The sequence below is a fragment of the Primulina eburnea genome, chromosome 12, assembly GCF_022965805.1.
Source record: "Primulina eburnea isolate SZY01 chromosome 12, ASM2296580v1, whole genome shotgun sequence".
Classification (NCBI taxonomy): Eukaryota; Viridiplantae; Streptophyta; class Magnoliopsida; order Lamiales; family Gesneriaceae; genus Primulina; species Primulina eburnea.
Window position 1 is genome coordinate 2,979,319 of NC_133112.1, and position 264,642 is coordinate 3,243,960.

The window sequence follows — 264,642 nt, forward strand, 5'->3', positions numbered from 1 at the left end:
ATTTAGGATATTAATTTTTTCCTAATAAAAATGACTTTTTACAATATTTAAGATTATAATTCCAAGATCTGACATAATAATCACATCAGGGACAGAGTATCATATCCATGCGATTGATTGGTTACTTTCTAAGTCAAAGATAGAACCTAAAAAATAAACTCTACATTGTCCTAATGCTAACAAGAACTCAACCACGGGTTATAAACTCTAGGGCGACGGATAAGTCCTCCCTTCGTTAGAAATGCAAACAATTGGAGATTTTATGGTGTATTGATTGATTGTACACTCGAAAAGGTATACCGATAGTAATATATAACCAGTTCCAAACATACGATGCTGCGGTAGTACTTTACAGTAGTTCTTGTAAAGTAACTACAATTAGAGGGTTGTGAGCATATATCGATACTAATATATCCATATCTTGGATCCTTGAAGCATGCATGCCTGCTCTCTCTTTCAGAGTCTCAGAGATGAACCAGTGTGTTACTGCTATAGCGCCGATTGGCACAGTGAATCGACTTAAATTTCCTTCACAGGATTTTGCATGAGATTGAAGTATATCAAAGGCCTTTTGGAATAGTTTCTTGGATTCATGGTATTGATTATCCATCCATGACTATAAGTCTTGCTACCAGAGCTTCTTTCTTAATCTGAAGAATGATGACCTCCATGTATTTTCCAAACAGGCAAAATTTGGTTACCATTTCGTGGAAGCAACGTGAACTCCCACGGGAAGTGCGATACTGTTCGGTAAAAAGCCTTCTTGTAGATGGCATGATTAAAACAATCATTTGAGACCAACGCAGTTATCATGGTGTTGTATAAAAGGATATTGGCTTCGTGGGTTTGGCTAAAGACTGCGGTAGCGTAGCTGGGAAGGTTGCAAAGACGTATGTGAATGTGCTTGACGTGGATGAATATATGAAGTGAAGCCATGAAAAAGAGTTGCTCTGATCTCCTGCAATGCCATTACGAAGAGACCGGATCATCTGCGTTTGCCTGGAATTTGACTAAACTCAAAACAACCCAGATACCCAAGCGCTATTGCTAAAGAATGCGTCAAAATATGGGGCGAATGCCACTGATAGCAACTTCATGAGATTCACTGCAGGTCTGCAACCTACAGCATGCGAGTGTCGTTAGCTTCTGCATAGGTTTATGCCTTCAACGGGCACCGTGCAAGGCAAGGTTAATGTGTTAAGCTTGAAAATTTACCAATAGTTTCCTATAAAATAATATTAAGAATAAAATAATTGTGTAAAACTAAGAATGATTGGTCGGACCAAACTCGACCCATCATACATTCTAGTTAGTTAAGATCTCCAGGAAAAAGGGATTTAAAATAAACTCTTAGGACTGTGCTTCTCTAAATGTTACAAGTAGAATTCTTACCCAAACAAATTTGTGAACCAATATAATCATCGTCACATTAAGAGTTTCTTGGAACAGTTCTGAAAGTCTGGAGCTGTGTGTTTTACCAAAAATTTGAACTTGGTACCTCTTGTACATGAACACATGGGGTTTGCAGTTTGGCACAGCATGATAAATAAAAGCAAATATGAAAAAATCACCTTTATACAATATTTTACAACTCCACGAAAAATATAAGAAAATAGAAATTCAAAAGAAGCGGATGCTTATGATCTTCGAGAAGATTGCAAATCCTACATATTCAAAAATCGATTAACGGTTAGAAAAAAATTATAGAAATTTGGATGTACCATCACCTAATGCCTATGAAAATATAGGCAAATCCACCTTTCAATCTTTTGATGAGCATTTGCAGTTCTTCTGATGATCTGTCAGTTCCTGCCATATTTAGACACTTGTCTGAATGCAAAGTAGAATCAAAATCAAGTAATAACTTAAATACTCCATGAAATACTAAACCTTGAAACAAAAAAATAAAAAATACGACTCAAGAAACTCATATCAATTTCATACAGCAATTGCACGAGTACTTGTTTGCTGAAAATGGAATGGCCAAGAGAAGTGCATGAACCAAATGAACAAACAAAGGCAAAATAAAATAGCATTCACGAACGCGGACCACATCATCTTCCAGGTAAATTTATATGCAGAATCGTGGTAGAAGCCATGGTTATTTTTAAGGCCAATATCATTCAACCTTAAACTGTTCAGTCAAACCAGAAGATAACATTTGAATAATAATATTGATGAAATAATAACCTGGATCTGTTTCTGAAGGTATTTCACATAAGCTACTGCTTCTTCTAACATATCTGCCGTGTTTGTTTGCTGCATGTAACAAAAGTAAAAGTTTGCCTTCTCAAAAATTCTTTAACACGAGATAGTAAATAATATATGTTGATATAGAGAAAATACATGTATGGTGGACAACAATATGAAGCAAAAAAGATTAGCCCTACACTTTTCCTCACACAAATGAGATGGAAAATTAATTGTAATGGAAAATTTGAAGGAATAAGATTTTGAAAATCAAGCCTGGAAATTTTTTTTACTGCCTTCCTTAATTTTATCACAAAAGGGAGACTCCAATCTAACTACACCTTAGACTTATGTTCATCAATTATCATATTTTAAAGTTTTCTCATATTTCTAAAGCAGCAGAAATTCCATTCATTTTAAGTTTTAAAATTTGAGGTTTCAATCATGCGCATCATTATGTTTATGGTTAAATGCTTCAGACAATTTAATATTAATATGTACCGATCCAAAAAATGTCTCACACAAGCTGCAATTGACATCAATAAATACTTTGTGATCAGACTTCTCGACCCATATCACAAAATTTCCCAGTATAAAACCACTGAACATCTTAACCTATCAGCATAGCATTGCAAATAATGTCCACGTAAGAGTGTTACAACTTTAACAAATTAATCACAAAACACAATCATCAGATGATGTAGCTTGTCAAGACTCGAGCGTAACTATCACATTCATATAAGATTAAAATAAGCAAATATAAATGTAACAGAAAGTAGGTGACAGTTTACCATAGCTTCATTTACTAGGATTTTCCGTAAGATTAACTGCAGAGAAAGTTAACACAAAAAGAGAAATGTTTGTCTCTACAGTCTACAATACCTTATCCATATCAGGGACAAGTTCCTGCAGCTTCCTTATCCGATTGCTAATCCGTGTTCTTCGCATCTGATTATAAGAGGCGCAAATGTTAGGATAGGCGAGAAGTTCATAGCTGCCAGAATGTCGCAGCTAACCAGTAAATTGTAGCATGAATTACTGAAAATCGAACAAATACTAGAACTGGAAAGAACAAAAAGGAAAACTTAAATACCCTCTCAGCAATGCTGCGAGGATGGGTAGCACAGCCACGCTTTGCTCGAACCCTACACATGATAGAGTCCTCCAAAAGATTATCAGTTTCAGCATCCAACAACATTATTGATCCTTGTCCACCGTTCTCCTCCTTCTTCACCAATAAAAAGAAATAAAGTATGTACTATGTCCTGAAACATGAGCATTACAGGCTAGAGCACTCGTAATATATTCAGTAGCCAGTACACACAACTCTGCCTATGATTAACAAGAGAGGACCGAATCCATCATCAAGAAGCAACGAAGTCAATAACATTCATTTAACCATAAAATCATTTTCACACTGTATTCTCAATTACTCGTGTATCTATATTGGAAATTACATTAAACCTCCAATTGAAAACTAATAATAATAATTTTTAGATTTAATTTTTTCTCCCTCCCTCCTTCCCATATCTTGGTTCCTCCCCTCCAATATCTGGTCTATCATAACTGAATACAAAAACACCATCTTTTCTCCCAATTTCATCACGCACCAGTCAATATCCAAATCCAATAAACAAATTTGTAAGCCCAAATTGAAGTGATGTTCCATTCCTAATAATGATGACGGTTCTATTTTTATACGTAAAATATCGCCAATCAGCCTATTGATTAGATCTTTGTCTAAAAACTTACTACAGGCATTAAAGATGAAGAGGTTAATTTAGGCAACGGCTTGTCCAAAGTGTCCCCTTGGCGAGCACGCTTAACCGAAATCGACGAAGGATGACCATAGCTCGCCGGAATTCCAAAGCTCGAAAAATAACCATCGGACTTATTAAGCATAGATAAAAACTCGGCCGGAGAACTGTTCTGCCTGAGGAAATTGCTCAGCCCACCGCTTCCGGTAGATTCCAGCAGCTCCAGATCAGTGGCCGCGTCGGACGGTGGTTTAGGAAGTTCCGAAACGACATCGGAATATTCTTCGTCAGATTCGAGCAAGGCCTCTAACCAAGTCGCGGGAGCAGAGCGAAACCTAGCGAGTCCGCCACTTCTACTCAGCTCCCCACTTTCACCGCCACTTCCCTGTTGCATCGGCTGAACTAATCTCTATCCTCCCTTAGTTTCCTGATGCTTTTTCCTAGATTTTGTTTGCTTTTCAGCTTTTCAAATCTGCTTCTGGGTTCAGGTGATTCTTGTTGTGGATTTTCTACTTTCAGACTGGTATGGAACACAACACAAGTATAAAAGATATGATGACGAAGAAGAAAAATAATTGGATCACCTCAAGTTCGCTTCCCTTCAGTTCTTTGCAGTTCAACTTTTTAGCTAAAATCGTCTTTTGTGAGAAATTCCATGATTTTCTTACAGGACCCCCGAAAATGATGGGACTTGGACCGCCAATCACCTTTAAACAAAAGGTATCGTAATTTTTCCACAGGATAAAATGAATGGACACAAATAAGTCTTACGTCGAATTTAGGTAAAAAAAAAAACTAAATAAAAATTAAAGATTTTAGTAATACACACATTTGATTTATTTAATTTAATTATATCATCAATAAATAAATTACGAATAAAATTATATATTATCGTATTTATGTGGGTCTCCGCTCCTTGGATGCACATCTTTATAAGACGTAGAATAGATTTTTTATTAGACGATTTCACGAATCTTTATACATTACTTATATTCACAATAAAACATAATACTTTTAACAAAAAGTAATATTTATCATATATGATCCAAATAAAATATATATTTCAAAAAATACAAATATAAATTACAAGAAAAAAATTGAAAGCGAAATAAATACAAAAATAACAACTCAATCAATGCACTATCTGTATGAAAAATTAATTCATGTCATGACAGCATATGACTAAAAGTGGACCGTCATATCAAATTAATCTATTTCGTATACTATGTCATAGAATAACTATTTGAATTCTATCTATATGACATTTCTAACACCCTACCTTCGTATCGAGATCCAAAGTTTAATTTGAAACTATGAAACAGGTTACAAAAATATCTTGGGACCAAGCTCAGTTTTAGCACAGTCGCACACCCAGAAACTGATGTGAATCTGTCAATCCGGACGACTATTCAAATTTAGAAGACATGTTGAGAGCATGTGTAATGGATTTGGAAAAAAGTTGTGGAAGAATTATTTATCTCTTGTGAAATTTACCCACCATAACAGTTATCAAGCCATAATTCATATGACCGCAATACGTCATACAATAAGTCATTTTTATAAGATACGAATCATCAAACAATTACCCAAACATCCCAAAGTCGGTAAAAAAAGTTACTTAGACTAAAGACGAGAAGATTTGGAATTCGAAATTGGTGATCATGTACATCTAAAGGTAACGCCAAGAAAAGGGATTAAACGGACATGAATACGAGGAAAATTACAGTCATAGTTTATTGGACATTTTAAGATCATCGGCTGAATAGGGCATGTGACACACGAATTGTTACTACTAGAAAGTATTTCAAGAATACATGATTTTTTCATGTATTCTTTAACTGGTGGGCTTTTCTCCTTGGCCCATTAAAATAATCTACACGTGACAAGGCAAAAAAGAGGCCCACAATTGAAGCAAAATACCACCATATTCATGTGAAAGAGAAAGGAAGGAGACCAAGATTTTCTCTCTAGGATTCTAGTAATTGTTATTTTTATCTATTTTCATGGAGATTGTAAACCGATCCATGTTATGCTAAGTTTTATTTCTCATTCAAAGGATATTTTTACTTTTCAATTTTATCACTATGAGAGTTTTATGTTTTAATTTAATATTTTTGTTTTGTTTAATTATTTGTTGTTTTATGATTTATTTTTATGAAAGTTGTATGTTGATTAATCTGACAATTTAATTCGATATATAATTTTCAAATGTTATCCGTGAATTCAGTTAAATGTAATTATCATGAACGATCAGTACATGTACAATATATTACGTGTGTCGTGTTGTCATAACATATTTAGTCTAAATAAATCGACGAAACTAAATTCATCAATCGCAATTATCTTTGTTTTTAACTTTTAGGATCAACTGTTTTCACAAAACAAAAATATTATTTCTAATCAATATGAAACGATATCGTGTCCAATTGATTATTGATATGTTTTGACTGACTAGATCTCACGAGTCATATTTTGCTGTATCTTTTATGTGGATCATCCATGAAAAAATATTGTTTTTTATGCTAAGAGTATTATTTTTTTATTGTGAATATCGATAAAATTGACTCGTCTTACAGATAAAAATTCGTGAAACCATCTCACAAAACGTACTCCAATATATTTATATGTGTGTGTAAATTAAAATTCCTAAATTAAAAGTCGAGTATCATAATTCATATCAACAAACAACACATACATAGATCAGAAGTACATGTAATAAAATTAAATCTGAAAAAGAAAATTAGGATTGAAAACGATTAAGTTGCCCCAGAAAATTAAATACTTTTGCAGAGGAAGAAAACATAAAAGCTAGCTAGCTAGCAATATATGGTGGCTGAGCTCGAAGGAAGCTGGTTAAATTATAGCTGGAAGAAGATTTACTTCAGGTGGTAGGCTCTGCAGATATAATTTTAGATGTGGAAAAAGAAACGAGGAAGAAGCAAGAGGATTTCAAAGGACGGTGGATGGGCAGGGATACTTAATCCGCCTATAATGAGAGGTGAATTCCATGGACCAAATCAGTTGATTTCAAAATCTCAAATTCATCCACTCCCAAGTCAACCCAAATCCACTCATCCAAGCACGTCTTAGATTCCCGTGTTGAACAAAATATGCAACTTTCACATTGTTCCAAAGCCAAAGGATCAACTCTGAATCTGTCATGCAAGTCTCTGAGATCAAGTTTTCTTTATTGCTTAGCAGCCCTCGAACAATCGAAGTATTTCTCCTCGACCCCATCTTCACCGAGCACATTCCCAATCCCATACCCTGATCCTACCACAAGCAACATCTGATCCTCCAAGTATCGCTGCAACAACCCTACTTCATCTCCATCCTCCACACAGAGGTCAGTCCCAACTCCAACTTTCTCCGCCACAGCCTTCTGTCTCCTCCGGCAAATCAAGAAACATATATCCGCCATGAAAAGGAGAGGGCATAGGGCACAGAACAGAGGGAAAAGAAAAGGGCTGCACAGAATCAGCAGCAAGTACCTTCTCCTCCGGCGGTTGAGCCAGGAGCTGAAAAACACGGCCACGGAGGAGAAAGAAAAAATCTGGTTGGAACACCCATCGGCGGCGTTTTGGTCGTTGAGTGTTTTGGGGACAAAATAGCACCACCAATGGCAGCCCGACATGAGGATGCGTTGATTCTGAAGAAGGGGAAATCAAAGTGAAAACAAAGGGCTGATGACTTTCCCTTTCTTTTTCTTAATATATATTTTAAACAAAGACACCTGTTTTTAGATAACCCGTCAGCTACTACTCACGTGTGAAGTAAACGGACACGCAGGCGTGATACTTGTACAGATCATATTTTTGTACGATTTTTAAGAAAATTTTAAAACCTTTGAAAATGCACGGCACGTGTCTCTAAAATCATGTCGGCTTTCAATAAATAAATCACCACTATTTATAAATAAACAAAATTTATATAAATTTTATTAAACTTTTAAAAATTAATAAGATTAATTTGTCTTTCCATTTAGAAAGTGACATCGAGAAATGAGTTCGATTATGATTAGGGGCATAAGCTAAAAAATTTAAGATTAATTTGTTTCTTCATTTAGATATTGAGATTGAGAAATGAGTTCGATTTTGATTATGGACATTAGCGAACATAATCGAATCCGATATAAAGAAAATTCAAAAGTTTGTGTTTGATCAAATTAGATATATCTAAATTTGAGCTCAATTTAAAACTCAAAAATTTAATATTTTTTTGTTCGAATTCGATTTGATCAAAGCTCGATCTCGAGTTCGAGTTCGTCTTGAATATGTGCTAGCTACTTGGAAATAAAAGAGCAAAAAGATCAAATTATGTTTATTTAATATAAAATTATATTATATCAATAAAATATTAATGTTGCAAGTGGTCCGTGAAATATTGAACAAAATAATCAAGACATGTGTTCAAGTTCAGGTAAAATTTTATAGACAAAAACTTGTATATGACGGTCTCATGAGTCGTATTTTGTGATACAGTTCTCTTATTTGGGTCATCCATGAAAAAATATTAATTTTTTATGCTAAAAATATTATTTTTTATTGTGAACATCGTGATAACTGACACATCTCACAGATAAAAATTTATGATACCGTCACACAAAAAAACCTGGTCAATTTTATAATTTTGAATGCAAATAAAAACAATTTCCAATGGACTCATACGCTAACACTAATTTATGGTTTGACCCACCAAATCCAAAAAGATGCCACTTTTCAAACATCAGTAAGAGTGAACAAAATATCGGGCAAACCAAAATAACCGTATCGAATTTAAAAATTCGGAAACAAAGAAATCCAAATATATCCATATCTTCGGCCAAAACAAAAGAAAAACAATAAAACTGATATAATAATTAACTTTCAAAAGCCAAAACTAAAAAGGAAAATAAATAAATAAATAAACATATCATGATAAACGCGCGAAAGCTGGTGAGTGTGCAGTCAATATCATCACCTCCACTCCTCGTTCAAGCCGCAATTGACTACCACGGCCGCCCTGCCACCCGCTCCAAGTCCGGCGGATGCGTCATTTATCAAAAGTAGAGTAGCCACTTTTATTTGTTCCACTACGACTGAGGTTTTACTTGTCTGTGTATGCATGTGATTTGTGAAAGCCGGTTATTTTGCTACGCTTATTTTACAAAGAAAGGAGTCACCATGGACAGATCAACAAGCCTTGGCTTTGAGATACCATCTGCCTCGCTTCACTCCTTTGTCGGCCTTTCCATCGTCATTTTCATGCCCCTTTACGATCGTGTTCTGCTACCACTAGCTAGAACAGTGACTATGAAGCCAACAGGTATAACGATGCTACGAAAGATATATAGGATATGGCATACTTTTTCCCATCATCTGCTTGGCCGTTGTTGCTGTAATAGACGCAAAAAAAACGAGTGTAGCGTGGCTGATACCTCAATATCTGTTGTTCGGAATTGGCAAAAAAAACTATTAAAATAGACAAGGAAATTAGAATAAATTCAATAACGCAAATTGGTCTTTTTAACAAAATAATTGTTTTAATCCACATTCAAATGTAAAATACTTCAGTTTTTTTTTTTTTTTTTTGAATAAATTAGTTTAAAAAACATTGTTAGTATTAGATTCAAAGAATATGTCTTTTGTGAGACGGTCTCACGAATCTTTATATGTGAGACGGATCAACCTTACCGATATTTACAATAAAAAGTAATATTTTTTCATAGATGACCCAAATAAGATATATGTCTCACAAAATACGAATTATGAGACATTCTTACACAAGTTTTTGTGTTAGATTTATATTAATAACAATAATTTTGACATAAAAAATAATAATAATGTTTTTTCATATCTATTTTATAAAATTAATTTAAGTGATGATTTTAAAAGATTTTTGTTACTAATTTTATTGTTTTTTTTAGTAAAATAAAATAATTTGGTGATTGAAATATCGCCTTCAATGAATAGGCGCGTGGGATTAACACACAGCTTCTACCGAGACAGAGGATCAATGGACGCCGGGAATGACATTCCGGGTTCCCAAACTCCACTGTTAAACGACATCGTAATTGGCTGCGTCGACTTCAAACGCCGCCCCTCCGTCCGATCAAAATCCGGTTGCTGGAAATCTGCTTCTTTCATCATAGGTATCCTATCTCAACTATCGTTCAGCAATTTCCGTTCGTTGAGTTGCTTTTGAATCACATATTACTTCTTTCTTGTTTGATTATACAAAAGGTGTTGAAATGGCTGAGAGATTTGCTTATTATGGAATAAGTTCGAATTTAGTGACCTATTTAACTGGCCCCTTTGGACAGTCCACTGCAACGGCAGTGGCGAACGTGAACGCGTGGTCCGGAACGGCGTCGCTTTCACCTCTTATCGGTGCTTTCATTGCTGATTCATTTTTAGGCCGATACAGGACAATCATTATTGCCTCGGTGCTTTACATTTTGGTGAGTGAATAATCAGTCCAATTGTAGTAAAGCTCTTCTATTTCCCTTTTAGTATTGTTGGAAGTAACTTCAAATTTGATTATTCAGATATTCGGAAGTTAATTAATTTCATGGGTTAAGTATAAACACTACATTGACATTGTCCAAGAGGCCAAGAAAATAGGTCACTGATTGTGAACTTATTCCGTGATTTGCAAATCTCTCATCAAACATTAGAGAACAATCTAGATTTTTGTTGTGCAGAGCTAAAAGTAACTGCTCGTGGGTTGTGTCTGCTCACAGGGACTTGGCTTCTTGTGTTTATCAGCTGCACTTAATTCAGTCAACTCTTCAGAAAGCAAGAACGATGTAGATACTCTATCATATTCTCCTCTGCCACCCTATCTTCAGATCTTTTTCTTCTTCTCTTTGTATTTAGTAGCATTAGCGCAAGGTGGGCATAAGCCTAGCTTACAAGCTCTTGGAGCTGACCAGTTTGATGAGGAACATCAAGAAGAAAGTAAGGCAAAAGCCTCATTCTTCAATTGGTGGAATTTTGCCTTGTGTTTAAGTGTTCTGTCATCTCTCTTGGTTCTGAACTACATTCAAGAGAATATGAGCTGGGAACTTGGCTTCGGGATTCCATCAATTATCATGTGTTTTGCGTTATTCTTTTTCTTGTTGGGAACTGTGAACTATCGATACCATATAAGCCATATAAGCAGTGATGAAAGTAACCCATTTGCAAGAATTACACGCGTCTTTGTCAAAGCTGCTATAAACTGGCTAGCCACCCTTTCGGGCACGTCAACTGATTATGAAGCTCAACTAATTCTGCATCATGAAGATTCTCAATTCAGGCACGTTCATCAAGTCGTGGTTAAAAACTTTGCCTACCCAACCAAAAAAAATGAATGAAAAAACAAACTGGTAACATTTTAGTTACTTGCTTCACGTGTTTAGTCTGGAGTATGATTTTGTTCGATATATTACTTTCTGGTTGCAAGGTTTCTTGACGAAGCATTGATCATACCCGAGGGTTCAAAAAACAACACAAAAGCTTGTAGCATCGCTGACATTGAAGAGGCAAAGGCAATTCTCAGGCTTGTTCCATTATGGTTTTCCTGTTTGGGATATGCAATAGTATACACACAGCCTTCAACACTGTTCACAAAGCAAGGCGCCACAATGGATCGTTACATCACTTCCAGCTTTCAGATACCAGCTGCTTCACTTCAATCTCTTATTGCCTTTTCCATTTTTGCCTTTATCCCAATCTATGACCTCATTTTGGTTCCCATTACCAGAGCTATAACCAAGAAGCCAGCAGGTATATCAATGCTTCAACGAATTGGTATTGGGATACTTTTATCATTAATTGCCATTGTAATAGCTGCATTTGTTGAGAGGAAGCGTCTTGCAACTGCTATGGAACATGGGCTTGCTGACTTGCCAAAGGCGACAGTACCAATGAGTATATGGTGGCTGGCTCCTCAATATGTGGTTTTTGGAATAGCTGATGCCTTCACCTATGTTGGCCTTCAAGAATTCTTCTATGATCAGGTTTCTACTGATCTGAAAAGTGTTGGTATTGCTCTGTGCCTTGGTTTGATTGGCATTGGGAACTTCCTAAGTGGTTTTCTCGTATCTGCAATCGAGAAGATCACGAGTGAACATGGTGAGGATGGTTGGTTTTCAGATAACTTGAATCGAGCTCATCTTGATTATTTCTACTTGGTGCTGGCGGGGATCAGTGCATTTGCATTTTCTACATATGTTTACTTCGCCAGGTCTTATGTTTATCATAGAAGAATCACCGCCTGAGAACTCACGGAGTGTAGCAGTGCTTCACGTTCATGTATTCTACTTCTTGTGCAATTAATCTGGTCTACTGTTCGTGTAATATCATGATATAGTAGTGGTGTTGGTAGTTTTACACTCCCTAATAATATGATCAGTTTGTTTAACTTAACTTTATTTTAAACATATTATATGTTTTTTGTGCTTATGTTCAACGAACTTAACGAGGATAACAAAACCTGTTAAAATACGTACACGTTCTGATTCCAACCTCCAGTTCCAAAGCCCATTTCAAGATGAAAAATTAAAGCTGGCCGCCTCAAAATACGTAGTCTAAGTTAGGTCGGGGATAATAAATTGGAACAGGTGTTGTTCCATAGATTTGCATGCATGCTTCCTTTCTCCACGTGTGCATGCAAACGTGAGACAAATCAAAACGCACATGACATAATGCAAGTCCTCCATTTTCAGTTTCACGTTTATTATTCGCCACCAGGCGCAGTGGGCTGTAAAACTAGCTACCACTTCTTTGACTGAATCTTCCAAGAATGTCGATCTCTTCGAATGCTATCGTTTCCAATAGTTTCCAAAATGTGTGTGTCGAACGGATGGTGGATTTTGAAGGACAGCCAGCAATAAGATATCAAACGGGCTACTGGCGATCTGCGCGTTACATCATAGGTAAGAATATTTTACTGCCTTTAATTTAAGATCGAATTAATTTACGTCAGTTGTTTGAATTGTACTTACGTGTGACTGTAATTTGAATGGCAGGGGTTGCGGTGACTGAGAGATTTGCGTTCTATGGAGTGAGTACGAATTTGATAAGCTATCTTACGGGGCCGCTGGGGCAGTCTACTGCGACCGCTGCAGCCAGCGTAAATATATGGACAGGCACTGGATTAATGCTGCCGCTTTTGGGTGCTTTTGTGGCCGATTCATTCTTGGGCCGATACTGTACCATTATGCTGTCCTCTCTGCTTTATATCTTGGTCCGTTACTAGTTTCACATTCGACATTGTTAGGAACAAGCTTATTTAACTTATACAAACTTGAGTGTGAAAACCAATGTTTACATATATACCGCCAAGGAAGGTGGTGAAATTTGTTAAGCAAAATAAAGCAAGAAACAAAACAAAACACAAAGGAGGGACTAGACAAAGAACACGAGAACGAATGTAACGTGATCTTTAATCAATCAAGTCTAATAAGCACGAATATGCTTATCAGAAATGCTAGGTGTTGAATCTGTGGTGTTAAAGAACTCAATGCCCGTTATAGTTACTGAACTGGGTTTAGTGCTTAGTTCTAGCGTTTTGGATGTTGAGATAACTCAATATCTGATCAACAAGGTGATAATTCCAAAAATATCTGACCGTCTATGCACGTTGATTTGAGTATTAATTACTGTTTTTGGCTATCTGCTGCATTTTTCTCATAACTCTTGGAGAAGTTAAGTATTAAAATTGTTATTAAGCAACCATAGCTTGAGGGGTCCACGGGTTTTTACCAGACCTGTTGATCTATGAAACTGAATTAGACATTGCACTTTCTTCATAATCTACTTCAGCACTAGATGTAGGAGACACAGCAGTCTCATGCAAATTATACTTTTTCTAAGCCTTTGAATCTCAATAAAATAAAATGCTTGTTTGTTTTGTATTGATTACTATACATATAGGCACTTTGCATGTTGACTGTTTCGGCTTTGCTTGATTGGCAAGGCATTTCCATGGATAAGTCACAGTCCCCAGATAAGCTTCAAGTTTTGTTCTTCTTCATATCCCTTTATTTAATGGCCCTCGGACAAGCTGCCCACAAACCTTGCATTCTAGCATTTGGAGCAGATCAGTTTGATGAGCAAGATCCCACAGAATTAAAAGAGAGAGGCTCATTTTTCAATTGGTTGTATTTTGGCGCGTGCGCAGGGCCTTTAATGGCCTTAGTAGTATTGAATTACTTACAAGATAACGTGAGTTGGGGTCTTGGATTTGGGATCCCTTGCATTTCTATGGTAATTTCTCTGGTAATATTTGTGTCTGGAAAGAAGTCTTACCGGTATAACATCAAAAGTGAGGAGAAATGTTCCCTTTTGAGGGTTTCTCAAGTCTTCAATAAATCAACAATGAATAGAAGTGTTTCACATTCCACAAGTGGTTTCAACGAAGAAGGGGAAAACATGGAGCCTCAGCTAGGTTCTCAGCAAATCAGGTAGGGTTTCAGAGTGGTTCTGTGCACATTACGCCAGTGGTCGAATGGGGCACCTATTTTCTAGTTTTGCTTCTGTACAATATTTCTAGATTCACGATTGCATGGTACAAATTCAAGTTTCATATGAATTTTGGCAGGCAAAACAGATCTCTTAACGAAGCTTTGCTTGCCTCGGATGACTCTGTCGAAGACAAGGATATTGGCAGCATCAAGGAAGTTGAAGAGGTGAAATCCTTTACTAATTTAATCCCATTATGGGCTACATCTTTGCCACTCGCCACAGTCTTAGCTCAACCCTCCACACTTTTCACCAAACAAGGCATTACGATGGAAAGATCAATTAATTCAAAATTTGACATACCCGCTGCTTCACTTCAATATGTAATCGGTCTCTCAATCATCCTCTTAATCCCATTGTACGACCGTATCTTTGTTCCCATATCCAGAACAATAACCGGAATTCCCTCCGGGATAACAAAGCTTCAAAGAATAGGGACGGGGATGTTCTTATGCACCATCTGCATGATCACAGCAGCACTGGTCGAGAGAAAGAGACTTAATGCTGTGTTAGAACAAGGACTAGCCGATTTAGCAAAAGCTAAGGTTCCCATGAGTTTCTTGTGGCTAATCCCACAGTATATTTTATTCGGGATCACCGAAATATTCACGTTGATTGGATTGCAAGAGCTCTACTACGATCAGATGCCTTGCGGTTTGAAAATTTTAGGCCTCTCTTTATATCTTAGTATTTGTGGGATGGGAAACTTTATAAGCAGTTTCCTTATATGCATCATCGAGAGAGTTACTAGTGATTCTGGTGGTGAAGGAGGTTGGTTTTCGGACAACACAAACAGTGCACATTTAGATTACTTTTATTGGTTACTTGCTGCAGTTAATGTGCTAGGTTTCATAGGTTTCGTTCTGTTCGCTAAATCTTATAACTGTACCAGCAATCGTGGGAATATTCTCGTTTAGGAAGCATGATGGCAGGTAGTACCATGTCTTAGTTTCATTTAGTGACATGAATATCACTGTATATGTATCCAGTCTTTTCTTTCCTTTTCTTTCGTTATTTTGAGGTTTTTGTGACTGAAACTTGGGTGGGAATCATGGTGAACAGATGACAATTCGATGAAGTTATTTGATGTCTTTTACCTTGTGCCATGGCTCTGTACTTGATATTATTAGTATTTAAGTCCGAGTTTGTTTCGATTTTTGATCATGATGTTACTAACGTTGATAATTGAAAGAGCCACTGATATTTCCACAACTATTTACAGTTGTAATTGTCAGCAAGTAAAATTTAGGAAACATCCCATCTCATGTCAGACAGTGAATTGAATGATTGAGAAACCAAAACACGAGGAATCGGTGTGATATATCATTTGGAAAAGTTCAGGATTCAAACCGGAAGAGGTCAGATTGGGAGAGTTCAGGCCCCTAGTCCTATACACTCTCCCCATTGTAGAAGTGGTCAGATCATGACTCAAACCAGAGTGCAAGAAAACACTCCAGAATGTCCTAATAATTTTTTTTTTAAAAAAAAAAAGCAAGAGGAATCGGGACATTCCTCTTTTCTAGCTTCCTTCATTGGTCGGCCGGGGTGGAAGTAATGTTACAAGAAAAACTACAACATATAAAACAAAGGATGCAACTACCGATGGAGAGCAGAGAATCGAGAATACATATTTTTCATCTTGTTCTTGGACTAAGTTTGCCGCTGGCTGGTTCATCAAATAATTTAATATAAGATATGGTTGGTACTAGTCATTATCTAACACATTGGCGATGGAATAGGGGTGTGTTGATAAGTTGTTTTTGCCAAATAAAGAAAGTAATCGGGTGGGGAACGTGACACCTATGTCTCTCTTCGACTCTTCCTTTGAGATGAGAAAAATATAATTAATAATAATAATTATTATAGACGTGGGTTTTGCTAGGTTTGGGGACATTAATAATCCTGCCTTAACCGGAAACGTGGACCACTAGACCGAGTTGGTCATCCTTATCAAATTGGTGAAGAAAAAACTATTGGACACATATTTATATGTAAAATACTTGTAAGAACCATAAATTCCATTGTTTATTCACACAATTCATCGGATTATAAATTTTTTAATGTCAAATCAGATTTGTTGGGCTTATATTTGTCGGGGGAGATTGGATAAGTGTGAATATGTTGTTTTCATATATAGTAATCGTAATTGTGATGTATTTGAAATAAACGAATCTCATACTCATCGAAGATTTAGGGTCCAATTCTAGCGAGTGTCACTAGTCCAAACGCAAGTTTCAAAATTGTCTCAAGCATGAAATCACGAATAAGACCATTAGAAGGGGCAAGGAGGGTGTCCTGATGTAGTCTCTCTGACGCTCGAGTTAGATTGAGGATATAAGTAGAGAGCAGCTAAGGATATTGCTGAAAAACAATATAATGAATGAATTTACTGAACACTCAAACCTGGTATTTGTAAGATAATATATAGGTCTTTGATGAGTTTGTCTTCCATTTGGGTTAGGCCATCCATTAGGTATCAGAATCGTTTAGAGTATATTTCGTATTTATTTTTCGAACCTGTTTTAATTCAAACTTAACTTTTATTTGCATCATAAGAATACAGATTAAATCCACGACTTGTGAAACTAGTCTATATAATAGCGTAATAGATATAGTAACTTGAAATTTTTTGATTATAGTATCCATCAATGCATTCATTAGTTTGTTGTTGATTGTTTATTTATATGTCATTTCCTTTTACCAAACAGCCACGCAACAAATTTGTCTCGAGTATTTTACTCAAAAATATATTTTCCTGGTCTCTAACATGGAAAATGTTACCTAAATATAACCAACTGTCAAAATTTCATGACGATCCAACGGTTGAAATGTGAGCAATCGCAATTCTCGTCTAGTTGCTTTTGAAAATTCCGAAAATCCGGAAAATCCTTTCTTTTTTTTGCCTCTTCTCTCTTCTTTTTCTTTTCAAATCAGAGAAACGTAATTCGATCTCCAATAACTATAGACTGTATTAACAGTCTCTCAAAACATCAAAAAATTTATAGAGCGGCTATACAATAATAACATAGAGAAAAAGAAAATAAGGTTTCTTATTATACTGTAAAAACAATATAAAGAGCTTATAAATTTTAAATAGAGAAAAAAGAAAATAAGGTTTCTTATTATACTGTAAAAACAATATAAAGAGCTTATATAATTAAAATTTATAATGAAAAGTAAATAGACTAAAATATAATATAAATAATATATCATTATTTTTTAGACACCTAATATTTCTTTTTTTTCCTATGGATAAGGATCCTATACATAATTAATAATCAGTCGCCCATTCTGTAACGTTCTTAATAAGCTACATGTCAATAAAATAATTTTCTCCCCCAAAGTCCAATTTAAGCCTTACCTAACCTGATCAATATATACATATGACCCATATATTTTTTGATAAATAATCTTATAAATAACATGACACGGTTCTTATGAGATCGTCTTTCGGGTTTAAATTAATGCGATATATATATATATATATATATATATATATATATATATATATATATATATATATATATATATATATATGTTACACTCAAATTAATTATGATAATTTCTTTCGGTTCAGTTCCTCGTCCCTATCAGTTGTCAATTTACGAAATTAAGTGTGGATATAACGTGGATTTCATAATTTAAAATGCAAATAGATAAATAAGATATCCGATATCAATATTATTGATGTTTGAATTATTAAACATATATTTTTGGGACAATTGGGCAGGCGCAGTTGCTTTTATACCGCAAATTCTGCCACCTGCATTGTCCCCTGATTTTGGTTGATATTCCGAGCGACAATGTTCATGCATTACCCCACCATTAATATTCTCTACTGATTTATATAATTTAAATTTTCAACCTTATGTTATAATTTTAATTTAAATTTTCAACCTTGTATTATAATTTTTGCTTTCGATTATATTTCTAACATTAGAATATTGATATTATTTCTATATGAATCGTGCAATTTCAATGCTAATCAAATATGGCCATTTAGTAGTCGATAAATTAGCTAAAAAAAAACACACTACAAAATTTTACATTTATGATTTCTATAAATAAAAATTTATAATAAAGCCATTTTACTTAATTCTCATAACAAAAGGTAGATTATGACAAAATTTAAAACAAAACAGTTTTTTTTTTTTTTTTTGTAATTGCATTTTTCTATTTCATACACGAAAATGGAGTCTTTTTTTATATAAAATAATAATAATAATAATATGAAGTTAAAGATATGATGAATAATGGAGTAAATGAAAGTTGTGAGACTTTCTAATTTATTAGCACAATATTATTATGTAGGTTACAACATTATATACATAATCGAAAATAATTTTAATTTATTTTTATTTGAGTTTAATTTTTTATGTCAGCACTCGTATTTATGCTATTAAATAAGTTATCAATATGTTTTTTACGAGTAGATCTCGTGTGAGATGGTCTCACGAATCTTTATCTGTGAGACGGTCAACCTTACCGATATTCACAATAAAAAGTAATACTCTTAACAGAAAAAGTAATATTTTTTTATGGATGACCCAAATAAAATATCAGTCTCACAAAATACGACCCGTGAAATCGTCTCACACAAATTTTTGTCGTTTTTGACCAAAAATCGTATCGCTCATCACAAATACATTTTAATCTTCTATACAGATATGAATAATTAATATTATCTGGTCTTGATATTGACAACCGGTTTAGAAAAAAATTACTAAAATTTCCGCTCCATGAATTTTTTAGATAAAAAATTATATGAAATAAAAATTAATCAAAAATTTCTTTACACAAAAGTAATTCCAAATAAATCTTTTTAAATTGTAATAAAAAAATTTACATGAACATGAATTGTGAGATTTAAATTCATCAAATAACCTCTACCTTTCCATTAATTATTATTAACATTGGGATTTATTGTTTTCCTCCAATTACTTCATGTTGTCCCATATATTTATGGTCTCCTTTATTTAATAACTACAAAGCTTTTATTTTTTAAAAAATATTACTTTGGCGGGAAGGAAAGACAGGGGATTGACTCGATTTCATGAGACGTACATATAATTTGATTCAACTCATAAAAAAATATTATTTTTCATGATATTTATAAAATAGATCGATTGATTTAATGAATATAGATTTGTAAAATTATTTTACGACAATAATAATCTGAATTACTTTGACTTAGAAATGACAGGGGATGGTGGGTCTACCCACACAATGAAACCCGTTGCCTATACATACATCCTATGCAAATATATCTTTTGTGTTAAAAATTATATATATACATATATTTATTTATTTTATATAAGAAAATACTACAATAAATTATTGAAAATTACTTTTGTCAATGTTTGAATTAGGATTCAGTATAGAACCACAATTTTTTAAGAAATAGTATCTGAGAATGATATAATTGTAGTTTTAATTATCTATAAACCCAAATTTACATTTTTGTCTTTTTATTATTTAAATAAATATATTATTTTATCCACAAAATTTTTAGACAAAATCTTGTGTGAGACGGTCTCACAGGTCGTATTTGTGAGACGGATCTCTTATTTGGGTCACCCATGAAAAGTATTACTTTTTATGCTAAGAATATCATTTTTTATTGTGAATATGGTTAGAGTTGACCCGTCTCACAGATTATGATCCGTGAGACGGTCTCACATGAGATCCACTCAAATTTATATATGTTTTCTCCATTTAAAATATAATTTTAAAAAAAAATATTGTTTCTCAATTATCATGTAATAAGAGTAAATACTTATTTTGACATACAAAATACTTATTATGGAGTTTCAAATACTTGATTTCGTTATTTCAATACTCGAAATATGTAAAAAAAAAATACCATATTTTCAAGTAATCATCACAAATTAAGTCATAATTATTCTTTTCATGAAAAAAACATTAAGATCACTTATTTATATTTATGAAACTACAATTGTGCTATTGTCAGGTATTAACTCTTAAAAAATTATTGATATATATATATATATTGAATCCTAATTCAATAATTGAATTACGAATTTTTCACAAATTTATCCAAAACACAATTTAATTTATGTTGTCGAATTATTTTTATTTTGTTTAAAAAGAAAATGTACGAGCCGGCGTTACAACTTACAAGGACGATGATGACAAAGAAACATGGTGTGCAATAATAACTATTATTATTATTATTATTATTATTATTATTATTATTAATCAAGATGTTTATCATTTGACAGTGTGTCATAAAAACCTAATTAATTACAAATTAATGAATTATTAATTATTTACATTACACCAAAAAGAATGTCTCCATTTACTTGTCTTTATATTTTTATTTTTACATGAAAAATTAATTTCATGTAAAAAAAATCTATATATATATATATATATTACTTGTCTTTATATTTTTATTTTTACATGAAAAATTAATTTCATGTAAAAAAAATCTAACAGAGTTTCTAAGTGAGAATAATATTTAGGATATAATATAATCAGTTTGATTACATACAGACATATTTCAAATTTATTGTTACTTGTGTTTAATTTTCTCACTGGATCAAGTATATAATAATAATAATAATAATAACAATTCATTATTATTATAATTAAAAATGGCAAAAAATGAAGAATATCAAGCAAATCACGAATCGATTGCCATTAGATTTGCTTGTTTCCTCTTAGTAACCTTATTCAGATACATCTTGTCTTGTCTTGCCACAAAAGTCTTGATAAAATATTTTTCATTAAATATTTTAATTATATAATTAACTGGAAATTACTACAAAGTAAAACCTTACCCATTAGTGTTCCAACTATGATTGTAACAAGAAAAACATTATTATTATATAAAAAAATTAATTTAGCCATTTGAATTTTATTGTTTTATTATGAAGGTAAAAACTTGTGTGAGATGGTCTTACGAGTCGTAATTATGAGACAAATCTTTTATTTGGGTTATCCATGAAAAAATATTAATTTTTATACTAAGAATATTACATTTTATTGTGAATATGAATATGATTAATCCATCTCACATATTAGTAATAAGACTTCCTATATTATGAAATATTTGGTCTGGCAGTTGATTTTGGTCCAAGAAAGAGGAGTCGTGGTGTGTTGGAGATGGACCCCATTGCAAGAGTGGTAACGAGCTGGCATATTTCAAGTCTTTGACAGACTGTTCCTCTTCGCACATAAAATTTTATCCCATTTTGCTCGCTCTCTCCCCATCAAATATTCAACCAGTTTGTTTTTATTTATTCAACAGGGCTTTGAATTTCTGTGTTTCAGGGAAAGTTTAATTTGTTCTTTTCTTGAATTTTTGGATTGGATATGGCTGAGGAAATCAAGAAAACAACTGCCGAGTCCCCGTCAGTTACTGAAGAGGTGGTCGTGTCTGATGTTCCGGTGGCTGAGAAGTCTGCGGCCACCGTTGTAGAGAAGGAGCCGCCGGTGACGGAGTCTGAATTGGAGAAGGTGGAGAAGCCGGCGCCTGAAGAGGTGGTGGAAGGGGAGAAGGAGAAAGGTGAAGCGTGTGGGGAGGACAAGGTTGCTGAATCTGTCTCATTTAAAGAGGAGAGCAACAAGGTGGATGATCTCGTGGATCCAGAAAAGAAAGCCTTGGAGGAATTCAAACTGTTGATTCAGGAGGCACTCGCCAAGCGTGAATTCACCGCTCCACCTCCCCCTCCGGCCAAAGAGAAGGAGCAGCCGAAAGCTGAAGAGAAGAAAGAAGAAGAGGCAAGACCTGAAGAAAAGAAACAAGAGTCCAAGACCGAGGAGAAAGCAGTGGAAGAGCCACCAAAAACTGAAGAGAAAACGGATGTTGCCGATGCACCGCGTGCTGATGTCCCACCGCCGCAACCAGCGACGGAGCCCATGAAAGAAGAGGTCTTGGATAAGAAGCATGAAGAAAAAGTCACCCCACCACCGGCTGCTGCAGAGCCATCAGCCGTTGAAAAGGTTGAACATAAAGCGGAAGCTGTTGAAGAAGAGATTAAAGAGACCATAGTTCATGAGGTTACCAACCCCGCTCCGCCACCATGTGAGGAACCTGCGGCCACCCCGGCTGATGATCAGAAACCTAAGGAAGAGGAGGAGAAAGCCCCTCTATCTCCGGAGGAGGTTTCCCTATGGGGTATCTCCCTTCTTGCCGATGAGAGGAGCGATGTGGTTCTCCTCAAGTTCTTAAGGGCGAGGGATTTCAAAGTGAAGGAAGCCTTTTCCATGCTAAAAAATGTGGTTGCATGGAGGAAAGAGTTTAAAATCGACGACCTGTTAGAAGAAGAAGGAATCGGCGAGGGGCTTGAAAAAGTTGTGTATATTCATGGAGTGGATAGAGAGGGGCACCCTGTTTGTTACAATGCTTTTGGCGAGTTTCAGGACAAGGAACTGTACAACAACACCTTCGCTGATTCTGAGAAGAGAACAAAGTTCCTCAGGTGGTATATTCAATTCCTGGAGAAAAATGTCAAGAATCTTGATTTTAGTCCTGATGGCACCTGCACTTTTGTTCAAATTACCGATCTCAAGAATTCCCCCGGACTCATCCTTTTCAAGAAAGAACTTCGTCAAGCTACCAACCAGGCACTCCAGTTGCTCCAGGATAATTATCCTGAATTTGTTGCCAAACAGGTATAATTCTCAAAAAGATCCCTTTTTTAAACCTTCTCCTAGTGTTATTAAAATTTCCATTTATATGAGTTTGTTCAGCAAGGCCTAAAAATATGAGTTTTCTCCGTTCTGGGTTTTCTGCATTTAATCTTTCTTGCTTGGTGGTATAATTTATAGGGCGTGTATGTGAATTAAAGTGTTTGTGTGTTATTGATGTTGCAAAGGTGTTTGTCAATGTTCCATGGTGGTATGTGGCGTACAATAGGATGATTAGCCCATTCTTAACCCAAAGAACGAAGAGCAAGTTTGTATTCGCAGGCCCTACCAAGACTGCTGAGACTCTTTTCAAGTCAGTCAATTTGATTAAATTATGCTCCCTTCAATTTTAATGTTTCTACTATAGTGGCATTATACACAATTTAATTATCATGATGATGATTTTTTTTTGGTGACAGATACATAGCGCCCGAGCAAGTACCCATTCAATATGGTGGCCTCAGCAAGGAAGGTGATCAAGAATTCACCATCGCTGATCCGGTAACGGAGGAGATTATTAAGCCAACTTTCAAACACACCATTGAACTTCCCATCACTGAGGTGGGCAAGTTTTTTCCAGTCATTCTCTGATTATAAAATTCTACTCAAGAAACTGAAATATGGCATTTAACTCAAATTCTGGGATTTAGCAGGCTTGCACGTTGGTCTGGGAGGTGAGAGTAGCAGGCTGGGATGTATCCTATGGAGCTGAATTTGTCCCAAGTGCGGAAGGCGGATACACTTGGATTGTATCGAAGCCGAGGAAGATTGCAGCCACCGATGAACAGGCGATTTTCTGCAGCTTCAAAATCGGTGAACCTGGCAAAGTTGTGCTCACATTCGACAACCAAACTTCTAAGAAGAAGAAGCTTCTCTATAGGTCCAAGACCAAGCCAGGTCAATGAAATTCTTGAACACAATGCCAGCAAGAATAAAGGGGGGATTCCTTATTTACATTTACATATTCTTTTATCTTATATTTGTATTAAACTTAGTTTTTAAGTTAAGGGACTTCTTATTTACATATATGTTTGCTGTTTCTTGTACTTGAATTAAATTTTGTTGTTCGATTGTTTAAATATGTTTGGTGAACCATTTTAGGGGAAGATGATGGATACACATTGGAATGGGAATAGTGTGGCATGTGGCATAATTCTTTTTTCTTGAAATACTAGTGTGAATTGTGGAAAGAAACTTTCGTTACTTATACTTAGTTTATGCTTCATTTTCCAGCTGTTCTTGGTTTCTTTTCTTGTATGTTCATACTTCACAACCCCCATTGTCCTTATTCCCAAATTTGGCCCGTTCTTGTGCTTTTTCTGGCATGACATGATGCAAAATGTCAAGTCTTTCATGTGAAGATTGATGGATTTCTTTTGTAGGAAAATATTTTATGTAAATTACTCTAAAATTCACTTTAGTTTTGGATTATATCCTAAAAAGTTTGAAATTTGAAACCATATAATTACCTCAAATCAATCCATTCCCATAATACTCGAATGTACCCAAAAAAATTCGTGGATTGAATATGATATCACCTGTATGTGGACATATTGGATATTTGCAAAATCAGTGAGGTGGCAACTTTGGGGTTAACGTGGTGTAATAAATCAAGTAGAAGGCAGGCAAGTGGTATTATCATTGGTCCATGTCACATGCATCGTGTGCCTATAAGGAGAGCACATTGGTCGTTTTAATTGGAAAAAAATTAATATATTTATCGACTAAATTTAAAATCTGTCCCTCTCATATCAACCTTAAGCTAAATTTCGTTTTTTTTGGTTTCTTCCATTCCCTGAATTTGTGTTTTAATATTGTGTTGATGATGTAATAATATGATGAATCAAAATTTTTAATGAATCTTTTCGGTTTTAATGTGTCAGATTATATCGTGAAAGACGAGAAATTCTTAATTATATTAATGAAGCAATATGTGGATGTTTTTCGAGAAGAATAAGTCTTTTGTGAGATGATCTTACGAATTTTTATCTGTGAGACGGGTTAATCCTATCGATATTCATAATAAAGTAGTACTCTTAGTATAAAAAAATAATATTTTTTCATTGTGATCCAAAAAAAGATTTTTCTCACAAAATACGACCCGTGAGATCGATCTCACACAAATTTTTGTATTTCGAGGGAGGAGACAGTAGTTGGTTAGGGACTGTATGTTAAGGTGGAGGCATTTTCAGAATTGAAACAGAGAAAAAATCAATGAATTCGTCAAAAGAAAAGAATCGACCTTTTTCGAAGGAAGATAAAGCGCCGATTTTTATTTAATAAGCTGGCTGTGAATGTCTTTTGTAATTTGTCAGTCCCTTTAATATTCTTTTTGAAATTCCTACTTTTTATTTGTATATATATATAATTTTGTCCTAAAAGTTTAGTCCCTAAAAATTACACAAACCAACTTTGTTAGCAAAAGTCTTAGTTTATCACTCTCTGTTCATCGGTAAACAGAGACCCACCGATAACATTGACGGAACGATGAAGCACATCCGATGTAGTATAGAATTTATCGTTAAACAAAAGAACGTTGTGGCTAAATTCTCAAACTACCTTTTGATTTCGACTAACTTTTTGTTTTTGCCAGTGTTTTTTGTTGACTTTAAAGTTTGCTATGGTGTAAAGTAATAATATGATATTTTTTAAGAAGATATGAAAAAAGAATTAGAGTAAATGGGAAAAAGAAACCGAGTGGAGTAACATCAAATCAAACTCGGAAAATCATTAATAAATATTTTTTATTTTTTTTAATTTTTTTTTTGAAGGGGGCAATTTTTTTGTATCATTGTTTGTTCAGTTGGGAGATCAGAAAATGACCATACGGAGAACTTGTCTGTTTCGAGAGAGTACAATAATTCCCTCGAAATTCAGACAATAAAAACGATGCATGCTTCTTCTTTCTTTAAATTTAGTGTTTGTACACACAAATTTGTTTTAAAAAAAATGATAGAAAATGTAAATAAAGACTTTAATCACATGCCCAAACTCTGTAGAATCGCTTACACGACCATTATTACTCATTTTGTTTCTCGAAAGTTATTTTCATGGAAAATTCCCTCTTTTTTTGGAGATATTAATACAATGGTACTAGATTGAAATATTTGAATTATATTACTACTTTGTATTTCTTCCTCGTATTTATCAAAGACTATATAGTGATCGGGGATGCTTGTCCAAAAAGGTTCGAGCTTTTTTTGGCATTTTTCTTTCTTTTTCATCATATTACTTTGAAATATAACATTTATTCTTTTTAGATTTGTATCTTGAAAAAACCGTGGACAACATTAATTTGATGTATTTTATGTTATATATTTTAAAATATTGACATTAATTTCGCGTGGAAGAAAAATAATTATGAAAATGGGATAACCAATCTCATAAAAATAGTCTTGGAAAATAACGACCATATAATTAAACGGTCAAGTTTTCTTGATTATGATCCGAATTCAATGTACCCTCCAATGTCAATTATTGCCTCTCGGATTCCTTTTTGGTTAGCTAGATTATTTGGTACTGATAAAAAGACGAAGCAGGGCTGGCAATAACAACTAAGCCAAAGTCAAGCACGAACTAATTATTAACACGATAAATGATTGTGTTTTGGAAAAAGGTTGGGTGTGTGGGTAATGATTCTTCGTGTTCTTCCCCATTCATATCAATAAAATTTATTTTATTTTGAAACGTAAAGACAAGTACTGCAGATTTCATCGTCACAGAAAAAATATTTGGATATTGTCTCATCCTTTTCTTTTTCTGACAATTTGATAATATAGAGCGATGTATTTTATGTTTGATGAATTTCAAATCCGACGATACTAAAGTAGAGTACCACGTTTGTGGTCGTGATAAATCCAATATGTCAGTCATTTTGTATTAAAATCATAGCATGCCTATGTTCTAACAATACATATGCAATGTGAGGCTGAGTTCGATTTTCATGTGTTGTAGTTCTTCACATGTATGTGCTGTCTTGTTTCACTAAAGCCCCTCCACATCTTCTGGTCTCGAGTTCGACATTCAATGGCACCACCGAGTTTCGGCAGATTGCATCGAGCATAAGAATTCAATGTTGGTGGTCCTGTCCTGTTTCTGTCCATCTAGCGATCTATGTTCCTAGGCAGGTCTTTGGTTCATTAAGACAGCGTATTGCATTAAAAATTTTCAGCTGCAAAAATTGCTGTGTTCTTAAAAATATAGCGGCAGCATGACACCAATATCGGAAACAAGACACAATGGCAGCATGGGAGCGGATTAGCTCATTAGTTGTCACGTGCCTTGTCGAAACAGAGCATATTGCTGCCTATACATAGAGCACCATGCACCATTATTGACAAGTGAACTTCACCAGACAGATGGAATTTGGGAAAGAAGACTTGGCGAGTGAAACCCATAAATCAATCATCCATCGTGTTCTTAAATGGTTTTTTAGCGTATTTGCAGCAACATAAATGATAAAATGATGTCCACCATCATGTCATGGGCCGACGCGTGTGCACGAAACCGACCTCGCGCAACGGAATCGGAATGCACTTGCAACCACTTGACATTTGTCATCACTTTGCACATAGTGAAGAGGTTACGACAGAAATTTACTATTATTGATGAACAAAGACATTGAAATGAAAGCTAATCACTTTTGGACACAAATGTAAAAGAGAAAGAAACGTATTTTCTGTCATAATAGGTCACAGTCAAGATTAGATGACAGACTACCAAACTAAACCTAATGTCGTGATAACCACTGAACTTGATTATTGCTTAAAAAATGAAGAAGATAGAGCAGATGAATGAGCGGTCGATAGGTTAAGGGATTCAAAGAATATGCCATCAAGGAATATCAGGAGCATAAGTGCACAATCCAGAATTTTTATTAATGAGTTGAAATTCGATGCATATCATTGAAATGGATTTCCAATGATAACCAAACAGAAAATAACAAGAAATGTATACCCATCACGTAAATACAGACATAATGCTGTCATAGAGCTCCAAAAAAAAAAGACAACACAAGGCAAAAAATACAGCAAAAATAACCAAACTAAGGGGAAAAATGAAAATGTTCTATAATGAAACATCCACATCTTGCAACATATTTACCAGCAGCCACAAACGTCTTTTTCGGACGGCCCTTCAACAGCAGGGTTTTGTATCTAGGAGGGCTTATAACACAACAGCAGTTGTATTTCTGCCTCCAATTAGAACATGATTACTGACTTGGGAGAAATAAATGACCGCAAAAAAAATACAAACGATCAATCTGAAAACACTATTTATCACGAGAGAAAGGACTCCATACGTTCAAAAAATGGGAGATGAGTAAGTAGTTTACTTGAAAACTAGAGCTCTCCTTCCCTGTTACATCAGTCAACGTAGGGCGTAACTTTGAATCTGTAAAGAAGCTTCTTCTTCTTAGCAGTGGGATTGTCAATGGTGAGTAATATCGTACCCAGCTCTGAAACACTGAAATTGTCAGACACAACTGGTTCATCAGTTGGAGCCATCGTCCTGGTATTCTGTATGATCACCGTGTATCTACGTTTTGTGTTTGGTACATACTCAGCACAATAGCTCACTTCCCAGCCCACTACACGAAGCTCCCAAACAAGAGTGCATTTCTGCAGGTAAATTAGAAACCCAATCACACAAAGGAAACTGTTAATCTTTCACTCTAAATTATCAATAGTGATAGCTACTATCTTTATGACAGCAGACCTCATTTATTATGATTTCCACAGTTTTCTTAGTCCTAGGATTTATAGTGATCTCTGTGGCAGGATCCTCGATAGTGAACTCAGGGTTGCATTCACAGAAATCCACATGAAGGCCACCATATCGAATTGGCACTTGCTCCGGCGATATATACCTGTTACACAAATCAATTACCAGGTTATTCCAACCACGCATACCTCTCTAAAAATCACAATGAGAGCTATTCATTTATAAAACTTCTCGCACTTGCAAAGAGTTTCGGCAGTCTTTGACGATCCAGAAAACACAAATTTACTTTTGGTTCGCTTAGTCAGGAATGGGCTGATCGTTTTGTAGAACGCCAAGTACCACCAAGGGACATTGATGAACACCTAAAAGCAAGAAATAATTATTCCATAATCCACAGGGGTATAAAGATTACATTAAATACCCCTACATGGAAACAGATATCATCCAACCAAAGTCTATGCACAGGAAGATAAAGAAATTACCCGCTCCATAAATTTATCCAGTACCAACCCTCATACAAACTGATAAAGAATCATTGTTATATTCTCTTATCCAATATCTACACTGATGCATTACGAACAAAAGAATCGCTATATGTCTGCTCCTTTAGATATAGCAAAGAACCATTTAATTATATTGCCTAAATACCGAGGATGTTAGTATAATAGGACACATTTTTCGCAACACAGACAGTTCAATAGAGACCAAAATTATGACATAATCCAAATAACAGTATCACGATTGCATCACTTCAGAGTCTCGTAATTTCCCAGAATCACCTCGAAGCCAAAACCCGTCATAAATGCATATCAACCAAATCAATACCTGTTTTGCCACAAATTCAGGATAATTATCCTGAAGAATCTGCAAAGCCTGCTTTGTCGCAGTGTGAAGCTCCCTTTTCCCGAGTCCGGGAGAATTCTTGAGATCACTAACTTGAAAAATTGTATTGATCCCACCGGGATTAAAGTCCAGTTTCCTGATACTTCTTTCAAGAAACTGTACTCTCCACCTCAGAAACTTCATTCTTTTTTCCCCATCAGCAAAAGTATTGAAATACAACTCTTTATTCAGAAACTCCCCATAAACGTTGTAACATACCGGGTGTCCGTTTTTATCGTGTCCCTGCATAAAGACAACCTTTTCAAGATCATCACCCAAATCATCCTTCACCAATTCATCAACATTAAACTCCTTTCGCCATTTTATCGTGTTCTTCAACATATCGAAGGATTCTTGTACTTTAAAGTCGCGGGCTCGTAGAAACTTGAGCAAAATCACGTCACTTCGATCGTCTTTCAACAAGGGCACACCCCAAATGGACACTTCTTCAGGCGCAGTCGGAGTGTCCGAGGAAAACAGGCCATGTTTAAGAACTTCTTGTATATTATATTTGAACTCTTCGAGTGTTCTGCGATGAAAATGAGAGAGATCTGAAGGATTATTGCTTTCTTCCTTGAAAGAGCCCAAAGCCACAGGGACCGTCTTCTTTCCCGTCGGTTTCTCATCTTCGGATTGTGCAGCTTCTTGAGATTGCACTTCTAAAGCAGAAACTAGCGTCCTAGAGTCCGAGGCAGTGGAATCAGTTTCCGTCAGGTTGAGAGAAAGATGCTCCCCCGCAAACGGCGGTTCCAGAGACGACGGCTCCAGTGGGGTGCTTTTCTCTGTCACAATAACGAGGTCCTTCAGCTTTTCTTCAACAGGGAAAGGAGTGAGCGAGTCTTTGTCCACCGACTCCAGCGGTTTCTCGGCAGCAGATCCCAGCTCTTGCTGTAGTGGCAATTCTGCCTCCTCCGCAGCCAGCGGTGTCTGGTGGACAACTACTCGAGGGTCAGTTTGAGTGGATTCCCCGGACATTACTAATATCGATTATGATGTACTCGAGTGGAGAAGAATTGGGCACAGTTGAGAGCAAGTTCCCAGTTCGATGTGTGTGTGAAAAGGAACGGCCAGTACTCGAAGAAGACAAAGCCAAACACAGCAGCTCTATGTTTTTGTCGGTTAGTCGATTATGGGTGTTGTGGGGCAGTGCCCACACCCATAATAGAGTGGTTGAGATTCCCACCTCATGGAAAAAAAAAATTAAAAAAAAAATAAAATTGGGCCAGAAAAAAATATGACCCTTGGATTGTAACCCCTGCAGGCAGTGACCTGCAAAGGTAGGATGAAATAATCCTGTATCGAACGAAAACCAGTCACACCGTATACATCAAGGATATATTTGAATAATAGTTTGAACGTTGATGTTAAATAAAAATTTAATATAATAATTATATATTATTGTTTTTTTTAAATATTATAATATTTTTAAATAATTTGATAATAATTAAATATTTATAATTATAATTGATATTGATTAAAAATAATTAAATCAATAAAAAAATAAATTAAAATTTAAATAAATATTATTTTCATAAAAAATTAATTAACAAGATTAAAAATTTTAAAATTTAATTTAAGATAGATTTGTATTACAATTTATTTTTTTAAAATGATTGAAAATAATAAAATATAATAAATTAATTATAAAAAATATATTGAAAAAGACAATTCAAAAGTATTATGGTCGATATATAATAATATTACAAAATACGTATTATGAAATATTTTATGATGTTTCGGATCAATTGTTAAAGTCGAGGTTTGAAATTTGTTGATATCGTACTAATTGCGGATAGTTTTTTTTCCACATTTTCATGATCTTAATCATAGTTCGTAATGCTTCAAAATTTAAAAGTTCATCTGAACCGCATGATAGTTATTTTATTATATAATTAATATATTAAATTAAAGATTTAAGTTTTAATAAATTTTCATTTAATTTATGTGAAGTCTCCGTAAAAATCAGAAAAATAAAAATCAAACATTTACCGTGTTCGTGTATCTTCCTCTGGAATCTTAACTGCGAGACCAAGTGGGTAATCACTTTTATTATATTATTAGCACTTTTAAAATCGGATTAATTAGAGAGAAAAGCACATTAAGCAACCATCATTAACGTGAAATTCGAGAAAATAAAGACCGAGGAGCGACCACTAAGGTTCTTGAGAGGCCGAGTTTTTTTTAGCAGATTTTGAGAATTTTGATCGTGTTAGTGGTTATCTTCTCTTTGTCGGATCATCTTCAAACCATATACGATAAATGCAAGGTCTTACGGATCTTATTTTGTGAGACATATCTTTTATTTCGGTCATCCAAGAAAAATTATTATCTTTTATGCTAAAAATATTATTTTTTATTATGAATGTCGGTAGGGTTGACCCATCTCACATATAAAGATTCGTGAAGACCTACTATATGATAAATATTCAAGACAAGTAAAATTATGTTTCTTAACGTTGTTAGTTGTTCTTATAATAGCAATTTATTATCATTATAATTAGTTTGATAGTTCTGCAAAAAAGTTTTAGAATAAAGAAATTACGATATAGGAATTGTGTGTGAGTGTGTCGTTGTGTGTGTTCGAAGAATGTGTGAATTAAACCCCAACTTTTATACAAAATGGATATTTAATTCTCAGTGCATAACGTGTATGTAAACCAAAAGAAATTTTTTAAAGATATTTTAATAATATGTGGCAAGGTTAATTAACTTTTTTTTTATGGACATGTGGATGTCGATCTTCCAATCGGTATGCCTCGCCAAAATTGGTTATTCATTCTATGGGGCTAAACAAAAAAATAGATATATTATCGAGAGTTAAACCACAAATTTTAAAATCTATAATGGGAAGTTAAGTCATAAATCATATCTATTACGAGGAGTTTAGTCTGAAATCAGATTTATAATGGAGAGTTATGTCAAAAGATTTATAACCTCGACAAAAAATTTATGAGCTATGTTTTGTAAAATAATTTGAGAATTTTGGGAAAAGGCTAACTCCTTGTGTGTTACGTTATTTTAAATGAGTTGGTATTTTAATATGTTGAAGTTGGAGGTATATGTTTCATGCATGCCGTTTTTATTATGTATTGTCTGTTACCTCCAGGACTATATGCTGAGCTTATAGTTTTATTAGATTTCATCGATGCAGGTGAGGAAGACTGAGGTAATGTTGACTAGAGATGGATGACGAGCTGGGATTGAAAAAGAGCACTTATCTGAGTCTTGACGATTTCTGCATGAACTTTTAGTTTTATATTTATTTAATCTAGTCGATGAAATTTTAAAGTTTATTCATTACCTTAAATATTGTCACTGTCGTCATGTTAATGTTTTATTTTCGTTTTACGATGTGCACGATAGTTGTGTGACATGGTTAATGATTGATATATTTTCTTTTATAGCACAATGTGTTTGATCACGTATATGTTATAAAAAGTACAAGACGGCATATCCACAGTTTGTGCTCAGTGCAAAGCTGAAATTTTTTAAAGAAGCGTGCTCATGTCTGAACATATTTAAGGTGAGGTCGGGAATAAGTTTGGAATTGGAATATATTGTCAAATTGGTCGTTTTCTATGGCAAACGAGATCGTGAATTTCACAATTATTATTCGAAGAAAAAAGAGTGGTTTAAACCGAAAGCTAACAACTCCCTCTTTCTTGCTCATTTTGGGGATATGAGGGCCACCGACATGCTATTCTCCACTTAAAGTTAACGCACGACACAACTCTATATTTAATATATATGACTAATTAATTATATAGTGTCAAATCAATTCTTGAAATAATGTTCTAAAGATAGTATAGAGATAATATCGCGTCATGACTATCTCATATTTAATATTACTTGCTATTAATGTATTCAGATTTTTTATTTATACTATTTTTTACCTTATTCAAAATCATGAAGAGGATAATTGAGATCAAAACAAACCAAGGAAAATAAAATTTAAAAAAAGAAATAAAGAAAAAGGTAGAAAAAAATTGAAATTTGTCATTTAAAATATGAAAGTTATGGAGAAAGTTGTCTATTGACGCCTAGAGTGTTTTCAAGCAGGACCAAGAAAAACCACGGTTGGGCTACTTATTGGTTTAAGCCCAAATGTTATACTGTTTGTTTGTTTGGGCCTCTTTGGGCTAATTTACGAACTTCCCATAGGGCTTTCAGTAGGGCCTAATTAGGTTTTACAAGACTGGTCGCATATATTTCTACTAGGGTTCTTCTTGCTGCTGTTCTCTTCCCAATTGGAACACGCAACGCACCTCTGGAGCTTGAAATGGCGCCCAACCAGAAGATCGCAAGAGCTTCCCGTAACCCGGAACTCATTCGCGGGATACGAAAATACTCTAGATCAGCAACGTACCACAAACGTGGACTCTGGGCTATCAAACAGAAAAACGGAGGCAAATTCCCCCACCACGAGAAGGCGGCGGCGGCGGCGGCTTCCGTGGCGGAGAAGCCACAGAAGTTTTACCCGGCTGATGACGTCAAGAAGCCGTTCTCAAACAAGCGCAAGGCCAAGCCCACTAAGCTCAGGTTATATTACAGATTTTATCTCTCAGTCTTGCTTTTTAACTAAGAATATGTTGTTTTCTGATACTTTTTATTTCGGTGTTTTTTGGATTTAGAGCTAGTATTACTCCTGGGACAGTGTTGATTGTATTGGCCGGAAGGTTTAAGGGTAAAAGGGTTGTCTTCTTGAAGCAACTTTCTTCTGGCTTGCTCCTTGTCACTGGTGAGTAAATATTTTGATCTGGGGATTTATCTTTTCTATTTTTTCTCATTTCCCGCAGCCTTACAATTTCTATATGCATTTTATGGCGGTAATCAATTTTGTTTGGGTTTCATGATATGCAAACGATGAATGGTAAAAAAAATTTGTTCTTTGCAATGTAGATATGCACGATGCAACTGTCTGCAATATTTTGAATTTGTGAATCGGTTTTTCAGACATTCTGTTTGTTTTCATTTTTCCTGGGTTTCAATTTTTTACTTATTGATGATTAACGAGAATTATATTATTGAAATTGGTATTATCTGAAACGTGATTTTGATCTTGGGAGGTACTTTAGATATTCATTTCATTAGCTTGGCCACTAAATTTGTTGAGGTCACCCATTTTTTATTGAATGATAATACTTCCATAGGTCCATTCAAAATCAACGGTGTTCCTCTCAGACGTGTCAACCAGTCATATGTTATTGGAACATCCACAAAGGTTGATGTTTCTGGGGTGAGCTTGGAGAAGTTTGATGACAAGTACTTTGCCAAACAAGTTGAGAAGAAGAAGACTAAGGGGGAGAATGAATTCTTCGAGGCAGAGAAACAGGTAAAATTTTTAATGAATCGACACACTGTTGTTCTTGATTATCCCTGTCCAATGGCTTAAATGCTCCATATCTATAGGACAAAACCACACTCCCCACAGAGAAGAAGGATGACCAAAAAGCTGCTGATGCACCTTTGCTAAAAGCTATCGAGTCTGTCCCTGAATTGAAGGCCTATTTGGGTGCAAGGTTCTCCCTCAAGGCTGGCATGAAACCTCATGAGTTGGTTTTCTAGAGGAAGTGCCTACTTTAATCAGTAATGCCCATTTTTGTTATCCTTTTTTTACCGTGTCTCCTGGAACTTACATTGGAAGCCTCGGAAGAGCGAATTTAAATTGTTACGGGGATCATCTTGGTTTTACTTATTTGGTTTTATGTTGCTTCTGTTTTTCATACTCAAGCGATTAGTGAAATTTCTTCTCCACTTTATTGGTTTTACGTCGCATTTTGTTTTATCTTCTCTTTTGGACCTACCTCGTAACATTTCACATATGGATGCTTAATTTTAAACTCTCCAGTCACGCGTACCAATTTTTTAGTTTCATTTTCTTGATTTGAACTCCTTTCAGCCCGACTTTGTTTTCTTGGGTCTCTACTTCACTACATGATATCGGAGCTCGTTTAAAGTTCAATTTCGAGCTAATAATTGCTCGAATGAGCTCAAATATAAAATATTTCCCTATCCAAATTTAGCTGGAGGATATACCCAAACTAGGGATAAAACTTTTAGAGGTATTTGATCCTTTTCGATTTTTTATATATCCTTAAATTTGATCTTTATGACCGCTCACAATTAAAAAATCTAAACTTGATTCAACCAAAGAATGAACCTGAGGGGACATTTTTTTCCACCCGGAGAAGATAGAACAGAACTTAAGCTATATACGCACTTTTACAGATGTATTTCTACACGAAACCATATCTGTTATTTACAAGCAAGCCATTATTAAGCCAATTTCTCATGACCACAAAAGCTTCCTCTGCATCTGCATCTTCTTCAGGAGTCTGAGGCCTGTGGCCGAAACCGTGTCCCCTTCCTCCAAAAATGACCATCTTTAATTCCTTGTCGCTCTTCAGAATTCCTTCCAAAATGTCTACGGGACAAAGTGTGTCATTGTCACCTGCGATTAACAGCAGAGGCGCTTTTATTTTGCTAGCAACAGGAGTCTATCCTCGTGCCATAAAATGAGGCCCTTGTGCCAGAACATCGATAACCTGGCCGCCTCCAAAGCAAAAACCAATTATTCCAAGATTGTTTGAAATCCCAACAGTCGCAAATTCATTAACCATCCATTCGGCAGATGTAAGTACATCTTTTACTATACGCTGTGGCTCCTGCCTTGAGATCCATTCTTCTAACAAAGCCATTGGCCTATCTTTTTGTCCATGGATCCGCATTAAACAAATTTGGAACAAGAACACTGCAAAGTTTTAATGTTCAACAAGAATCAGAAAATGCACTAACGTTAGCATCCATTTTCCATACATTTGTCAACTTAAGAAGAAGTCAAGTGCTCCTCTAAAAAATTGGTTATATGATAAACATAGCAAGCTTTAGTTGAACCAAATCAACAACAGAATGATAACGAGGAAAGGAATTGGTTTTACTTGTGACCATTGCAGGCGACACCGTTGGCAAAATCTCTGATGGCGGAGTCTTCAAAACCTAAAACATCGGACAATAACAAAATCCCAGTTGCATTATTGTTCTTCACCGCCTTGAAAGATAAGCTTGAATACAGTCTGCTTCATTTCTGATTGTAAGTTCTGTTCCATTCACTAATTCACAGGCTTCATCCACTAGGCTCTCCTCTACTTTCATTTGGCTGCAACGTACTTTAAACTGATTTCTTTTTTTACACACTGGAAAAGGCTGCATCATCTTACGCCATGGATGCAAATTGCTTCGCTGCACAACTGAAGCTTTATAGTTAGAAATCTTCAACTTTCTGAGACACCCAGAACTTATTCAACATTCTTGGCATCCGGGAAAATTGGATCCTGTTTACTTCTGCTCCCTCCACATTACTCACATGTCAATATCTCCCACATAGCTATGCGCCAATCAAAGGCGATCAAATCACCATAAAATGCGACTAACTGAACTAACGGTCCAGGCAAGAACTCTTTTTGGGTTAATAAACTACGTTTGGCCTTATTTCTCCACTGATTTTAAATATTTAACTAAAATTCGCCGTTCTCCAGCAGAATGCCCAAGTGTGTGTTTTCTGGGTTTCTTTATAATTTGACTGCCATACTCACCACCAGTGACGCAAGGAGACTTCTTTATCCGTTTAAGCTTCACAAGGCCCACACACACACACACACACACACACACACACACACATATATATATATATATATATAATATTATTCTGTTTTCAGACGAGTTGGAAGATACTCAAGAGAGGGCAGAGATTGTAGCTAAGACTGTTGCCGTCCCTCCAGCACTTCCGTATGACTTTTCTTACCTTGTTTTTTCGACAGAGTGATTTGTCATATTTAGAGAATGGCTGTATAAACATCAACTTGCCTATTTTATATGAGAAGATAAACTGGTGGGCAAGCCTACACCATTTTTACATATCTCATTGAGGTGTAAAAACTATATAAAAATTTCATTTTTTAAAAAAATTTAAAAATACAGTGTATGTATAATACTTAACAAAAATTCATGTTAAACGATCTCACGGGTCGTATTTTGTGATACAGATCTTTTTATTTGGATCATTCATGAAAAAATAATATTTTTATGAAGAATTACTTGTTATGGTAAATATAGCATAGATAAAAAAAAAAAAAAGCCCAGGATAAGAGCAAACCTAAAGCCCAAAAGTACAAACCTGTTACAAGCCCGGGACAACCCAAACCCAAGCCTCGCCCACTTTCGTCGTCCTCGTCATCACCAATAGGCAAGTGTTCTTCACCGTTGCCCAAACCTTTCCGGTGCGATTTCAAGTCGCGTCGGTCAATCCGGTATACAATATCTGTGTAATCGTTGCTAATTTTGGTTTTAATTTCTCACGAATTCACTTTTCTGATTTTTCTTGTAGAAATTTATGATGGCCTCCCTCTTCAAGGTAATTCGCGTTTTTTCCCATCTAACGTACTCTCGTGAACTATTAAAGATCACGTGAAGGTTCCGGAACAATATTTATGTTCATATTATGCAACACTTGCAGTATCGAACTCCAATTTGCAGCTAGGGATTTTGAGCTCTTTGCTTGTTTTTCATAAAATGTTGTGCTTTATGCTTCACAGATTTTTGCTTTGTTGTCACTAATATTCACCATTGTTGCGCGGTTTCTTTTGATACATTTTTTGATTATTTTTTTAATTTTTTTTGGCATTTTGATATTGCACGGTATAAGGCGCTTCTAGGTTTGTTCATTATCACTTGCTAATTTCTGTTGGGGGTTTGTGGGGTTGTTGATGATTCAGCACTCAGCTGTAAATGTGGCACCACATTCTTCAGAAATTGTGCATTGTTTACTTCTAACCTCTTGTTCTTGGGGCGTTGTTAATTTACTATAATTATTGCTTTAACTTTGCCTCAGGATCCGAACAAGATATCAGTTTACCGGGATAGGAGGTTTTCTGGGACACAGGAAGAATTTGAAGAGGCGCTTTTGAGCTCGACCACAGTTTATGTTGGAAACATGTCGTTTTACACTACAGAGGAGCAAGTGTATGAGCTATTCTCTCGAGCTGGAGAGATTAAGAAGATGATCATGGGTTTGGATAAGAACTCTAAAACACCATGTGGATTCTGCTTTGTTGTGTAAGCCTTTGCATTAACTGATATACTCTAGTTCCTTGGGTATTAGCTGCAGACGGGCTTAAAGTTTTTAGCCGTTTCTTTGTTTTGTTCATCTCAGAAGGCTGAAAGTTTATTAAATTAATTTAAGTTATTTCTGTGCTGCTTTTTTTTTTTTCGAGAAATGTTGCTAACCCCGAGGAATTGACCAGTGCATTGAAAATTGTGCTGTTTGTGGGTTTCGTTGGACGTCGATAATCATTTGGTGAATAGCCATTAATGAATAATACTTATGGGTTATACCTATTTTTGAGCATGCATAGATACTAGCCGGTGTAGTCTTTATATAGTTAACAGTTCATACACACACATCTTGCCTATCATATGATTAACTTGAATTATGCGCCAAATGTTGGGTCGCTTTTCTTCAAAATTAATTTATTGATCGTCATATGCTTCAAAATATTTTCTCTGGTAAATGTTGAAGAAAATGCCACACTTTTGTAGTTACACCAAGAGTAACAATTTGTCCAATTCTGACATCCTTTTCTGCTCCTTTATGACTTTCGTCTTTGTAGCTCGATGCTAATTTATGTCTTTGAGGTGATTTGAGTTGTAACAGATTAATTTTTTCCATTGCTGTTATGTAGCTTTTAAGTTTCTCTAATACTCGATTGCTTTATGTTAATTAATCCTTATGCTCTTTGAGATCAAACGAAATGGGAAGCTGTATTGGAACCTTGCACTTGTCAGGTACTACTCCAGGGATGATACCGAAGATTGTGTCAAATATATTAGTGGTACAATTCTCGATGATCGTCCTATTCGTGTTGATTTTGATTGGGGGTTTCAAGAGGGCAGGCAGTGGGGTCGTGGCCGAAGTGGTGGGCAGGTGATGCAAATAAATTTTCTTCATCCTCCTATTCTACTGTTAGAAATCTACTGTTGGAACTAATTGATTCCTTTTCTTTTTACTAGGTGAGGGATGAATATCGGACTGACTATGATCCAGATATCCTTTTAACCTATTACTTAGAGCAACTGTTATTTCAACTTCTTAAATTATTGGATTCATGCTTGATTTTACTCAGTTTTATTATTCTTTGTGCAAAGATTTTGTATGCTTAGAATTCTTAGAGAACTACTGTTTTTTTTTTAGTTGAGCATTACTATATTGGAGTTGACAGAACCGCGAGCTGGAATCAGAACCGTCTCTAAATAATCGAAAGAAAATTGTTTATTGATATTTGTTCCTATAAACAAAATTAGAATAAAATCCAGATCGAAAACTATGTGAATCGTGACCGAAATCGTAATTTGTCACAAGTTCTAGAGGCATGTCATATTGGATTTCTTAGCTGTTGTACCTTCCCTTTCATGATCCGTTTCACCAAGTCATGTTCTGTGTACTCTACACTTCATGTGGCAACCCCCCCCACCCCCACCCCCCCCCCCCCCGGTGCATTGTGCATGACATCTTGTTTTCGCATGTATGTTGGTTGAAATTTGTGAGTTATAGTTTTATAGGAATAAGATAAGAAGAGCCGTTGGTATACTGTAATTAATCTGTCTGATTAAAATGACGTGAACTTTTGCCGGTTTCCTTGATTTATCATACGTAGAGGTGGTTATGGTAAATTAGTACAAAAAGAGTTGGAAGCACAGAGGCAGCTAGTGGACTATGGTGCCGGATCATTTCCACCTGTTATGACTTCTGACTGTAAGTGGCATTTGGTTAACCATGATTTGCATGTCTTCAATCACAAAACTTAAGTTCCTTGTCACGGAACACACATAAAACTTCTGTATAAATAGCCACATTTAAAAAATATTTTTATTCGGTGGTCCTTGTCTCCTTGAGTGTGATTTTCATTTGCTTATAGATACATAGTTAATCATCTTGCTTGTAAAACTGAATTGCTGAACTAAACGTTCATACATGTTTGGAGTTTTGACTTTTCTGTAGGATATGTTTATGACTAAGGTGAAATCTATGAACTCTGTCACATGGATACATGGTATATGGGGTTATTAAGTAGTTGTAATGAATATCTTTGAGGATTTATCTGTATATTGGTGTATAATCTTTGTATATATGAACCTAATGAATTTATTTCCGACCTTCAACTTCTGTAGTTGGTGGACTTGGTGGAAACTATCATCAAGGGCGACCTCACCGCCATGGCAGAGGTATTATTCTTGTTGCATCATATATTGTCTTTGTTGTCTTGACTAAAACTCAGTAGTTGCTTCTATACTTTGAAAAAACAGATTACCCTCGCAAACGATACCGGGAAGATGACCGTGCGGGTCCAGATTTCTCAAAGAGAAGGTCAGATTATGTATACCGGAGAATTCCAGAGCATGAATCCAGACCTGTAAGTTGTTGTCGTTAATGCTAGGGCAATACATTGTTTAACCTTTATGTATTACTTTTTAAAATCTCGTTCCAAAATGATTTGCTGCTGCTTCTGTTTGTTTCAACCATTCAACGTGCATATGCTCTATGTACATTTATAAGCTTTGGAAAAAAATTTATTTGATCACAGAAGATTAGAGAAGACTTAGGATAAGATCTCATTCACGTTATCTGATTGAGATTAATGTGATTACTGAAGCCTGTGTGTATTTTTCGACCCCACTCAAGAAACAACAGAATTGAAATTGCCGTCTCTGGTCATCATATTCCTCTGTCATTTTGATTTTCAGGAGAAAAACCCACGGTTTCGAGAAAGTGGTGATTCCGATGACGATGATGAGGAGGATCCTAAGAAACTTTCTTAGGAAATTTCGGCTGCCTATGTGTGAATTTAATTGCCAAGTAACATATATCTCCTTGCTTCGATTCAAAAGTTGCGGTCACATCCCATTTCTCACTCACTCTCCTGTAGCACTTCTCTTTCACAACATCTGTATCGCAATGTAAAATTTGATTTTTCCCTTTAGTATGCGAAGGTTGAAACAATTTGCTCTAGATTACAATGCTGGATTATTACAAGTCTCCTCGTCTTTCTTCGGAGGGTATAATTTGATTAGTTGTATTTTATATATAAATATTTCTAATCACTAAAAATCTGGACTTTGGTCATTTTTCGTCATTAAATGATCTTTTCCAAGCTAAGAGAGTTCGTTCGTTCCAATTTTTTTTTAAAACCTTGGCACCTGCTGCCGATGTTTTTGATATGTTCTGAGTAAATTCAAAAGGATAACGTAGTAATTTGTAAATCACGTTGATCAGGTAAATTTTATTGTACAAGGCAATGATAGAGACGAGACAACAAATGATTGAACTCTTGATTTTTTGAAAAAGTTAATCATACATTATCATCCAAAATACGGAATGGGAGATGTTGATACCAAATATTAGTTTCATACAAAAAGTTAAGATACATGTGCCTTTTTCCATATAAAAAAGAAGTTTGAAATAAGTATAGGTCGACTCTCTAAAGCTGACGCTTGAGTTCATTGCATCTTTAACTTTCCTGACTAGGTTTCTGGTCAATGAACTAATTCTTGGGTAATTAAATAAATTATGGCATCCTTTTTTACTCCAAATTTTTTAGCAAGGAATCAACTACTTTTAGCTTAAAACCATACCTTGTCAACTCAGCAGTAAAGATTCCGAATTCGTAATATTAAATAATAAAGATTAATTGATCTTAACATAAGATGTGGTTTCTTTGGAAACAAATAGGATAATGGTTGTTAAAAAAATCAGGAGAATAGTTTAGCATTCAAAATTTTAAATTATATTATTTTTTAAAACATTCGAATTTTATCCAAAACTATATCTTTTGCTAACATAACGGGACACATCAAATAATAATTGTCCATTTTTTTTCAAAAAAAGAGATTATAAATTAAATTTTCCTTCAAATGACATCATGAAATGGAAATTTCGATGAGTCGTTATCATTAGACCTTTTATGAATGGCGATGTCATCCAATGGCAGAAAAGACAATAACAGAAAAAGGGAATATAATAATAAAGAAACAAGAGAGCAAGAAACACAAAGATAAAATAAATTATAAAACACTTCTCTGCAAAAAGGAAAAAATACCAAGTAATATTGTTCATTTGTCTTCACTTCTCACCTCAATGGGAGTCAGTGCAAACAGACAATGAAGGTTCAAAAAGATCGCTTGCATTAAATTGCTTGCTTAAATTTGCAGTTGAGCTGGTTTTGGGGTCGTTCCCACACGACTTTTATTTTGGTTTTTTAATCATCGCAATTACATTATTAGTCAGTATTCTAAAAATAAAACCACCCTTCTCCCCAACCACCTACTTGTTTCTCTTACCCTCAAAAGCAATTGCTGCCTCTTTGGTTTTTCGCTGACTAATCAAGAAAAATAAAATCTGGGTTTTGTTAAAAATTCAATCTTTACTCTTCCAGAATGGGGAATAAGCTCATGTGTATGCCTAAGAAGGATATCAAGAATGGTGGGATTGTATCAAGAAGTAAAAGGGGTTCGTTGTCGAAGAGGAAGGGTTCAACAGAGGAAGAATTGCTGCACAGGCAAGCGCTTGCTCTGGCTATTCAGCAGCATCAGCTTTCTCAGAGATTTGAGAATGGGTCCATGTCTAGGCGAATTGGATCCACCAGCTCTCGCCGCCACACCACCAATTTTTCTGACCCTTTTTCTAGTGCCCCTGCTAATAATAAACAGGTAAAGCTTTACATGTTCGCGGTGCCTTATGCTTGTTTTTTTGCTTCTTTTTGTAGTCTGCACTAATTTCCTTGTTAATATTTACTGGTACTTTTGCGGCTGAAATTTGTTTTGAATTTGGGGAGCCACGATTAGGATCTAAACGGAAAAAGGTTGAGTTATATATGTTATCTCTTAATTTGTGTTTGTTTTTTATTTGCGTACATAGAAAGTGTGGCTAAGATTAATGACCCTGTTCAAAGAGTGGAAAAAGTCGGGATTTATGGGTTTTTCTTTGAGAAAGTGAAAAGGTGATTCTTTTTTTAAAATTGAGGAATCTTATTTGTGATATTTAATAAATCTTGGTGCAAATGGTGGTTTGATTTTTATATACGGTGTCTTGTAAGATTAAAGATGTGCTGCAACTCCATTCTGAGTTACTTATCATATCACTTGTCAGTTGGCTGGTTAGGATATTTTTGCAAGCATTTTCTTTAGACGAGCACAAGCCCCTAGATACCTTCTATTAAGGGATCATCCTTTTCCTTTATTTTATAAGTTATCTAATGATCAAACATTTGTTTCACTCTTTCATACGTGTATCATTTACAGTTACCAGAGTTTTTGGAGAATCTCAAAACAAAGAAATTTGTTTTGGTACACGGTGAAGGATTCGGAGCTTGGTGTTGGTATAAAAGTATCGCATTACTCGAGGAATCAGGGTTACTTCCTACCGCCTTGGATCTAACAGGATCTGGTATTGATCTAACTGATACAAACAAGGTTTCCACACTGGCAGAGTATTCAAAACCCTTGATTGATTTTCTGCAAAAATTGTCAGAGGATGACAAGGTAGGAAGTACTTGGAAGTTATAGTTGATCCATTTCAGAGCCCACTTTTAGTTTCTGTTGACTGGCATTGACTGCAGACCGAGTAACAGGTGTGTCTTTGCAGGTAATATTGGTTGGCCACAGTAGTGGAGGTGCTTGCATTTCCTATGCATTAGAGCAGCTCCCAGAGAAGATCTCAAAAGCCATCTACATATGTGCTACAATGGTATCTGATGGACAGAGGCCTTTTGATGTGTTTGCTGAAGAGGTGTGTTTAAAGTTTTGCTCTCAAAGTTTCTTTTCTTTGCGAAGTAACTTGATGCTATGTCCTAAATCAGTGGAACATTGAAACTCATAATTAATCTGGAATTTCTCGAAATTGCATTTTGGAATTTTACTTACCAAAAGAGAAAATGATTAAACTTTGTTTGTTTCCTTCATAGAAAATTAATATGTTGGTCTCCATTAAGCAAGCTTTTATCATCTGTCTTGAAATTTTAGCGAATTTTTACCCTTTCCATTTAGCCTGCTTTGTTTAGCAGGCACAAAGGATGACATGTTCTTGTGGACTACGCCCTGCTTTTGCGGTATTCATTTTCTGTGATATCATGCTTTGACATAATTCTCTTGCAGCTTGGTTCTGCAGAACTTTTTTCACCTGAGTCGAAGTCTCTAATTTATGGTAATGGTAAAGACAATCCTCCAACGGCATTCATGTTTGAAAAACAGCAAATGCATGGGTTATATTTTAATCAATCTCCTGCTAAGGCAAGTTTACTTTACTGATTTTGGAGTTCAAATCATCTCTTGAACTTGTGAATAGAGTTACATAGCAGTAGTACATAAAGTTTCTTCATTACTCATTCATTCTCGATTAGCGATTTAGTATGATGATCTGTTGTTTCTTGTATGAGTACAACCACGAACAAGCAGTGATAACCACTGGGTAGTATATGAAGTAACTTAATGGCTCTATATAATATGGTATCTGATAGCAACATAGGAATAGGATCGGTGAATAGTTGAACACAGAAGAATGTAGCTTAGAAAAGTGCTTTATTAAAGTTCTTATAGTTCCTTTAATCCTTTTTAAGAAAAAATTAGAAGCAGTCCAGTAAAAGAAAGCCTTTTTTTTGTCAAAGAGAAGTTGTAGCATAAGTTTTCGGTTTTCTTGAGCGTTTTTTGGAAATAGCTTCTGTCCAAATACAAGATTTTTTAAAATAAATAATGCTCTTCTTGTCTTGGCTTCACGGTCCAAACCAATTCACAATTTTAAAAAGCAACTGCTTTTGAAAGGCTACCTCTTTTAACATGCCCGGTGTACCTGTTTATTAATCCTTTGTGTTCCTTTAAATATGTAATTTAACTTTGAACAAGTGAAATGTAGACGACCTTCAAGTTTGACATCCTCTATCTTGTAATCTGAAATACAAGAATTCATCGTCTGGTGCATTTGTTTAACACAAGCTAAGAATAGAAAGCATATGATTTTTTCCTTGTCACTTGGACTAACTGCATGATTTTTTTATCATCTTGTTCCAGGATGTTGCTTTAGCTATGGTTTCCATGAGACCCATTCCTCTTACTCCCATGATGGAGAAAATGTCTTTATCAGCAGAAAAGTATGGAACTGGACATCGATTCTACATTCAAACGCTGGATGATCATGCCCTTTCGCCAGATGTACAAGAAAAGCTTGTCAGAGAAAATCCACCCGAAGGTGTCTTTAAGATCAAAGGCAGCGACCACTGTCCGTTTTTCTCAAAGCCTCAGTCTTTGCATAAAATTTTGCTTGAAATTGCCCAAATTCCGTAGGATCAAACATATTCTTGGTATGGATATTTCGGGAGATTCTTGCTGAAGCTAGGAGGTGTACTATATGTTAGGCAACGTGTTAAATATAATATATATGTGCATACATATATATACAAAATGATTCAACGCAGTTTAAATTAATTGCTCTTTTTCCCGTTTTCTTGATTTTTTTTTTTTAATTGGATTACAGAGTTGCTCATTCAGAGCGCGTGCTTAATTCTGCTCACATGGGCTACTACTACCACCACATGACATGAAATTAACAAAAAAAATGATGGAATGAAATGGTGATTTATGTGTTGAAAAAAGAAAGAGAACCTTTTTCTTATTCATATTGATCGCAGTGACCATTGTTACACAATCCGAGTTTTACAATCTCGATTTAAAGTGTAATTTGTAGTTCCAAGAAGAAAACAAAGAAAATGAAAATAAAATACTATAATTTATTCCATAATTTTTTGTATGAATATCACAAGTGTCGCATTTAATTTGAAAAACCAATTATTTTTTCCCTCGGTGTCTCTCCCACCCCTTTAACCTCTTCTAGCATCCTCTCTAGAAATCCTAGTATGGTCTTCAAACCTTTCTCATCTGTACAGCAAGACAACAATGCCATTGGCTATATTTGTGTACGTGTGTGTAGAGAGGGAGTTTGATAGAAAAAACTTGCAAAATTCTTCACCAAATCTTGGAAAAGTGTGGCCTTCGGGATGATGAATCACCACAGGATCGACAAGCTAATTGACCAGAACAGTAAAAAGCAAGAAATCTGTCTCCTCTATGTAATATAATAACACGCGTCAATTGTAAATAAGTATGCTTCCTTACTTGAAGTAAAAGTTCTACTTTAACAACTCTCCAACACTTTCCACAAGGGGAGTAATGCAGTAAATTATTTCAATGGAATCATCCGGCTGGCTGTCAAAAGATTAAAAAATGGCCACTGCGCAATTAATATTATATATTATTAATTTCTGACCAAATTAAAAAAATTCACGATAAATAAATTTCCGTATTTTATTTTCAGTCGTAGAAGTAAATACATTTTTGTCAGGATGATACATCATGATAACCTTTAATGCATATGTTTGCGTGAACATATATTTATATATATAAAAAAATTCTTATATTTTTTAAATTACATATAATTAATTTAATTTGAATGAAAGAGAAAAAATATAAAATAGAAATTAATAATTTAATTTGTATGATATATCATAATAGCCTTCCACGCACATGTATTGCAAGGGGTCTAAGTAAATCAAAGAGATGCATTCATAGAAACATATATAGATATCCAGACAAGTAGTCCTGATCATCAAGAAAATGCAAGAAAAACACATTAAAATGTATTAGTTCCATGCCTCCAAAACGATGCAGCTCGTTAAACACTACAATGGAAACACTTGTATGTTATTCGGAAAAATCAACACGGCCGAAAAATCGGCTACCTGCATAGACAAGAAGAGGAAAAATGAATGTAAGCATAAATATGACGTAGACTTAATTTCATGTAAAGAATTAATACTACCCGAGATGAAGAGTCGGCTTGTCCAGAACAGGATAGATCGATGTGGTCTCCATCATATTCAGTTGTAGCACATTGCTTGTGAAATAAGACTGGATGTTGTACTCTTGTCCAGCAGGAATCATGCTAAATTGCTGGAGCCTCTCATTTTCTGCTATCTGAAATTTTGCACTTTTATATATTTCAGAATATATTTATGAAACTTCTAGTTGTTTAATCATTTCGATTATTTGCATATTCCATAACAAAATCATCATAGTTAATGTTTGCATGTTAAACGTCACCTTTGCCCTGAGACAGGCATTTTCCTGCTCCAGCTGATTTTCCTGTTGGAAGAACAGGTTCCACAAAATAGATGGTCATCACAAATTTGTCATGAGATATTCAAAAGGAAAAAAAAAATCTATATATTTCTCCATCGTAATTATAATATTGAGCAACAACAATCCGGGGCTACGAATATATAGCTAAATTAATTGTGTATTTAAAGATTCATGCATTCTATGTTTTGTTTTATAACAAAAACACCACCTGGTCAGTCAGGGTTAGAGGGTTTGGGAGATTCCTACCAGTCCATCAATCAAAATGGAGGTGGACTAAGCCAAAAACTTCCAACAGATTGTAACTACTTTTTACAACACAAATAAAGTGAATCAGTCTATAAACCGAGAGCCGAAGAAATTACCCTCTTGTGCAAAATCTCAGTTTCTGCCAGTATCATTTCATGCTGTTGGAGCAAAACAATAACATAAAAGAAATATTATTATAAGAAAAAGTGTGATTATTGATTGATTTCTTGTAATTATTTATCATATATACCTTCTTGGCCCTGATTCTTGTGATGCTTCGCTCAAGCCTAGTTTCCAGCTGCTTCAACTCCTTCACATTCAACGACCCCAAACCCTCGCCCAAAAGATGCCTACGAAAGAGTATATATGTAAAAAGTTGGCATGCTATGTCTATCTTTTCCAAAAAACCCATTTTCTTAAATAAAAAAGACACCAAAAGAAATTAAAATAAAAGCAAATTAAACACACATTTAGTATTCCACTTTTCTTGGTTTATATATTATTTGCTGCGTGTAATTACCATGGACGTGATCGATACCTGTTGGAGTTCTGGAGCATCTGTATTTGGAGGTGCATCTTCTTCGATTCTTGTTGGTAAAACTATATTCGGATTCAAATAATAAGAAACAACCACCGAAAAATCGGTCAGAATATTTCATATATGTGGCTAGTTAATTTACGCAAACAAATTAAATCTATACTCTTTTAATATATATTAAAACGCACACATACAATACATTATAGCATGACACACATATTAATTTGGGGGCGCGAGTAGCCTTGCTCGAATTCACGTTGTATTCGCACCCGGTGGTCATACATAAGTTCAGGATTTTTCGATATTTTTGTGATAATTCGATCTTGTTTATATAACAAATGTTTGATCGATCGGCTCACACCACACTAATATTGAAGAATGTGCATGCATTTCAAACTGATCACTTACTTGAGCATTGATCTCTTGAGTGGTGTATGCATTTGAGGAATCTGCTGTTGACTTTTTGTACCTTTCTATAGTTGACCTAATGCTGCATACATGTAATATTAATATTGCACATATAATAAATAATATAAACATACATCAAAATTTCAAACATAACACGTACATGATTCCTGCATGGAGAAATAATAAAAGAAAATTTTGAAGGTTTACTTTCATGGTTAAACAATTAGTCATAAATAATTGGTTGTAATATAAGATTTTAACCATTTCTACTGATGGAATGGAACCTTTAATGATACATTTTTGTTCACTGTAAATTTCATAAATACATACATTTCCTTTAACATATCTAAATTTCAAATATGAATTTATTATAATTTTTATCCTCGGGTTTCAGTCATGTATTTCAATTTTGACAGTCTTAAATATTTTTAATCGTAGCTACTAACGTGTCACCACACACGTGAACACCACTTCGACATGAGGTCATCGTCATGTCAGCAACACATCAACGTTACGACGTAAAATGACCAAAATTTCAAATGAAACAAAGATAGTGAACTAATATTGAATTTGATAGTATAAAATATCAAAATCGTGAAGAGACTAATATAAATATATATACATAACAAAAATTACAAATTTCACTACTTTTAATTACCCTTCTTACTGTATCATAGACAGATATTTGGTCGAAAAGAGATAAACTTTTTTTTAAAAAAAAAATTCAAATTTTGTGTGCGACAAAATATGGCCATGAAGGGGATTATATCTTAACCAATGAATGTTATTTCAGATTAGACACCATATATGCACATGTTTATCCATCTGGTTTGCGTAATTCTACATATTTGGAATAATAGACTGTGTTTCCTGTGTTATGTATTTATTTTACATTTTTAATATTTATCTCCTATTTTAAATATTTAGATGAATAATATGCGTACATATTTATTAAAATATTTTTACCCCGATCGATCATTCATTATCTGTATAGATAGATGAATGGAATAACTAAACAAAAGATAAAAGCAGAAAAATTATAGAAATGTGGTATTTATTAATTATAATTGTACGTAATGGAATACTGCCTATTTGGTGATAAACCATTGATATAAAAAAATAATCGATAAATCCTGACTTCTGAGTGTGACTTTTTGGGGAACAACATTTCTATAGTTTTCTTTATGTTCATGATTAATTTCTTATCATATATGAAATATGTCAGATAATACTCATATCTGATACACACAATTCTTATAATTATTTTAAACAAAATACCTTCAGCGACAATATAAATTTCAAAAAGTTTTTAATAAAAAACTGTGTGCTGCACTTATAGTTGTTAAAGGTAGGAACAAAAACAAAATCTTATACATTTTGTGTTCTGTGTAATGTTTTAAACGTCAAAGGGAGGGAAGATATATATATATATATATATATATATATATATATATATATATATATATATATATACATGAAACTGGAAAGACAAAGAACCTAAACCTAATGAACGTTGTAGGGCTTTATCTTTGTAAGATAACAGTACTCGTGGTTGTGCTGGAGAAATGAGAACATATATATTTTTTGGAAACCTGAAGGAAATATTTGAAGATTTATAGTGCTGGATTGGGTAAGCATTGGGACTATAATCACAAAAATGAACTGTTAGTTTTGAACAACAAAAATGTGAAAGAGAATCAGAACTCTGCCTGTTTCTACTGCTGTTCTAGATAATTGTGTCTGTACTGTACTGAGCCCTTGCTCATGCATTACTAATTTCCAAATAGTTATTCATGAATTCGATTAATTTATGTCATTAATTATATATATTGCTTATGTTAGTAACACAGTCAAATAGATTAAAAGTGGAAAATTTTTCCAAGAAAATTATTTTTAATAAATTCAAATCAAGTTACACAAAAATTATTTAGACTATGGCTCCAAATTTATACTTTAAAAAAATTGTATGTTTTTTTCGTGATTTAATTAAGATTGAAACTTTAGGGTAGATGACACACGCCGAATAAAAACCGTGCTTTCGTTTGATGTATATATAGTATAGATGTTAAAGCTGTGTGCTTCTTGAAGTTTTAATTAAGACAAAAGAGGCTGAATGATTTAATTTGTACAGATATATTTGAGATCATATCATGGAAATAATTATAAAGATTACGCAATATTATTGAAGCCGAAAGAAGGAAGAGGAAGAAGGAGAGTTGTGAGACTTACTTATTGTTGGCATACTCGTAGACTCGTCCACGGCTAGAGAAAACTATTAGTGCAACTTCGACATCACACAGAACTGAAAGTTCATAAGCTTTCTTCAGTAGACCATTTCTTCGCTTACAGAACGTAACTTGTCGATTGGTGTTGTTTTCAATCCTCTTGATCTCGATCTTTCCTCGTCCCATTTCGCACCCCTAAGTATTATTAATGTAAGTTTTACTTTCTTGGCAAAGTTTTGTTAATTAGTGATACAACTTCAATAAATTCGCTGGGAAGAATATCAAAATGATAATAGTTAGAAAAAGACTTAATTTATATGTGTACTCACGCACTCATACAAAAGGCATTTCTTGAATTTGCAAATAAACATTGTAAAAATGCTGTCTTTTGCCTCCTCCCTCTGGTAAAGAAGCTCATAGATCTCATAATTACAAAAATAAAAAATAAAAATTAAATAAAAACATGACAGGAAAATGGAGGATTTATTAAAGAAAATAAAGCCCTTGACTTCGATAACATGATAAAAAAATACAAAGGAAATAAAACTAGACGAAATAGTATATCAAATCAAAAGCTTAATTTAACAACAAACTGACGAGGGATAGTATAGAATCAAACAAAGGAAAAGAAATGATAATCTTTTTGTAGGAAAACATTGTAGCTTTAAGAAAGAAGTGATAAAAATGGGGGAAACCCCATCAAGATTTTCTTCTTGTACGAACACAAAGAATTAGAAACACACAGATATTCATGATTTTAAGCAGTTCTTGGAAACCAAAAACCATGAAATGAAAACGAAATCTTCCATGCAAGAAAGCTTGGTTTTTCTTCATTTTTTGCTCTTTAGCTCAGATCTATGCTCGACCACAGAATTCCACTAAATTTGCAAAAATAGCTAAGAAAACATCTGAAACTGTGCCCTAATGCATGAAGAGGAAAGAAATTAAATGAAACCCCAAGTTAAAAAAAGAAACACAAGTTTTCTTTATCCATGTTCCCCGCTTAAGATAATCGTCATTGGATGACATACAGAACAGACCTGGCCTCTTGGGCAAATATTGCTATTTCCCTGCGAGTAGAATTATTTCCCCGAAAGCTTAAGCTAACACGAATTTCAAAGAATCCCTCCGACTAAATAAATTCAGGCTCTTGATTAATGGCTCGTCACAGGCCCAAAGCCATATTTATCCATATTCTTTCTTTGTATACGGTAGCTAATTTAGCGTATTGGTTGAACATGTATGTGGGTGTGTGAGAGAGATTGAGCTGGCCAAGAAAATGACTTGTTTTCCAGATATGCACCATGCGTGGTGTTGTGGGCTAGCCATTATCAGAATCTTTGCAGTGGAGAAACTCACCAAAAACTGCAATCGTTTTGGCCTTTATAAATTCCCATGTGGACCATTGTGCCCTTGCAAAATACTTCTCTCTTTTACTTCTTCATCAGGTGCAAGCTGTATTCAAACACCAAAAAGACAATCAATATATATATATATATATATATATATATATATATATATATATATATATATATATATATATAATAGGGACGGAGCCACCTTTGGGTTAGGGTGGGCTCTGGCCCCACCCAAATTTTACAATTTTTTTTTTCTATATTTTTTTGTTTTATTTTTGTTTTTTGTTAGTTTTATTTTATTGATGCAAATTTGAAGAGTTTTTGTTAACTATGAGTAATTTTTAAAATGACCTTCTGTAAATACCTATAATCAAATTTGACTTTCGTTCGCGTTTTGCTCAAAAGGTTGAAGAACTTAACGTAAGCTGATTTTTAAAATTAGCTTTAAGTTCCAAATATACTTTTAGACTATATTTACAATAACACACAAATATATTAAATTTAAATAATATGATAATACAATTATTCAGATACTACATATTTTATTATATCTTTATTTAATATCTATTAATACTAAATTTTTTATAGAATTTTAATTTTTTTAGTATGAACTAGTGTATGTATATAAGTAATGATTTTGAGAAAAATAAAATAATGATTTTGAGAAATTGCGCAAATTTTTCATGTGAATCATAGTAATGACTTGAATGATGTATATATCAAGCTTTTTGTTTTCCTATTAATGTCTATATTATTCTTAATTTGATGTTTGTAAATATCATTATTTTTTTTACCGTTGGTTTTAAAAAATGATGTGAACTGACTTTTGACCGCAATGATTCTTAATGGCAAAAAATTTGAAAAATCCTTTTTGGAATTAAGATAAGGTCATATATCAATTCAATCTATGAGTGAACAAAATATCGATTTCAACCCAAATAAGTTATCGAGCTGAATTAATTTAAAAAATCAATTTGTTTAATTGGAATATTGGTTTTAGTTTTTAAAATCTGGTATAGGCCGTTTTTGTCAAAAAAAATGATTCAATCACAGTTGAGCACTAGTGCACTACAATCGATTTAATGTATCTACAACTACAATAAATTTTTTCAAGTTGAAGAGCTTAATAATAGATTCAAGGATGAGACAGTTGAACTTCTTAAACTTATATGTTCTTTGGAATCTAAAGAAAACTTTAAGCTTGTTAATGTTGATCATATCTATCGACTTGTTGAAAATTTCTATTACCTTGATTTCGATTCACAAGATTTGCATCACTTGAGAATGCAATTGGATCACTATAAATTTGATGTTCATGGCCATGAAAGACTTCAGAATTTATCAACTATTTCTGAATTATGTCGAAGATTAATTGTCATGAACCTATGATTTGATTGACATGTAATTTATACATTTTTTTACGTCGTTTACTTATTTATCGAATATGATATATTTGTTTAATTGACAACTTGATTCGTCTTGTTTTAACTCGTCTCGTTTCTACACCAACAACGGAATGAGTATTTTCATCAATGAAACTTGTTAAAACAACTCTTCGTAACAAGATGAAAGCATAGTTTTTCGAAGATTCTATGGTAATCTACATCGAACGAGATTTGGTTGAAAAAATTGATAACATTTTAATAATTAATGAGTTATCTTCTAAGAAGAATCGAAAAGCACAACTTTAGTAGTGTTTTAGCTCCTTGTTTTTGAAAATAAATATATTGTTTTGTCATTAATGAAATATCGATATGATCCAGCATTCTCTACATAATATTATGCTCTCCTTGAGTGGTTCGAATTTGACTCGAAAATTCATAAATCAACCTAGCTAGTTATGAGCCTTCTAGTTCCAAAGCTCCCCTCTCTACCCTAGTGAACTAAAAACACTAAGCTACTCTTGAAAAATGGAAGAAATCTTCGCAACGTGACATTCCTAATCTGATGAGTCGTTAACTTTCTATAATCAATACATATGGTAAATTTGTATTAGTGATACACACAGAAGATTTCTTTATCATGAAAACAAATGATTTATGTGGCTAATTAATGGTGGTATGAAGGCCTGATTAATACGTATATGTTAAATCACTGTTTCGGCAGATTAGGGTTTGGTGCAGTCCACCTAGAGTTCACTATATCTAATTGGGAAGTGTTCTTTCCACAAACTCGATTTTCCTCCGAGGTGACAAAATATATAAGATTAATTATATATTCTCCATAATTAATAGCAACGTTGCTCTCTTATAATATCTCTTGTTCCTTATTATATATTTAATTAGTAACCGATCGATAACCGATAACTTGGGTATGCTTTTTTTTTTTTTTGAAAAAAAATAAACACTTTTGTTCTTAATTTATATGTAACAAAAATATTTCAAAGTAGACTATTCTGCATGAGACGCAGCAAAAAGATTAATTACTATAAAAAATTTATTATTTTTTTATTATCTTATATATGTAATTAGAAGATTAAGAATGTTTCGATTCAACGGTTAAGCTTTGAAAATTAAGATTATAGAAAAGGAAAGTGCTCGAGGACTTTGCAATTGACTTCCTTTGAAAATTTGATTTGAATCATGTACGTATTAAAACCTTTTTAATAATTTTTATACACTTGGAAATTAAATTTAATTTCCAGTTATTTATTTATGAGAATTCTCTAGTTTCATCATGATTTTTATTCAAAATAAATCGGTCTAACCCGAAGCCGACAAGATCTAATCGGTTTTCGATCGACGGGGGACTGAGAGCAGTGAGCACTCCCCCGAATATGATAATGAAGTCATGTTAAATTTTTGGAAATAGGATGGAAAAAAATGGGAAAAGAAGAAGAAGAAGAAGGAAATAAAGTTTGTAATAAAGACTATGGGACGTGGAAATGATTTTTCAATATTTTTTTCATAATTAGAACATTTTAATTGAGTTGCGTGACCGTGTCACGTTGCATTCTTTGTAATGAATTCGATTCAAAGTCAATTTCTTTTTCTAAAATTAGTTCCAAGAAAATTAGCGAGTCGAGCTTTCTTTTATCTATCAATCTCTCTTCCATAAAAAGTAAAAATACATAATTTTGACGGAGTCTCTCCAAGTTTCGTGAAAAATCATTAATTTGATATAGTCTCACAGCTCAATTTTGTAACTTCGAATTTAAAGATAGTTACTAAAGTATCGCGTAACCTTTCAAAAAAAATTATTGCGTAATGTTATTGAAATACGTGTAATAATCGATACTTCAAAAAAAAAATTATTTTTTGGGAGAGAATTGATTTTGAAAATTAAAATTATAGAAAAGGAAAGTGCTCAAGATGTTGAAATGTGGTCCAAATGTGAAGACCACCCCTATTTATTGTATTCAGCCTTAATTCAATTCTCCTCATGTGACTTTTAAATTTATCTCAAACGGAATCTTTCGCTATTTGCTTAGCTTTTTAATTTTTTTTTTTATTTTTGTTAAGAATTACTATTCCACCACCCCCCCCCCCCCCCCCCCCCCACCACCCCCCCGGCCCAGCTTCCCTGTTCTTGAAATTATAAACATTTTTCGATTTAGAAGATTCGAATTCGAGATTATAGTCAAAAAAATTCGAATTGTTAATAACTAACCAAAGTTAAACAAAGAACTAAATTCAATGAAATCACATAAATTTTTGGGACAGTATTGTGTCTGGAAAAAATAAAAATCACACAAAATTTTGAGACATGGAGAAATTGCGAATGTAACAAACAACAAAAAGCCTAATAAAAATTATACGAACTAGGACCAAATACCAAATCTTTCAAAGACAAGAAAAAAAAAGAGAAAAAAAGCCTAATAAAGAATTACCAAATTGTTGAAACATTTTTCAACTTTTCGTGACAAGTTCAAATACATATAATGTATTTACGAACAAGATCCAATCAACAAATCACTAAATAAATGGCGAACTGAAAACCTACTACTTAGCTTCTTCTGACGATGTTTAACATATTAACCTTAAAAAGAGGCCACAATGTAAAAACCTCCCTTTTCCGGTTTCAACAATATACATGAAACTTAGTCAACACCCAATCTCAATCCCGGATACCAAGTTCGACCTCAAGATCGTCGTCTTGTTCAAAAAGCTTGAGAAGGCGGGCATGTTGTTCTTCTCTCTTCTTCTTCTGCCACAGCTTGTACAAGAAAACAGAAAATGCAACAGCAGCAATGAGTCCGAGGCATAAGATCAGGATTATTAATTTGGCAGAACTTCTGGACGACTTGTCATTTTCGATTCCCTTTTCATTTGTAGAACTTGATGATGATGATGAGATGTCTGCTAATCCTGCATATAAACATCACAACGATAAAGTGTTTTAACAAGAGTTTCAAAAACATAGAGGTCCCAAACCTTTAACAAGTAAGAAAGGGAGTAATGAATACTCCAATTCGCTTTAACTATTGGTGCATACTTTCAAGAATTCCCTTAAAATTCTATACTCACATTCAGAATTAAATGAATCACTCTGGAAAAAGTGTCAGCTTGCTACTCAAGATGAATTGTCAGGAAATAAGTTTACAGCAAAGATTTTGATGCCGAATATCCCACATTCGGTTATGAAAATGCTGTAACTTTAGTGTGTTCTTGTGTGTGTGTGTGTGTGTTTTTTAGTATACGTCTCAAGTCTCATCCATAGTATCGACGTTCGACACAATAAAGTATTGAAGACTTGGGACATTGCAAATCTGTGAAACGGATATTCATATCATTGTGTGTAGTTTTTGCGGAAGAAGAACATGCAACAGATGAGGGTCTGATCCAATGAAGCCAATTTGAACTCAGTACCATTTAAAATGTAATCAACATTAACAACATCTTCAGCCTAGTAATAAGCCCAAAGTAAGCTTATAACCCTTTAATCGGTATAAATGACCCCAGCTTCAATAATCTTGAACAGAACAGCTAGCAGTTTGACTCGCTTAGAAGTTAGAACTTGGGAAATCTAAAATTCTGCGGAATTCAACTCAAGTTCGTCAAGAACGAAAACTGGGATGAGCTTGGTTAGGAAATCTTGCTTCCTTACGACGTCAATTGGACTCATAGGAAATCGAACAATCAGTTGAATTGGCTGGCTATTCAACAACCCAACAAAAGCTTAAAGTTTACAACTACTTTTCAGCTTCCAATTACTTTATGAAAAAAATAACAAGGATGATAGAAGGTTAATACCGATCTTATTCCAGTATTTACACACACGCAGGTCATGACCTCCCAAAAAAACATCAAACAGCATAAATATCTCGTTAAACAAGATCAAGAAAGATCGAACATTTAGCCTTTCAACGGGTTCTAAAATACTCCCTGTAGTGATCTGCTCCAACACAACAAATTCACGGTGGTTACAGATAGATTCATAAAACGCAGAACCCACATCAGGAAGTTCAGATCTAGTCTTGAAATCACTGTTATCGAGTTCTTTCCAGATAATTTTTAGCAACTAATTAAGAACAGAACACAAAATCTTGGTCCCGGTTAAAAAAGTTCCGATCTTTCTCATTAAAACAACTAGTATAAAAGACTACACAATCGAAATTTCGAGTTTGTGATGATAAAAAAATAATAGTAAAGACCTGGAATCAATAGAAGCGAGAACGAAACGAAATGGAACGACAGTTGCGGAGAGATCGGAGTTCTGAATCTACTAAACTTTTCTTTCATTATTCCTTTAGTCTGCTTCTTGTTTCTTCTGCTACGTTTGTTACCGAAATATAATAACAATCAAGCTTTGTACGTGGGTTAATTCGCTGTCGGCTGCGGTTTAAAAGGGGATTCGTGAATGATGATGTCCTGCAAGTCACCACTATGTCAAAACTTTTCTTTTCCAAATTTTATTTCCATCCAGAAAATATTATCTTTAACAAATTTATTTGATGCTATAAAACCGTGGTATCCAAATTATTATAAAACAGTTGCACATATTTTTATTTTTTTTACGTGGTTAGTATTTTACATCACATAAAAAATAATATATTTAATTTGTAATCATCGGTTTTCTAAAAAATGATAGGTGGAGTCGGTCAATTATCGCCTAGGTGCTTAGGGAATTAAACACGCAAATTCGAGCTAATGGTGTGGATGTGTGTCCATTTTCCCCTCCACACCGACTAAGGACAGATGAAATTCCTAAAATTGTTAATGATTTCAGGATTGCTGCAAGAAATGCTATAGAAGCTGGTGCGATTCTTTTGTTTGACATATAATTTATATAATGCTATTGGATTTGCTTCAAAATTGATCAGATTTTCTCTACCTTTTAGGAAAATATTTGTTCGCTCTTTGACAAACGTATTACCTTTAACATCAGGTTTTGATGGGGTTGAGATCCATGGTGCACATGGTTATCTGATAGAACAATTTTTCAAAGATCAAGCGAATGACCGAACTGATCAATATGGTGGTTCTGTGGAAAACCGTTGTCGGTTCGGTCTTGAAATAGTTGAAGCTGTGAGTGATGAAATAGGAGCTGACTGAGTTGGAATTAGGCTTTCTCCCTTTGCGACTTATATTGAATGTGGAGACTCAAACCCTGAAGCCCTTGGCCTTTATTTGGCTGATGCCTTAAACAAATATGGGATTCTGTCCTGCCACATGATTGAACCAAGGATGATATCTGCTGGGGTAAAAGCTGAATGTCCAGAGAGTCTTATCCCAATGAGAAAATCATTTAAAGGCACTTTCATTGTTGCTGGTGGGTATGATGGGGAAGACGGCAACATAGCTGTGGCTGAAAATCGTACTGATCTTGTTGCATATGGTCGCCATTTCTTGGCTAATCCAGATTTACCAAAGAGATTTGAGCTTGATGCTCCTCTGAACAAATATGAAAGGGAGACGTTTTATGCACCCGAACCTGTTTTAGGCTATAACGACTACCCATTTCTTGAAGAAACTGATGGGTTTCGGGGAAAGTAAAATAATAGATCAACTTCAAGTGGAAAATTGTCTTTACCCGATTGCTATATGATGATTTATTACAGGCGATTAGTATGTTACTTTTATTTCAAATTACCTGCGGTTCACTGCATGGCTTTGATGCAGCATATGCCCGAAAAAGTAGAAGTAGGATGACATTTATCATATTCGTAATTATTTGCTGTCAACAATTAAGGAAATTTACCATATTGCGAGCCTTGACGTATAGCAGCTAACATCTGCTTTTCTTAGAACTAAAGTCTTTGGTTATCTTTTATTCAAGTTAATTTAAGTTGGATCAAATACGTTATCAAATATCTTTATACGATGAATTGGACAGCTTATAGACCACTTTGTTTCCAGTTTTTTCCTCAAATTTCAGAAGCTTTTGATGCATGAATTGCTCCTAGAAGTTATGCTTGGTCTGATGTAATATCTCTCCAACTATAACCGTCTATTTTGGAATTAAAATTCTTGTCGTATTTCTGGGAAATGCATGGTGAGGGTTGTGCCTGGACACGGGTGGGAGCCTTCGTAAGCGAGATGGCGTATCAAATTTACATCGCCCTATTGCCTATTGGCATCGCAATCTCATTTCCATTGCCCTAATATTGCGAATGCGAACTGGAACAAGGTATGTATCACATTTTAGCGTTTGCCTAGTTCATATCTGTGCAAGAATTTATATCATGTTTTTGTCGAAAATATGATAGGGATGCAGAGAATATCAAATATGATGCATTTAATCAAGTACTGACAGACAAGTAAACAGCAAATACAACTAAAAAAAACCTCCCTCTTGAATTCCCCAGGTGACAACATGCATAAATGAATGAGTGGCTGAAATATCTTTGCAGCATAGAATTTAGCGGGTTGAACGAGTTTTTTATGGACAAAAAGATCTGCCTAAACGTGTCCTGTGGCTTGGTAATGTGAAATGCCTTAACCTCCCTTCTTGTTCTCTCAAATATCCTTCACATAAGAATGTCAATGAGAATTTATCCTCGACCTCCCTGTTCACATCATGCACAAACACATCAGTCTCACCATTTTCCCTATTTCTTGCCATCAATCCAGCAGTGTAAATTGCAGTCATCCTCCCTGGTGCTCCATCGTAGTATCCGGTTGGCGCGTCCACCATGATCAGATCCCAGTCAATATCATACACTTCATTTGGTAAGCCTTTTAAAGCAAGTTGACATTTTGAGAATCTTGGATCACTCACTTCTTTACACTCTTCTTTCATGCCAATTTCCATGAGCTCTTCGGCTTGTGTCACCTTTGTGTCATACACGACATGGTATGATTCTAAGGATGGGATTTTCCTTTGGATTTGCTCAATCCATGATTTGTCTTCTTCAAGAAAAACTGTGCGGCCTCCATGGTTCAGTGATGTCCACATTAGGCTGTCATGGCCTAGACCAAATACTAAGAAGTTGCATGGTGACTTTTTTTCGAGTACTTTTAGGGATACGGATATTTCACTGAAGGTTTGTTGTGGAGTGATGTTTAAGGTTGCATAGTGAACTAGTGAGTGTGCTAAAGAAGATGTGATTTTATTGCAAGTTGGCAGCAAAGGAAGAGTTGGACAATCTGTTGGCAATTGTTCTTCATGAACATCAGACGAATTCGTCTGTAGGATTGAGGAATCAAGTGTTGTAATCTGCTTAGAGTGGGAGAAACCCGTTCTTATGATCAAGAAGAGAAAGAAAAGGAATAAAAAGCAAATCAAAACGATCTTCAGATTAATGGGGTGTTGTGGTTTACCTCTCATGTTTTCTTTCCTTGTGTTTTTCTTGTTTTCGAGTCCCTTCTCGATAATTTTCAATGAAATACTGATCAACCAATTCCAAGAAGTCTTGGTCGATCCCCACAACGTCTACAATGAGAGAAAGGGGAGGGAAGATTTGAAGATGAAGTTTCTTGATCAGTTGCTAGAAAAATAATGCATGAATATGATGAGTTTGTTTGGAAATTTTGATCTCCCTTGAAAATGAAGAAAAGGGCTGTTGTTTGATGGGGACAAAAGAACTAATGATTGTCTCTAGCGTGCAAGACAGATAAGTTGTTGCATCTTTGCTTCGGTCATAATTTTTTTTTTAAGCGAAGTTTTAGTAGTTGGGATAATATTAGGTGAATTGTGCTTGTTAGATCCAATCAAACAAATTGGGTGGATCCAACTGTAGCAAGAGGATGATTATATTTAAGGTAAAAACTTGTGTGAGACGGTCTCACATGTCATATTTTGTGAGACGAGTGTTTTATTTGGGTCATTTACGGAAAAGTATTACTCTTTATGCTAAGATTATTATTTTTTATTGTGAATATCGGTATGGTTGACCTGTCTCACAGATAAATATTCGTGAGACCGTCTCACAAGAGACCTACTCTATCTTTAGCCAACAAAAGAAAATTAAAGTTTAATACATAATTCTCCATAATTGAGTTTATTCCTCCTAATTTCATTGAGTAGTTCAGTTTCTTGTCGTCTACCTTCCCTCCCTACTCATTGATGAAAACAATTAAATAATTGAAATTTTTTTAAAATCCTTAAATCAAAATTATATTACTCAATGGAAATTATACAAACAATGTAAATAGCCAAATGATATAATATACGAAAACCAACTTATCTGTCAAGATCTCAGAGATTATATTTAATTTTTTTCTCATTATGTGGGAAGTTCTTACCTTAATCTCGGTTTACACCAAATCGTGATGTTGATTCTTTTTCTCCCCCTCGAATTTTAATAATTATTGCACTTGCAATGATTCATTTCCGGTGAAAAAAATTAAAAGCTTGAGAAAGATGTTTTTGTCATATATTGTACCAAGGAACACAAGAATATGATTCTCGTGTACAGGTGTAAAATTAATTAGGCAAAAACTTGTGTGAGACGGTGTCACGGAGATCTTTTATTTGGGTCATCCATAAAAAATTATAACATTTTATGCTAAGAGTATTACTTTTTATGGTGAATATCGATAGGGTTGATCTGTCTCGCAAGTAAAATTTCGTGAGACCGTCTCACAAAAAATCTACCTAACTAACTATATATATTTTAGATATTTCCAATTAATAAATGCAGGGAACCACATTATTGGTATTAGATATTGCTTGTTCATGAGACAAGTGAATGTATACAAAGTGATAAGAAAAAGAAAATTGAGGATAATTGAGATATTTATTGTGACAAAATATTTAATGTTTCGTATGATTTTAAAATGATAGATTAATTTTGTGAATTGCATTGCAATTACCACAATACCCCCATCATGTATAACAATTACTAAGCCTTACAAAGACCAAATCAATAACATGTTTTTCATTAATTGGATAAATAATTAAATATTTACAAATATACTTATAAAATAATACTATTATTATTTATAAAAAACATTACAAATACAAGGTGAATTTGTTAACGTGATTGACGAATTAGAACCAAACACATGTTAGCAATCCTTGAACCAAACTGGGGTATATACAAAAATTCAACTCAATCAACATTTCCAAGAAGTCCGACGATTAACTCGGTTAGATTCATTAATAATACCTAATTTTAAATGAGACAAATTATTTAATTGGCTTTCAGCAATCGAATAGATTAATGCATCGAATTAGAAAAATAGAATTCTTTTTTATATATCTTTTCAACTCGATAAGATTGATTATTTTTATCTTTTGAAAATTTTGATTTCACTAACTCATTAATTATTTATTTATTCTTTTGCAAAGTACATTTCTTCAGTTAAAATCAGTTCATAACTCGAATGCTCTTGCTCTTTCACACCAAACTTTCGCCATAGACAAAATTCGCGAACAGGCGATTAACGACACCAGTCTGGAGACCCTCGGAAGGCCAACTAGAAGTAACCTGTAACACAGCCGCAAGACTAGTAAAATGTATTTATAGAAAAATAATATCCTCAATCAAGGACAAATGCATATGTCGTCTCCAAAAACTGACAAACAAAAGATCAAGTTTTTCCAAACAAATATATAGCGACTGCAATACATAAATGTGACAACATTAATCGCGGTTACATTATCTACAAAGACGTGTATACCAATTCTATATACCTACTATAACAAGATTTGAGGTCGATGAGAGCTCACAAGATGCTTTAAATAAACCCGCCGCCCAACGAGACTTGCAAGAATCGATTGTCAAAAATTATCCATACAAATTTAGTACTTATAACCAGAGCCGGATGCGGGAGGAGCAGGTGGCAACCTGTTAGGCGTGCGGCGGCTACCAGAGTTGGTCCCAGGGTTCACATCACCATTTTCGGCAGGGTCACTGTAGCGGCGGCTGTGACCGTTTGATCTAGAATCCCCGTATGATTCGGTTGAACCATTGGCAGCAGCATCAAATGCAGTTCTCCAGTCATTGCCTGGTGACGAGCCAGAAGCAGTCGGACTACTATCTGCACAGTATGGTAAAGAAATACACGTCCACATGAGAAGATATAATGGGAGAAGAAGAATATGGAATTGTGATGTAAAAAATACAGAAGTTAAGCTCCCATTACAATCCCAACTGCCTCAAAAAGAGACAGGAACGACTTGAAACACGACATCCTGTCAAAGTTTTCATGACTAGTATTTTGAGACAGAAACTAGATGAAGATCGCTCATCAAACTGTTTAACTTGAGATGCCTCGGTGAGTTGATATCCTGGTTTTCTTTCTCGAGGAAACTACACTGGTTCCAGCTAAATTTTGACCCGAGGATGAAAAGTTTGAAAGTTAAAATCACCTGATCCACCTTCACTGGAAAATCCAGAAGCTGCCGCAGCTCGATTGTCGTGAATACTTAGTTGCCTGGTAAGCTTGGATAGAAGCGAGGATTGTTTCTGGTACCGTTCCCTTCTTCGCTTGACATTCTGATCCTCCTGAAGCAGTTCTTCCACTCTCACCGTGCTTAGAGCACTATCATTCCAGTTAAATGATTTCAAACCACTTACACAAGCAAAAAATGAGATAAAAGGAAAAAATTGCTAAGCATAAAATTGGTTTAGAAACTGATAAATGTTTCAATATAGATTTGAACAAGCTTCAGAAATTGGAACATCTGTATTCTCTTCTCTTTTTCAAGTAAAAACACCACAGTCAAGAAAATAAAAGATGAAGCATTGTCCAATAAACGAATTAGACAACGGAAATGAAATTAACCTGACAGAAATATATAATTTGTTAAGCATGTCTTCTTTTGCCTTCTCTACTTGGCAAAGAACAACGGCCTGAAACAGAAAGATAGTTTAACTTAAATGTTGCTTAAGATAAACAAACCGCAATGAAAGCTTTTGTTAACACTAACCTTTGGAACATTGGCAGCCAGGCTGTTGAGAACGGCTTCAACATAACCTCGCACTTCCTGAGCCATCCATCGAAGTTCCTCTTCCGGATCTGCAGGTCTTCTCGCCATAGTGTCCTATATGCGGCAAACAAAAATTGAACCCTATGTGTGTCTTTATTTAACACAGACAACTGTTTGCAGGTCAACGATCTGAAAATTCGTAAACATGTGCAATGGAACAAATTGGCACATACAACAGCAACATACATGCCTTGTTTTGGTTTTCGGAATAGTTCATTTTTAGTTTCTTTTTCTCAAACCACATATTTGTTATTTTAACTAAATTTTCCATCAAATAAATATTACATTATTATATTACATTCCCAAAATATTCTGTTTTAAAATTTTAAAATAATCTTATCCAACAATTTCTTAAGCGATTCTGGTATCTACAGTTTTCCTAAAACAAAACCGAACATTCAGGTTATTTCCACAAAACTCCTAAAACAATTCAAACAAGCGCACATGGAGTAAAAAATTGAAATTTGATAAGCCCCCAAAAGATGAAAATGCAGCTGATTGATAGTTTCAAGGAACACACACTCAGCATGAATTGAAACAGAGTGAAAGTTTACTCACCAGAGAACCATCAGAAAGACTTTGCCGTATTTGAGGACCAGGTTCGCCCTTCACTCGACCTCCTTTAGAACTAATAACATTTCTTAACTTGTTCAACCACTCCACCTTATCTGGCAAACTCTCAGCCTTCAAAACAACAGCACTATGGGCTGCAAACATGGATGAGCTTCAAGTTAATATATCTGTTACTCCAATGAAAATAAGTTCAGCAAGAGGTTCAAGAAAATATTCACAGTACCTTTAAGAACGGTCTTATACTGAACCCTGCTTGTTATCTTGAATACAAGACTGGGTGCTTTTTCAGCAACAGGACCATTTGCTTTCTTATCTTTAGAACTCTTCGGAGGAGCTTCTTCATCCTCTGACACTTCTTCCAAATTACATTCCTGGTAATCAACCAAATATCACAAGATTGATTAGTATTAAACATCAATTATTTCAGGAACATCAAATTACTTGCCTCCTATTTTCCCACAAGATTTACTTGCCACTTGGGAAGTATTATATTTCACTAATGGGCCCCTCGTAGGATAAAAATATATTTTGGTCCAAACCAAGAAACCATTGGAGTTTATTATATCTCCTGAAATTTTAAATATGTTTAATTCCTTGGACCCCAATGTGGCAAAAGGAAGGACTTCCTCCAAAGTTCTAGCAACAAAGTCTTCCAAAGCATCCATGTTCCGGAATTCATCCAATGTTCAGGGGATAAAACTTGAGCTTCTCGCTGATTGTTTGGTTGAACTACGCATGACAGTGGGTTAACTCAAGTAACCGTGGCACTGACATACAAGAAAAAAATTGGCAGAATTTAATCAGGAATTATTTCTACTCTTTGTGTCAGGTGAGACCAGCACTTGCAATTTCTAGCATCTTCCACATGTGCAATTTATTTTGCAAGTCACCCATGGTGATGAAATACAAAAGGCACACTAAGACGCATAGGTGTTCAGGAGCCTAAGACACAAGGCGAGACGTGCGTCTTATTGAAGTAAGGCATACCAAAGAACCAAGGACATGACTTTGTAAAGGAAGAGAGAGCTGTTAGATTCTGTAAAAAAACTAGGACTTTGTTGTTGCAAAGAATACAGAGAAGAAAGAGTTCACGCTGGATTATAATTTAATCCCTGTTAAAAAAAACAGAAGAATTAAATTGCCGTAACAGAAAGAAGGGTGGCTGCACGTCGTGGGGTTATGTATTAAACATTTAAATGATTAACAAATCGACAGCTTTATGATTGGCTAATTCAGGTTTGGGCTCGGCCTGGGTTCCTTTTTAAACCAAAATCCAGAACAGATCAGCATGGATTCCATGAAGCACCCAATATCTACAAAAGGCACGACTTGGACCTATCAAAGGCATGCACGCCTAAGGGGTTTTGCCAACCGCATCGCCTAGGCGCATGGCCCACACATGACTGCGCCAGACGCACACTTTTGATAGCTGGAATAATCTAAAGGATTTAAACAAACTCCGACAACATAAAGAAAAAAAAATAAAAGGTGTAAAAGTGAAGGCACATTCATATCTATAAGGTCAATAATTACCTCCAAAGTGATGACACCACGAAAATGTCGTTCTTCCTGTTTCTTGGTATATCCAAGCTGCAGGAACATATAAAGAATTTATTTAGAGACTGAGTGAGTCAACTAATAAGAAACCACGAGATTATCTAAATACAGCCCCAAAAAAACCAATGAAAAGATTTATTTTCTTATCAAATATGAGAGACTTGAACAAATGTTCTCTCAAGTCTCAACAAAACCACAACAGGACTTGTTCAATGAATCATTGACATATTATAACTGAAAAATAATTGAATATACAGAACTGAAGTAGCAGAAATATTAATCCACAAAACAATTAAAAAAGATCAAAGAAACAGAATGGAAAAATACCAAACTTACACAAGAAGGCAACCAGAAGTCTGAGCTGACTCACCTTTCCTGTCTTTTCATTTAAGACAAACCATCTCTTACTCCAACCATTAGTTTTGGCGCTCTTCTTTAGTAAAAAACCTGCAAAAACAAAAGGTTATTACAAACAGATGCTAAATCAGAAAACTAAAATACAGACAGAATTTAGTAACTTTTATATCATACATCATCCACAGCAATCGACAGTGTCAAACTATTTAGCATAGATTAAAAACTTAAATTAAAAATCATGTGTCACAAACAAGAAATGTTTCAATATATACTTTAGAACAGAAATTGTACACGTGGTGATGGCAGTAAAACAGACCTACTTTGGAACAATGATTGCTAGCTTTTCTCTAATGAGACTCCAAATTTTTTATTTCCTGCACCTTAATCCCGAAACCTCCTCCAAGTTGTATGTAAACAAGCTCATTTATTGATAGTCAAAAATTCAAAGTAAATTTCCCATACGATCCAAAGAGTTCAAGTATCAGTCAATTATATTCCTGAGTTCCAGAAAAAGTGAAGGACCATCTACAACATAACTTTAGCAACCAAGTATGCAAAATCAAAATGAAAAATAGCAACAGTACAAAATAACCAAATATAATCTCCATAAACTTTCGTGGATTATACGACACCAAATTTGTTCACATGTCATTACAAAATATATCCCATTTCAAGGGACTGACAGGTCTTAATGCATAACAAAACTAGGCCTATATAAATATATTAAGTATATAATTATTATTTTTTTGGAGTGATATATTAAGTATATAATTAGGTCGATCAAAAAGTACAACATTGAGGAAACTGTATGCTTGCACCTGCTGTTATTTCTCCTTCTGGTCCAGCTGTCTTCAAGCCAGATCCTTCTTGCACATCTTTATCTTTATCTTTATCTTTATCTTGCTGATTAGATTTACCATCCTTCATGGATTTCATATTCCCCCCACTCTGTTGGCTCCCTCCAGTTTGTGGACTAGATGCCTGAATGGGGCACATGATAAGCATTGAAAAGCATGTTACATAAAACAACACTAAACCACTTCTATGAAAGAGACACTAATTGCGGTTTCTATAAAAACCACAAGAACAAAAAACTCAAAAATATTGTGCACCCCATTCAATATGGACTGCCAGACTCAAGTGGTTTCTGATAATGTCGATACACATTATTTTTCCATGACTAGGATTTGATCTTAACTCAGAAAAATATGTGAATAGGTGAATTCACCAACAAAAGAAAAAACACAGTTCCAGACATTGTGTACCCTATTTAATATAGACTGCTCAGCCTCAAGAGCCTTTTTCGAGGATCGACCTTTCAGCTCCTCTTCCCGCCGTTGTCTATCCATCCTAGCAAACCACCATCCAACTTTAGACTATATACTACTGATGGAAGATAGATGGGAAAATTATGTTAAATATCACTCCAAAATGAATATACAAAAAAAAAAGCATTGTGCACTAATAGAAAATTTTGAAACTTGTACATAAGTTTTTCATCCAAAAGTTTCAAGAATCTAAACTAAATTAGGGGAGAAATTTTCTAAAGACTCAGCTACTTATCTTACATACCTCCGCTGCACTAAACGGATAAAATGTTGTGGGGGAACAAATGCACGTTCCATGTCAACAAGTGCAATTACCATGTTTTTTGCTTCATTTTTGAACCCTTCCAAGGCAGTTGTGGCAATTGCTACAACCTACACATAACAAGGATATAAAGACCTGATGAAATAAAAATTAACAAACTTGTCACTGAGAGATTGGGACTGAATTTCTGATAAGTATTACCTCTCGCTTAAAAGTAGGATATCTTCCAAGACCTGGAGTGGCATTCGCAGCAGCTGAGACAATGTCAATAAGCACCCGGTGCACCTATTCAGAGATTTCAAGTCTAATGAATAACCAGAAATAACATAGCAAGACCAAGCTGAATTTCATATTGTATGAAAGGAACGGAAAGTGGGTACAAAAACAAATGAAGCCTAAGAAGACAAAATGTGCAGGAACACATGTTTTCATTAACTGGCTATGGTAAATAAGAAATCCAGTTGTTACATGCATCATTTTGAAGATTAAATAAAAAAAAAAACGACGCAGTCAAATTTAGTAAAGTGGTCAAAAAATGAGGTCAATTTTAACTGAAAAAGACAGTAAAAGAGACAGACAAACAAGAAGAGAGACACGCCAAATAAGATGGAAAGACAACACTTGTTTACCTCATCAACACATAAGCGAGAAGGTTCTTTTGCCAGCTCCAAAACACCCTTGATTAAAGACCTCAACCCTTTCTCAGGAGAGATAAGATAAGGCTGATAACCATCTGCCTCGAGCACAATCTGTCAACAATTTAAAATCAGAATTTCAAAAAATGCAATGAGCAGACATCAAGAGTTCAGCGAAAATTGACGCTATGACGGCAAAGACCATACCCTCTTAACATTATTTATGTCAAAATGTCTGTCTAAAGGGAGTTGTTTGATCCTATTAGGGAAATTTCCTTCAAAACTAGCAACAACTTTCCACCCAACACCCTGGAAAAATGGAGTAAACAAAAATCATAGGATAATAGTAATATATTTGCATATCATCAAAACAAAAGGTAAATTACATCATAACATCAAAAATACATAAGAATGACCAAAAACAAACAACAGTAATTTACTAGAATCATAAATCCATATGGTGGCAATGTAGAAATAAATCACGACAAAGATTTACAAACAAGAGTTTCTTTAAGATGAAAAGCAAATAAAGCCTTCAAGAGAACATTTTATTCAAGAGAAAAGTGAGCATCACAAACAATACAAATGCACAATAGGGAGAGTAAGAACCTGGCGGTCTAACAGAAATATGAATCCTGTAGATATAGCTTTTTTAAAGAGAAATCCAGTTAGTATTAACTATTAACCATCAGGAACCCAAAATTTTGCAAAAACTTATGGTTGATTATACTTCCCTTAACGATTATTTTGATTTTTGAGAAGACGGAAAAGATGCCAATAAATCTGAATTTCAAGTAGTAATAGATACCAGCATACCTAAATTTTCAATAGTTTCATAAATAAGCATTTATGCATCCTTTATCATATATTTCTCGAAACAAACCCTCACACAATGGCATAATTTCCTCTGTGAGTTAAAAGCACTAAACTTCTTGTTATTGACTACAATTATAGTCAAGTAAAATCGCAGAAAGTTGTAAACCCAACAAGATCATTTGTTAGACGAGATGGTTTATGACAGCTTGACATAAAATCATGAAAAAAAAATGTAAAAATTGACCCCCCCCCCCCCCCCCCTCATCTAAATCTTTTGCATATATTTACTGGCGAAATAGTAGCTTAATATGAAATTTCATAATATCTAGATGTGCATTCTACATGTATAACTGCAAAAGATGTTAAATTATGTTAACTACTTAAAAAATCTTTTAGATCCATACATGATCAATACAGCTTACTTCTTGTCTCACCTCTCCTGTTGTAATATGCTGGAGGAACTTGTCCTCAAATTCCCGGCAAAGCTCCAATGCTAGAGCTTTTGTACCCTCAGAACTTTGAACCATCTGTTCACCAAGTCTAAAAAGTTCATCCTGTACTATTTGGGACTTCCCCTGAAGCCTGCAGAAGTTTCAGATTTAAAAAAAATTAACAGTAAAAAAAGCTACCAAATAACGAATCATACATGTGAATAAAGCAATGGTATCAGGAATCAAACAAAAAAACTAGCACGGGAAATCTTATACGCGTCAGATAGAAATACAGCAGTACAAGGAACTCTTGAAAAAAGATAATAGTATACTTCTTATATGTTTTGGATCTAGTGAATTTAAAGGAGTCGTTTGTCCCAAAGGGTGCCATTATTGCTTTCTTTTAGAAGTCTCAATAAAAAAGCTAGAGTAAAAAAACCTTTAAGCGTGAAGAAAAAAGGAAGCATAAGAGAAGAGAAGAAAAGGAAGAAATAAAAAATATCTACCATGTCTACCAAGGTGTGATTAACTTTCTGAAACCTTGAAATAAAAATATGTTCCAGAGGCCAAAGATTACCATAGTCATAAAATTTTTTGTAAATACCCAAATTGGACATTACTGGAAAATCAAAATCTCTTGAAGGGAGCATACCCTGAGAGGAGATTTGGGAGGCGAATTTTCATGCGATTTCGGATCTGTTGAGCAAGGGTCTCCACCAAGGCTAATCTCCCAAGCTTGCTTTGAGGAGCACCAGTAAGTATTGATTTTAAACTTTCACTCTCTGCTCGCCAAGCAGTTTCTAGAGAATTATCAGTTCCAGTGCTCCCTGGTTGAGCAGATGCTATAGAGACAGATTGACCAATCAAAGCAACCCATGGGATATCAGATGTACTTCGAGGTCCTTGATTTAATAAAAGAGCCTGCACAGCAGCAAGTACTTTCGGTTCTGAAGATGCTTGGTCTACCTTGCTAATAACACCAACAGTTCTTGTACCTAAGAAGCAGAAACCAAAAATAGTTACTTGTGTGAAGAAATAACAAACATACAAACACCACAAACTCTCAAAAAAAGACTGAATTAATTCAGCAAACCCACATTCTCCATCAAGTTCCTTAGCAATTCTGATGGCTTTTGCAGAAGCTACTTCTGGGGCTTGAGAAGCGGGTATTACAACAAGCAATATTGCATCGTTATGTTCTGCAAATTGACTCTGATATGAAGAAATAGGGCATCAGGCCACTAAAAACAAATGGAAATCCAAGAGTCTATGTTAACCACCCTTAGTTTGGTACACTCAAGGTCTAATCGCACAAGTTCAAATAATTGGTATTTCCTCTCTAATAGATTTGAAACAGAACCTGCAGCTAGTTTTACAACTTCTTTAGAATTCGCCACAATTTTTCAGACTAACTTCAAATTATTCAAGACTTCTCCATTCCTACCAACGAAAGTCACAGTATTTGAAGTGTACCACATAATTTTTTAACATATCATTGAGCAACAATATTACATTGGTTTAGATAGAAAATAGGAGAGAAAACTAAAAAAACTCGATTTAGAAGCAACTCACCAAAGAGTCATCGAGATTCCCTCTATCAACCCCTGGTAAATCAATCATTTTCAATGGTGGAGCTGCAAAACAAGATCACATATATGATATCAACTATACTATACAGAATGCAAATACTCAAGATCGAAGAATGAAAACTGAACAAACTAAAATTTTAAAATAGCGTGAGAAATAATAAAAATGAGGTGATAACAGAAAAATGAATATTTTTTGAAGCCTCGTATATTCATCAAATTGCCATGTCAAACCAGCTCATTCCACCATCAGCTCTTCTTAGAGTAACATAAAAAAAACACTTTTATAGAAAATAACGTTCACTCATTGACACTTAGCGTAGCAATCATTGATGAACATAAAAATACTAAACAAAGTTCGTATATTTTATTCTCTAATGCACAAGAAAAAAGTACATTTTACTTAAAATTTTCAAGTAGCCTGATCTAAAGGTAGTCAAAAACATAAACACGAGGAAATCTTAGAGCAGGCACACCTGTACTTGTTCGGAGCTTCAAATATATCTCATCACGACTCTTTCCCGAAATTTTGCTCAATTTGTCCTGCAATGTATGCCGAAGAGCACCTGTGATAGAATAGGTACACAAGTTACTCGTGCATGAACATAGCATTGTGAAGGTTTTCCTTTAGGCTTAAAGTTCAGCTTATCAGTTAGAAGCCTCACTTGCAGAAACTTGTTGAGATTTACTATCTATCTGCAAAATAATGGATTTACTACTCAGCGAGCCATCCCTTGTTAAATCAACACATATTGGAGCACGTGTGGCACCACCTTCACCAGTTGGCTGCAAGATTAAATAGTTAGAATTTGAAAATTAACAGACAACTAGAAAATATTTCATGACATGCAGTAAAACATGTATACACCAAATACTTACCAGCGCAGGATGTCCAATTAGACTATTCAATACAGCAGACTTACCTGCACCCTGGTAAAATTGATTGCATTAACATCGTATTTTTCACTAACAGCATGAGAACAGGTAAGAAGCAAAGCATATATTTCAAGGATTGAAATTCAATGTGAAAAAGAGATCGCTTAAAAAATCCTTCAAACATGAACTTCTGATGAAACATTGCAATAGACCCAGTGTCCTGTTTCATTGTGTCGAATCATATAGATCTAAATGTTATCAAAGCATCCTTGCTACATCCAGAAAAAGAAATGCAGCTGACTCCAATATTCAGGTTGAGGCAGTTTGTTTACTATTTAAGAAGATAATTATAACATTTTCCAGGAAATTTAGCTCTTCATTACATATTTCATCTTCTTAAGAGGACAGAATAGCTATAACTATGAAAAACAAGAACACGATCCAACCACAGGTCCCTAACTAACTCTATGTGACTTGAAGCAACATCAAACATATATGGGCTTTTTGGCTAATCAAACTACCAACTATTGTTTCCATGTTGTCGTTCTTTATCTTGAGACAATTGTCAAAGAACACTATGTTTCACTCATTTGAACAGCCTTTTTGGTCCAATTCCATTTTTCAATTTTTTTTCCTGATTGTAACTCTAAGATATGATTTCCTTTGCAAATAAGATATTTTAACATCGCAGCATAACCAGCAATTACCATAAACTGTGAAAAAATTGACATTTTCTAACAAATGTAATGCATCACGATCCCATATCATTGTTAACAAAGAATGCATACAGGACCACAGGAATGATATGAAAACTAAGGATCGCTAAGATTAATCTCAGATCATCATCTTCAAAATTCCACAACTTCAGAGATATCGTCCATCAATTTTCAGATATCAAATGGCTATGTTCAAAATCCAGAACCTGCAGTCCAATTTAATGTCTGAGCTTCCTGTGAGCACTTCAGATTATTTGCACCAAATCACAACCAAGTCATTAAAAAAATGGATATTCATAATTGATATGAGCACCTATTGCCGCTTCAACCATAGCAAAAACCGAAAATCTTATTGGAAAAACCAAGTTGGTAAATCATAAAGAGTCTACCAAAATATTTGCGCTCCTATTTCTATATATAACACATAATATTGAAACTAAAGGAATTAATCTTTCAGGACAAAAATCACCTCACACTGTTTCAACAAAACCTTCAAACAAAAAATCAAATCACATCATTCCGACCAATCAAAAACAAAAGTTCATGATCTGCATCAGTGTCCCAAACTCAATGAAACGATAATGGATACAGCACAAGACTATCAAGCACAATGGGAAAAAAACAATTATTAAATCAAGTAATTCCAATCCAGATTCCAAATCACAAGCCTTAAATTTCGGATCAAAGAAAGCAAGCTCCGGAGATCTGATAGAACCACTCCAAATCCCCAACTCCAAAAAAAAAATAGACAAAATTTTACAATGCTCCGATTAATGTTATACTCACAGTGTTGCCTATAGCAACAACATTAAGGAAAGTAGAGGGTCGTCTGGAGGAAGCAGACGACGACGTCTCGTCCACATCTTCGTCGGCAAGCAGTGCGGACGCCTGCCGCATGGAATCGGAGAGCTTAAACAATTCATCGATCGCCTCCATCGACTCCAACGAATATCCTCCCCAAAATGGATCGCTCGGATAAATATATGGATGAATCAATTAAACCAGTGGATCGAAAAGGCAATAACAGCAGATCCAATCGAATGAGAGGAGATCGAGTCAAGAAAACGCGAGAATGCAACTTAATCTGCGAGTGTATGGATCGATTTAAATGGAAGTTAGGGTTTCAAGAAGATTTGAAATTTCTGATGTCGAGTTTTGAAATTATGAAGAAAAGAATTGAAAAATATTGGGAAGAAGGTGGTGTGGTGATACTGCGATTATATGATCGGATTTGTGAGTCTGTGACCGTAATTTTGGAAAATTATTTTGTTTTTTAATTTTACTTTTTTAAGAAAAAACTTTATTTAGTTAAAATGAAAAACTGATGTTACAAAATGCAAATGACAGATGTTTTAGTTAAATATATTTAAAATCACCCGAAAAAATTAAAAATATAATAAGAGTTGTGAGATGGTTTTTATTTCCGAGATAGATAATTATGTCTATATTTATAATAAAAAATATTATCTTTTCATAGGTAATTCAAATAGAATATTTGTCTTATAAAATTGATATATGAAATCATTTCATATGAGTTTTTATGGTATAATTAATAATAATACTAATTAAAATTCGAACTTCGAGTAATCATATATATAATCATTTTTGGTACGTAATATGAAGTTTTTTTTCCTTTTCATATCACATTTTCATTCATATTTTATAATAACTAAAGTCATAAAATAATCATATCATGATTGTATTTTATTCAAAAGTAGGTCTCTTGTGAGAACGAATCTTTATTCATGAGATGAGTCAAATCTACGTATATTTACAATTAAAAGTAATGCTCTTAGCATAAAAAGTAATATTATTCATCTTTATCAGTGAAGTAAATCATCGAAAATGCATTAGACACTTAAACTCTTATATATTCGTTGTTATGATCTAACTGGATATGAAATCAAGCGAGATTTCAATTTGGAATGTGTTTTCCATTATAATAAGGTTTATATTATTTTCTTCATACTAAAAACAAAAAAATGATATGTTGTTCTGTTTCAATTTTCTTTATTTTGTAGGATTCATATACAATGGAACAATCAAATGTTTGGTCAATAACCATATTCTCAAGAGTGTGTCTCATGTGAGATCGTCTCACGGATATTAATCTGTGAAACGGGTCAACCCTATCCATATTCACAATAAAAAGTAATACTATTAGCATAAAAAGTAATACTTTTTCATGGATGACCAAATAAGAGATCCGTCTCACAAATAAGACCCGCGAGACCGTCTGACACAAGTTTTTGTCTATTCTCAAACAAGATCATATATTTTCCATAAAAAAATGTTATTGTTACAAAACATCGTGTAATATTTAATTTATAATATAATTATCTGATACAATATAAGATCATAATATAATATATTATCTGATACAACATAAAAAATTTCCATCTTTTTGATAAATATTGTCATTGGAGTGTTTTTTTATATATCTAGGCTATCCATTAATTGATTTCATTAAAATATAATATAGATATTTTTTAACACGTTTTAAAAATAATTATTTTTAAAAAATAACTTATTCATATGATAACTAGCGAGAATTTTGATTTTAAAAAAATATTTATTTGTTATTTAAATTTATATGGACAAAATAATATTTGAATTTTTACATTTTATTTTTTAAAAAAAGTAACAGTTTAATTCAATTAAAATATTAAATACAATAATAAATAAGTCAACTAGATAGGAAGAAAACTGTTATCCTCATGAAGTGTTATCCTCATGGGGTTCACCCTTTTTTTTTTCTAATATTATAAATATTTTTTATATATAATAATATTTAAACATTAAATATGTTCATTACTTCATTGCATGATATCAATTATTTTTATTTTTTATGCAATTGGAAAAACTCATCGAAGTCCTATCATGATTGTCGTAACCAAACAAATAAAATTACAATGTCATCCATCAGTACGGTTATATTTTAATTTTTTTTATATATTATTTCACTTCTACTAATTTTAATATGTTTTATGTTCATAAAAATTTTAAGTGTTTTTTAAATATTTATTAATTTAATCATTATAAATATATATATGTTTAAAACTTCCATTTTATATATAGATTATAGGGATATATATCCAACGTACAAATGTGATTTTTGTGATGTGATGCTTTGGTATGAAAAGATTTGTCGAAGTTATAAATTTCGAAACCTTACTTGTTCGACAATTTCTACTTTGAAAAGACTCATCTAGTTTTGCATTATTTATTATACATATGTGGTGAGTGATAAAAAGTAAATACTTTTGTCAAAATATCCGATCATATAATAACACGTTTCGTTTGCGTCGTTGAGATGTAAGAAAGACTCGAGTTTAAATTAAAGTGATTTTCCTCCGGTGAGTTATATTGACACCAACTTTGTTCAATCCCTAATAAATACATGATTTATAAGTACTATTACGAAAGAAGATTGTATTTAAGTTCTGATATGACATGTCATTAAGATAGAAATTTTTGATTTATTGCATGATGTATATACCCCTGAATTCTTATGAAAAAAGATATTCTTAAGTGCCGAATCACAAGTTAAATTTGAATGTTCGTACTCTAATTACGTCGCTACGAGACATAGATCATTATTTTGGATTATTTGATGACACTAGATTGACTATGACAATACTGGAAAACCATTACTTCTGATGAATAATTCTTACCGAAAATAATACAATTAAAAAGTTAATTATTTCAAGACTGTCGTTGACAATTCTAATCTAAGCCTTCTTTTCAAATTCCAACGAAGACAGTTTCTCCATAGATAATTAAAATAGAATCACAAATAGAAATGTTTTATATAAACTATATTGATTAAAAAAATATTAAGTACATTATATGATCGATAATAAATAGAAAAAAACGACGCATCAACAATGAAAGACTTGTGCAATTTTTGGATCTATTTTCCTGAAAACATATTCCAATTTAAGGGGGGAAAATCCCTTACCTTCTCAAAGCCTTTCTAGAAATTACCTTTACACATCTTTTTCCACGTTCCATAATATTGTCATTATTTTAAAATAAAATGTTGTAATCACATGACAAAAAACAATTATAACAGTGCATTATATTACATTTGCAATTTATAAAAACATGTGCACCAAGCACAAGTATAAAAATATAAATATTTGGTAGTTAAAATTTATTTTGTAAATTGAATTTATTTATAATATTTTATTCTATGTTGGGATAATAACACGGTGATTAAATCAATCTCATAATCGAACATAACCGGACCGGTAATCAAATCGGATCTTGAAAGACGGTTCAACCGGTCCGGTTGGACAGAAAAATTGTTATATTATATAAAATAATAATATAATATATTTAAATCATAAAGATTTTAAACGTGTATATAAATTATAAAAAAAGATACAATTCAAGTCTAAAATCTAAACACAGATAAGACATATATAAATACATTTACCAAAATTTAAAACCTATATAACCATATACATATATTCAAAATACCAATTATAGTTATATTTTATTAAATAAACAAAAAATAAATAAATAAATCATATTATTACTAAAATAATATTTTTAATGAAGTCCAAACAATCATGTATATATATAACGAAATATTAAATTTAAGATTTTAAAAATTAATTTTTTTAAAATGAAAATAAAAAAATTCGAAAAACTAGGTTCAACCGGATTCCTGTTATATATCTGGTTCGACTGGTTTTGACCTATTTGACGGGTTTTTGAATGTATAATTACTTTTTTGCATCTTAATTATTAAATATATAAGAAGAATTAATGTTATCAAATATAGTAAAGACTAAAGATATTCAAAAATTATTGTTTTGAAAAACAGTGGCCCATTGCTTTCAAATCTCATTAAAAATGCTGACCACATCCATCTATTAGCCTCAGCACACTAGGATATACAGCATACAGACCTTCCAACTAGGTGCTCACGGTAGAATACGTCTGGACCAAGTAGGCTATAATCTTCTTGTATTCACCACTTTCCATCCCCGTGTTAGGATCAACAAGGTAAGGCACCTGCACAGAATTACACTGGACGAAATATATCATAGTGAAAATTTAATAATTTCACATGCACGGAATTATACTAGACGGAATACATTATGGTGAAAATTTATTAATTTCATGGATAAATCAAGGGGAAAGCACCTCCTGTGCCATTAATTCTATTTATGGTCATTTAGTTCTTTTTAGAACGATCCCGGAGGAAGAGACTGAGGCAACGTCTCCTTCCGCTCCACGTTTTCAAGATAAAGTTCATAAATCTGTAGTTTCCCATTTTCAGATCGAGAATGCATAGTCAAAAAAGCAATCACGCCCTCTCGTGTATAGCCTACGACATACAAAAAAATATAAAATTTCTTCTCAATAACCTTGTGTTGATCAATACGTAAGGTTTATGTAACTTGCAGCATTTTCTGAGCATGCACCAAAACAATTTTGAAAGGCGCATATAAAGAACTGGGGAGTAATCATAGTCCCATGCACACCCTTGTATAAAGTTACCATAAACTGTCTATATCACAGACCGGCAAGACCCATTGACTAAGTTTTTGGGCTATAACAAATTAATAATTTAGTTATATTCTTAGAAGAACGGTAGGTTCGATCCTGGGTGTAGGGGCAGTGCACACACCCCATACGAGTGGTTGAGATTCCACTTCATGGGGAAAAAAAAATTTAAAAAAAAAAAAAATTTGGCCATAAAAAATTCTGGCTCTTGGATGCTGGCACTGCCTGCAGGGGTAGGATCGAATTATCCTAGAAGAACCTAATGGCACATGCAGTGTAAATAATATATAAGCTGACCTTATACGATCCAGACAGCTCCAAGAGTAACTGAGCTCGCCTTGACCCTTGACCTACATTCTGCAGTATATATGGAAGCTCCAATTCACAGAGCACCTCACGAACAATCCGTGCATACTGCAATTAAAATACATCAAATTGGTTACATCGAGGCATCAATAACCCAATCTCAGATATACAGCATGCACCATGCACTGTATTTAATTAATGTATTTACTTCCACTGGTGGTACTTGACGAATGATTAGTTGGTGGTACTTGACGAATGATATAACTAATCAGATTTATTTGAAGAGCAATAGATATCGATCATTTGACGTGAGCTAGCAGAGTTTATAGCTACATGGATAGACAGTTAGTAACAATAAACTATAAAAATTGGGAACGTACTGATTGAATTTATGATGTAAAGGTTTACCGGATTGTTTTCAAAGGAAAAGAGTTCCAATTTTTCAGGTGGTGGTTCTTTGGCAGAATTTTTCCACAGTGTCATTCCCCTGCCTGCTCGGAGCAGGGTGGGCATCCATCCTGTCAACAATGTGCTGCATTTCCATAGAAATCAGCTGCCATGAGGATATATAATAGCTCAATGGGTCATAAAATAGAAGAGTTTTGTACTAACGTTTTCCTTGGTATAAAAAGCAGATAATTCTGAAGATAATGGAACATGCATGTGTGCAAGTGTATACTTCGATTGTAACAAAAGGTCCCAATAGCCCTCATAATCCCAATAACTTTTTAAGAATAACTTAATCGTGAGAAATGTAGGAACGAGATTAATATTTATATATATGTACATATATATAAGATAAAACTAACAAAAATCCATAATTCCCACCAAGATCTGAGCCATATCCAATAAAGTAGTAAACAAAATACCTCTCCAAAAGGCCAAATGATGGACTTCTTTCTCCACCATACTGACAAAATAAGTATTTTACGATGTCACCTGGAAAATAAATCATCATTCCCAGCCAAGGAATGTAAGATCAGCGAGATTTTAAGGCATCAGCCTAACGAAATTTAATTAAGCGAAGTAGCTGCAATTTTTTTGTTTGTATGAAACTCAAATCCTTCAATATCAGTATACAATTTTTTCCTTTCTGAAGAAAACTTGATTCATTTTAGAAACTAGAAAACATAGTCAATTACTAGTATATACAACCATAGAACACAAAAAAATACACCAGCCATAGACATCGAGAGTACATGGCTAGAATATCTATAATTCTTTTGGCTAGAAACTTCTGGCTTTACTTTAGTCAATTCATTGATAGCTTCCTTTTTAGGGAATTTCATTACTTATGTAAAGAGTATTCGACGGGAAAAGCGGTTCTTTACTTACTGCTTTCATACATTGAAATTCCAGTATTGGGATCTACAAGGAAAGGAAACCTGCAAAATAATATGAAATTCAAGTTAAGCTGTGAAAATATTCATAACTTCACTTCAGGGAAGAAAATAATATGAACTAAATTGTATATAACTGGACGACATTGGATCTTGAATGCCTAGAAACAGGTGATAAGATCATAAGGAGACATGATAAATATTATATTAGCTAAACATACTGTTCCCTGCCGCCAAGTTTTCTAACCATTTCCCTGTGTCGCATCGATCCTTTAGGACACGGGAAGATCTGCATAAATGATCAGCCATGTTGAAGAGTGGATCATTTGTGGTCTAAGACTTCAAATTCTTTAAGTGACAAATATATATCTTCTCAAGTTAAATAATGTACAATGAAATAATCACAAGATAAAGCATACATGCCAAAGTTGCAGTACCTCTACAGATAGGTCGAGTTCCGTTATGGCTTCTCGAACCCTCCTGCAGAAGGGACATGCCTCTGTCGACAAGTCATAAATATTAAGTAATCCGAATTGAAAAGCAACAAGAAATCAGATGCGGCGATTGATTTATCAATTGTTCCAGATGATTAGCGAGCAACTCAAATATAACTGAATAATACTGACAACAGTTCCCTATATGAAGATTAAGATAGCGCTTAGAAGATTAATACCACATGAAACATCAATAAATTATGTGGTTTGGCTCTTTACACAAGAATAACAGGAATTTACCGAATTCAAAGAGTTGCAGATACAGTGGCAGGTTTACTTTCTGTTGATCATTTAAGGCATCAGATAGTGATCTTGAACCCCATGGAAATCTTGTTAAAGTAGATAAGGAAGATGTGGCCTCCTATTACCGAGAAACAGCATTGAGGCACACTGACAGAACTAAAATATCCAAAGAAACCTAAACCTCACAAATATAGACTTAACTGATGAAAAATCAACAAAGTATTATGTGATGTATGTCTCATCGTTTCCTGATTTATCAGTTTACAAAAATTTTCATAAATTTGAGTCACTTAGATCTCATGAGATTCGTAGAGAGTGTCCAACCAGGATTATCATGATCAAAATGAATCATGGATTTACTCAAGTTAATATCTTTTAATAAATAAATTACTTTTGTCAATAACCAACTCATCTTGATACAACACGAAATGAATCCAACAAATCAATAGAAATTCAAATTTATATAATGAATTTCTGCTACAACAAATATTAATTGATAGAAGAGAGAGAGGATGACTATGCCAGAACATATGTTAGTATCAATATTACATGTGAGTTATAAGCTAATAAATGATGAGCATCAAATGGAAGGGATGATATTGGTTTCTTCATTGTGAACAAAGCACCAAAGTTATCCTTTAAAAAATGAAAAACAGTCTTCAGTGCAATACCTCCACTAGAAAGTTTCTTTCTTTGGAGGGATCTCCAGCCTGCAAGAAGACCAAACTACAAGTATCATCTTCTGAAGTTCAACACAAAGTAACAAATTTTAAACCTTGAATATATTATATGTCTATATAAGTACAGAAAGTAGCCATGAATCCCCAAGGAATAAATAAACAAGTAATTGAAAATCTCCTTTATAACTTCACGAGTTGAACCAACGTACAGAGAATAATTTCAGTAAGGGGCAAAGGAGCGACAGAAAACTGGTTGAAGGGCCGCCGCCATTGCTAGCACCTTCTTTTTCTCCAGAAATCTGGGTTTCTTCTTCTTGATTTGAAAATTTTATTGCTTGAAATCTGTTTCTTTTGCAAGAAACCAGATTATTACGGTGATTCCTAGGTGGGATTGCATCTACTCGTATAAAAGGTGGAAAGCCGATGAAACTGGGAACCGGCGTCGAATGGGTAACTGAAATTTTGCAGAAACTCGAAGATGGGAACTGCATCTATATATATGGTCGTTGCTTGTTCGCAGGAGGCAAATAGCTAACACAGTGTGCGATATAGTTGGATTTTGCATATCTTCACCCGACCTCTAATCTTTCGAACGTGGAGATTATTGGCTTATGCGGCTAATTAAATTTGAAACTAATTAATTAATCTGACTTAATAGCTCATTGATATTTGTTTTATCAATTAAAAAATCACATGAATTAGTTTCAATTAAATTTTTTGACTAATTCTGTGTTACATTATGTGTTTTATTAATTGAAGCAAAACAGACTACGTGGATATGCATACAAAATTACATGATTAATAATAAATTATGATCACTAAAAATGAATGTTGCATTTAAATAATGTATTTATTAAAAATTATATAAATTAATGTGCCAAAAATAAATTATAATTGATTACTTATAAAGACCGTCAACCAACTCATTTAATTTGTGGATAAAACGAGATGATTAAAGATATATAATATTGAGATGATAAATTAATATAATGTGGATAAATAAATACTTGATTGTGTTCAGTTCGGGTAATTCGGGTAATTCGAGTTTGTAGATGTGAGTTTAAATATTATCATTTTTTCACTAAACCAAACTTTCAACCTTTTTGAGTCGAATTTTCAACATATTTAAACTTAAAAATCAATGACAGAACGTTGAATAATTTTTTCATGAATTTCTTAGTTCGATTAATTTATTTTTGCCACAAATTGTCATTCTTGCAAGATTATAAAATCATAAAACTCTAAAGTTATGAAAAAAGTCTATTAATTTTAATTCAGAGATGAAATAATGTGTTTTGCTGTTAATGGTTATCTGAGAAATATATTTAATCAAATTTGATGAAAACAAAAAATAGTTAAATTCAAAGGTGGATATATATTTTTGAAGGCTCAATCAAGAATCCAAAATATCAACTTTATGTATGAAATTAGAAATCATATTATATTAATGTCTAAATTTATGAATATAAAGTTTTCTATTTAGATTTAGTACACACATTTAAATTTCTTGTAACCCAAAATAAAGACTAATATTTGTTAATTCTTAATCATGTACCCAATCTGGTAGCATATTATTATCTGAAACCCGAACCGATTAAGAATATTTACCTGATTCCGATTATATACCCAACTATCCGAAAATTGGCACCAAATCGGGTATGGCCCAACTACCCGGCCCGATTGCTAAGTTGCATCAAATTTTGAAGTATTTGGTCCCCATAGGGATGTAAACGATCCAAATCAAGCCGAACAGTATCAGGCTTGAACTTGGCTCGTTTAAGATTAATTCAAGCTCGAACTCGAGCTCCAGCTTGATTCGAGCTTTTATCATCTGGCTGGAGTTTGGCTCGTTTAAGATTGATAGAGCTCGAGCTCAAACTCGAGCTTTATTCGAGCTTTATCATCAAGCTAGAATTCGACTTGTCTTGAAATTACTAAACTGGTGAAAAGCTCGAGTTTGACTCGTTAAAAGCTCGTTTATCATGTTAATCAAGCCGAGCTCGAGCTTGGTTTATTAATAGCTCGTTTATCATATTTAACAAGCATCACTTGAGCTCGGCTCGTTTTCGAGCTCGTAAAACATACAATTGAGCTCGAATTTGAGCTTGATTCAAGCTTATTAAAATTAAATATATATATGAACTAATTTTATATTAGACATACAAGTTTAATTGTTATTAGTATTAATATTTTTACTTGTCAATTCAACAAATTAGTCAAGCTCGAGCTCACGAGCCACCTAAACGAGCCGAATTCGAGCTCGCGAGCCTATTAACGAACATGTTTGCGAGCTCACGAGCCGAATACGCTTAGGCTTGAGCTTGGTTTGATTAAGTTGTCGAGCTCAAAATCGAGCTTGAGCTTGGTTTGATATGATTAACAAACGAACTCAAATAAATTTTTTATCGAGCCGAGCTCTGAATAGTTCACATACAGTTTGGTTTGTTTACCTCCATATAGGTCCCCACGACGAGACACAATAATCTGAACCTTGTACCACTCCGCTAGCTAACTTTTAGATAGCCTCACCCGTAATCTCCACTGGACTGTGTACGCTACGCTGTGCGAGCGAGTCAAACCCCTTCACTCTCTTTGATATTTGTATTATTCGGCTAAATTGTTCAGCATATTCTTCTCATCCTTAGCACAGAACTCGGGAAGGGGGGCCAAGTTCTTTCTTTCTTTCTTTCTTTTTTTTATCTATTGATTTGACGATCATGGATCTATGGTGTGTGCAAGCTAGAAGCAATGTCTTTCTCCTGAAAAATTCTTTTACGGAGAAACCCATTATTTGGAATCCCATAAACACTTCGATGGGCTTGGATTTTAGGGTTTCGAGGAAGGAATCTTTATCGGGTTCTTGTAAGAACAGATCGGTCATAGTCAGAGCCACGGGGAAGAAGAACCCAGGAAATTTCAATTCTCCGTCGTCTAATTCTGGTAAAAGTTTCGATTTTTAATTTATTTTGGCTTTTTTTTTCACCTCAATGTTTATCTTTTCGGTTTTGTTTGAGTTGACTTGGGAAATATACTGAAGGTCCCATCTTTGATGGTTTGATATGTTGATTTGTGCAGTAGATTTACTGCTGATTAAGTTTCAGAAAGATACTGAAATGAACTTGTGAATGCTGGGAACTGACTCTAAAGCAATTAACTTGTGGCCATTGCAAATTCGATAGTCTAGGTAGATTTGGTTTGAGATTCATATTTGCAAAAGAGGATAGCATGCATGGCACATGTCGGAAATGGAGAAAGTAATTTCAAATTGTGTTTGGTTATAAACTCGAGAGAATATCATCTCAAATGGCATGTCTAAGGGGTGGTACACGCTCGTGAGTTTATAAGCTACTCTTTATTAGTTTTATGTTTGATAAGTGATATTTGTTAGACAAACTCTTAGAGAAGAGTTGGAGTAAGATCCTGATGCATTCTGTGCTTGTTATACTGTGAATACTTTGAAATGTACTTCAATTTTTCTCAAGTCTTGCGTGAGGTAGAAACGCATTATGCTTCAAGCTTTTAACTGTGGTGGACTCGTCATATGGATTATTACTAAACGTTAGGTTGATTAATTCTGAACTAGCTAAAGATTTTTATAATATTGCTTCTATTTTGTAAGTCTACAACCAATGTATATAGTCTGTATTAAGCTGTTTGGTGGTACTTTATTATCTATCGCATGGAGGCACTAACACTAGCTCATGGAAGCTTGGTTTTTAAGTTGCTATGATAACTAAATGAAATCAGATTTTCATTTATAGAGACATCTTTCTTCCGTTGGTACTCTTATCTCTCTCTCTGAAATTTGAAGTTTTTTCATGACTTCTTAATTCTGAAGCCATGATTCTCTCATTCTTCTTTGATATCTAGTGTTACTGTGAGAAATACTATTACAAGTGCTATTCAATTTGAAGTTTTTGCATCTGTAGGAAATAGTGATCAGTCGAAACCTGGAGGAGATGGTCCAGATGGGAAAAATCCTTCTGCTGGAAAAAACAAATCTAGTGATAATGACTCCCAGAAATCTCATGCTAAACCCTTGGATTGGAGAGAATTCAGGGCATTGCTCTACCTCCAAGAGCAGGTAGTATTGTTCTTTCTCAAAGGTTTGGTTTACCAAGACTTGTTGAAGTTTTATTCTTTAGGCCTTGGCTGTGGAATTGCTTCATTTGTCAGGCTTTAAATCCAACTGGGTTTAAATTATGTAGTTTTACCATTTGAAATCATCATCTTATGGTAGGATTCATCATGTGATATTATAGCAGGCAGAAAATGCAGATTCCGCTCGTAACGAAGAGAAGGCGACTTCTGGTTCGGTATCTCTTCCCCTCAAATGGGCACACCCAATTTCGGCACCTGAGAATGGCTGTCTCCTAGTTGCCACAGAAAAGCTCGACGGAGTTCGCACATTTCAGAGGACTGTAGTTCTTCTTCTCAGATCCGGAACAAGGAATCCACAAGAGGGTCCATTTGGGGTTGTTATAAATCGTCCACTTCACAAAAAAATGAAACACATGAATCCCACTAATATTGAGTTAGCAACTACATTTTCAGACTGTTCTTTGCATTTCGGTGGACCCCTTGATGCAAGTATGTTTTTGATAAGAGCTGGGGAAACTACAGGACATCCCTGTTTTGAGGAGGTCATTAATGGAGTGTATTTTGGTTCTCGAAATACACTTGATGAAGCGTCAGGATTGGCGAAGAAAGGCACTCTTAAGTCTCAAGATTTCAGGTTCTTTGTGGGATATGCAGGGTGGCAGCTGGATCAATTAAGAGAGGAGATTGAATCGGATTACTGGTATGTTGCTGCTTGCAGTTCAAATATGATATTTGGTGGTTCACAGAGTTCCTCGTCTGACGGATTGTGGGAAGAGATTCTACAACTAATGGGTGGTCGTTATTCTGAATTAAGCCGCAAGCCTAAGCAAGATCTGTAGTTCGTTGAGTCAAATGATGTATTAAATCAAGAATCTTCCATGGTAATGGAAACGTCTCATAAAATGTACAGGACTATCTTAAAAGATTAAATAAATAGAGGTTTTTTCTTTCCCCGTTTCTTAAAAATTATGTTGATGTTAATGCGTACTACCACTTATAGCACAAATTACATAACCTCTAGAGGTGACAGTTGATGCGAGTTGCATCTTGCTATCATATTTATTCGGACTTTGGTGTTGAGGGAAATTTATTATTAGATATTTACATTGGCAGGTAAACATTGAAAAGATGTCAATTGTACATTGCAGTATACAACAAAAACACCTCAGCTCGAGTCGACATTCAAGGTGTACACTTTACTGCATCAGCAACACGTTCAGAAGTCTGAAACATTATTATTTTATATCTCTTCCATCTCTCTGACTTGAATTCTTTCTTGGGCATTAATGCATCAAATCTAATGCCACTCCATTTAGTTGTGTGTATACCTTACTAGTAATCGTAGCATTTCTTTTTGCTCTTAGCTTTGCGCACAGCTTCTTGAATTTGTTTTTCATGTTCTTTTAACATGTCTTCCATGTTCCCTCCTGGAGGCATTAATGGCCCAGAAAAATGCATCCTGTTTCTCTTTGGTACATAACGCTGAAAATCATGGAAAGCCATTATGGATTAGTGTTTATTATCGATATATACACACATATATAAAGTTGCTAGTTTTGAGAACATACTATCGAGCCATCATCAGACGTGGAGTCAGTGCACTTTGAACGATGATTTGACAAGTCAACTGTTGACTGCAATTGAGAGCCTTGTCTTGTGAGTTGTACACCACGTCGGCTAGAGCTTAATGAGCGGACAGGCACAGAATGCTCTGTATCATCATCACGCATTGTTTTAGTCCATGAGTGTTCTGCTGCAGCACTGGGATGAATCACTGAATTTGACTGAGAATATCCATTCTTTAAATCATTTCCTCTGAGTGGCGGTTCGATTGGGAAACCCGTTCCACTTTCCTCCTGCGGGTTATACTTGTAACTGGTGCTCTTATTGGATTTCCCCTGTTTGTTTCCCCAAATGACGATCAGAAAATTAAATGGAATAACAACTTCATTGAAATGCGCAACAGTCGAAAACGGACCTGTTCTTCAGGAATAGGCTTCGATTTTCTTGAATTATTGCGAGCATATTCATTCCCCCCACCTTTAACACTATCAGCTCTTTGTCTGTATTTGATGACCAAAATCATATCGTTAAAAACAATCCTGGAATAGGCTGTTTATGATGATAGAGCCTGATCTCTGGACTCTGTGTATACTTGTTCTTGAGAAAATGTAGAATAACACTTTTAGGTACTTACTTTCTTGCTTCCTCTTCTCGAATTTTCGCGTCAAGTTCCTTACTTGGAGGATACTTGGGTAAGCTAGATGGATCGCTGGGAAGAGGTTTTGATGTGAAGAACTGAACCAAGAAACAAATCCCAGAATTTTTGGAACAAGTCAGCCGTAAAAACCAATGAAATTCTTGCAGAGCACAACCAAACAGAAAACTGAAGATTGTATTAGCAGCGCAGGAAGCTTAGTGATGTAAACTGATACTAGAAACATTGGTTTTACCTCACTTTTGAGGGCGGAAGAAGCAGTACCCCTGTTACGTGGATCAATTGAAAGGAGTACATCTACGAGGGCCAAAGCTGATGAAGGAAAGTCCCTGAAACTGTCAGCGAGACGGCACTTGTACAGTTTCTGTGACTTAAAGCTACTAGCATGCGGTAATTTTGTTTTCTTCCAATATTCCTCTGTTGGCGAACCACATAGCTTGAATATCTTGTGCATTTGCTCCACCTAACATATGGATTTCATATTTTGACTTGGTGACATTTAGGTGATAAGTTCATTAAAATTTGAAATACACACATTAAAAAAAACTTCTTTGCTATATACCTCTGTTCTTCCAGGCATGATAGGCTTCCCCGCGAACAACTCAGCAAGAATACAACCAGCGCTCCACAAATCAATTCCGGCTCCATAGTCTGTTGCACCTAGCAATAGTTCAGGAGCTCTGTACCAGAGAGTTACCACACGACTAGTTAACGGTTGTTTCTGGCCAGGCTCGAGAAATGTAGCCAAACCAAAGTCTCCAATTTTGAGGGTTCCATTATTGTCAACCAGAAGGTTTGAACCCTTAATATCTCGATGAAGAACACCACGACTGTGGCAGTGTTGTAGTCCCCTGAACATCTGCTGCATATAACATTTAATCTGCGGTTCTGTAAATTTGACCCCGGGAGAAGCTAGAAGTCCAGCAAGATCGTGCTCCATGTACTCGAATACGAGGTACAAGCTTCCTGAAATCCTTGATGTCACCAACGCTTCAAGCTTCATAACATTTGGATGGTCCAATCTACGTAAAATACTGATCTCCCTTGCCATGAAACGAACACTCTCTGGGTCCATATTAACAAATCTGACCTTTTTCATTGCTACAATTTTATCAGTTGTTAGGTCGCGAGCCCTGTACACACTACTGTATGTTCCTTGTCCAATCTACATAAATAAAGCATTTTTTGGAGCATATTAGATAACCTGAATCAAGCTTCATTACCCAGATCCCACTCCATCAAAAAGAAATAAATAAATAAACATATAAACCAGGTAAGTCAGTCGAGAAAACGTGGATATTCCAAGAAATTTTCTGTGCTTCATCAGTACATTTAACATATAGAACATCATAATGCTAATCTTACAAGTTATGACCGTAATTTAAGGTCAAGGATGTAGTGAATTACAACTAGCACTAAATATAAACAAACATTTAATATTTTCATCAGATGCCATCATACCACATTCAGTGAAAGGGATGATTTTTCAGATAACAAATGCTGAAAATTCCGCTGTAAGTTTAGAAGTGAAATGAAGAACTTATATGACTAACTTTGTTGATTTTCTCGTAGGATTCTGCACTTCGAGGAACCCAGCCATGAATGGCCTCTCCTGCAACAGAAGCAAGCCACGATGGCCATCCTGCAGCAGCATGCTCGCCTCTGGCACCATGCGGCGTATTTTCTATTCTAGACATTTTCTGTTGCATTCCATTGACTCCTCCAAACTCTAAGGTAGAACGCCTTTGGTGCCCGTTTTTTGGCCTTTCAATGATCCTCGTTTTCCCATCATCCTCAACGTTTAAAGCTGGTGGGATACAACTCGGGTTCGATTCTAATGTTGTTTTTGATCTTGAATGAAGAGAGCCTTCATTCTTAAGGTTACCTACTCCTACTATAATCTCCTCTCCTTGCAAGGGAGCTATCATCTGTACCGAATACTTTTTGACCTCTTGTTCCTTGGCCTTTTCGTTCTCAGCAACATAATCATTCACATTTGATCCTCTTGAACAAAGGCAACCCATCTTCTCTGTAAAAAAAATTTCTTATATAATATGTACAATCACCTTCCCCAACATGAAGTTTTACAACATATCATGGTGTCCCCAATCAGAAATCAGGAAAAAAGAACAACAATCTTGATAATTCAGCTCCTTGATTCTATCCTCTTCAAATCCAAAGCCAATAATTAGATTGCTTATAATCCCGGAAAATGAAACGTGCAGAAGGGTTCGAAATTACATACAATATTTTATTCATCAAGATGGGTTAAAAACGCTTGTACAAAGAAGATTGCAGCAGAAAGAAGAAGCTTGAAATGATGAAACAATCTCAAAAGCACACATGCAGAAGCCTTTAAAGGTCAAAAGCTGATCAGACCAGAATCCAGCATTACAAGAAAAGGTTTTAAGAATTTCTAATCAAAGCATATATAGGTACATACACAAGTATAATGTATATATATTGAACCTACCCCTAATGGATTTACAGGAGTTCAAGTTAAGGTTTGAGGTGGCCTGATGAAAGATTTTGGGTTTCCAAATTCTATTTTGGTAGTTTTGCTGGCTAATGTCGTCCAATTAAATTAATTAATAAATATATTTCTTTTTCTGTCTCAGGTTATTAATCATCCAACCGGGCAAGAGCCTAAAAATGAGAGGCACCATTGGTTTCCAAGGTTTTGACAAAATATTCTAAAAATTTGAAATTGTCAGAATTGAGCAGTAAACTAACGTTGTTGTACACATTTTCTTAAATGGATTTACTTCATCAAATAAGACTATATTGTTCTAACAACGAAGACAAATACTTTTAGATTTTCTCAACAGATATATTTCTTTCCTCGCCAATTTGCCGACGTGCCTCGCATTAAGACATGGGACCTACGTTGCCAGCTAAACGTATGACTTGGTATCTCAGTTAATTAATGAGTTAATTAATTCGATTATGATGCACTCAATTATTAAAAGTTCCCATTATTAAATCAATTATTATCTATATCTATATCTATATCTATCTATATCTATATCTAACATACATATAAATATACCACTTTCATTTGTGAATTTCTTTATATGTCCTTGTTCATTTATTTAATTGAAGTTAGCAAACAAATTAATAGGTTATCTTAAAGAGTTTTTTTGTAAATCATTGTCCATATTAAATGAATTTGGACATTAATACGCATTCCTCTTTCTTTCCTAACTTTTATGCCAAAAAAATTATTTATTTAAATATAAATATACCACTTTCATTTGTGAATTTCCTTATATGTCTTTGTTCATTTATTTAATTTAAGTTAGTAAACAAATTAATAGGTTATCTTAAAGGTTTTTTTTAATTCATTGTCCATCTTAAATGAATTTGGACATTAATACACATTCCTCTTTCTTTCCTAACTTTTAAGCCAAAAAAATTATTTATTTAAATTTTCTTGTTAATTTAAGTTAGTAAATTAATTTAATAGGTTTATTTAGGAGTTTTTTTGTAATTCATTGTCCATCTTAAATGGATTTGGACATTAATACACATTCCTATTTTTTTTAAAAATTTTATACCAGACAAATTATTTATTTACATTTCTTAGTAAAATCTAACATCTAACATACATATAAATATATGACTTTTAATTGTGAATGTTTTAATATACCCTTATTCATTTAATTTAGCAAAATAAATCAATAATTTTTTAATAGATTCTTTTATAATTTATTGTCTATCTTAATGCCTTTGAATATTAATGCATATTGAATTTATCAATTTACCCATGATTTTTCTTTGTTGCTGCTAAAATTTGTTACTTTCTTCATGATTGCTAATGAATATTTAATATTTATATCTCATATTTTCTTTTATTTTACATATAAATAAGTTGGAGTGCAATAATTATCTTTGTTGGATACATCGATCGAATCATTACGATTGAGCTACTATACAATTTAAAATATTTGAGTTAATGTGTAATATCTATTTTAGAAAAGGAAAAAGTTAAACAAAATTCGCAAGGAGTTAAAAGTTAGCAAAAACACAATTGATATTTAACTTAATAACAAGTTTAAGGGTTTTATTTTAATATTATTATGATAATTTAGTTAATTAAGAGAATTTTATTTGACAGTCACTATATACACTCCATTTAAATACATTGTGATTTTGGTTTTAGAAAAATCTATTATTCTCTTAATTTTATTTTTATTGTTTTCTATTGTTAATGATATTTAGATGAAAAATATCTTTGTTAGTTTGATAGAGCTGTCATTATGTTATAATCATGTAAATTGAAAAATGTTATATAAATAAGTGAGAGTGAGTCTCATGTGAGACGGGTCAACCCTACGGATATTCACAATAAAAAGTAATACTCTTAGCATAAAAAGTAATACTTTTTCATGGATGACCCAAATAAGAGATCCGTCTCACAAATATGACCCATGAGACCGTCTCACACAAGTTTTTGCCAATAAGTGAATATATTTGATTTATCGTTATGTGTATTTTTATTTATTGTGTTTTGATATATTTAGATTTATAAATATTCATAAACAAGATGTTATTCAAACGATTTTAAAAATTATCTAAATCTCGTTAGTATATATTTCATTATTAATCACCCACGTGCATCGCACGTGATCATTCCTAGTCTATATAAATATATGAATGTGAATTGTGAATTTACATAAATGTCCTTACCTTCATTTACACACTTCATATTTAATTTTTTTTATTGTTTTCCATGTTTTTCATCTATTAATTAATGAAATTTAAAATAAATTGAAGAGAAATGAATTTTAGTATTTTCCAATCTTTACACATTCCATATTTAATTTTTTGTTGTTTTCCATGTTTTTCATCTATTAATTAATGAAATTTAAAATAAATTGAAGAAAAATGAAATTTAACCTTCATTTTTTTGATGAAATTTGCACTCCATTATTATTATTTTTGGTTTTATATGTTTTTCATCTATTAATTAATGTAATTTAAAATAAATTAAAGAGAAATGAATTTAGTCTTCATGTTTTGTGATGAAATTTGTACTCCATTTTAAAAAAAAAACTTATCTTTAATGAAATTCGAAACGATAAAATTAATAAATATTTTTTGTTTATTTTCTATCAGCTATTAATGACTTCTAAAATAAATTAAAGAAAAATGAAATTAAAATAAATTGAAGAGAAATTAATTTTAGTCTTTTCCAATCTATCAATTAATGGAATCTAAACTAAATTGAAGAAAAATAAAAAAAAATAAAATTTAGCATCAGCCTTCATTCTTCAGTAATACATGTTTATTTTTTGTTTTTTTTCATATATTAATTAATTAATAAAATTTAAAATAAATTGAGAAAAATGAAATTTAACCTTCATTTTTTTGATGAAATTTACACTCCATTATTATTATTATTTTTGGTTTTATATGTTTTTCATTTATTAATTAATGTAATTTAAAATAAATTGAAGATAAATAAATTTAGTTTTCATTTTTTGTGATGAAATTTGTACTCCATTTAAAAAAAAAAACTTATCTTTAATGAAATTCGAAACGATAATATTGATAAATATTTTTTTGTTTATTTTCTATCAGCTATTAATGCCTTCTAAAATAAATTGAAGAAAAATAAAATTTAATCACCATTTTTTGGATTTATCTTTCATTTTTTGAAATGAAATTTACACTCTATTTTTTAAAAAAATATATATCTTTAATGAAATTTAAATTAAATAAAAGAATAATGAGATTTTTGTTTGATTTCTATTTTTTATTAATTAAGGAATTTTAAATAAATCGAATAAAAATGAATTTTACATTATTATTCAAAATTTTATAGTTTTCCAATTTTTAGTAGGTTTTATGTGAAACAGTTTCATTGTTATATAGTCCTGAGAGAGGCTGACCCAGTTATTTCAGGAGTGAAAAATACTTTTTTTCACGATTCAAGTCAGATATGAGACATGTTTCACAAAATTCACTCGTGAAACAACCTCATAGAGTTTCTGTGTCAATTTTATTTTTAACTTAAATAAATTAACATCTTGAATAACGTAAATAATAATAATTAATATACTTCTCGCTTGTTTGTTTTTTTTCATCTATTATTTAATATATTCTAAAATAAATTGAAGAAAAAATAAATTTTAACCACCCGGTTTTAGAATGAAATTTAAATTAAGCCTTAATTTTTTGGAATGAAATTTACAAATCATTTTTTTTAAAATAATATCTTTAATAAAATTTAAAATAATAATAATAAATACATATTCTATTGTTTTTTTTCCCAACTATCAATTAATTTTAAATAAAATTGAACAAAATTAAATTTAGCCACCATTTTTTGAAATGAAATTTACACTTTATTTGTTTTAAAAATATATCTTTAATATAATTTAAAATGAATAGAAGAATAATAAAATTTACAATATATTTTTACAGAATGAATTATATCCTTATTTTAAAAATAATTCTTTTTGTTTGACTTCTTTTTTTTTTTTTTATGAATTTTTATAGTTCTCCAATTTTTGAATTGGTTTTATGTGAGCCGGTCTCAAGGATATATCCTTCAGATGGGTCACCGGTCAATTTACAGAGTGAAAAACAATGATTTTTCATGATTAGGGTAGGATATGAGACATGTTCCTATGAAACAGCCTCGTAGGAGTTTTTATGCAATTTTTATTTTAAACTTGAGTAAATTAACATCCATTAATAACTTAAATAAACACGACTAATAAATTTGAAAACTATAATAAAATTGTGTGAGTTTACATTTATGTCGTTATTTTCGTTAAATAATATTAATAAATACATGTCTTTTTTTTGTTCGTTTTCAGGTATTAATGAATTTTATAATAATTGAAGAAAAATGAAATTTTATTTTTGGAATGAAATTTACAATTTTTTTTTTAAAAAATTTATATTTTTAATGAAATTTAAAATAAGCGACACAATGTCAGCAGCTTAACTCACGAAAACTTCACAGGAGTTCACTCATCCCAATACTACTCTCACTGTTGCACGCTTAACCTAACAAAACTTAATGATAGTGAAAGATTTATCTTTTAGTTCGAATGTTGCTTAATATTTATGTCAAAAGTTATATTTGTTACTCACGGTACAATATTTTTTTATTATAATTGTGATTTATCGTGCAAAGCCTATACTAAGCAAATGGTGAACATAATGAGGATTGCATTGACGTGCCTGTCAATTTGCCAAATTGTAAAACCCTATGCAAGACAAACACAAATAATTGTTTGGTACAATAAGAAAACACTTCAAAAGAATCAAAATGAGTTTAAATTAATTTTATGTGTAATAATTACTCTTATATACATCAAATAAATAGAAAAAAAGAAATAAAAATGAATTCAAATCGTTTTTATGTAAAACAAATTACCAATACACAACCCAAGTTTTATATCACAATAAAAAAATGTGATCATTACTTTACTTCTTTGTGTTACATGTATAGAATAACAATCATAATTGAAGATGAGAATGAGATCGCAATAATAACATTATTTGGAAAAGTTGCAGCGTCTTTTGTTGGATGTTCTATAAGATTTCATTCAAATTCATGACCACATATAAGATAAAACAAACAAATAATTTTATATCTACATAAATATTGCATCTAACAATAAAAATTTTCTATGCAAAATTTACCAAATAACCCATATAAAGATTCTCTAAATCAACCAAGCTAAAAGCTCCACACATTCTTGTTCAAGTTGGATAATTCAGTGGAAAAACGTGATGAAGTGTTAAAAATTGTGGCAGAAGCTATTGAGATACATGACAATTATCCAACAACAAATGTCAAAATCAAGAAACGGAGATCTCAGAAGATTATCAAGCCAACTAAACAAGGCAGTGTAGCACCAAATGTAGAAAAATCAAATGAAATAAACATCAACAAAAACATGAAGACTCATGAAGACGAAGATGAAATAGATATTCGAGATGAAAAACCAATTGCCGAGTACAAAAAAAGAGATAAGAAGATAAAACCGACGGACACAAAAATATTTCAAGAAGTCTTCAAATCAAAGACAAGAAATGTGATGATTTCGATTGTAACAAAATAATTAATTATTTATCTATTAAAAATTATTCTTATTTCAAAAATAATTTAAACATATTTATATAAAATTATCATATACAAAGTATTCTGTTTCTCAACGTGCAACGCACGTACATTTTTCTAGTTCTCTTAAAATAAATCAATTATTTAAGCAACGTACATTTATAGATATTGTTTCTTTAAACTTTAATATTATTATTGTGACACTCCGAGCGAGATGAGCGGAAAGTGGTCGTCGGTTTAATGAGACAACAAGAATAAAGAGTAAAGAACGACTCTTGCCAAATTTTTCGGTTTTTCAGGTGCATAAGAGTGTAAGGGATTTCAAAGACTGTCCGGAGCTGAATTTTTTTAGCATATAATTTAAAACTCCAAAATTAAACTGCTTACGTGTTGATACACAGTCGGTGGAATCGAGCTTTGCCATTAATTAATATATAATTTCATCTACATATTTAATCATTGGATAGATAATTATGGTGACTTTGAGAATGACTCTGTGTTTGGAAATTGGGACTGAGATTTTAGATTAATTTTAAATGAATCGAGGAAAGTGAATAAAGATAATTCATGCAGAAGTTCTAAAAGCCTCGTCCACTGAGTATTCAAAACGTTTGATATTCAGAGCAACACGTGTACACAACTCCCTTCTGCATGCAAGCATGCTGTTCCACGAAAACACTGGCATACACATTCCATTTTCCACATCTCCTTTTCGAAAGTAGTTCAATTTCTTCTTCTTGGAGAATTTCTTGAGATTTCATTTTGACATGGAACTGATCAACGCTGTGCTGAATTTTTTTGTGCCACCAGCAAGCATGTTGATGCTTGCTTTTGCATGGCCGACTCTCACTTTCATCTACACCTGCGAATGGATTTACAACACCTATTTCAACTCTGAAGACATGGAGAACAAGGTAGTGGTTATCACCGGAGCATCTTCTGGGATTGGAGAGGTAAAAAAAATTTAAGTCACTCCACGCGCATGGATCTCAAGAAGCTGTAATTAAATGTCGGAATTTGAAGCTTGTATTCAAGAAATGATTATGGTACAGCTTTGCATGCATCTATTTGTTGTGATAGATTAATTTGGGTGACTAAACATTTATTTCATAGTTAAGTACCCCAGGAAGGGAAACAGAGGTCGACTAGTTTCTTTCCCAAAAAACTTTTAAGGTTCTTCCCATTATATATTAGACCATCCACTCTCCTTCCTCATCATCCTGGATTCTTGGCACAGCACACACCAACAGAATGAAGCTTGATGATCTTTGCAATTGCAGCAAATCGCTTATCAATATGCAAAGAGGGGCGCGAACCTGGTATTGGTGGCACGAAGAGAGAACCGGTTGTGGGGAATAAGTGAGAACGCGACAAGGCTGGGGGCACGTAATGTGTTGATAACGGCTGCTGATGTCGTGAAAGAAGATGATTGTCGGAGATTTATCAGTGAAACCATTAACTATTATGGCCGTAGTAAGAATCGACCAATTGTTATTCCATTCCTGCTATCATTTTTCTTGCATGTTAATTTGGTACACCCTTTCTGTCATCTTGCAGTTGATCATCTAGTGAATACAGCAAGTTTAGGACACACTTTCTACTTTGAGGAAGCTACGGACTCGGGCGTGTTTCCAATTTTAATGGTATATACGAGAACTAGTTTGATCTTTTGTCGGATAGATCATAGATCACAACAATGTTTGATATCTAAACTTTGGTCCATTTTCAGGACATTAACTTTTGGGGTAATGTGTATCCAACTTATGTAGCGCTTCCGTACTTACGGGAAAGCAATGGTCGCATTGTGGTGAATGCCTCGGTCGAGAATTGGTTGCCTTTGCCGAGGATGAGCTTGTATTCTGTGAGTTAATAATTTACCATTAAATCTATATTACATGGTGAAATACATTCGGTGCAGTAATGGTTATACAATATATCGTATATGTGTACATTTTTCTCATGGGAAGCCCACGTCTTTTATGGGCAATCCGAATAACATAGAACCTGAAGCGGATTCTTTCCAACTTAATTTTATGCTTTCTTTGGCTAGCAGCACTTACTAATATTCTGTATGTTTGCATTGATAGGCTGCTAAGTCGGCGCTCATAAACTTTTATGAGACACTGAGGTTTGAAGTCAGGGAAGAGGTCGGTATTACAGTTGCGACACATGGTTGGATCGGAACTGAAATGACCAGAGGTAAATTCATGGTGGAGGAAGGGGCAGAGATGCAGTGGAAGGAAGAAAGAGAAGTAAGTTTCTTTGTTGAGCCATCCATCTCCATGTACATACTCGGCCTAAAAATGAGCAATCATGAATAGCTAGTCTAATTTTCGTTTATAAGGTACATGTATCTGGCGGACCCGTCGAGGAGTTCGCGAAGCTTATTGTTTCTGGGGCGTGCAGAGGGGATCCATATGTGAAGTATCCCAGCTGGTACGACATATTCTTTTTGTACAGAGTCTTTGCACCAAAAGTGCTGTTCTGGACTTTCAGCTTTCTTTTAACGACTGCGGGTGCACGAAAAACTTCCTTCATCGGAACTGGAAGGCCGTTGCTAGAGGGATCCCCTTCAAGAAGATTTACCGGAAGCCCTCCAATGACCTTATCCCAAGCCTTTCAGATCCAGCAGAAAATGGAGTGAATGAATATTATCACAATCTTTACATATGGTTTTCTGTTCTATGTCAACCGTGCTTTACTTGTAGCAGAACTCTGGAGTGAGAAATGGAATAATGCCTGGACATTGTTTGTTTTTGAGTTGAATAAACAAACATCAGGTGTGTGGGTGGTGATTTGCGAAATGCGTGGAATCAAAGGGAGATGACCACCTCTTGGAAACCAACAATTTATAGAATCTGATATTTAATATTTTGAAAATTTTGAGTTTCATTCATTTAGTATCAAATTTGGTTGCTTTTACTTAGCTTGGCCCCCCCTTCTGAATCACGAGTGGACTAAGATTGAAAATTTCATGTTTAGATGTATACATATGTTCTTCAATTTTTTTTTATTCAAATCTGATCCCATAATAATCTTCGATTATTTTTTTGAATGCTCGGTGAGGAGAGTATAAATCAATAAGAACTAAACGAAGATGAATCTCGTGGCATAGATTGGAAATAATTCTCAAGAACACCAACTAAAATGAAAGTGATTGTAATACAGGTACAAATAATGCCCTGGTACCAGGCTGCATACCCGCTTCCTTTTCTTCTACTCACTCTGACTCGTATATCCAAAAATGGCTTCAAGTAAATGCAACTTCAAAACCTACTATATGCTGCAATCTATCATGCTTCATTCCAACAGAAAATTGTTACACATCTACAAAAATGTGGACATACCGCGCTTCAACTCAATTCAATAAATGAACAAATCATGGCAGCATCCGAATTCCTAAAATCCTTGGAACGAGAATGAAAGAATTCTAAAAAGCCCGTCTGGATTGTCAGCATGTACCTGAAACAAAGCAGTTTTTTAACTGTTATATCATCGCATAACCATCGAGAAGGGATATAGGGGCAGATGCTTTGGCTGATGGAGCATTTTTTCTGTCTTCTTTTGCGGGAGGTTTGGTGTGATTCCTCTTCTCGTTTATTTTTGTGCATTTTTCTTATCATACACCGGCCGGTTGGGGTCTTCGTCAAACCTCCCGTCTAGACACGCAGGTGCAAAGTTTGAACGTAGAGCTTTGACTATGAAGAGAATTTCAATTTTTGGATCATAAGGTTGAAAAGACGCGAAAGTACATACCCAGTGGCCAGCGTCTTCGAGAACATGCATTTCAACTCCACCTCCCTCTTCAGCTGCTTGTTCCTCAGCGACATGAATCCTACGAAGGTCTTCCAGGGCCCATCTGTGCAAGCTCCTTTCTGCTTTCAGAAAATTAATATGTACACCCCGAGGCACTTCTTCCACTATTTTCCTACGTTTATGATGATGACAATAGTAGCTTTAGCAGCTGTAAGATTCACTAATACGTGAGATTGAAAAGAAAGTAACATGCAGACACTGGTACTATTTATTCTTTCTGAAGTTTGGAGGAAAACTGACCACATATTTGTCTCTTCATATGATTGATACATCTCTGAAATACCTTTGAGATCAAATACCCACGAGAAGCTTGATAATGATGATCCATTAACTGGAGTCTGCCGAAGATTTGTTACCACCCACTGCGATGGAATAACACGGGCATCAAAAAAAATAACTGGTTATGGAACAGTGAGATGCAATTCAAATATTTAATATTCATATATCTAGTACACAGCATACAACAAACCTGTGCCACGTCATTTGAGAAGCCGGTCTGAACAAGAGCATCCATGACACCTCGTTTGGAAGAGACCTTCCTTGAATAATAATGTGAGTGAACATAGATTTGTACCAAAAGTTCCATAAAAAAATGAGTGCCTCATAAATTCCAGAGAGATGGCAAAGGAAAAGTACATCACTAAAACTGCGATGGATGACACTACCCACATTAAATCATTGCATACAAGGAATGAAGGAATCAAAAGTTGAAATGTTGTTCTGTAAAGAAACACAATCATATGCAAATGGATGTGATCTAGTAAAGCAGATCGTAGCTTATACGCTGAGGCTAACTCAAAAACACATACGGACAGGTTAAGTGGTTAACTACAAATTAGATATAGTTTTCTTTCCCGTCCTCGTATATATTTAAAGCTGCTATATATTTATGTATTCCACCGAGGTTCTATAATTGAATCTATGTCTCGTTCAAAGCCATATCATTACTGTTACAGAGTAGGCTCGGCCTTTGAGAAGCAGAGGAATAAATTAGGCGCATAGCCACATTGCTGAAAACACAAAACATACAGATGGAATAGTTATCACTACAAAATGTTCCATGTGTTCTAATTGAGATGTCTTCCGTGGAAATAGGATTACTTTAAATGTTTCTCATTTAAATTATCTCCCAAGAAAAATTCTGAGTGAAATTCAAAATATAAAACGCATGATCCGAGAGAATTAAAATTGATCTACTCATGCAACCATCTCTTTTCTACTCTCTTCTCTCAGTTCAGTGTGAAACATGATGCTTTTAGTATAATATGAAATATAATGACTTACGTACCAAAAGACATTCTCAATCTTTTTTCACATGAATTTGAAATTACAATCATAGCTAAACTCATTGAGCATGAAGAAAAAATATGGTAAATAAACCAAATCTTTGGTTTTACAAATCAAATGGAGAAACAAAAATAGGAAAGGAGAAGTAAATAGGTTCAGCCAATAAACAATGTACCTCCTTTGGCAATGTACTCAGAAAAGAGATGAGTTCGGCGGGATGGTCATCTCCATCTGCACCAGCTCGTACATTTCCAGGAGTAGCATCTAAAACCCAGACCTGAAATGAAATCAGCAACAACATCCAGAAAATATTGACGAAGGAAAGTATGAACTTCACAGCGATCCATCATCCTGAAGAAACTACTATGCTCAATCTATGTCTCTGCAACTGATTTCAACTAAAAAAATAGACAAGAAAAATCCAAAAAATTTAGAATCCAAAACTTACTCTAACAGGTCGAGCTAGAGGTTTTGCAACCTGATCCACCATACTCAAGGCAACTGCAGGGGAAAAAATAGGAAAATGATCAATGAGATATCATGCATCACTCTGTTCTAATGTAGTAAAAAGATCACTGAAGAAGACGCATCCTGATAATCATCTATGGATTAGCTATTAAAAATGAAGACTAAACTACCTTTTCCACCAAAGCTATGACCAACTACCACTCGAGGAGTAAGCCTCATCTGACCAAGCTAGTCGACAGAACAAATGAGGATAATTAGAAGAAAGAACAATAAGGAAACCAACTTCATTCCCTGTCATGAGTCATCTAGATGGACAAAATAGAGGGTCAAATAGTTTATTAAATAATGATTCTACATGGAAAGCAGGCAACTTGAGCAGGTAAATTATTCTGCTATTGATTCTAAGGTGGAATCAGATTCAAAGTAACAATAGAAATGGTTGCAATCTTAATGTCTCGGAAGTTGCATTTAGGCAAAAAATTTCATGCTTCTAGCCTGCTACTTAACGTGGAAGGAAAGACGAAAAACTTCCTGACATATGAAATTGTTTGAGTTTAAATAAGCCACAGTGTTGCTTACCATTTGGCTACCAATGAACATAGAAAAATACAAGAGAAATAGATAAGACAAAATATATCTCTGTGCCTACCATAGACGCCAGATTACGTAATTAAAAAGTAAAAGAAGCATCGCACATAAAATAAAACTAATTTTGTGAAATGCATACTAGCTTTAGAACATCAAGAGCAGCTGAAGCAACAGAATGGGGCCCCCTTTTCTTCAGGAATGCTGAATCACCATGACAGCGCAGGTCTACCAGGAGAAACTGCGAATAAATAAATAAATATATATATATATATATATAGTAAGCTTTGGGTTAACATAATGATTAAAATGCTTAGACGTATGCAGCACCTTCACATTTACCTTCAAAATAATCGAAAACAATTCAAACGGTCGCATCGTATACTTGAAGCATTGATATATTTTAAGCTATTTTGTCAAAATAAAAAGGTACATGCATGCACTCAATCAAAAAACGTGAAATGCATCATTGACGTACTTGCCACTTAGGGAACTCTTTGGCCAATCTTCGCGCAAAAGTACCTGTCAATATTATCATAAGTTATGTTTAGGATAAGTTATAACAAAGTTACATGAATTTTAAAATATCAACTGATCTTATATGAAAAGGATGATGTAAAGATTGACATCACTCAGGTGTGCGCGTATTCAGATATGAGTTATGCCTTCATAGGAAAATGCAAATTCATCCTCAAGCGACTTCCAGATAAACATACTTTTTCTTATTAACTGGCTGTCCATCTCTATAATCTCCCCGACTCCACCACTCAAATATAAAATTAATGGTACATCATTTATAAAGGAAAATTTCATTTGCCCATTGAATTTTTTATGCCCCAGCTTTCAAGTACTAAGACAGTAGATAACACGCACTGAGAGTCTAAAAAGCACCATAAGGATATCGATTTTCCTAACTTTCCTCAAAGAATTATTGCTTTCATAAATACACGTAAATACACAAAAATTGAAAAACATAATAAATCAGAACATTTCAAGTATTTGTTAAATTATTAAGCCATACACCTAGAATTTGGACTATCTGGTATCCCTTTCAACAGATTCCTAGCCTGCAACTTTCATATAAATAAAACAGCAAAATAAAATGAGACTACCTGATGGTCGAGATCAAACAACCTAACATTTCACAATCTAAAAATCTGAGTGAAATATGGCTTCCAAATAATTTCTACTCTAAGTAAAAGATTAGTACCCACCCCAATTTTTCCTGCAACCTAAAATGCCATGTAAAAGAACAGCAGTTGGAGGATCAGGAGCTGATTTGTCCGAGATGTAACTCCACCTCACCTGTGTATCAAAAGGTCAAGGGCCCAATCACACCAAATAGTGCCAATAAATTTTACAAATAGCTTCAAACACTGTAGCTTCCCACAATTAATCCAGAAAGCATAGACACTGCACTTACAACCTTCATCATGCATATTCACCATCACTAACATATTCTACTGCTACCCGGATGAGCTTTTTAAATGAGAAGAAACCAAACAATATAAAGAGTTAAAAATACTGGTATATGGTAATGAAATATCAAATAGAGGAAGACCTTTCAAAACAGCAAAAATTTTATTCTCATTTGTGTCAGTCACATAAAGAATGAACTCTCCGAACAGGGGGTTAGACAGGAGCATATTAATGCTATGACGTAAAAAAATTTCAAGAGAAGATGAAAAACCACAGGGGACTCACATCGGCGCCTTGGACAAGCTCATAAGCCTGCAGAAAGAAATGGCCCCATAAGCTCAAATAATTTTAATCATAATTATTAGCAGAATAAAAAAATTTCATGGAACTCTATTTTAACACATCTCTTCCAGGCGGAATTCCAGATATGATATGCTGATTCTTACCAAAATGTCAGCAGGCTTTAAGACAATGCTTCTATCCGCCAGCTTCTCATCTAAATACGACATTTGAATGCTACAATAGGTTGGCTCTCTTCTACAGTGGTTCAGCCTGACTTGCGACTGTGAGATACAAATTAAGTAAAAAATCCGAGCAAATGTTAGCACATAAATTACCATTTTCATCCAGCTTGCCTACGACAGACCATTTAATTCAAAGTAGACAATCGAAAGGTTCTTTTAATTTAAGTGTACTGAGAAGTCTACTAAGATTGTTGAAACGAAATTTTCCTTCCATCCACCCCTGAGCTTCAACCTCCAACCTCTTCATATACATTTCTTTCTATCGTTCAATATTTTAAAAATTACACATGCAGAAGAGCAATAATGCACCGCGTTCTAAAGCATAGCTACCCACGTTACACCTTACAAGTATAACAGCAGAAACAATAAATCTAAAATCTTAAGGCAGCACACACAAAATGAAATAAGAGAGATCACCAGCCACTTAGGAAAAGACTGAAGTTTCTACATTACTATTAACCTTGAGCCTAAAGCTGATCAAGAAGAGCTGCATCGGGCACATAGTCGTGATATTCGTAAACAGAAAATGTGAAATAACCTGGCCAAAAGACCTGGACGTCGTGATTTTCACCAGTCTCGGATCCACCGGTGATGCGAAACGTTGCCGATTATCTCGAATTCGACTATGGCGACAAGAAACATTCGATAGGGCGGGGGCAGACATTTAATTCAATGATGAAGAAAATCCCGACCACCAAAAAGATGAGAAATTTGACGGAATATTGAGAAAATAGGTGGCGGGATCAGATTCAGGGGGAAAATGGGTAACGAGAAAAAGAGGAGAAGCGGAGATATCGAAGAAAGCTTTCTGAGTTGGACTCTCTCTCCCCCTGTCCGCCAGAGAATAAGTACAACGTGCGGAAAAAGACACTTAATTTGTATGCCGCGTATGTGGCCGACGGTTGACTTGAAATTTTTTAAGGCGTCCCTAAATTTGAGGGGTTTTTCTTAGGAATCCTATATTCGAAGTTTTAATAATACAATACATACAAATCATAAAACGAACAAATAAACGTATATTCTGAGGAAGACGAGAATGATAAACTAAAAAAGAATATATTGATATCTGTTCTCTAATTCAAGATTTACAAGCAACTCTTTCGTTTAACGACTAATCCACCCACACATAGTGTACACCGTTTGACAATGTTCTCAAATTCAAGATTCATAAGCAACTCTTTCGTTTAACGACTCATCCACCCACACATTGTGGTGTTTGACAAACGAACAGTGGTTTATAAGGTTGTCTTGGTTGATTATACAAGGATATTTCAAAAACAGATGGCTGAATACGAATGGAAACTGTAAAACTCGGTTGCAACTATGGAATAAAAACCAATGGACAAAGATGAAGAAAAGAAATCCACTACAGCATGACAACTAATGCAGTTTACTCGAAAAACTTGCAGTCTGGGCAACGCAACTAGCCATGAAGAATATAGGGGAAGGTAGAAATAAGTCGATGACGCATGATAGATGAAATCATATCATCCACACCGAAGTACAACGATTTTTTCTAAAGCACAATTGAAAACAAAATTCTCTCTTTAGACCAACATAAGCATTGCTCTCAACGATTGGCCTTGGCAACCCTTTCAATCTCATCTTTCTTCTTGATAGCGTAGCTGCACATTACATGAAAATGAAAGAACAATAAGCGGAAGTAACATACATAGGAGATATGTATAATTAAGACATTTGAGATTACAAATATCAATTAATTTATAATCATTTGAATAATGAAATGCTAGAAGTATCAAAAGGGGGGCAGCAGTTACCTGTTGGAGGACCCTTTTGCAGCATTAATGAGTTCATCGGCAAGGCATTCAGCTATGGTTTTAATGTTCCTGAAAGCACTCTCCCTGGCGCCAGTTGTAAGAAGATATATTGCTTGGTTAACTCTTCGCAGAGGTGAAATGTCAACAGCTTGACGTCTCACAACACCAGCAGAACCAATCCTGGTCGCATCTTCCCTAGGTCCACTGATCCAAAACAAAAAATATAAAAGTAAATATAAAATGCCACAAACAAAATATTTTGAAATAGAAAGGGCTGGAGTAATTGTGCAACTCCGGCTGACAGCATGCCAAGCAAACATGATTAATTTACAGTCAAACCTCCTAATGTTTATCACATGAAATTCAGAATAAAACAGATACTAAGAATTGAAGATTGCTAACCAAGAACTGTGGTGTATACTACATGCCATTCTTAGGTGGAGTCAACAATTACTATATGGCCATAAAGTTTTATGTAAAAACTTCAAACTAAGTTTTTGTCAGCCAAATAACTTCATACCTGTTGATCACAGCATCCACTATAACTTGGATTGGGTTCTGATCTGTCAGCAAGTGAATGATCTCCATGGTATGCTTGATGATGCGCACAGCCATCAGCTTCTTCCCATTGTTGCGTCCGTGCATCATGAGTGAGTTGGTCAACCTTTCCACAATTGGGCACTGGGCCTTCCTGAACCTCTTTGCTTGGTACCTCCCAGCAGTGTGGGGCATGTACACAGGGTGCTTTGAAGCAGTTGCAGTAATGTAATCCTCAACAGATATATCATTGACCTATACAGAAGAGGAAATTCAAGAAATCAAAGACCAGAAGTGCTTGCAACTGAGTTTACTAGAACCTGTGTGCAGAAGAGATGCCATATCCCGGACATAAATTTTTTTTTACACATCAACAAATATTAAATCATTCATTAAAATTTGATTTTGTCACATGATAAGACGTTGACATATGGACATTGCAATCATTCCATATAGTGTCAGGTTATCAAAGTCACTCCGATTCTTTTTGCCAAGTAACAACTTCTGTGCGCAACTGGCTTTTTCTTTTTATCCAATCCACTTCCTCCAGAGGTCGATGCTGTACACCAGAGACAGCGGTTCACACACTAATAAACAATAATGGACAAATGGATTCTCGAAAATACAGGACCCATGGTAGTCACCTCTGGACCAAAACAAAGGAATGTTGAGTCTTTATTCATAGTGCCTATAATGGAGTTAAGATTGCAGATAAGAATGTATAACCATGAGAAAGAGGTTACTCATAATAATGTAAGAAAGGCATCACTAATCAAAAGACCTTAACTGGTTCAATAATGAAATTTAATGAATCTCAAGGACGGCTTTTTCAACATTTATGAAAGCTTCATATGGCGTGTATCCTTGTTCCCATTTTCTTTACAAGGGGTATACTCAAAAAATTTCTCAATTTATACACATAAATGAGATGCAACGACATCCCCTGAAATTTGAATCAATCCGGGACCAAAAAGGTAAACTGATATTGACGATCAAAATTCATGAGAGCAGAAAAATAACATCAGACGTGCTAAAACCTTTAAAAAATTCATAGGATTAAACAGCATAAATAATTCAAAAATTAATATTGATGGATCGAAATTTCATCACGAGGCATGGTAAACAATTCTAAAAAATCGTGGAAGTGAAAACAAACCTGAACTTCGTCGTAGGACCAGCGATTGAAGAGCATCACAGTGCTATGAACCTTATCATCAAGAAGATTACTTGCCTCTACTGCTGTCGCCATATTGCCTCTCCGATTAGCGGTGTTTGTCTGTGCTGTGCGAAGGAAGCTGCGGCGGAGAGGAAGCAGGAGATTATAAATAATAGAAAGAGACACCGAAACCCTAGGACTGAATGAAATGAGGTTTTTCGTGCCGTATGGTCAAAAATACCCTTGTCGTTGGTAAATTTACTTGAATGCCTTGCTTAAGATTAATTTAATTATTAAGATTAGTATGATATTTTATGTAATTATGTTCTCAAAATTTAATTGTTTGAATGATTTTATAATTAATAAAACATTAAAATTTTCACGTTGATCTTAAAATCTCTAACTTAACCTTTACAAGTTTCTTATAATTAAATAAATAATATTATATTTATATTTATAATAATGAATTTCAAATTCGTCTATTTCAAATGTAGTGTGAACTTCAAATATAACTTGTATATATTTATATAGTTTTTTTTGTTAATTATGATGTATTTCAAATTCACTAAATAATTATGTCATTTGAAATCGATTTTACTTTATGAAATTAATGTATAAACAAGTAAGATTTGTATTTAATATTTGATCTATTGTTTTCTTATTAACAATAAAATTTTATAATCATAATCCATATATTTCAAATCCCAAATACAACCTTTAAAATTCCAATTTGTAAGTATGTTATATCATTTTGTTTATTTTTATTTTATAATATGTATTTCAAAAATAGTTTATCTAATAATAATACTGTAATACCAAGATTTTGGTTTCGGGTCCCAATCTGGGCTGGTTTAGCTCTGACAGGCCCAACGACCAGGGTTAAATGTTCCAAAATCCCCTTGATCTGCATCGGGCTACCATGTGGGTCAATCATTCCCAGCTTTCATGGTAAAACACATTTGGCCCTGTACTATAGGTCAAGATTAAAAACATTATGAAACAAAAATTAAATATTTACACTTTCTCTTAAAAATATGAAAAAATAAATAAAATGAAAATTCTAATATAATTTTTAAATGTTGCTTAGAATCTGAGTATTCATTTTACATATTTTCTGATTTATTTTAAATGTTGCTTATAATATGTGACATATATTTTATTTTGGTCACCCAGAATATTAATCATTAATGTTACTTTTTATGCAAAAATATGATTTTTTATTGTAAGTATGGAAAAAGTTAGCATGTTTCACAGATAAAGATTTTTTAGACCGTTTACAAGATGCATACTCATTAAATATATATTTACCATATATACTTTAATTAATTAAGTTTTTTTTTTGAGTAGGTTGACTATGTACGTTTTGGGTCGTCATTAGATATGATTAGCACTCGGTAGGTTAACTATGTACGTTTTTTTATGCGATCGAATCGTGATGCTTGAGCTGCTATACAGTTTAAAATATTTGGGTTGTATCATTGTCATCAACTACAATTTTTGATAAAATGATAAGCACTCGGTGTTACAGTTTTTCTGTCAGTGTTTACTTGTTTGATTGATGCATTATAATATAATATATAAAATAATAAAGTTAAAAGCTTTGAATGCTGCGGCGTTTTCTGACCGGCTCTCTCATAGCCAAGCCTAACAATTTGGAATAGAATTATTTAAAAGATATACTACAATTTTTTTAATATGTAATTGAGGTTTATGATTTCTTAACTAAATTTATATACGTTATTCAAACAAGTGGCGTTTGGATCCAATATCAAATGAATTTTAGAGCATTCCTCCCTGCCTCTGTTTTTCTAGTTTGAGATTATATCACGGAGATTTTGTTCGATGTGATTTTTTTGTCAACGTAGTTTGCAGGTTAATGTATTGACCTTAAATTTATCCAGAGCATATTAAAAGATAGTAGCAGCAAGTTTCTAATTAGGGATGTAATCGAGCCGAGCCGAACTTTTGAATGTTTGAGCTTGGTTTGTTTATAATCGAGCCGAGCTCGAGCTTTATTTAACGAATATATGCATTGCTCACGAGTTTATTCAATCATTTATCGAGCCTAAACAAGCTTAATAAATATGAATTATACATTTAAATTTTCGTTAAATTAATTAAATATTAAATTATATATAATATATTATTCTTATTAAAATTTGTAAATTTATTATAAAAAATAAATTTAATAAAATTTTCAATATATTTCATAAATAATATGCGAAATTAATAAATCATATATCAAAAATATTATTTTTCATCTAAAAAGATTACTCATGAACTTACCAACGAACATGTTCACGAGCCGAATACTATAAAGCTTGAGTTTGATTTGTTTATCTTAACGAGCCCCGCTCATTAAACGAGCTCAAACAAACTTTTATCGAATCGAGCTTCGAATAACTCACAAACGATTTGGTTCGTTTACATCCCTATTTCTAATGTTTTAAAAAAATGAATCTTGAAGACTCACCATTACCTTTGATACTCACGGGAAATTTAGGGTCCGATCCACGCAAGCGTCACTAATCCAGACACGGGCTTCAAATTACCTGGGCCTGAAACCACAAATAAGACCGTTAGGAGGGGGCCAGGAGGGTGTCCTGGCGTAGCCCCTCCGACGCTCAAGTCAGAGACTGAGGATATATGGGGGGGAGCAGCTAAGGGCGCTGCTGAAAATAATATATTGAAATCAATCAACTGAATACTCAAACCTGGTATTTATAGGAGAATACCTAGGCTGCTCATGGGCCCTTAACCTGTGGGCCCTAGAGATGGGCCGGGAGTTTGGGCCTGATCTTGATGGGTTACCTGATCTTGATGGGTTCATCCCTGGGGTATCACCTGTCTCCCCCTCCCGAGTCGAACTGAATCGTAGGTTCAAAGTTCGATTAATTGTGTTGTCCTTGGTTTATCGGCGACGAAGACGTGCCGTATTGGAAAAATTTATTTCGCTCGTCGCCAGAGAACGATGTTATCGGTGCGAAAATTACGGGGATCGACCTCACCTATGTCAGCACCTCGCCTAAGCACAGCCATCTTGCCTCGCCGCTCGCCCAGCCCCTCACCGGCTCGCCCAAGCCCTCGCGCGCCACCGCCCTCGCCCCCTCGCCTGCCCGCGTCTCCCAGCGCTCGCCTCGCCCGCACAAGCGCTCGCCCAGCGCGCCTCGCCCCACCTGCCATCTCGCCCCTTCGCCCACGTCCCCGTCTCGCCCCCTCGCCCATCACGCCATCCTCGCCGCTCGCTCTACGCCAGCTCTCCCCAGCGCTGCTCCACGCTCGCCCAACACCAGCTCGCCCCACGCCGCTCCATGCTTGCCCAGCGCCCCTGCCACGCTCGCCCGAGGCTCGCCCAGCTCTGTTCCATGCTCGGCCAACGTCATCTCGTCCCAGCGCTGCTCCACGCTCGCCCAGAGCCCACCTCGCCTAGCCTCGCCCCAGCGCTGCTCCATGCTCGCCCAACGCCGGCTCGCCCAGCACCCACCTCGCCTAGCCTCGCCCCAGCGCTGCTCCATTCTCGCCCAACGCCGGCTCGCCCAGCACCCACCTCGCCTAGCCTCGCCCCAGTGCTTCTCCACGCTCGCCCAACATCAGCTCGCCCACTCACCTCCAGCTCGCCCCTCGCCAGCCCAAGCTCGCCCACTCGCCAGCCGCCCTGCCTCGCCTAAAATAGTCCTTAGCATGAAAAATAAAACTTCAACCTCCTCACCCTCTAACTCCACTGCTAGGAGATGCCTTAGCAGGAAAATAAAACTCTCACCCCCATCATCTCGTAACTCCTCTACTAAGACGAACCTTAGCAGGAAAAATCAAACTCTCACCTCATCATCTCATAACTCCTCTGCTAATCCGGGCCTTAGCAGGAAAATAAAAATTCTCCACTCTCACCCTCTGACTCCTCTGCTAGGCGACGCCTTAGCAGGAAAATAAAAATTCTTCACTTTCACCCTCTCACTCCTCTGCTAGGCGACGCCTTAGCAGGAAAATAAACTTTCACATCATCACCCTCTGACTCCTCTGCCAGACGACGCCTTAGCAGGAAAATAAACTTTCACATCATCACCTTCTGACTCCTCTGCTAGGCGACGCCTTAGCAGGAAAATAAAATTTTTTCACTTTCAGCCTCTAACTCCTCTGCTAGGCGACGCCTTAGCAGAAAAATAAACTTTCACATCATTACCCTCTGACTCCTCTGCTAGACGACGCCTTAGCAGGAAAATAAAATTCAACACTTTCACCCTCTAACTCCTCTGCTAGGTGACGCCATAGCAGGAAGATAAAATTCAACACCTCCACCCTCTACCTCCTCTTCTAGGCGATGCCTTAGCAGGAAAATAAAATTCAACGCGCCCACCCTCTAACTCCTCTGCTAAGCGATGTCTTAGCAGGAAAATAAAACTCAACGCCCCCATCCTCTAACTCCTCTGCTAGGCGATGCCTTAGCATGAAAATAAAATTTAACTCCTCCATCTAACTCCTCTGCTAGGTGATACCTTGGCAGGAAAATAAAAGTTAGACACTTCCACCCTCTAACTCCTCTGCTAGGTGATACCTTAGCAGGAAAATAAAATCAACACCTCCACCCTCTAACTCCTCTGCTAAGCCGGGCCTTAGCAGGAAAATAAAATTCAACGCCCCCACCCTCTAACTCATCTGCTAGGCGATGCCTTAGCATGAAAATAAAAATTCAACACCTCCACCCTCTAAGTCCTCTGCTAGGTGTTACCTTAGCAGGAAAAATCAAACTCTCACCTCATCATCTCATAACTCCTCTGCTAAGCCGGGCCTTAGCAGGAAAATAAAATCAACACCTCTACCCTCTAACTCCTCTGCTAAGCCGGGCCTTAGCAAGAAAAATCAAACTCTCACCTCATCATCTCATAACTCCTCCGCTAAGCCGGGCCTTAGCAGGAAAATAAAATCAACACCTCCACCCTCTAACTCCTCTGCTAAGCCGGGCCTTAGCAGGAAAAATCAAATTCTCACCTCATCATCTCATAACTCCTCCGCTAAGCCGGGCCTTAGCAGGAAAATAAAATCAACGCCTCCACCCTCTAACTCATCTGCTAAGCTGGGCCTTAGCAGGAAAAATCAAACTCTCACCTCATCATCTCATAACTCCTCCGCTAAGCCGGGCCTTAGCAGGAAAATAAAATCAACACTTCCACCTCTAACTCCTCTGCTAAGCCGGGCCTTAGCAGGAAAAATCAAACTCTCACCTCATCATCTCATAACTCCTCCGCTAAGCCGGGCCTTAGCAGGAAAATAAAATCAACATATCCACCCTCTAACTCCTCTGCTAAGCCGGGCCTCAGCAGGAAAATAAAATCAACATCTCCACCCTCTAACTCATCTGCTAGGTGATACCTCAGCAGGCAAATAGAAATTCAACCCCCTCACCATCTAACTCCTCTGCTAGGTGATACTTTAGCAGGCATATTTAATTTCTCACGCTGCTCCTCTACTAGGCGATGTCTTAGTAGGAAAATAAAATTTCTCCGCGCCCCAAATCTGCTCCTCTACTAGGCGATGCCTTAGTAGGAAAAATAAAATTTCTCCCCGCCCCAACTCTACTCCTCTACTAGGCGATGCCTTAGTAGGAAAAAATAAAATTTTTTTCTCTCCTTCCAATACAACAACATTCATGCATTAAAAAGAAGAACCTGATTTTATTGAATTCCAATTGATTACATGAGAAAATGTAAAGATGAAATACATCAACGATAAAATCCAGAATGATATACCCTAAAGTGATAAACATTCCAGGGACTCCTTAAAGCCTTGCTTTGAGTATTCTTCAAGTAATAAGCTCCAGAATTAAATTTCTCAATCACTATGAAAAGATCATTCCACTCTGAGTCCATCTTTCCCCTCTGCTCTTCTTGTACCTAGGACCAAGCCACACATTTCCTCCTTTCCTAATCATGTTAACCTCCAACGCGCTCTCTTCCCCTCTTTTTTCACTATCCCCTCATAACACCGACGCGCGACCCTCTGATCCCCGCATAAAACTCCAACCTCCTTCCCTACAGGAAACTTCAACTTCTGATGATACATGGACGCTACAGCTCTGAAATCCTTTAGGGCTGGTCGCCCCAGAATTCCATTGTAAGCGGATGGGGTGTCTACCACAGTAAATGTTGTCATTTTTGTTACCTGTCGAGGCTCATGTCCCAAATATAGAGGAATGACAATCTGACCGAGCAGTGGGATGGCATGTCCTGCAAATCCATATAAAGGAGTAGAGATTGGCTCGAACTCAAATCTCTCCACCTTCATCTTATCCAAAGTGCTCTTGAACATGATATTAACAGAGCTTCCATTATCAATAAATATTCGTGCCACATCGTAATTGGCAACGGTGGCCGCTACCACCAAGGCATCGTTATGAGGAGCCACAATGCCTCAGAGGTCATCCGGTCCAAAACTGATGACATGATCCTGGGGTAGGCTCAAATAGTTTTTTTGGTGTTTTTTGCTGCTAGCGAAACTGTGCAAAAAAGCAGCTGAAAAATCCTCGAAAGATCGTATAGAGTTGGGCTGCAAGCTGTTAAACCATTACTGGGCTGACCTCACCAACGTGCCCAGAAACACCCTACACCTGACCCCATCTGAATATGGATGTAATAGGGCTGCATTCTCAAATCTCCCCAAGTGTTCTTCGGGGTCAGTATGTCCATCGTACTCTCCCACATTCGACTGTCGAAAATTTGGAGGAAGCCCTTCTTCTAAAATGGTTAGTGAAAAGGGATTTCCTCTCTTGGGTGCTGGCGCTCTGCTTCCCAACTGCTGTCTCAACATCTGTATTTCCTTCCACATTTCTCTCATCTCACCAATCTCCCCACTTTGGTGGGGCTGTGTCTCTTCAACCCTGCTCTGGTGGCCCTCAGCATTTTCCTATTGCTCTTGGCGAGTGGTGTTACGCCTTAAACGCATACAAATCTCGAGGATGAGATTAATGTTTTTAATGGTGTAACATATCCCAAAGTTTTTGTTTTGATGATACCAAAACTTGGATTAAAAATGTACTAATGTTTTATATTGAGGCATGCAGGAAATTAAGAACAAGGTTACGTTCGGAAGATCCGAAATTTGGTTCGGACGTTCCGAAATTGTGCCAATCAGAAGCAAAATAGAAGCTGTTCGGAAGCTGCGAGGAGCAAGTTCGGACGTTCCAAAGACTGGATCGGACGTTCCGAACACAAGCAATCAAATCACTTCAATCCGGAGACAAATTGATCTGACTGTTGATTGAGTAGATTTCGGACGCTACGATGGACATGATCGGAAGCTACGAAGTGTTGAAGATTTCAAATCTCCGGAAACGCGGGAATGTTCGGACGGTACGAACTGTAGTTCGGACCTTCCGAAGTTGTTCATACACTGTCTAAAAGAACTGTTCAGAAGAAACGAAGTTTGATCGGTCCCTCCGAAGCATATGTTCGGACCCTACGAAGTCAAGATCGGAAGATCCGAAGTCATTCCAGAATTACGCAAATTGATTTCAATCACATCGGACGTTCCGAAGTATAAACAGAAGATCCGAACCTTGGCGTCCAAGACTAGTATAAATAGGCCTTTGAGGATGCATTCTCAATCATCCCACTCCACTCTCTCTTGTCTCTTACAAAGCTTTCTACTATCTCTTGTGTGCGTTGATTAAAAGAGTTGTAATATCAAAAGAGTTGTAGAAAAAGAGTGAAAGTAATACTCTCGAGTGGGTTGTAAAGTTCGTGGCTATCCTTGGAGCCCTCAAGGCCAAGTAGACGCATCGAGGCGTGGTTGTAAAAGCTAGCTTGGAGCTCCTAAAGCCAAGTCGTCATAGTGATACCTCGATCCTCATCGAGAAGGGGAGACGTAGACGATTCTTCGTCGAACTTCCATAAACATCTCTATCCCTCTTTACTTTACGCATTTACTTTACTACGCATTTATTTTACGCACTTACTTTACGCATTCATTTTTATTTGTGATTGTCCCTAAAGTCTTCCGCTTGCAATTTTTGCAAACTCGTTTTAAAAACGCTAAAGGGCCTTAAAGAACCTATTCACCCCCCCCCCCCCCCCCTTTAGGTTCTTCAAGTGGCTTGCTCTTCAGCAAACATAGATTCTTGGTTCCTCTTCATAGCCTCATCCACTGTCCGAGTGATAAAGTGGCCCAACTGCTCAGGGTCAAGTTCCCCACATTTTCATTAGGACCGGGTTGCTCAACCCTGTTCTCTTGACGAGGCTGTTCTGTTCTCGCCTCCTGATGGGGTTGTTCCTGCCTCGCCTCAGCATGAGACTGTTCGGGTCCTCTCTGAGGATGCGATGATGCTGAGGTAGCTCTTCTACTCCCTCTCTTCCCTACCATCTCTACGTTTTAACTCAAATGTTCCCACAGACGGCGCCAAGTGATACTCACGGGGAATTTAGGGTCCGATCCACGCAAGCGTCACTAATCCAGACACGAGCTTCAAAATTACCCTGTGCATGAAATCACAAATAAGACCGTTATGAGGGGGCCAGGAGGGTGTCCTGGCGTAGCCCCTCCGACGCTCAAGTCAGAGACTGAGGATATATGGGGGGAGCAGCTAAGGGTGCTGCTGAAAACAATATATTGAAATCAATCAACTGAACACTCAAACCTGGTATTTATAGGAGAATACCTGGGCTGCTCATGGGCTCTTAACCTGTGGGCCCTAGAGATGGGCCGGGAGTTTGGGCCTGATCTTGATGGGTTACCTGATCTTGATGGGTTCATCCTGGGGTATCAACCTTTAAACCAAGAAATCATTAAAAATTAAAGGATATTATATACTACATATTTTATCGATACTCAAAACATTATCATCGTCAAAATTCTAAGTTATTATTTTGCCCTCTCCTCTAAACTTTGACATGCGTAACTCGTGCCCAGCATTTTATTAGAAATTTCGGTCGATGTTTTCAATTATTGTCGTCTGTCGACTTAATTTTCAATAATTAAATTACATATATACATTCTATACGAATGGTTTTATTGTTGCTATTAAATTATTTTAATATGGTTTTCAATTAAACAAATGTAATAAAAATTAGCGATATTTTTATAAAACTAATTTTTACAAAAATTTCATGAGCATGAAATTTACCAAACAACAGATAAAAACTTGCATCGTACGCATGTATTATTTTTAAAATGAGAGATAATTAACTATGGATAATACCACATAAAAATATACCATAATAGTAAAATAGCTTAAAATAGAATTAAAATGTAATTTTTTTAAAACAACTAAAAACTATTTTTAACATGACGTTTTCTATATTCATTTCAATTGAATTCGTAGAACATTTTCATACGTTTTTTCAAGTGATATGAAGTCAAGAAAATAATCCTATATCAAGATAGTCCATAAAAAAATAAATTCCAAACTATTGAATTCAAGATAATCTTCGAGTAGATGAATCATGTAAGCGCTCGATTAATAATTATGAGTTCATTTTCTTCTACCAACATTAGGGGTGTTCATTATTCGGATATAACCGAAAAAACCGACCGAATTTTTTAATTCGGTTTTTTTGAATCGGCTTTTCGGTTTTTCGGTTCGGTTTTGGATTTAGTTTTTGAAATATTCGGTTTTCCGGTTCGGTTTCGGTTTTTGTGTACTGAAATCCGAAATAACCGAACCGACCGCATTTTATGTTATATTATTATATAGTCCCTACTGTTTCCAGCTTTTATAGGTTTTAGTCCAAACCTTTTAGTATTTATATTATAATTTATTTACATATCTAACATTTATAAAAATGAATACTTAGCCGGCCCTAGCAGTAACTAATCTTTTGCACAGAAAATCAGCGCTTTCTTCCTCTTCTCTTGAGTTTTGACGGTGTTGTTCGGTGTTCGTTGATTTGCAGTTTTCAAGTAATTTTATGATTTTTCGAATTTTTATGTTTCTTTTTTTTGGGATGTTGAAGTGGATGATCTTCCTTGTGTGTGTTGGTTGTACGTTTGTCAAAGATTTGTAGTTTAGGTGTTTTTTTTTGGCATGTGCATGTAGTTTTACTGAATCAAAGACAAATTTCGAACTTGGGATGAAGTTTTTTAGCCCATTTTTATTAATATCTCAGGAACGAGAGAGTGAGGGGTAAACAAATTCCATTGTCACTTCGAGAGTTTAGGAAAGTTCGATGATTATCTATATATTTTGGAGCCAAGACATCACATTTGCACGGAATCGAGCTTTCCTCAACATGGCAGAAGCGACAAATATATATATATATATATATAATGGGGTCAAGTAGTTGAATGACAAGTAATAATAACAAGATGTAGAATAATATCCATTGTTTTTAATTATATTCTTGCCAGAATGGCTAAATCATTAAGATCATATAATTTGATTTATGGTTTTTGTCTGGGTATGTCTTACATTGAGTCGGTGGGATTGATCATATAATTTGATTTATGGTTTTTGAATTTTGAATATATATGTTTATGAATTTAAATTAAATGTTTGAAAAGATTTATGTTTTTTTTTCACTTTATGATATATTATTAATTAAACCGAACAAACCGAACCGTATAAACCGGTCCATTATATTACCAAACCGAAACCGAACCGAATTACAATTGTTCGGTTTCGGATTACATTATTCAAAAACCGAAAACCGAAAAACCGAACCGAAATTAGATAAATTAAAACCGAACCGACCGATGAACACCCCTAACCAACATCTTCTCGTCCAATGAGATTTATCTGACTAGCATGATTTGCAAACTGTTATCTTAACTCGAGAATTTACGCAATACAGATTGAAAAATAAAACGCCATTAAAAAAAATCTGAAGTATCTCTAATAGCTAATTTGTTTTGACAAAGACTCTCGACTCGAACGCACTCATGGTTTTACTATTCCACCAACCGAATAATTATTTATATATGCTTGATTGACTTCAGTTTCCTCTTTCTTTATCAGCGAATGAATCTGCCACAAGCCCACAACTGATCACGTCTGGTAATCTGCAACGCAATCCCGCAGATCCATATCCATTAATCAATTCCTCAGGTTCGTGTTGATTTGCTCATTCGTTAATGGAGCTTACTTTTGTTGCAATATATACGTACAAGTTGTATATTTAGCCCAAGCTGCTGCTCTAAGAAGACAAAAGGACTGCAAATATCAGAATAAATTAGTTGCAATCGTTGAGAACGAGGGGGTGCATTAATTCAAATAATTTATGGTTGAATATGGATGATTGATCGTTAATTGTGCGTGTGCTCTTTGAGAATCTGCCGAACATCGATCTTTTTATGGGTGGTGATTGAAAGCAACTTTTGTGGGTGGTTAGATTCCCAGCAGGATGGAGAATGGTGCTGCTGCAGAGAAGGGATTTCATCCAGATTCTTCAACGAAAAAGGTAACGAATCTATGAACTCTTACTTTCATTCGTATCGAAGCCGGAGCTAGTGCTGGACATCGACCGTCGACTGCAAATTAATTAATTAATTTTTGGTTAATTCCACAAGTAAAAATCTTCTGCAACCCACCCTCCCCTTTTTTTTAATTCTTGGATCGGGTTGTCCATATATAAATGGTTATTTGGGAATTTAATTTAGTTTTTTTTAAAAATTATTCTCTATCAAATTAATTATAAATTATGAGGAATTTCCAGATATATTCTGAATATGATATTATTTGTAATCCATGTTTTGTTAGTCCAAGTCAAATGCTGCTGGATTATATATTGGTTATAATATTGATTAATAATTTAAAATAAAATGAAAGTAGTGATTCGATTTTTTTTTTAAAAAAATTTCCACGTAATTATAAGGTAATCGTATTTTAATAATTTAGCTAAATAACTAATGAACAGTTATGGTGAAAGCATGCAATTACAAAGAATCTTAGATAACTATTCTAACCATTTTGATGAAACATATTAAAATTTTGCACTCATTAGATTAAGGATGTAAGTGAACGTAATCAAATCGAATATTAGCAAAAATTTAATGCTTAAATTCGGCTTAAAATAAGTATATTTGAGTTCGAGTTCTGTCGAATAGCAATTTTGTTTTTGCTCGAGTTTGGTTTGAAAAGAAGTTCGAGTTTGGTTCGAAATCTTCTAATTATATTATATCAATAAAATATTAAGGCTAGAGGAATATCGAACAAAATAATTTCGACTTGAGTTCGACTCGGAAAAAGTTCAAAAATATTCGGGTTCGACTAGAGTTCAATAAATTGAATGGAACTACAACCAACTCTTTTGGTTTATAATTAAGGGTTTTTGTATTAATTATTTATTTCAACAGTATATATAAAAATAATAATATCAAAATATTTTAGAAACTATATAACGTCATACCCACACGTGCCCATAATATATTTTATCAATCCATGCACGTAAATTAATCTAAAATTAAAAATAATTTACCGTCTACTTTAAAAATCCAAAACAGTACAAAATATATAGAGAAATACTCTGAAAAAATTAAGATAATTTTGATTCAATAATTTAAGGTTGTTCCACTTCCACCATATATATTATATATGTTTATCTTCGTATTTGAATTTTAGGTTGTTCCGCTCCCACCATTGAGCTGGAAGCGCAAACTTAGTTGCAATGCCACTCTCGCTCCCGAGTTCTCTTTCAAACTTGGAGAAATTTTGCATCTGGTAACGAATATTCTTAGCTTGCAGAGTTTCTGAAGTTACTGAGATAGTGAGATTGCTTAATTTTTCCTCGTTCAGCCGTATCTTGTGTTCTGATTTATAATTGTTTTCGTTGCTGTGATGAAATCAAGCTTCCCTTGGGCATGCGGTTGCTTCGGCATATAAAGGAAGAAGCCGACAAGGGAGCTGTAATGTCTTTTATCCCATTTTCTGATCTTGTTGCTATTCTGTACCGATGGATTGATCCATCACTTCAACCGTGTTCTTCCCTCGCAGCCAACGATTTCGGATCCAAATCATAAGCGACTCAACACTAGTTACCATGGCGTTCCCTTGGGTGGTATTGGGTAATGAGAGTTCTTTCATAATTTGTCAGTTTACACGAACTATCGTGTATTCCAAATGAATTCAGGCTCTATCATGGTTGCGTTTTATTATTCGTTCATTTTCAGTTGTGGAAGCATTGGAAGAAGTTTCAGAGGGGAGTTCCAGCGCTTTCAAGTCTTCCCTAGAACATGCGAAGATACCCCTGTTCTCGCGAGCCAGTTCTCAGTAAGTATTTTAATGGGATGTCTGAAATATTCAGTCCTGCCGTCGTACAGACTTCTACTCTAGCATCCAAACAGCAACATGCAATGGAACTTGGAAATAACAAAAGTTTAAACATTGCCCTTTCAAGACTTTGGAGGATTATGTATCATCTCGTCTGTTTCAGAGGGATTCCAAAGATGTTTGACTTACAACTTTCATGTTCGCAGGTTTTTGTTTCACGTCCCAATGGACGCACATCCTCCACAGTGTTGTGCCCCAGAAGTTCAAAAACCATCGAGTAAGCCACAAATTTTGCAACCAGGGAATGTTCAACATCAACTAGAAATTTGGACTAATAACAACCGAACATGCAGAAACAAAACAGGAACAGGCATTGGTTCTTGGGATTGGAACCTCGATGGTGAGAAATGCACATACCACGGTTTATATCCAAGAGCTTGGACGGAATATGCCGGTATATTGTTTTCATAATCACATTTGTTTTGTTGTTCTCGAAGATCAATAGTTTTGATGTAAGTTTCCCTTTCATTGGACCAACGGCTTTCTACAGGTTTACCTGATTCAGAAATCAGCATTGTATGTCGTCAAATTTCTCCATTTATTCCACATAATTACAAAGAGAGCAGCTTCCCTGTAGCTGTTTTCACATTTGCGGTAGGTGTCCTAGTAGCACATTCTTTTCACTGTAGAAGGAATTCTTTGGCACAATTCTTGACCCTCATGTGTCCTCAACGTTTCACAGCTCACCAACTCAGGGAGGACTGCTGCTGATGCGACGGTGCTTTTCACGTGGGAGGTATGTTTTAATCTACACTTTATATAATCTCAGATATTGTGGATCTTTGGTAAGCATTAGTATTTACAAAGTTTACGAGATAGTTGCCACGCTGGAAAATTACCATCTTCAACATAAATTGCCTGTGAAACTTCACTTAGCACTTACTACCCGCTGTACAGAACTCTTCTGGTGGAACTTCAGGATCTACTGGCAATCATCATAACAAAAAGACATTGTATGGATCCATGAATTTCTTTTCTCATTTTCTACAGCACTTGTTGATTTCATTAAATTATCAACAGTTTCCGATAAAGCACATAGTTATTGATCCAATCTGAACTCAACTTTCACAATTTCTTGTAGGACGAAAGGTGGTGTACACAGTGTGCTTCTGCATCACAGGTAAGCCTTGCGAAAATCTATCATCATCGTTGATCTTTCTGTTGCAATGCTTCATATATAATCCATTGATAACTATACTCCACTCTTATATGCAAATGTGTAGTGCTACAAATGGCCACCCTTCTATGACTTATGCCATAGCTGCTCAAGAGACGGATGAGGTTCATGTATCAGAATGTCCTTGCTTTTTGATATCTGGAAATTCCAAAATAATAAATGCAAAAGATATGTGGAATGAAATTAAAGAGGTGAGTTGGTTATCATTTTATCCCACGATCAATTTAGTTGATTATCTTGTATCAGGTATCAAAAATGCTCCTGCATCCTTAAATTATCACTTATACTTCCAGTATATATTCATGAAAAAAGTTTCTCATTGCCACAATAATTATAATGATCATTTATCTTTTTCATAAAAAGCTTATTCTTCACTTGCAGCATAGGTCATTCGATGCCCTTAAATATGATGAGAAGCCTCTACCTTCAGAGCCAGGGTCATCTATAGGAGCTGCTATAGCCGCTTCTGTTACCATTCCTTCTGGATCCACTCGCACTGTGACTTTTTCACTAGCATGGGACAGTCCCGAACTAAGATTTTACAGTGGGAAAACATACCACAGGTTTGTAAAGAACTTTAGACTGTATATTCTCAGGTCTTCTAACAAACACATAGATAATGACTATGTATAACATGCACATCACCTGGCAGGCGCTATACAAAATTTTATGGTACCCAAGGGAATGCTGCAGCAAGTATTGCACGTGATGCCATATTAGGTAGCATTTATAAAATAGTTGTAGTAAAGCTTTTGACTTTTTGGAAGAGAAAATCTGTTCTCAAATACTTGTTTTAAACATCTCTTTAACTGCTTGTGTGGGGTTGTTATGAAACCAGAACATACAAAATGGGAGCTCAAGATTGAAGAATGGCAAAGGCCAATCCTTGAAGACAAAAGACTTCCAGAATGGTAACAGTGAAACAAATTCATTGTCTGGTGCAAATATGCTTGGTTGTTCTCGTTTATTCTGAACTGAATCGAATTTTTTTAGGTACCCTTCACTACTTTTCAATGAGCTCTATTACCTTAATGCTGGAGGAACGATCTGGACAGGTTAACTAGAAACCAGGATCTCTTTCACTGATGTTTGTTTTCATCAAATCCATAATCACCTTTTATTGCTCACAGATGGATCCCTGCCAACACAAAATATTGCAACTATTGGAGAGCAGAGATTTTCCCTTCATGGGAACAAATCAGTCTCTGATAGAACTCTTGATCATGCCCATCAGAACGACGCCTCTGCAGAAGTACTCGAAAGGATGTTAACTGTTTCAGAGAGAATGCACTCTCCAATGAATTCAAATTCAGCTTTCGGACCATTTTTACTTCAGAATGGTGATGAGAATGTTGGCCAGCTTTTATATCTAGAAGGAATGGAATATCACATGTGGAATACCTATGATGTCCACTTTTATTCATCTTTTGCGCTAGTAATGCTATTTCCAGAGCTGGAGTTGAATATTCAAAGAGATTTTGCAATGGCAGTGATGATGCATGATTCACGTAAAATGCAAGTAATGAGCGACGGTACATTTGTTCCACGAAAAGCTCTTGGTGCTGTTCCTCACGATATTGGGATCAATGACCCATGGTTTGAAGTAAACTCTTACAACTTTTACAACACGGACAGGTGGAAAGATTTGAACTCAAAATTTGTTCTTCAAGTATACAGAGATATGGTTGCCACCGGCGATATAAGGTTTGCGCGGGCTGTTTGGCCTGCAGTGTTCATGGCAATAGCTTACATGGATCAATTCGATAAAGATGGCGATGGTATGATAGAGAATGAAGGATTTCCAGATCAGACATATGATGTATGGACTGTTACAGGTGTTAGCGCGTATTGTGGTGGATTATGGGTGGCAGCCCTTCAAGCTGCCTCGGCAATGGCACGTGAACTTGGTGATAATTCATCTGCTGATTACTTATGGTTTAAATTTGAAAAGGCAAAGTCTGCATATGATAAAACCCTGTGGAACGGCTCTTACTTCAACTATGACAGCAGTTCTGCTAAAACCAGCACCTCAATTCAAGCAGATCAATTGGCGGGTCAATGGTACGTATCCTGAATTTACCATATTAAGTAATAACTTGTAAGCATGTTTCTCTCTGTGAAGCGAAAATAAGCTTAACGACAGGTATGCTCGAGCTTGTGGTCTTTCACCAATTGCCGATGAAAAGAAAATAGAAAGTGCGCTTGAAAAAATATATAATTTCAACATACTGAAATTTGAGGGAGGGACGAGGGGTGCAATGAATGGGATGCAAGCGAATGGAAAAGTGGACATGTCGGCCATGCAGTCGAGAGAAGTGTGGGCCGGAGTTACCTATTCTCTTGCTGCCACCATGATACAGGAGGATAAGATAGATATGGCATTCAAGACAGCATTTGGTATACATGAAGCTGCCTGGTCTGAACAGGGCCTCGGGTAAGTTGTTTTGTTTTTAGTTATTCCTTTGATACATCTCTGGAATATGAATTAATGCATATTTGTCAAATGGATTCCGATGTCAAAACACAGATCATCTTTCCAAACCCCGGAAGCATGGACTTCAGATGGCGAGTTTAGATCGCTCTCCTACATGCGACCACTTGCTGTATGGTCGATTCAATGGGCCTTATCGAACATAAAGCCATGGAAACAAGGAGTGAGATCAGCAAACTCTTTGGTTCAACAGCATGCAGGATTTGAGAAGGTGGCACGTCTCTTGAAGTTGCCAAAACAAGAGCTTCCTAAGAGTTATATACAGTTATTCCATGAATTTCTGGTTAGGAAGTCAATAATATGATGATTTTTGTTCTTCCTTGACTTCCATTCGAATACGAGCCTAACCCCAACACCTCACGAACCCACTCAGAAGAATCCGAAAACCATCCATTCAAAATACCTGTGTCCATAAATTATGTATACTTGTTCGACAACACGTTGTAATATTGTGCGAATGTAATCGATTCAACACACGTAATTTCAGAAAACTCCGAGGCATTAATATCTCATTAATATATATATATATATATATATATATATATATATATATATATATATATATATATATATATATATAATCTATAAATATATGAGTTTGAATTGTGAATTTACTTAGTTATCCTTCACTCACAATTACTTCATTAATGTTTTACTTATTTACCCTTTCACTCAACATTACTTCATTAATGTTTTATTCATTTATTTATTTATGTGACTTTTCAATTTTTTGATCTAAAGATTGATATTTAAAATAAAAATAACTTTATTCTATTATTTTAGTTGAATGGACGATAAATATTACAAACACATTAATATGATATTTTATTTTATTGAATTGTGATACTTAATTAATGTTTGAGACCATGTAGATTCTATATGCTCTTTTGCAATTTTTTCTTATATTTTATTCGCATAATTTGATTAGTTTGATTTATTTCAACTAGACAGAGAAATTAATGATAAATTAAAAAGAACGAAAACTACTTTCTACTTTTGTATTAAATTTATTAGATAATCCTTATAATTTTTTACCGAATATAATTCTTTTAAAAAATATGAATTATAGTGATAATTTATTTTCATTCATTAGAAATTAATTTTTTAAATATGATATTTTTTAAATTTGTATTACTTATTATTTTATTTATATATGTGTTTTACTACACATATTTATTTGATTGATATTATTTAAAAAATATATTTACTATGAAATATTAATCATCAATATTAATTTACAAATGATCCATTCTGATATAAAATTAACTGTCTATAATATGTATTCTAAAAAAACAGAGAAAGTCAAACAAAATCTGCAAATGGTTAAAAGTTAGCAGATCTATATATACCTCTATAAATATATGAGTTTGATTTGTGAATTTTTTTAGTTACACTTTTACACACTATTACTTAATTAATGTTTCATTTATTTATTTTGGTGAATTTTTAATTTTCTGATTTAAGAGTTGAGATGGAAAATGAGAATACTTTATTTCATTATTTTAGTTGGATCGACGAAAAATATTACAAATATATTAGTATGATACTTTTTTATATTTTTAATTTAATAATTGTGATATTAATTAATGTCTCAATATATATCTCAAGCTTACATTTTTCTACAAGTGTTATAAAAACTATGTGAGAAAATGTTATTTTTCTTATGATTTTTTTCCAATTAAAATGGATATTGAGAGCATGCAAATTCTATATGCTCTTTTGTAATTTTTTTTGAATATTTTATATGCAATATAATTTGATAATTTTGAGTTATTTCAACGTTATTCATAGAAAAGAAATTAATGAGAAATTAAAAAGAATGAAAATTACTTTATACTTTTATATTAAATTTATGAGATAATCTTTATAATTTTTTAATTAAGACAATCCTTGTAATAAATATGAATTATAACGCTAATTTATTATCATTTATTAGGAATTAAATTTTTTAGATATGATATTTTTAAACTGAATATTACGTATATGTGTTTTCTACACATATTTATTTGATTGATATTATTTTAAAATTTTATTTAACATGAAATTATTAATCATCAATATTATTTTTCAAATGATCTATTATGATATAAGTTAACTATGTATATTATATATTTTTAAAAAGGAGAAAGTTAAACAAAATTCGCAAGGAGTTAAAAGTTGGCAAAAACAAAATTGATATTTAACTTAATAACAAGTTTATGGGTTTTATTTTAACATCATTATGATAATTTAGTTAATTAAGATAATTTTATTTGACAATCGCTATATGCACTTCATTTAAAAATATTGTGACTTTGGTTTTAGTAATTCATTATTCTATTAATTTTATTTTTATTATTTTCCATTGTGAATAATATTTGGATGGAAAATATTTTTGTTAATTTGATAGAGCTATCATTATGTTATAATTACACGAATTGAAAAATATTATATAAATAAATGAATATTTTGATTATCATCATCATGTATTTATATTTATTGTGTTTTGTTATATTTAGATTAATAAATACTTATAAACAAGATGTTATTCAAACGATTTTAAAAATTATCTAAATCTTTATTTTTCATTATTAGTCACCTACGTGCATCGCACGTGATCATTCCTAGTATATATATATATATATATATATATTTCATCGCTCCTTTTTCCCAATCTTTGGTTTTTGGGCATCATTTAAATTATTTTCTGATATGCAGTTTTTTTCTTTTATTAGAAAGCATGTAAATTTGTGTAGAACCACTCAATTTTTATTTTTTTTGAAACATGGTGGTGACTTTTTTTCGTTCTTGGCTAAATTGTATCATATTTTATTTTTCACATTATATTAAATCGTTACTTTAAAATTTCTAAAATGTGGGAGTGTTAAATTTTCGTCTAAGGCATTTTGAAATTTTCACAAATTATTCGTTTATGACTTAAAATTTCTCGGCACATTTTAAAAGCCATAAACTATGAATAAATAAAATCTAAAATAGTTGAGAATTTCTTTTGTTACTACAAAATACAAATTCTCTACGTTATTGGATTTTTCTTTTTCGATTGTGAGGTTTTATGATTTGGTAAACGTCATTGAGAAATGTTTGATTGGTCAATAGTTCCACTCCGTGGCTTGGTCCGAAAAGTTTTAGTATTTGGTATATATCATTTTTGTGACAATATTATTATATTCAAGATTGTTTCTTAATTATAATGTATAATAAAATTAAATTATAATGTTCCATTCGAAATGCCGCCACAATATAATGAAACCATATAATATAAAAAAATTATTATTATTGATATTCGTTTATTATATTATACACGTAATTGTGATGTTCTAGTATTTAATTATGTATAATAGAATTAATATTTGCTAATTTATAATATAAAATATTGCATTTACATATATATATATATAACGATAATAATATTTATATATAATATATACGAAAAATTATTTCTCAATTAAAATTTTTTCTTACAAAAATTAATTAATTTAATAAGCGTACATATCATAAAACTTAACACGGAAAGAATATTTATATCAGTCAGCATTAAATGGTTAGCTTCCTCACTTTTGTGGCCTCTGTTTCCACTTTCCACTCTCGTCATAATCCGTTTTCCATCTACTGGAGTAATCAGCTACTATGGATATTATGGAGATGGAGGCTTCGAATGAGTTTAACGATTGGGAGGTGCTGCAACCCAGCTTGGATTCCGAGGCGATTCTGATTATTCCGACTGATTCCGCTAACTCGTTGGATGAAATAGATTCTGGAAGGTTGATTCGGGCGAACTATTTCTCGTTAGATTCTTTGGATCGATGTGGTGAGGACTTGGAAGATAACAAGTCAGCTGAGTCGGATAATCCGAGTTGGATTGATCCCGGGTTGGATGAGAATCACACTAGGTACCTCGACAGGGAAACGGCTGAGTTTTGGTCCGATTCCGGCAGCGAACGGTCTGAAGAACGCAAGATTAAGGATTCGTATGGTAGGAATGTTATGGGTTTTCTCGAAGACGAGGATAAACATGTGGGTTTTGATAGGGTTGAGGAAATGGTCGAGCAAAAAGTGGAAAAGGTGGAGAATTTGGGGTACTTCTGTTCAGATTCGAGTGGAGTCGAAGCCGCTTCTGAGAAAGTTAACGATTTTGTTGAGAATTCTGATTTGGGTCTGAAAGCTAATGTGATTTTGCACGATGACACTGAGGAAGAAAAACATGAGAATGAGGTGATTGGAAAAAGGCGTGAATTTGCAGATGGTAACGAAATCAAGAGTAGTGGTGAGGTTGAAAAGAGTTGTGTTATTTGGTGGAAGATGCCCATGGAGCTTCTGAAATACTGTGTGTTCAAGATGAGTCCTGTGTGGACCATCTCCGCGGCGGCGGCTGTGTTGGGTTTTCTGATTCTGCGTCGCAGGTTGTATCAAATGCAGAAGAAGACGAGGGGAATGGAGATTAAGGTTGCTGTTGACGCTAAGGTCAGTGATCTTTTCTGGATTTATGATTTATCTTAATATATTTTTGTTTCTTTTTGTTGGAATCGGGAATGGAATATCGCCTAATTTTACGCTAGACGTGCGTTTATGTTTTGATATGTAGTTTATACTATTATGAATTCATTTAAAAATTGTATCTTTTGTGGGAACCTGAGAAGAGAAACGCTTATAAAGTAGCATTTCATCGTATTCTTGAGTTTCTGTGGTACTGTCTTTAATTACCCTATATGTTTAGTATTTTAATTTCTATCCCTGTATTTCTGTTTCTGCGGCAAATGACCTTGCGATTCAAGTCTGATTGGTTGATCAGAGATGGTTTTCATGTCTGCCTCTCCCTCTTATCCACGGATATATTTTCATTTATCTTGTGATTTTGTCGATACGTGGAGCTTGAAATATTGTTCTTGTGCTACAAAAGACTAGTAAGTGATTAAATAATTTATCCATTGTTTATTTTAGGGTACAGGGGACTTTGGGATTCCTGTTATCATGATAGAATGGACCATGTGCATTAGAGTTTAGACTGTTCTTTGTTGACACATGCGCTTCAATTAATGGTTTGATGAAATTCTGACCAGTCTTGAAATTGAATCCAGTTAGATGAGATTTATTCTTGAAGACAGGTTATTGCGAATGTATTGATGATTCAGGAGCCTTCAAAAGCTATCAGTAAATTGGATAAATTTGTGTTGGATCACACTGAGATTGGTTCCTATGATATAGAGGTTTTCTAAGTCACTGAAACCAAGGTCGAGCCTTTTTATTCGAAACTTTGTTAGGCTGCGAATCTCTTTTGCCCTGCAACTCGAGAAAAGATACACATGAGCATACTGCATGTTAATAGCAAATCAATCATTCTAAATTTGACCTTATGGCACCACTCTCCACAAGCTTAAAGAGGTACAGGGGTAACACGAGGGACTAGGGCTTATAATAGGGAAGATAATTTACTGCTTCTCACCATTTCAATTATTCTCATTAAAAAATTTGGATGCTACCTTCTTCTGATGTTGATATTTGATGTCTTTGCAATCATTGCTTTTTCCTTCTCGGCATAGTTTAGTCTCACTGCATGTTACTCACTATGCATATTCACACAATCACACTCACCTTTTCTGTCATTTTCAACTATGCATTCTACTCATTGCTGAGCCGCTGTTCGATATTTCATGCAAAGATTGCATAAACAAAATCTTTTGTGTTTTGGCCAAGAGGTTGGTGTAAGGCAAGGGTTGGTACGGATTTGGTGTTATACAAGCAAGTTGTCATGGAAAAACTCTCTTGTGCTTGAATGTCATGTGGATTAACCTGAATGAAGGACAAGCAATTAGGACGTGTCTTGTTACAAAATCGGTGTTTGTTTCCGACGCCTGATGCCATAGGATGGTGAAGTGGCAAAACTTTTCTCACCCAAAAATGACATTTATCATGTTTAGTGCTTGGTTGATATCACTTTCTTGTCTGGAATCACTGGAGAGTTGCTCACGATGTATTATTCCATATAGATCAGGTAGTTGCTACATTAATGACATTTAAATGATGCATGCCATGTGTATGTTTGAGAAATACAAAGAAAACCAAATCCATCTATATGACGAATGCTTAGGTACGTCGCTAAGTATGAAGAACGTGTTGCCTTTTTTTAATAGAATTTTTTATTTTTTCAATTTTTGCAGAAGGCGTCTCAGGTGATGAGCCGTGCTAACCGTTTGAACGAAGCATTCTGGGTAGTGAAGCGTGTCCCAGTGATTCGGCCTTCTTTGCATGCCTATGGGGTGACAACCTGGCCTGTAATGGCTAATATCAGATAAGCCAGCATTTTACCTGGTTCTATGTTATTGGTTACATTACTACCATAAAAAGAGAAGGAAACATGTAGTTCTTGTGTATAATCTGTGGGTGTATCAATCTGTTAGATTAGGGGTTTGCTTTATTAAATGAACATCAGAAGGTGAGTATATGTATCTATACCGAACTCCTGACCAATCTGGAGTATGTTTAATGTCAAGATTACTTGTACTAATTTATTTGAAAACTCTCATTTCAACATATAGCTATTGTGCTATCTATTACAGGATGACAATATTACATCCATTGGGGAAACCACGTTAGTTTCATCACCGGTTGAGTTTTCGCGTGCATGAACGATACATACATTAAATAAAGATATCATAAAACTTGCTAATTAAGACCTTGATCGCCTCTGCATCTATTTTATTGTAACAACAGAAGATAATTTCTTGAAATTATCATGAATGAAGCTGATTAATTTTTCATGCGTCTTGATGAATGAGTGTGTCTTGCATTATGTTTTTTTGGCATGGCGACTATGAAGGTGATGCCCAGGAGCGATCTTATAAGCTCCATCCACACGATCAACAGAATGAGGCCCATTGAACAAATGACTCAAGGCAGTCATGGCATGGGATTGCCTTGAAATGATCCCAGCCGTTGAAGGGCTCTGCGATAAAACAATTTGGTACCCATCATCGTATGAATCCATGCCTCGTGCCATTATCTGCCACACCAAGCTTCCGCTCATTGTACCTCCAGTTAACCTTGCAAATCTGTATGTATCTCTGTATACATTGCCCATGTACAAGTCTCTTTTATTCGAACTGAATCCTGGATCTTTGCTGGACTTTCCAAATTCAGCCATTATTAGTGGCTTCTTCAAGATTCTCCTTGAATCATCAAAATGAGTCCACATCCATTTTTCCATAAATCCCATTTGTTCGTTCTCACTTTTACCAGATAACCTGTACGCAGTAGTAATTCTTTAAAAATTAAGTACTTGTCAAATTCCAAAATTACTTCAAATCGGTAACAGAACTGACCAAATGTCGGGGTATGCATGTATTGTAGCGAAATCGACCTGCGGAACAAGATTGTTGCTAATAAAATCTGTGCCCACTTGGTAACCAGGGTTAGTTTGCTTCCTCTCCGGCATCGTGTCTCCATAGAACCCTTCCATGCCTATCTCAACCAAGTGCTTTCTGTCCAGAGATTTCACAAAACTAGCCATTTCTTGAACCCAACACTGCATTGAATTTTTTAAAAAAAGTAATGCAAGCCCATATTTTAATAATCAATTAATTTATTAATTAAATACACTCACATTAACTGTCTTTCCAGAGTAGTCAGCTTGGCAACGAGGTTCATTCATGAGTTCCCAAGCCATGATTATGGGATCATCTCTGTAAGCAATTTTGGTTATTGTGTTCAGTCTTGTCACAACTCTCTGCATCCAAATACAGATAGTAATTAATTAGTTGATAATATATGTTTTTCAACTTTAACTGATCATAAATTAATTACGCGCGTGTACGTATATATATTAATCCCGACACACCCTGATATGGTTCTTGTAGTAATTTTTGAGAAGTGGATGCGTGTAAAAATCATCGTCATTGTTGATCTGTTGGCCCGAACCACCCGCATTTCGGCCCCATGCAGCATACTGCTTCTTCCCCCCGAAATCGTCGTAATTATTCACGAAGCTCAATATCAAACGAATCCCATACTTTCTTGCCTCGGAGATCACAAAATCAAGCCCCTGCATATATACATACAGATGCAAAAATGTATTAACTTGTGATAAATCTACAGCAAATCAATATGTAGTTGAAATGTATACTCATATTACCTGAAAAACACGTTCGTCATATATTCCAGGGGATATCTGCAAAGGGCGATCACCGCCATCGCTGAAAGCCCAAGTCCTGCAAACAGTGAGGCCGACGGCTGAGGCTTCTCTTAATACCTCAGAAACTTTGTATCTCTCGCTCGGATCCGACGCGACGTGCATCAGCCAATACGAGTTGAACCCGTTGAACAGAAAGGGCGAGCCATTCAGGATAAAATGAGGACCTCTTGTTCTAACAAACCCTAATTTTTTGTTAACGTTGTCACATAGGACCATGTTGCTGCTACCAATAATAATGACCAGGAGAAGCAAATAATGATCGTAAAAATTAATGAAGGCCCTTCTTGCACTAAAACAAGAAGCAGCCATTTTGATAGCACGCCTTAATTATTTGATGAGACGAGATTAGTTGATTTTTTGAGTAGTTGTGAGTGGTTGCATGCATGAGCATTTATACTGATATGGATGACACCAAAAATAGAAATATGAACTTGGAAAATGTTGATTGCTGCGGGAAAAGATGAAATTTTCGGTGGAGTATAAAAATAATTTAACGTACTCCTTTTCCCCCCTTTAATCAACAAGATATAAAGTATACAACTAAATTTTTATAGAGTATGTCCTTTGTGGACGGTCTCACGAATCTTTATATGTGAAACGAGTCAACCATACCGATATTAACAATAGAAAATAATACTCTTAACATAAAAAATAATATTTTTTCATGGATGACTCAAATAAGAGACTTGTCTCACAAAATACGACACGTGATACCGTCTCACAAAAGTTGTCATTTTTATATTTGTCTTTTATAATGATGGTCATCTATGTTGTCAATATTATATTTTAGTCATGTATCTTTCATTTTTTGATAAAATATATAAATTTTAACTACACATGTTGGTATCAAGTCAGCTTCACGTCGATGTCACATAGGAAAAAAAAAGACCGAAATTGCAAAAAAAACAACAAAAATGACGGATTAAAACTGAAATCTGACAACATAAATTAAACATCATAATTGCAATGAGATAAATCTAAACTATCAAAATTACAATTTTGCCTTATTTTTGTTTTGTTGGAATTCAATTATACGTTATTAGTTTTTAATCTCACGTAAATTTTGACATAAATCACATGCCGACGTGTATAAATGTCTATACATATACACAAACGCAACATATACTTACACACATACACATAAAACGTCATCATATATATATATATATATATATATATATATATATATATATATATATATAGATGAATAAATACGTAATATGATAAGAGGAAAAAAGAATTAATAAAGGATGGAGTTAGTTTGAAATCAAAGTTGAGTTTAAGAAATCATGGAAAATTTGCTAAATTTAGAAACATAAGAACTTTCAAGTCACGTGCTTATCCCATGTGGGTTGTTTTACATCATATTCAGGTACTCTGTGTAACTGTTATACATATAATTAATTAATTAATGACTATTATATAAAAATCAGGACAACCCAAATTTTAAATAAATAAATAATGATTATTTAACAAACCAAAATGTTTTGAAACTTATTGGGCTGGGCTCATCAATTGATACACAGGCCTCTTATACAGGCCGTGGGTAATGTGACCCAGAGGAGAAAGAGGTCCAGTTGAATTAAGGTCAGTATCTTCTGATTCCAAAAAAAAAAAATTAATAATAATAATAATAATCATCCTACGTTAGTCCTTAGCAGTACAAAATAACTAAGTGACCCACCAATTTTTATAAAATACAAACCCCGCATTTATTTCAATAAGTAGAAATGAGAAGTTATATTTTTGATCAATGTACTTTGCAATTTTTTTTTATTTTTGGTGATGCTATCAGTCAATTCATAGTTCACTAAGTTGTATTCTTTGTTTTCAATTTTAGTTTTTTTTTTTAACCGAAATGATGACATAGCATCCACTTTTTTTCAGTATCACGTACGTCAGCACTCACACGAAAAATGAGCAAATACGTGAGTTGTTACGGAGAGCTGCATAGCTGTTTAGAGCTACAAATGATGTTTATTACGTGAAGGTAATAAGATCATTGGAGGCCAACGATGGAACCGGCATCTTTAGCTGGGACAACAAATATGCAGGTGCTCGCGTTCTCTTTACAAGGACATAATTTATAGTAAGAATAATTGTAAATTGCAAAATATTAATGCATGCAGTATAATATGATTGCAAAAGTTGAAAAAAAAATTCAATGAAAAAGTTGATGATTGATGAACATGCAGAGAAGTTTGGTGGATAAGAACACGGCATTTGAAGATTTCAGGCAGCGGGCCGAAGAGGCCATGTGCAGCAGAATGCTACCAAACTCGATCGCCTTCATCCACGACACAGTTCACAGGAGGAGGATTGATGTGGAAACTGAGTCCAAAGTAATCTCCAATATGTCAACTCCATTAGCTTTTGCTCGCCACATACTCCAAATTACTTACATTAGAAAATACTAGCGTGACGTTGAAAAATATAGACATTACATAGAAAATATTGACGTGATATAAAAAATTATTTGATTTGTCAGATGTCATATCAACAATGGAACCAAATACTAGGTGAAAATTAAAAGATAGTTTACAAAAATCAAAATTTGAAAACTTAATTATCCAAAATTCAAAATTGTACAAATCAATGACAAAAATCATTTTCCCATGAACATATGGATAGACATTCCCATTGAAATGAGTGTTTTCATTCTGAAGCTTATATAAATCAAAAAATGGAATAGAGGAACTGTCTTTTTTTGACAACTCAGAATGGCAATTATCACCTTATTTTTAATTAATTTATAATAACTTATCCAGCTAAAATAAACTAATATATTTTTCTAATTATTTAAATAAATATTTTTGGATCACTATACTAACTCACTTGGGAAAAAAATGATGAAAAAATAAAAGCAGTTGAGAGCCTCCAAAAAAAAAAAATACAAAAGGAAAAGAACGATTATATAAACACGTAACACATGCATACGATCGTTAGTTGTTATTGAATACAGATATTGTTGCTCAGGCGAGATCATTGGATGAACTTCAGTCTAAAAACTCATGCGATGTGTATGATAAATATATGAATATTTTGTATTATATATTAGATAATTATTAAATTCTAAAATTAAATACATATATTTTGACAAATTAATTATTTAATTTAGTAATATTTTTTCGCAAAATAAGTTTTTATGAAATAAATTGTAAATGAACTTTAAAAGAGAGTAAATTTTTTAGTTTCGCCCTTTGGATTCCCAACCATTCAAGACATTAGAGGAGCGGAAAATGTAATATAATTAAAATACCTGAGATCAAATTGATAAAGGCTATAATTACAGGGTTTGATTTCTAATAAAGAATCTTACTGGTAAATGGAGTGTCACGTGACCGGTGAAGCATCCGCCGCCTTATGCTTGATTGCCCGCTGAAACACACTGAATCCACAATTCTGCAATTCAGTTTCCGCCATAGATACATATCTCTTCTTACGTAGAAGATATAGCAGATACTTTCAGCGAGAGCTGGATATTAGGGTCGAAACATGTTCAAGAAGGTATCGGAGGCCAAATCGCAGCAGCGACTCTCAGGGGCAGACCGCAAGAAACTCAAACGTGCAATTAGAGACCGATTCCCTAACGCCTCAGATGCTGATATCGATATCTTACTTCCCCCAAAGGTATTTAATTGCTTAATGTATGATTGCCATTTGATATATTTTTTCACACTTTATGATAATTTCTGTCATGAGGAGTGTATTCTTTATCTAATGTGTAGAACGTGTTGGGGTAAAATTCATTGGAATGCTGAATCCTTATTGATTCGAGTTCAGGGTGTGTCAATTTTTAAATCAACTTTGGCACGAAGCTGGCTCATTTTCTTTGATTTTTTTTTTTCATATTATGTTATACCATAAGGCCTTAATCGTTCAATTGGAAGTTGATTTTGAAAGTTTTGACCTTTTTTTTCTTATCCACAAGACCATATAAGTATTGGATATATGAAATCCTCCTTTTTTACTAAGCTGCATCAGGATTGTTTGGACAGCTTTGATGTTATGATAATAATATCATAAGATATGGCTTTTGATAGTCCAAGGGTTTTACGGTTATAGAGTAAAGTGAATAATCTAGCAATTCCCTGTGGATTTCTGACTACTTGAGAAATATTTACTTCCCTTGAACAAGTCTATTTCAAATGATTATGTTTTTGGTAATGTAGTTGTAAAACATGTTGTTCCAGGCTTAAAATCTTCAATACGGCTTACAATTTTTTGTCCTCAGCTGTATTCAGGCCATTATCAGTCCGATTGATGTGCCCACGAGCTTGATAACTGTGATTTTGTATGTTCATATAGTAGTGGTTTCTATTGAACATCAACCCTTATAATCAATCTGCACATTGAATGTAGGTTAATGAACATGTTGCTACAACGAGGGCCGTAAGTTCAAAACTTTTGATGGCAAACTGAAGTCCTGTGTCATTCAATTAATACAAATTGTTGTTCTTGATGCCCTTGTTAGAAACTGGGTGTGTGTATGTCACTGACTCGATCATCGATCTTATAGGTAGAAATAACTCTGTCAAAGTACCCAAATCGAGTTCTTGTTTACAGTCTGGAGGGTGACTGTCCCATGTTTTATGATAGCGATGGACGGGGCTCAGAAATATTCCCTACAGGTATTCATAAATTAGCATGTGTTATATCATCTTGTACTCTTGTTAAAATATATCTGCTGCATACTCCAAAGGATGACTGTATCTGAGTCGCTATCATTTTCATTTTGCTACTTCGTTCAATATGTAGAGTTTCGAGAATTCTGACAGAATGCAGTATAAGGTAATGTTGATGCTGCACCAGAAGTCACCTGACTGACTACATTTAGTTCGAAGGATTAAAACTTCAGCTGGCATGAAAATTCTATTTCAGAAAAGACTGATTTGGTATCTTGCGTTATAGACATCATGGAGATGCTATATCAAGTCAGTTGTCTCTGATCTTCACAATCCTCATCCAGATCCTAACTTCAGTATACTAAACCGATGATTGGAAATCTGTGACATTTACTGGAGGATTCAATCAAAAGTGATTGTTTTAATATAAAACCGGTGTTGTTTGTTATCAATTGTATTTCATCGATCAAATGAAGCCCGTCTTAGATATTACCTGATAGTGAACAATGGATTCTTGTTTTGGTCCATCTAAAGTGTCTACCTGATAGTGAACAATGTATTCTTGTTTTGATCGATCTAAAGTGTCTGGACAGACTTTTTTTTTACTCCGAAGAGAAGATGAATATCGTGGAATGAAAACAGACATCATAGGATGGAAAATCAGGATATTATCAGCTTGCCCTAAAATTGATGGATAAATGTGGTCATGATAGTCAAACTAGCTTAAGATATTACAGTCAGTTATACTGAAGAGCAGTTTCTTTATTCAAACTACCTTAAGATTTAGTATATTACACTCAATTATCGGAGCAGTTTCTCTATTTTTAAGGTCAGCTCTAGGCATGTTTCGAAGTGTTAACAGTTTGAGAGGGTGTAATATGAAGAGCTTTTGGTAGCTCACTTTCTGTAGCTTACCAAATTTTGATTTCCTTCTGAGAAATAACAAATTAACATACTGCCAGTTAACGTTTGTTGTGTTTTTTCTGATTAATCTCTCTTATGATGCTCCAATTGTACTGTATTTCAGAAACTTTAACAGCTGTGCTTAAGTTTCATTGTGATTTTATTTTGTTGCAATTATATCTGTTTCAGCATGTCAATCTCCATTCTTTCATCATTTCATGAAGCTCTTTCACTGACATATTTTTGCCACTTGACGGCAGTATATGCTTTGTGGAAGGTTCCAAATCTATTGCCTGCTTTTGCTCTGAAAGGTGGTGAAGTTTCTCGTTTCATACTTGGAGGAGCTGATTTGATGTTTCCTGGCATCCGTATTCCTGAAGAAGGTCTTGCACCATTTTCTGATGGCGAGCCATGGGCTGTGGTTGTTCCTGGAAATCCAGCTCCAATAGCTGTAAGCTGTATAAATTGTTTTTTTTTTTTTAGAGATTGTCAGTCGAAACTGTTCTAAGAAGCTTGTTGTGGAAAATTTGTTTGCTCAGGTAGGAACAACCATGTTGAGTAGCACTGAAGCACTAAAGGCTGGTTTGCGTGGAAAGGCATTAAGAATTAGTCATTACTACCGTGATACACTTTGGTAAAAGCACCGAGGAGGCTTCATTTATTTGACCTAATTGCATATTGAACTATAAATTTGATGCCCTGCTTCCTTTTTGTTTCATGGTTTTACAGGGAATCATCTGAAAATTGTTATGTTCCAAATGCGGGATTTTTTGAAGACGTTGTAGTTGCTGACCCTGCTTTATTATCTTCGCTACAGGCTTCTGATTCACGTGAAGATGATTCCTCAGTTGGTCAGGGGAATGTCGACAATGAAAATATGGCTGATGCTAATGATTTTGATGAAATTCCCCTGTTCTTGAATCTGATTTGACTAAAGATTCTGTTGTGGCTACTGAAGCCAGTGAACAAATAACAACAGCCATGACTGATTTGCAGATTGAAAATGATTCAGGATTAGAATCTAATGTGGATAACCAGCCTTCGCTGTCTGTAGAGGACGTAGACTCATTAATGGATAAGTGCCTTTTGCAATCTTTGCATGCGACAGTGAAGGATAAAGATCTTCCAATGCCAGGAAGTACACTGTGGTAACTGGACATCAGAACACTTGCTTATTTTGCTTACATTTCATTGTGTTGTTTAATTATTATCAGTTAGTGTTGTGGATAAAACTTCATTTTCAGTTTAAGAATGTGAAAATGTTATTATTGTCATTTTTCCTATTTTCTAATTGTTAGGGTTTACATGTTCTTAGTGACTGTTTCTCAAATTTCTAATCAAGATGTGAGCTTCTGTATTTCATGAAAGTCTCAATATAGTGAGTACCTGAACCTGGGATGTTTGTTATTATGAAGACATGAAAATACTGTAGTTCTTTTTGCGGGGTTGGGGGTGTATTTGGTGTTGGCGATGTTGATCTGTTCTTACCAAATTCGATAAGCATGTATTTGTTCAGTTGGGAGGAGTTGTTCCTTTTGATTGTGTCAAAAATTAGAAAGATTTATTTTCCATATGCTACAGCCCTTTGGCCATTTGAAAGCAAAATGTATGGAACCCCTTTTTGCTTTGGAAGGCAATTCTTTTCTTTCATCCTGATTTTTTTCCCGTCATTCTTTAACTTGTTACATGTTACTTGATTTCAGGTATCATGTATGACAGGTTATAACAATTGTTTGTTCATACTGCTACAGGTCTAGTCATGTGCTACCTTGCAGACCTTCGGGCGTTACACTTGATATAAAAAAGTCCTCTTACAAGAAATTGTCCAAGTGGCTGCAGTCTAAATCTGCTGCTGGACTGGTGAGATTTTACGTCTGAAATTACTTAATCTGAATCTTTGTAGATTACCTTGTGTTCGATGCTCAAGTGTTTTATAAACTAAATTTTATATTATTCAGGGAACAGTTGAGCTTTAAGCCTCTCTTGTAAAGCAACGTTTTAAATTGAGCTACACTGACACTTGCAGAGTTGTGCTTGAGCTTTATTTTCTGGTCAAATTTATTATATTTTATGCTAGAGGAAATGCTTGTGAATGCAAACCTTTGTTCGCCAAGCTTGGGAAGCATTACTTTTCTTTGAATGGAGTCCTTACATATTCATTACTTTTGAACCTTCCTTCGTGATTATTAAGTGTTTTTGTTACTCTGACAACAATCCTTTGGCCATTCAGTCTCTTGCGCTCTAGCAATTATTATATATTTTACTGCGTACCAGATTTCAGTGAAGGAAGACAAACATAAAAAAGAGGTGATGTTAGTTTCCATTAACCGCAATCACCTTGACTACACATCCTTTAAGCCAGAGAAGAAGAAAATGGAAAAGAATGACCAATCCACTAAAAGTGTTGGCAGTGAAGTACAGTTGCATAAATTGCTTGAAGTTGCTGAGCTCTATAAGCCAAGTGTGCATGTTAACCCTATATTTTCGGCTGTTGGAGCAGACATGGGGAAACTGTATTCTGCTTCAGAAGCTTCACAAATTGTTTTTGCATACGTTGAAAATGAAAAGCTTGTGAAAGAAGCAGACAAGTCCATTGTGATTTTAGATGCAACTTTGTGTGATGCTTTGTTTAAGGGTGCTATTAAAAAGGGTTTGATGTACCCTACTGAGATTCATAAGAAGGATTTAGGACAGACTTTTGTCAATCGAATGCAAGCTCATTACAGAGTAACTAGGGGAATCGACTCAGCTGTTCGCAAAGGTTCATTAAAGCCAATTCAAATAATGACAGAACGAAGGCAAGGCAACAAAAAAGTTACAAAACTTTCGGGTCTGGAATCGTATTTATTAGACGCGGAGGCATTGGCCTCAGAGCTGCAGAAGAAGTTTGCTTGTAGTACAACTGTAGCAGAACTTCCTGGTATGGTTTATTAGTAGCTCTCTCATACTTCCTGGTATGGTTTATTAGTAGCTCTCTCATCTTCGCTTCCTATGATAAACTTGACCAGATTAGTTTGTCTGTGGTGTGGATGTTTAAGATGATTTCACACTTATTTTAAGCGCAGGCAAATATTTCATGCTCTACCGTCCATATCAGACCTTTCGAACTCTCTTTTACTGGGATCACACCGTTTTTCTAGTTTCCCTATTCTTCACAGTTGTTGAATTTGTTTATGTTTGGATACTTGTAGGTAAGAAGGGCCTAGAAGTTTTAGTCCAAGGCGGCGTCATCGACGATCTTGCACGGCATCTTGTTGACCACTACGGGATTCCGAAGAGATACATCGAAATTCTTGACAAGACCAAAAAATAGAACGAGACTACATCCCCTTTTTCACCATGCTTTATAGAAAAATGCTTTGCTACCAGTTTGCTTCACGCAATCGAGTGGATTTCATCATAGGTGTGGCGAAACAATAAATCATGAGCTTGTTCCATGTGGATTTTCTTATAATGTAATGTTTGGTTATGTACTTCATTACTCTTCGGAATGTAGTTAACTCAACGAATAGAAAATCACCATTCGTATATTGGTATTTATTCATTATTGTTGGCTTCAAAAATTTTTGACAAAATCACCATTCGTATATTAGTATTTGGGTAGTTCATGTGTGTCATAATTTTTTTTATCAATGACGCCATTAAATAATTTTCGTATCAGCTTAAATATAATCGCTTCATGTATTTGTTTCGAGGGATTAGAAATCAAATCTTATTATGGAACCATTTAATTTTTTTGAGTAATTTTCATATCAATTGATTTCATGTATATATCTCTGAGAATTAATTAAAACTCAAGTATTCGTGATTAGAAATTATAATTCTTAATTAAATGCTGAAAATGTACCCGTATGAATAATATTATTGAAGTCATGATAACGTCATAAACATATACATTACAAAGATAAAAATTTGTGTGACAAAAATTTTAAGACAGTCTTATTGGTCGTATTTGTTAGACATATATTTTATTTGGGTTATCCATGAAAAAATATTTATTTTTTATATTTAAATTATTACTTTTTATTATGAATATACGTAGGATTCACCAGGATTCACCTAAGATCCTTCCTAGAGCCACTCCATTACAAAATATAAATAGTTAGAATTAATCGGCAGCGCACCAACTACCAAGTATTCATCATTCTGAAAAAGCTACCAAAATCATCCTCTTGTTCTTCAATTGTCTCTATCTTCACGATTGGTAATGGAAAACCTACTGTAGTACAGAGTACAGACATTCCAGAGCTTCAATTCAAGGTAAACTTGCAGTGATTTTATCCAAGATTTGAACTTTTGAATTGGGTTTTCTGTGAGGTAATCTTAATGATTGGCTGACTGCTCCGTTGACTCATTCGATTTCATCTCCACGTCTCGTTCTTGATGATGGTCGGACAAAATTGTGAGGCTTCATTATTGACTTTCAATACTTAAGAGGGGTGAATAATTGTTTTGATAGTTAGGCGATCGGATTTCAGTTCTACACTACCTTGAGTTTGGCCTCCAAAATTTTCTCTAAGATAGATCGAAATCCAACATTCACTTTCACGGGAATTTGATGTCTTTCTTTTATGTTCGGTCCATTTGACTTTTGAGACTGTTTTGATCTTATCGCTACGTACAAATGACAGCAGTTCGAGACTCTATTTCTTTTTGCTGCATATCAAAGGGCGGTCAAATTTTATTCAAATATAATAATTGCGGGGAGCATGAGATAGAAAATTTGGCTGCAATCTGCGTGGAGAGGACTCCTCCATATCACAAATGGTATTTTCAAACCATGGATAAAAGGACTTTCTGTTTCTTGATGGATGATGTTTATGTTTACTTTGCGGTAGCAAGTGAATGTGTTGGCAACTCGGGAGTTTTAAGGTTTCTTAACAAGTTGAGGGATGAATTCAGGAGGATGGCTAAAAGGGGCGGTGGTTCTTTTAGCAGAAGCCTGACGAATTCCAACTCGCTCTGTCTGCAGGAGCAATTGCTTCCGGTTGTTTCCCACTTGGTTAATTTTTTCTCAGAGACCGTTACAGAAAGGTCAGCAGAAAATGGCCCTTCATCAATATGTAATATCGCTAATGGACAGGAGCACATTGAATGTGGTTCTTCCTCTAAAGCCCCTTTACTTGGGAAGTTAAATAAACAAGAGAAGAAGAAAAAGAAGATGCCAAAGGATCATGTAATTTCTGTGCGAGGAGATATTGAGATAGAGGAGTATAGGAGCTCCAATGAAAGAGTAGTGAATGTTGAGTCGGTAAGTCTCGATTCTATCCATCAAGTAGGAGGCAGAGATTTAGCTTCTCCATCGCGGAAGGATTTGAACACAGCAAGGGTTAGGCCGAGTTCCCAAAATCTACATAAAAAATGGTGCATGCAAGTAAGAATTGTTCTTGCCATCGATGCTGCAGTTTGTGTTGTTCTCTTTGTGATTTGGTTGGTTATATGCCATGGTACAAAGTGCATTAGCTGACCATTTGGCTTCTTTGATGTCGAACTGGAGGTGCATTGTGTCTCATATTTCAGGATTTGAATTGTATATTGTACTGTTACCAAAGTTGTCTTCAGGCTTGCGTTGGTGTGTTCGAGAATTTGAGGAATTGGCTTGTTACTGTTGATGTTTTGCTTGCATTTTCAGTTTCCAAATGATTTTGGAGGCACGATATTTGGCTTGTTATGGTCGATTATGCACTTGCATTTAGTTTCTCATTTGGGGTCACATTTTATTGTTATCCAATCTCTGCATCCCCGCGGCAGCCATGCTGCTTATCATGCTAACAAAGTGGGAGTATGTGCCATGTGAGGGTGCAATTGATAATAATATCTAAAGAGAATAAAAAAGAAGAAGCTTGCTTAGAAGGGAGAGGAAGCCAAGCTGCTCGTAAGCTAAGTCGAACCGCTCACAAGCAGCTCATGAACGACTTGACCAAAGCTTCAATTAATCTTGGCCTTTGACCAAGTTCGCTCACAGTTGGCTAATTTGTGACAATTATGAAAGGGCTGGGGACCAAGAAGCGTGCCACAGCGAAAATGAGAAAACTTATTGCCAAATAGCATTAGGCAAATTAAACCTAAAAAATCCATTCATGGTAGAAAGGATTCTGATATCTTAAACCATACAACATTTTACTGCTGATCTGCATTCTTAATTACTGCAAACAAAGAGCAATGGTATTCAGAAAATTTCTTCTACATAGAAGCACATCAAGATTTCTGACAAAAACCAGTTTGCAAGATATTGAACACAGCAAGGAGTAATCGGTAGAAATGCAGCCATCCCGCTCAAGAAGCTAGAGAACATACAAGGGGATGATTGAAAAGCATGTAGAGATCTTCATCTATCCCATTCTGAATCCATAAACTCAGGAACCACCTTTGGTGGACTCAGACTGGCATGCTGGGGATGCTGGTTGGTATATTTATCCCAACCCATGATATGTGGCAAAGCAAACTGCAATCGTAACACCAAAAAAGAAGTATATATACACGTGACCAAAAAAGAAACATATATACACGTGAGTGATGTGGTCAGGCCTGTGAGAGCGTGTACATGAATAAAAACTTTCATAAATGAACTGATAGTTTTCTTAGGTTGCAGTGAAAAATTGGAAGTAAGGAAGTGAATGCTACAACAGGCTATGGCAATCAAGAGCTAATTTCATTATCTTCTATTCAATGCATATAGTCAACGAGTCTTCATCTTATCTGCATCAAGCAGGAATTATGTACTTCTCATTAAACACACGTATGAACAGAGACTCCCAATCTTATCTTCCCAATACCGCTCTTCAGAGAGAAAAATTACTCCATTTTGTTTCTTGCTCTTTGTTTGTCAAACACTTGAACCTAACAACGTCTTCCCTATCTATTACACTCAAATGATTCTGTAATGTACTGTAACTTCTACATGTCACTTTCATTAGTGGTATTTTTTGGATAAAATCAAGCTAACATTTGTTGATGGAAAATATCAATAAATACCAAGCCAATCAGTACAACTTGTTTTGCTCTTAATTTCCAAAAATAGTGATGGCAACAAATACATTCTGTGTTCCAGAAAGAAAATCACTAAAGATTTTGGACATGTTTGCCAGTGATCTGATCTAACAGCAATAAAGAAATGCAAGAGTAATTGCATCATCCTCGTTTAGAAGAATTCACGATTACCTTTCTTTGCAAAATGCAAGGGCTCCAATTACCAGAATATAAAACAACAAAAATATCGATAATATAACATCTTACAGTGAATGCTGTTCGCATGACCGCAAATTCAGCAGTAGTAACAGGAACAACAAGCCGGTCATTTGTTTTGAGGATATTGTTGACGACATCTGAAACCAAGAATGAGAGAGATAACAAAGGATCAATAGGGTTTTCCAGACGACATTCAGTAATTCAGGATAAAAAATAGCGCTGACAGTCATTTTCATTTTCATCAGGCACCGTGAGAACTGAGAACTTACCATGGAGGATCAGGACCACACAACTCAGTTGACCTTAATTACCATGCTCATAAACATGAATATTTGTTACAACATTATGATGAAAAGGATACTCACTTAGGGAAATGAAATAACCACTACCATCAGCATGTGCCTTAATCGACAAGCTCTTTCTAACTTGACCTGCATTACTGAGGATTAAGCAACTGAATTAACCTACCATATATCAGGTAAAACAGATATGGTCAAAATACCGGGAACAACAGATCATGGAAAAGTCATATTAAAAACCAAGGAAATCAACCTTGATAGCATTGACGGATCATGGAAGAATTCACAGGAATCTTTTGAACCCAAACTGATAAGGGATCCAACTTCCGTCGCTGACAAAGCAAATTTCTATAATATGCATAAAAATAGTAAGAGAAGGCCCATAATATTAAAACAATATTTACAAATTTGCCATCTAATAAGGAGCTGAAATATATAAAAACTACCTGCCTCTTATCCCAATCATATTTGCGCTCTCCAATAGAGGGCCAGAGCGTCAACATAATGACTCCCCGCCGATCAACTTTAAGACCTCCAGACTACCAAAAAACAGTACTTTTATACAACTAAAGAGATAAACAGTGATCTCGATGGGGAACATAAAACAGGAATCTTTAGTTATCTAACTTCGTACTTCTAATTTACTGAATGTTGGCAGAAGAGGGTCAGCAGAGAGTGCAGCTTTGCCCTTGTAAATTGAATAGGGGGCAAATATTTTAGCTGTGGACTTTCCTGAAGGAGGAAAACAATGCACCATGTTCAGAAAGACGGATTAAACCAAAGGAAACAAGAAAATTCGAACTTATGATGTAAACATATGTTACCATCAAGCAAAGAACTTCCTATAGAAGTAGACATTCTACACTGAGACGTTATGCTAGGCAAAAGTTTGAAGTCATCAGTAAGATCCTGGAACAAACACTTCCGGGGTACATAGTACCTGCTCCATAAAAAGAAACAACAATTGACTTCAGGAAGAATTTATTTTCTGAAATTCTAGAGCGAAAACAGCCATTGTTCATTAACTACAGACTACTAACTACAAAACAAATATGCTTCGCCTCTTAAAAACCTAATAAACTAAAGGAGTGACTCCCATGATATCGAGTTTTAGGAGTGACTCCCATGATATCGAGTTTTAGTAACAGAAAACAAGAGGAGCCAGAAATTAAAATCCAAAACTATTTAGGTTTCCAGCATGGCCCAGTTAAATAGAACTTCTACCACCCTCGACCTCTGTAGGAACTACCACCAAGTCAATTATAAAGAAATAAGGCAAACAGTAACCTAAATGACCCATGTTTACGAATTATATGAATGTATTGGCTACTTGAGTGCACAAAAAATTTACAACGCCTTTTAGAATATTAAGAACTATAACCACATAAATAAAGTATCTAAAAAAGAAAAGAAATAAAGCAGCTCATGTCCACACTATGAAGGCAAGCTTAAACTCGGGATGCTCAGAAACGAAATTGCAGCCCATTTTCTACTAAATCTTATCGGTCACGATGGCTGTGTAACGCATACGAACATAAAGGGCCCATTACACTAGAAACTTTACCTTAGAATGGAAAACAATTAATCCTCTCAAAAGCAAACCCTTCATCCTAAAACCATAAGCCCCAAGATCGATGCAAAATCACACCAAGCAACTAAAACAAAAAGCATCCCACAAATCATGAATTAAATTTGGGTTTTTTCACAAGAATCGAAAGAGCAACTCTTCTCAGCTCAAGTTCTGGAAAAAAAAAATTTAACAGTAATGCAGATGGAGCTGCAAACGCACTGAGAAGGATTGAGATGGCAGAAGTTTCTTCAGGCATATTACCTTGAGCAGTGCTGAAGCAGCCTCGAAAGCTTGAACATGGCGACGGGACGGAGAGAATTTGTATATCCTCTGCTCTCTCCTCTCTTTGGAAAATTTATAAAGACAGTACACACTCCACTTCGTATATGGCTGATGAACTCCATTTCGGGCCCCCGATTATATATTGTAAGACTTGGGCTGGATTCCATTTCCAAATATTGGGCCCCCGATTATTTGTAATATTTGGGCTGCATCCCATTTTTGGGCCCTCTCTCGTTTGACCTTCCAAGAAGTCATGGTTAATTAACCCTTCACTTCATCTGTTAATCATTAATTGCATCATCATATAACATTCAATATTTGATTGAAACTGAAATTAATTTACAACTTATAATGTTTAAATTATTATAGTTAAAAACCGTTACGACTTGTCATAAATAAATAATTTTGAAATTTGCACAACAGTTTGTTGAAACATAAGAACCACATATATCTTGATGAAGCAAGCTTCCAATTATATGTATCTGTCAAACTATTTATATTCAAACATTGAGAAATGACATTTTTTTCCTCATTCATTTGGTATAATCCCATTGTCGTGATTTTTCATGTCATCTTCACCTTGTACGTAATCAATGGAAGTCGGAATCAGGGAACCTTCGCGTAATTTGATATCGAGTTCAAATCTCACTTGTGTATGCATGCATGGCCTAGCTAGCAGTGCCATGTTTTTATATTCTTTAGGCCACAAATATACACACATTCATAATGTATGTATATCATACTTAAATGTAAATATAACTAAAATTTAAACTAATAACACTAAATTAATATGAATGCGTGCAGCTTAATCAAATGTTGTTGATCTGAAACTTCCTAAAGTCAATATCCATACGCATGTGCAGATCATCTCAAGCCATGGCGAATTCGTCTCGAATTCTGTTATCCTTGTAACCCTTTTCACTATATATGTAATTACGTTCGAATTATGCTAATTTATTAATGATAATTCCAAGAGGTAATTAGCAGCTGTCTTTTTATTTTTTATCCGCGTTGCTTAAAGATTTTTCAAAATATGTACACTTAAATCAGTTGATTTATACATGCCCTAGTTATCAGGGATAGTTCCTTGTGTTTAGTTAATTGTACAATACAAATGCATGCATGCATATATACAAATGCATGCATGCATTTGTATATGCATGCATATACATATAATATACTAGCTACTCTGCACACGCGGTGCGTGTGTGTACAATTTTTTTTTATAATTATTTATGGACTAAAATGAAATTTGACAAATTATCGAGGTACTAAAGTGCTATTTGAATAATTGTAATAAAAAAATAAAAACAAAAATGTTTTTTGAAATTAAAAAAAAAACAAAAATGTAATTTTGATATCAAATAGGGGCAAAATAGGGAAACCAAAAAACAGACCAAAGACACTAAAAACAGTTATTCTAATATGCTTAAACTTAATAAATAGTAAAAGGATATGTATAATATATATATATATATATATATATATATATATATATATATATATATATATATATACATACATATATATATATGTACAATACATAATGCACCATCATATATTGTTAATAATAACTAAATATGAACTCAATATAATATATATATATATATTATATATTATATAGATATACATATACATATAATATATATGTATATATATAGATATACATATAATATATATGTACAATACATATGCACCATCAATATATTGTTAATAATAACTAATATGAAACTCAATATATATATATATATATATATATATATATAATATATATATATGTGTGTGTGTGTGGAAAAGAAATTTTTTACACGACATGAAAGATTGGAAAAATGATTGGATAATAAAAATATGGCGGCCAAAGAGATCAGGAAAGCTTCTTATTACTCCTATCATATGCAGGGCATAAACTAGCTAGCTAGTTACTCAGCACATACATTACATGTATATAATTATAATATATTTTTAAATATATATATTTTTAATAAAGTTCAAATTTTGATGATTTGTAAAATAAGTAGATTAAATCAGATATATGCTATAATATGTGAAATCAAATTTAAATAAATGTAAGCTCCAAAAAAATAATTCCAATAAATTGTAAATAAACATGTTCGATCAATAAATAAATAAAGTACTTTACTATTGTATATTTTTATCAAATTAAAAATGTGAAAATGCTTATTTTATCTACATAATTACAATATCTAAATTTGTTTGTCTGAATACTTATTCTAGGTTTTGACCTACAAAACATTCTTTCTTCCAATTCAAATATATATATAATTTTGATATGTTGTTCATCAACCATGTCAACTACTGTGTTCACCAATTAGCACCAATAGATAAGTGTCACCTCATTTTGAAACAGAAATGGATATTATGAACATAACACACACACACACACACACACACACACACACACACACACACACATATATATATATATATATATATATATATGGATTGAATTGTGAATTTCCTCTATTATCCTCATTAAAATTGTACTCTAATGACACTTTGTCTTCCTTTTATGTAATTAGTTAATTATTATTAATCCATTGACTAATTATTATTTATTACTCTTTCACTCACTTTCATGGTATGACTACAAATAATATCAAAGTATTTGTTCAACAACTAATGATTCGAATATGTAATAATATTATTTATAAAATTAATTGGTTTTGTGAAAATACCTTACAAATAATAGTAATAGTGTTATACATTCTTTTATTAAAATAAATAATACAAAAAATTATGCTAACAGCGGTTTCGAACTTATTTTATAATTTATGTATTAATTATATTTTTCATAATCTTAGTTTTTTACAAATAATACAAAAAACATTTATATTTAACAAAACAGAAAATAAGAAATTATAAATTTATATGTCGAGGTTTAATCTATATCTATATCTATATATATACTAATCTATATATATGAATGTGAATTGTGAATTTACCTAAATATCCTTATATTTTTTTAATAATAATAATTTACATAAATATCCTTACTTTCATTTAATAATAATCATTAATACATGTTTTCTTTTTCATATATTCTTTTAATAATAATCATTTCATTAATAGATTTTTATTTTTAAATTTAAAATTAATTACTTTAATATTTACATTGACATCAAATTCACAGAAAATCACTATCATAAATACATGTTTATTTTTTTGTTTTTTTTTCATCTATTCATTTAATAATAATCATTAATATATTTTTATTTTTCCTCATTTTATATTATATGTCTATATGTATTTTGTTTAACATAGGGATAGGGTTGAGTAATATTTCAATAATAAAATATTGTTTTAATAAATAAAGTGAATAAAAAGAATAGGATAAATCATCCCTGCCTCAATCGTTCCATAGATTTCCAGTTTTTCATTAGAGTCAACCACGAAAAGTCAATTTTTTTTATAAATGCTGCTAAATAAATATTACTAAATAATATGCTCCATTTGATCATTTTATGTTCTTGCAATGAGAAGAGTTTTTTTACCCTAGCGTTAACATGTTTGATTGTTATATGTCATTTGTATTGATCATGTAATTATGTTTGGATTGTTTCTGTGATTTGTTTGTTTGCACAAAGAAAAGAGAAACAAAATCAAATATCCAACAAAAATGGTTATTTTTCAATTTTTTATTGTTGAGATATTTTGTTAATTTTTAAACACATAATGCATGTTCTATGTTTGCTTAGATTACTTAGTTTGAAGTGACTACAAAATATTAAAAAAATTGAAATATTTCTTCGTTTTTACCTTATGTCTCAGAATATCAAGAGATAATATTTTTTATTTATTTGGGTAAATGTATTTCCAAACTTCTGTCTATAAATCAATATTTAATGTTTTTTACGACATTATTATATTCTCTAATCAATTTTTTTTTACTTAGATTGATAGAAGGCATTTTAATTTGAGTTTTTATGTTCTTGCTTATATTATTTTTGTAATATTATTTATTATGAAAATAATAGGTGAACTACAAAATTTGGTAGGTCTAAGAGTCCTCTGATGAAGAACAAATATGGATAAATTATTAAAATATATAATATCCAGTAGATTTTTGGCATGCGATTTTGTTTTAATTCAATGATTATGCATGATTCTAAATTTTAATCATATCACAAGTTAACGCATGCTTTGTTGTTGCTAGATATATTTTGTCAATAGTATAATATTTTTCTATGGTTTAAGAAAAATTGTGTGACTTTGTATTATATTTTTACGGCTGCTTTTCTAAATGGTTTTTTATTATGATTTCAAGGCACCATTTTTCATTTTGTTTTTTTAAAGAAGTGTAATGAATATCTATAAAACGATGACATTAATAAGGCGTCTTCTCTTTATTTGAAAAAAATTGTAGTAGCCCGAATTCCAAATTGGGTAATTAACGGATTAATGGTGATTAAGAAGGTTTAATGTGTAATTTTGACCGTGGTCATGATCGGACGGACCGAAGATGGTTCGGTAGCACTGAAGAGTTCGGACGATCCGAAGTGGGTTCGGTGGATCCGATCATGAGGTGTCAAGAGTTGATCGACACGTCAGTTTACATGCAAGTTCGGATGATCCGAAGTGTAGGTTCGGTGGATCCGATCATGAGGTGTCAAGAGCCGATGGACACGTAGGAGTTCGGACGTTCCGAAGTAGGTTCGGTGGATCCGAACATAGCCTATAAATAGTGCTCGGATTTCCTCATTTTGCATTGCAAATTCTTGAGTTGTGTCTCATATTTGAGAGGTTTGGAAGGTTTCTAGGGTTAGTTGTCGGTCGAGCGATAGCCAAGAGCTGCCAGGATTGGTAGCGTAGCGACGCCTGAGTTACGAGGCAATCGACATCAAAGGGCTGTCGACGGACGAAGGTAAACCCTAAACCTTTGGTATTACTGGTTTTGCTAGTCGAGCATGGTAGTATTGTTCATTGGGTATGCTTTTGATGCGTAGGCTTGTTCTAGACCTGATTAGCGGTGTTGCGTAAGGCTAGGCTTGCTGTGATAGAGGTACGAAAGTACTATCCGAGATATCCTGGTCGAGTATACATCCTTATATGTGTTGCATGATTATGTGGTGCATTGATATATGTCATATGATGCATGCTATTATGTCACGTTTTATGATGCATGTTGCATTTCATGTTGAGCCGTATCTCCTTCGAGATAGCCTTTACTGTTGAGCTGTATCTCTTTCGAGATAAGCTATATCTTGTGGGGCCGCTCAGCCCTGTCTTGTCTTGTGGACGCATGGACACCGAGAGTACACAGTGGCCGACGGGTCGGGAGGGCTTCGGTGATCCGGGACATTTTTGGTCCACGTCTGTTCTTGTAGTGGATGCAGTGACCCAGAGGAGTACCGCGCGGCACTATCCACTTGGCGCCTCTAGACTGAGCATTTTGAGATCCTTTGTTACTCCTGTTTCTTGACTACCCTGGTATCATATCATAGCATGTGCATTTCATATAGGCTTGTATACTCATGCTTTTGTACTGGGCGTTCTTATCGCTCACGTCCTCGGTTTTGTTTATCTTGGACACCCCATTCCCACGGGGCAGGCCTCAGGTTGGACAGCTCAGGAAGAGCAGGAGGAGGACAGTGAGTGGCTGGTTGGTTTAATTTTCAGTACTATTCTTTTCGATATGGTTGTACCGTATATTTCATTTTAGTTCGAGTTGTTCTGGATTTCGATTGGGTTGTATAACTATCGTTTGTTGGCCTTTTCCGCAATTATCTCTGATTATTATTAATTAAGTTAGTTGCATGCTTAGTTCTTGATTAGTAGGTGATTCTGGAACGGGTCACTACATTTATGGTATCAGAGCATGCTTATGATTTTGGGATATAGATTCTGTTTTGGGATTTTCGTGGATCATTTTACCATTTTCCCTATTCTATCTTGTAGCGATGGCTGACCATTTTGGTGATGAGAGTAGTCAGGGAAGTGTAGGTCGTTGGGGTGACCAGGACGATCGTAGGCGTCATCGTGAACATCGTCATCGTCGGGATGGTCCTAGGCGTTTTGATTTGCACCGTTTCATTCAGATGGGGCCTAAGCCTTTAGTTGGCGGGGAGACTCCCGATGATGCTGAGGATTGGTTAGAGCGCATGGAGAGTTGTTTCCGAGCATTCCAGTGCACCGAGGAGCAGAAGATGGAGACCCTTAGTTTTCTTCTCGAGGGCCGTGCGCGCAAGTGGTGGCGATCGACTTCTGCGCCGATAGTTCAGTCCCAGGGTAGGGTGACTTGGGCCGATTTCCGTGCAGCTTTCATGCAGCTGTATTTTCCTCCAGCCCTTCGCCAGGCAAAGACGATTGAGCTCCTGAATCTTAAGCAGGGGAGTATGTCTGTTGATGAATATCAGCAGAAGTTCTTCGAGTTGTTACCCTTTGCCCCTCATATCAGTGGCAGTTCTGAGGCCAAGTATGACCATTTCCTCCAGGGTCTTAACCAGGAGATTTTTGATCGAGTCACTGTCTGTGATAATCCTACTTCTTATGATGGGTTAGTGAACCGGTGTCGCCAGGCAGAGATCAGTCTCCAGCGTGGTAGGGCTATTCTTTCTTCTAGACCTCCGAGTACTTTGAGCCCTCGATCTCAGTCTTTCAAGAAATCTGGTTCTTCTTCTTCTGGATCTGGATCACGGTCTAGCGGTGTTTTCCGCTTTGGTAAGAAGAAGGTTTCTTGTGTGCATTGTGGGAAGAACCATCCATCGGAGCAATGCCGATCAGCCGCGGGAGCTTGTTTTCAGTGCGGAGAGATGGGTCATCTCAAGAAGAATTGTCCTCAGTTGCGAGGTGGAGCAGGATCTGGTTCCGGATCTCAGACGACTGTACAGCAGAGGAGGCAGGGTCAGGCAGTGGGTAGTTCAAATCTTCGACCTCGTGCCCAAGGTCAGGTTTTTGCGCTGAACCAGGATCAGGCTGCAAATGAGACAGAGAGAGTCATAGCAGGTACTTTTCGGTTATGCGGTATTCCTGCTTTTGTTCTTATTGATACCGGAGCATCACATTCATTCATTTCTGCACGATTTGTTAAGCGTCATAAGTTACCATATGTTTCTCTAGACGTCATTCTTTCCGTTTCTACCCCGATGGGTCATTCGGTGTTAGCAAAGCGTCTAGTGATGGGTTGTCCCTTAGATTTTGAGGGTAACGAATTGATTGCGAATCTTATGATCTTGGAGATGGAAGATTTTGATTGTATTCTAGGTATAGACCTATTGACTACCTACCGAGCTACCGTGGATTGTTACCAGAAGCTTGTTCAGTTTCGTACGACTGAGAGCTCTAGTTGGTTTTTCTATGGTGAGGGAGCGCGACCTCCGATGCCAGTGGTATCTGCTCTGAAAGCCTGTCGTGCTTTAGAGTCGGGCGGGGAAGGCTACCTCATCTATGCGATTGATTCGTCCACAGGTAGTGTTGGTATAGAGGATATTCCAGTGGTTTGTGAATTTCCTGATGTCTTCCCAGATGAGATTCCTGGTTTTCCTCCGGTTAGAGAGGTGGAATTTGGCATTGAGTTAATGCCAGGGACTGCACCGATTTCTCGTGCCCCCTATCGTCTTGCTCCGTCAGAGATGAGAGAATTGAAGCAGCAATTGCAGGATCTTCTTGATAAAGGTTATATTCGCCCAAGTGTTTCACCTTGGGGAGCTCCAGTCTTGTTTGTCAAGAAGAAAGATGGATCTATGCGATTGTGCATTGATTATCGCCAGCTGAATCGTGTGACGATCAAAAACAAGTATCCATTACCTCGTATCGATGATTTGTTCGATCAGCTTCAGGGCACCTCTGTTTACTCCAAGATTGACTTGCGATCGGGTTATCATCAGATAAGAGTTAGAGATGATGATATTTCCAAGACTGCATTTCGTACTCGATATGGGCATTACGAGTTTCTAGTTATGCCATTTGGAATGACGAATGCGCCAGCAGTGTTCATGGATCTGATGAATCGAGTCTTTCGGGATTTTCTAGATCAGTTTGTTGTGGTTTTTATCGATGATATCTTGATTTATTCTCACAGTGTGGAAGAGCATATTCAGCACTTGAAGATTGTGTTGCAGATTCTTCGCGAGAAGCAATTGTATGCTAAGCTGAGTAAGTGCGAGTTCTGGATTGATCGTGTAGTATACCTTGGTCATGTGATTTCCAAGGAAGGAATTTCTGTGGATCCCAGCAAGATTGAGGCAGTGCTGAATTGGTCACGTCCTACGACGGTGGCTGAGATCCGTAGTTTTCTAGGTCTGGCAGGGTATTATCGTCGCTTCATCGTGAATTTCTCTCAGGTAGCTAGACCCTTGACGCAACTTACTCGGAAAGATGTTCCATTTGAGTGGTCATCTGAGTGCGAAGATAGTTTCAGAGAACTTCGTCGACTTCTGACTTCTGCACCTGTTTTGGCGTTACCGTCAGGATCTGATGGTTTCAGTGTTTACACTGATGCCTCTTTTCAAGGCTTAGGGTGTGTGTTGACGCAGAATGATCATGTGATCGCTTACGCATCCAGGCAGTTGAAACCTCACGAAGAAAAGTATCCTATTCATGATCTAGAACTAGCTGCTATTGTGTTTGCGCTAAAAATCTGGCGTCATTACTTGTACGGGGTTAAGTTTGAAATTTTTACTGATCATAAGAGTCTGAAGTATCTGTTCACTCAGGCTGAGTTGAACATGAGACAACGTCGTTGGATGGATCAACTTAAAGATTATGATTGCGAGATCAAATACCATCCAGGTTCTGCGAATCTCACAGCCGATGCTCTTAGTCGCAAGGTGAGAATCTCTGCACTTCAGACCAGTGCTATGATTAGTACTATCCAGGATTGTTGTTCATTGGGATTTAATTTCAAACATCGGAAAGGTATGGAGAGCATTCGTGTTGCTACCATTTTATCTGAACCAGCTTTGTTCGCTCGGATTCGAGATGCACAGATGTCTGATCTCAAGACTCAGAGATTAGCCCGATTGGTTGGTGGAGATAGCAATTTCCATTATCAGTCTAATGGTCTTCTGTGTTTGTCTAATCGGGTTGTGGTACCAGAGGATGATACTTTGAGGGAAGAGATCTTGGCTCAGGCTCATCGAAGCAAGTTGAGTGTCCATCCAGGAAGCAACAAGATGTATAAAGATTTGAGGACACGATTTTGGTGGAAAGGGATGAAGCGCAGCGTTTATCAGTTTGCTTCCAAGTGTCTTGTTTGTCAGCAGGTTAAGGCAGAGCACCGTCGACCGGGAGGATTATTGCTGAACTTACCTATTCCCGAATGGAAGTGGGAGCATATCGCGATGGATTTCATTACTCACTTACCATTGTCTTCGAGGAATAGTGATGCTATTTGGGTAGTGGTGGATCGACTCACCAAGTCTGCTCATTTTCTGCCATATAACCGTGATTTCACTTTCGATCGTATGGCTCGATTGTACATTCAAGAGATTGTACGTTTGCATGGGGTACCAGTCAGTATTGTCAGTGACAGAGATCCTCGTTTTACCTCACGATTTTGGGGTAGTTTTCAGTCGGCATTGGGTACTTCACTAAGTTTGAGTACGGCTTATCATCCAGAGACCGACGGTCAAACAGAGAGGACTATCCGTACACTTGAGGATATGTTGCGAGCTTGTGTTATGGATTTCGGACCCGCTTGGCAGGATCATTTGCCTTTGATTGAGTTCGCGTACAACAACAGCTATCATCGTAGTATGTATGGCACCATTTGAGGCGTTGTATGGGCGACGTTGTCGTACTCCATTATTCTGGGACGAAGTTGGGGAACGACATGTTGAGGGACCGGAGTTAGTCCAGCAGGCTATTGATAAGGTTGCAGTAATCAAGAAACGGATTAAGATCGCTCAGGATCGACAGGCTAGTTATGCGAACACCAAGCGGCGACCTCTTTATTTTCAGCCAGGTGAGAAAGTGTTTCTCCGAGTTTCGCCTTTTCGCAGGATTTTGAGATTTGGTCTCAAGGGTAAGCTATCTCCGAGATTTGTTGGTCCTTTTGAGATTCTGGAATGTGTGGGAGATTTGGCTTACAGGTTAGCATTACCTCCGTATCTGTCTGGGATTCATGATGTGTTCCACGTATCTTTGTTGAGACGATATGTAGCAGATGAGTCTCACATCTTGCATCCATCTGAAGTTCAACTAAATACGGACTTGTCTTACGTGGAACGACCAGTGCGGATCCTCGATCGCAAAGACAAGGTGTTGCGGAATAAGATCATTCCTCTTGTCTTAGTTCAGTGGCAGCGCAGAGGCACTGAAGAAGCCACTTGGGAGCTAGAGAGTCGTATGCGTTCGGAGCATCCAGAGCTCTTTTGAATTATACTTTGTTTATGTTTGTGTTTTCAGTTGTAATCGAAATATCAGTTGTATTCAACAACAATTGAGATGTAATAACGATGTTGTTATTTCGTTTTGTTCATCCTCTAAGCCTGATTTCGAGGACGAAATCTTTTAAGGGGGGGAGAATGTAGTAGCCCGAATTCCAAATTGGGTAATTAACGGATTAATGGTGATTAAGAAGGTTTAATGTGTAATTTTGACCGTGGTCATGATCGGACGGACCGAAGATGGTTCGGTAGCACCGAAGAGTTCGGACGATCCGAAGTGGGTTCGGTGGATCCGATCATGAGGTGTCAAGAGTTGATCGACACGTCAGTTTACATGCAAGTTCGGATGATCCGAAGTGTAGGTTCGGTGGATCCGATCATGAGGTGTCAAGAGCCGATGGACACGTAGGAGTTCGGACGTTCCGAAGTAGGTTCGGTGGATCCGAACATAGCCTATAAATAGTGCTCGGATTTCCTCATTTTGCATTGCAAATTCTTGAGTTGTGTCTCATATTTGAGAGGTTTGGAAGGTTTCTAGGGTTAGTTGTCGGTCGAGCGATAGCCAAGAGCTGTCAGGATTGGTAGCGTAGCGACGCCTGAGTTACGAGGCAATCGACATCAAAGGGCTGTCGACGGACGAAGGTAAACCCTAAACCTTTGGTATTACTGGTTTTGCTAGTCGAGCATGGTAGTATTGTTCATTGGGTATGCTTTTGATGCGTAGGCTTGTTCTAGACCTGATTAGCGGTGTTGCGTAAGGCTAGGCTTGCTGTGATAGAGGTACGAAAGTACTATCCGAGATATCCTGGTCGAGTATACATCCTTATATGTGTTGCATGATTATGTGGTGCATTGATATATGTCATATGATGCATGCTATTATGTCACGTTTTATGATGCATGTTGCATTTCATGTTTAGCCGTATCTCCTTCGAGATAGCCTTTACTGTTGAGCTGTATCTCTTTCGAGATAAGCTATATCTTGTGGGGCCGCTCAGCCCTGTCTTGTCTTGTGGACGCATGGACACCGAGAGTACACAGTGGCCGACGGGTCGGGAGGGCTTCGGTGATCCGGGACATTTTTGGTCCACGTCTGTTCTTGTAGTGGATGCAGTGACCCAGAGGAGTACCGCGCGGCACTATCCACTTGGCGCCTCTAGACTGAGCATTTTGAGATCCTTTGTTACTCCTGTTTCTTGACTACCCTGGTATCATATCATAGCATGTGCATTTCATATAGGCTTGTATACTCATGCTTTTGTACTGGGCGTTCTTATCGCTCACGTCCTCGGTTTTGTTTATCTTGGACACCCCATTCCCACGGGGCAGGCCTCAGGTTGGACAGCTCAGGAAGAGCAGGAGGAGGACAGTGAGTGGCTGGTTGGTTTAATTTTCAGTACTATTCTTTTCGATATGGTTGTACCGTATATTTCATTTTAGTTCGAGTTGTTCTGGATTTCGATTGGGTTGTATAACTATCGTTTGTTGGCCTTTTCCGCAATTATCTCTGATTATTATTAATTAAGTTAGTTGCATGCTTAGTTCTTGATTAGTAGGTGATTCTGGAACGGGTCACTACAAAAATATTGGAAAATTTATACAAATTGTGAATAATATGAGTTAATATTTAATTTGAGAGCGATTTATGTTTTTTATTGCTCGTATATACTTCAATTTCTTTGTTATTGTACTAAATAAATTATTTTTAAACTTTGAGTTATCATTTTTTTCTTATCGTGGTTCTTTGTGTTATGATTTTTTTATTTGTTTTGGTTAGTATTGTTGGCGGCAATTGATTTTTCTGATATTATATGATGTGCCTTGTTGTTTATATAAAAATAAGTATGAGAGTACACCAATCAAAGCCACGTATTTTGGGTCTTCTATTATACGAAGAGAATAATAAATAGTTTCTGTGAATTATATAATTTCTTGGTTTTTCATACATATATGCGTCAAATTTCGAACAAAAAAGTTAAGAAAAACATAGTGGATGAAAAAAAAAGAGACATGTTAAATAAAAAATAATAATGTTGTGTATTACTATGTTGGGTGCAATAATTGTCCTTGCTTGGTAGAGCGGTCGAACCGTGGTGTTTGAGCTACTGTGCGGTTTAAAAGATTTGAGTTGCACCATTACTACTAGCTATAGCTTTTGGTAAAGAGACAAGCGCTCGGTCCTACAATTGGTATCAGAGCCAAGGCCACGGGTTCGATTCCTATTGATTGCAAAGAGTTCAATTATTGGGAAGGAGATTAGGGTGCAATAATTGTCCCTGCTTGGTAGAGAGGACGAATCGTGGTGCTTGAGCAGATATGCGATTTAAAAGATTTGATTTGCAACATTTACTAGCTATAGCTTTTGGTAAAGCGGCAAACGTTCGGTCCTACATACCATGTCCTAATTTCTATATGATATAATTCAAGCACATTTTTTTGTAGATATTCGAAATTAGGTCCAACTAAGTAATATGAAACATATACATATATATTAAATCATATTCAAAGCAAAATGTTAAGATCAAGAATGATTCAGATTTAAATTTCAACGAAGCACAATGAAGAAGAAATTGAAGAATTGTATGTGTACGTTAAGTGTTATATAATGATTATGTTGCTACTTCATGGTTGTGCGACATATGGATGTCATATAAAATGTTAATATTTCTCAATAAAATAGTTTTTCAAAAATAAAAAATTCTTCATTCAGAAAAAGAAATACATGAAAAACAAATTGTGCATAATTCTCAATCTATTTATAATGGTATGAGAATAATTCTAAAGCTTTGTTGACACAATATAATAGATCAATTATGTGCATTTATTGAGACATTAAGCCAGTTTCACTTTATTTCCTCCAATATTATCTCGATATATTTTGATGTGACTACGAGATTGTTTTAGTCTCTTTTTTTAGTCAAAGTGTCTAACCAGCTAATTCATAACATATATGGTGGTAGCATAGAAAACTCCTCGTCAAATAAATTCACTTAGCCAAATATTGAAATTCAAATAAAATTCTACAATATTTCATCAAATTAATTTTGACTATCATAGAATGATCATGAAATCTAAATTGTTATATTATTATATGAGATATTGACTAAGACAAATATTTTGACATATATTTAAATGATATCTCATATGCATATCTTAATTACATTATTCGTATCTCTTCTCAAGATTTTTAAAATACAATAATTAATTTTGTATGTTGTTCCACAAGATATAATATATTATAAAACAAAATATAAACTCATAGAAGAAAATTTGTTTTGTTTCAATGAATAATATAATATTATGTTCTAAACGCAACAAATGAGATTGAAACTATATCATCCTCATGACATGATGCGCGCAATCATTATTTCAAAGCTTCCAAAAAATGACGATCAAGATGACTTTCTTGAATTGTGTCAAATTAAATGAGGACACAATTCTAAGATATAACCATTTGAAGAGATTTCAAGTATTTTTCTCACAGTGATTGAGAAATAGTTGTTAAAAATTTGTTAACCTTATAGCTATATGTTGATAATATCGATACTAAATATATAAAATGATATCACAAATATCACAATATTTGAAGAAGGTGCAACACCATTCATTGGTTATGTTGTTGAAGAATATATAGGTTATACATACTTTTAGTCACAAGTGAAAATTTATCATGAGTAAAAGCATTTTTTCTTAGGAATTATAGTTGATGATTGTCAAAAGCTGAAAAATCATTTAACAACAAAAAAATATTCGGAAAAATAAGATTATCAGATAAAAACAATGTAGAAAACCGAAAAAATGTCGTGATAAAGAAGCAAACTACGAGCATGTCAGATCCCGGATAAAGATTGTAAATAACATAATAGATGTTAAAGACGATCAGATACTTGCTGAGCATACCAAAATAGTTATATGCATATTATAACAAACTACGACAAAGAGTTTTTAATTTTTTATGGCTTAGTTTGTTTCAGTTGATAAATGTTATTAGCTATATTTTAATTCATTTAAATATTATCAAAATTTCGTACATATATTTCAGCAGTTTAGGTTTTTACGTGCAACGCACGTGCATTTTTCTAGCATATATATATATATATATATATATATATATATAAGTTATGTGTGCACACACGTACACGTGGGATCACAGCTGTATCCTGTATGAACGGAACAAGGCGTAGAATTCCTTTTAACTTGCGTTTAACGTCAGCTTTAGGCAGACCCGACGGCGGCGTCATCGGCCGTCAACCTTATTGTTTCTATCACACTACAAATACAATACCACCTTGTCCACACAAATAGAGCTAAAAAACGGTGACGCTCATGATGCACGAATCTAGTATATGCATGCAATCGTAAAGATTTCAATAGACCATATAATAAATCACAACTCTTTATCAAGATTAACTATAATGGGTTCATTGTCATCGGGGCGTGGTGGAGTTCCACCTGGATTCCGATTTCACCCGACAGATGAAGAGCTTCTGCACTTCTACTTGAAGAAGAAGGTCTCCTATCAGAAGTTCGACATGGAGGTCATCAGAGAAGTGGATTTAAATAAGATTGAGCCATGGGATCTTCAAGGTAACATAAGAATTTAGTCACCGTTAATACTTATATGCATGAACCGATCAGTCACACTTGCTTTTTCTGGACATGAATGCAGAGAGGTGTAAGATAGGATCCACTCCACAGAATGAATGGTACTTTTTCAGTCACAAGGATAGGAAATATCCTACAGGTTCTCGGACGAACAGAGCGACGAGTGCTGGATTCTGGAAAGCAACCGGAAGAGACAAATGTATAAGAAACAACTTCGATAAGATTGGAATGAGAAAAACCTTAGTGTTCTACCGTGGTAGAGCTCCGCATGGTCAAAAAACCATCTGGATTATGCATGAGTATAGGCTTGAAGATAATCCTCATCATCATGATCAAGACCCTCAACCAACGTCAACTAATGTAAGTCACATGCAGCATGTACGTGGAAAATAGTAATTTCTTTTAACTGAATGAAGATATAAAACATTTTCAGGAAGATGGATGGGTCGTCTGCCGGGTATTCAAGAAGAAGAGCCTGTTAAAAGATGAGAATAGTACAGGCAATACCAGTGAAGCTCCGCTCAACATGAGCACTGCCACCACATCATTTACCAGCTGCAACCTGCAATCTCGATCCCTCTTTACGAATGATGATCTTATGATGATAAATATGAATCAGTATAATGTGCAGCAGCAGGAGGAGGTTGAACTTGGCAGCAACCCAAATTATTCTCTAGCTGTTCCAGTTTCCGCCACCTCCCCACTGAGCCAATACCCACAAATTGAATTTCCAAACTCCATCTCCAATAACCAAAACAAGAAGCAAATAATGATAAGCACTAGTAACCATTACAAAGATCATGACTGCGAGAACATGATCCGTGCAACAGCAGACTCCATTGGTTACCAGGTTCATTGCATTCACCCATCTTTGATTGAGAGGTGCAATCAATCATCTCGTCAAGCTGCAGCTGCCAGCAAATCATATTATAACATCCATTTGAACGAATGGGATTCCCTCGTAATAGCTACTTTCAATTCGCATCATCAAGATGACAACGAGGTATCCCCCAAAGGACACGTCTTCCAGGGGACCATTGATCCTGCCTCCAGCACCATGGACCAAAACAATCAGTTAACTCCGAGAAGTCAAAAGGACTTTTGGGCTTACGGATAGTCGCTGTTTCTATGTATTTAGACAGTAATTCATACATAAAATATATTTATCAGTTGCCACAAATTTATTTGTCTGTATTGGACTCCTTAATCTGACAAATGAAGGTTATGTATCAGATCGTTCATCCGTCACAAGTGATACAAAAAGAAAACAAGTGTAAGAGTAAATCGCTATTGAAATTACTGCTATAAATAAAACAAAGAAATTATTCAATCAATGCAACAAGAGGAAAACCATGAGCGGACAGATTTATATAGAGTACAACAAAAAGTTAATCTACAGGTGCCTTTAATTAGGACTGGTTGGCCACAGATTCACTGTATTTGTACTTGAGGTAAGCTTTTATGAAGGGATCTAATTCGCCATCCATCACAGACTCAATGTCTGATGTCTCGAATCCAGTCCGAACATCTTTCACTAACTTGTATGGATGGAATACATAGTTACGTATTTGTTGTCCCCATTCCGCCTTCACAACATCTCCCTTAATTTGCTTGATCTCATTTGTCCTTTGCTCTATGGCTATCACCAATAATTTTGCCTTTAATCTATTCAGAGCTTTGATTTTATTTTGTAGCTGGCTTCTTTCTTCTGCAGAGCATAAGAAGAAACAAAGAATGAGATTGAAGAATAAAAGATTAGTTTATGCAAATTGGTAAATGGCATTCCGACCAGTGAAGAATCCAGCAAGGAACATTGGAGACAAGTGCCCCTCACACGAAATAAAATACTAAGACTCAACGATTAAAACCCCCCAACCATAAATACATTAAGTAGCTTGCCCTATCTGAATTTTCTGGATCCAACCTTGATTCCAACACAAAGTAATGAACTATATTACATGTTGGAACAATCGAAAGAGCTACTACAGTTTAACTGGCCTGTGCAACGAACAGTTACTCCAGTTGGGATGTGTGTCATTCGTACTGCAGTTTCAACTTTATTTACATTTTGCCCGCCTTTACCACCTGCTCTTGTAAAACTGATCTCTAAGTCTTCTTCGGGTATGTCAACATCCAGTGACTCTTCAGGAAGGAGAGGCATAACTTCAACACCAGAGAAGCTAGTTTGACGAAGACCTTTGGCATTGAAAGGTGACTGTCTGACAATGCGGTGGGTCCCTTTCTCACCAGATATATACCCATAAACATACCGCCCTTCTAGTTCAATAGTAGCTGATTTAATCCCAGCTTCTTCCCCCATGGACTTCTCAACTACTTTTGTTTTGTAATGCTGCTTCTCTCCCCACCTTACATACATCCTGAGAAGCATGTCAGCCCAATCCTGCACTGAAATTTATCAAATAAATTTTACAAAAATAAGCCAAGAAGTTTACTTGCAAGTGGTTGATAAATTTGTCCATTTGACATTCTACATGCTAAGAGATCATGACAACTCCTAAACAGAAGTGGACATCATAAAAAAAAAAAAAAGATAAAGTGAAGCATCTCCTATTGTAGTCATTTGTAGAGGATTGGTATATAACTATATACAGTAAAATAGAAACGAGAGTGTAAAAAATAATGGACACCTTGAAGCATGTTCTATACATGAAAACGCCAGCTAGATGGATGGAATTTCCAGAAACGATTTTACACAAAACAATTTAGACAAATAAATATCAACAGAGGATTAAAAAATAATACTTGTTCCATATTTAGAGGTCTTACATGAGTGAATAACAAAAACAAACCATGAAAAGAACATTATTAAATATGTGACGTGACGTATGATGACCTGGAAGCAATAACTTGCTTCTCTTAAGGGCATCTGTGATTATTACATGGTTCATCGGTAAATAGAAAACCTTTACAAACTAAGCCCAAATAAACATGGCATGGAAAGAATTCCAGCACTGTAGGCTGAAAGTAACAAAACCACCCAAAAAAGTATAGCACCAAGCCACCAACACTTTAGTGTTCAGACTTGACTAAAAAAATGACCAATTCTGTGAAGGAAATATACAATGACTATGTTCAGGCAAAACAAATTAAATAAAATTTGTAGATATATGTGCATTAAATGGAAGAACAGCAGAGCCAGTGACCAAATTCATGCACAATCAAGGATATAAAGAAAATGTAGAGCCTTCAATAAATTCCTTCCCACATCTAGTCCAATATCTATGTGTTATAGAAGAATCTAAGCAGCAAATATCAACCTCCACCAAGCTAATCAGTAGCTCTTTTTTTAAGTCAACCAGCACGTATCAACCTCCACCAAGCTAATTTGTAGCTCTTATTTTAAGTCAATCTTGCGGACTGACGGAGCAAATGTGGTTTGTCATCATAGAGAAGAAAGAAGCTTGGAATTTATACTTGGAATTCAGATTACCTGGGCATCAGTTCCCCCTGCACCAGCTGTTATTGTAACAACAGCCCCTTCTTTATCATAGGGGCCAGAAAGCAGTTGAGTGATTTCAAATCGATCCAACATCTTTCTCAACTCTTTAACAATATTGGCAGCCTCTTCAAGGAGTCCTTTATCAGTTGAGTCCATCTCCTCAGTAAGCTTAACTATTGTTTCTGCCTCTTCAACCTGAGCTAGTGATTTGCGGAGTTCAGATATGGTCCAAAGGATACAATAATGCTTAAATCTCATACTTTGTACACAATTTTATGCTACTATTTCGAGAAAATTGATTGCTATGTTAGCAGGATGGAAGTGTAGACCTGTTCTTTGAAGCCATTGAGAAGTTTTAATTTCTCTTTAACATCGGTAAGTAACTGAAGTGTCTGCTGAGCCTTGGCACGATCATCCCAAAGAGAGCTATCAGCTGCTGCCTCCTCCAGATCAGCAAGATTTTCCTCTAGCATTTTCAGGCCAGCAGCAGCCCTAATCTCTTCCACACGCTCTGCGGTAATCTCCACCTCTTTCCTTAAGGCATAGAAGTCTACAAATAATACAACAGCCATAATGAGATCCAGGTCCAGAAATATTAGGACCATGGAGTGAAATTAGGCAGAAACACATCAAGTCCTGGTAAAGTAGTGCAGTCTCAATCAGTTTAAGAGCATTAATAGATTAACCTAATCGAGATTTTCCTCCCCACCTGTCATCTGGATTCTAAACCATTAGTCTTTATTAATGGACTTTCCACATGGTTCTTGAGTTTAAACAACTCTTTATAGAACTTGTCTCCGTAGCTTGTAATATCCAATCAATAATGAGATAAATGAGTTTTAAGCATAATAAATGGAAAATACATACAATGGCTTAAAATCCCATCATGTCAAAAAGTCACAATATTATGATAACAAGTATTTTCACAATCATACAGCTCCTTAGAATTCACTCATTATTTGCACATTCGAAAACCAAAATGGAGGTTAAACAAACATACAGTAAGACATATCCACAAGCATTACCTTGCACAGCCCATTCACTTATTTCCATACTAACTCCCGTTTCAGGTGTTGCAAATAATACTCTGGCATCTGTTGACAATGTGGAAGCAAAGGAATAGGAAAAACTGGTATTATGCATACATAAATAACACTTGAATCTATACGGGGGAATTAATCTAAACTTAAATGTAAAAGTTTAGCAATCAAATTTTAAAACCAAAGCTCGCCCTGAGAAAACATAAGAAAACGAGGCGCTGCACTTAAATCAGTTGAAACTGAAAAATCAGCACTAAACTACGGTTGCTGAATTGAGTTTGTTCCTCACTAAACAATTTCAAAACTTTCCATGACAACGAGCGAAGAGACCCAGGACTCCGAGTGAAAATATATGCAGAAGATTTAAAAAAAAAAACTCCAAGAGTGAAGTTTGGAGAAAAAGATCCATGAAAATTCACCTACTAAAGATATGATTTTTACACGGTAAGCAACAAAAATGTTATCCCCAAGCAAGCACCATGGTGATGATTAATCTAAAGGACCCCCTCTCATTACTGTGATGCAAATTGATGAATAATGTAAAATTATTACTCAAAAGTAGAAAAAGCATACCATTCGGAGAAGAAATGGATGAAAATCTAAAGAATGTTGAACGGTGCGCAGAATGATTGAAACAACAGCAGGTAAAGAGTGATAGAGTTGAGGGCAGTTCGCGTGGTAGTGGGATTAGTATTGCTGAATTTATTGATCTCGAGCCGGCGTACGGTTGCCGCCGGAGCGGTCTCAGTGGGTGCCGAGCAACAGCTAAAGCCTCCATCGAGGTAAAAGATAAGACGCACAATTAAATGCGGACTTTAGGCTCCAGATTCGGAATACGGGGGAATGAGGGAAAAGGGAGTCACGGACAAGTTTATTAAGGGAAAGGGAGTCAATGTAATTTACTTTTTTATCTTTGTTTAAAATTTGTTTAAAAACTAATTTTTTCATCAGTAAGCACGATCCAATTGGGTTTGGGTCGTGCTGACCCAAGAAGAGCACGACCTGATAACTAAGTCAAATAATTTTTTTACTCAAAAAATCAGGTTAATTTTTTTAAAAAAATATTATTTCATTATTGTTTAATGTATATCAATGTATAATTTATGTTTGTTTTTTCATTGCAGCGGTGAATGTGGACTTTACTGTTTAGCGAGAGCAGGTTATATCATGTTCAGGGAAAATGCCTATCAATTGAACTATCAGAAGATTGAAGAATTTAGGCATTATTGTTGTTGTTGTATTTGTGATGAATTATGGTTGTTGGATTAAAACATTTATATGATAGTTGGATTAAAACATTTATATGATATTTTGCATTGATTTTAGTTAATTTATGTGATATTTTTTTACTACATTCAATCTAATAACGATCTCATACAAAAAATATATTTAGAGAATGATTCATCAATTGATCAATTATATAACATCATAAAAAATGAAAGCGAGTTGTGATTTGAATTGTATTAGGATTATTGTTTCTAGTCACACAACTTATGGCGCAACCCAGGCGCGACCCACTCAACCAAATTTTGGGTTGAGGCGCAACCTCAACCCAAAATTTGGTTGAGTGGGTCGCGCCACAGGCGCAACCCAATTTTGGGTTGAGGCGCGACCCACTCAACCCAAATTTGGGTTGATGTGTGGCGCGACCCACTCAACCCAAATTTGGGTTGAGTGGGTTGCGCCTGAGTGGGTTGCGCCACAACCCTGTGGCGCAACCCACTCAACCCAATTTTGAGTTGAGTGGGTTGCGTATTTTGGGTTGCGTGGGTCAATCCACACAATATACTCAATTTTTGGGTAGAGTAGTTTAATTTGAATCGAGTCTTACATGTTATGAGTTTTTTAGGTTCTATTATTACGAAATTTGTTAAAATTTTTATTGAAATTAAAAATTTGTTAAGAATTTTAGTCGAGCATAAATTCAACCCGATAAGAGATACATTCGTCTAATATTGTTATGAATTTTTAACCAACACACTTAAATTATAATATATAACTCATAATAAAATGTTTACACAAATAAATTTTTATATATATTTACGTTCTAATCATATATAGAATGACTTATGTATTATGAAATGATCAAAATTCAAAATCTCTCTACCACTCGACCCAAACGCGACCCAAACCCTAAATCCTAAACCAAACCCTGAATCGAAATCGCCGATATCAATAAAAAATATTTTTAAAAAATAAAATATTAATAACTAATTAATTAATAAACTAATAAATGATCTCACTTAACTTAATAAATGAACTCACCTAACTAACAACGGTCAACTCCCTTTCTTTGATTTATAGAAGTCAAAATCCCTTTTATTTAATTAAATTTAAAATGAGTCGTATATTTTTTATTGTCCCTTCGGAATACTGCCATACTTTGTTAAACAAATAAATTTTAATTAATTTTTACATTTGCGTGTAACAGTGACAAAAAATATTTTGTTAAAATAATGAAATAAAATATTTTGTTAAAATAATGAAATATTTTCCATCCTCAGTCACTAACATTTTCCATTCAAACCAGATAATATAACTTTATTATAATTTCAATATAACTTCAGAATTAATCACGTGTTTGAGCCAACTGATGACTGCACACAGATTCAGAAACACTTCATCGAATACGAAAAAATGGTGAGCTTATCGACTTTAATTTTGGGTCCTACAATTAGTTATATTTACCTAGTGCACGATTTTAGGGAAAATTTTGAAGAATATATTTTTGTATGATTGAAATACAAAATAGTTGGTATAAGGCAAAAACTTGCGTGAGACGATCTCACGGATCGTATTTGTGAGACGGATCTCTTATTTGGGTCATCCATGAATAAATATTATTTTTTATGCTAAGGTATAGTTTTGTACATATGATAGGATAATCATGTGATATATAATATAAGGATAAGTTAAAGATAAATAAGATGTAGGATATTATATTTAATGTTTGATATGATTTTAATAAGAGTGATTAAATTTATATATTAGATTATAGTGACAAAATTAACAATATCATAATAATTTTTATAATTTCAAAGTTGTTGTTTGAGTTCATATTTTTTATTTGTTCATACACCGATAGTGCTTGCATAATTTATTTATTTTACCTAATTTTATATATTATATAATACGATAACTGAGTCATTGATTTTGTGAGTCAAGTCAAATATCAATTTTTAATGTTAATCGGATGATACTAATAATTTTATTAAAATTATAAAATTATTTATATAATTATCTCGAATTGGTTTATATAATTATCATATTATATAATATAATAAAAATAAATAAAATTATTTATTTGATCTTAATTTCTACCTACTAACATAGATTTATAAAAATCATTTATAAATTGAGGGTAATTAAGTCATTTATAGTGTATTTATCCTTAAATAAAAATTACACACCTAAATGAAGGGATATCTTATCCTTCTAAAAAATTATTTATCAAGAGCCCATGATATTATCATGAGCTTTTTAAAAATGTACCAAACATGGGATAAGGAGGATTATTTATCAATCCCTACCAAACTATGCCTAAGAGTATTATATTTTATCATGAATATGGGTAAGGGTTGGTCCCTCTCACAGATTAAGATTCGTGAGATGGTCTCAGTTACTCTTGGTATAATTATGCTCAAACTTTATCATATTGGATAGATTTTATAGATGTATAGATAGGTAGTTGTATAGCAAGTCTTTGTAGTAGGCCTGGGGTCTGGGCTTTTAAGGCCTGGTTGATACCGGGCTGAGTCAATCCAGAAAACAAGTTGGTTCCGTTTGAATTGATCGAGGGGAAGGAATGAGAATTGTGATTCCGATCACCGTTTTCCTTGTAATCTTTACAGCACCATTCCCACCATCGCAAGCAGGCGAAACGATTGAGCTGAAGAACGGTCCTGAGGATTTGGCGTGGGTGGTGCAGCTGTCTGACCTCCATTTTAGTGTGCACCACCCTGACAGAGCGCACGACTTCAGGGAAATTGTTGGGCCCACACTTTCGTTCATAAAACCTGCTTTAGTCCTCCTTACGGGTGATCTCACAGGTTGGTTGCTTTTACCAAGGCGTGTATTTGTTTTTTACTTCTTTCTGGCGTGTTTGATGTAACGTTTGTTATGTTGTTTTAATCATTGGTTCTTTTAGAATCTTACGGTTCCGAAGTGATTTGGGCTATTTGGGTGGAAGAATTTTCTCTGGGTTTTGAGGATTATGCTTATTCTGAAACGTGGAATTGCTAATACTTCACAAGCATCAGGATTTGTATTTATGTTTATTCAACTCGATTCGTTTCATATGTTTTGGTTTATGAATTGCAGATTTTGGAATTTTTCTTTCTCCGTGCATTTACTGGAAGTGTCCTTTTTATGATTTTTCTTTTGTTTGGATCGATATCATCCCTTTGGACTTTGAGAGTCTTGTTTGTGGGAGCTAGCTTTTTCAGTGTTAAGTTAAGTTGTGTTGTGTTGTGTATTATTTGAGGCGTTTGACAGTGGAAAAATATTGAAGTTTTATATTTTCTTGAAGTAAGGTTGAACTCATAGATAATGCCTAAAGAGTCCGAATGAAACAGAGATGTAAAGCAAGGATGCCATAGAAATGAGTGTTGATCCTTAAAGCTTGAAAGGTACTTAACAAGAAAGAAAGTAGCTACAGACTACAATAACAAAATAAAACAGAAGATGAAGCAAGTATAATGAGAAATGAACAAAAACATCTCATTAAGGCATGGTCTACCAGTATGCTGTAGCACTATTAATTAGTTAAAATTTACTATGAATGTATTTAAACATCAATGAAAGGTACACCATCATTGTCTTTTTTCACCTCATTGGGTAAATGCTTTGGTTACAAGTTGTCTTTAATGCCACTGAGTCACTTTCAACGTAGGGGTAAAGTGGGGGAAGCAGAACTTGTTTTATCTTGATTTTTTACATGAAATATTTTGGATATGATTCTTAATTACTCTTTTAATGCGATGGAACTCAATTTTTATTGAAGTACTCAATGGCACGTGATATGTTATTTATTTGTCATTATTGGCTTCAAAAGAATTTTTTTAGAATTAGTAACAAAAGGGAGTAAATGAGTAAAGAAGGTATTGGGAAAGAGTAGAATGAACAAATGGTAAGTGTTAAGTTTTGAACGATTATTCTACTAGGTTTTATATCATTACTTTGTTTTAAAGGGAAAAACCTCAACAGGATGGACCAATGGAGATGTGGAAGAACACGAGTGACTCATTTTGATGGCGTTAATAAAAAACATATGATTATGTAATATTTATAGAATGAAGCATAGTTATTTAGGGCACAAGGTGTACTAAAGCGCTAGGATACCCTGGAGTTTGTACCGCAAGACAAAGCACACGCTTTATTGAAGTAAAGTGCATTGACATTAAATTTTAAAATTCAATATATATAAAGTAATTTATACCATAATATTACATAAATTTAATATTTTTCACAAAGATAGTTATAAATAAAAATTCATTAATAGATAATGTAACGTAAATCATAACCAGAAAAAAAAACTTTAATCTTCTAAAATTCATTAATAAGTTATCAATTCATAGTATATTAAGCAAAATAAATTCATTTATCTAAATCATTGAATTCTTCTTCATCGTTATCATCATCATCATCCAAAAAATGATGAATCATGAGTGTAGAATAAATTAGATACTTCATAAAGGATTACATTATCATCAAATTAAGATCGAACATTTAGCTGGATTGAGAAGCATGTAGAGTTTAAGAACTTCTCGATCTCATATTTATTGAGAGATTGGAGTTATGTATGTTGTTGATTTGAAAAGGACTTTTGTCTTTCCTTTTTGTTCTTGTGCGGATCACTTTCCCGCCATCTGTAATTAATTGCTTTTTAATTAATGAATATAATATCGTTTTATCAAAAAAGGAATAGTTTGGGAGTTTTACATGCGATGAAATGTATCCTCAAATTTCTAAAAAATTAGTGTCAATTGTATATGGAAATCAGAGAGAAAACTCGAATATGCAATAGAAAAACAAATTTAAACAACTCAAAAGTTTAGGCGTTATTATTTATTATAATTTTTGTATTTAATATGTGTAGTGTTAATCAAAGTGTAAAATTTCTTTGTTGTCATTTGAAAATGGAAAAAAAGAAAAAAGTGAATGGTAAATGGGTCTTTTACAATTGGAAATTTTTTTAGTATGTGTATAGATTTCTAAATATAATCTGGCGCCCACATCTTCAAATTGATGCGCAAGTTTTCAAGTATTACAATAATTTCGTTTATCTTCATCTATCAGATGGGAAAAGCAAGGATTTAGTGGTTATGAAACAAGATGAAGAGGAGTGGATTGAATACGAAAAAGTTATGCGTGACGTTGTCAGGAGAAGTGGGCTTAACGAGAGCAGCTTTTATGATGTTCGAGGAAATCATGATAACTTTGGTGTTCCATCCATTGGTGGATCATATGATTTTTTCTCTAAATACAGTTTCAATGGTCGGCTGAAAAGAAGAGGAAATGTCAATAGCGTCACAATTCAAGTAGGTGATTAACTCTCCCTTTCTTTAAGTTACCAGGCACAGTCGTAGATGGTTCTCATAACTTATGGGTTCCACCTTTGATTGGTTGCTTATTTGATACGGCTTTAGGTAGTCATTAATTCACCTTCAATTGTGTTTCTGCTGTTCCCCGCCTATCATCTGTGGAATTAATTCTTTCTCATAGTCTTGGTATGAAGGAATTAATTAAGAACATAGAATTGAAAGCTGAAATTGTTCAAGTAAAATCTGGTAATTTTCATTATTTCTAACCCGGTGAATTTAATTCTGTGAATCATACTAAAATGTAGATTAATGATGCTTGGCATTAAGTAACGTTGTTCTTGTATCTCATCCTTAATGTATTTTTTTGTGCTATCAAGACTAGCAAAAGGAAACTTCTTTTTGTTGGGGTTGACAGCACTATGCCGTCCGGTTTACGGGGCCCAACTAATCTGTTTGGCCATCCAACGGATGAATTATTAACTGATATAAATTCTGAACTCTCGCAATGGGATTATCAGTCAACTCAACCTGTTATCAAGGTATCGTTTGGGCATTTTCCTCTTTCATTCTCAGAAGCTACAAAATCTGGAAAAACCCTGACGGATACATATCTCATGCACTCTTTATCTGCATACTTATGTGGGCATTTGCACACAAAATTTGGCAAGAATTTAAAGAGGTACCACTCGAGTCATCATCAGCGAAGTTCAAAACAGTTACTCCAATTAAATGGGTATCGGTTTTCCTCGGAGGTTGCTGCTAATTGTTCAAATGGTGCGACAAAATTTAATGAATTCTGGGAATGGGAAATGGGTGATTGGAGAAAAAGTAGATCCATGCGCATTTTGGCTATTGATGGTGGCCATATATCATTTGTTGATATTGACTTCAAGTTAGGAGCCAAGAAAACTATTATTCTACCAACTTTTCCTCTGGACTCCAGGTTCACTTCAAAATCATTTCAGTGTGGGACAACAGACGCTTCTTACAGAGAAATCAGAGCTCTGGTTTTCTCCACCTCTCCAATTATTTCAGTTGTGGCCAGGATCTATGACACTAGTTCTGGAAATCTTATTGTTGTGATGGAGACATCAATGACAAAGCTGGAAGGATCCCGTGGTGACCTCTATGGTGCCCCATGGAATTTTAAAGCTTTCGAGGATCCACTTCCCGAAAGATATTTACTGCAAATAGAGACAACCGATATTACTGGAAGATCAACTGTTTCTGATATAAGACCATTTTCGGTAAATGGTCTTCCTGCCAAGCTTCTGTGGAGTTGGAAAGAATTTTTTGTGATGGGCTGTCAATTGGACTCCTTGTATCTCCCGATTTTCTGGTGCTTCTATTTGTCAGTCCTTTCCATCCTTCTCATTCCAAAAGTGCTGCTTTCATTTTCAAGAAGGCATTACCTCTATAAAAATTTGAAATCCAATACAGGCTTTATTAATGGCGCAACTCGGATTTTGGTAGAAATACACAATGTTCCTGTAGCATGGTTCTGTATGATCGGTTACTTGTCTTACCTTGTGTTGTTCCCTTGGTTTTCTGGTCAATTTTTCAACGAAGGTGGAGAACTGGGATACATGACTTACCGAGGTGTGGCTCTGAAACTTAATAATTTCGGAAAGATGGAGTTTCTTGGATTTCCAGATGCAATGGTGATTGTGCTTCCGCACCTTTATTTTATAGTTTTGCCAGCAATTATTGCAATCATCATGTTGGCTGCTGAGAGGGGGTTATATCATGATTACCTTATTTCTCTTTCAAGCAAGAAGAAAGATGACACTGATGGACAAAACAAGGAAACTTCATTGCCTAACAATCGCCCCAAGAAAATATCAGAATTGATTCTTCTCAAGCGCTGGCTTAGGAAATTTTTTCAGGTTGTATCTCTGGCGATCAGTTGGAAACATTTAAAGGTAGCTTTCTGCACTTACCAATGACTCAGAAATTGAAAATTAAAATAAATGGATTGATATGATTATGGGAATCATTGGATCTCTATTTTTTTTTTTTTTTTTTTTTTGGCAAGAAGCTGCTATACCTTTTCCAATGCATTAAAACAATCCTTAAGTTTATATTTCTTATACATTATTATAGATGATTCCTTTATATGTCGCTCACACTTTTATACCCAATAGTGACACATAAAACATGTTTTTATACCTGTAGTTGAATTCTCGGATCAGTTTAGCGAACTATATCATATTAGCCTTGATTTGATTGTTTTCTGGGTTTGCTACGATTTTCTTTGGAGTTCCTATGAGTCAAAGTTGAAGTGGATTATATTTCTGAAAGCGGTGAATGTTCCCTTCCCAAGAACTTGTTTTATAGCATCTCGGAGTTGATCATAGTTGATAAGCTGAAGCTTTTGTTTCTTGAGCACACTTTCTTGTTCAGTTACATTGACTAGATAGATTTGCTCGTTGTGTTTTTATTTTGTGTAAGTCGATCAGAATTTTGAGTTTGACGACTCAGTTTCTCATTATTTGTATGATACTATAGTTCCAAGTGTATGATAAATGTCACAATTGTTTATTTTTGGTTTCGTTTTCTAATGTGGAGTATTCCTTCATTTAAAAATGCAGAACTGCAGTGATCTCATGAGAGCATATGAGATGAATCCGTTTATCCATTTCCCAATCTACAGTCTTGCAGTTCCTCTATTGTTGGCTTACACTATCTGGAAAACCAGGAAAGCTTGAACGAAAGGACGACATTTCCAAAGTTACTTCTCGAATTTTGCTGGATGGATATTGTTATTATTATTTACTAGAAAAGGGTAAAATATCAAATACAGATCATACCGGTTGGTTGTGTTCGACGGTTCTCGAATTTTGGAACAATTCCCAGTAATGTAAAGAACACTAGTGTCAAGAAGGGACTCACGTTTACTTCTAAAAAGCAACAAGAATTTTCTTCTTTGGTGTGTGTGATTTTCATACTTTGTGTGCTTGAGCTTTTGTTTTGGCAACAAGATTGAGCTTTCTTTGGTGCAATCGAACGCAATTCATATTGTCACAGGGAGTAATGGTGGCCCAAAAACTAAAATTCATTTTAACAAAACAATTACTCATTATTTCCTTTCGAATAAATAAAATAAAACTAATCATTTTTTTTTACATAGATCTTTTTTGAAAACTGTCAAATTAATCAAACTATATGATGCATGTATATACTGACATGACAGGCAAATACACTAGACATGAGGATAGTTGATCATTATTAAAAAAAATACCCGACCAACAAGCGAGGCGAAGGGGAAGATCATAGAAAGTTCGCAAAAAACAGACAACAGTATGTCTGAAAAGAAAATGTACAAAAAGTAATGATGTTATTAAAAGTTATAGGGTTAATTCTATTGCACACCACAAATTCATCCAAATATCACTGTCGTTGATCGGGTGTGCCATGTTTCCAAGATATAAAAGCCGACACCTTGTGATTCTCTGTGGCAAACCTTAAAAATATTGTAATGATTTCTTGAAAACATACAGACGAGTATAATCGGTTCAACAGTCAACACGATATGGAATGATTAATATCTGAAAATAATTTATAAACTTACTTGTCATATTCCAACCATACAACTCCTTTAACTGCAGAAAGAACAAGCGAAATAAATTGAAAAAATGGTGCAGAACGACCCTATATAATGACAATTAACCACGATTTTTATTGAAAAATTGATGCAGAACGACCTTAACTGTTGCTAAATGTAGCAAGAGTTTCAATACACCATTGCTATTAGTCATGGTATGAAAAACCGTCGCTACTTTTAATAACGGTTTGACAAAGATGTTGCTAACCATAGCAACAGTGTAAATAAATTGTTGCTACTAGCCATGGTTAAATAAACGGTTTGATAATCTTAACAGTTTCAATACAATGTTGCTATTAGCAATGTTATGAAAAAATCATTGCCACTTTTAACAACGGTTTAACAGTGTCATTGCTAACAATAACAACGATGTAAATAAACTGTTGTTACTAACCACAATTTAAATAAACGGTTGATAATTTTAATAACATTTGAAAAAAATGTGGTTAAACTAAGCAACGGTTTATATAAATCGTGGTTAATAGCCACCACTTAAATAAATTGTTGCTCATTTAACAACAGTGTACATAAATCGTGGCTATGGCCCACGGTTTAAAGCACCTGTTACAAAATTTAGCAATGCAACGGTTCTTAAAAAATTGTTGCAAATATTTGTAATAGTTCTTAAAAACAGTGGCTAAAAGAGGATTTTTTTTGTAGTGTTAAAATATATTATATGTGATACCTGAGGATTTTAATGTAATTTTTGAACTCGAGTTCGAAATTTGACATATCGGAAAGATGTTTTGATTATGGGTGAGTTAGTGTCTCTTATGAAATGGTTTCACGAATCTATTTTAATGAGATATTCAATCCGATATATAATTAACATAAAAAATAATAATTTTTTAACATAAAAATAATAATTTTTCATAAATTAGATCGGGATGAAGATCGGTTTCATAAAAAAATTAATCCCCTAATGAATATGCTCAAATATACTTGAAGAGATTTGTTTAAAAACCAAAAAAAAAAAAAAAAAGAAGTTAATCTCAAGCTTTTCACCAAAAGCGTAATATATCTACTATCTACTATCTACTATTTCTACTATAAATATATGAGTTTGAATTGTGAGCTTACCTTTTTATCCTTTTATTTATTTTATATTTTGTCATGTTCATTTGGTTCTTTAAGTAATTTTCTATGTTAGTTTAATATGTTAATTAATAGTATCTTAACTTTCATTTGTTAGTTTTCTCTTTCACCCTTTCATTTGTTTTATGTTTTGTCATGTTCATGGGGTTCTTCAAGTCATTTTTCATATGTTAATTAATAGTGTCTTAACTTTCATTTGTTAGTTTTCTTTTTTACCATTTCATTTGTTTTATTTTTGTGGTGTTCATGGGGTTCTTCAAGTCATTTTTCATGTTACTTTAATATCATAATTAATAGTGTACATAACTCAATCAAATTAATTATTATTTTGATTTTACTTATAAATTTATCATAATGTTATACATTTAAAAAAATTTGCTAATATTATTAACATCTATCAATTTTTTTTATTTATTTTATTATTATAAACATGTGACTTTTATTTGTAAACTTACTATTTTATGTTTTGTTTATTGTCATTTTTCATATTAGTTTAATTTAATAATTGATAGTGTACTTAACTCAATCATAAAAATAATAATTAATTTGATAATTGATAGTGTACTTAACTCAATCAAATTAATTATTATTTTTATTTTACTTTGTAAGCTTACTATTTTACTTTTTTTTTGTTTTATAATTTGTATAATGGTTTCTTTAAGTTATTTTATACGTTAGTTTAATATGATTATTAATAAAAACACTTAACTCAATCAAGCTATTTATTATTTTAATTTTATTTTTATTTTTATTTTTAAAATTTAATTACTTTAATTTATATAATGACATCAAATTAATAGAAAATCACTCTCATAATGTTATACATTAAAAAATTATTAATATTACGAACATTAAAGTAATTAGGAATACGAATGGAGATGAGTGATGTTGAAAAAAAAATAATAATTAAAAAATATTAAGGTCATTTAAAACATCTTCTTCCCATTTACAATAGAGATATTTTAAGACTACTTATGTATCAACAAATATATGTGATTGAGAGAATATTTTTATGTAGGTGATTTCAATATAAACATTTAAGCTATTTAGTCAATTTTCGATATATGATGTAAAATAAATATTATCTATTAAATATATGATTTTCATTTGTAACCTTACCATTTTGCCATTTTTTTAACAATTTGTCATGTTCATGATGTTATTTAAGCCATTTTTTATGTTAGTTTTATAAGATCATTAATAGTGTACTTTACTCAATCAAACTAATTATTGTTTTAATTTACTTTTAAATTTAATTTTAATTACTGAATTTATACATTTCGATCAAATTCATGAAAAATATCTACCATATTGATGATAGGCAATAATGGACAAATGAAGGGAGATTAGTCATATTGAATAAAAATATATTATTAATAAATATTAAGGTTATATAACTTATTTCTCTCATTTATTTAGAATAAAAATATTTTCAAACTCTTTATGTGTCAATAGAGATATATGATTGAGAGAAATGTTTGTATGTAAGTTATTCCTAACACTGTTTTTAAGCTATTTTTATTCAATTTTTTATATATGCTGCTAAATAAATATTACTAAATAATATGTTTCATTTGATCATTTTATGTTCTTGCAATGAGATGAGTTTCTTAACACAGCATTAAATGTTTTGGTGTTATATGTCGTTTGTATTGAGCATGTTGTGTTTGGATTCTTTATGTAATTTGTTTGTTCACCAAGAGAAAATATAAAAAAAAAATCATATATCACACAAAAATGATTATTTTTAATTTTTTTCATGGAGATATTTTGTTAATTCTTAAACACATAATGCATGTTTTCAGTTTGCTTAAATTACTTAGTTTGAAGCAACTTAGAAAATATTAAAAACGATGAAATGTTTCTTCATTTTTAGTTTATATCTAGAATATAAAGAGATAATATTTTTTTATTATTAGGACAAATGTATTTCCAGACTTTCGTCTATAAATCAGTATTCAAAATTTTTACAACATTAATTATATTCTCTATTCAAAATTTTTTATTTAACTTGATTGAAGGTATTTGAATTTGAGTTTTTATGTGATTGATTATATTATTTTTGTAGTATTATTTATTATGAAATTAATAGGTGGACTAAAAAAATTAGTGGATCTATGAGCCCTCTGATGGACGATAAACATGGATAAATTGTTAAAAGAGATAATATCAAGTAGTTTTTTGGCATACGATTTTATTCTAATTAAATGATTAATGCATGATTCTAAATTTTAATTGTATAAAAAGTTAACATATGTTTTGTCGTTGCCAGATATATTTTGTCAACGGTCTAATATTTTTCTTTGATTTAAGGAAAATTGTGTGACTTCGTATTATATTTTTATTTCTTAAGATTTTATTAAAAGATTTTTCATGATGATTTTGAGGCACCATTTTTTCCTTTGTGTGTTTTTTTTTTTAAAGTAAAATATTTATGAAATCATGACGTTAAGAAGGTTCCTTCTCTTTATTTGAAAAAAAAAATTGAAAAATTTATAAAGTTTTGAATAATATGAGTTAGTATTTAATTTAAGAGTGATTTATGTTTTTTGTTGTTCATATATACTTCAATTTCTTTGTTATTGTACTAAATAAATTATTTTTGAACTTTGAGTTATCATTTTTTATGGAGGTTGTTTGTGTCATTAATTTTTTAAATTCGTTTTGTTTAGTACTGTTGGAGGCAATTGATTTTTCTGATACTCTATTGTTTGTCTTGTTGTTTATATGAAAATATGTATGAGAGTTCATCAATCAAAGCCACATATTTTGGGTCTTATGTATGAAAATATGTATGATTTCTATTAATTAATTAATTTATTGGTTCTTCATACATGTAGTTAAGAAATGATTCAAATTTTGAACAAAAAATTTATATGACAAACATAATGGATGAAAAAAACATGTTAAAAAAAATAATGTTGCTTATTACTATGTCCTTATTTCTGTATGATATAATTCAAACATATTTTTTTAAATATTTGAAATTAGGTCTAATTAAGTGACATGAAGCATACATATATATTTGAAGGCGTATTTAAAACAAAATATTAATATCAAGAATGATTCATATTTAAATTTCAACGCAGCACAATGAAGAAGAAATTGAAAAATTGTATGTTTAAACCTTTAAGTGTTATATAGTGATTATGTTGCTAATTCATGATTTGCAACATATTGATGACATATACAATATCAATATTTCTCAAATAATAAACAAAAATAAAAAATTCTTCATTCAGAAAAAAATACATGAAAAAATATGTATAATTCTCATTCTATTTTTGTGCATTTTTAGTAAATTGGGACATTGAGCCAATTTTGTGCATTTTTAGAAAAAGAAATACAATAGATCAATTTTGTGCATTTTTAGTAAATTGGGACATTGAGCCAATTGCACTTTATTTCTTCCAATATTATCTCGATAGATTTCGAGGTGGCTAAGATGTTGTTTTTGTCTATTATTTTAGTTAAAATGGCTAACAAACTAATTCATGAGATATATGATGGTAACATAGAAAACTACTCGCCGCCAAATAAATGCACTTAGTCGAATAGTGAAATTCAAATTGAATTATACAATATTTCATCAAATTAATTTTTTCTATTATAAGATGCTCATAAAATCTAATCAGTTATATTATTAGATGAGATATTGAATAAGACAAATACTTTGATATATATATATATATATATATATATATATATATATATATATATATATATGAATGATATCTCATATACATATCTTAATTATGTTATCTGTGTCCTTCTCAAGATTTTTAAAATAAAATAATTAATTTTGTATGTCGTTCCACAATATATGTTGGGTGCAATAATTATCTCTACTTGGTAGAGCGATCGAACCGTAGTGTTTGAGCTGATGTGCGGTTTAAAAGATTTGAGTTGCACCATTACCACCAGCTATAGCTTTTGGTAAAGCGCTTGCAATTGGTATCAGAGCAAAGGTCACGGGTTCGATTCCCATTGATTGCAAGGAGTGCAATTATTGGGAGGGAGATTGTTGGGTGCAATAATTGTCCCTGTTTGGTAGAGCGATCGAACCGTGGTGTTTGAGCTGTTGTGCGATTTAAATATTTGAGTTGCACCATTACTACTAGCTATAAATTTTAGTAAATCGGCTAGTGTTCGGTCTTACAATATATAAAATATTATAAAAAAAATATAAACTCGATAGAATAAAATTTGCTTTGTTTATGAAATTGAAACTATATCATCCTCATTATATGATGCACGCAATCATTGTTCCAAATCTTCTAAAAAATGACGAACGAAATGACTTTCCTGAATTGCGTCAAATTAAACGATAACACAGTTCTAAGATATAGTCATTTGAAAAGATTTTCAAGTTTTTCTCACACTACTGAGAAATAATTATTAAAAATTTACTAAACTTATAGTTATATGTTGATAATATTGATACTAAATATATAAAAATGATATTACAAATATCACGATATTTGAAGAAATGACAGCACCATTCATTGGTTATGTTGTTGAAGAATATATAGATTATACAAAATTTTAGTCACAAGTAAAAATCAATCACGACTAAAAACAAATTTATTCTTATGAGTTATAGTTGATGATTGTTACAAACTGAAAAATCATTCAATAATAAAATAAATATTTGGAAAATAAGATCACTGGATAAAAACAATGTAGAAAACCGAAAAAACGTTCTGATAGGGAAGTAAACTACGAGCATGTCACATCCCAGATGAGGATTTTAAATAACATAATATATGTTAAAGACGATCATATATATACTTGCTGAGTATACCAAAATAGTTATATGTATATTATAACAAACTACGACAAAGAGTTGTTAAGTTATCAAAATCAACCAAGAAATATATTGAAAATTGTTTCATATGGATCAGATAACTTCTCCGATTCATATACCGTCTATGGTCATGATTTTCGATTTTGTGGTTTGGTTTGTTTCAATTAATAAATATTATTAGTCATATTTTATTTCATTTAAATATTATCAAAATTTCGTACTTATATTTCCAGTAATTTAGTTGTTCACGTACAACGCACGTGCACTTTTCTAGTTATTATAAATATATGAGTTTGAATTGTGAGCTTACATTTTTACCCTTTCATTTATTTTATATTTTACCATGTTCATTTGGTCCTTTAAATAATTTTCTATGTTAGTTTAATATGTTAATTAATAGTGTACTTAACTTTCATTTGTGAGTTTTTTTTCAACTCTTTCATTTGTTTTATATTTTGTCATGTTCATGGAGTTCTTTAAGTCATTTTCATGTTAGTTTAATATGATAATTAATAGTGTACTTAACTCAATCAAATTAATCATTATTTTGTTAATTATTATTTTGATTTTACTTATAAATTTATCATAATTTTATACATTTAAAAAATTTTCTAATATTACTAACATCTATTTTATTTTATTTTATTATAATAGATATGTGACTTTTATTTGTAAACTTATTATTTTACCGTTTTGTTTATTGTCATTTTTCATATTAATTTAATATGATAATTATTAATACTGTAATTTTTTTTTTGAAGTTATTAATAGTGTACTTAACTCAATCAAATTAATTATTATTTTGATTTTACTTTTAAACTTACTATTTTACCTTTTTTGTTTTATAATTTGTATAATGGTCATGATGTTCTTTAAGTTATTTTCTACGTTAGTTTGATAGGATTATTAATAAAGCACTTAACTCATCAAGCTATTTATTATTTTAATTTTACTTTTATTTAAATTTAAATTTAATTACTTTAATTTATACATTGACATCAAATTAATAGAAAATCACTCTCAAAATGTTATACATTAAAAACATTATTAATATTACGATCATTAAAGTAATAATAGGAATATGAATGAAGATGAGTGACACTGAAAAAAATTAAATAATTAAAAAATATTAAGGTCGTATAAAATATCTTCTTCCCATTTACAATAGAAATATTTTAAACCTACTTATGTATCAACAAATATATGTGATTGAGAGAAAATATTTGTATGTAAGTGATTCAATATAAACATTTAAGCTATTTAGTCAATTTTCGATATATGATGTTAAATAAATATTATCTATTAAATATATGATTTTCATTTGTAACCTTACTATTTTACCATTTTTTATTTTACAATTTGTCATGTTCATGATTTTATTTAAGACATTTTTTATGTTTGTATAATAAGATCATTAATAGTGTACTTAACTCAATCAAAATAATTATTATTTTAATTTACTTTTAAATTTAATTTTAATTACTAAATTTATACATTTCCGTCAAATTCATGAAAAATATCTGCCATATTGATGATAGGTAATAATGGGCAGATGAAGGGAGATGAGTCGAATTGAATAAAAATACAGTATTAATAAATATTAAGGTTATATAAAACTTCTTTCTCTCATTTAGAATATAAATATTTTTAAACTCTTTATGTGTCAATAGAGATATATGATTGATAGATATTTTTGTATGTAAGTTATTCAAAACACTGTTTTTAAGCTATTTAGTCAATTTTTTATATATGCTGCTAAATAAATATTACTAAATAATATGCTTCATTTGATCATTTTGTGTTCTTGCAATGAGATGAATTTTTTAACACATCATTACATGTTTTGGTGTTATATGTCGTTTGTATTGATCATGTTGTGTTTGGATTCCTTATGTGATTTTTTTGTTCACCGAAAGAAAATATAAAACAAAATCATATATCCCACAAAAATGATTATTTTTAATTATTTGTCCTTGAGATATTTTGTTAATTCTTAAACACATAAAGCATGTTTTCAGTTTGCTTAGATTACTTAGTTTGAAGCGACTTAGAAAATATTTAAAATGATGAAATTTTTATTCGTTTTTAGCTTATATTTCAGAATATAAAGAGATAATATTTTTTATTTATTGGGACAAATGTATTCCAGACTTCTGTCTATAAATCAGTATTCAAAATTTTTACAACATTACTATATTCTCTATTCAAATTTTTTTCTTTAAATTGATTGAAGGTATTTGAATTTGAGTTTTTATGTGCTTGATTATATTATTTTTGCAGTATTATTCATTGTGAAATTAATAGGTGGACTAAAAAAATTAGTGGATCTATGAGCCCTTTGGTGGACGACAAACATAGATAAATTGTTAAAAGAGATAATATCAAGTAGATTTTCGGCATATGATTTTGTTCTAATTAAATGATTATGCATGATTCTAAATTTTAATTGTATTCGAAGTTAACATATGTTTTGTCGTTGTCAGATATATTTTGTCGAGGTCTAATATTTTTCTTTGATTTAAGGAAAATTGTGTGACTTCGTATTACATTTTTATTTCTTAATGTTTTGTTAAAGAATTTTTCATGATGATTTTGAGGCACCATTTTTTTCTTTGTGTGTTTTTTAAAAGTAAAATATTTATGAAACCATGACGTTAATAAGACGCCTTCTCTTTGTTTGAAAAAAAAATATTGAAAAAATTATAAATATTTTGAATAATATGAGTTAGTATTTAATTCTAGCATGATTTATGCTTTTTGTTGCTCGTATATACTTCAATTTCTTTGTTATTGTACTAAATAAATTATTTTTGAACTTTGAGTTATCATTTTTATGGAGGTTTTTGTGTCATGAATTTTTTAAATTCATTTTGTTTAGTATTGTTGGCGACAATTGATTTTCTGATATTCTATTATTTGTCTTGTTGTTTATATGAATATATGTATGAGAGTACAACAATCAAAGCCACATATTTTGGGTCTTATGTTCTAAGAAGATGGTAATATATGATTTTTGTGAATTATATAATTTATTGGTTCTTCATACATGTAGTTAAAAAATGAATTAAATTTTGAACAAAAAAATTATGACAAACATAATGGATGAAAAAAATATGTTAAAAAAAATAATGTTGCGTATTACTATGTCCCTATTTCTGTATGATATAATTCAGACATATTTTTTAGATATTTGAAATTAGGTCTAACTAAGTGACATGAAGGCGTATTTAAAGAAAAATATTAAGATCAAGAATGATTCATATTAAATTTCAACGCAGCACAATGAAGAAGAAATTGGAAAATTGTTTGTGTAAATCTTTAAGGGTTGTATAATGATTATGTTGCTACTTCATGGTTTGCAACATTGATGCCATATAAAATATCAATATTTCTCAAAAAATAAAGAAAAAGAAAAATTCTTCATTCACGAAAAGAAATACATGAAAAAAAAAATGTGTATAATACTCATTCTATTTTTAATGGTATGATAACAATTCTAAAGTTTTGTGGACACAATAGATCAATTTTGTGCATTTTTTGTAAATTGGGACATTGAGCCGGACCGGTTGCATTTTATTTCTTCCAATATTATCTCGATAGATTTCAAGTGGCTAAGAGGTTGTTTTTGTCTATTTTTAATTTAAAGTGGCTAACAAACTAATTCATGAGATACATGATGGTAATATAGAGAACAATTCGCCAAATAAATTCACTCAGCCGAATAGTGAAATTCACATTTTTTTCATCAAATTAATTTTGTCTATTATAAGATGCTCATGAAATCTAAACATTTGTATTATTAGATGAGATATTGAATATGACAAATACTTTGATATATATGTATATATTTGAATGATATCTCATATCATATCTTAATTATGTTATCCGTGTCCTTGTCAAGATTTTTAAAATACAATAATTAATTTTGTATGTCGTTCCACAATATATAATGTAGGACCGAGCGCTTGTCGCTTTACCAAAAGCTATAGCTAGTAGTAATGGTGCAACTCAAATCTTTTAAACCGTACAGCAGCTCAAGCACCACGGTTCGATCGCTCTACCAAGCAGTAAAAATTATTGCACCCAACATATAAAATATTATAAAACAAAATGTAAACTCGATAGAATAAAATTTGTTTCGTTTATGAGATTGAAGCTATTTCATCCACATGATATGATGCACGCAATCATTGTTCCAAATCTTCTAAAAAATGACGAACGAAATGACTTTCTCGAATTGCGTCAAATTAAACGACGACGCAGTTCTAAGATATAGTCATTTGAAAAATATTTTCAAGTCTTTCTCACACTGAATGAGAAATACTTGTTAAAAATTTATTAAACTTACAGTTATATGTTGATAATATTAATACTAAATATATAAAAATTATATTACAAATATCACAATGTTTGAAGAAATTACAGTATCATTCATTAGTTATATTGTTGAAAAGTATATATGTCATACATGCTTTTACTCACAAGTAAAAACCAATCACATCTAAAAACAATATTTATTCTTATGAGTTAGAGTTGATGATTGTCAAAAACTGAAAAATCTTTCAACAATAAAATAAATATTTGGAAAATAAGATTGCTGGATAAAAACAATGTAGAAAACCGAAAAAACTTCCCGATAGGGAAGTAAACTACGAGCATGTCAGATTCCAGTGAGAATTTTAAATAACATAATAGATGTTAAAGACGATCATATATATACTTGCTGAGTATACCAAAATAGTTATATGTATATTATAACAAACTATGACAAAGATTTGTTAAGTTATCAAAATCAACCAAAAAGCATATTGAACAATGTTTCATGTAGATAAGATAACTTCTCCGATTCATATACCGTTTATGGTCATGATTTTTGATTTTGTGGTTTGGTTTGTTTTAATTAATAAATATTATTAGTTATGGTTATTTTATAATTATCAGATGTGATGGTTCCTGGATAAGAAAGGGGAAATAAGCCGGTAACGATGGAGATCCCAGAAGTACGAATAAGAATTCGCGCCTTTCCATTTCATTCGTAAGATATGTTCGTCCAGCAACACAAGGGGATGCCGCGGACCCAATTGTCCATTTTGCGAACCTTCCTCATTTAGCATTCGCTTATGTACACGTCTCTCGAATTTCATGATTTTATAATTTGCTATTTCAGTGAATAATCATATTATGAAAAAACAAAAAACAAAAAGCTGAAACACTACAGTATAATTTGCAAATGATTGCAGGACATAATTCTCTAAATTTGAAAGAACGCCTGTGTTTGCCGTGTGGGTGGTATACGTATAAATTCGAGACAGCGGTTGTGAAAAATAAAGGGAGTGATCGATGTTTAGAGGAAGAGATCCTCTAGTGGTAGGTAGAGTGATAGGAGATGTACTGGATCCGTTTACAAGATCCATCGGGCTAAGGGTCACATACAACAACAGAGAAGTAAGCAACGGCTACGACTTGAGGATAGCTCAAGTTTCGAACCAGCCACGGGTCGAGATTGGAGGGGAGGATCTCCGCTCCTTCTACACGCTGCTTATGGTGGACCCGGATGCTCCAAGCCCCAGTGACCCAAACCTTAGGGAGTACTTGCACTGGTGAGAAATTAAATATTTGAGATCAATCTTTTCTTTTTGTAATCTTTTGGTTAATTCCTTGTAAATTAGATCGTGTATACATGCATTATTTGTTTTCTTACTGTTGTTTTTGTCGTAGGCTGGTGACTGATATTCCAGCAACCACTGGTACGAGTTTTGGTGAGTATTTCATTGATATAATGGCTGTCCTCAAACCACCCAACCAATTCTTTTTTCTGTAATTTGACGTCAAAACAATTCGAAAAGGGACGAAATTTTTATGTTCAAAAAGGATTCTTGATAAGATTTTTTGGATGAAATCCTAGCTACACATCATATTGTTCGAGGTGGGTTCAAGTCCGTCTGACTGGAAAATATTGGAAGAGATCGAAAGAAGTTGTGGCTACTTTCCATTTAAATTATATATGGCGGTTGTTTAAATTGTAGGTCGAGAGATTGTGTGTTACGAGAATCCAAGTCCGTCGATGGGGATACATAGGTTCGTGTTCGTACTGTTCAGCCAGCTTGGGCGGCAAACCGTGTATGCTCCGGAGTGGCGTCAGAATTTTAGCACTAGGGATTTTGCCGAGCTCTACAATCTTGGCTCCCCTGTTGCTGCTGTCTTTTTTAATTGCCAGAGGAACACCGGCACCGGAGGCAGGAGAATGCCATAAAGTTTATTCCGAGTATGTGTGTATTATCACTCCAAAAATAAATAAATTAATTAAAGTTGGAGTTCATATATATCCTAGTAATGGGCTAGCTGGTGATCATAGGAATATTGTGTCTATTATAATCATTATTATTCCTTGTGAAGCAATAAGAGAAGCCTATTTTTATATGTCTAAAGTTCCAAAAACATTTATACTTCCATTTTTCCAAAACATTAAAAAAAAAAACTTATTATTCCACTGTAGACTGGGTCGACCATCTCACGAATATAAATCCGTAAGAAAAAAAAACACACTGGGAGTGTAATAATATTTGAATAAACAATTGATAAATACATGTATCTATAAAAATGATATAGGATATGCAATATATTCATGTCCTCAAGGTATCATGTCAACCATCCAATCATTAAGAATACATCAGAATCATTCGAATCGATATCAAATCAATCAAAACTCGTAAATCAACATCAGTCAATTATATGGGAACATTCATATGAGGTCGTTGACAAATCGTCATCAATCACAAACCTCAATTCATCAATCATAGAAACAACAAATGAAACCATATAATGTCAAATATAGTATCGTGTTCATTATCCATAAACAATCTCAAAATCCAATGATATAAAGGTATCTATAGAATATATCTCAACGTGTATGTCATGCATCGATGTATCATAAAATGATGTGTGTTAACAAAATATTTATTTTATACATTGATCTATCAGTTATGAATATCATATGTATCACATCAATTTAAGTAAGACACGTAAACATATAATTTCACTCAAATCAATCAATCATATATCAAATGATATACATACTTGGTCGTAACATACTTTTTTTCCCAATCTCGACATCTTTGATCGCTTCAATGGAATTTCAGTATGATAATTCCAAGAGTAGGTATCTTGTGAGACGGTCTTACGAATCTTTATATGTGAGATGGGTCAACCCTACCGATATTCATAATAAAAAGTAATATTCTAAGCATAAAAGATAATATTTTTTCATGGATGACCCAAATAAGATATATGTATCACAAAATACGATTCGTGAGACCGTCTCACACAAGTTTTTGTCTAATTCCAAATATTCATTCATTAGTAATTCTGTAGTCACGGAATTTTACAATTTTATATAATTTATCATCAGAATATGATAATTCACGTAAATCTTCTTTCTTTAATTAAAGTGTTCTTCTTCTGCTTGTTAATTTGTAATATTTTGAATCAACTCATTCGAGGTTAACTAATATTAAGAATGAGATTAGATTAACAAAATATATATAATATTCACATCAAATTATCTTAGTTTATGATGAAGTCATCCAAATCTTTTTCTAAATTATCCATATTGATATCTCATGAATGAGTCTATCAAAATCAGGTTCAACCCGGATTTTAGACCCCCGGCTCATTCTTAGCCAAGGATGAAGGCTCATGACATACCTGAGTGCTCTCTTATAAATATCAAGTTTGAGTGTCTAATTCATTCATTCACTGTATTGATTCTTAGCCGCGTCCCTAGCTCCTCTCTCGTTTATTATTGATACTTGACTTGAGCATCGGAGGGGTTATTCCAGGACACCTTCTCGGTCCCCTTCTAACGGTATCTTTTGCGCTTTCAGGCCTAGAGTAAATTTGATGTCTGCATTCGTGTTAGTATCATCTGCTAGAATCGAACCCTATATTTTTAGTTAGTATCACATATAAATCTTAATTAGTCTTATTCGAACACTAATTCATAAATTAAATAAAGATCAAGTCATTTAGACTGAAAAAGAAATGTTTTAACTTTTACCGAAACAGAGGTCCAAATTGGTATTACGGGGAATTCAACCTATTTTAGCATCATTCAGCGCAATTTTATACAAGACTTTTACCTATTTACAGAGTTGGAATAAGTAAAAAAGATACTCTTTACAATAATAACTAATCAACTTTAACCCCTATGTCCGTGAAATAAATAGATTCCACGTACACTCATAATCAGACGAGTTGACTCGATTCATATTTTCAAAGAAAAAAAAATATTATTTCATCAATCAGATCGGGTTGAAAGTCTGTCGAACAAAATTGACCTGTAAAACGGTTTCATTGAAGTTTTTTGTGTATCTAAAATACTTATCAAACCCTTACTATTGTTTCCACTTAACATTTGGTCATCAACCCAATGCAACGTATGCTCCTTGTATAATATCCATAGGTCAAATGTTGTACATGAAGTGCCATTGCGCAGGGGCGAATCTAGAATTTCGACATTGGGAGGGCCGCTTACAAAAGACAAACAAAAATTTAGAATGGAAAAGACAAAAATTATACGGATTATATTGAACAAAACATCAACCGTACGTTTCTTAACAAAGTATTTCTAACTAAATGGAATTCGACGTTCCTTAAAGTTTTCAAAATCTTCAATGATAGTATCAATACAAATATTTTTAGCAATTTCTCTTTCAATAAATATCATCAATGCATCCGAGAGAAAAGCATCCTCCATTTTGCTCCGAAGCCGAGTTTTGACGATATTCATAGCTGAGAATGATCGTTCTGTAGTAGCTGTAGAAACTGGAAGAGTCAACACAAGCACGATCACTCTAAAAACAAGGTCGTATATATCAGCTTTTTTAGTCTTCACCAACCATTGACACAACTCAGAAAGAGTTGAAAGACTTTTGTAGTATAGCCCTATAACTACATTATGCTCATAATGCTTCAACTGCATCTCTAGTCGCTCTTTTTCGTCATTAGTAAAATCTTGTGGATAAAACTTTTCAACCAATTTGCATATATCCAGATATCTCAATGAGTCACATGCATTTTGAGGATTTAAGGCAGAACTAAGCATAAGTAACTCCACCGCATCTTCATTAAAACACACATTAATTTCTTGCATTTTTGAATCTATCGTAGCATAAAATAAGTCTACCCGATAATGATGCTCAATGGTGAAATTGCCTTGATGACGACGAGCTCTACCTCGCCTATCAACATATTGAGCACTAAAATCAGGAACATCAATATTACGAGCCACGCAAAAAGACTTCACTTTTTCAAGCAAATCATCCCATTTGTCATCCCTTAGCTCTTGAAGTAATTTTTTTGTAGATGACACTAGCTCCATTGCATTCAAAATGTCTTGAGACTTACGTTGCAATGTCTGACTAAGAACATCTGTGATCTCCATAATTTCTCTCATAAGATGCAAGATGAATACAAAATCAAATGAAGTCATTTCATCATAAACAGATGTTGCATCTGCTCGTTGGGAAGGAAGCCCATCTTCCATAACTTTGAGCAATACCGTACATGATGCACTAAACATCTTGATCAAGCTCGACACAGATCTAAAATGAGAACTCCAACGCGTGTCAGCTGCTCGTTGTAAAGTGCACAACTGATTAAGTCCACGCCCTGTCTCAAGTTCATTAATAGAAATCAAGTGAGCAATGTCATCTGTGTGAGCTTCCTTCATTTCATCATTACGCTTGTACGAAACACCAACAATATTAACTATGAAAGTTAATTTATCGAAAAACTGATGAATGAGAGTTACATTTTTTGCTGCTCCAACAAGAGCCAACTGCAGTCTATGGGCAAAGCAATGAACATAATAAGCCGACTTACAATCTTTCAAAATCAAAGCTTGCAATCCATTGAACTCACCCCTCATATTGCTAGCACCATCATAACCTTGACCTCTAATATTTTGAACATCCAAATTGTAATGTGCCAAAGAAGAATATATAGCATTCTTTAATGTCAAAGCTGTCGTATCTGACACATGAACAAGCCCAAAAAAACGTTCTTGTATGCATCCATCTTTGTCCACAAACCTCAACACTATAGACAATTGTTCTCTTTTCGACTCATCACGAGCTTCATCGACGACTATGCAATACTTGCTCCCTGCAATTTCTTCACGAATTATATTTTTCATTCGGATTGAGAACATGTGAAGTATTTGCTTTTGAATATCATGGCATGTGTACTTGGCATTTTTTGGGGCTTTCTCTATTGCACATGAAAGTTCATCATTATACAAGGCCACAATATCAAGAAATTCAAGAAAATTTCCACGATTAGATGAATTAGAGCTCTCATCATGACCTCGAAAAAGAACGCCTTGAAGTGCAAGCAACCGAACTACATGTATACCAACTTTCAACCGAAGACGATTTCTTGCAACTGTTTCTGAGCTAACTTTGTCGAAAAATCTTTGTATATGTCGAGGTTGGTTCATTAAATCATCACATGCCTTTTCTGCAATACGATGGGGTGATGATACATTATCTTTTCAATATGGCATTGGAAAGAACATGTTTTTCCACTTCGAACCTTCTTCCAATTATCAAATCCATCAACTGTAAATGCAGTTTGCTTCGGACATCCAGATGGCTTGTTAAAGATAAAGTATGGAAAGCAGAAAGCTTTATCTTTTGCTAGGGAATACTCTAACCAAGGAAAAAGCTCATACCAGGACGATTGAAACCTGCGAGGATGAAGACTGTTTTTGTTTAGTGGGTATTCTGAAAGTATTGGCCTTTCAGATTTAGATAAGCTCGACGAATTTCCTCTTGCTCATTGGGAGAGTATTCCCATATTTGTCGACGCAATCCTGGATCACGCTCTAACAAGTTAAGATCAACCCCGATATTTTCAACCTTTCTAAACTTTTGAGACTCAACCTCAGGTGGAAGATTATCATCCGAGGCTATGGACTGAGCTGTAGAGTTGGGTGAATCTAATTGATTTGGTATCTTCCTCTTAAAGAATTTATCAATTGTACCAGATTTTCCCATTTATGAAAAAAAACTACACCTGAAACAATAAATAAAATCTGATCGTTTAAATCAACTAACATCATAACACAATAAAATCTCATAAATCAAACATGAATTCAATAATCCATAAGTTCAAGAGGATGTAGAATTACCTTCTTTCTGAAAATAAGTATGAGTACTGTCAATTATTTCCAGCAATAATTATCAAAAACGCAGCTGAATCCAGTTGTTACCTGACCCGGGACGGCGGCTCGCCGAAGAAGACGCCGGGGAGCTTTGCCGGTGACTGGAAATAGTGAGGAAATCAATCTGGAAACAGGTGGAACAAATTACAAACTAATTAATTACAGCAATAAAACAAAGAGCAAAATATTAAAAGATGGAACAAACTAATTAATTACAGCAATACAGCCCACGAAGAACCAGATGGAAGATCACATCGACGAGCAAATCTACGAGATAAATACGAAACAATGTCAGTACAAAATAAAAAAAATCGATACTCCGAAAAAATTGATAAGAGTATAACAACTACCTGATATGGACGAAATCGTTTAAGAAAATGTTCGGCAAGGGCGGTATATATAGAAAAATAGCGACGGTTTTATTAAGAACCGTCGCTATATACCGACGGTTTTGACAAGAACCGTCACCGATCTTGATCGGCGACGGTTTTTGCAAACCCGTCGCTATATTGCGACGGGTTTAACCAAACCGTCGCCGAAAACGATGGTTTTAACAAACCGTCGCTATGGTGTCCGTTTTTTTGTAGTGATCAGGTTTCGAAATCGGGTGGAGCAATTGTTATAATTGGCTTTAGCCACTGAGATACATTGACGTATCTTTCATTTTGGGGGGGACCACATATATATATATATCTGTTTATATATTTAGTTTAAAAAAAATTAATATATACTAAATTTTTTTTTTAAATTTTTTGGGGGGGCCGTGGCCTCCGTTCGCCCTACACTAAATCCGCACCTGCCATTGCGTCATGAGTGGTTGATTTATGACTCATAATATCACAATTAATGGTAATAAAGTCACGGGGACTCACAGTAAAAATGCAAAATATTAAAACCTGAAAATACCAAAGAAAAAAAAAAGGAGTAGGTCTCTTGTGATACGGTCTCACGAATCTTTATCTGTAAGACGGGTCAATCCTACCAATATTCACAATAAAAGAAATATTACTCTTAACATAAAAAGTAATACCTTTCACAGATGACTCAAATAAGAGATCTGTCTCACAAAATACGATTCATTAGGCCGTCTCACACAAGTTTTTACCAAAAAATAGAAGTTCTGGAAACAACACTATAAATCCGGATGTAAGGAATTATATCTATACCTACAATATTTTTTTTATTATTTAAAAAAATTGGAGAACTTGTTGATCTGAAAAATATAGATGTAGTGTTTTTATTTGGATTATATTTAAATACAATTTAACCAACCTAAAAAAAATTTGTAACCGCAAAGGGAAAAAAAGTCACGATTAGAAGTGGTCTTCAAAATTTCTCAAAAATGGGGTTAAGAAAGACTGAAAGAGAAATGTTGAAATTAGGGGGAAGACAGGGTGGGAAGATAAATGGGACATGGAAGATTTTTTTTTGTTTAAATATCAAAGTTGCCCCTTCTTAGTTAAGAATATGAAAAAACAAATGAACGATAATTGTTATATTTGGGTCATTCGTGAAAAAATATTATTTTTTATGTCAAAAATGTTACTTATTATTATAAATATAGACACGATTAATCAATCTCGTTCCAATAAAAATAATCATTAATCATAAAATAGTAAGAGTACGAATGGTAAGATATATATTTGAAGACCTAAAACCAAAATTTGTCCAAGTCATGCCCAACTTATCTATCTCGACTTCAAAGATTCCTAAACTCACAAACCAACCTATTTTTTTTTTATTTTTTATTTTTTTAAAAAAAAAGACAAAAAAAAGTGGATATCGATTTATATTAATTTAGTAAACATAGGTATCAAATTCGGACTGTTCGGATTTGAACAACCAACACTATATATTTTTTAATCCTATCCACTGTAATAGTAAATATTTGGAAATGCAAATCCCAAAATTATCCAAAAAATCGAGTGGATATCGATTTATATTAATAATTTGGGCTTTATTTACAAGAGTAGGTCTTTTGTGAGACGGTCTCACAAATCTTTATCTGTGAAACGAGTCAATCTTACCGATATTCACAATAAAAAGTAATACTCTTAATATAATAAGTAATAATTTTGAATGGATGACTCAAATAAAAGATTTGTCTCACAAAATACAACTCGTGAGACCGTCTTATACAAATTTTTGTCTATTTATAAATCTTTTCACCAGAGAATTCACCATGTAATTTATTAATAGATTTATATCATTTTTTTTTCTATTTAACATATATAGTAATTATTTCGCATTAATTTATTATAGTTTGTTGTCCAAATATATAAACTGCATGAATTAAAAAATTCTCTTGCACGATTCAAAACAAAATCAACTGATCTTTTATACTTAAAATTCCATATATTTTTTTAAGGGGTAAAAAGAATTAAATAATAAGTGCGAAATAAAGGGGCAGTAGGTTACGAGGTTGGAGATCATAGGAAACATCGACAAAGGAAACTTGCAAAAAAATAATTGGCATTCATTCAAACCCAGGTGTCCCTTATTTCGCCTCATTTCACTGCGTCGGCGCCTCTGCACCGTTCACTTGTCCCTTCTTCCTCTCTGCTTTACTCACACCACAGTACAGACCGCTACAACCCTGTTTCATTACATTCCTTCATTCTTTCGTTCATCTATATATAAAGAACGCAAGTCGAAATATTCTTTTAAATTTGTCGAAATTTTGAAGAAAATGGCACTTCAATTCAGCAGCTTCACACCCAGAAGCATGCCTTCGTTTCTTGGCTCCCACTGCGGATCTCACAAAATTGTCATGGCTTCGACGCTTCATTCTCCCTCGCTGTAAGTTTTCTTGTTTTGTGGTGGATAGCATATGTTTGAGTTTATTCTGATTTCCTAGTATTCGCTGATTAAGTGTTTCATGTTCCTGCAAATGTAAACTGATGCATGCATGCATGACTTATTTCCATCCAGTTAAGTTTTTAAAATTTTTTTTTTAATGAACATGCAACGAATATCGTATTCTTCAGTCATTTGATGTTTTTTTTTAGAAAAATAAAATCTTTGAAAGTTAAATAGCATTGGGAAAAATTAAATTTATATGAATTAAACAAGTTATCTGTCAGTTTTTTTTTACTAATTTTAAATTTATGGTTATGTGATAAATTTTTTATATAAGAGTGAAATGACCATTTACAATTTTAGAAGTTTTGTTAAAGATAATTTTTTTTTAGTATTTTTGAAAAGTTGTATAGATATATGTTAGCTATAGGTGATTTAGAAATTTACTAAAATATATTTTCATTGATTTGGACACTTAATTTTGTGATACTGCTTTTCCACCAAATATTATTTTGGTCTCATCTGCCTTCTGTATCATCCTACCTCCTTCTAACTACCTAGTTTCCTCCTAGATGGAAAAAATAAATAATGGGATAGATTCATGATAAAATCGCAATCATTCGACATGGTAATGTAACTCCCCAAGGACTGATTTGTTGAAATACTTCCAAAATCCTTGTAATCTTTGAAAGCCCGACAATCCTTAAAACTTGGCGAGTAGAAGAGTTTCACCTTCCAGAACTGAGCAACAGATGGGCAAGACATGGGTGCTAATTCTAAACAAGATCTTGGTCTGTTGCGAGCCATAAATTCGACGATTTTGCCATAGCATTTGGTGAAAATTAAATAAAATTAACACCATGTGTAGGCTTAAAAACCTATATGTTCCTCACCATATATATGAGGAATCTGTTTTTATTTCTTGAGTTTTCTTTGAGGTATATAGTGTGAGTGATTACCAAAGGCATATCATGTCACAACCATAAAATTTATATCCTAGCTTCGTCGTGTTTGGCGAATGCAGAGAAACCAGAAACGTCAAAAAGCCTTTCAGTCCACCACGGGAAGTACATGTTCAGGTTACCCATTCCATGCCATCAGAAAAGCGTGAAATCTTCAATTCTCTTAAAGATTGGGCTGAAAGTAACCTCTTGGTGCTACTAAAGCACGTTGAGAAGTCTTGGCAGCCTAGTGACTTTTTACCAGACCCTGCTTCAGAAGGGTTCGAAGACCAAGTCAAGGAACTGAGGCAAAGATCAAAAGAAATCCCTGATGACTATTTTATCGTGTTGGTTGGTGATATGATTACAGAGGAAGCGCTTCCGACTTATCAGACCATGATTAACACCTTAGATGCAGTTCGAGATGAGACGGGTGCAAGCCCCACTCCTTGGGCTATTTGGACTAGAGCATGGACTGCTGAAGAGAATAGGCATGGGGACCTTCTCAACAAATATCTTTATCTTTCCGGACGCGTTGACATGAAGCAAATAGAAAAAACCACACAATACCTGATCGGTTCGGGCATGGTGAGATCTTACAAGTCAATGGCACTCGCAATGGGTTACTTTTGAAATTTTTTATGTAGTCTTTAGTTAAAATATTTGTTTCCCTTCGTTCGGTTATTAATTGGCAGGATCCTCAAACGGAGAACAACCCGTATCTTGGATTCATCTACACTTCATTCCAAGAAAGAGCAACTTTCATTTCTCATGGTAACACCGCAAGGCTCGCCAAGAAACACGGGGACTGGAAACTGGCCCAGATATGTGGCACAATAGCTGCAGACGAGAAACGCCACGAGACTGCCTACACCAAAATCATCGAAAAGCTGTTTGAGGTCGACCCAGATGGCACAATACTGAGTCTTGCTGACATGATGAGGAAAAAAATCACCATGCCTGCTCACCTAATGTATGATGGCAATGACAACAATCTTTTTGAGCACTTCTCCTCTGTGGCACAAAGGCTTGAAGTTTACACAGCCAAGGACTATGCTGATATCTTGGAATTCTTGGTAGGAAGGTGGGCGGTGGAGAAGTTGACCGGTCTTTCCGGTGAGGGGCGTAAAGCTCAGGAGTTTGTTTGTGGTTTGCCTGCAAGGATTAGGAAGTTGGAAGAGAGGGCATCAGCTAGGGCAAAGCAGACGTCGTCTGTTCCCTTCAGTTGGGTTTTTGGTCGAGAAATCAAGGTTTGAAAAAGTTCTCGTTTTTCTTCTCTGTTTTCGAGATATGCATTTCTAGCTTCTTTATTGTAGTTCTTTTTAACTTTGTTTCGAATGAAGCCGAATCTCTGCTTACAATATATTGAACTCAAATTTTGAGTTAGGGTTGAATTCAGCGTCGATTGGAATCATAACTCTTTACTCAGAAAGAACTGGAACAGATGAATACATTCCAAACTTTATAATAATAACAAATCATTAAATAACCCTCGAGCAAATCAACAAAGAATTAAACAAATACAACAACAACCAGTAAATAAAATCCTCAGTTAGACCTTACAAGGCCATGGCAGAGTCTTCAAATCTTCATCATCCTGAACCTTTCCACTCCTCATCGCGTAACTATTATTCGACTCCACATGAGCATAATAATTCAAGCAGAAGGCCAGAGTTAGCACCACCCACTCCAGGCAGAATACCAGGATGCTTAACCCTCCCGCCAGCTTCAGTATCACCACACCGTCTTCTTCCCTCACGTACGAATTCAGCTTTCCCAGGAAATCCGCCGGTCGAGTGAAGATCAGCACGGACACCGACCCCTGGAAAATGGCTGTCAGAACGGTGGCCACCATGTGTGCGCCGTAGAACTTGGTGGCAGATCTTGAATCTCCCCTGGCTGCGGCGGCGCAGCCAGATATTGCACCGATGATGGTGATTATGTGGAGGAGGACAAGGAGGAAGCCGCAGAGGGATGGGATGAGCCGGAGTGAGAGAGTGAGGAATATGCAGCTGGAGGCGGCGCCAAGTAAAACGTAGTTGCAGAGAAGGAACACTTTATGTGTGTGATGGTGCTCTGAGGAGCTGCTGCTGCTGTCGATCGAAAATCCCATTATTTATTTTTGGAAGAATATAATATGATTGAATTGAGAGAAGATTTGAAGATAGATAGATTGAGAAACAGCGGTGATTAGTGTGGGTTTTATATAGGGGTTGCTGCTGCTTCTTCTTCTTCTTCTTCAACGGTCATTTTTCAAATATGACCGTTGCGGAGAAAATAAGAAAACAATCATTGTGTACTAACTAGTTTGTCCATATTTTTACTTGTAAAATTATATATATATTACTATAATTTTAATAATAATTGTAATATTTATTTTTATATTATAATGCAGGAGAGAAAATGTTTTGTATTTTTATGTGATTTGCATCAAATATTCTTAGTGATTTTTTTTCTCAAAAAGTGAAAATGTATAATTCCTATTTATTGGCACTCAAAATATAGAAGATATAGTTTAAAAAGACAACTTTAATTTGTAAAAACAAAAACCGATTAGTTGAATGGCTAATTTCTGGGAATTTTTCAGGTTTGGGCAGTTTTTATTTTTAGAATTTTGCAGGAATCTATTACTGGAAATTTTTAGTTTCTATTTATTTTTGTGACAATTGATGACAGTAGACTCTAGCAGTCACCTGACTGCAGGAATATTGCCTTCCATATACTGAAAAGGGGTCACTTCTAATGCAAATTCGAAAAGTTGATGAATCCTCTCTTGGTCATACTAAAAGGGCAGTAGTATAGGCCAAGATTCCAGCCAAAATTTTCAGATGTCCAGAAATCTGCAGAGTACCAATGATCTGAAAAAGTTTGCGCAAATTTGGAAGTGATATAAGGGGGGGGGGGGGGGGGGGGGGGGGGTGGTGGGGTTGATGTTCAAAGAATGGGTTGATTCTTGCTTCAAAACTTGTTATAGTGGCAGAGTTCTCTTGTGGAAGACTTTTTTGATGATGCTAAAGTGGCTAAGAAAGAGTTTTGATCCCTAATCAAAGTCGTGTGCCAATAAATATATTGAGGACTTTCAATTTCCCAATTTGCTAAGTTAATTACCACCCCCAACCCAACCATTTGGAAATTGAATGAACATATCTTGTACTATCTCATGGATATCCTTGATCGAGCGAGATTTGATGTGATTTTTCCCTTCTCGATCTTTGCCATAGTTGACATCCTAGCGATGTTTTAAAAGCAGCTCGATATGTTCAAAGTCATACCTTAAAGCTCAAGGATCCATTTTATCACGACAATGATGGTGTGCGTGAACAAATGTTGCACAACCAAATATTCCAAGCTGTAAATCAGCAGACAAGTGAGAATTATGAAAATTTTCTTCAAAGATTTACAAGGGAGATTTAAAATGCAATTTTTTTGTAGAATTCTATTATTCAGATATGTCGAAGTGTAAATAGTTTACCCCCATTAGTGTTAAGGTACTATAGTGGTGAACATTAGAGATCTAGCTGTCTAGAAGGTTTATATTTTCTCTTTCTTTCCTCTACATTTTTTGTGGTGTATGAACACAAGAGGTGTAATGAATTATACACTTTTTTCAAATAAAAAGACACCAAACTTTGATTAAAATATGTTTTCTCATTATCGCTTCAATACACTTCAACTCTTTCTTCTTTTTTTTTTTAGAACAAGCAATATATTAGTCGCAAATATTGTTCAGTACAATTTCTTGTAACTAAGAAGGAGAACAAAAAAAATTTCCAAATTACACGAAAAGGAATCGAAGTGCAAAGATGTCCACTGACAAAAGGGAAAAAAATGAAATTTACCAAAGCACAACGAACCGGAAAATTTAACTGATCAACAGAGATCAGGCCTCAGCTTTTTTCGCTTCTGCATCTTCTGTTTGATCGGCTAATTTAACAATATCTTCCACAAGAATTTTGCCCTCTGTTAAAAGTAGAAAAAGTGGAAAAGTGAGTTAGAAACCAATAGCAGGACCGTAAAAATTGGCAATCATGCTGAGCGCTAAAATGGATATCCCCCTTGTAATTTTGTCAGCTGTAGGGTGATTCAAACTGATATCTTTTGATTTCTTGAGAGCTTCAAGCCCTCAACTCAACACAACTCTAGCAAGAGTACTTGTCCATTTCCAAACAAACAGCACAAATTCTTACATCAATAGGAGGGTGGGCCAAATCTCCATGTAGTGAATGTAATTGACACGGTACACATCCAACATTCACGCGGTGGACTCAAAACTCCCCAAAAGAATAGATTGAGTTGTCATGACTTCAAAATTTATGCTACATGCAAAGTGCAAACCTTTGGTTTGTACCAAAATAAGTAACAGAAGTGTGTGCGAACCTCTATCCTTGGAAAGATTGCTGATAAATTCTTGAATACCCTCCTTATCTAGGGTGTCTTTAAGGTACATAGCAGCTGATGCTACCTCCTCAGGAGTCACTTTGCCATCATAATCCCTGACAACGGATATCAAAGAAAATAGTTACAGGATGCTGGATAAGATTTTCATTATGAATTGAGTTTGCAATCTCTAGGTATTAGAAATTTTTTCAGACAATTCGGAATGCCAGAAAAGTCTTGTTTAATTTCTACAAAAAATCAATGAACGGGTAGAAATTATTAAAGCATAAAGAGAGAATTTTTTATGCGAACTAAAGAAGCAAGATGACATTTCATAAATTTATAAAGAAACTGATGAAAAAGGTAGGTTTTCCAGAAAATATAGAAATTTCGAAACCACTATTGTGTTGTTTAAATTGCCCAAAAGTAGTAAAGTTACGGATAGTTCGATGGAAACACAGGATGCCATCAAAACACAGTTTTATACCAGGAAGTCGGTCATAAAGTGGCAACTTAGTTATAAAAAAATAAAAGCAAAGTCATAAACCATGTCTACAATCACAACGCTGACTTCAAGATCACTAGAATAAACATGAAGTCACGAAAAAAATTCAGCCTCATTCTATGAACCGCATGAAGCTGAAACCGTGGTGACAATTCTGAAGGACTTTTCTCACTTCTCAAGCACAACATCCCATATCCAGTAACACTTTTAACTTCTTGAGCATAGTAACTCTATGCTCTCCAATTACGCAAGCAAAAAACACTTACTTTTTCAAAAGACAGGAAAACAAAGTATCTGCTACTCCACTAAGTGAAAGCTGTGCGAACAATGTTCAGACTGCTCTTGTATTTTTCATATGGAAACGGAAAGACCGCTGAGTTGTGTTGAAATCTAAAATCCCTGTGTTTTTACAGGGAAGATTATTTTAACAAGTGTTGAGAAAATAAATAGGCTGTACTGTGCCGGTAGTCTTTAATATTGTATTTCTAATTGAATAAATATGAATTTAGTTCACAAAATAGAAGAGGTATTATAACCATTCCGCAGATCCACTACACAGTAATGGACAGGTAATAAAAAAAGATTTTATACTCTGGCCTTAAATTAGAAATTATCTAATATTTTTATTCCCCCACCCAAAGTGAAAAGACTCAAACCAAGGGGATGAGCGGCAAAGAAATAAAAGTTGTCAAGAAACTTGAAAATTGCATGAAAATATTAAAAAATATCATCAAATGCTTTAAAACATATTGGACGGGCATTGAGCATATGATTATATGAACACAGAAATTGAAAGTTGTGCTGTACTAAACTTTGAAAACACCTTAGCCAATCTGCAAATTCTATTACCTGTCAAGCAACCTCCAACGATCACCAATTTTGGCATCCACGTCATCTATTTCCTTTTCAAGCTTTTGAAGCATAACATCAACCTAGCAGGTAAAATCCCAAGTAAATTTTTAAAAAACCATGCATATGTTTCTTACATCTCTATTCAATGCAAATCACGTGTTATCATATTAAAAGCATATTAAATAGCGAATCCAGAATATCCAGAAATTAGCCTTGCCCTGTTTATAAGCGCTGAAGAAACTTTATCGCCAGCAGCTTTCTCAGTAGCAAGATCACTTTCCTCTCTGGCTGCTATATAAGCCTTTTTGGTTTCTTCTTCTCCATCAGTACCCTCATTCTGAACCACACTATTGTACAACTCTATCTGCAAATTAAATTTCAAAGTGGGATCACAAAATAGAGCTTAAAGTGAGAATAGGTTTTTGGACTAATGCGTACCATGGACAAAAATGAGATGCATGAAGAGATGAGAGATCAAGATTCAGGCGAGATATGCATATAATCACCAATTTTCCTCATTTCACCAGACTATCAGCACAAGATCCGAATGTTAAGCACCATAGCATTCTATTGTTAATTCTATAAACTTATATCACCAGAAATCACTCTATGCCAAAAAGCTATACTTGATAAATGTAACTACTATGTTCATAGCTTATATAATGAAAAATGACTTTCAAGCCCTTTACCTACAACCTACAATCAAGTAGGCATTTCCAATTGACAGAACAAAGAAAAAGTACCACTAACAGCGTTAAATAGAAAGAACGAGAAGACCCAGGAAGTTAATGGCACAAAAAGATGTGATCGTAAAAAGATTAGATGAAATGAGAATTGAGACAAAGACCTAACGGGAGAAGATAAATAAAGACTTGACAGTGCTGAATTATGGTGCAATTTATACTTTAAAGTAAACCAATTATCAGGCACGAAACACAATAGCAATCTTTAGGTCTTTTGCTCCCTAGCTAAAATAGTAAAAACCAATGGAACTATTACCTCTTTGTTGACAAGTTGCAAGAACTCCTCACGCTCCCTGGTTACAGACTGAAAAGGCAGCAAAACAAATAAAAAGTTTATGAAAGGGGTGCCGTTTAGCAGCAGATAACAATCAAGAACGAAGTCCCACCGATGCTGATGCTAGAACAGCCAATGCACGGCTAAGCTCGCAAAGTTGCTCTTGTTTATCCAAAGTTTTAGCTTTTTCATGCTCTTCTGTTTCTTTTGCAGTAGCAGTCATCATCTCTTCCAAGGCTACATCCTTCTGGCCTATGACAGATTCCTTCAACCTAGCTTGCTCCTCCTCCTCTTTCTCTTCTTCCTCCTAATAATAAACTCTATTGTTACTGATAAAAATGAGAAGAAAAACTTTGTGATGGAAACTTTACCAAGGTCACATTCGCATACACACGCTCACACAAAAGAGAAATTTTTAGCTGATCAAAAGATTGAAATAACAATTTTATAACATATAGTTAAATAGAGCACATTATTGGCGCCTAGAACCCAATGAGCAAATATGATTTTAAAACATGACAGCATGATAAACTACTAGGGTGTGGAACAGATTAAGACACCGTAATGCAGATCTAAAGTCCTTGATACATTCCAGAAATCCTTTCCACCTTTGTCGATATTTTCAACGGAAACAGAAAAAAGTGTGGGAGATATTTGAAGAGAAAAGTATCATAATTGATCAAAGAAGATTTTTGTGGTTATCTTTCCACTCCCATTTTTCCACTTAGCTCATTAATACGCTGGCAGGCACAATATCTTCTTTCCATGGAAATGAGATACAATCAAACAATTAAGAGCCTAATCGGACCTTAATTAATTCTTCTTGCATTTCTAGGAACTCCAACTTTCTCCTCCTTTCAGAGACTGAATCCTCTGAAGGCAAAGATGTGATGCCAACAGTGTCCACAACTTCATCAGGCAGGGATGAGAGCGTAGCTTGAACAGCTTCTTCTGGCTTTACTTTACCAGAGACGCTGAATGCTCTGGAACAAGATCAAAAAAATAAAATTTAAAAATCAATAATGTTTGGCATTCACCCTCATAGCTTGTGGAAGTTTTAGTTACCTGGAAAGAATTAATAAAGATGATGGTACTGAATGGTTGAGAGATAAGTCCAGCCAATCTCGCAACTGCAAACAAATATAAATATCCATCCAATGGGAGATACCAGTAAACCTTTTATTAACTCAAGAAAAGAAAGTATACTGGAAGATTCCAATCCGCAGATTCAGAAAAGGAAAAGCACTGCTGTATATACAAAGTTAATAATGGGCTAAGAAATTGCAGCAAATTATGTTACCGTAATAACTATATGAAATGAAAGCATATAGCTAAACATGCATTTGTAGAAGGAAACTAACAACCACCCTCAACCTATCAATCACGGACTTATAACAATCCTGGCAAAAATCACTCAAACTATACTTTTTATTAAAATAGATCCTTATGTTTTCCAAATAGAGAGTGCATACTTCCAGGCTCTGTCACTTATATCAAAGTTTATCAACTTCCGTATACTCATTTTTACACCAACACGGTTTGATACCTTTATAAAAGAAATAGGTATCCATCATAAATATTAGTGCATTTAGGCACACTTGTGCCTGTCACTTTGAAATATTGAAGCAACCTGTTGCCGCATTTCATCAACTGAAAGTAATCCAAGTAAGCCACGATCTCGACATGCTTGACGAAGCTCCTCCTCGGTAAGAGATTCAATCCCCTCGGATTGAATCATTGTGTCATCAATCTTGATCCTTGAAAAAAAAAAGCCACAAGAAAAAAAATTGCTTTGGCATGAAACACATTTAGTTGAGTGCTTCAATATTTACAATATACAGGTATACAAGTTCGCCATTCCTCGTTCAAACAACATGAATCTCTCTCAGTGTCCAATAATACACTACCTTTCTTCACATGATCAATCAATCTAGCAAAAACTATGGGGAAACTTGAAAACTTCAAGACTAGAATAAAAGGATATCTTAAAATGATGAAATGTAATATTCCAACGACAAATAAAAAATTGATGAGTGATATGTCATTTATAATGTGCAGAAAATTGTTTAATATTATGATGTTTCCGCATGTGCAAATGAGATTTCACTTTACTTCTGCCATTTACAAACATCTTGTCCAGATATAACCAGAGGTAGAAATAGACACTGAACTGAGGAACAAAGCATGCGTGGAACGGCAATAATATACAAACACACCGATATTTGTGTGTGTGAAATAAATTATTATTTGCAGGGCTGTACATAAATATATCTTGAGACTAATACAATTACACTCTCTTTTTATTTTGAGACTTGAATAATACAGTTTCACTCTCTTTTTAAACATTAAACTTTGGACATTATTCCAAATTGAACTGCATACCTGTGAACAGATAAAAGGACATGTTTTTGAACCTTTTATTTGTGAAGTCGAAGGGAAATAATTATGAATCATCAATCAAGTGATCAAAACCTTCAACTTCATCTCAATTTTAGCTAGCACTTTCTTCTGTGATTGAACTTTTTTCCACCATGCCCTTCTCCATCACAATTCACCAGACTACCCAGTCTCTGGAATTCACTCCTGTTCTTCACTCAAACTGTTGTGCTCTACCTAATCCCATTTCTCATTGCCACTTCCTAACTTGCTTTTGTTTAAATATCCAGTAATTGCTCCCTACCCATTTCTTTCGCTTGAAAAAACATTTCAGAGCTCAGTAACATTTTATTCCTTCTGCTTAAGGGGAAACATACCAAATACCTCATCAAAAAAATAATAAGGTCCACCAAAAAATTCAGAATGTGTGAAAAACGGTGGCGGGAAAAAATCCTCTCTCAACCATTCCCATACTATCCAAATATCCTATCAAACCCTCTTAAAAAAAACACCTTCCAAACCTAAGAACATTTTCATACTTGATTCAATATATCCATGGGAGTAGAATTCACTATTTGAATAATATGTATAAAAAAACGAACCTGGTCAAATATTATCCAGTACAAACCCAAGTTGACAACCAACTTACCAGTAGTAGTGCAGTTGGCTCCTTGGGTTCGAGTCACACTAAGACCATGCATGTGTAAAGAAATCCAAAACACGAACAACCATTACCAAATCATTAAACACGAACATTCATGTGTAAATAAAATAGCTTACTTTTGAAGTCTCTTTCGAAGCATATAGCGAAGATATGCATCAGTACCACCGTATATACCAATGCCCATATATTTGCACATAGTCATCAACCGGGGTCTGCATCAAAGAAATAGATTGATCTTTCACATCAACGCAACATCAATACCAGCTACATTGTTGGGCCGCCGGCTACATGAAGAAGATAGAATCCAAAAAATGGAAGAAAGCCAAACAATTACCTGCTGATGTTATCCAGAGTAAGTTCATCATTAAACAATTTGGCAAAGCCCAAAATTTCCTCGTTGGAGACCCCGGCCCCCCTCCTGACCTGGTCAAGACTCAAGAATTAAGAGAGCAATATCAAAATGTTGGAGCTTCTCAAAGAACTGCTGTCTTTTTTTCAGAAAATCAGAAAACAATAAGGTGAAAGATATAGTGCATATTAAGTTTCTTGCCTTGTTCATAAATTCATCAAGATCTTCAGCAGTTTTCTTTATTTCTCCACTTCTTGAGTTTTGGACTTCCTTTGCCATTTCTTTTACAGTGTCTTGAAGAAACTTTGCATATTCTATCCTCGCATTCAGCCTCTTCTTCAGGGCTTCCTGTTTTAAAGCATTTTATCCAAGATTAATATGAAATTCAAGGGACGTATAAAAAACAAGAGATTTAATTTTAAACCAGAAGACATCTATCTATATTTGATTGTTCTAGATAAAATTTTGAGCTGGGTATTTTAAATTTTCCTTGCATGATAAGACAAATGTAAAAGGTGCACAAATACACAACTTCTAAAAAGTAAGGGCCAAGAAAATGAGGCAGAAACACAAAGTAAGGGCCGCAGAGATAAGGAAACAAAATAAATATCTGACAGTGAAAGGGACGTGGACAAAAGCTAAAGATATCTTTCAGCTAAATAAATCTACCTGTTCTTTCATCTTGTCCTGGAAGGTCGACGGCAGCATGTTGGGGAATAATTTAAGGAATACAGGAAGTAAAAATTCCATGAATGGTACTATAATAAAGACTGCAAAAGGAACCAGCCTAAAAATGTCGGCTGTTGTTCTTGTCAGCTGTTGCCTCTCTCTCCTGGAAAGAGTCTTCCCACTGGCAAGTTTTAACAATAGTCTTGAGCATATCCTCACATCAGCCCAAAGTAGCTTTGTACCCAACCAATAGTGTTGCAATGTAGATTTAAACTCATCTTTCCAGTGATGCAATTTTTTTGCCCAATCAGCCCTACCATAAGAAGATAAAAATCAACATAATTCATAAAATATCTTTCAAGACAACAGAAACAAAAAAGACACGAGCCTTTTCATTTCAACCATTCCTACAATATAGGCTGACGAGAAAACATGATAATTTAGTTTTGGGACAAGAGAAACGGAGAACACAAACATTTACCTGCTCATAGAGGCAACAACCCTTAAAGCTGGGCCAATTCCGAGAAGCATGGTCCACATCTTCTTTAGAATAGACTTATCACCTTTCTTAGATTCTTGCAGCTGCTTGGCTTTTGCTTTGGCTTTAACTGAGCTCAAGCCTTCAACCGCCTGATCACATTCTTCTGGTGAAGGCTCCTTCTTTTGCTTAACAGCTGGTTCTTCATTTTTATCATCACCACTACCTGTTTCAGGCTGACCGGCCACAGCAGAGGAAAAAGTATGTGCATACTCTGTTGTCCACCCATATCCAAAAGGGGAAAATTTTATTTGCATTTCAATCTCACGGTGCAAAGATGGGACACCAAATAAGTGGTGCTCAACACATTTTCTAATTAACAAACATGGTATTCCATCTTTGGTTGGAGAATTGGAATCTTTTTTGTCTCTAAGGTTTGCACTAGACGATGAATGACCCGCAGCCCAGCTCCAATGTTGTGAATGACAAATCCCCAACGTGTTTCCATACTCAGGACTCAAAAATCTTTGAACCCAAAATGGAGACTGCCTGAGCGTAGGAATGAGATGATTTTTTCTTCGCAACAGCGTTCTAGACGACATAATTAAGAACCTTGTAATGTTTAGATACAACTGAGACAGCACTCTCCGATGTACAAACACATTTAAATATTTGCAAAACGCACCTCAAGCTGCATAGTAGAGCTAGAGTTAGTAAAAGCAAAAAAAAAATATTATAAAATTCAAAATAACAAGAAGCTAGAAGCTATTGTAAGGTGTCCGTAACTGTTTTGAAATCCACTCCATTACTTCTTGTCTCTCAAAACTAGTGTTAAACACAAATTTGTGCCACTTCTTAATCCTTCCGATTAAGCTCAAAACTTGAGGCAAATATAGATAAAACTATAAATTTCTCCTACTCGTCCAAACAAAACTGCAATTTTGCCACATATAAACAGTAAAAATCATCTTTCAAGTTTATCCAGTTCATTAATTAGTTAACGAAGTGCTGAAGAGTTTTTCACCATGACTTGGTTGACATACAACTCCCGTCCACATTTTACAAACTTATAACCAAAATGAGGCACTCTTAGAGTACTGAAAGTAGTAGTTGAAATCCAATCTTCAGCTAGACTATAGCGTTTTTTCCTTTACGTCTCACATCAAATTTCTAAGATACTTAAGCATTGCAATCACAAAAAAAATTCAAACAAACTTAAAGCTGCCACGCGTAACATCGTAGCAGATAAATAATTTTCATACTCAGAATCTAATCCACGGACACATTGAAAAACGCCTTCTTCCTGTTTCTATAAAAAAAAAATGCGCATAAAAACCTCCTCGCAATATGCTTGCATTAGAAATCATACGATCGTTAATTTTTTCAAAAAAAATTGCTAAATTAGAAAATTAAATCTGAAGATAAATGACCTGAAAATATGAAGATGATCAATGAAGTAGGGGAAATTAGAAAAAATCTCACTCCGACTGATTTTCCTTTGTTTCGTGTAGCTTCCTCTAATTTTCTGTCGAAGAAAATTCAGCACATTATGGAAATCTGGTTTTTGAGTAGGGAAGGGGAGAGAGATTTTGGAAAGACGCCTTCTGCGGTTGTACGTTTAGAGAGATTTTGCCCTTTGCTGACTTTTATGTAGGTAGTCAAACGTACAACTTCGTACGCATATAATAATTATTTTTTAAGTATATATGTTATTATATCTCAATATTTTTAATTTCGAATATTTAGATGCTGGTAGTATCTAACAAAACAAGGAAACAAAAACAATTATTTAAATTATAATAAATTTATGAATAGTAAGTCTTTTGTGAAACGATCTCACGAATCTTTATCTGTGAGACGGGTCAACTCAACCGATATTCACAATAAAAAATAATATTATTTCGTGTATGACCCATAGGGGTGTTCAAACTTCGGATAAAACCGAAAAAACCGAAAATCCAAACCGGAAAAACCGAACACCGAACTGAACCGAAAGCCGAATTTTGAAATTCGGATATAAATGTTAAAACCAAAGTTTATTTGGTTCGGTTTTGGATTATATATGTCAAAACCGAAAAAAACCGAAATTTCATTAAATTAATAATATTTTTTTTATATTTTTTTATATTATATATTTTGATATGATATTTAGTGAATGAAAACCATTTTGAACAATTTTTAATTGATTGTTGTTTGTTTAATTAATTTAGACCTTTTATTTAAATATTTTACTAAGAAAACATATAGAAAGTTAACATATTATATTTTACAATATATTTATATTATTAATTTAAATAATTGTACCAAAACCGAAATAACCGACCGAAATAACCGAACTATTTTTGTAGAAAACCGAACCGAACCGAAGAAAAATTGTTCGGATTCGGATTATATATTTCGAAAACCGAAAACCGAAAAAACCAAAATAAAAAATCGAAAACCGAACCAAACCGACCGATGAACAGCCTTAATGACCCAAATAAGATATATATCTTACAAAATACGATTCGTAATACTATCTCATACAAAATTTTGTCATTTATGAACTATATCATACATAGAAGAACTTAAATAATTAGGCTGGTAATAAATTAAAACAATTAATCAGATATTTTATTTGAACAGATTGTTTAAAGACCTCATATTTATATTTATTTATTTTTTAAAAAAAAGGAATTATAATTTTTATCACATTTCTTAGCAAAATAAACCTTGATCACATTATTCACTCCCATAATCGTAGTGACAGGGTTCAAAGTTGGTAGGCTTAAGTAAAACTAGTGAAATGCGTACATGCGTTGCCTATGCTATTATTGTTTTACGTTGATAAAATGATATTAAACAATTAACACAAAATTGTTTTCCAATTAAGAGAGTTGTTCAATTCAAGGCAAAAAGTTGTGTTAGACAGTCTCACGTGTAGTATTTTGTGAGACATATATCTTATTTGGATCATCCATGAAAAAATATGACTTTTTATGTTAGACAAAAACTTGTGTGAGACGGTCTCATGGGTCGTATTTGTGAGACGGATCTCCTATTTGGGTCACTCATGCAAAAGTATTACTTTTTATGCTAAGATTATTATTTTTATTGTGAATATGGGTATGGTTGACCCGTCTAACAAATTATGATTCGTGAGACGGTCTCACATGAGACCCACTCTTTATGTTAAGAGTATTATTTTTTATTGTGAATCTCGGTAGGGTTAACTCGTCTAACAGATAAAGATTCGTGAAACCGTCTCACAAGAGACGTACTCTCAATTTAAAAGAGAAATTTTGTTCAAAATTTTTTTTCTACGCAATACATGGTATGACTTGATAAAGTTTTAGTAGGGTGGTAGATAATAAAAATAATTATAATTTAATGTCTTTCAAAATAGTTACCAAATAGTTTTATAATAAACAAAAAAGTTAATCTACCAAAAATTAAAATAAATAAACAGTTAAAACCAAGTAAGCATGGGCTATCCGCCCAATGGGCCGGTTGCTGGTTACCGGTATAGGCCTTTAAACCCATGAGATGGACTGGACCACAGGAATCAATAGTTGTAATCAGGCCTTGAACACAATTTAGGTCCAAATTAATTGTATCCTTGGTCTGATTTCACACTCTCGCGAGTTACTGGTAGCATAAATTCAATATACTTCTAATGTCAAATCAAAATCAACTAAAACAGAACTAAAGCAATGAGTCGAACTATTATTTAGTATCAATGTAATAACTATGAACAGTCATCGACTTCCGAGAAAAGGTAGAATAATGAGACATACTATATGACATACAATGCGTTGCAGACGTATGATCATTTCACTTCGAGTAATGATCAAGAGATGGTGAACATCTCCTACTAGATTGATCCACACTATGTTACGTGTGTGTGTGTGTGTGTGTTGGGGGAATATTGTGTGTGCATATGAACAGATGAAGTGAAATAGTTGGAGCAGTACAGAAAGAGAGGGAGAAGGGAGAAGACTTTGAAAACTCAAATATACAGCGAGCAATTTGGCTTTTGTATTTGTACCTAAAGACAGACGAGATAATATGTGTGTATGAATGTTAGTACAACACAGGAATAGTGATTAAATCCAAGTCCTACACAGGAAAGTTGGTGAAATTCTTTCAAAGAGAGGGAGACAAAAAGGCATATAGTAAAAGTAGTCATCAAGGAAAAGAGAGTGTGCCAATATTTTATTTATTTATTATTATTATATAAAATACTTTAGTATTTGGACTCACCATAACATATATATATATATATATATATATATATATATATATATATATATATATAAATCGAGTTGATCAGTATCACAAAATTTTTGTGCATGTTTTAACTTTTTTTTATTAATTGTATATTTTTTCAAACAATGTGAATAACATGTGAATTTTTTTTTTATCATCTAATAATATATGTATAAGGGAGTTGAATTCAAACTTATTTATTTGTGTTAACTACTATCTAATTAAAGTTCAAACTTTGAATAAACTGATTTTATCATTTTAAGTGGATGGATGAAAATGCACTTTTTGATCTTCAAATAATTATCATAAAAACTTATTTTCGCAAATTTAAAATCACGTCATTATAACTACCTCCTTCCACATTCTTTCCACAATCCCGACTTTTCCCATCATTTTTATTGTCCTTGTCAACTTTTTTTTTTTTTTTTTTTGTATATCATATAAGATATCTAAAATGTAACTACTAAATTTAAAAAAAAAAAAAAATCGCTCATACAAAGTAATTGCATGCATAGATTGCAAGTAGATATATCACAAAAACTGGACGGTCTCACATGTTAGTTTTGTGATACCCGACCCGACTCATGTAAAAGTATTACTTTTTTGTGTTAAAAATATTAATTTTTAATGTGAAAATAGATCGACTTGTATCATATATATAAATATAAAATATCATCTCAAAATAGACTTATTTTTAGTATTTATGTAGCATCTAGTTGATCGGATCAGTTTGAATAGATATAAAGCTGTAACTGTTATGTACGATGAATACGTTAACTATAGATATGATGTTGGAATTTGTTTGCACAATATTTGGTGTTGCGGGCGTGCCAGGTGCGAAAGTGCACCGATTTGTGTGAAAATGATAAAAATCTAACTTCTAAAACAAACGAAAGTGAATTCTAAATTTGACCGTCGGTTCTAATCTCCTAAAACAACTATAACGCCAAAATGAAGAAAACTATTGGAATTTGAAGAATAAACCCCTGACATTGTTTATATTTTCAATAAACCGTAGGAATTTACAAGACATAAAAATATAACAAATCGAGTTGATGAAATCTAAAACGAGAAGACGTAAATTGCTAGAAATTTGTTGGAAAGCTTGAAAAACTATTGCTTGAATATTGGAATTTTAGCAGAGAGCTTTTGCAGATTTGTCTGTAGAGTTGTGTGTCCTGTGTTGCCGATCTCCTTTTTCTTCCTAGCCGCTGTGTCCTCTTTCTCCACTCCCCCATGATCTCCACTATCTGCTCCATTAATGCCACGATTTCTACCTATCCTCCCACGTTCTTTTTCTCTTCCGCGCTCAGTGATCAGTTTTGAATCGATTAAGAATTAGTCTGTTATGGGCTTATTTAATTGGGCTTCAGAATTAACTTGGGCTTGTAATTAAATTATTTTTAGCCCAAACAATTGCCCCCCGCAAGCATTGGCCCATTGGGCCAAAATGCTTGTGTATGAGCCCAATTTTAATTGTACTTGTAGCGGCCCGTGATTTTATCTGTATGTGAGTTGGGCTTATGATAGTGGGCTGAATAACCCAAGCCCATTCACAATTGGATTTCAAGCCACTGTCTCTTGTTTTTCTTCATTCCCGCTTTCTTCATTCTCCAGATTCAAAACTCCCTATCCCACTTTCTTCAACCTCTCTGCCTCTCCTTTGTCCGATTACTCTCGTTGCCGCTGGAAGATCGCTGCCCTTAGAGCTTGCTCGCATTTCCTTCGCCGGCGTTTCTCCTACTCCATCTTGCATAATCCCACACCTCACTTTCTTTATTCAATTTCTAGATTTTAAAATCTGGCCACAACCCCTCTTCACCATTGTGCCTTCATGGTGTTTGTGAATTTGCTCCAATGAGAAATACATTAAAATTTTGTTGTTTTCATTCTCGGCTAGACAGACTCCCCAACCGTCGTGGCTCCCCGGTTCACCACAGCTTCTATCGGAATCTGCTCGCCCTGCAAGAGCGAACACTACTATCTTCTCGAGCCATGGTTTTGCGGCTACCACGACCTTACAAGATTTTCCTTCGGTTGTTTCTGCTTCTTCTACAGCTATTGGTAATCTTTCTCCATTTTTCTCGAGTACTATGTGATGTTATTCTTCCTTGAAATTTCTTGTTGTCTTGATTGGAGTAGACTCTTTATTTCTTTCTGCTTTGCATTATTAACCCTGAGGCACTTTGACTCTCCTGGAGAAATTTGAGGGAATGACGACTGGTTTGCAACAATATTGATCACTGCCATGTTACTCTATGTTATTTCCATGTTGGCTCCTTGTAGATGTTTACATGCCACTGCCTTCGTTTTTTTTCTAGTATCGAGTTCCTGTGGGGAGTTGGATGGTTTTGTGCACCCCACCGACAAACAACTGATTCAAGCCATGTGTTGGCATAACTCCCCGCTAGATCACTAGCTCCCTTGTTCAACAAACGTGCATATGACCATGAATTGGCAGCCAAGAGGTAACTCTAATATTTTCTTTGTGTGTTGCACATCACTTGGGTCACATTCCCCCTACCCAAGCAGCCATTTGCATGCATTGCACTTCAGTTGGACCTCTTTCCCACATACACATTTACTTACTGTTCTTGCATGCGGTGACTCCGCTTTGTATTTGTTGACTGTTGGTTTGATGTTGTGGTTGTCGGGTGATGGATGTGGAATGAAGGTGGGTTTGTATGTGATGTTGTGTATTGGATGTTGGAAAGGAGTTTCTATTCGTTCTTAATCCACTTAACCCAACTCATTTCAATATCTTCAATCAAAACCATAGATTGGTCTAAAACTCCCCACTCGAGATTATTCTCTTCCTTGATTCTCTATCGAAACACAATGAATCCAATATGATAAAAGTGGCCTACTGGCCAACTTTCATTGGTCTTTCTCGTTTTTTGAATCATAACCAACAAATATTTGCATTAGTGGCCTTACGGCCTACTTAAAACAAAATTTTACAACATGAAGCTAAAAACCGTACAAAAATGGCTAGATAGCCTATTTCAATACCAAATTCCACTTCTGGGTTCTCTTGGGGTTCACATAACGCCCTTGTTCTCTTCTGTTCTTCATTATTATTCGTTGTTCCGTTCGGTGAGCCCAACTCCCCGCTCGGTATGTTTCTTTCTTGCCCTATTCTAAGTGGCCTGAAGGCCTACTTCATGGGCCTGTCACTGCACACGCAAACAACCAATTTATATAATGGTGGTACGGTCCACTTTACCATTATTTCTGATACCATAAAAACATTGGAAATAAGTGGCCATAAGGCCGACTCCCTAGTGAAACAAAGGGCCTTCGAAATAATGAAAGTGGCTTATTGTCCCACTTTCTCCGATCAATTTTATTGTTGAATCATAAACAACAGATATTTATTTCAGTGGCCCTAAGGCCTACCTCACATGACATTTTGAAATAAGAAAATAAATATATACAAAAATGGCCCCGAAGACCAACTCCCCACTGAAGAAGGCCAACTCCCCACTGAATATCAGCCTTCGTATTTGCTTCACTCGCTAGCTTTTTCCTACTTCTTGGACAACCTCGGTTCCATAGGTGTCCCTTGCTTCCTCTTCCTCTAATTTGTCCAGTACTTGCTGCACATGCGCCTTCCATATAGAGGTTGCAGCTATCCCCTTTTCTTTTTGGTTTAAGTCAATCATCAACCTCCTCAATCAGCGGCTGAATTATCGGCCTAGGCGGCACGATAACAGTAGGCTTGAGGATTCTCTCCAACACAGCGCTTGGAGTCGGTGTCTGCATGTACAATGGACTTTCTTTCTTGTTATTGCTACGGATTTTAATGGGCCCAAAATCCCCATTGTAATACCTGGCATCCACTGCACTTGCACTTGTTTGAAACGGCTGTCCATCCACTTCCACGACCTCCACGTCATCCCCTTTCCAAAATAACAACAGCTGGTGCATTGAGGATGGTATGCACTGGTTTGCATGGATCCAATCTCTGCCTAACAAAGCTTGGAAGTTGGCAGATGAGTTCACAACAAAAAATGCGCAAATAGACGACATACTCCCCACAACAACATCAGCTGGGAAAAACTCAATGTTCTTGGTGGTTTTTTCCGTAAACGCAGCAACAGAAACTTCTGTGGAGATTAGGTCCTCTTCATTTTTGCCCAAATTTTTAAACATCCTCACTGGCAAGACATTCACTACCGAGCCATTGTCGATTAACACTTTGGACACTGGCTTACCATTCACATGAGCCTTAATGTATAAAGACCTTATGTCATTAGTCATATCGGCTGTTGTCTTTTCCAAAATCACATGCTTAGGCTTGTTAGGGTGATCTTCTCTGATAATAACTCCTGAACCTCTTTCGGGGAGTTTGTTGCCAATCTTCATCTCTTCAACAGCTACTTCAGACACTGACTCCCCGCACTCTTCCTCGACAAGTTTGAACCTTTCTGGTAGTATCGTCAATCCTGTGGCACAGTCCACTGATATGTGGAACTTCCCTATACAGAAACTGAATGTTTTCCTTTCTTGATTCTCATAATCACTCGGTAAATCATCGTCTTCGTCGACCCACTTATCTTCAGTGGCGGACCTACCAAAGTTTGACCTACTTCCCGCTTGTGATTCGATGACTGGCATATCATGTATGGGTTTATTGTCTACCTTAGAAAGTTCTTCCTTTTTTGCAGCCGCTTTTTCCCTCAACAGCCTTCTTTTCTGGGTTCGAGTTGGTGGCCTAGGGAATTTTCTGTGTTGGGCCACTCTCCATTCGTGGGTGAATTCTTTTTTGGCTGGACGTACAAATCTGGGTCGAACTTCCCTGACCTCTACAGTCTTTCTCACCGGAGCTTCATTCACACGCTGACTTTTATCATGATAAAGTGACTTCTTCCTGATTTCTATCTTTCGTGGTTCAACTCTGTTCACGTTCCTCCTGTTCGAGTATCTCTGGTGCTGATTGCGAGACGACTCCCCTCTAAACAATTGATTCTCAAGCACTGGTCTCTTGAATAAATATTGCTTCTTCGGCCTAGAGGCCGCAGATTCACCAACACTTCTGGGAAAACGCTGCTGAAATGTTCTTAGTTGATTAGTACTATACCTTACAGCGGCCTCAAATAGTTGACCTTTCGGAATCCAACATTTCTTAATTATTCGGTCTTTCATTGCAAAGAATCGGCTTCTTCTCTTGTCATTCAACAAATTTCTCAAATTTGTGACGTTCACGTTTATCGATGCCGCAGAAGGAAATGGGTCATTGTCCACTGCCATGTACTCTTGCTTGTTAGGGAATTTCAATATTCCTTTGTTGATTCTTTCCTGCAGAACATTCTTGAAAGCCCAACACAATTTAGTGGAATGATTGTATGAGTTGTGATACTTACAGTATTCTCGACTTTTCAGCTCATCCTTAGCAGGCATCCGATGATCAGGTGAAAAAGCGATGAACTTTTCTTTAACCAGAAAATCAAATATGTCATCTGTTTTGGAAATATTGAATGTGTACTGCATGTCCTTGGGAGGTTGGGAGCTATTCTTCTTTTCAGGTTCTGTCAGCTTCATTTTTAGCAGGGGAACCGTATATGAACCAGCTAATCGAATTTCTGCCAAAACATCTTCCACCTCCTGGTAATAAGATTCCATTGTTGTTTTCTTGTTAGACGACTCATCTGTCAATAGTTCCTCGTACTCCCCAACCTTCGCTGCAAGTTCAAATAAATCTCTGAATTCCATATCCTGAAACTTCTTCTTATGCTCAAAGTCTAGCCCCTTTTGTACTATTTTGACAAACTCAGTCTCTGGCAGAAACACCTTGCACTTGTTCTTTGTTTTCTTGAACCTATCAATGAACATATCAGTTGTTTCTCCTTTTTTCTGAGATATCTTTGACAAATCAGCGATGCACGCCTCAGGCTCAGTTCGGTAAAATTGAGTAAGGAATTGCTTCTCCATATCTTTCCAACTTAAGATTGAGTTTCGAGGAAGTGCGGCATACCTCGAAAATGCCGTGCCAGTAAAGGTATTTGGGAACAATCTCAACTTCAAAGTAATAAAGTTTTCCAAGTCCGCCAGCTCCCCACACCTTATAGTGAACCTAGCAATGTGCTCAAGGCTAGATTGACTATCTTCTCCAGAAAATAAGTTGAAATCTGGTACCTTGTAACATCTGGGAAATGGATTGTTGATATCTATGTGGTTGGGGTATGGCTTGTGAAATTCTGGGCGGCCAATTTGTCTCAAAGCCGGCCCATACATTTCTTGCACAGTTTCTCTCACCATATCAGGATCAATCATTGCTGCGTTTTTGTTGGGGAGCAGATGGTGATAATAGTTTGCCCCCCGAGCCTGAGCCTCTGTACTGTAACCAGCATTACATCCTTGGAAACTTCCATCAACTCCATGATAACCCAAGTGTGGTATATCATCATCCATTCCTGGTTGATACAAAGGATTAGTAATCGCATGGACTTGGTTGACAGGTTGTTTCAAACTCCCTGCTCCATCTGTACGTGGATATGGCCGAACTCTTCCACCTAAAGTTTTCTCCTTTTTATGTGATAGTGTGTAACTTCCTTCCCGTTGGTTTGGGAGTGCCAACTCTGGGCGGCGAGGATCGCCAGCCTTTGAGTGTCTTGCTCCCTGGTCGAGTTCAGTGAATTGATTACTCCCCTGATCAGCCTCTTTGACAATGGTATTTTGCTCTTTGTTGGTTGATTGGTTCGGTTTACCCAATACTGTCTTCAAGCAATCAGACACAGCTTTGGACAGTGTTTCTGATATTTCTTCAAATTTTATCGCAGCCAACGTTTCAACCAAATGATTTGAAATATGAGCATATACCTCTGGAACATGACTTGGATGCAAATCCAACTCCCTGGTCGGCTCTTCAGAAGCCGATTGTTCTATCTGTGGAGCATGAGTCTCTTCCTGGCTTGGTAGAAACTTCCCGTCTCTTTGATTGACGTTTTCTTTCCTTCTTGGCGGCATGATGGTCCCACCGGGCGTGCCAAAAATATGTTTGCACAATATTTGGTGTTGCGGGCGTGCCAGGTGCGAAAGTGCACCGATTTGTGTGAAAATGATAAAAATCTAACTTCTAAAACAAACGAAAGTGAATTCTAAATTTGACCGTCGGTTCTAATCTCCTAAAACAACTATAACGCCAAAATGAAGAAAACTATTGGAATTTGAAGAATAAACCCCTGACATTGTTTATATTTTCAATAAACCGTAGGAATTTACAAGACATAAAAATATAACAAATCGAGTTGATGAAATCTAAAACGAGAAGACGTAAATTGCTAGAAATTTGTTGGAAAGCTTGAAAAACTATTGCTTGAATATTGGAATTTTAGCAGAGAGCTTTTGCAGATTTGTCTGTAGAGTTGTGTGTCCTGTGTTGCCGATCTCCTTTTTCTTCCTAGCCGCTGTGTCCTCTTTCTCCACTCCCCCATGATCTCCACTATCTGCTCCATTAATGCCACGATTTCTACCTATCCTCCCACGTTCTTTTTCTCTTCCGCGCTCAGTGATCAGTTTTGAATCGATTAAGAATTAGTCTGTTATGGGCTTATTTAATTGGGCTTCAGAATTAACTTGGGCTTGTAATTAAATTATTTTTAGTCCAAACAGAATTAAACCGATATTATATCATTTTTCAATTCGAATCAGCATAATAATGGGAGTATGTGACGACTAATTCTAAGAGGATACTTGTTGTGCATAATTGATTAAAAAATAAAACATAAAATTTTGTGGCATTGATTAATCTAATTAAGGACGAATAGTATTATTTAAATAAAAAAATTTAGTGTGGAAAATTAAAATTATGTTTATTTAGAAGTACATAATAAATTAATACACATAATTTTGATTAGGTTGGGCAGTGTCATGGTGTTTTCGCTATCTAATAAATGCAAAGGACGGTGTCACTGTAGTAGCTAGCTATGGTAAGTACCATGTACCAATAAGTAGTAATATATATTTTACTCGATATATTTTTATATATTACGAAAATAAAGACATATTGATGTTAAAACACGATGATTCAAATTGATCCTTATTTCCTTACGTCTAATTTACACATCAAGTAAAATAAATAAAGTAGGTCTCTTGTTACACGGTTTCACAAATCTTTATCTGTGAGATGAGTCAACCCTACCGATATTCACAATAAAAAGTAATATTTTTTCATAAATGACTCAAATAAGAGATCTTGTCTCACAAAATATAATACGTGAGACCGTCTCACACAAGTTTTTGTCAAATAAATATATAGTTATATATATTTACACATCATGTGTTTAATGTTTATTGAATTTGAACTATATATATGTATATGCATATCAAGTTATAATTACGTACACCTATAGAAATGTGATACTTGATTGTCTTTAGGGTGTATATCTTGCAAGTCCAATTTCATAATTCCTTTACTCTTTTTTTAAATATGTTTTTTTAGTCGTGGAAGATTGTTATAATTAAATATCGAATTCGAAATCTCGTCTCAAATTTGAGAATTTGATTTTATATGAGTTACAAATCATTAATTAACATTTTCATACATTGTTTCTAGTTGTAACGATAGTTGTATGCCAAAAATATTTGACATAGAAAAACGTATAATTGACTCCAGTATATACTAACATTTATTTTCCTTTTCTAATTATCCATTTGTTGCTTAAATATTAAAGGGCTATTTAGTATAATAAATTTGGTCTAATTTAAAAAAAAAAAAAAAACGATTTTCCCCGTGTTTTTGAAAACCCTCAAATATATCTAATTTTTTTTTTTTTTTCAAAAATAGAATTCGACCAAAGTTATTTCCCTAAATTTCCTGTAAAAATATCAATATTTCCTGTAAAAATATCAATGTCCTGACCAAATGAATTTTCTAATCATTTATTAGTATTTACGTAAAGTTCTCAAAACAAATATATAATATGGAACGGATGATTAGTTCATATAATATCCTTAAACACCTAAAAATAATAATCAAATTGTTTATGTTCCCATCTTCGTAAACTCCCATCCACAATTATTTGGAGACAAAAGACATAAATCCAGAAGTACCATACTTTTCAACTCTTATTACCTTCAAAATAAATTGTATATATATCAATATCAATACGTGCATGCATATGTAGAGAGAGGAGGGGGTTGGGGAGGGGTTGGGGGGTGTTGTTTTGGGGGTGGGGGTGGGGGGGGGGGTGGATGGGGGATGGGGGGAGGAACAGAAGGGAAGGATCAGAGTTCAGAGGGACAACCCGAAATAAATGCTACCTTTTTCCTTTTTTCTTTTGGAATTTGGCTTCTTCGATAGGCGTGCTTCTGTCGGGCCAGATTTCCCCCCTCCTCCCCCTCTCCTTTATAACCCGTTCCTTTCACCCCACCCCACCGGCCCACCCCCACCTAGCTTTACTAGTTATTATTATTTGTCATTTCATATGTAAATTTAGTAATCTTAGATTAAATAATTTAATATTTAATTTATGGAGGTCCATGCCATGATGAAATGGAGACCTAATATTTTCATGCAAATATAATTTATATTCAATTATATAATATTAAATTATGTAACCTCAGCAACATACGCTGACCTAAAATAATATCACCAATCAATTAAGAGGGTTTGTTTTTGTCCGTGTGGTTGGTTGTGTATCCGACGGATTTTCATTGGCTCTTCCCGTTTACCATTTTGTGGTTACTTTTTATTATCATTACTTAAAAAAATAAGAGTATATCTCTTGTGAGACGATCACGAATCTTTATTAATATAAAAAAATAGATGACTCAAATAAAAGATCTGTCTCATAATTCAAAAAAATAATTACATCGATATATTAATATTTTCCTGGGTTTTTAAGAAAATAATTATATGCTCGTCACTATTATTGAGAAATTGTCTGACAGTAATAGAGAAAAATGGTGTCTCGTATTGGTTTTTATTCCTTTTTTTTTCATTTTAAGATTTTAAATCACATTCTGACTTCTTATTAATTTTTGTAACTATAATAATATTATCATAAATGATTAAATAAAATTAATTGTAAAAATTATTATATAAACGAACGAGCAAGGTTAACTGATATACGCACACACACATTCAAGTGTGTGTATGTGTGTGTGTGACTGAGACGAGACTACCCCAGTTAGTCAGTCCAGTGCAGAATGCATTTAAAGTAGGGTTCTCGAGGCCATCATTACACACCTACGTCATCATTTTCTATATCCCATTTAATAAATTGTAAATACATTTGAGCATGTATTAAAAAAAATAAAAAAAAATTTGTATGAGATGATCTCACATATTTTATTTTATAAGACGAACTTTTTTATTTGGGTCATCCATGAAAATTATTATTTTTTATGTTAACAATATTTCTTTTTATTATGAATATCGATATAAAAATTGATCTATCTCACAGATAAAGATTCTTGAGAACGTCTTACAAGAACCTTTCTCTTAAAAAAAAAAAAAGTTGATTAATTTGTGGATCTCACAATCAAATTATTTATTTTTATTTTTTATATTAAATAAATATATTTTCAATTTTATTTAGATAATTTAAAAAATTATGATTTAAATTAGTTAAAAAATAATATTATTTTAAATGATAATCATTAAAGTTTTGATTTTATTTCTGAATGACTATTCAGTTTCATTCTATATACTACTAAAAAATACACACGTTAAATATGTTATTATTATTTTTAATTTAAACCAATAATACTAAACAATTAACACGATATTATTTTCAATTTAGAAAAGTTATTCGATTTAAAATGGATGTTTTGTTTAGATTTTTTTCTTTATAAAATATGAAGTGATTTGAAAATGTTTTTTGTGAGATAAAAATAATTATAGAATTAAATATTTTTATGTACTCTAAATTAGTTAATTTGATGACCGTATTTTTTATATAATAGCGTACACACAGACACACACACACACACACACACACACACATATATATATATATATATATATATATTATATATATATATATATATATATATATATATATATATAGACGGGTCGATTTTTTATATATTACATATATGTTTTAAAAATGTTGTTACAAATTTATAGCAAAAGCTAAATTTCATTCTTTCTAAATTTTTGAAGTTGTGGCTATGATTAATAGCAACAATAATGAATATTTCGATTGATTTCCCTTGTACATATATAATTTAATTTCAAATTAATTGTAGTTAAAAAAATTTAATAATCGTTGTTCGTATGAATATGTGACCTCGATTCAAGTGACACGAATTCAGTCAATTGCCAGAAATTAATAGAGACTTAATTGTGAAGGAAAATAATTCCCCATTTACATGCTGTAAAAGAAGACCGCAGATTAATATGGTTTTAAAGAATGTTTTTTCCTTCTTCCTCCACTATTTATTGCACTTCTAAACAATAAAAGAAGCTCATAATTAATGAACAAATGATTTGAAAATTTATCTTTTTCATGCATATAAAATGACCATATCAAAAATATTTAAAGATATTATACATTTCATCTCCGACATTTTTAAATATATTGCACCTATCAAATTCCACAAATTATAATGATTCATACACGACAACATCACTAAAGAAGGCAATAAAAATTAGTACTAAATACAGAAGATTCACAAGATAACTTAAATCATACCATAAAAATGATAAGTTTGGAAAATTTTGTTTGTGTGTGTATATATATGCGTGAAATTTTTATTTTGATTTTTCTTAAAAAATTTGTTTAGGACACAGGCAAGTGTGAAGTGTTTCCTTGTCTGCCACATTCTCTATCTTCTGCAAATTATAAACTGTATAATAGCAAAATTACAAACAAAAACTTACTGTGCAAGCCTTCCAGATTTTTAAGGAATGGGCCCTTACACCATCTAGGCATGTTACTGTTGGACTGAATGAACGGTAACATCATATTAATTTTTTGTGGAAATTACGATTTTCTTTGTAAATCAATATTAAAAAACACACAAAAATAATCGTGAGACGGTTTCTGTATAAATTTTATGAGAATAGTTGATTAATGAAAAAATATTAATTTTTAATGTTAAAAATATTATATTTTTTACTTCAAGTATGATCAGATTGAAACATCTTACGGAAATAGAATCGTGAGACCGTACCAGAAGATAAATACTCATTGATTAAAAAAAAAGTATTATTATATGTTTCTGAAAAATATTTCACCTAAAAATTATATGATGTTTTATAGGTTAACTGGATAAACCATACTTTAATTAAATATCAACATTATATGTTCGATGATTATGTATAGAACCATTGATTTCATACATATAAATTTTGGAAAGAAATTAAACCGTATATTAAAGAGCGAATTATTTGGCGATTTATTGTAGTAAATAAATTATCATAATGAATTATATATTAAATTTATTTTTTTGAGTGTTGATAGATTTAAAATTAGGTGTTTTCTTACGTTTTAAATAGATAAAAGTTGAAAATATTTGTTTACTAATGAGAACTTATTTAATTATTACATGTGTTTGCTCTCACATTAGTGAAAAAATTGCTTTCAAATATTTAGCATATTATCACGTAAGACTCCGTTTTGTCTGAAAGATGATGTACTAGTTGAGTATACATATTTATTTCATTATTGCTAACGTTTTAGAAATGATCGCCGTTATAAATCGTTTTATTATCTATATATAGTGAATTTTCGTCTATATATCATATAGTTTTCATCATTTAATTTCAAGAGTATTTTACAAATGAGTGTGGTTATAAATCAATTTTTAGTTGAATTAATTAACCGCAAAATTAAGAGTAAGGTTTATATTAAGACAAAAACTTGTGTGATATGGTCTCACGAGTCGTATTTTGTGAGATAAATATCTTATTTGGTTAATCCATGAAAAACTATTAATTTTTTTGCTAAGAATATTACTTTTTATTGTGAATATCGATGGGTTGACATGTCTCATAAATAAAGATTTGTGAGATCGTCGATAATTATTCTTGTATTAATTTGAAGGAAGATAATCTATTTAATAAATCAAATACGAATTATTAATTAGTGTAAGTCACCAAAAACAAAATAAATAATAACATAATAATAATTTAGTTCGCGAGTGTTTTCATGGGTAGCATTACCGATATGATAACTCCCGCCGGCTTTGAATAATTATTAATTAAGGAAAAGAAATGGCGGAGACAAAAAAACCCTAAGACGGCTCCACCGGCGTCCGGCGACCATCCGACGCGGCTCCGGCTGCCCTAGCCTGCTGAAAGCCCCCCAAGTGTCCGAGACTTGCAGACATATTCATGGCAAGGAAGCTACTAGCATCATACCCGTTAATCACGTGTTGCTGCTGATGATGACTGGTGGGGAAGAACTGGTGGTGGAAGTCCCTAGCCGCCATACCGTTGCCTAGGAGGTTGATCTGCTGATGGTGGTGGATGAAGCCACTATTAAGGTGATTCTGGTACTTGGAGAGCTCGGATTTGGCGCAGCTGAGGTCGATTTGAAGCTGGCGGAGCTGGTGTTGGAGGAGAGAGATGACGCCAACGCATCCGTAGACGGGGTCGCGGAGCCTCATGTCGGCTTCGTAAGCGAGGGAATTAACGGCGTCTTCACGCTGATGTGGCTGCAGCTCGTTAAGCAGTTTGGTGACGTTACTGGCGCCGAAGACTTTGTGCACGTTAGCAAATTTCTGCGGCTGGTCCGGTGGAAAGTACGGCGCGAATACGCACTCCGGCTGGCATTTTCGACGCAGGAATTTGCAGGCGGCGCATGGGGAGTTAGATGATGAAGCCATTAATTGGAGCCTGGCGTATCTATCAACTAAATTATTTCCATCAGAAACAGTTTCAAGAAATGAAGTTCTGCACTGGAGAAGAAGAAGAAGAAGAAGAAACTAAAATTTTATGCAAGAACTGGTGTAAAATATGAAAACGTGGTTTTTTTAATTTCTTCTTCTTTTTTTGACTTTTTGTATGTATATATTACTTCTATATGATCACAAAAGATAGAATTTTGAGACAAGACAAGTCTTCAAAAATATTTTCGAAAACCTAGTATTTTTTTGTTTTCGAAAACCATAAAATTCAAAAAATATGCACCCGGAATAGTAGTATTTTCCGAGCATGAAATTTATTATAATTTTTTGCTTTTATGTAAAAATAAAAAATAAATCAAATATGTAATAATCTTGAGGGAGGAGTTTGCAAAATAATCTCGATCAACTCAACTATTTATTTAAGAAAATGACATTTTCAAATGTATTTTAAATATATTTGAGGAGATCAATTTTTTAAATAAATAATTGATCAAGGTTAAAAAACAAAATATAGCTTTTGACACATAAATTAGACAAGCAAATCATTGACAGTTTTAAAGAAACCTACCCATAAAGATGATTGAATTTATGAAGATCAAAATCAAAACTACAGAGAAAAAGAATCTCGTGACCAAATCTGGAAAATGAATGTTTTCTACACCTGCCGTTTATAAGTCTCCGCTTAGGATCTGTCAAATCTATAATATTCTTCCTCTTGGTGAAGCTGGCTGGTGATTGTGAAATTCCCAACTTTGGCCTGTGTCAAAAAATAACAAAGATGTATAAAACAGCTGTCGTTAATTTCTAGATTTAGCAAACTTGATATATGATTTGGGGACAAATCAAGCTCCATATCCAGCTCTCTACTTCCAAATTAACCAGAACCCTAGACAAGTTCTCTAGCCCTATTTTTACATAGAAACAGAATTTGCTTCTTGCAAACCCTTTTTCGCTCTTCTAGAATTAATGCATTTTATGCAAGAAATTGTAGTACAATGACAAAATATTAGTCTAATTACTGTATATCATGGACAAAGAGATTTTTGAATCGGATCTCGTGACTGAGAGTTTTCTACGTTAATCTTTTTTGGAATTCATTCCTTTTTGCATGTTAATTAGTGACATATTGCTAGAAAATGTGTGGAGAGAGAGAGAGACGGAGAGAGAGAGAGAGAGAGAGATCAGACCAGATCAGACTATTAGTTACCTCACTTACCCGTGAAGGATTTTTGAGAGAAGGCAGACGGTTTCCTCTATCGGGATTTGATATTAACGCAAGAAATAATAGCAAAATCAAATATGTATTACAAGTACTTATTAATTATTTGAAAATGTATACTCAAAGGATATGTATTAGAAATAAAATGTTAAATCAAGAAAAGGGTATTATACCTAGACAGAAAATGGCCCTGTAATTCTGTTCCTCCTCTCGTTGAAAATTTAAGGCGCCTCGATTTCTGCAGTCAATCTTATTCTTCCCTTGTACAGTGTCCTCTTTGGGTGGCGTGTAGTTTGACAAATAGGTGAAAACAAGTTTAATTTGGATCTTTGACTCTTGATTCCTAGCTCGTTTGATGCACCCTCTCCTGTCACACTTTCCTCATAAATTCTTTGCCAGAGAATTAAAGGGTTTTTATCATCTGAATAGTTTTTCCGGTATTTTCAAGGATCATGCAAAAGGGCTTTCTTTTAGCAGCAATCTTTTCGCTTACTCAGGTGAATACACGAAGAAACGAAAATCTGCATACAAAGATGGTGAAAAGAAGGCAGCGCGGAAGAAAAGGTAGACCCTTATTTCATGAGAAGAGGGCTAGTTAGAGATCTCATCAATCATAAAAATACACTATATACTACATAGATATAAATATAAAGATACATATATATATATATATATATATATATTTATAGATAGAGACTCAAGTGTGTGTGTGCGTATGTGTGTGAAAATAGGTGAAATAAAGTCCCCCAAGACCAGAGGCTATGGAAACGGGCAGAAAGCAAAACTAGCGCAGCTAAAAATTAGAAAAACAAACACTCACAGTGGATTTCGAGGGGAAGAAAGAAGGAACAAAGCATTTGAAGTGACTTTATTGTTGTTATCGGGGGATGGGTGTGGGGACTGAGTATATAGGTATAATCACTATGACTATCTTACAATCTCAGGGTGCAGAGATTTGAGAGTGAGTTGTCTACTGTCGTGACATGACCTTTCCTCTTCATTTTGTTTATTATAATTTCATGTCACAGTCTTCTAATTTAGGGTTGCGGTTGATATTTATCAAAAAATTGTGATATATGAGATGTTGAATTAGTGTAGATATCTTGTGAGACGGTTTCACGAATTTTTATCTGTGAGACGAGTAAATCTTATCGATATTCATAATAAAAAGTAATACTTTCAGTATAAAAAGTAATATTTTTTCATGGATGACCCAAATAAGACATCCGTCTCACAAAATACGAACTGTGATACCGTCGCACACAAGTTTTTCTATCCAATTATAAGATAATTTATCCTTAAAAGAAGCGGACAAAAATCTCAAATTGAACAAGTTAATTGATCAAAAAAGTTATTTTCCCTAAAATTAATATCAAATAGTATTATGCGATTAGATATTGAAATATATGATACAATGGATGAATACGAATTTTCAAGATTGAATATTTAATTCATAATTTTATATTTGAAGAATACAATAATTACTTTTCTGTCCATGTTGGATCGGATCGGGTCAATAAACATGAAAATGGGATGTTGCCCTTAAGTTTGTGTATCAATTTGGCTTAGGGTTACCTGGACTGATTTTGAAATGACTATTTATGGCTTTGTGGCTGGTTGATGTTGGTCAAATTGGGTCCTTCAGGTCTGGTTAATTAGGGTATTTCAGGTATACACTGTGCAATCGCTACATAAATTTAACGTTGTTTGAATTAATTTGGTTCGAATTGTTAGTTTGTAACTGTGCATACATAGCTTGTCACGTTTTGTTGACATATTGATGCAATTTTCCATTTTAAAAATTTTTACTTTCTGGTCGTACTTTTGTTTATTAGAAAATTATTATTTTTGGCTTTTGAGAAATCAAATAAAGAACAGCTCATTGCGATTGAAGTTAAACACTAAACTTCGTGAGACAGTCTCTCATATTAATTTCGTGAAACGAATTTCTAACCCGACTCAACTTGAGGGTGTTTAATAAGTAATAATAAGACATCAAATTAAGCTATTAAAGGCCCAATCTCATATACTTAAAGCTCAAACAAACCAAAAAATTGAGTCTTCCATCATTTACTCAAATACATGTTAAATATAGTCTACAACTTGATTCACTTTCACTATTTTTTTTTTTAAAAAACATGATTCACTTTTTCAAGCATATTTATCTAATTTGAAGGGAGTTTTATGTCAAATTTTTATAAACACGGGGTTTTTAAGAGATCGCTAATTTCATATAAGTCTGCATTTTGATTGATGGATTTGAAATCCATTGATTTTCGATTTTTATTGTTAAGAATGAAAAATAAATCAAATTTTAAGTTCATGCGTTAACTATTTATACATTAATGAGTTAGTCTATATTAAATCGAGAGAGTTTATTTCCCTATTCCAATATCATTATATCATGTGAGTCTCTCACATTTTTTTTAAAAACATTTATCCATATTATAGGGAAGAAAGATATTAAGGTTGAATTATATGTCATTGATCCATCCATCAATCTAAATGCAACCTAAAATTTTGTGTTTTTTTGGTTTCGTAGAAGGCTAAACCCTATGTATGGGACTAATAAACATCCCTTTTAAGATGTATTTATTATGAAATTATTCTAAATGACAGCCAATTAAAATTGACTATACTTATCATGAAGTTAATTTAAATAAAGACCAATTAAAATTATCTTATATCGAATTTTGTAATATTGAATCCCTCATTATCAATAAAAAGATAATATAATAGAAATTTTGAAAAGAACAGTTTCGAAGACACATAATTCATGAACGGGGAATCATTGGTGTTTAATAAGTAATAATAAGACATCAAATATAGTAAGGCCTATTGTGAGACATGCAACTCTGAGATATTTACAATAATAAATATTATTTTTGACATAAAAAGTGATTACTTTTCAATGAGTGACTCAAATAATAGATATATTTTGTAAAATTGACTCGTTAGACCGTCTAACAAAAATTTTTGAACATCAAATTTATTTGTTCTTTTTCCATGACAGAGAGGCCTATCGCATATCCCCTTATTCTTAATATAAAGTATAGATAAATATTGCACATCAGAGTTACAACAATATTACTCATTGTGAACTATTCAAAAAATAATAATACTAATTGTGAACATTAGCATCGAGTGTGATACAGAGGACTCTTTTCTTGGATTCATACATCTTATTATGAATCATATCTAGGACAAAATCACTGCACCTATCCGGTGATTTTTATTAATCGAGATGACTCGAAAACACGAAGGAAGTTTCTTCTTGCTGATCTTAAACTGGTTTCATATCTGGGACATTTAGTGATGAGGAGTCAAGATTCGACTTTGGAATATTGAGTGTCGGGATGATGAGATCCCTTCTTCTTGGTGTAACCGTCATCGTCAAGCCTTCTGTTGTATGAATTGTTGCTCCTGTAGTCATTTTAACCTGTAAAGCAGCGTACATGACACAGAGAACATCAATTTTTTAACAACATTTATGTGTTGCAATCGAAATGTGCGACTCACAGGAGGTGCTCCGAGGGCCATTTGGAAGTCGAATCTACGGACGAGCATGGCCACAGCCACTATAGCCTGCAAATCAATAGATATATCATATCTAAGTCATTTTACGACATGTTATGAGACAGAAACATCAGCACTCGATCAGTTTAGAATTAATGACCTCAAATGAGGCAAACATGTCTCCGATACATTTTCTTGGTCCTCCCCCAAAGGGCAAGTAGCTGCAACAGCAAAATTAGCGGCACTTCAAATTTCTCGTTTATACAGCAGTGGTACCATGACAATGAAATTCCTACAAGATTCCGAAGTTGCATTTCCAAACAGGTAACTAATAATCTCTCACCCATTTTTCTAAATTCAAATTCTAAAATATTTCCGTGTTATGGGTACTTTCTTAGTTCAACTAAACAAAAACAATAAAAATAAGTAAATTGCGTTATAGTACAATTAGTTGTATCAAAAAAAGAAATCAAACCTGAAATTTTGATTAGTTTCATTGGGATTAGGACCATCTAAGTGCCATCTTTCAGGATTGAACTTGTCAGCATCTTCCCAATGTTCCGGGCAACGGTGCAAATTCCAAACAGAAATGAAAATATCTTCTCCACTGCAAGAAAACACATTCATGAGAAAGAAACAAGTTCACAAAATCAAGATTCAGAGGGAAAGAAAACAACCTTTTAATTGGGTATTCTCCAAGTATGTCATCTCCAAGAGACCGACGAATCAAAACAGGTGGCTGGGGATAGAGTCTCAGGGACTGTAAGAATCAGGGATACCGTAAGTTAATATTTAAATGTCTATTCTAAAAAAAAAAATTAAATGTCAAGATGCTAAAACCGCAAAAATAACAGATGATATTTGGCAAAGGCATTTCCTCACTTCATTAATGACTCGAGTAGTATATTTAAGCTTCTTCATGTCTTCCATGGTCGGGAATCGATCACCCAAAACTGAGTCAACCTAAGCACGGTTTCATAAACAATGCAGCACTAAAGTTAACACATGCAAGTGAGGATGTCGACGCAAGAAGATCTGAAAAATAGTTTAGACCCACCTCATTTCGAAGCTTGGCCATGACACTAGGTTCCTGTAGGTTATAAGAACACAAACGGGATTAGAGTTATCATACCTTTATGTCTTGGAAAGGATTTAAATGTCATAAAACTACCTTTGAAAGAAGATAAAAGGTCCAAGTGAGCACTGCGGCAGTTGTTTCGTGTCCAGCTATCAGCAATGTCATTAGATCATCGCGGAGTTGTTTGCTCGAGACCTACAAATGACAGCATGAGAACCTTGCCATCATCAAATTCATATGCCAATACATACGTCCAAACTACAGAACTGGTTTTCATACATCATCCCCTGATGCTAACAGGAAATGGAGAATACTAGGATCTTGTTCATTCATGTATTCCTCGTGAAACAGCAACTCTTCTTCGTCTACCATCCTCTGCAAATTCAAGAAATCAAAACAAAATAAACTTCCCAACAAAAACTTAATATCTGATAAAAGTGGTGCTAGTGGATGATAGTACAGGAAAATTGTTAAGATCAGTAAACATAATAAGCAAGCATCTGATATGACATAAAATAATTATACCTTACATATGGCAATCAGATCATCAAGCGTATCATTAATCAGCTTCAGAGCTGTGTTGACCTTCTTCAGCTTCGGTGAAATATCTTTCCATATGGGAATCTCCCAAAATGGAATCGGTGCAATGCTTCGATCTTCTGCTTCTCGCAATACTGTGTATACAGCCTGCTCTAGGCAAGATGCCATGTGTTAAACAGTGATGTGTCCACAAGCACTTGGATGAAATCATACAAAGAAAAAGCCAATACCTCAACTATTCCAGTATCAACTTCTAAAGAATCAAAATCGTAGTTAAACACAGCTTTCCCAATTATATCTAATGTCAAACGGGAGAAAAGGGACTCCATCTCCACATCCTCACCATCAGATGCAGCAGCATCAAGCTTCTTGCAGAGTCTATCTGTGGCTGCTCCAAACAGCTTAAACATTGCTGCTACGAACTAAATTTGGGATAAGAAATATCCAAGAAAAAAATATAAGGAGCAATATTCATATGAAAAGAAGAGAATAAAACCAATTATTTATTTCAGTTTGAGAATTTCCCCTCTTGAAAAGATATTACGGCTAGCATAGAGAAATAAATGTGAAGTTTTACAGCCCCGATACTACCTTTTGATGCAATGCTGGAACTATAGCCCGTCTCCTGACACGCCATACTTCTCCGTCGGCTGGTATGAGCCCTTTCCCCATCACAAAGTCAAGAATTTCAGCTAAAATACCCTGGCAACGAAATCAGATATGGGTCTTAGCATGAAGATCATGAGTGCATAATAGGAACCGGACATGCATTATTGCGCCACTTTACCTTTGAATAACCTTTTGGATTGTCTTTCAAAATATGTTTAGCAATCGCAGGATCCGACACTATTAAAAATGACTGCAATGCAAGCCTCAACACGATCACTCACTGAAAATGCATCTCCCAAAGAAGGCTTTAAGGAAAAAGACAAACCTTGGGACCGAATTTCAGCCTAAAAATTCCACCATAAGTTAAGTAAAGCTCATATAGAGGAACGAAGAAGGCTTCGCTTCGGATGGCAGAAATTGATCCTTTTGCCTCTGGAATTCTCGGGTAGTCCAAAGAACCTCCCGTCAAATTGAATATGAAGTCAAGCAGCTCTTCGGGCACGCCAAATTTCAACAACATTTTTTTCATTTGCGATTGAAAGCTATCATCGACAAACAAATATACACACACAAATGCACAGTCAAGCTAGTCTTCTAGCTTCTAAGTAAAGCACAGGTACAAAGTCCGACACATACCTACCCTTCTGGACAGTAAATTCACCGGAGGATATTCGAGTCGACAGCTCGGTGCGGCGCTTCTCCTCTAACAGCCTCTCCACTTCCTTTTTGGCGTCGTTTCGGAGATCATCGGCATCACCCCCGCTGGGACCTCTCCCATTACTCGAATACGAGCAGCTAATCAACCAATTACTCCCTGAACACGAGAATAACCAAACGATTATCCAAAAAAACAAAACTCACATGTTATACATGGTGCCCATGCGCACTGTTCTCACCGACGTTTCGCCTCAGCTTAACTACGCGCTTGAGTCTGACTCTGTCTGATTTAGAGCCGAGGATTTGGGGGGAGAACTGAGGAAAAGAGAGGCTGGCAGCCATTTCGCTAGAGAGAGAGAGAGAGAGACAGAATGGGTACGCAGATAATGCTGGGGAAGAATTCTCCTCGAAGTGTCAGCTGATCAACGCGGACAACGGACAACCTTTCAGGAAAAGGTTTGGAAAAGGATAGTGTACAACTAATAATGATTAATGTACTACTAAAATTGAGTGAGTTTTCTGTTATATCTAAAATAGGCGTGGCATTAGAAATAACCTCAACCGATCCACTCAGGAACAAGAAGAGGTATCTTTTTCCACGTTGGCACTTTAACGTTCTCAAAGATTCGGCACTCTTTTCCAAAAAAAAAAAAAACGAGTATATTACCGATTCAATACGACACCTAAAAAATAAGATATGCATATAAAACTCGGCTAAATTAATCCAAAAATATTTATTTAAATATTTTTGTTGTAATAAATATTTATCTTAGCTTAAATTATTTGGATTATTGATTTGAAGTTAGAGATTTTAAATATATAATAACAAATTTTTTGGTTTGTTTGATAAAATCCACGTGAATTTCAAATCATAAAGTAGTTATTTTTTTTAGTAATTGTGGTGGATTTCAAATTTATCCTAAACTATAATCATTTCAAATATTTAATTTGAATATTCGCTCAAATCCAAATCTTTCGATCCCAATGTAACCTCAGGTTCTTCTTGGCTGGATGAATTTCATTTGGAAGAAGATGTTTGATTTGGATATGGATTTCAAGTCACACTTATCTTACTTGTATTTGAAATCTACTACAATTTATACTAAAATTGCATAACTTGATACTATCATTATAAAATTTATTTAAGTGGTATTTGGATTGATGGATTTTGAATAAATGGATTTCAAATTTATTTTTGGTTTTTTACATAAGTAAGACTGTAACACCCATAATTATGTTTATGCAATATTTCATTATTATATATTGTTAATAATATATATGTATATATATATATATGTATGTATGTATGTATATGTTCATATGCGTGCATACATGGGAAGGCATCATCATCATCATCATGCTTGCTTAAACAATACATCACCTCTTTTCTTGCCCAACGTGATCGGAAATTGTCTAACATGAATAGGAGGAAATGCTTGCTTTTTGCCTATAAAATGAAGCCATTCACTTGAGAATTTCAAGAGTTTCTGTTGCACTTGGTGCAAAAGGGTCTTTCCCTTTGTATGGCTGACTGCCCTTTGTTGGGAGCATGCCGCTGGTGTTGTTCATTCCTGATGGCAAATGCCATGCTTTCCACTGAATTGTGTTATGCCCTTTGTGAACCTAAAGTCCTCTGACGCTCCTCTTGCACAATTAGGGAGAAAACTCGATTGATAGGTGGAATGGGATCAATTAGTAAGATCTGGCTCCTGACTTGAGCCAATGAATCATTTAGACCCATGAGAAACGCCATCGTATAATCCATGTGGAAATATTCGTCAAGTTTCTTTACACCTTCACAAGTGCACTTACCACAATTGCACATAGGACGAAAGCTTGTCAATTCTTCCCATAGCGTTTTGAGTTTTGTGAAATATACACTGACTGAATCTTGTTCTTGACGCAAGTTGATCAGATCACGCTTTAATTGGAACACTCTTGGACCATTGCTCTGTTGAAAACGTTCTTTTAGATCTTGCCAAATTTCTGCCGCCGATTCAGCGAAAAGAATGCTAGCTGAAATTTCTTTGGAAACGGAATTCAGAATCCATGAGACAACGATATTGTTGTTTCTAGTCAAGTAGTTGAGAAGATTTGATCCAGTATTCGAAGGTTTTTCGATCGATCCGTCGATAAATCCCAATTTATTTTTGACGGAAAGTGCGATTCTCATTGCCCGATTACAGGAGGTATAGTTATCTCCTGTAAGCGCCTGGGAGACTAATGTGAGTCCTGGATTGTCTGCATGATGCAGGAAATATGGACTCATCGGATCATCAATGGCGGATTGACCAGTATGCCACGGAGAAGCAGGTGCATTCGTATGGGCCATGAGGTAACTGATGCGGAATGGAGCAAAAAAAAAAATCACCAGAAAGAGATGAACTGGGAAAGAAATGAGCTTGGAATCTTCAAGCTTCAAGATGCGATCGGAGAATGATAATCTTGATCGGAGAACGATAATCTTGAACTCTTCAAGTTTCAAGATCCGATTGATATGCGGTGCTGCGTAAAAAAACGCTCTGATACCATATTGCGGAAGAAAGTTTATTTCTGAATGAATGAAGAAAAAAGAGTCTTACAGTTGGTTTTGATCATATTTCTCCATAACTGTAAACTAACTTGGTTAACTAACTCATCTCACTAACTCATCTAATCACATGATCTATTTAACATCTAATAATATTGCGGAAAAAAGTTTATTTCTGAATGAATGAAGAAAAAAGAGTCTTATAGTTGGTTTTGATCATATTTCTCCATAACTGTAAACTAACTTGGTTAACTAACTCATCTCACTAACTCATCTAATCACATGATCTATTTAACATCTAATAGTTTCTTAACCTAATTTTTGAGTGTTGGGGCTGGTCTAGAGTAGAGTTAGAGAGGTGTGAGAATGAGGCTTTTAAATAATTGAAAAAAAGGAAAAAAAAAATCATTTATATACCTCAGCCCTTCCAAAAATTCTAGCAAAATTCCAGGACACTCTCTACTTACCCAAAAAGCTATCAAAAAAGGAGGTGTAGAAAAATCAGCAGCCGATTCTTCGCTAAAATTCAGAAACCACCGCAGCCTAGAAAGAAAATAATGTCGGAAAACTCACTTTTCAGGTACTGTTTTCACTCCCTTTTTTTGTACCTCTGCTGACCGTATTATATCTTAGTCTAAGCATAAAAGTTGTTCATTATATGCGATACTTCTCACTCATGTCTTTGGTTTCCCGGAATCGGCCTCGAAAATAGTGTTTTCCGACCGTCAAAGTAGGGGTCTGAGCTTTACTAGTTATTTCGTTTTTAGCATGTTTCGGCTGCGAATTTGAGAAAACTTATAACACAAGAATTGTAAAAAATCGTGTTTATCATATTCTAGAAAATTTTGGGCCGTGCGTGGTGGCCGGACACCGGCCATGCGCCACGGGAACCGGCGCGTGATGAAAAATGAAAATTTTATTTTTCCAAGCATGTTCTATATTATTCTAGGCTACTGTGCAAGTTTCGTGAATTTTGAATGAGTATTTTATTTACTATAAATTTTTAAATGTTAATACTATGATTTTCGGATATAATGTGATACTTTTATGATTGTCTGAATCTTTTTGTATTTGTTTCTAGTCTTCAATACTTTAAAAATATATCACTGCAAGTAACAATGAAGTTTTATAATTTTTTGACTTACAAGTTATTTATTATAATTTTATGAGTGATATATTCGTTATATATTTAAATAAATATAATACTTTTGGAATAAATTTTTGTAAATTATTATGAATATTTAAAGTAAATACACTTACTAATATATAAGACGAGTCCAAAGATTTTATATATACATCTTACTATAGTATTTTTCGTCACCTAATAAATTATAAAGTTAGTAACTAATACTCGTTATTTGGTAATTTTAGGGATAATCTATATTTAAAAATGTTATACTATATTGATGTTAATCACATTGGTCAATAGGATTGGCTTGAACTTTGGATTCTCACCCTCGTCTATAGTAAGTCATTAAGATGAGGAATTTATTTTTACCATTCTTTCTATAATCTTGGTATTTGGCCCGAAAATTATGATATGATATTTTCTTAAATGATGTTCGCCTTGATTTATGGATTTCTTGTCATCGTGCATAATTATTATATTTCTTAATCTCGTGGATGCATCGCTTGGTTGACCACTTTTTCTATCATAATAAATCATTAATCATGCTGAAACCTTCTTACTGATTAAATCTATCATCTTGATCGCACCATATTTCAAAAATTTATTCTACTTAATTTACTCAGTACTGTTATTACATAATAATGAAATGCTACAGTGAAACGTTCTCATTGTAATATCATCACACTAAGTGTGATTCTTATCGAGCTTTCACCAAATAAGGTCTTGGTTAATCATCAAATGAATGAATGAATGATTGAATGATAAAATGATTGATCAAGATAGAGCCGTGGACAACAGACTTTGGTCTAGAAATTGAGTCCATTGAACAAACGCGATCTTGGTCTGAGTATATGAGTTCACTCGGCTCATTATTTTTTGCTAACACTTTGTTAAATTTAGTATCGTATTTATTATTATTATTTAATTCTCGTTAAGTTGTTAAAGACTCAAAACTCTCTATTTTCTTTATCTATTATAATTTTCAGTGGCAGATAGGGATGTAAACGAACCAAACCGTTTGTGAGATATTCGAAGTTCGATTCGATAAAAGCTCGTTTGAGCTCGTTTAATGAGGCTCGTTGAGATAAACAAACCAAACTCAACCTTTATGGTATTCGGCTCGTTAGCTCGTGAACATGTTCGTTGGTAAGTTCATGAGTAATCTTTTATATGAAAAAATAATAGTTTTGATATTTGATTTATTGATTTTGCATATTATTTATAAAATATATAGAAAATCTATTAAATTTATTTATTATAATAAATTTACAAATTTTAATAAGAATAATATATTTTTCTTTGATTATATAATTTACTTTTTAATTAATTTAATGAAAATTTAAATGTATAATTCATATTTATTAAGCTTGTTTAGGCTCGACAAAGGCTTGAATAAGCTCGTGAGCCATGCATATATTCGTTAAATAAAGCTCGAGCTCGGCTCGTTTATAAACGATCCAAGCTCAAACATTCAAGAGTTCGGCTTGGCTCGACTCGATTACATCCCTAGTGGCAGATATACATGAATTGAATAAAGAAGGAAATGTCGGTTAATGATCTAACAGTGGTTGTATAAAATATTTATAATCAATTGTTTTTTATCTTATGTTTTATTTGATCTTGTAAAAACTTCATCGTAATTTACTAGTACTTTGTTCGATTCGCTTCCGTTAATAAAGTTTAGAAGTTTTTTTAACTGCCTACATAATTTCAAAGGAGCATTTCCGCACGACATGCTATTAGGTATGGTGGCATTTCTCGAGGCCTAAGTCCTGAGTTGGGTGCCACAAAGATCATGAATTACAAATATATTTATGGATTATTTATGTAGTATTTTCATATTAATTATAATGAATTTTAAATTCATTCAATAATGATATCATTTGAAATTCATTTTACTTTTTAAAACTAATGAATAAATAAATACGATGTGGATTTAAGATTCGATCTATTGCTTCATTGTTAACCATAAACTATAATCGAAAAAGATTTAACTTGAAGAAAATGGTTTTAAAATAAGCAAATGAGCATTCCTTGAGATAAATAATTAAGTAATTATCATGGATGAAATTGATCACTGGTTGGCTCGACTAAGCAAATGAACATTCCTTGAGATAAATAATTAAGTAATTATCATGAATGAAATTGATCACTGGTTGGCTCGACTGCCAAGTCCAATGTGGATACAATGACTTGTTCGAGAAATCCGATCTCCTCAACAATAATATAAATAAAGGTGAAGAAAAGTGAGAATTACTAGAATAATAATAAAAGAAAATGAATTCAATAATCCAATCGATACATTTACTTTCTTATCATCCTATCTATTTATAGATATGTTACAATCATTATAAGATAGTATTTACAAAAACTTATTTTAAATACTTTTAAATTTCTAACAAATGAAATGTATGAAAATTATATTTATTTAAAATCTGAAAATATTTAAAATAAACTTTTGATTTAGAGTCCGACATTCAAAACACTCAAGTCGCACTCGCTTGAAAACAAGTCAAGTTTTTTTCCAGTGCAAATCAGGCTCTTGATTTGCACCACGCGCAGAAGCATGCGAGAAAGCCTATTGACAAATCATTCATGCACATTCATAAAGTGCAAGTCAATATAATATCACTCATGCTAAAATTATTTTCTAATGTTGGATATTCTTCGTTCCACACTTAGCATTCATTTAAAAACCTCATAAAATACTTATCCAATTTTCATTCAAAAATAAAAAGGTTCAATAGATAAAAAAAAAGATTAAAAAAAATTCCAATTCTAGTCGTCGCATAGGTGGCTGCCTAATTTAATATATATAATTTTTTTTTCAATTGTTTTTTAAAAAAGATTGTTTGATATATTTTTCGATCAATTTGTATCAGATAAAGAAACTAAATATGTTGTTGATTATGAGTTCAAATTCGATATATATTATATATTGAAAAAATGTGAAGACGAATAAAAAGAATTGATTATTTAAGTAATAAAAATAAAATTTTCTAAAGTGGTCCACCTACCATGTTTTAGAAACCTGATCGATATTCAAATGGTTATTTCAGGTAAACAACCACAGACCAATTTTAGACATGTTATTATTTATGCTGCATGGTTATATTCAATGTGTACAGAATAAAATATAATTTTAATATTTATGATTGAATAAATTAGATTTATCATAATACAATTAACATAATTGTTGTAATCTTTCAATTCTAAAACTTGAATCTACTTTGTATATTAGCTTCACGATTGAATGAAGATTGAATGAAGAGCCGTATGCTTTGAATCAACAAAGATAAGAACAAACGAATGACACACGAGATTTACGTGGTTCGATCAAAAGATCTACATCCACGGGAGGGGTTTCCACTATATCTTAATCAGTATACAAATGAACAAGTTTAAGTACAATAGCACCATTCAATCCACAGCCTTTCTCTTCTATGAATTTCAAAGAAAAACTATGGTGCCTTATGTGAATGGCTTCTTGCTCCTTGTTCGTTTTCTTCTGGTGAAAAATCTGTCAATCATCCTTGCATGAGTCCACCCTTATATACCTGCTTGTTCCAGAATATAGTTGGTGATTAAGTGCAAGCCTTCAACCTTTTCCCTTCCCTTATCCAACTACTTTTAGTTGTTTTAACCGATTTTGCCAACCGCTTCTAGGAAGGATTTTAATTGCTGATATCTAACAATTCTCCACCTTATCTGCAATCAAGAATTCAAGTGTACGCACCTCTTCCTGCCTTATTATCTTAAGGCAGCTTGCATCTGGTTACATTGACCAGATCTTTGCATTTTTCAAATTTATTTGTCCCTATGACCTTGGTACACATGTCAGCCGGGTTGTCATTTGTGCTGATTTTAAGGACTTGGACATCTCCAGACTCAATCTCATTTCGCACAAAATGTAACCTTACATCTATATGCTTTGTTCTCTCGTGAAAAACTTGATGCTTTGAGAGATGTATGGCGCCTTGGTTGTCACAGAACACTGTCACTGTCTTTTGCTTGTATCCAAGTTCTTCCATGAAACCTTTCATCCACTTTGCTTCTTTGAATGCTTCAGTGACTGCCACGTATTCAGCTTCTGTGGTTGAAAGTGCTACTACTGTATGTAAGTTAGCTTTCCAACTTACTGATGTGCCATTGATAGTGAATATATAGCCTGTCAGAGACTTCCGTGTGTCAATACTCCCAGCATAATCCGAGTCTACGTAACCTGCTATCAAGGTGTCAGGATCTCTTGAATCTTTGAAGATTAAACCAGTGTCTGTTGTTCCTTTAAGATAACTTAAGATCCATTTGACTGAATTCCAGTGTTCTTTAGCAGGATTTGCCATAAATCTACTTACCAAACTTACTGCGTAAGCAAGGTCAGGTCTAGTGCAAACCATTAGGTACATTAAGCTACCTACTGCACTGGCATAAGGGACCTTTTCCATGTATTCTTTATCTTGTTCTGATTTTGGTGCTTGGTGTGTTGATCGTTTGAAATGTAAAGCCATTGGGCCTGCCACTGGTTTGGCATTTAGCATATCATATCTCTTTAGCACTTTTAGCACATATCCTTGTTGTATTAAGGCCAATTCCTTCGATTTCTTTTGATTTCCATGCCAAGGACCCTTTTAGCTTGTCCAAGATCTTTCATCTCAAATTCGCTACTTAGGTCTGCCTTTAGTGCTGAGATCTCCTTCATGTCTGAACAAGCAATTATCATGTCATCCATATAGAGCAATAGGAACATTGTACTTCCACATTTCAGGGTCTTGTGATATACACACCAGTAATAGTTATTTCTTGAGAATTTATGGCTTATCATGAAGTCATCGAACCGTTTGTACCATTGCCTCGGTGCTTGTTTAAGGCCATAAAGAGATTTCTTTAACAGACATACAAGTTGGGGTTCCTCTTTGACTTCAAACATAGGTGGTTGTTTCATGTATATCTTTTCCTCAAGATCACGATGAAGGAAAGTTGTAGTCACATCTAATTGTTCGAGCTCCATGTCTTCCTTTGCTGTTAGTGACAGTACAGTCCTTATCGATCTATGTTTGACCACAGGTGAAAAAACTTCTTGAAAATCTATCCCTTCCACCTGAGAGAAGCCCTTGGCAACCAGTCTAGCCTTGTACCTTGGTTTTACAACTCCAGATATACCTTTTTTTTCTTTTGAAAATCCATTTACATCCAACTATCCTGTGGTTGTTTGGTTTTGAAACCAATTTCCAGGTATCATTCTTTTTTAAAGAGTCCATTTCCATTTTCATAGCTCTGATACCATATGATATGAATCCACCTAACTCCACTTCAAGAGCTAGCTTTTGAGGTGGAGTTAGGTGGATTCATATCATATGGTATCAGAGCCATACTCTTGACTGGTCGTGTGGGTGCATGTTCCTGGAAGTGCCCCGAAGTGTGGGTTAACAAAAGAGTTGACACGAGGACGTACAGTCTAAAGGGGTCGGGAATGCCTGGAAGTGCCCTAGAGTGCGGGTTAACGAAAGAGTGGGCACGAGGACGTACAGTCTAAAGGGGTTGGGAATTCCTGGAAGTGCCCTGGAGTGCCGGTTAACGAAGGAGTTGGCACGAGGACGTGTAGTCTAAAGGGGTCGGGAATGATGTGTCCCACATCGGTTAGCAAGAGTTGTCTTGGGCAAAATATATATGAATTTACAATAATCCTCTCATGAGCTAGCTTTTGAAGTGGAGTTAGGTGGATTCATATCAATAATCATCTATATTATTATTATTATCCCAAATTTCGCACAGCACGTTCTCCTATCTTTAAATCTCATTATTGGAAATAGATCTACGAAGAAGCTAAACCAATGCGTAGATATGAATACCAATCACTCAGTTCTATATTATATTAATTATGTATGTATATATTATATTAAATATATATACACACATAATATATAAATATGACATATACATATCTTGTGTATGTATATATGTATATATATATATATGTATGCATATATATTTATATTTATTATTATTAATGATTTATTTTAAAAAATTAATTTAAATGTATAACGGGTCGACGACTCCAATAATAAATATAGGCATATACATATGATGTGTATATATATTTAATTATACATAGTTATTATTAATAATTATTTATTTAAGCTTTTATATTGAATGTATAGCGGGTCCACAGGTCCAACGTGGGAGTGAGTCTCATGTGAGACCGTCTCACGGGTCATAATCCGTGAGACGGGTCAACCCTACCCATTTTCACAATAAAAAATAGTACTTTTAGCATAAAGAGTAATACTTTTTCATGGGTGATCCAAATAAGAGATCCGTCTCATAAATATGACCCGTGAGACCGTCTCACACAAGTTTTTGCCCCAACGTGGACCCCGTGGACCCGTCGGATTTGGTGGCAAGACAGGACGAGTCTAAAAAAGAGGCAGAGTGGATTCGGGTTTGGGTCTTAATTTTTTTGGTAGGGCGTGTCTCGGATTTGGTCAAACCCGTCTTGTTGCCATTCTTAGCTAAAATTTATCATGGAGCCAATGAAGTATACGACTATGGGGTGCTCCAGAAAGGGTTGTATGCGCGGCAGAGGCAGACCGAAAAACGAGCTCTGCATCTATAGGGGAGTCCGCCAGTGGACCTGGGGAAATTAGGTCGCCAAGATCCGCGAGCCCGACCGTGGGGACATAATATGGCTCGGGACTTTCAACATATCCCTCAAAGCAGCGCAAGCTTACGATGACGTTGCACAGTACCTCTATGGCTCCTATGCGAAGCTCAACCTCCCGCCTCCTGTAGCAGATGAAACAAGCATTGGCTGCTCAGCCGGCGGTGGAACGACAGTTCTTTCTACATTTTCTCCAAGCGATATGAACGAATATATTGTTGGAGTATTGTTTTCTTTTACCTAAAGCGCAACGAAAGATTATAAATTTTAGTTTTGACGTTCAAAACATTCATTGGATGTCATATGATTTAAAAGATTGATATGGTATTTTGATCTATTTATTTTTGTGTATCTATTCCAGTTTTTAAGCGGATATAACAATTCTTGTAATTCTCTATGAATGTATGTCCCCTTTGATCCTCTAATCAGGTACTCCACGATAGAATGTTGAACTCCTTGTTTAGATCGCACTAAAGATCTTAAACAATTTTGTGTCGATAATGGATCACCAAAATTTCATAAATCCCACGATGATGTAGCCGTGGAAGTGGCCGTGAATTTTATTTTGGGAAAAGAGGGTTGGCCGATTTTTTCCTTTTTGAGGGAGATGGTTTAAAATTATGGTGGACAAAATTTTGTCTATCAAAATATATGTGTAAAAACTTGTGTTATTTTATATGATTTTCAATGAAATATTTATATGTTATGATTTCTAATCGTATTATGAATCTCACTCATATTTAGATTCATAATCATATTCCCATCCGAATTCCTATTTTCTTTAATTAATTAAAATTCTCAAGTTGTGTATATCATATAAAGTCGACTCTCAATAAAATCTATACATACATATACAAATATGTATATGTATAGACATATATATAAAATTAAATAACCATAATTTAATTTCTTAATTATTAATGAATGAATTAATTAATTCTAGACCATCCTCGAATATTCCATAAAAATCAAGTACATATAGTAGTCACAATTACTAATATTATTATTCAATTAGTAGATTATGAATTTACTAAATAAATAATTTTGAACCTATTTTAACTCCGATAAATGATCAGACAACGTCAATTTACCGATAATACAAAACTCGTACATATAATGAAAATTGAAATTTTTCGAAAATCAAAATTTTCGTCGATCCATTTTTGGTAGCTGTCAGTTTTGTGAACTCATTGACCAAAATATGCAGTTTCACTCTCCTCACTTAATTAGTAGTTAAGCTAACTTCCAAAACTTCCAATACATTGAATCCCTTAATAATTCATTTATAACCAATCTATTTGATCTCCGTCAAACTATAGTCGTCAAATTAAACTCTTTGAACTTGCTTATTTCAACGGCTACACATAATCTGATACTTGTATGACCTTCAATGGTTTAGGGATACAGCTAGCCGTGAGTTCACAACTTCATGTGATTTAGAATAAAATTTATTCTTATTTGAACTTACCATAATCAGCCTCATTCTTTTTCTCAACACATTGATCAAGAATGTCAGAACTCAAGTCTGATCGCATCAATCGAATCATGGAAAAGCGTCTAGTAGCATCATTTCATGATCCCATATGTATAACTGGTAATGCAATAACCTTAAGTTGTGGTTAGCGTACAGTACGGTCCTTTCACCTCATATATTCCAATCGAATTTTAACAAATTTGTATATCGACATGTGCATATGTATTCGATAATGATGTGATGTATGTATATTTGAGTAATAATAGTGATATCGTACGTGCAACTAGGAAAACTGATTTATTGCTCTGACCGGAGACTCCTTGCGCTATAAACTCATCATATCACATATGATATCTTCACCCGTAGGTAAACAGTAAATTCCAGACTACAATGTTATTTTGAAACTGCACCTAATCTCCCCACCAATGACCCTCAATGTAGTTTGTAACGGATTAAAGTGCATGTTAGTACGTAGAGCCTCTACGTTGTCCTGGGTCAAAGGACTAATTGTGTACAATCATAACCACTGATTATTCCGCTCGATAATTAGTAATAACCACTTGGACATTTCGAGATAGGGTTGTTCAGTGCATCCTCAAATGATCACTCATCTGTATAAATGAACATCTCAACGTCCTTATCAATGAAACATGATATTTACATCACAGATGCTAGTCTCAAGCTTCTTTATCCTTATTTTAGGCGCCTGATTCGACAAATAATCTGTTTAGAATATAACATACACTTCATAATGAGTTTCATGATCTTACATTTAGAAACATATCTCATGGTACTTTTTGCATAGTCAAAAATTTTATCTATACAACTTGTATGCGTATACAAATAAAGTAAATATCATAAAATCTTAAAATATTATTAAAATAATTTTTTTTATTTAGATGAGAATCAATAAAGCTTGTAATTCGCTTTACATTTACTCTAAGAGATATCTTGGTGCACAATTGCCGTTATGAAGACGAAATGAATCGCTAGGAGTTGTGGGATACACACGTGGCTTCGTCTTTGCTTGATGATAAGCAAGAATCGAGCTGGCCAGAATTCCCACAGAAAATAATTATCTCCCTCAATGGGAATGGGCTATATAAGAATAGAATATCCTATGTTTACTATATTTTCATCTGCTAGCTAGCTAGTTATGATCTAGATAAAACAGACCTTAAATTTCTAGTCTGTCATTTTGATTTTCTTGGTTTTTGGACGCAGACCGCACAACGAATGCAGCCGGATTTAGCTCAACTTTTTTTTATTTGTATGTTCCTTCCTTTGCATCTCTATTATGTAAACTTATCACACACACGAAAACTGTTATACTCGATATAGCGTATAATTATCCATTTTTCTCCAACATCTACGATTTTTGGGGGAATGCGGCCGTCTTCGATTAATTTATAGCATGGTTCTGCGGGTGTTGTGGTTTTGTGTAATCGATCGATCATCATATATAAAATTTGGTTTTGTATATGATTATATATGGTTAAATAAATCCAACCGTTTTTAAGGCCCTCGTTTTAACATTAAAAAATAGGTTGTGTGTAATAAATACTGAAGAAGCTGGATTATTGGGACGCGGTGAAATTAGGTACTTAAATTGTTTAAATTCTCATTAATTCGGGTCTCGACTATTCAAACTACTAAATAATCATAACTACTTTTTAAAGGTTCGTTATCAACAGACAACGGTCATCTTAAAGAACCTCCAATGCCTTAATTTCCTATCCTGTCCAAATCAAGTAAACAAAAAGTGCCGATTACATCTACCTCTCTTTTGATATTTGTCATAATTTTTTTTTTAAAAAAAACATAACTATATTTAAATATTATATATAGTTTCTTTGAGGTTTGTGAAAAATAACAAATAAATATAATAATTTTAAACATTAAATAGATATAGTTAAAAAAATTTGTAACTATGACAAAACTCGGAAAGTAAATGTAATTTCTTGAAGAAGAAACGACCAGAAAAAATCTTCAACTCTTCAAAGAGTAATTTTTTTTTTTAATTTAATTCTATAAATTATTAATATTTATAAAATTTCTTGTCAAATGAATTTTTTAAATCTTTTATCGAAAGATTTTAATAATTTTCACTTCCCTTTAACATGTATATGAGGAACCGCCCTCTCGTCTTCCCTAGCTCGACGTACTTCTGCATGCCTATATTAGACGTGATTGCAGTTGATGAGCAAAGTCGATTTCAATTAAGCGACTTCAACTTGAATCCTTTTCTTTTAGTTTTTCATCCAATTGTGCATGATTTCGATCCTTCGTTGGTCAAACTTTCTCGATTTATAAAAATAAAAAATAACATCTTAATTTAATTAATAACAAAAAGATTAAGAAACAAAGTCGAGACCTGAACAGTTAAAAACATATCATTGTAAACCACGCTAGAAGTTATATAACCAAAGCTCGGGATGATAACCGGACAGTGTCTGAAATAATTCAAGAAATTAGTTACTCGAATTGACACAAATTTGGGTAAATAATGGACTCGGATGCCGCTTTTTCAAATTAAATTGAATTTTTGGCACATAATAATTGGACTATTCTAATCTTGGATCGATCTCAATAATTTAGGATTAGGTGATTTTCTTCGAATTTATCGACTTGTTCAATTTGTGATTTTCTTCGAATTTATCGAGTTGTTCAATTTTGAGTTTTGGTCTAAGCTTTCAAAGTTTGTTTCTGGTACACTAATTCGACTATTTTGGTCCAATTGTTGCCGTGACACCAGAAAATATTGATGTGTTACCGAAAATTCTGATATGACATTGAAAAATGCTGACGTGACATCGAAACGATGATAAGCTTTCAGATGTCAAGTCAATAATCATACAAAAATAGCTAAAAATTAAAAGTTAATGCACTAAAACCAAATTTTAAAAAATTAATAGAGTCCAAAATTAGACAAGTTTTGACCCAGAAAAAAAAAACATTTTTCCTTTTTTTTAAAGGGTAAAATTACAATACAATAATATAGTAGCATCTCTGCTGTTGAGAAGATGGTGGGCCGATTAAGAACTGGCTATATATATAAAAAAGCACGTACGATGAATTAGTTCTGGAAATTCTAACTTTGCGGTGCAAATTTAGTGATCCAGCTAACCTTTTTCCGTCCTTGGATCATGTTAGCCTTATTAAGATTTTGGGTCCCCATCAATTAAGAATACTAACCTACAAAGAGACCTCAAACTACACATAATGTCTACATGAGAAATCCCATGTGATCACAGTTGAACCTTCAAATCCTTTATCTAATAGCACGAGTTAGTAATATATATAATAGCCAAGAAATAGGTTTTTAAAAAAATTTAAAGTTTTATGATATTGTGATTCAAGCATACTAACACACAGATTTTACCCTAAAAAATTTAATAAATTGTGGGTGAAAACAGATTATCAATTATGATGAAAGACAATCATTAATCAGACCAATTACTAGCCTCAAAATTTGATCATGTTGCCAATCCAATGGATACATTTCCTTTTCTTGGTTCTTGGATTTTAGAAAATTAGAATACCATATGCTTACTTGTTGAGTAATTGTGTATATATATACAGGGATCGTAACTTTTCCCACGAGTTTGGTATCCCGCAGAAAAAACCTGAAACAGAACGGAGATCCCCAATTTTTTCAGGTTCGGGACGGGTATGTGATTATTATCCTCATCTCTGAACCCGCACCGAAAGTAATATCATTAATAAAATAATTATATTATTAGTATTAATAATATAATAACATATTATTTTGTAAAACATTAATAATACGAGGGTGAGGATGAAATTCGGGGATGGGAACGGGTGCCATTCCAATATACGTAGCATTATGTTACTGTTGAAATAGTTGTGTAAAAGAAATTAAATGCAGGTTAATAATTGAAAAAATACATGAGAAGTAAATTATTTTAATCTGAGGATGCTTTAGTATTTGAAATAAGTGTATGTTGGAACTAAAGTTATTTGCAATAAGATCTTCAAAACAGATCCTAAAATACACTATAGTCACATTGCTTTTGTGAGTTAAGAGTTATGACCATTATTTTCCTTTTAACCTACTAATAATAATTGCAACTGCCCATTATTAGCTGGAGTTTGAAGGCTTCAATGCATATATATACCCATCCATTTCGTACCAATTTCAAGCACAAATACAGATTGTTTACTTAAAATAATTCATTCAAATTCTCTATTTTTGGCTTTCACTAGTTAATATCATTTCGTGCTTCAACCAAAATTGTTGATTTAATGGACAACATCAAAAGTTTTGTTGTTTTTTTGCACTGATTTTGGCACTAGGAAATCTGGTCGATTTCGCAGAAGCAAAGGCATTCTTCGTATTTGGTGACTCGTTGGTGGACAATGGCAACAACAACTACCTAGTCACCACTGCAAGGGCCGATTCACCGCCTTACGGCATCGACTACCCTTCTCATACACCTACCGGACGCTTCTCCAATGGCCTCAATATCCCCGATATAATTAGTAAAGTTCTTCATTTCTCCATATTTACTACGAGTTGACTCTTTTTAGTTACTTTATTTTACTTTTTTTTATTATATGTTGACAATAAATAAATGATCATGCATGGCTTGTTTTACCATTTTGTACTATGATTGATCATTAACTAGGTGAAGAGATGGGTTGGGAAGCCACGTTGCCCTACTTTAGTCCCGAGCTTCGGGGCCAAAAATTATTGATCGGTGCCAACTTTGCTTCCGCTGGGGTTGGGGTACTTAATGACACTGGCATTCAGTTCGTAAGTTTTCATAAATATTGACTTGTCACTTCTTTTCTATGCATGTATTTTGATTAAATAATGCCTAATAAATAATAAATAATTATAAATGCAGGTGAATATTATTCGGATTTATCAACAATTGGACTATTTTAGACAGTACCAGCAAAGAGTGGGTGCACTCATCGGAGAAGATGAGGCAAGCAAACTAGTGAAAGAAGCTCTTGTTTTGATGACTTTGGGAGGCAATGATTTTGTGAACAATTATTATTTGGTGCCTTATTCCGTCCGATCTCTTCAATACCCACTTCCAAAATACGTCCCATTCGTGATCTCCGAGTACAAGAAAGTGTTACAGGTGATTTCTCATTTTGATTTGATACATATATATTATTTAAAAATTACGATTTTCGCATCGGCTTAACAATGCAGAGATTGTATGAACTTGGGGCTCGGAGGGTCTTAGTCACGGGAACTGGACCGTTAGGGTGCGTGCCTGCAGAATTGGCACAACATAGTGTGAATGGCGAATGCGCGGAAGAATTACAGCACGCGGCATCACTCTTCAACCCTCAACTGGACAAAATGCTCGATCAACTCAATCAAGAGATTGGAGATAATGTCTTCCTTGCTGCTAACACCAATCAAATGCACATGGATTTCATTTCCGATCCACAAAATTATGGTAATTAGCTCCGTTTCATTGAATTTTTTTTACATGATTAATATAATCTCATTGTTTCGCATTGTGTGGCTCAGGATTTACGACCTCAAAGATAGCTTGTTGTGGGCAAGGCCCGTATAATGGAATCGGGCTTTGTACTCCGTTTTCGAACTTATGTCCCAATAGAGACGAATATGTGTTTTGGGATCCATTCCACCCAACGGAACGGGCCAACAGACTCATTGTCCAACAGATATTGTCCGGGACCGACAAGTACATGCACCCAATGAATCTGAGTGCTGCCATGGCGTTGGAATCCAGGGCCTAATCGATATTCTTCTCTTCAATTATTTGTGCTTTATGTTCATTTTCTTGTATTTTGGCGAGCTCTAATTGTATCTCAATATTGTTGCGTTGATTCTTACCGTTCAAACTTTTTAAGAAATGCCGAATGAAAGGCTTCTTTTTATCTTGGAAATTAAAGTGTTTTCTTGTGCCGAAGGTTTGGGCTTGGCTTGACTTTTTGTCTTCTTCTTCTTCTATAATGTTAGAATAAATAATATAGCCATGATTTGTCAATTACGAAACAATTAGTTCAAGATAATTTCTTTATTTCGAGCGACCCATATTTAATGATAGAGTGGGTCTCATAGATATTAATCTGTGAGACGGGTCAACCCTACTTATATTCACAATAAAAAATAATAGTACTCTTAGCATAAAAAATTTTTATTTTTTCATGAATAACCCAAATAAGAGATCCGTCTCACAAATTTGACCCGTGAGCCCGTCTTACACAAGTTTTTGCCTTAAAGATATTTCAAAAATAGAGTATAAATTCTATTTCAAGCGTCACTTGTAATTAACCAAAGGAGCAAAAAAATGAATTCGATATATATGTACATTTTTTAAAATTAAAATGAAATGGATGATCGAATAAAGTTTATTCGAGATATCATTATTTAAAGAAAATTGTCGTTAGGCCGTCTGATAGAGGTCAGTGAATTCAATATGACACGAAATTGTGTGAACCCGAATTCGAGATTTCCATGCTCGGGCAGTAATTAAAGAGTGACACTTGCAAGTTATTTCACTCGATGAATGTGTGTGCAATATTACTAAATTAGAAAATGATCTAATCTAAAAATAATTATTAACATATGTAACCAAAAATTAAAACGTATTAATCATATCACAAGGTTTAAAAAACCCTGTACATGACAACGTCTCTGAATCATAATCTTTAACTGAGTTGAGTAGTTTTTGACATGGTGGGACATCATATTCTCGCACCCAAGATGCAGTGGAAGTTAATTTTTTTTTTGCTTGGGTATCGTGTGTTCAAAACATTCACAAGGTGTCTAGAATTATACATTTGCGTTTTTAACGCTGGACTCCTAAATGTACCGGTCTTTAGGCAGATATACCCCTTCGTGTATATCCTTATGAACGGTTCTTCTCATTTGATTGCCTAATTAAGTCCATGATCGAAGACTGTCTTCATCGCAAGGGGTGAAAGACACAAATGTGGCCGAAATTTTCACAAAAAATAATTGTGAAGTGGACGTGACTTTGCCTTTTAAAAGATGGGAAGATTTTGTTAATATTTTTGCTTATTGATTCTTAATCAATATTATGGATTCTTAATCAATATTTTGGATTCTTAATCCATAATTAAACAAATCTAATTTTCTTTTTTTCCAAAATTTTCTTCCATATTTTCTTAAGGTGGCCGTGAGCTTTCTTGTGAAATTGGGAAGGATTTTGCATCATATTTAAATTCTCATAGTATTAATATATAATATATTTATCAATTTTTATTAACTCATTTCTGATTGCACCTATTGGATCATGGTAAGAGGTCTAGTAGCATCGTCCCATGATCCCTTAAGTATCACTGATAGTACCTGCAAGAATCTTTAGTCATGGTTAGCGTACAGTACGGTCCCTTCGATATGTATGTTTCGATCGAATTTACAACCATTGATATATCGAGATTATAAATTCGATAGCGATGCGATTTATCTTTGAGTAATAACAATCTCATGGTATGTGCAACTAGGAAAACACATTTCCCTAAAGCACATTTCTTTCTCTGTCCAGAGACTCCTTGCACTATTAACTCATCAAACCACATAGGATATCTTGACCCGTAGGCGAACAGTGAATACCCGACTACAATGCATGTGCTCCTACGTATTTCCAAACTACACTCAACCTCGCTATCAGATGACCCTCTAGTACGGATCAAAGTGCATGCTAGTACATATAGCCTCTACATTGTCTCGGTTCAAATGTCTGATGGTGTACAACTATAACTACGGACTATTACACTCAATAAGTGAGAATCACTTGAATAGTCTGAGGGATGGTTGTTCAGTGCATCATAAAATGATCACACATCTGTGTGAATGGATATCTCCATGCCTTTGCCAATGAAACATGGCGTTTACATCACAGATGCTAGTTTCAAGCTTGAGCGACATTTATCCTTGTTTTAGGTGGCTGATTCGACTAGGAACCTGTTTACAATATACGGTACACTTCCTAATAAGTTCCATGATATTACGTTGCAACACAGACCTCATGGCACCTATTGTATATTCAAGACTTTATCTATGCAGCTTGTATAGGTATACAGATAAAGTATAATACCATAATCGAATAAAATCGTAAAATATTATTAAAATAAACATTGTTTTGGATTAGAGTCAATAAAAACCCGAGTCGCAAGTTGGCTTGCTGGACACCTACTCTAACACGACATACATGAGATTTAGGAAAAACTGTGTGGATCATTCTAAAATATATTTTTTTGAGTGCGGTCACTTTTCCTATTTTGAGTTTTGGTCAATTGAATTTTTAAAGTTTGTTTTGGTGCTTTATTTTTAATTATTTTTGGCTTTCAGGCTTATTTAATTAGAATGTCAACATGACACTACAAAATGATGATTTAAGATTAGAAAACACTTACATGATACAAAAAATACTGACGTGATATCAAAAAATGTTGACGTGTGAGATGTTATATCAAAAATTGGACCAAAATAACAAAAATTAAAAATTAGTTTACCAAAAACCAAAATTTGAAAATTTAGCGAAAAAACCCAAAATATAGAAAGTTTGTTGGCAAAAATTATTCTTCCATTTTATTTTATAAGCATTTAATTGTGAAGAAAATACAAATTTCTCCCCAAATGCATAAATAACTCAAACCTTGGTCAGGCTCGATCGTTGAGTCCCAATGGCCACAAAGTATATCAGGAAACAAAGAAATTATGATATTAACAACTCATGTGAGACGATTTCACGGATCCTAATATATGAGACGGGTCAACCCTATCCATGTTCACAATAAAAAGTAATACTCGTAGCATAAAAAATAATACTTTTTCATGGATGACCCAAATAAGAGATCCGTCTCACAAATACGAACCGTGAGATCGTCTCACATAAATTTTTGCTCACAAAGAAAACAGCTAGCTAAGTTTAGGAAAGGGAAAATGATGAGAATGGGTTTTGGAGAAAAATTAATGGCGAAGATTGTGTGTTGGCAGAGACAGGTGCTTATAATCAAGTAAGTGTAATAAATACATGGCGAAAGAGGTTGGTTTGGACGATTTATTACGCTGTGATTATGCTTATGTGCCTTTTCTTCAATTGTTCTCTTAGTCATTCAAGATTATTTCCTCTTGCTTTAATTTTCATGGCGCTTAACTTCCTTTGTCTGTAGAAACAAAAACTTTAAAGATACATACATATATAATATATATTATATATGTATGTATGTATATGTGTGTGTCTAATATCCCAGGCAGAGGTGCATGCAGGTAATCATGATGTTGATCTGGATGTGTGTGCGCCTCTCAGCTTAATCTTAATTGTCTTCCACCAACCTCTACTTAATTCTCTGTGACGATTTCTCTCTCTCTCTCTCTCATAGTGTATGTATATATGTATATATGATATATCCATGTGCATACAATGAATCGGAGCTGGCGGGACAGGAGATTTGTCATGATGGATGCATTTGTGCTTGTAAATATTCAAAATTTGCGTAATTTTCCTTCTGTCCTCCAAAAAATTACTGGGTATTACATGTAACCCTGTAAAAATATACTACATACATATCTGTTTGTGTTTAATGCGACAGAGAACGGCGGTGGTGATACTGACGGGAAGAATTGGATAGAGGTCATTTTCAAAGTTTAATTTCGTGTAGGGCTGTTTTAGGGTTTAAAGAGGAGAGTGTGGTCTGGGAAGAGTGTCTGTTTTTGCCCAGTAATGGTTTCTGATCAACACTATTCCTGGTTTTGATTTCCTTCCTCTTTTCTCAATTAGATTACACTGAATGAAATGGCCACTGTTTGTGTAAGCAAATTTGGAGGGTTGTCAATTTTTCTTATTTATATTAATCTGCTTTTGTCATCCTTTCTTGTCATTTTCTCCGCAAAATATTTGGCCATTTCCAGTACGGATTTGAAGCAAACAGGATACAGACAAGTTAGTAGTTTGAGGCTTGGAAGGATTCAGAGGCATTTGAAAAGGATTAATAAGCCTCCTGTATTCACTATTCAGGTGTCTATAGATAGTTTATCTATCACGATGAACTCATACTATATATATATTTCTAGATGTGTGTGTCTGTGTGGAATTTTTCAGTATTTGGTTGGTTTTCTCTTTATTATTTTCAGAGCCCGGATGGAGATATTATCGACTGTGTTCATAAAAGAAAACAGCCGGCTTTGGACCATCCTCTTCTTAAGAATCACAAGATCCAGGTGCGCATCGCTGAACTCGAATTTCGTCTCTTTGTGACGACTCTCTTTCACACACAAAAATCCAAGAACAGTACTTGTACGTAGGAGTAAAAGAAATCTATTCTTCTCATAAATATACACTAATTGGTCATTTGAATCATCCTCGACAACCCGCATACAGAGAGTTCGGCCAGAAATGCCAAAGATGATGAAAATGGTCAAAACACAAGGATTGGCTCACAAAGATATTAACAACACCAGTCGTATCGGTGGAAGGTTAAAGACCAAAGGGGCTAAATGGCAAATGTGGCACCAAAAGGGGGAAAAGTGCCCGAAAGGAACAGTATCTATCAGGCGAAGCACAGTCCGCGATGTGTTGAGGGCTAAGTCTATATATGAGTATGGCAAGAAACAAACCAAATCGCCGCTCCTCGCTTCCCGTCGGTTCGATGCGCCTGACGTCGTCAGCGGCAATGGCCATGAGGTCTGTTATATACATTCTTTTTCATTCACCATATGCATGAAACACAGACATTACATATATTTGTAAGATCAATGCAATAATAATTAATATATATATATATATATGTATGTATGTCGGAATAACTTTAATGTTTCGTTTGTTTAAAATGAAACTAGCATGCTATAGCCTACACAAGACCATCAGGAGAGATATATGGGGCAAAAGCGACGATTAACGTGTGGAATCCATCGATAGAACTGGTAAACGAGTTCAGTCTCTCTCAGATTTGGGTTCTCTCTGGATCATTTAATGGTTCAGAACTAAACAGCATTGAAGCTGGTTGGCAGGTAACCATACACAAAATCTGCTTTCCTGTAAATTCTTTTCAAAAAAATTCCATATTTGTTTTAGATTAATGTTAATGTTTGTACTTATGAGTCAGGTTAGTCCAGAGTTATATGGTGACAACAGGCCAAGATTATTCACCTATTGGACGGTTAGTTCTCTTATCTATTTTCATGCCAAGTTTTTTGCATTACTATCTTAATTTCTTCAAGTAAAACAATGCTTTATTTTTCATTGATTCTCACTGGTTGATATTGAAATAGATATTTATGAGTGTTGGAAAATGCTCTCCGATGTATAATATTATTTCTTGAATTTAAATCAAGACATGTTTAATTCACATTGCATGATCTTGTTAGATTTGCTCAAGCATTAATCATTGAATAGGATTATCCAATCAATTTTTTTAACGAGATAGTATAATCTGTCCAAGGAAACATGATGATCAAGTGAGCATCTCGTGTAAAAAATACAAATACCTGGTGTTGTGTTTTCAACAACAGCAAAAGATCCAAATCAGAAAAGTTTTTGCTAGGTTGCCCAACCTTCCTCACCCTTAAACATTAATAAATTACTAAAGGGGAATAAAATATTTCTTGAAGCTAGCCTTGAAAATTTTAAAAGAGGGGCAAGCACATGAAGATTTTAGAGCGCATTAACCATGAAAAGTGACTATTCATCTTCCACAACATGAATGTTGGTGGTCCAAATAATAATAATCATAATAATATATTATTCAGGGATATATCTCATTCAAAATTCTCATTATATAAATTCTAGCATGACAAGTCAAAATTATAAACTGGAGAATATATCTTGGAAAACAGAAAATTCATTAATAAGTGGGACACCAATTGTTTTCTCATACTATTCTTCTGACTTGCCATTCATGAAAATTTTTACAGTATATTGTCTCTAGGGTATTAATAGGTTTATGGTCCATGTAATACATTGTTAGATGTTGCATTAATGAGAAATTATCTTTAAACACTAAAAAATTTAATTATATTATTATTAAAAGTCGGTGATTATTAACATTTTTTTAATCTTAATTTGCAGAGCGATGCATATCAAGCGACGGGGTGCTACAATCTTTTGTGTTCGGGTTTTGTGCAAACAAATAGTCGAATAGCGATCGGAGCTGCCATATCTCCGGTGTCATCTGTCAACGGAGACCAATACGACATTACCATCCTCGTGTGGAAGGTCTAAAATAACAAATCTTTTTGACTAAAACTAATTAAATACAAACTTTAATTTTCTTTGTCATTATGTAGGATCCGAAGCTGGGCCATTGGTGGATGGGCTTAGGAGACAGCACATTGGTGGGCTACTGGCCTGCTGAAATCTTCACCCATTTATCGGACCGGGCCACCATGGTCGAATGGGGAGGAGAGATTGTGAACTCTCAGGCCGACGACGAGCACACATCGACTCAAATGGGCTCGGGCCATTTCGCCGATGATGGGTTTGCTCGAGCGAGCTATTTTAGAAATCTCGAGATCGTCGACTCGGACAACAGCCTAAGCTCGGCCCAAGAGATCACAACCCTAGCTGAGAACACAAATTGTTACAACATCAAGAGCTCGTACAACAATGACTGGGGCACATATTTTTACTATGGTGGGCCTGGGAAAAGTCAAAATTGCCCATAATTACGAAATTAATTTTTTTTAAAAAAAAAACAGAAACCAGTTTTTTGTTTATTGGTTGAGAGTTTGGGATTATGTAATTTCAAAAAAAAAAAGTTTCCAATTTGTTTTTTGAAGGAGTTTTTGTTTGTATTGGACTAGTGTATTTATTGGTAGTGTAAATTGTATTTCCCTATTTTTAGTTATTATTATTATCATCGGTGTCTTATTTAATTTTTAGTGTTACACGAAAGAAAAACCAAAATTACATTGTAAAAGCAAATATAGAGAATTAGAGAAGTAAATTAATGGATTAATAAAGGAGCTAAAAAAATTATAAGATTTTTAAATATTACAAATTGTGAATATTATTAAGTGTTTATTTTTTATTTTATTTTTTTATGTTTGGAAGAATTAAAAAATGAGATTTGGAATTGGATTTGGATTTGAAATCCATGAATTTAGAATTCTATTGAAGTATTTGATTTAAGAATTTGATTTGATAGTAAATTTAATATTATTTGATATTTAAAATAATTTGTTTTACTTATTATTTTGTATACTTTCATGTTGTTTATATATGATATACAAGAAAAATTATTTTTAAATATAAAGAATATATTTATTTTTATTTAAATAAATTTTTTAATAATGAAAAGAGTTATTGAAAAAAACTGAGAAAAAGTCATTAAATTATGATAAAATAGGTTTCTAGTATTTAAAAAACCGAGGGTGGTAAGAAAAATAAATTTTTTACATAATTTTAAAATATATAAATATTTTAAATGATTTTAATATAAATTTTTTAATTGTACGATAAAGTTGGTGTGAATTAAATATATTGTATTTTGAAAAAAAAAAAAGACATTTTAATAGTTGAAAAAAATAAGTTATTTTTTTCATATAACCCAAATCACATGAAACCCTTTCATTTTTGTTAAGATTTCATTTAGTTATATAAAATTCCACCAAATATTAATTCCATTTTAAAATTCTATTATACCAAATACTCGAAATATGATTTTTAATTTCAAATCTCATGAAATATTGTTAAGATCAGGAAAGATTTTAGATGAGGGTGCATAAACTCTTCGAAAATATTTGTTTTTAAAATTAGTTTTCAACCGTTTTTAGGCGGTTGAAAGTTTTTCTCAAATAGTTAAAAATATGAACCAATTGAAAATCGCGGAAAACGGTTCAATATTTCTAATGATAGTTTCAACCGGTTGGCAGTCTAATCAACAAGATATGGTTTGAAATGTAAAAGCTTGCGAAAAGTAAAGACACAAGATTTTTATAGATGTTCGGAGATAAAACTCCTATGTCGCCCCTTCTTCCTCTGTAGGATGGATTCCACTAAAAGACTTTGGATTTACAAACTCTTTGCAACAACTCACTCCAATCAGGACTTATCACAATGTCTGTTTTGAAACTCTTAGTGATCACTTTACACTTCTGGATTTTAAGAACCATCGGTTCACCAGACACCACTATTAATCAAATAATCAAAGGTTAATGATGTAAGTGAAACAATCCGTTTTAGTAGCACGAATATGATCTTTGAATGATCAGATATCTTTTTGTTGAGTGCGTACTTGATGAGCGATGAGATATATGATCTTTGATTGCGCTCATATTCTTTAAGTATGCAGGTTTGTAATAATCGCGTTGTCGAAAGCTTGAAGATTATGTGTATTTCTTGCATACTTCATGCTCTTCTTATATAGGATGTCATTTCAATGATCGGAAAGAGATGAGTAACGCTAACCTGTAACCTTGGAATTATGTGTCACTATCAGCTGCAAATATATATATTTTTCACCAAAGCATTTAATGTTATCTTTGCTAGCATAACTTTGAATCTCATTCCTTGAAGAGATACTGATGAGTATTCTTTTAAGGCCATTGTTTTTACCATCAGAACTTGTAGGAATAAATAGCATATCAATATCGGGATTGGTGTAGGAATTGGTTGACTTGTAGTGGTGCAAAACTATTGAATGTCATGAACCGGCCAGAGAATGTATTTCATTAAGTGAGCAATAAATAGCTCTTTAATGACTCGATTTAAAGTCTTCGAACAGTCGGTTGGGAAGTTCTTTAAAAGTTTGAACTTCTTCTGCTTCAAACTGTTGAATGGTAGGCGGTCTGAAATTCAAGCAGTTGGAAACTAAGCGTTTGTAAGTTTAGACGGTTGAACTGATTCCTGTTTTACATAGAAATTCGCAGCTGTTTCCTGAAACAGTTAAGCACTGTTTTGATTTTGTCGTTCACCAAAACTCTTAGGTAATAATAATTCCTTAACAAATACATTACTTGTTCGGTCATGCTGAGTTTTATTCACGCAATTAAACGTATATCTATTTTACAAAAACTTATGTGAGATCATCTCATGAATTAATTTTATAAGACAGATCTTACGATAAGATCGACACACTATATGTAGTTGGATTGCCACTTTATTTTTTCAAATTCCAACCTAAATAGTTAAAGGTCACTACATACATCTTATGGTATCCAGTTAGGCAAATCAATTGAAAAATAATTCTCGCCCTCCGTACAACATAAGAAAACAAAATAAAATCCCAGAAGATCCACTCCACCACGCAAACATAGAACTTGTTTTATTTTATTTTTTTTAGAAAAGTATATTTTTTTGTTCTATAAATTTTTTTTCCCAAATATTACGTGATACTACACATGTAAACACCTCAATGATGCGCGCTACATCACAAAATTATTAAAATTCTATATATAAAAAAAGATTAGAAATTAAATTTGACAAAACATATAATAAAAATTATAAAGAGACAAACATAAAAAAAAAACTCATCGAAAGTAGGTAATCGATGGGAATTAGAGTTGGACCCTACTAAGCTCCTCCAATAATTTTGATGTTTAATGGATAAAGATTCAAGAATTTCCTGGGTCCCTTGCAAAAAGTTATGTTTATCGACTCCACGACACTTTGTTAAGAATTATAGGTGATTCTCTTAATGGGATCGATGGATTTGGATGTATTCTAAATAATAACGAAGTTTGAATGCTTTTAGTGTCTAATTTCTTATATTTTAAAATGAAAATTTATTTGTACGTGTATCTTAAGAATCCACACCTAAACTTAATTTGACACCATTCTTTTCTAGGATTCTCTACTTTGACAATTATTTGTTCCTCGTTTTAGTGCATCTAATCTGTTTAATATTATCTAAATTGACACAAAATAGTTGCATGAAACAAATATATATGCATATATATATAAACCCACTTCATTTAAAAAATGATTTCTCGGTCGAACATGTCGCACAAAGCTTATCTAAAACAGTTTATCCGACTGACATGACTTGCTGCATGTACTACTGCGTTAAAGTATACTTAAAGGATAGCAGATTACCGGTTCACCTTTTAAAAAAACGCTTCTCATGCTCTTCCACAAATTAAGTATGTGGATTTGATTAGGATGTTCATTCAATACGCAAGACATAGTATTATCATCCCTTTAAATTTAGTTTGTACCCGCTGCTTTATTTAACTTTCTTTGAAACTAAGCAAAATATATTCGTCTATATAACAAGATATGCCATGTTTCCGAACTCTTACACCTCCTTTTCTCCTTCGTCCTCCACTCCTAATCCACCATTGATTTGAAGCCTGCAGATCAGAGAATATGTTCGAGATGATGCCAAACGAGCCCTTGAAGAAATATATCGTCGATCGTTTGATTCCGAATTCGGTCATGATTTTGGGATGTGAACTTGCAGAGTCAGAAACTTGAAGAAGTTGAATCAGAAATGGTTGGATTTGAAGGGATGTGAAACTTCTTGGCAAGTCTAATGCTTGGCTTAATTTTATTTTCGTTTGTTTCGTTTCTTTAATTTCATGGCTTGTTATTTCTGGCCAAAAATGGTCCGAATAGTTAATGGAATGTCGACAATTTTAAGGTTGTCTTAAGAAATTCCAAACAGTTAAGTAATTTTGCTTCCTTCCTCTTCTGATCTTCTTCTTCTCGATAAATAATTTGATAAACCAATTATTTATTCAGTGTTTCAGAATGCAGTTAACCAACATGTTAAGTGCTAACTAATCGCTTACGATAAACTAGATTGGATTTTGCTTTTTTTTACCTCGA

At 34.3% G+C, this 264,642-nt stretch overlaps 35 protein-coding genes, 1 long non-coding RNA gene and 2 pseudogenes across 59 annotated transcripts; 18 read left to right on the top strand and 20 right to left on the bottom strand.

Moving 5' to 3' along the window:
- Positions 1–1,408: 1,408 nt before the first annotated feature.
- LOC140807799 (transcription factor bHLH80-like) lies at positions 1,409–4,573 on the bottom strand. Its single transcript, XM_073164763.1, has 6 exons — positions 3,943–4,573; positions 3,284–3,418; positions 3,073–3,138; positions 2,191–2,259; positions 1,759–1,809; positions 1,409–1,664 (listed from the first exon to the last, which is right to left on the bottom strand). The coding sequence occupies exons 1-5, from the start codon at positions 4,339–4,341 to the stop codon at positions 1,762–1,764; spliced, it is 717 nt and encodes a 238-aa protein (XP_073020864.1). The 5' UTR covers positions 4,342–4,573; the 3' UTR covers positions 1,409–1,664; positions 1,759–1,761.
- A 5,305-nt stretch (positions 4,574–9,878) lies between these two features.
- On the top strand, positions 9,879–15,523 carry LOC140807879 (uncharacterized). Its single transcript, XM_073164835.1, has 8 exons — positions 9,879–10,077; positions 10,169–10,386; positions 10,669–11,225; positions 11,373–12,186; positions 12,702–12,846; positions 12,940–13,157; positions 13,847–14,376; positions 14,514–15,523. The coding sequence occupies exons 1-8, from the start codon at positions 9,891–9,893 to the stop codon at positions 15,349–15,351; spliced, it is 3,507 nt and encodes a 1,168-aa protein (XP_073020936.1). The 5' UTR covers positions 9,879–9,890; the 3' UTR covers positions 15,352–15,523.
- A 6,099-nt stretch (positions 15,524–21,622) lies between these two features.
- On the top strand, positions 21,623–24,294 carry LOC140806985 (patellin-3). Its single transcript, XM_073163588.1, has 4 exons — positions 21,623–23,074; positions 23,278–23,402; positions 23,509–23,650; positions 23,743–24,294. Exons 1-4 carry the CDS (start codon positions 21,773–21,775, stop codon positions 23,992–23,994), a joined length of 1,821 nt encoding a protein of 606 aa, XP_073019689.1. The 5' UTR covers positions 21,623–21,772; the 3' UTR covers positions 23,995–24,294.
- A 3,651-nt stretch (positions 24,295–27,945) lies between these two features.
- LOC140807650 (patellin-3-like) lies at positions 27,946–30,805 on the bottom strand. Of its 2 annotated transcripts, XM_073164597.1 has the most exons (5): positions 29,639–30,805; positions 29,051–29,175; positions 28,808–28,958; positions 28,425–28,710; positions 27,946–28,280 (listed from the first exon to the last, which is right to left on the bottom strand). In XM_073164597.1, the coding sequence occupies exons 1-4, from the start codon at positions 30,668–30,670 to the stop codon at positions 28,456–28,458; spliced, it is 1,563 nt and encodes a 520-aa protein (XP_073020698.1). In that variant the 5' UTR covers positions 30,671–30,805; the 3' UTR covers positions 27,946–28,280; positions 28,425–28,455. The 2 variants fall into 2 exon arrangements, with proteins under 2 accessions (XP_073020698.1, XP_073020697.1); XM_073164596.1 differs by having other exon boundaries at positions 27,946–28,710.
- A 3,101-nt stretch (positions 30,806–33,906) lies between these two features.
- On the top strand, positions 33,907–35,454 carry LOC140807653 (large ribosomal subunit protein eL6-like). Its single transcript, XM_073164600.1, has 4 exons — positions 33,907–34,234; positions 34,327–34,433; positions 34,846–35,027; positions 35,105–35,454. Exons 1-4 carry the CDS (start codon positions 33,975–33,977, stop codon positions 35,258–35,260), a joined length of 705 nt encoding a protein of 234 aa, XP_073020701.1. The 5' UTR covers positions 33,907–33,974; the 3' UTR covers positions 35,261–35,454.
- Positions 35,455–35,866: 412 nt separating this feature from the next.
- Positions 35,867–37,363, bottom strand: LOC140807651 (uncharacterized; annotated as a pseudogene).
- Positions 37,364–37,834: 471 nt separating this feature from the next.
- On the top strand, positions 37,835–41,812 carry LOC140807652 (nuclear cap-binding protein subunit 2). 2 transcript variants are annotated; one of them, XM_073164598.1, is made up of 9 exons: positions 37,835–37,937; positions 38,079–38,105; positions 38,583–38,806; positions 39,536–39,674; positions 39,761–39,794; positions 40,401–40,502; positions 40,919–40,972; positions 41,054–41,160; positions 41,492–41,812. In XM_073164598.1, the coding sequence occupies exons 2-9, from the start codon at positions 38,085–38,087 to the stop codon at positions 41,564–41,566; spliced, it is 756 nt and encodes a 251-aa protein (XP_073020699.1). In that variant the 5' UTR covers positions 37,835–37,937; positions 38,079–38,084; the 3' UTR covers positions 41,567–41,812. The 2 variants fall into 2 exon arrangements, with proteins under 2 accessions (XP_073020699.1, XP_073020700.1); XM_073164599.1 differs by having other exon boundaries at positions 37,860–38,001.
- Positions 41,813–42,863: 1,051 nt separating this feature from the next.
- On the top strand, positions 42,864–46,238 carry LOC140807661 (putative methylesterase 12, chloroplastic). The gene is made up of 5 exons (XM_073164611.1): positions 42,864–43,453; positions 44,045–44,284; positions 44,388–44,531; positions 44,897–45,031; positions 45,806–46,238. The coding sequence occupies exons 1-5, from the start codon at positions 43,181–43,183 to the stop codon at positions 46,076–46,078; spliced, it is 1,065 nt and encodes a 354-aa protein (XP_073020712.1). The 5' UTR covers positions 42,864–43,180; the 3' UTR covers positions 46,079–46,238.
- A 1,073-nt stretch (positions 46,239–47,311) lies between these two features.
- Positions 47,312–52,530, bottom strand: LOC140807495 (agamous-like MADS-box protein AGL11). 3 transcript variants are annotated; one of them, XM_073164355.1, is made up of 9 exons: positions 52,383–52,519; positions 51,351–51,541; positions 49,122–49,203; positions 48,714–48,775; positions 48,426–48,525; positions 48,292–48,333; positions 47,891–47,932; positions 47,607–47,764; positions 47,312–47,525 (listed from the first exon to the last, which is right to left on the bottom strand). In XM_073164355.1, the coding sequence occupies exons 2-9, from the start codon at positions 51,530–51,532 to the stop codon at positions 47,492–47,494; spliced, it is 702 nt and encodes a 233-aa protein (XP_073020456.1). In that variant the 5' UTR covers positions 51,533–51,541; positions 52,383–52,519; the 3' UTR covers positions 47,312–47,491. The 3 variants fall into 3 exon arrangements, with proteins under 3 accessions (XP_073020456.1, XP_073020457.1, XP_073020455.1); XM_073164356.1 differs by having other exon boundaries at positions 47,313–47,529; positions 47,610–47,764; positions 52,387–52,530; XM_073164354.1 differs by having other exon boundaries at positions 47,313–47,525; positions 52,387–52,530.
- A 4,007-nt stretch (positions 52,531–56,537) lies between these two features.
- Positions 56,538–58,551, bottom strand: LOC140808030 (uncharacterized). Its single transcript, XR_012112793.1, has 2 exons — positions 58,298–58,551; positions 56,538–57,011 (listed from the first exon to the last, which is right to left on the bottom strand). It is a non-coding gene; the product is annotated as an uncharacterized lncRNA (long non-coding RNA).
- Positions 58,552–58,759: 208 nt separating this feature from the next.
- On the top strand, positions 58,760–59,848 carry LOC140807880 (putative 12-oxophytodienoate reductase 11; annotated as a pseudogene).
- A 451-nt stretch (positions 59,849–60,299) lies between these two features.
- On the bottom strand, positions 60,300–61,821 carry LOC140807027 (glucuronoxylan 4-O-methyltransferase 1-like). The gene has a single exon (XM_073163675.1). It carries the CDS (start codon positions 61,411–61,413, stop codon positions 60,526–60,528), a length of 888 nt encoding a protein of 295 aa, XP_073019776.1. The 5' UTR covers positions 61,414–61,821; the 3' UTR covers positions 60,300–60,525.
- Positions 61,822–63,557: 1,736 nt separating this feature from the next.
- LOC140807025 (dynamin-2A-like) lies at positions 63,558–75,390 on the bottom strand. The gene is made up of 22 exons (XM_073163674.1): positions 74,946–75,390; positions 73,447–73,497; positions 73,233–73,353; positions 73,044–73,133; positions 72,554–72,615; positions 72,079–72,193; positions 71,634–71,976; positions 70,985–71,132; positions 69,942–70,043; positions 69,729–69,848; positions 69,301–69,384; positions 69,082–69,209; positions 68,775–68,859; positions 68,328–68,490; positions 67,523–67,599; positions 67,129–67,185; positions 65,819–65,966; positions 65,581–65,729; positions 64,963–65,076; positions 64,818–64,885; positions 64,402–64,574; positions 63,558–64,070 (listed from the first exon to the last, which is right to left on the bottom strand). The coding sequence occupies exons 1-22, from the start codon at positions 75,093–75,095 to the stop codon at positions 63,832–63,834; spliced, it is 2,787 nt and encodes a 928-aa protein (XP_073019775.1). The 5' UTR covers positions 75,096–75,390; the 3' UTR covers positions 63,558–63,831.
- A 3,581-nt stretch (positions 75,391–78,971) lies between these two features.
- Positions 78,972–83,331, bottom strand: LOC140808088 (uncharacterized). The gene is made up of 10 exons (XM_073165108.1): positions 82,952–83,331; positions 82,734–82,772; positions 82,060–82,180; positions 81,763–81,824; positions 81,547–81,614; positions 81,321–81,370; positions 80,855–80,924; positions 80,394–80,517; positions 79,977–80,093; positions 78,972–79,184 (listed from the first exon to the last, which is right to left on the bottom strand). Exons 1-10 carry the CDS (start codon positions 83,231–83,233, stop codon positions 79,086–79,088), a joined length of 1,032 nt encoding a protein of 343 aa, XP_073021209.1. The 5' UTR covers positions 83,234–83,331; the 3' UTR covers positions 78,972–79,085.
- A 1,906-nt stretch (positions 83,332–85,237) lies between these two features.
- LOC140806567 (uncharacterized) lies at positions 85,238–87,794 on the top strand. Of its 2 annotated transcripts, none has more exons than XM_073163121.1 (3): positions 85,238–85,682; positions 86,672–86,826; positions 87,008–87,794. In XM_073163121.1, exons 1-3 carry the CDS (start codon positions 85,460–85,462, stop codon positions 87,680–87,682), a joined length of 1,053 nt encoding a protein of 350 aa, XP_073019222.1. In that variant the 5' UTR covers positions 85,238–85,459; the 3' UTR covers positions 87,683–87,794. The 2 variants fall into 2 exon arrangements, with proteins under 2 accessions (XP_073019222.1, XP_073019221.1); XM_073163120.1 differs by having other exon boundaries at positions 85,239–85,682; positions 87,005–87,794.
- A 127-nt stretch (positions 87,795–87,921) lies between these two features.
- LOC140806566 (probable serine/threonine-protein kinase At1g09600) lies at positions 87,922–91,613 on the bottom strand. Its single transcript, XM_073163119.1, has 7 exons — positions 90,615–91,613; positions 89,624–90,226; positions 89,297–89,524; positions 89,041–89,141; positions 88,822–88,906; positions 88,412–88,741; positions 87,922–88,325 (listed from the first exon to the last, which is right to left on the bottom strand). Exons 1-7 carry the CDS (start codon positions 91,083–91,085, stop codon positions 88,176–88,178), a joined length of 1,968 nt encoding a protein of 655 aa, XP_073019220.1. The 5' UTR covers positions 91,086–91,613; the 3' UTR covers positions 87,922–88,175.
- A 6,254-nt stretch (positions 91,614–97,867) lies between these two features.
- On the top strand, positions 97,868–167,311 carry LOC140807411 (11-beta-hydroxysteroid dehydrogenase B-like). 2 transcript variants are annotated; one of them, XR_012112691.1, is made up of 7 exons: positions 97,868–98,097; positions 98,425–98,617; positions 98,702–98,787; positions 98,874–99,005; positions 99,232–99,396; positions 99,489–99,928; positions 167,302–167,311. XR_012112691.1 is itself a non-coding variant. In XM_073164246.1 (6 exons), the coding sequence occupies exons 1-6, from the start codon at positions 97,912–97,914 to the stop codon at positions 99,786–99,788; spliced, it is 1,062 nt and encodes a 353-aa protein (XP_073020347.1). In that variant the 5' UTR covers positions 97,868–97,911; the 3' UTR covers positions 99,789–100,075. The 2 variants fall into 2 exon arrangements, 1 of the variants encoding a protein (XP_073020347.1); XM_073164246.1 differs by lacking the exon at positions 167,302–167,311 and having other exon boundaries at positions 99,489–100,075.
- Positions 100,228–106,398, bottom strand: LOC140808450 (uncharacterized). Of its 5 annotated transcripts, none has more exons than XR_012112879.1 (14): positions 105,782–106,398; positions 105,166–105,282; positions 105,005–105,031; positions 104,515–104,605; positions 103,779–103,822; positions 103,443–103,541; positions 102,886–102,943; positions 102,696–102,748; positions 102,423–102,524; positions 101,430–101,495; positions 101,201–101,322; positions 100,901–101,072; positions 100,492–100,606; positions 100,228–100,417 (listed from the first exon to the last, which is right to left on the bottom strand). XR_012112879.1 is itself a non-coding variant. In XM_073165598.1 (14 exons), exons 1-13 carry the CDS (start codon positions 105,905–105,907, stop codon positions 100,804–100,806), a joined length of 1,110 nt encoding a protein of 369 aa, XP_073021699.1. In that variant the 5' UTR covers positions 105,908–106,398; the 3' UTR covers positions 100,656–100,718; positions 100,770–100,803. The 5 variants fall into 5 exon arrangements, 4 of the variants coding, with proteins under 4 accessions (XP_073021697.1, XP_073021698.1, XP_073021699.1 ...); XM_073165598.1 differs by lacking the exons at positions 100,228–100,417; positions 100,492–100,606 and adding exons at positions 100,656–100,718; positions 100,770–100,836; XM_073165596.1 differs by having other exon boundaries at positions 100,228–100,606.
- Positions 106,593–108,947, bottom strand: LOC140808451 (small ribosomal subunit protein uS7). Its single transcript, XM_073165600.1, has 4 exons — positions 108,715–108,947; positions 107,542–107,813; positions 107,022–107,225; positions 106,593–106,868 (listed from the first exon to the last, which is right to left on the bottom strand). Exons 1-4 carry the CDS (start codon positions 108,805–108,807, stop codon positions 106,814–106,816), a joined length of 624 nt encoding a protein of 207 aa, XP_073021701.1. The 5' UTR covers positions 108,808–108,947; the 3' UTR covers positions 106,593–106,813.
- Positions 119,585–126,126, top strand: LOC140807679 (uncharacterized). 2 transcript variants are annotated; one of them, XM_073164627.1, is made up of 20 exons: positions 119,585–119,746; positions 120,030–120,098; positions 121,259–121,357; positions 121,486–121,542; positions 121,631–121,701; positions 121,807–121,906; positions 122,113–122,183; positions 122,260–122,360; positions 122,457–122,560; positions 122,649–122,702; positions 122,864–122,919; positions 123,048–123,086; positions 123,190–123,334; positions 123,525–123,706; positions 123,796–123,863; positions 123,982–124,054; positions 124,137–124,198; positions 124,274–125,204; positions 125,287–125,577; positions 125,671–126,126. In XM_073164627.1, exons 2-20 carry the CDS (start codon positions 120,042–120,044, stop codon positions 125,936–125,938), a joined length of 2,829 nt encoding a protein of 942 aa, XP_073020728.1. In that variant the 5' UTR covers positions 119,585–119,746; positions 120,030–120,041; the 3' UTR covers positions 125,939–126,126. The 2 variants fall into 2 exon arrangements, with proteins under 2 accessions (XP_073020728.1, XP_073020729.1); XM_073164628.1 differs by having other exon boundaries at positions 119,667–119,746; positions 119,827–120,098.
- On the top strand, positions 129,169–132,136 carry LOC140807809 (uncharacterized). Of its 2 annotated transcripts, none has more exons than XM_073164772.1 (2): positions 129,169–130,095; positions 131,793–132,136. In XM_073164772.1, the coding sequence occupies exons 1-2, from the start codon at positions 129,262–129,264 to the stop codon at positions 131,922–131,924; spliced, it is 966 nt and encodes a 321-aa protein (XP_073020873.1). In that variant the 5' UTR covers positions 129,169–129,261; the 3' UTR covers positions 131,925–132,136. The 2 variants fall into 2 exon arrangements, with proteins under 2 accessions (XP_073020873.1, XP_073020872.1); XM_073164771.1 differs by having other exon boundaries at positions 129,172–130,095; positions 131,790–132,136.
- LOC140807808 (mannan endo-1,4-beta-mannosidase 5-like) lies at positions 131,824–134,155 on the bottom strand. The gene is made up of 5 exons (XM_073164770.1): positions 133,760–134,155; positions 133,466–133,669; positions 133,232–133,354; positions 132,951–133,153; positions 131,824–132,872 (listed from the first exon to the last, which is right to left on the bottom strand). Exons 1-5 carry the CDS (start codon positions 134,126–134,128, stop codon positions 132,419–132,421), a joined length of 1,353 nt encoding a protein of 450 aa, XP_073020871.1. The 5' UTR covers positions 134,129–134,155; the 3' UTR covers positions 131,824–132,418.
- Positions 137,156–142,891, top strand: LOC140807807 (uncharacterized). Its single transcript, XM_073164769.1, is given in 9 exon segments — positions 137,156–137,449; positions 138,339–138,450; positions 139,608–139,798; positions 139,887–139,981; positions 140,077–140,252; positions 140,255–140,495; positions 141,099–141,207; positions 141,622–142,267; positions 142,539–142,891. Coding segments are annotated over 9 exon segments (1,827 nt in total). The 5' UTR covers positions 137,156–137,314; the 3' UTR covers positions 142,661–142,891.
- LOC140807182 (phytolongin Phyl1.1-like) lies at positions 143,437–144,959 on the top strand. Of its 3 annotated transcripts, none has more exons than XM_073163921.1 (2): positions 143,437–143,607; positions 143,979–144,959. In XM_073163921.1, the coding sequence occupies exon 2, from the start codon at positions 144,128–144,130 to the stop codon at positions 144,812–144,814; it is 687 nt and encodes a 228-aa protein (XP_073020022.1). In that variant the 5' UTR covers positions 143,437–143,607; positions 143,979–144,127; the 3' UTR covers positions 144,815–144,959. The 3 variants fall into 3 exon arrangements, with proteins under 3 accessions (XP_073020022.1, XP_073020021.1, XP_073020020.1); XM_073163920.1 differs by having other exon boundaries at positions 143,982–144,959; XM_073163919.1 differs by having other exon boundaries at positions 143,437–144,959.
- Positions 145,402–148,785, bottom strand: LOC140807183 (single-stranded DNA-binding protein WHY2, mitochondrial). Its single transcript, XM_073163922.1, has 8 exons — positions 148,666–148,785; positions 147,659–147,774; positions 147,469–147,566; positions 147,281–147,373; positions 147,088–147,182; positions 146,901–146,974; positions 146,584–146,672; positions 145,402–145,792 (listed from the first exon to the last, which is right to left on the bottom strand). Exons 1-8 carry the CDS (start codon positions 148,701–148,703, stop codon positions 145,676–145,678), a joined length of 720 nt encoding a protein of 239 aa, XP_073020023.1. The 5' UTR covers positions 148,704–148,785; the 3' UTR covers positions 145,402–145,675.
- On the top strand, positions 163,228–164,788 carry LOC140807410 (protein BEARSKIN2-like). The gene is made up of 3 exons (XM_073164245.1): positions 163,228–163,619; positions 163,702–163,997; positions 164,071–164,788. Exons 1-3 carry the CDS (start codon positions 163,379–163,381, stop codon positions 164,752–164,754), a joined length of 1,221 nt encoding a protein of 406 aa, XP_073020346.1. The 5' UTR covers positions 163,228–163,378; the 3' UTR covers positions 164,755–164,788.
- On the bottom strand, positions 164,918–168,968 carry LOC140807409 (peptide chain release factor PrfB1, chloroplastic). Its single transcript, XM_073164244.1, has 6 exons — positions 168,711–168,968; positions 168,123–168,191; positions 167,427–167,647; positions 167,089–167,292; positions 165,636–166,038; positions 164,918–165,345 (listed from the first exon to the last, which is right to left on the bottom strand). Exons 1-6 carry the CDS (start codon positions 168,913–168,915, stop codon positions 165,047–165,049), a joined length of 1,401 nt encoding a protein of 466 aa, XP_073020345.1. The 5' UTR covers positions 168,916–168,968; the 3' UTR covers positions 164,918–165,046.
- Positions 168,969–171,814: 2,846 nt separating this feature from the next.
- Positions 171,815–177,613, top strand: LOC140807178 (putative metallophosphoesterase At3g03305). The gene is made up of 4 exons (XM_073163914.1): positions 171,815–172,186; positions 174,435–174,676; positions 175,057–176,601; positions 177,271–177,613. Exons 1-4 carry the CDS (start codon positions 171,943–171,945, stop codon positions 177,385–177,387), a joined length of 2,148 nt encoding a protein of 715 aa, XP_073020015.1. The 5' UTR covers positions 171,815–171,942; the 3' UTR covers positions 177,388–177,613.
- Positions 177,614–189,351: 11,738 nt separating this feature from the next.
- Positions 189,352–190,605, top strand: LOC140807449 (protein VERNALIZATION 3-like). Its single transcript, XM_073164295.1, has 3 exons — positions 189,352–189,785; positions 189,904–189,944; positions 190,212–190,605. Exons 1-3 carry the CDS (start codon positions 189,526–189,528, stop codon positions 190,436–190,438), a joined length of 528 nt encoding a protein of 175 aa, XP_073020396.1. The 5' UTR covers positions 189,352–189,525; the 3' UTR covers positions 190,439–190,605.
- A 2,206-nt stretch (positions 190,606–192,811) lies between these two features.
- Positions 192,812–195,242, bottom strand: LOC140807883 (uncharacterized). The gene is made up of 2 exons (XM_073164839.1): positions 194,984–195,242; positions 192,812–194,703 (listed from the first exon to the last, which is right to left on the bottom strand). The coding sequence occupies exons 1-2, from the start codon at positions 195,240–195,242 to the stop codon at positions 192,812–192,814; spliced, it is 2,151 nt and encodes a 716-aa protein (XP_073020940.1).
- A 2,631-nt stretch (positions 195,243–197,873) lies between these two features.
- On the top strand, positions 197,874–200,543 carry LOC140808020 (stearoyl-[acyl-carrier-protein] 9-desaturase, chloroplastic-like). The gene is made up of 3 exons (XM_073165017.1): positions 197,874–198,208; positions 199,233–199,737; positions 199,845–200,543. Exons 1-3 carry the CDS (start codon positions 198,099–198,101, stop codon positions 200,403–200,405), a joined length of 1,176 nt encoding a protein of 391 aa, XP_073021118.1. The 5' UTR covers positions 197,874–198,098; the 3' UTR covers positions 200,406–200,543.
- Positions 200,544–200,550: 7 nt separating this feature from the next.
- LOC140808021 (uncharacterized) lies at positions 200,551–201,337 on the bottom strand. Its single transcript, XM_073165018.1, has one exon. It carries the CDS (start codon positions 201,260–201,262, stop codon positions 200,702–200,704), a length of 561 nt encoding a protein of 186 aa, XP_073021119.1. The 5' UTR covers positions 201,263–201,337; the 3' UTR covers positions 200,551–200,701.
- A 1,475-nt stretch (positions 201,338–202,812) lies between these two features.
- Positions 202,813–212,052, bottom strand: LOC140806565 (uncharacterized). Of its 2 annotated transcripts, none has more exons than XM_073163117.1 (15): positions 211,867–212,052; positions 210,440–211,127; positions 209,959–210,271; positions 209,491–209,637; positions 209,275–209,363; positions 209,057–209,152; positions 207,531–207,657; positions 206,966–207,030; positions 206,709–206,883; positions 206,013–206,207; positions 205,883–205,930; positions 205,101–205,247; positions 204,881–204,963; positions 203,527–203,642; positions 202,813–203,109 (listed from the first exon to the last, which is right to left on the bottom strand). In XM_073163117.1, exons 2-15 carry the CDS (start codon positions 211,036–211,038, stop codon positions 203,030–203,032), a joined length of 2,280 nt encoding a protein of 759 aa, XP_073019218.1. In that variant the 5' UTR covers positions 211,039–211,127; positions 211,867–212,052; the 3' UTR covers positions 202,813–203,029. The 2 variants fall into 2 exon arrangements, with proteins under 2 accessions (XP_073019218.1, XP_073019219.1); XM_073163118.1 differs by having other exon boundaries at positions 211,919–212,047.
- A 15,650-nt stretch (positions 212,053–227,702) lies between these two features.
- On the bottom strand, positions 227,703–230,582 carry LOC140808420 (protein ASYMMETRIC LEAVES 2-like). Of its 9 annotated transcripts, none has more exons than XM_073165554.1 (3): positions 229,877–230,582; positions 229,146–229,241; positions 227,703–228,473 (listed from the first exon to the last, which is right to left on the bottom strand). In XM_073165554.1, the coding sequence occupies exon 3, from the start codon at positions 228,461–228,463 to the stop codon at positions 227,870–227,872; it is 594 nt and encodes a 197-aa protein (XP_073021655.1). In that variant the 5' UTR covers positions 228,464–228,473; positions 229,146–229,241; positions 229,877–230,582; the 3' UTR covers positions 227,703–227,869. The 9 variants fall into 9 exon arrangements, with proteins under 9 accessions (XP_073021655.1, XP_073021651.1, XP_073021652.1 ...); XM_073165550.1 differs by having other exon boundaries at positions 227,704–228,530; positions 229,877–230,581; XM_073165551.1 differs by having other exon boundaries at positions 227,704–228,482; positions 229,877–230,580.
- Positions 230,583–232,807: 2,225 nt separating this feature from the next.
- LOC140808184 (protein LUTEIN DEFICIENT 5, chloroplastic-like) lies at positions 232,808–236,526 on the bottom strand. The gene is made up of 16 exons (XM_073165242.1): positions 236,334–236,526; positions 236,083–236,260; positions 235,772–235,988; positions 235,625–235,696; positions 235,429–235,539; positions 235,068–235,259; positions 234,823–234,984; positions 234,577–234,672; positions 234,391–234,492; positions 234,277–234,309; positions 234,102–234,182; positions 233,897–233,979; positions 233,695–233,826; positions 233,380–233,440; positions 233,223–233,288; positions 232,808–233,142 (listed from the first exon to the last, which is right to left on the bottom strand). Exons 1-16 carry the CDS (start codon positions 236,443–236,445, stop codon positions 232,987–232,989), a joined length of 1,854 nt encoding a protein of 617 aa, XP_073021343.1. The 5' UTR covers positions 236,446–236,526; the 3' UTR covers positions 232,808–232,986.
- A 1,183-nt stretch (positions 236,527–237,709) lies between these two features.
- On the bottom strand, positions 237,710–238,435 carry LOC140807888 (uncharacterized). Its single transcript, XM_073164844.1, has one exon. The coding sequence runs from the start codon at positions 238,433–238,435 to the stop codon at positions 237,710–237,712; it is 726 nt and encodes a 241-aa protein (XP_073020945.1).
- A 13,342-nt stretch (positions 238,436–251,777) lies between these two features.
- Positions 251,778–253,797, top strand: LOC140807889 (GDSL esterase/lipase At5g33370-like). The gene is given in 7 exon segments (XM_073164846.1): positions 251,778–251,783; positions 252,122–252,193; positions 252,196–252,397; positions 252,544–252,671; positions 252,766–253,008; positions 253,083–253,335; positions 253,410–253,797. Coding segments are annotated over 7 exon segments (1,137 nt in total). The 3' UTR covers positions 253,643–253,797.
- Positions 253,798–257,255: 3,458 nt separating this feature from the next.
- LOC140808246 (protein neprosin-like) lies at positions 257,256–260,553 on the top strand. The gene is made up of 7 exons (XM_073165319.1): positions 257,256–257,892; positions 258,009–258,095; positions 258,256–258,558; positions 258,714–258,884; positions 258,980–259,033; positions 259,942–260,088; positions 260,160–260,553. Exons 1-7 carry the CDS (start codon positions 257,671–257,673, stop codon positions 260,535–260,537), a joined length of 1,362 nt encoding a protein of 453 aa, XP_073021420.1. The 5' UTR covers positions 257,256–257,670; the 3' UTR covers positions 260,538–260,553.
- The last annotated feature ends 4,089 nt before the right edge of the window (positions 260,554–264,642 follow it).

What these genes read in the sequence shown, in the direction of transcription:
- LOC140806565 (XM_073163117.1), bottom strand. Translation starts at nt 211,038, where the DNA reads ATGTCGTCTAGAACGCTGTTGCGAAGAAAAAATCATCTCATTCCTACG. An exon ending in GTTGTTGCCTCTATGAGCAG is followed by an intron (nt 210,272 to 210,439) that starts GTAAATGTTTGT and finishes TTCTTATGGTAG; the next exon opens with GGCTGATTGGGCAAAAAAAT. An exon ending in TTGATGAATTTATGAACAAG is followed by an intron (nt 209,364 to 209,490) that starts GCAAGAAACTTA and finishes AGTCTTGACCAG; the next exon opens with GTCAGGAGGGGGGCCGGGGT.
- LOC140808021 (XM_073165018.1), bottom strand. Translation starts at nt 201,262, where the DNA reads ATGGGATTTTCGATCGACAGCAGCAGCAGCTCCTCAGAGCACCATCAC.
- LOC140807661 (XM_073164611.1), top strand. Translation starts at nt 43,181, where the DNA reads ATGGGGAATAAGCTCATGTGTATGCCTAAGAAGGATATCAAGAATGGT. An exon ending in CCCCTGCTAATAATAAACAG is followed by an intron (nt 43,454 to 44,044) that starts GTAAAGCTTTAC and finishes TATCATTTACAG; the next exon opens with TTACCAGAGTTTTTGGAGAA. An exon ending in TTAATCAATCTCCTGCTAAG is followed by an intron (nt 45,032 to 45,805) that starts GCAAGTTTACTT and finishes ATCTTGTTCCAG; the next exon opens with GATGTTGCTTTAGCTATGGT.
- LOC140807650 (XM_073164597.1), bottom strand. Translation starts at nt 30,670, where the DNA reads ATGTCCGGGGAATCCACTCAAACTGACCCTCGAGTAGTTGTCCACCAG. An exon ending in ACTGCCGAAACTCTTTGCAA is followed by an intron (nt 28,959 to 29,050) that starts GTGCGAGAAGTT and finishes TTTGTGTAACAG; the next exon opens with GTATATATCGCCGGAGCAAG. An exon ending in TGGAAATCATAATAAATGAG is followed by an intron (nt 28,711 to 28,807) that starts GTCTGCTGTCAT and finishes ATTTACCTGCAG; the next exon opens with AAATGCACTCTTGTTTGGGA.
- LOC140808450 (XM_073165596.1), bottom strand. Translation starts at nt 105,907, where the DNA reads ATGTCTGCCCCCGCCCTATCGAATGTTTCTTGTCGCCATAGTCGAATT. An exon ending in CTCTAGCTCGACCTGTTAGA is followed by an intron (nt 102,525 to 102,695) that starts GTAAGTTTTGGA and finishes ATTTCATTTCAG; the next exon opens with GTCTGGGTTTTAGATGCTAC. An exon ending in TGAGTACATTGCCAAAGGAG is followed by an intron (nt 101,496 to 102,422) that starts GTACATTGTTTA and finishes TATTCAAGGAAG; the next exon opens with GTCTCTTCCAAACGAGGTGT.
- LOC140807879 (XM_073164835.1), top strand. Translation starts at nt 9,891, where the DNA reads ATGAATAGGCGCGTGGGATTAACACACAGCTTCTACCGAGACAGAGGA. An exon ending in ATCTGCTTCTTTCATCATAG is followed by an intron (nt 10,078 to 10,168) that starts GTATCCTATCTC and finishes ATTATACAAAAG; the next exon opens with GTGTTGAAATGGCTGAGAGA. An exon ending in ATCATAGAAGAATCACCGCC is followed by an intron (nt 12,187 to 12,701) that starts TGAGAACTCACG and finishes CTTCTTTGACTG; the next exon opens with AATCTTCCAAGAATGTCGAT.
- LOC140808184 (XM_073165242.1), bottom strand. Translation starts at nt 236,445, where the DNA reads ATGGCTGCCAGCCTCTCTTTTCCTCAGTTCTCCCCCCAAATCCTCGGC. An exon ending in ATCTGATTGCCATATGTAAG is followed by an intron (nt 234,673 to 234,822) that starts GTATAATTATTT and finishes TTGAATTTGCAG; the next exon opens with AGGATGGTAGACGAAGAAGA. An exon ending in TGGCCCTCGGAGCACCTCCT is followed by an intron (nt 233,143 to 233,222) that starts GTGAGTCGCACA and finishes GCTGCTTTACAG; the next exon opens with GTTAAAATGACTACAGGAGC.
- LOC140807027 (XM_073163675.1), bottom strand. Translation starts at nt 61,413, where the DNA reads ATGAGAGGTAAACCACAACACCCCATTAATCTGAAGATCGTTTTGATT.
- LOC140807183 (XM_073163922.1), bottom strand. Translation starts at nt 148,703, where the DNA reads ATGTTCAAGCTTTCGAGGCTGCTTCAGCACTGCTCAAG. An exon ending in GATCCGTCAATGCTATCAAG is followed by an intron (nt 146,975 to 147,087) that starts GTTGATTTCCTT and finishes CTTAATCCTCAG; the next exon opens with TAATGCAGGTCAAGTTAGAA. An exon ending in TGGTTATTTCATTTCCCTAA is followed by an intron (nt 146,673 to 146,900) that starts GTGAGTATCCTT and finishes TCTTGGTTTCAG; the next exon opens with ATGTCGTCAACAATATCCTC.
- LOC140808246 (XM_073165319.1), top strand. Translation starts at nt 257,671, where the DNA reads ATGGCCACTGTTTGTGTAAGCAAATTTGGAGGGTTGTCAATTTTTCTT. An exon ending in TTAAGAATCACAAGATCCAG is followed by an intron (nt 258,096 to 258,255) that starts GTGCGCATCGCT and finishes ACCCGCATACAG; the next exon opens with AGAGTTCGGCCAGAAATGCC. An exon ending in TTACCATCCTCGTGTGGAAG is followed by an intron (nt 260,089 to 260,159) that starts GTCTAAAATAAC and finishes GTCATTATGTAG; the next exon opens with GATCCGAAGCTGGGCCATTG.
- LOC140808020 (XM_073165017.1), top strand. Translation starts at nt 198,099, where the DNA reads ATGGCACTTCAATTCAGCAGCTTCACACCCAGAAGCATGCCTTCGTTT. An exon ending in ACGCTTCATTCTCCCTCGCT is followed by an intron (nt 198,209 to 199,232) that starts GTAAGTTTTCTT and finishes TGGCGAATGCAG; the next exon opens with AGAAACCAGAAACGTCAAAA. An exon ending in ACCTGATCGGTTCGGGCATG is followed by an intron (nt 199,738 to 199,844) that starts GTGAGATCTTAC and finishes ATTAATTGGCAG; the next exon opens with GATCCTCAAACGGAGAACAA.
- LOC140807182 (XM_073163919.1), top strand. Translation starts at nt 143,972, where the DNA reads ATGACAGCAGTTCGAGACTCTATTTCTTTTTGCTGCATATCAAAGGGC.
- LOC140806567 (XM_073163120.1), top strand. Translation starts at nt 85,460, where the DNA reads ATGGATCTATGGTGTGTGCAAGCTAGAAGCAATGTCTTTCTCCTGAAA. An exon ending in TTCTCCGTCGTCTAATTCTG is followed by an intron (nt 85,683 to 86,671) that starts GTAAAAGTTTCG and finishes TTGCATCTGTAG; the next exon opens with GAAATAGTGATCAGTCGAAA. An exon ending in TGCTCTACCTCCAAGAGCAG is followed by an intron (nt 86,827 to 87,004) that starts GTAGTATTGTTC and finishes GTGATATTATAG; the next exon opens with CAGGCAGAAAATGCAGATTC.
- LOC140807410 (XM_073164245.1), top strand. Translation starts at nt 163,379, where the DNA reads ATGCATGCAATCGTAAAGATTTCAATAGACCATATAATAAATCACAAC. An exon ending in TGAGCCATGGGATCTTCAAG is followed by an intron (nt 163,620 to 163,701) that starts GTAACATAAGAA and finishes ACATGAATGCAG; the next exon opens with AGAGGTGTAAGATAGGATCC. An exon ending in CTCAACCAACGTCAACTAAT is followed by an intron (nt 163,998 to 164,070) that starts GTAAGTCACATG and finishes AAACATTTTCAG; the next exon opens with GAAGATGGATGGGTCGTCTG.
- LOC140807495 (XM_073164355.1), bottom strand. Translation starts at nt 51,532, where the DNA reads ATGGGACGAGGAAAGATCGAGATCAAGAGGATTGAAAACAACACCAAT. An exon ending in CTCAAGAGATCAATGCTCAA is followed by an intron (nt 48,776 to 49,121) that starts GTAAGTGATCAG and finishes ATCCGAATATAG; the next exon opens with TTTTACCAACAAGAATCGAA. An exon ending in ATGCTCCAGAACTCCAACAG is followed by an intron (nt 48,526 to 48,713) that starts GTATCGATCACG and finishes ACTCTTTCGTAG; the next exon opens with GCATCTTTTGGGCGAGGGTT.
- LOC140807409 (XM_073164244.1), bottom strand. Translation starts at nt 168,915, where the DNA reads ATGGAGGCTTTAGCTGTTGCTCGGCACCCACTGAGACCGCTCCGGCGG. An exon ending in ATCCATTTCTTCTCCGAATG is followed by an intron (nt 168,192 to 168,710) that starts GTATGCTTTTTC and finishes CATTGTCAACAG; the next exon opens with ATGCCAGAGTATTATTTGCA. An exon ending in AGTAACTGTTCGTTGCACAG is followed by an intron (nt 165,346 to 165,635) that starts GCCAGTTAAACT and finishes TATGCTCTGCAG; the next exon opens with AAGAAAGAAGCCAGCTACAA.
- LOC140807178 (XM_073163914.1), top strand. Translation starts at nt 171,943, where the DNA reads ATGAGAATTGTGATTCCGATCACCGTTTTCCTTGTAATCTTTACAGCA. An exon ending in CCTTACGGGTGATCTCACAG is followed by an intron (nt 172,187 to 174,434) that starts GTTGGTTGCTTT and finishes TTCATCTATCAG; the next exon opens with ATGGGAAAAGCAAGGATTTA. An exon ending in TCAGTTGGAAACATTTAAAG is followed by an intron (nt 176,602 to 177,270) that starts GTAGCTTTCTGC and finishes TTAAAAATGCAG; the next exon opens with AACTGCAGTGATCTCATGAG.
- LOC140807809 (XM_073164771.1), top strand. Translation starts at nt 129,262, where the DNA reads ATGGATATTATGGAGATGGAGGCTTCGAATGAGTTTAACGATTGGGAG. An exon ending in AGGTTGCTGTTGACGCTAAG is followed by an intron (nt 130,096 to 131,789) that starts GTCAGTGATCTT and finishes CAATTTTTGCAG; the next exon opens with AAGGCGTCTCAGGTGATGAG.
- LOC140807652 (XM_073164598.1), top strand. Translation starts at nt 38,085, where the DNA reads ATGATGGCCTCCCTCTTCAAG. An exon ending in TGATGGCCTCCCTCTTCAAG is followed by an intron (nt 38,106 to 38,582) that starts GTAATTCGCGTT and finishes ACTTTGCCTCAG; the next exon opens with GATCCGAACAAGATATCAGT. An exon ending in TCGGACTGACTATGATCCAG is followed by an intron (nt 39,795 to 40,400) that starts ATATCCTTTTAA and finishes GATTTATCATAC; the next exon opens with GTAGAGGTGGTTATGGTAAA.
- LOC140807449 (XM_073164295.1), top strand. Translation starts at nt 189,526, where the DNA reads ATGTTTAGAGGAAGAGATCCTCTAGTGGTAGGTAGAGTGATAGGAGAT. An exon ending in CTTAGGGAGTACTTGCACTG is followed by an intron (nt 189,786 to 189,903) that starts GTGAGAAATTAA and finishes TTTTTGTCGTAG; the next exon opens with GCTGGTGACTGATATTCCAG. An exon ending in AACCACTGGTACGAGTTTTG is followed by an intron (nt 189,945 to 190,211) that starts GTGAGTATTTCA and finishes TTTAAATTGTAG; the next exon opens with GTCGAGAGATTGTGTGTTAC.
- LOC140807411 (XM_073164246.1), top strand. Translation starts at nt 97,912, where the DNA reads ATGGAACTGATCAACGCTGTGCTGAATTTTTTTGTGCCACCAGCAAGC. An exon ending in CGAGGATGAGCTTGTATTCT is followed by an intron (nt 99,006 to 99,231) that starts GTGAGTTAATAA and finishes TTGCATTGATAG; the next exon opens with GCTGCTAAGTCGGCGCTCAT. An exon ending in AGTGGAAGGAAGAAAGAGAA is followed by an intron (nt 99,397 to 99,488) that starts GTAAGTTTCTTT and finishes TTCGTTTATAAG; the next exon opens with GTACATGTATCTGGCGGACC.
- LOC140808420 (XM_073165554.1), bottom strand. Translation starts at nt 228,463, where the DNA reads ATGGCTTCATCATCTAACTCCCCATGCGCCGCCTGCAAATTCCTGCGT.
- LOC140806566 (XM_073163119.1), bottom strand. Translation starts at nt 91,085, where the DNA reads ATGGGTTGCCTTTGTTCAAGAGGATCAAATGTGAATGATTATGTTGCT. An exon ending in TCATGCCTGGAAGAACAGAG is followed by an intron (nt 89,525 to 89,623) that starts GTATATAGCAAA and finishes TCCATATGTTAG; the next exon opens with GTGGAGCAAATGCACAAGAT. An exon ending in CGTCTGATGATGGCTCGATA is followed by an intron (nt 88,326 to 88,411) that starts GTATGTTCTCAA and finishes CATGATTTTCAG; the next exon opens with CGTTATGTACCAAAGAGAAA.
- LOC140807808 (XM_073164770.1), bottom strand. Translation starts at nt 134,128, where the DNA reads ATGGCTGCTTCTTGTTTTAGTGCAAGAAGGGCCTTCATTAATTTTTAC. An exon ending in ACTCTGGAAAGACAGTTAAT is followed by an intron (nt 133,154 to 133,231) that starts GTGAGTGTATTT and finishes AATTCAATGCAG; the next exon opens with TGTTGGGTTCAAGAAATGGC. An exon ending in CATGCATACCCCGACATTTG is followed by an intron (nt 132,873 to 132,950) that starts GTCAGTTCTGTT and finishes TACTGCGTACAG; the next exon opens with GTTATCTGGTAAAAGTGAGA.
- LOC140808451 (XM_073165600.1), bottom strand. Translation starts at nt 108,807, where the DNA reads ATGGCGACAGCAGTAGAGGCAAGTAATCTTCTTGATGATAAGGTTCAT. An exon ending in GGTCCTACGACGAAGTTCAG is followed by an intron (nt 107,814 to 108,714) that starts GTTTGTTTTCAC and finishes TCTTCTGTATAG; the next exon opens with GTCAATGATATATCTGTTGA. An exon ending in GCAAAAGGGTCCTCCAACAG is followed by an intron (nt 106,869 to 107,021) that starts GTAACTGCTGCC and finishes TGTAATGTGCAG; the next exon opens with CTACGCTATCAAGAAGAAAG.
- LOC140807883 (XM_073164839.1), bottom strand. Translation starts at nt 195,242, where the DNA reads ATGGGAAAATCTGGTACAATTGATAAATTCTTTAAGAGGAAGATACCA. An exon ending in AGCTTATCTAAATCTGAAAG is followed by an intron (nt 194,704 to 194,983) that starts GCCAATACTTTC and finishes ATCGTATTGCAG; the next exon opens with AAAAGGCATGTGATGATTTA.
- LOC140807799 (XM_073164763.1), bottom strand. Translation starts at nt 4,341, where the DNA reads ATGCAACAGGGAAGTGGCGGTGAAAGTGGGGAGCTGAGTAGAAGTGGC. An exon ending in TTGTCCCTGATATGGATAAG is followed by an intron (nt 2,260 to 3,072) that starts GTATTGTAGACT and finishes TGTTACATGCAG; the next exon opens with CAAACAAACACGGCAGATAT. An exon ending in ACCTTCAGAAACAGATCCAG is followed by an intron (nt 1,810 to 2,190) that starts GTTATTATTTCA and finishes TAAATATGGCAG; the next exon opens with GAACTGACAGATCATCAGAA.
- LOC140807888 (XM_073164844.1), bottom strand. Translation starts at nt 238,435, where the DNA reads ATGGCCCATACGAATGCACCTGCTTCTCCGTGGCATACTGGTCAATCC.
- LOC140806985 (XM_073163588.1), top strand. Translation starts at nt 21,773, where the DNA reads ATGGCTGAGGAAATCAAGAAAACAACTGCCGAGTCCCCGTCAGTTACT. An exon ending in CTGAATTTGTTGCCAAACAG is followed by an intron (nt 23,075 to 23,277) that starts GTATAATTCTCA and finishes GATGTTGCAAAG; the next exon opens with GTGTTTGTCAATGTTCCATG. An exon ending in TTGAACTTCCCATCACTGAG is followed by an intron (nt 23,651 to 23,742) that starts GTGGGCAAGTTT and finishes GGGATTTAGCAG; the next exon opens with GCTTGCACGTTGGTCTGGGA.
- LOC140808088 (XM_073165108.1), bottom strand. Translation starts at nt 83,233, where the DNA reads ATGCAGTTCCCATCTTCGAGTTTCTGCAAAATTTCAGTTACCCATTCG. An exon ending in AAAGAAACTTTCTAGTGGAG is followed by an intron (nt 82,181 to 82,733) that starts GTATTGCACTGA and finishes TCTCGGTAATAG; the next exon opens with GAGGCCACATCTTCCTTATC. An exon ending in AAACTTGGCGGCAGGGAACA is followed by an intron (nt 81,371 to 81,546) that starts GTATGTTTAGCT and finishes ATTATTTTGCAG; the next exon opens with GTTTCCTTTCCTTGTAGATC.
- LOC140807679 (XM_073164627.1), top strand. Translation starts at nt 120,042, where the DNA reads ATGGAGAATGGTGCTGCTGCAGAGAAGGGATTTCATCCAGATTCTTCA. An exon ending in AGCTTGGACGGAATATGCCG is followed by an intron (nt 122,361 to 122,456) that starts GTATATTGTTTT and finishes GGCTTTCTACAG; the next exon opens with GTTTACCTGATTCAGAAATC. An exon ending in GATCAATTGGCGGGTCAATG is followed by an intron (nt 125,205 to 125,286) that starts GTACGTATCCTG and finishes GCTTAACGACAG; the next exon opens with GTATGCTCGAGCTTGTGGTC.
- LOC140807025 (XM_073163674.1), bottom strand. Translation starts at nt 75,095, where the DNA reads ATGGAGGCGATCGATGAATTGTTTAAGCTCTCCGATTCCATGCGGCAG. An exon ending in GGAATCTCGATGACTCTTTG is followed by an intron (nt 72,194 to 72,553) that starts GTGAGTTGCTTC and finishes TCTTCATATCAG; the next exon opens with AGTCAATTTGCAGAACATAA. An exon ending in AGCAGTCTATATTAAATAGG is followed by an intron (nt 68,491 to 68,774) that starts GTACACAATGTC and finishes TGCCCCATTCAG; the next exon opens with GCATCTAGTCCACAAACTGG.
- LOC140807653 (XM_073164600.1), top strand. Translation starts at nt 33,975, where the DNA reads ATGGCGCCCAACCAGAAGATCGCAAGAGCTTCCCGTAACCCGGAACTC. An exon ending in GCCAAGCCCACTAAGCTCAG is followed by an intron (nt 34,235 to 34,326) that starts GTTATATTACAG and finishes TTTTGGATTTAG; the next exon opens with AGCTAGTATTACTCCTGGGA. An exon ending in TCTTCGAGGCAGAGAAACAG is followed by an intron (nt 35,028 to 35,104) that starts GTAAAATTTTTA and finishes CCATATCTATAG; the next exon opens with GACAAAACCACACTCCCCAC.